A 288358-nucleotide genomic window follows, 5' to 3' on the forward strand; every position below is an offset into this window, starting at 1 on the left:
CAATGTGTCAGGGGCGGTCACGGACCGCCCCCGACATGTTAACCCCTTGCATACCACGATCAAACACGATCGCGGTGTACCGGGGGTTAAAGGGAAGCATCGGCAGGGAGGGGGCTCCCTCCGTGCTTCCCTGAGCCCCCCACGGCAGCGCAATGTGCAGCGCTGCTGCGGGGGGCTCCTTTCCTCCAGGCCCCCGAATCCAAGATGGCGACGGGGGCCTTCGGGGGCCTGAGGAAGCTGGCTTCCTCAGTGCCTGCAAAGCGCAGGCATGAGGAAGCCTTCTGCAGTGCCTGTGTCAGATCGCTGATCTGTCACAGTGATCTGTGATGTGACAGATCAGCGATCTGTCACAGGACAGTGATGTCCCACCTGGGACTATTTAATAAAGTTAAAAAAAAAAAAAAAGTGTAAAAATAATTTTAAAAAAATCGCCAAATATATAAGAAAAAAAAAAATATTCCCCCAATAAATCCATTTTTTGGAAATAATAAAAAAAAAAACAATAAAAGTACACATATTAGGTATCGCCGCGTCCGTAACGACCTGCCCTATAAAACTGTCCCATTAGTTAACCCCTTTAGCGAACCCCTTAAAAAATAAAAATAAAAAACGAAGCAAAAAATAATGATTTATTATCATACCGCCAAATAAAAAGTGTAATAACGCGCGATCAAAAAGACGCATATAAATATCCATGGTACCGCTGAAAACATCATCTTGTCCCGCAAAAAACGAGCCACCACACAGCATCATCAGCGAAAAAATAAAAAAGTTATAGCTCGCTGAATAAAGCGATGCAAAAATAATTATTTTTTATATAAAATAGTTTTCATTGCATAAAACCGACAAAAACATAAAAAAACGACCTAAATGAGCTATCGCTGTAACCGTACTGACGTGAAGAATAAAACCTCTTTATCAATTTTACCGCACGCGGAACGGTGTAAACGCACCCCCCCCAAAAGAAATTCACGAAACGCTGGTTTTTGTTCATTCTGCGTCCCAAGAATCGGAATAAAAAGCGATCAAAAAATTCCACGTGCCCGAAAATGGTACCAATAAAAACGTCAACTCGTCCCGCAAAAAATAAGACCTCACATGACTCGGTGGGTCAAAATACGGAAAAATTATAGCTCTCAATATGTGGTGATGCAAAAACTATTTTTACAATAAAAAGCGTCTTTTAGCGTGCGACAGCTGACAAACATAAAAACCGCCATAAATAGTAAATCAAACCCCCCGTTATCACCCCCTTAGTTAGGGAAAAATAATAAAATAAAAAAAAGTATTTATTTCCATTTTTCCATTAGGGTTAGGGTTAGGGTTAGGGCTAGGGGTGTGTTGGGCTAGGGTTAGGGCTAGGGTTAGGGTTAGGGTAGGGTTAGGGCTAGGGTTAGGGCTAGGGTTAGGGCTAGGGTTAGGGTTAGGGGCGTGTTGGGGTTCGGGTTGGAGTTAGAATTGGGGGTTTCCACTGTTTGGGCACATCAGGGGCTCTCCAAATGCAACATGGCGTCTGATCTCAATTCCAGCCAATTCTGAGTTGAAAAAGTCAAATGGTGCTCCTTCCCTTCCAAGCTCTGCCATGCGCCCAAACAGTGTTTTACCCCCACATGTAGGGTATCAGCCTACTCAGGACAAATTGCAAAACAATTTTTGGGGTCCAATTTCTCCTGTTACCCTTAGGAAAATAAAAAATTGGGGGCAAAAATATCATTTTTGTGGGAAAAAAATGATTTTTTTATTTTCACATCCGAGTGTTATAAACTTCTGTGAAGCACTTGGGGGTTCAAAGTGCTCACCACACATCTAGATAAGTTCCGTGGGGGGTCTAGTGTCCAAAATGGGGTCACTTGTGGGGAGTTTCAATAGTTTAGGTACATCAGGGGCTCTCCAAACGCACATGACACCCGCAGACCATTCCATCAAAGTCTGCATTCCAAAACGTCACTGCTTCCCTTCCGAGCCCCGACGTGTGCCCATACAGTAGTTTTCTCCCACATATGGGGTGTCAGCGTACTCAGGACAAATTGGACAACAACTTTTGGGGGTCCAATTTCTCCTGTTACCCTTGGGAAAATGAAAAAATTGGGGACTAATTGATCATGTTTGTGGAAAAAAATACGATTTTTTTATTTTCATGCCCGGGCATTATAAACTTCTGTGAAGCCCTTGGGGGTTCAAAGCGCTCACCACACATCTAGATAAGTTCCTTAGGGGGTGTCGTTTCCAAAATGGTGTCATTTGTGGGGGGTTTCCACTGTTTAGGTACATTAGGGGCTCTCCAAAGGCAACATGACACCCGCAGACCATTCCATCAAAGTCTGCATTCCAAAACGTCACTACTTCCCTTCCGAGCCCCGACGTGTGCCCATACAGTAGTTTTCTCCCACGTATGGGGTATCAGCATACTCAGGACAAATTGGACAACAACTTTTGGGGTCCAATTTCTCCTGGTACCCTTGGGAAAATAAAAAAATGGTGACTAAAAGATCATGTTTGTGGAAAAAATACGAATTTTTTATTTTCACGCACGGACGTTGTAAACTTCTGTGAAGCACTGGGGGGGTTCAAAGTGCTCACCACACATCTAGATAAGTTCCTTGGGGGGTCTAGTTTACAAAATGGTGTCATTTGTGGGGGGTTTCCACTGTTTAGGTACATTAGGGGCTCTCCAAAGGCAACATGACACCCGCAGACCATTCCATCAAAGTCTGCATTCCAAAACGTCACTACTTCCCTTCCGAGCCCCGACGTGTGCCCATACAGTAGTTTTCTCCCACGTATGGGGTATCAGCATACTCAGGACAAATTGGACAACAACTTTTGGGGTCCAATTTCTCCTGGTACCCTTGGGAAAATAAAAAAATGGTGACTAAAAGATCATGTTTGTGGAAAAAATACGAATTTTTTATTTTCACGCCCGGGCGTTGTAAACTTCTGTGAAGCACTGGGGGGGTCAAAGTGCTCACCACACATCTAGATAAGTTCCTTAGGGGGTCTAGTTTCCAAAATGGTGTCATTTGTGGGGGGTTTCCACTGTTTTGGTACATCAGGAGTTTTCCAAACGCGACATGGTGTCCGATCTCAATTCCAGCCAAAAACGTCAAATGGCGCTGCTTCCCTTCCAAGCTCTGCCATGCGCCCAAATAGTGGTTTACCCCCACATGTGGGGTATCAGCGTACTCAGGACAAATTGCACAATAACTTTTAGGGTCCTGTTACCCTTGGAAAAATAAGAATTGAGGGTGAAAAGATCATTTTTGTGGAAAAAATATGATTTTTTAATTGTATGGCTTTATGTTATAAACTTCTGTGAAGCCCATGGGGGTTCAAAGTTCTCACCACACATCTAGATAAGTTCCTTAGGGGGTCTAGTTTCCAAAATGGTGTCATTTGTGGGGGGTTTCCACTGTTTTGGTACATCAGGGGTTTTCCAAACGCGACATGGTGTCCGATCTCAATTCCAGCCAAAAACGTCAAATGGCGCTGCTTCCCTTCCGAGCTCTGCCATGCGCCCAAATAGTGGTTTACCCCCACATGTGGGGTATCAGCGTACTCAGGACAAATTGCACAATATCTTTTAGGGTCCTGTTACCCTTGGAAAAATAAGAATTGAGGGTGAAAAGATCATTTTTGTGGAAAAAATATGATTTTTTAATTGTATGGCTTTATGTTATAAACTTCTGTGAAGCCCATGGGGGTTCAAAGTTCTCACCACACATCTAGATAAGTTGCTTAGGGGGTCTAGTTTCCAAAATGGTGTCATTTGTGGGGGGTTTCCACTGTTTTGGTACATCAGGGGTTTTCCAAACGCGACATGGTGTCCGATCTCAATTCCAGCCAAAAACGTCAAATGGCGCTGCTTCCCTTCCAAGCTCTGCCATGCGCCCAAATAGTGGTTTACCCCCACATGTGCAGTATCAGCGTACTCAGGACAAATTGCACAATAACTTTTAGGGTCCTGTTACCCTTGGGAAAATAAAAATTGGGGTGAAAAGATCATTTTTGTGGAAAAAATATGATTTTTTAATTGTACCGCTGTACGTTATAAACTTCTGTAAAGCCCTTGTGGGTTCAAAGTTCTCACCACATATCTAGATAAGTTCCTTGGGGGGTCTAGTTTCCAAAATGGGGTCACTTGTACGGGGTTTCCACTGTTTAGGTACATCAGGGACTCTCCAAACGTGACATGGCGTCCAATCTGAATTCCAGCCAATTTTGCATTGAAAAAGTCAAACGGCGCTCCTTCCATTCTGAGCTCTGCCATGCGCCGAAACAGTCGTTCCCCCCCACATTTCAGGTATCTGCGTACTCAGGACAAATTGCACAATAACTTTTGCAGTTCAATTTCTCCTGTTACCCTTGGTAAAATAAAAAAAATTGAACCTGAAGTATTTTTTTTGTGAAAAAAAGTTAGATGTTCATTTTTTTTTAAATATTCAAAAAAATTCCTGTGACGCACCTAAAGGGTTAATAAACTTCTTGAATGTGGTTTTGAGCACCTTAAGGGGTGCAGTTTTTAGAATGGTGTCACTTTTGGGTATTTTCTATCATATAGACCCCTCAAAGTGGCTTCAAATGTGATGTGGTCCTAAAAATAAAATGGTGTTGTAAAAATGAGAAATCGCTGGTCAACTTTTAACCCTTATAACTTCCTAACAAAAAAAAATTTTGGTTCCAAAATTGTGCTGATGTAAAGTAAACATGTGGGAAATGTTAGTTAAGTTTTTTGTGTGCCGTATCTCTGTGATTTAAGGGCAAAAAAATTCAAAGTTGGAAAATTGCGAAATTTTCAAAATTTTCGCCAAATTTCCGTTTTTCTCACAAATAAACGCAAGTTATTTGAATGAAATTTTACCACTAACATGAAGTACAATATGTCACGAGAAAACAATGTCAGAATCACCGGGATCCATGGAAGCGTTCCAGAGTTATGACCTCATAAAGGTACAGTGGTCAGAATTGTAAAAATTGGCCCGGTCATGAACGTGCAAACCACCCTTGGGGGTGAAGGGGTTAATAACACTTATGGCTGCCAATTCTTTTAGATTTGAAGATGCTGTCCTCATTGAGGGTTCCCATTGGTTCTGTAGGATTTCATCTCCTAGGTTTTCCCCCCCAACCCATCGGACTTGCGTCCGTGGTTAGCACCACCACGTTCTGAACAGTCCAGGGCATTGCCCTGCTTAAGTTTCCGGTACTCAGCCACCATTTTAATGATTCCCGAACTTGAGCTGAGAAGATGATCTTCCGATTCAAGTTGTAAGGGCCCGTCCCTTGCTTGGATAGGATCTTCCACTGTAATTCTCTTATGTGGGCTTGTGCCCACCGGACCGCTGGGATCATTGCTGTCAAGATACCCAGGAGTGACATTGCCTCTCTTATCGATATGGCCTGACCGGGTTGTATTAGTTGTACCCTTTGTTGGATAGTCCGAATCTTTCTTTCTGGGAGGACACATTGTTGTTCTACTGAATTTAATTGAATTCCGAGGAATTCCTGCGTATGAACTGGAGCTAATCTGGACTTTTTTAGATTTATTTCCAGAACCTCCGCGACCGCCTTCCCGCAATTTTCTTCGTTGTTTGCCACGACAAGGAAATCGTCCAAATAGGGCACTAATAGTATGTTTATTTTTTCCTCGCAAAGGACGCTATTTCTGCAATGATCTTTGTGAATATACGAGGGGCTACTCACACCCCTGAAGGGGAGGCACTGATATTGGAGATGAGTGGGGATTTGAGCAATCTCTACTACCAACCTTAGGTATTGCTGATGTTCTCCCCATATTGGCACATGGTAGTAGGCGTCGGTCAGATCTATTACTGCCATGTAGCAGCCAGGGTCCAGTAATTTCACTGCCGACCTTAAGGTCTCCATTTTGAACTTTTCTGTTCTGATATATTGGTTCAAGGCTTTCAGGTTGAATATTGTCCTCAGCGAACCATCGGGTTTTGGCGTGAGGAACAGGATGCTGTAGAACCCTTTCCCTATTTGATGGTGTGGTACCTTTATTAGTACTTCCTTTTGTATGAGGCGTTGAACCTCTTTTTCTAGCGTGGCCTGATTCTTTTGTCTACCTGGGTCATTTTTATTCGCTGCAGCAGAAGGCTCAGAAAGTTTAGTCGCAGACCTTCGGATAACAGATTGATTACCCACTTTGATGCAGGTAATGCTGCCCACTGATGAACAAAACCCTGCAGTCTTCCCCCCACCAGTATTCTGGTGTCACTGTTTGGTATCAGGTTTTGGGGTGGCCTTACTGAAAAGGAATCCCTTTTCCTTCTTCTCCCTCCAGGGTCTGCCCCGTATGGCCCTATTGTCTGGCCGGCCTTGGCTCCGTCTATTCCCTGATCCATGAAAGGACGAGCAAACGTCACTCCAACGGCGCCTAGGGTAGGGGGGGTGGAAATCGTTTTTTCCTATCTGACGCTTTCTCCAAAATTTTGTCTAATGCTTTCCCAAACATGTACTCCCCCTCACAAGGGACGGCACAGAGCTTGACCTTTGACTGGAAATCTACTGTCCAATTTTTTAACCACAGTGGTCTGCGACCTGAATTTGAAAGGGCACATGCACGGGCGGCACCACTGCAGCGTCAGTCAGGAATCCTGCCGCCTTCTGTAGGGAAGGTATTGCTTCTAGCAACCTCTCCCTTGGGCATTTATTCTTTATCTGGTCACTCAATTCCTCCAACCACTTGACCATAGCACGTGCTGTGCAAGTGGCGGCTACCCCCGGTTTAAATGACCATGCTGACGCCTCCCAAGCAGATCTTAGAAACACATCAGCTTTCTTGTCGAAGGGGTCTTTTAAGGCGCCCATGTCCTCAAATGGCTGTGCTATTCCTCTGGAGGTACTAACAATAGCAGCGTCCAGTCTGGGAGCTTTTTCCCATTTCTCGCATACCTCCTCGTTGAATGGGTATTTACGTTTGAGTGCTTGTGGTATGGACATCTTTTTGTTGGGCTTTTTCCATTCACTCTTTATTAAATTTAGCAGGTTATTATTTAAGGGAAAAAACACTGCGTTTCTTCCCTTCTAAATTACTAAACATGGCGTCTTGAATAGACCGCGGCTCCTTAGGTTTTTCAACTTTCCGATATCTTCGGATAGGAAATAAGGATGACCTTCTTACTCAAATGAGGAGTCCAGGTCTGAATCATCGGAGGGGCCTACATTCCCCGGCTCTTCCTCTGAGTCTACATCGGTCCCCATTTCTGTAGGAGGTGGGGGTGAGGTTGGGGTTGCGGTCTAAAGAAGAGACATGACATAGAGCATTCGTTAATGACATGTGTTTGCCTTAAAAAGGCACTCACCCGAACCATCTGGGTACCCCGGTAGCCTGCAGGTCTTCCTGTGGTGCGCGCACTTCGGCTTCTAGGTCCGCCATACTGGAGAAGCTTACTGCCACTCCGCTGCCTGCGCACCGCATCGCTTTATGTGAAGGAGCGGTGTGTGCCCCCCTGGAACCACTCCCTCCGGGAAGTGTCCAGCACACCATCTCCTCCGCGTGTGATGTCACTTCTGGAGTGACCGGAAGTCATCTCCAGTCAGTCGGCACCAGCGTCATGGTGGACACACCTCCCCCGGCCCAGCCTCCCAACTGGAGCGGCCGCAAGGGAGTCCAGCAGGGGATAGGACACGCTGCAGCTCCCAGGATGCCAGGATGACGGGCACGCTACCGCGCCTCGCTGCTTCCTCCCTCACTGTGGACCTCGGCCTCCAGACCGGCTATCGTCAGAGGGGGATCCCCCTGGAGGTACGAAGTCTGCCACAGGCATCCGCCTGCAGGAACAGGAAACCAAACTGGGGAGAGAGGTGCCGCTTCCTTCTTTTATCTCTGCTATAGGTTTCCTGTTCCTGGGGGCGGATACCATCTCTCATGTGCGGTGCTGTCATGGGGAAGGGAAAAATGAGCTACCTAAACCCATTCAGGAATTCTGGAATGTCTTTTCTGAAGTTGAGTCACAAGCTCTACCACCGCACAGAGATTATGATTGTGCTATTGATTTCGTCCCAGGTCCTACTCTCCCTAAGAGTCGTTTATTTAATCTGACGATCCCCGAGAGGGAGGCCTTAAAGGAATACCTGCACACTAGTCTTGCTGCAGGTCATATAAGACCTTCCAAGTCCCCAGTGGCTGTGGGATTCTTTTTTGTCAAAAAGAAAGATGGGGGTCTTAGGCCGTGTTTGGATTTCAAGGAGATTAACAAGATCACTGTGCGCAATCCTTACCCCTTGCCGCTAATTCCGGATTTGTTTAACCAATTGGTTGGAGCCAAGTGGTTCTCCAAGATTGATCTCCGTGGGGCATATAATTTGCCGTGGATCAAAGATGGCGATGAATGGAAGGCAGCCTTTAATACCCCAAAAGGTCATTTTGAGTACCTAGTTATGCCTTTCGGCCTTACAAATGCTCCAGCGTTCTTTCAAAATTTCATCAACGACATTCTGAGGCCGTTGATCGGTAGGAGTGTTATCATTTATTTGGATGACATTTTGATCTACTCGCCTGATCTGGAGTCGCATTGGCAGAGAGTCCGCGAGGTTCTGCTGATTCTGTGAGAAAACTCACTCTTTGCTAAACTGGAGAAATGCGAGTTTGCGGTAAAGAAAATTAGTTTTTTGGGGTACATTGCTTCCAGTGATGGGTTTGAGATGGACCCGGTGAAGGTTCAGGCAGTATTGGAGTGGCCTAGACCTGAATGTTTGAAGTCAATTCAGAGATTCTTGGGATTTGCTAATTACAGAAAATTCATAAAGAATTTTTCTGTTATCGCCAAACCCCTTACTGATCTGACTAAGAGGGGTACCAATACTGTCCAATGGCCCCCTGAGGCTGGTAAGGCCTTTGAGCATCTCAAGGAGAAGTTTAGCTCTGCTCCGGTGTTGATCCAGACAGACGACACTAAGCCCTTTCTGGTAGAGGTGGATGCCTCATCAGTAGGAGTGGGGGCTGTTCTGTCACAGGAGGGAGAGGATGGGTTACATCCCTGTGCGTTCTTCTCTAAGAAATTTGCAGAGGCGGAGGTCAACTATGATGTTGGGAACAGAGAATTGCTGGCTATTAAGCTTACGTTTGAGCACTGGCAACATTTTTTGGAGAGCGCTAGACATCCTATACAAGTCTTCACTGATCATAACAATCTGATCTATCTGGATGCTGCTAAATGTTTGAATGCTCGTCAAGCTAGGTGGGAATTGTTTTTTGCCCGGTTCCATTTCTCTGTGACATATATCCCTGGGACAAAGAATGTTAAAGTTGATGCTTTGTCTCGAAGTTTCTCCCCAGCAGTTAATACTGAAAAGGAGGAATCTATTCTGCAGAAAGGGGTGGTGGTGGCAGCTTTAGTTTCTGAGTTGGAAAATAGCATTCTTAAAGCCCAGGCTACAGCACCAACCAGCACTCCTTATAGGAAATAATTTGTGCCTAAAGCCCTGAGGAGAGCTTTGTTTGCGGAATGTCATGAGTCTTGTTTGGCGGGTCATCCAGGGATTGCCGAGACTAGAAAGTTGATCGGTTGGAATTTCTGGTGGCCAGGGTGGCTAAGAGAAATCGTTAAGTCGGTGCGTCAGTGTAACGTGTGCGCTAGGTCTAAGGCTTCCCATGCCCCAGCAGCAGGGTTGCTGTGCCCATTAGAGGTTCCTAGTTCCCCATGGATGCATCTTGCAATGGATTTTATCACCGACCTGCCGGTCTCTGAGGGTTTTTCTGTCATCCAGGTCGTGGTAGACCGGTTTAGTAAGATGTTATCTGGTTCCGTTCAATAAATTACCCTGCGCTAAGACACTTGCCAGGGCATTTGTGAAAGAGATTGTCAGACTCCATGGTGTCCCCATGAACATGGTCTCTGATAGGGGACCACAGTTTGTGGCTCGATTTTGGCGTGCCTTTTGTGACAGACATAAGGTTAATGTGTCATTTTCGTCGGGTTATCATCTGGAGTCCAATGGACAGACCGAAAGCAAGAACCAGGACGTTGAGCAGTTTTTGAGATGTTTTGTAGCAGACAATCAGGGTTGGAGTATCTACCATTAGCTGAGTTTGCTCTCAATCATACGTCTTCTTCGGCTGGGTGTTCTTTTTTTTGTTGTACTGGGAAGCATCCATCTTTCGGTCCTTTTTCTAGGATTGGAGCAGCGGTGCCTGAGGAGAGTTTTTCTGGAGATTTGGAAAGGGTTTGGACCAGTGTGCACCATAATCTGAATCAGGCTAATATGAGGTCTAAAAAATATTTTGACAAGAAAAGAAGGGGGGCGAGGTTTGGAAGGGGAGGTACTGTTAGAATCTGCTCAGTTTGTGACTATCCGCCATTTTCTTGTAGTGTTCTGGCTGCTGGTCTTTTTCCCCTGGTGCTGGGTTTGTTTTTGGTCAGGTGATTGTATTACCCTTTATTAGCCTGCACTTGTCTCCAATTCCTTCCTGGACAGCAGTGTTAATCCACTTGAAGTCTGGCTTGGAGCCTTTCTTTGCTTTCTGTGTGTTTAATTAGTGCAGTTCTGGGACCTCTGGTTCTGCTAGTCTTAGTTTCTTTTTTCAGTTTGTTTCTGCAGCCTTCTTTGTGTTTTCTGTTAGGAGATGACCCGTTTTTGTACCCAGTCCTTATATCTTTCAGGGACCCCCTTCCCCCTATCTATAGGTCTTCGCTTGAGATTAGCCTAGGATCGTCGGTGGGTCTATTCACAAGGAATTGGTCGCCCACTCCATCGTAGGGCATCAGCCTATTCGCTGTGCAGGGTCAGTTTTCCCCCTCCTACCCAAGTCCTGTGCTGCAGAACTGTAACAGCTAATCTGAATTGCGATGAAATAACTGAGAAGAGAAGCAAAATGGCTCTGGGTACTGGAGACATTAACACACAAATTTTTCACAAAAGCATATATACTAATGTAACATTGCATGAAGACACCCATAATTGTAAAGTTTAGGGTGATTTTTAACAAATACACTACTCACAAAAAGTTAGGGATATTTTGCATTTGGGTGAAATTTCAGGATGATCCTAAACTACCCTCTAACCTTTTCAAGTGAACTCAACGTGACCTTCTCAAAACATTTGAATACACATGTCCAGCTGTTCAGTGTTTCAGTACTTTTTGCACAACTTCCTGTTCTCTAACAAGGAGCTTCATTGACAAAATTTACAACAGGTGTTTGATCCATGAATTGTCCAATACATTTCGTGATTCAATTAGAATTGGTATTAAACAGTCCTCCTCATCATGCTGTTCACATTTTGACATAAGTAGAGATTAGCGGACCTGCAGAGGTTCGGGTTTTGGTACCCGACGCGAACTTTAGTTCAAAATTCGGGTACTAGAAAATTTCCTGAATTTGAACCCGAACCTCAATGAAAACAATAGGGACAAGAACTTTGGAGCTGAACGGACTTCCGGGAGAAGTCTGTGTTTGGAGTTCAGGTTCGCTCATCTCTAATCATGAGACTAAGACAAGACCTAAAGATTGATCAACATAACCTCGCCATTGCGAAGCTTCAAGCAGGATGTTCTCAGACGGATGTGGCCACTGAGCTTAGAGAATCTCCGAGTGTCATAAACAAGTTGCAGCCAAGATACAGAGAGACTGGAAGAGTCACAGAAAGGCATAGAAGTGGACATCCTTTGGCCACATCCCACACTGATGACCACTTCTTTGTGAAAAATGCCCTTTGGAATCGGATGATGAATGCCACATAACTCCAGACACATTTAAGGGAGGTGAGAGGCACCTAAGTGTCATGTCATACCATTCAAAACCGTTTGCATCAGCGTGGTCTGCTTGCTAGACTATCTGCAAGGGTACCTGACCACACTACCAGGTACAGACGTCATCGTTACTAGACGAGGGACCAGTGGGCCTCAGTGCTGTTCAATGATGAAAGTCGATTCACGATGAGAGGAAATGATGGCCTCCAACTATATTGGAGAAGTCAAAGAGAGCGCTATGCATTAGCCACTATTGTCACCAGACAATCCTTTGGTGGTGGTGTTATAGTGTGGGAAGGTGTGTCTATTCAATACAGAACTGCTTCACACGTTGTGAATAGTACAGTGACAAGCCCCCACTACTTGAATAACATCATTAATTTAGTCTTTGCCCTCTGCACAAACACAGGCCTAATTTCATCTTCATGGATGACAACGCTCCAGCTCATCGAGGTTTCATCATTAGGGAATGGCTGCTGGACACTGGGGTACCTCCAATGGAATGGCCAGACCTGAATAGAAAGAGAACCTATGAGATGAGTTGCCGTGTAGAGTGTTGTACCTCTGTACCCCAGAACATCAATGATTTGAGGGTCGCCCTTCAGGAAGAATGGGATGCCATGCCTCGGCAGACAATAACTCGACTTCTGAACAGCATGAGACATCATTCAAGCTGTAATTGTTGCTCAAGACCAAATGACAAGTAATTGAGACACTGACTATTTTTGGAGGGGGTTATACCCACCACTGTTGTTGGCATTTGTTTCAATAAATTGTTTGAGATGAAGAAATCACTTTTGCATGCTTTTACTTAAATGCCCTAATTTCATGATAAAATATCACTGTAGCGTGAACTTTTTAGGGTTTCCATAAATTTCTCCAGGAAGCCAAATATCCCTTTTTATGAGTAGTATATATGGGTGTGGGTGTATATGACTTTTTAAAAGGGAATCTGTCAGCAGGTTTTTACTATGCAATCTGAAGACAGTAGGAGATATAGACTGAAACATAGAATTCAGGGATGTGTCGCCTCTCAGTATGCTATTATTTACTATTTGTGAGGGATTTATTAATAGATTATCACTACCAGACTAGTCGGCAATTAAGCACCTCACAGTCTATGGACTTTGTATATACAGGGTGGGCCATTTATAAGGATACACCTGGGTGGGCCATGTATATGGATACACCTAAGTAAAATGGGAATGGTTGGTGATAGGAACTTCCAGTTTGTGGCACATTAGTGTATGTGAGGGGGAAAACTTTTCAAGATGGGTGGTGACCATGGAGGCCATTTTGGATCCAACTTTATAAATGGCCCACCCAGATGTATCCATATAAATGGCCCACCCTGTACATAATCTGATATGGGAGGGGCAGCTTTCTCAGCTCTGCTTCAGTCTAAATCTAAATGCTCTGATTGTGTCAGAATGGCTGCACCCAGTAAACTAAGTGATACATTGTTGAATTCAGCTTCTTTGACTACATCATACTCAGTGGTGTCACTAGAGTCAAATGGGTGCCGGGGCAAGATTTGGACCGGCCCCCCCATCCTGGTATATATGTCCCTCATCCTGGTGTATATGTCTTCTACGCTGGTATAGGTTTCCCTTCCTGGCCCCATCCTGTTATTGTGACGAGTGTCAGCTTACACTGAGTCGTTCTTCTTAGAAAGAGTGGACCCTCTGGGCCGTGGCACCCACCCTCCTAGGGCGAGCTGACCTAATGAGAACCACCCCCTATACAGGGAGTGTCAGGGGCAAGACCAAGGTGGTGATCCACCACGGCAGCTGGACCAGACGGCCGGCTCAGGGAAACAAGACAAGGCAAGACAAGTCATTACTTCAAAGGAACTTCATTAAGGAAGACTTCAGGTACAACAGGTGCAAAACGTGAACACACAGAACATAAGACAAGGTGCGTGCAAGGGCACGCCGAGGTCCAAGACTTGAGGAACTCTTCAGGGTGCAACAGGAGCAAACGTGAACACACAGTTCGTATAACAGGGTGCGTGCGATGGCACGCCGAGGTCCAAGCATGGAACGTGCAGATGGTATGCGGACATCGGACTCCGGACAACAGTCCACGATCAACCAGGGCATCAGGGTCTGTAGCTCAGAGGGTGATCGGCAGGATCCGGACATCCAGAAGTTAGCCAGGGTTCCATGCAAGGAAACAAGAGAGTTAGTGACATGGTGCGTGTCAACGGACACGCCAGGATCAGGTTCACAGGACAGAGACCTGCGCATGCCGAGGGGCATGCCAGGGACGGGTCAGGTTCACAGGACAGTGGCCTGCACATGTCAAGGGGCATGCCAGGGACGGGTCAGGTTCGATGGCATCGGAATCCGGGGTGCTGGCATCGACCGACAGGGTCCAGGAATCAGGCTACGGACATCAGCTCCGGACATCAGGCCGCAGTCATCTAGGTCCGGACCTCTGGCAGCGGTCGGCAGGTTACGGAATCCGGCAGGCAAACTAGGGTTCAGAGCAGAGTAAAAGAGACAAAGACTTTGTGCAAGAGTAGCACGAAAAGGCACAGTGCGAGAACTAGCGTGAGTGCAAGGGAGCACAGAGACCACGGCTGGGAGCACCGGCAGGTGGTACTGACGATGGCAGTTGCAAGCGGGCACGACTAGAGGCGGCACCGCTGCGGGGCCACGCAGCCAGACCACTATAGCACTGGACTGGGCACGGCTGGGACACACAGGCGAGCACGGCTAGAGGCTGCACGGCTGAGGCACACCAGGTAGGCACAGGCGACCAGGCACGTGCACAGAGGCACGGAGCCACAAGGCAGGGCTAGGCAAAGACACCGGACAGAGACGCGTACAGCCAGTACGGCAAAGCCTGGTGCGAAAAGTGCAAGGGCGCACGTAACATCAGGGACAATACAAAGAACGAGGCAGAGACCTGCGCATGCAAAGAGCATGCCAGGGACAGGGACAGTCTAGCAGCGGAGCGTAGGCCGAAGCCCAGAGCCGGATCAAGGAAGGACCTTGGGACTAGACAGGGTACAGAGCGAGGCCTGCACGTGCAGAGACATGCCAGGGACAGGTTCAGAGCGGAGGCCTGCACGTGTAGTGACACGCCAGGGACAGGTTCAGAGCGGAGGCCTGCACGTGTAGAGACACGCCAGGGACAGGTTCAGAGCGGAGGCCTGCACGTGTAGAGACACGCCAGGGACAGGTTCAGAGCGGAGGCCTGCACGTGTAGAGACACGCCAGGGACAGGTTCAGAGCGGAGGCCTGCACGTGTAGAGACACGCCAGGGACAGAGACAGAGGCAAGGTACCTGAAGCCACAAAGCAGAGCGAGACATGACACAAGGACAAAAACACGGAACAGAATCAGAGCAAACAAAGACTACAAGGCAAAGCAGAGCAGGGACAGAACATGGCACGAAGGACAAACACTAGACAAGACACGAGACGAGACCAGAGATGGAATACGAGCACGGAGCGTGTGCAGAGATGCACAACAGAGCAGAGTGCAAGGGCACAGAATAGAGGGAGCGCCCCACAGACCAAGCAGCCATGCAGGGACACCACACAATACTCAGGCCCTGAGCATAGGAAGGGGCGGCCTGATATAGGGCATAGCACCTCCTCTTCCAGGTCAGGACCAGGGGAGCACTTCCAGGTTCAGATCCACAGGACAACAGAGCGCAGTCACATGATCGGAGTTCCAGACATGACGAGACGACTGCAGAATCAGTGCTGAAACCTAGACAGGTCACATGATCAGAGTTCTAGACATGATGAGATGATTACCAAACCAGATAGTGCAGGATCCTAGGAAAGGTCACATGATCAGCGTTCCAGACATGACGAGATGATTGCAGAACCAGACAGTGCAGGATCCAGACAGGGACACCTGATCAGAGATTCTAGACATGACGAGAAGAACACAGAAGACAGAGCAGAAACACAGGCATCCTGCAGCTCAGACATGAGGTGAGTGTGCACACTGCTCTAGGGAATGAGCAGGATAGCAGACAAGATATGCGCATGCACATCGCTCCAGGAGTTCTCGAGAGAAAACAGACAGGGCAGATATGACAGACATGGCGGACATGACAGTTATACATGTCCCTTGTCCTTGACCTCATCTTGGTCTTGGCATATATATCTCATATCCTGGCATACATGTCCCTTATCCTAGGCCCCAACCTGGTGTATATGTCTCTTATCCTGCCTGGGCCCCATCCTAATATATACCCATATGGGGAATATATGTTCCTTATCCTGGGCCCCATCAGGATATATATCCCCAATCCGGGTATATATCCTGGGCCCCATCCTGGTATATGTCCCCTGTTCGTTAATGCATAAAAATAAACAATTATACTCACCTCCCATCCACCGCCCCACCACGTGGTGTCCTGTTCTGAAATTGTCAACTGACTTCAGCATGCAACTGGTGCGCATGACATCACTGCCCCGCGTGCATGCCGACGTCAGCTGCTGGCCTCCGGTTGGCCGTTAGCGTGTATTGCCACACATGGAACAGATGTATATTGTGGCGCAGAGACCTTTCAGCTGAATGTGCGTCTGAGGAAGCACATCCAGTTGAAGTTTGTGCTGGTATCAGTGGGCCCCCACCTGCACGGGTCCGGTCACGTCCTCTGTGACCGCAATCGTCATACTCCCAGATGAGGTAGCAAAAACCTGCTGACAGATTCCCTTTGTTTTGTTCATGTAAAAAATACAGAAACTATCCAGCTGGTGTTGGTGAAAGAGTTAATATATAAATATCATGAGATAGCTATGATGAATTAAAGTTGTGAACTTAATAAAAGAAAACTATAACTTACAGTAAAACTTAACTTCTTAATAGTCCGATTGTCATTCATATATAAAAAAAAAAATGAAATGTGGAAGTCGCTTCTGACAGCATGGCAAAAGCTGCAGTTAATCAGTGGCCGCAGCGGTCATATGACAATAATTAGAGATGAGCAAATATTTTGAAATTCGAAAGATTTACTGAATTTCTTAAATTTGATTTGAAACAAATCACAAGTACTCCAGTCGCCCTGAAAAGATGTGTATACTTACACTGATGTCCCCTTAGAACTGTTACCATCTCGCTTCAAAAACCTTTAGCAAAAACACAACCTTCGTAATGTCAACATAAATGACTATGGGTAACCAGATGGTAACTTTTCTTCATGGGGGTGATATTACAGGCACATTCTGTACAGTTTCTTCAGTGTTTTATCACTTTCTCTTCTTATCTCTATGGCTAAGCTATGATGTCCTTTCACTAGCCAGATTCACAATAAAATGACTGCTGTACTCCCTGCCACTGCTTTTATACGGGTCATAACAGTCCTTCCCGATTGGCTGTGCTATACCATGTGATGTGATAGCTGCAAGACATTATAGGGAAATCCTCCTATCAGCATGTAAGGTCATGTGAACTATCTCTAGCTGAATCTTTTGCAATGTGTAAAATGGTGATTTGTTCAAAATCAAAAATTGTTCAAATTTGCCAGGTTCAGAAAATTCCTAAAATTTGGACACAAATTCAATTAGCATCAAATTGATTCACTCATCTTTAACAAAAATTTCCCTTGACAGCCAGGAGATACAGCGCCAATATTGGCGGAAGGTCACTGGTTGGTAAGTATATGCTTTCATTTGACATGGAAATTTGATTGGTATAGATTTATATCTCTGTGTATGCTGCGGCCAGTCCTAATTAGACAGAGTCTTATTGAGCGCTCAAGGATGGAAAGACGCCAAACCTAGTTAGCAGCAATCCTTTCCAGCAGAACTCTGCTGGTTTATTGAAATATACATGGTTTTATCAGTTCGTACAGAAAGGAGTGGTTACTCATCAACATAAAGGCTGAACTTCTAATCTAATTGGTCAGTTTAAATACATGAACATATATGGGTGTCCGATATGGGGTTACTTAGAAATCATATGATTTACTGTCCAAAGTCTTGCAATGTCAGCAAGACTCCAATATCGACTTGAAACATCTGTTGTTACTTTCTCTTCTCTATAGGTACTGTCACACTTAGCGATGCACCAGCGATCCCGACCAGTGATATGACGCGGTCAGGATCGCTGGTGCATCGCTAAGTGGTCGCTAGTGAGCTGCCACACAGGCAGATCTCACCAGCGACATAGCAGGGGTCGGGGGTCGCTACTTACCTGTCAGATGAGGCGATCCTGACGTCCTCCACCCACGTCCATGCGTTGCTCGTTGGCGCCACAGAAAGCCCAGCAGGAAGCTGACGATGAGAAACGGCCCAGGACGTTCTCGCGCGATCAGCGATAACCAGCGGGGGAGCCGGTCGGAGGTATCAGACATAGCGATATCGCTAGCAATATCGCTATAATGTCACAAAATCGGTGATGTTATAGCCATATTGCTTAGTGTGACAGGCCCTTAAGTCTGGGAGAAATGTCACAAGACAATGCTATCATGAGATAACATCAGCTCCCCAGACTGGCTCATTGGGTGTAGCAGGTCATTTCCAACAACTGGTTACAAAGTTCAGGATAGCTGTGAATATGTACAGTTTATATGTGAATATATGGGGTATATAAGAGTACATGAGTATATAGCAGGAAAGTGAGATCTAGATGAAATACATATATATTTCTATAACAATCCCCCCTTAGATATCACTTGCCCTAAAATCCTGCTCCTGGCCCAAAGTGCTGCAACTCTTTTATGCTGCCAGTGGACTGACGCACGCCTAGCACATAAATCCTCCCTCTGTACAGACTTTTGCAAATGGGCGGTCAGGAGATCTGTCCCTAACTGGGGTTTGGTGCAATGTGATCAAAGTCTCTTAGTTAGCAGTCTATGCAGTCAGTGATGTGAATTCTCTATCAGGTAGATAATTCATTCAGTCAGGTAGGGAATCCACAGTATCATTCCAGCTCAGGTGTATCTTCTGGTATGAGGGTTTTCCTGTAATGCGGTGTGTGGATCCAGGTGGGGGTTTTCCCTCCAGGTTGGGGGCATCAGCACTTGGAGAAGGGCCATCAGATCTGGGATTGAGTGGTTCTCTTTACGGACTTTTTCCACCAACACTCCGTCTCCTGACTTCAGGGCGTGCATACCAGGCACCAAATCTGGACCTAGCAAGATTCTTGATAAATTCAGTTACACATGCAGACAAAGTATCACATTTTGCATAGTCAACTGCTAAGTAAAGAATACCCCTAACCTGGGTTTAGACCCAAATAAAATTGCATACTGGTGACAACTTTTTCTGAGCCTATGGGAGTGTCTAAGGCCAGGGTTTGTCTGTCTCTTGGCAAAATTTTTTTAGCATGCTGCTCTTAAGTGTCTCACCTAGTCTATGGTGCGGGATGGTGGGAAGTGTGTTGGCCTAAGTCTGACCCTACTGCTGATCAAGTCTCTTGCGTCAGGTTTGCTGTGAATGGGGGTCCCTGATCACTTGCTATCGCTTCTGGAAACCCCCATATCTGCACACTATTTTTGAGAGAGGCTTCTTTGCAGTAGTCTTCGTCAACAGATTCCTTACTGGGAAAATCTTCAGGCCAGATGATGTGGGGGAACTTTTCCCCACTTGTCCGATGTTGCATTTGTCGGACGCCAGACAGCAGCTGCCGGAAACTTGGCTGTCAAGGTGGGAGTCCAGTCCAATCAGGTCATTCATCTGTGTCTTCATCTCTGTGTGGGGTAGGGTGACCGCAAAAAATCGATGTCGGAATTTTGTCCGTCTGGACCCCACAAAACGATTCCCCTTTCCAGATATTGAGAAAGCCAAAATTTGAGCTCGATCAAACGACGTTAACCCGTGCCGCTCGTCGTTCAAAGTTTGAAAAAATCCAAATTGAGGTATTTTAAGATTTAGGTATTTTGCATAGTCTGTTAGACTATAAAGAATGTGACAACAACATTGCAGAAATAGCCCTGACCAAATTTTCGAACCATTTGTGGTATTTGAATGCAGAGTTGGTGGGATTATCGTTTTTTGATCCCACCATTACAGACAATGAAAAGTTGTTAATGGCTAATAAATTGCTCAGATTTTGAGAATTTTCAAATTTTGGCTCTCTCAATATCTGGAAAGGGGAATCGTTTTGTGGGGTCCAGACGAACAAGATTCTAACATTTTTTCCCCCCCATATGAGATCCGGTCACCCTAGTGTGGGGCCATGTGCCCATTGAACCACCATAGGGTACATACTTTGAGGTAGACTGGGTCTGTCTTAGGGTAGACGGTTTGAGGTAGACGGTTTGAGGTAGACAGGTTTCTTGGAGCCCAGTGCTTTTGTCCTTTAGCATCCAGCTTTCCTTCTCCTCCTTCCGAGTCTGGTCCTGCTACTTCTTGTACAGGTCTCGGGAAGTCATTTTGTCAGGTTTTCTAGTCTTCAGTCGTCATGTAGTAACCGTCTGGCTCTACGACCTCTCCCATTTTCTATATTGTCTTCCTCTGGCTGCTTCTTTGGCTGCCACGTCAGCCATGTTGATGCCCTGTGTCTCTATTGTGTTCGGTTTTCCGTGTGCCTTGACCTTCAACACTGCCACCACTTTTAGTAGTTGAAGAGCGTCCAGCAGGTCTCTGATGGCTCCATGATGCTTCTCGGTCGATCCGCTTGCTGTGATGAAGTCTTTTGCAGCCCAGATGGGTCCGAAGTCGTGTGCTATGCCATGCGTGTACCTGGAAGTTTTGTTATTCGCAATCTGGCAGGCCTTTCGTCAGCTCTATCAGTTCCGCTTCTTGGGCTCTTGGGCTGACAAACTTCTGGACCATAAGATGTCTTGATTGCTGGTCACTGCACATCCCACGTGGAACCTTCCTTCATCATCTGCAAAACTGGAGCCATCTACGGTATCTTGCAGATTTTTCATCTGAGGGTCCGTATCCGCATCCCCCCTTGGGAGTGGGAGTAGAGACAGGTAACGGCTGAGCGCACTGAAGAGTTGTGGAGAGCAGCCTTGTCAGGAGCGCGTGTGCTGCAGATATTGCTTTCATGCAGGAGGGCCCCCCCCTTGCAACTGGATCCAGGCTGGCTGAGAGGTAGTCTAGAGGCCTCTGGTTGTCCTCCGCGGGTCTGTTTTAAGATGCCAGTAGCATGACCTCCTCCATCTTTGTCCTTCCTTCTCCGTTTGGCCAAGACGGGATGGCTTCTCGTAGTCGGGGAGGCCTAGAGCTGGCACAGAGACTATGGAGTCTTTCAGTTTCCTGTACGACATGAAGGCTGCAATGCGTTGATGCAATTGTACAGAGGCTGCATTAAGCCTGGAGCACCAGGGATCCAAATTCTGCAGTACGAGACTAGACCAAGGAAGGCCTGCATCTTCGGAGTTTTTGAGGGAGCCATCTTCTCCTCCACGGTCTTCCGGTCATCTCATCTGTTAAACGTCTTCGTCTGGTGGGCAATACGGTGTCTTCAGGAACGTAACTTGCTTTTGACACCACTGGACTCTGTTTTCCCAGAGCTTGCGTCGCTGCTCCGCCAGGTAGAGTAGAGGAGACAAGGAAAGGGCTGTGCAGGTAGAGATGTCGATGACTTCTGCATGCTCCGCAATCCAGTTGACGGGGATGGAGGACAATGCTCTGGCGAGCTGTGAAAGGCTGTTCCGGGCCCTCTTGGGCATCACTGTCCATTTGTTCTGCACCCACCTTGTGCGTTTTCAGGAACTGGTCATCCAGGTGAGGGGAAACATTGAGGGGAGCTTTGGGCAGATCCATCACCATGAGCACCATTGCTGTGGCTGGCACGTTTGTCAACAGAGTGTGTAGATTTGGCAAAACTGGGGATTCAAACACGGTTGCTTCGCTCACAGCCCTCAGGTTATGCACCATTCAATCCAGTCTGGTTCTCCTTTCACAGTCTTCCTCTTGATCGAGAAAAGCTGGGACTGCATGATGATTCCCATGGGTGAGGCGGCTCAATCTGGCCTTGTTCTTCACAGTACCGTGAGTGACTCCCATCTTCTGGCACAGAGCCGGCAGGAAAACAAGCAGTTTGCTGGGGTCCTCTTCATCAGAGATGACGTTCAGCTGAGCTTTCATGCTCCCACAGGGGGTCTTTTTGCTGGGACGTCTTCTTTACCAGCCAGCAGCAGTTCCTTTCACCCAGCTTGATCTCAGGTCAGCATTTGTTAACCAGTTTGAGGAGCTGAGTGGCTGTCTTCTGGTCCAGGGCCTGGATAAACTTCAGGGAGCACGTTCAGAATCTTGTCCAAGATGATCATCTGGCGCTGGAGCCGGAAGCAATGTAGCCACTTAACGAAGCGGGTGAGGCCCCTCTGGGTTAAGAGTCTCCTGACCCATACCAAAGTTCTTAGGCCGTTTCGTGAACAGCAGTTCCACTTAGACCTCCAGTTGGTCAGGGGCAGTTTGGCTCTAGGTGATGAGCAGCAGATGCTGGGCTTTGTGAGGGTACGTGGTTCCAGACTTGAGTGACACCCACACTGGCGCAACTTGAAGTCTACCTTGGACCATAGGCTTCCAGGTACTATGACCAGCACCTCCTTGGGTAGGCTTGCGCCGGTTGTTCGAGGCTCTTGTAGGGCCACCAGCATGATTGACTCTTCTTGGGTCTGGGGTGGAGAAGAGGTCAAGGTCACATCTTCATGGGACACTTTGGTCACCTTCAGTTCCTGCAGTAGGCCTGCTCTCATCAGGTGTGGCGGGCAGATCTCCACCATAAACTGGAACAGGATGGAGTGTCCTGGCTGTGTCCACATGCTCAGGGGCTTGCAAGCTGGGGAATGTCTGTCTTGACCTTCAGTCCCCATACAAGACGCAGAGTGCTCTGATAGACTGTTGGGGTCGGGGATTTTCACTTCTGACTGCACCAGTGTCCACAAGGAAAGATATTACAGCCCCCAGTGATTTGAGGTATTGGGTCCGCTGATGGGGTTTCATATGTCAGGGGCGTGACGTCTGGCAGACCTGGTTTGCCTCTGTCCTATGGACAGGGTTCTTCATTGTCTTGTGTTTCTTTCTTGGCCTATTCCTCTGCGGGTTGCCCTGGGTTGCCAGGGTGCTGTGCACTGGTTCCGGAAATGGCCAAGGTTGCCACAGTTGAAACACCTGACAGGTCTCCTGTCCCTGCAGGGTGGTTGCTCCTCCACGTCAGTGGCCACCATAGGAGGGACTGTCCTCCACAATCCTGGGAGGGACTCAATTCTTCTGGCTACTGCGAGTAGGGCATATACTGCTATTGTTCTGTACTCAGGCCTGGCCACTATCAGCAGTTTCTTGATTGGTTCTCTTAGTCCATGCACAAAGGCCTGTGCCAACATTTGTCCGTGTATCTGTTCATGAATAGTGAAGCCTAAAACTTGGAATACTTGCCTCACTCTGCCATGAATCTCATCTACAGACTCTGTCTCGGCTTGGCTCATGTTATGTAGGCTGAGTGCTTGTCTGGCTTTGGCCCACTCTCTGAGCTGTTCAATTAGCTTTGATCCTGATTCCCAGGGATGCACATCTAATTCTGATGGAAGCTTGAAGTGTTCCTTCATGATTGGCCAGAGTGTTTCACCTGCTTTTATCTCCATTATGGACCAGAGATCATTCCAGGTTGCAGCATATGTCTGCTGGCTCTGCTGCTTTCTTCGGTAAAATGGCATGGGGTCCATATCTGGGTCTGGCAGATTTCTTAGAATACTGAACACCTGACTAAGGGTGAAGGGCACATAGTGTAAGAGCTCTGGCTCTATCTGCCCCTGCCTACTTGGTGTCTGTGAGTTTCTCCTAATACTAGGCAGCATGTATGGTGCCCCCTCTTCATGTTCATCATACGAGGCACTGTGCCATTGTGTGTTTGTCTCTTGTGTGGGTAGTACTCCCCCTCTCTGAGACTGCTCCGTCTCAGACTTAGCAGGTGCAGTCTCTGATGGCCCACACCTCCCTCCTGCTAGTTGGTGTATTGGGAGGGCACCTGTGTTATGTGTGGGGAGTGATTCACTTTCTTCTCCTGGCATCATAGCTGGCTCCTTAGAGAGGGTGCCCTGTGGAGATAGGGACACCTCATTGTCCGGATTTGGCACTGGGCCAGCTGGTGACGATGAATGGAGCGGAGGGGGGAGAGAGGGAGAGAAGCAGGGAAGGATGGAGGAGAGATTGGGAATAGGAAGAGAAGTGAGAGATAGTGGAGGAGAGTGGGAAGGAGACAAAAGAGGAGAAAGTGAAGACGAGAGGGATGAGAGAGGTTGAGAGGTGGGCATTGGTGATGGAGAGGGAGGAAGAATGGGAGAGAGGCAGAGAAGATAGAGAGGGGAGAGAGATGGTGAGGGAGGATGAGGTATAGGAGGAAGAATAGATGAGAGAGGGGAGGTAGGAGTGAGAGATGGTGGAGGGGAGGAAAGAGGATGAGAGGGATGGGAGGAGGGAAGAGTGGAGAGGAGGGGGGAGCGGACTCTCTCCCCTTTTCTGCCGTCACTGAAGACATGCTTGGATTTGTGGTGCCCCTCAGACGGCACAGATTAGAATGCCGCTGAAAATAGAATTAGACTTACCGGTAATTCGGTTTCTAGAAACCTTCCACGACAGCATAGGAGGTTGTCTCCACGCCCTAATGGGTACAGGAAGCATGAGGTTAAAAGGTCCCTCCCACCTCCCTCTCACCAGTGACTTATAACTGATTACCATAGCACCGGTTACCTTAAGATTCTCAGAATTTGTCCAAGAATGCAGGGAGGGAAATAGTGGTGTCGTGGAAGGTTTCTAGAAACCGAATTACCGGTAAGTCTAATTCTATTTTCTCTAGCAACCTTCCACGACAGCATAGGAGGCATAACAACTTATACTGCACAATGGGGGGGGACAACGGCCTGAAGAACTTTTCAGCCAAAGACTAAATCCCTGTTGGACACAAGGTCTAATCTATAGTGTTTAGTAAAGGTATGTAAGGAGGACCAGGTTGCTGCCTTACAAATCTGCTCTGAAGATGCGCCTGCCCTCTCAGCCCATGAAGTAGAGGTAGATCGTGTTGAATGCGCTCTGATCCCTGCAGGGGGAGTGATGTTTTGCACCAGGTATGCTTCAGAGATAGCCTTTTTAATCCAATTGGCAATGGTGTTCTTTGCCACCTTCTTTCCTCTGTTTGGACCAGAGATATGGATAAATAGGTTGTGGTCGATTCTATATGGTTTGGTGTACTCCAAGTAGTGGAGAATTATACGTCTTACATCCAACGTGTGAAACATCTCCTCTTTGGGGATGGCTGGGTTTGGGCAGAATGAAGGAAGAATTATATTTTGAGATCTATGGAAGTCGGACACAACCTTTGGTAGGAATGATGGATCAAGAGAGAGAACTACGGAATCATCTCTAATGGTTAGGTAGGGCTCCCTGACAGAGAGCTTGGAGTTCTCCTACCCGCCTTGCTGAAGTTATTGCTATAAGGAAGGCTATTTTACAGGTGAGGAGCTGAGACGTACAGGATGACAGGGGCTCGAAGGGTGATTGAGTGAGTCCCGTAAGTACCACATTCAAGTCCCATGATGGGACAGTAACTAGTTTCTTTGGATGTAGCCTAGCGGCTGATGTCATGATCTTCTTATCCACCTGTGGTTGGCCAAGTCACAGTCAAACATAGAGCTTAATGCTGATACCTATACTTTCAGTGTGCTAGGTTTTAGACCTAGTTCCAGTCCCCGCTGTAAGAAATCCAGGATATGGGAAACGTTGGGGTTCTCTGGGTCAGGCAGATCTAGCAGACACCATGAGGAGAACCTTTTCCATATCTTATTATATATAGCAATGGAGACCGGTTTCCGAGATTTCTGGAGGGTTTTTATTACCACTTCTGATAGCCCCCTGGTCCTCAAGATCTGGGTCTCAGTAACCAGGCCGCTAACTTCATTCCCCGGAGGTTTGGGTGATGTAGAGGGCCCTGCAAGAGAAGGTCATCTTCTATGGGTAGGATGAATGACCCGTCTACCTGTAGTTCTGTGATTAGAGAGTATCAGCTCCTCTTTGGCCATAGCGGAGCTACTAAGATGGTCGGGGTTTGATCCTCCCGGATCTTCCTCAGGGTTGTAGAAAGGATTGGAACTGGCGGGAGGGCATATGCTAGATGGAACTTCCACCTGTGGGCGAAGGCATCCACTCCTAGGGCTCTGTCCCTGCGGTTCAGGGAGAAGTAGCTATTCACCTGAGCATTCTCTCCTGAGGCTAGTAGGTCCACCTCCGGGAGGCCCAACCTGTTGACTAGTGTCCGAAAGATTCTTCTGTTCAGGGTCCACTCGCCAGGCTGGATGCGTTCCCTGCTCAGGAAATCTGCCTGAAGATTAGCGGTGCCTTTTAGATGGACTGCCATCAGAGAACGGAGGTGTCTTTCGGCCCAGCAAAATATTCGACTTGAAAGGGCTTCCAAGCTGCTGGATTTTGTGCGGCCTTGGTGTCTTAGATGGGCCACTGTTGTTATATTGTCTGAGTAGACTCTGATATGCTGGCCCTGGATCAGGTGTCATGCTGCCAGTAGAGCTTCCTCCACTGCTTTCAGCTCCCTGAAGTTTGAGGATTTTGCACTCATTTTCTGGCTCCACAACCCCTGGAAATGATGTCGAGACACTACGGCTCCCCATTCTTTTTTGCTGGCGTCTGTCGTTACCGTGACCAAGGGGAACTGGGACCAGTTGATTCCTCTGCACAGGTTTTTGTGGTCCATCCACCACGCTAGTGAAGCCTTCACTGTTCCTGGGGTCTGGACTTTTTTGTTCAGGCAGGTGTGATCCCTGTTCGTTTCGTTAGATATGGGACTGGAGTGTTCTGGAGTGGGCCTGTGCCCAAGGCACCGACTGGATGCAGGAGGTCATAGAACCTAGTATGGACATGGCGGACCTGAGGGTCGGGGACCTCTGTTCCCTGAAATTTGAGATCCTTGATATTAGGGATCTCTGGTGTTCCTCCGGGAAAAAGGACATTTGTTTTCTTGAATCTAGTAGGATTCCTAAAAATTTTACCTCCTAAGGGTTGGATTTGTGATTTTTTTATATTTGGGATCCACCCCAATGACTGGAGAATATCCAGGGTCTGAGTCACATGGCATTCCAGGGTCTGGTAGGAGGCTCCTATTATCAGTAAGTCGTCTAGGTAGGGTATAATACATATACCCTGGCCTCTGATGTGGGATACAGCCTCCGTCATAATCTTGGAGAATACTCGAGGGGCAGAGGATATCCCGAAGGGAAGCATATTGTACTGAAAGTGTCTGACTTCTGGACCCTGACGGATCGCAAATCTCAGATACTTCCTGTGGGAAGGATGTATGGGGATGTGGAAATAAGCATCCTTCAGATCTATAGTTGCCATAAAGTAAGATGGCCCTATTAGAGGAATGGCGGTCTTTACCGACTCTATCTTGAATTTGCGGTATGCAATGTGCCGGTTGAGGCCTTTCAGATTTATTATTATTCTTGCCTCCCCTGAGGGCTTTCTTACTAGGAACAATCTGGAATAATGGCCCCTTCCCTGTTCCTCCACCGGGACCCAAGAAATGGCATTTGACTGTATAAGGAGCTGAATGCCGGAATTTAAAGCTGGAGTCTCCCGAGATGGTAGGGAGGTAACCTTTATAACCCGCGGGGGGGAGGATTCGAATTCTAGCAGTAGGCCCTCTCTGATGACATTGAGGACCCAACTGCCACGCGGGAAAGAACCTCGAAAGCCTTCCCCCCCATCGGGGTCGAGTCATTGTTTTTCCTGAGGCTGCTGCTGCTGGGGGACCAGGATATTCCTACCCCTCCCTTTAGCGTAGCTCCATCTCCCCATCTTTCCCTTCCCTCGTGGCTGGGATGACTGACTCTGGGGGCCTCGAAAGAGACGCTTTTTTGTGGCCCTTTGCTCTGGAAGGACCTGCTTTTTATCTGTGGCTTTTTCCAGAATTTCATCTAAGGCTGGGCCAAAGACATGCTCCCCTTTGAAAGGCAAGGAGCAGAGTCTAACCTTGGATGTGATGTCCCCGCTCCACGTTTTAAGCCAGCGGGCCCATCTGGCAGAATTTGACTGTACCATGGCTCTGGCAGAGGTACAGATCATTTCCATTGATGCATCTGCCAGGAAACCAGAAGCTCTCTGCAAGATAGGAAGGGAGTTAAGGAGGTCACTCCTTGAGGTACCACGAGAGATATGGCTTTCTAGCTCCTCAATCCATTGGAAGAGAGACCTAGAGACACAAGTGGACGCAATTCCTGATTTTAAAGTAAAGGCAGAGGTTTCCCAGTTTTTCCTTAGGAGACTTTCTGCTTTACGGTCCATCGGATCTCTAAGCTGGGACGCATCGTCAAATGGCAGAGCCGTCTTTTTTACCACCCTTGCCACCTGGACATCAACTTTCGGGATGTCCCATTTAAATTCCTCTCCCTCCAGGGGAAATCTATGATGGAGTTCTGAAGGGATTGAGTAGCGTTTATCTGGGTACTCCCATTCCTGGGAGATCATATCTGCTATGCTCTTATGACCTGGAAAGCCTGTTCGTTTGGGACCCTCATAACCACCGAACATGCGATCCTGTGCTGTCTGAGTGACTGGTTCTTCTTCTAGGCCCATAGTGGCGCGTACTGCACTGATCAGCTCCTCCACATATTCCGTGGAAAGGAGGTACTTCCTAATGTCGGCTGAGTTAGAGGTTTCCGCTTGTTCCCAATTTTCAGAGCTTGAATTGTATGACCTCTCTGACTCGGACTCTGATTCTTCTACTTGAATTCTACGTCTTTTTGAGGGTGGCGAGCCCACAATCGGAGGGGGTGGAGGTGGTGGAGGGGGAGACAGGGCGGCTAAAGAGGTCTGAACCTGTTGAGTGACCAAGCTACGGATTTCGTCAATTAATGACGGGTGTTCAGCCCTGATTACCTTATCCGTGCAGGCTTGACATAACTTTTTCTCCCAATTTGAGGGAAGTTTTATATTGCATATGGCACATTTGGCTGATTTGCTGGAGGTATTGGTGCTTTTATGGGTGGACTTTTCTCCCTATGAAAAGAGGGGGAGAAATATTTTCAGGACTTTTTATCCCAGATTGCACCACTAGGACCCCCCCCCAGGTACACTTTCTGTGGCTGGGGCAGCGCTGGGCTCTGCAGAAGCAGGGCAGGAAGAACCGTCCATGATGACAGGGGATCTTTGTCTTACCTGTCGGCGTCTTCCGACGGGTTAATAATGGGTTAACCCCGCCCTCAGCGCAGTCATCGTTTCCCCCTCCTCCTTCCTGGGTCCCGGAGCAGGCACAGCAGGCGCTGGCGAGCTCCATGCGCCGGCAGCTGGATGGGGGCCGCCATGACAGCTCGACCTCCACATACCCCTGTAGTGACCCGCGCGTGACGTCACTTCCGGGTATTGCACAGCACGTTGGAGGAGGAGAGACTGGAGAGCTGCGGGAGGCCTCCGGTCAGGGATCACTGGCCCGCTTTACCCCCCATAGGGCAGCGCGGGAGGTCCAGGAGCGGTCCCGAGTTCATTAGAAGACGGGAGCAGAACGAAGGAGGGAAGGCAACGCCACCGACCACCACTGCCCGGCTTTTAGATTTCCAGGTACGCTGCAGCAGCCGGCCACACAGCATACCGACCTCTCCATGCCCCATGGGGGACAGGAAAGACACTGGTGAGAGGGAGGTGGGAGGGACCTTTTAACATCTCGTGCTTCCTGTCCCCGATTAGGGCGTGGAGACAACCTCCTATGCGGTCGTGGAAGGTTGCTAGAGAAAACACCTTTTTCTTCTTTTGTATACGAAAAAAAAACAATCCTTTCCTGTTCACACTAAGGCTATGTGCACACGGTGCAGATTCTGTGCAGTTTTGCAGCAGATTTCGCCCTGCAGAACTGCAGCAGAACTGCAAGTGATGTACAGTACCATTTAAGGCTATGTAAAACAAAAAACGCTGTGCACATGCTGCAGATTTTTCCACGCAGATTGGGTGCAGATTTAAAACTGCAGCATGTCACTTCTTTTGTGCAGTTCTGCAGCAGTTTCATCTGCTCCATTATAGAAATCTGCACAAAAACTGCACTAAATCTGCACTAAAACTGCAGGTAAAATGCAGGTCATTTTACCTGCAAATTTAGCAAAATCTGCGCGGAAAATTCCACAGCAGAATCCACACCGTGTGCACATAGCCTAAGGCTGTGTGCACACGCTGCGGAAAAGGTGCGGATTCATCCGCGCGGATTTTGTACAATCCGCAGGTGAAACCGCAGGTCAAAAGACCTGCGGTTTTACCTGCGGATTGCTCTGCGGTTTTGCCCTGCGGTTTTTCATCTTCTCAATGGAGGAGATGGCAAACCGCAGGAGAATCCGCAGAAAGAATTGACATGTCAATTCTTTCTGCGGATTGAAAACCGCAGATAATCCGCGCGGAAAATTCTGCACCGTCTGCACTGCGGTTTTTGATTCCCATAGGGAATCATTGTACTGTACACCGCAGCAGAAACTGCTGCGGGTCCGCAGCGGCCAAAACCGCTGCGGAACCGCAGCAAAATCCGCAGCGTGTGCACACAGCCTTACTCTCAGCGCCTTCTATGCTGTAAAATCCGCTGTCACTTTAAGAAATGCAGATGGCAATTCAGCTTTACTAGCTACTTCCCTTTTTTCCTTTCAATACATATCATGCCATGCTACAGCATACGAAGCTGCCCTTGGAAAAAAAAACACATACTTAACTTTCTGAATAACACCTACTATGTCTGTTTCAAAAACTTCAAAAAGGGTGATTACAAATTTCAAAAACCACTTTGCAACCCCTTTAACTTGCTTAAAAAAGGAAAAAACAAAACCAAAATATTTATTAAAAAACTTCAAAAGCAGAGGAACAAAAATGGAAAATCAAAAATTGACAAGAGAACAAGGAAATAACCAAAAGCAGGTAAAAAAATTCTCTTTTTAACAAAAAGAAAGAAAGAGTGAAAAACCAAAAAACTGATAACAAAACTTAAAAAAAAAAGATTTTTAAAAGGAAAACAAATCAAAAAGTTGATAAAACTTAAAAACCACTCCGGGAAATCCAAGATCAACACAAGTACACTTCCAACAATCTAAAAAGTGTCCGTGCTGACTGCAGCTGACTGCAGAACACAAACACTTCCCTTTTCCTGCTTGCATCTCTCAGTAAAATCTTCTGAGAACAATGGAAACAAAAAGCAGATGGAGACTACAGTGATATACTCAAAAACCCAACTTTCCTGAAAATTCTCACACTACAGTAACAAAAAAAAAAAATCTCCACCAAAAAAGCAAGATAAAACATGAAACAGGGAAAGCAGGCAAAAATATGACAATATGAAAAAACATATATATATATATATATATCTCAGGGGCACACCCTATAGACAAAAAGAGGAAGTGTACAAGAAAAGGAAAAAACACTTTTTTCTGCTTCAGATCTTCATGGAGACCAGCAGTGAAATCACAGGTTGATGCACAAATAGACGTCCGGGGAGAAATTGAAGCCCTCTTTTGTGACACGTATGTCAAACAGCTGCAGGTAACCGATAACTGCCAACCACACTGGGTGCACTGCGCTCGGTGACCCGGGAATGGTACCACGCTGTACCGGACGTCCTGCGTGGCTCGCCGGTAACAGGAATGTGATAACCCCCACAAAATTGCCACCACCTGATACCTGGGCCGGCTTCTCCTGTCCTTCCCTATGTACAGGTGTGTTGGTGGCAACCTATCAAGTGATTTGGCTTGCAATATCTCCCCCAAGCCAACACCACCGTGTGCCTGGCGTGGGCGCTCCTGTCCCTTCCTATGCACGGGTATGTTTGTTGTGATAGCTTGATGGGAGATTCGCCTTGTGATAACACTCTAAGAACCCACCACCTGTCCCTGGGCAGGCTTCTCCTGTCCTCCCCTGTGTCGAGGTGTATTTGTGAGGACTTATCTGAGCGATTCAACTCCCCTGCTATCGGTTTCCCAGCAACCACAAATCAGTCACAGTTTCCACCAGCTCTCTCCCGGATCTAGGGACATACAGGACCACAGCAGACACTTTGCTTATCCCAGGGTTTGGATAAGGGTGGACTTTTTTACACTACCTGGGTTTGGTGACCACACTGACCGGCTAGAGTTGCTGACCCGGACTGGGCACAGGGAACATTCAGGTAAGATAACTAGATTTTCTTACCTTACTTATGGAGTTGCGCAAATCTCCGTTCCCATGAGCCAAGGCCTTGGCCGGCACCTCTCTCCTCTCCGGTCAGCAGGGTCCCCGTGCGTTTAGTCCACAGCCCCACGTTGGGCGACAATTTCACATGGAAATTTGATTGATATAGATTTAGATCTCTGTGTGTGCTGCAGCCTGTCCTAATTAGAGTCTTATTGAGCGCTCAAGGAAGGAAAGACGCCAAACCTAGTTAGCAGCAATCCTTTCCAGCAGAACTCTGCTGGTTTATTGAAATATACATGGTTTTATCAGTTCGTACAGAAAGCAGTGGTTACTCATCAACATAAAGGCTGAACTTCTAATCTAATTGATCAGTTTAAATACATGAACATATATGGGTGTCCGACATGGGGTTACTTCGAAATCATATGATTTACTGTCCATAGTCTTGCAATGTCAGCAAGACTCCAATATCGGTTTGGAACATCTGTTGTTACTTCCTCTTCTCTATGTCTGGGAGAAATGTCACAAGACAATGCTATCATGAGATAACCTCAGCTCCCCAGACTGGCTCATGGGATATAGCAGGTCATTTCCAACAACTGGTTACAAAGTTTAGGATAACTGTGAATATGTATATATGTGAATATATGGGGTATATAAGAGTATATGAGTATATAGCATATAGCCTACAGCAGGCAAGTGAGAGCTAGATGAAATACATATATATTTCTATAACAATGTTAGGTGTGAAGAAGTGATGGAGGACAACTAGATATTTAGTATTGGCTAACCCCTTCAAACCAGTAAGAATTGGAATCAGCAGCTTTTACTTCCTTAATCTGAAGTTTAGAGGTCTTGTATTACACCACCTTTACAGTTCCTTCTTCTGGAGTTTTGGAGCCTTGAGTGACACCAAGTTTGGTAGTCTGAAAAGAAGGAAGTGAGTTGGGGAAAAGCTCTGATGGAAGCTAGCAGATCTACTCCATTTTGTTGTGCTTAAATTTCTTGAACAATACTGACTGGAGGAGAAACACTGATTGACAAGACTCCCTCACTATGCACCAGTTTGAGGGGGAAGTAAATTGAGAGAATGGTGGGTTCAACTATTTTCTCAGCATCTCATAGGTCCTCCTTTATATACCATCATTGCCGTATGACACAGGTGTTTTATATCAGTAAATTAGTTTTCCACACAGGACACTTAGCAACTTGTCATTTTAATGGGCAACATAAATACCGCTCCGTTCGGTGACAAACTGATCCTTACAACTTTGGCTCAACACAAATTCTGTGTCAGTCGACGAATATTGCTTTTCTGTGTATGATTTTCAATTTCCATTGAAGGAACAATGGATTCATCCTTGGAAGGTGATCCTGCTATCTGCGGAGATTGTCTGTCTGGAGGGGAGCGGTGTGGTGGCTCTATAGTCCGGCTCTCCGTCCCCCATCCCTTCAGAGGAGGCAGGTGTGCTAGGTTGCATTGTAGTCCAATACTTTGAAGATGTTTCTGTTTACAACATTGAATGTCTTTATTCTCCATTCCCCAGAAAGGATCAGTATTCGTTCTCTTGTGGACCTGACCAGGAAAATACTCTATGCAAGTTCCCACAGACTTCTTTGATAAGTTTTTCATTCTTGATAACATTGACACAGTGCGGAGATGAATCCCGGAGGTGAATGGCATAGCATTGGAAAAGTTTTTATTTTTACCAAAGGTCGGCTTGAGAATGCCTAAATCTGCATCTGTTATACTAGGTAATGACACAGTTCTAGCTTTCTGTTTTTTGGGAACTACGGGTTGATTTTTTGATATGTTAATACCAGACGTTGGGTCAGGAATTAGGGTTGGAACTGCTCCCTTTCTCACATACGTTATAAGTCCACATCGCTCATAGGAGTTAGCAGTAAAATGCTGAGAACATATACGATAAACTCCGGTTTTAGTTCCCTCCAGAACACGTTGTGAAAACTCATTTATGTCTCCAAAATCTTGCTTGGTTTGTAACAGCCAGGTCTTTATTGTGTTCAGGTCTCGTGGAAAGCCATGTAATGTTACATTGGGATCCTTCTTGTACCAGGAGTAGGTGCAGCCACGTACAATGCATGACGGCATACTGACCCGATGTAATGGATAATGCTGCCTATAGAACAGGGGTGGGGAACCTCAGGCCCCAGTGCCATTTACGACCCTCGATGACCTTTTATCAGGCCCCCCAAGCAGATTCTCAGGGACTGCATTCTTGGGCAGGGAGCTGTATTTTGATTGCCACAAGCTCATTAATTTCTTCTTGTTCTGTTAGCACACACATGCAGTGTTCACTACTAAGCATTGAAGGGCATGTAATGAAAGATTAAGTCATGAAACCAGTGCCAGAGTCAGGATGTACTTTGTGGGCGGAGTTTGTACGGCCCCCGAAGGATGGTATAAATATCCAAATGGCCCTTGGCAGAAAAAAGATTCCTCACCCCTGCTATAGAAGATAAGAGACAAGTTATTAGTACATGGACACAACACGTACCAGACACTGGGGTTCAGAGGAGAATATCAGTTCTGGCAGATAGAAGTTCTCCGCTGTGGATTCTGTTAAGGATAAGCATTCTTCTATAGGTGTGAACAGATGTAAGCTAACATTGCTTGTTTTTTTATACTTTAGTTTTTTTGTATTTGTAGCTCCTTATAATAGAATGTATTTGTATATCACAGCACATGGCGCAATAATAATACATGGGATGACACTGATCAGTACTAGAGTTGAGCGACTTTTGGTTTTTTAGGGTCGCGTTTCGTTTCGTGAAACCCGACTTTTCCAAAAGTCGGGTCGAGCAAGATCGTCCGATTATAGGGAAAAGTCGGGGTCGACCCGAAACACGAAACCCAATGTAAGTCAATGGGGAATAAAAGTCGGCAGTGAGAGGAGGACAGGAAACACACCAACAGTGCCCATTTGAATGCCAAAAGCATCAATTCTTCTTACTTAAGCTTGCCAACCTTAATTAACTTCATAATACAAGTTACGCACTGAAAAATGGGGGTTATTTGGCTAAAGTTGTGGGGGGGGAGGGCTGGCTCCAGGTTTTCATGTGCCCTGGGCGAGAGAGCGCCCATTTAACACATACCACAACTCATCATGCTCCGATACGGCAGAGAAATAGCGGTATAGTACAATGAAAAATACTTCACTTTTTACATCTCATGACGAGGCCCATCTATTTCTCCATACAGAATCATTGGTCCCATATAATGTTTGAAACAGTATATGATGAGCTCCACATAATGCTACAGTAAATGTTGGTCCCCATGGATGAAGCTCCACTGTCTTATGGGCCCAAATAATGCTCCAAACATAATGGGCCCCATTTCTAATGCTCTAGTGTATAATGGGCCCTGTAAATGCTGCTCCAGTGTCTGATGTCCACCTTTGGAATGTTCCAGTGTATGGTGGGCCCCATCTATCATTCTCCAGAGTATAGTGCTCCCCAAAAATTGCTGTCCCAACATTGAAAACAATCAAATAAGTCTCCTCGCTAGGGAATCCCTGTACTTGTCTGGGACTCCTCGTCGTCCCCATCTTCCATCTCACTGCACAGTATTTCAACTTTGCAAGTGCTGTGATCCTGAGCAAGCAGGGGGGGCCCACTCGTTGGCGACGGCACTGGCACAGGGCCCGATAGTACGGTGGTGTGTCTGATGGCGGGTGGGCCGAACCTGCACTTTCATCTGCAGCTTCCTCTTTGTCACCGTGTAAGATGGAACTGTATATGGGAAGGGTAACCTGAGTTTCATCAGGGTCAGATTCAGGCCGTGTAGCGTGCGAGGGGAATGTAGTGATCTGGGTCAATGTACCAGCAGATTCATCGAGCAGTGGCTGGGCATCAGTGCACTTGTGTCGCCCCCAGGAGTACGGTCGCCACAGTGGCATTACCTTCTTCCTAGGGAGTGTGATGTCATGCTTGGGAGCAACGAAGGATCTCTCTAGCAGGTTAACTGATTGGGCGGCGTTATTCCCACGAGTCACGACCCTCCAAACAGCGTTCATGAAGGCAAAGTGTTTGTTTTACATGGGCAGTATGGTTGCAAAGCTGAACCTTAAAGGAATGTCCAGAAGGGCACCACCAGGAGTGGAGCCTACGGTTAAATTCGACTCCACCTGGGAAACCTCAACCATGCCAGCTACAGAACAGATGCACACATTGCAAGCTTAATTCCGTTAACGAACGAGACTCCGTCATGCCCCGAGGTGCGGGTCAGGCTTACAAGAGGGACACGTGAGGCTCTGGCACATGAGATTGGCCAATAACTGGTGTGTCATGCCCTTACATGTCCGTGGCTGCATGTGTGCTACACTGAAAAGGCCAGCGTTTGTCGCTTACAAGTGCAGATAACCCGCTGAACAACGTTAGTGATGGGGATCACTGATTACAATTATTACCCGCGAACAATGATTTCCCAGTAAGTGCAGGTCAACCGCAGTTCCGGAATTAGGCCTAACCGTCATTCCTGAAAAAATGAAAAACTTACGTGTGCAAACCACAGGTGCTGTAGCTTGCTTAACAGCTCGCCAGCCGTTCTCACGCCCAGTATGGATTACACGTGATTGCACAAAGGTGAGAAAGGGTACTGTATCCCCAGATAACATGTATGGATAGCGTACACATTCAAAATATATGTCTATACATCAGGAGGCAGGCTCAGACGGTGTTAAGCCCAGTATGGATTGCACGTGATTGCACAAAGGTGAGAAAGGGTACCGTATCCCCAGATAACATGTATGGATAGTGTACACATTCAAAATATATGTCTATACATCAGGAGGCAGGCTCAGACGGTGTTAGGCCCAGTATGGATTGTACGTGATTGCACAAAGGTGAGAAAGGGTACCGTATCCCCAGATAACATGTATGGATAGCGTACACATTCAAAATATATGTCTATACATCAGGAGGCAGGCTCAAACGGTGTCAGGCACAGTATGGATTTGACGGCCCAGACTACACAGCGGAGGAGCAGGGAGAGGTAAAGATTGCAAATGCTGGGGCCCTGCCCAAGCAAGGGGGGCCCACTCGTGGGCGTCGGTACTGGCACTGGGCGCCTCATAGTACGGCGGTGCACCACCACCGTCAGAGACACTTGATAGCACTATGAGGGACCCTGTGCCAGTGCCCGCGCCCAAGAGTCGGCCTACCCACCTGTCCAGGGCAACGGCACTCGCACGGTGTCGTGCGCTAGGTGGTGACCCCGGCCATGGGGGGGGGAGGCAGCACAGTTAGGGAGTTTTAGAAAGTGGCATATGTTGATGTTGGACATTCAGCTGATGCAAAAGGTGAAATAGGTCAAGTCCCAGGAAGAGGTGGACCAAAGCAAGCCATTTTTCTGTCACCCTATGTGTCATCAGGGGAAGGTGGGACAAAATCCTTGGAAACCCATGCGTGGTTCATTTTAATGAAGGTTAGATCATCCACATTTTGGGTTGACAGACGGGTCCTTTTTTCTGTCAGGATTGATCCAGCTGCACTGAAGACTCTTTCCGATAGCACACTTGCAGCTGGGCAAGCGAGCTCCTGTAAGGCATATTGTGCCAATTCAGGCCAGGTGTCCAGTTTAGCGGCCCAATAGTCAAAGGGGAATGACCTGTGTGGGAGAACATGATATGGGAGGAAAAGTAGTTTGTAACCATAGTTGACAACTGCTGTCTCCTGTCACTTTCCATCGATGCAGTATTACCAGTTGTGTGAGCGGTACTTGAAAAATCAGTCCACAACATTGTCATGAAACCCCTGTCTCCAACGCCACTTCTGCTGTGTGCACCACGAACACCTCTGCCAAGCTGACCCCGGCCCGTACGGCTCGTGTGAGAACCATCACCGCTGCTGTGTGCTGGGAATGCCTCAAGCAACCGATTTACCAGAGTTGCTTGTTTATTAGCCAATATTAGGTCAAGGTTCTCCTGTGGCATGATGTTTTGTAATTTGCCTTTATAGCGTGGATCCAGGATGCTGGCCAACCAATAGTCGTCATCGTTCATCATTTTGGCAATGCGGGGATCCCTTTTTAGGATCTGCAAGGCATAATCTGACATGTGGGCCAATGTTCCCGGTGTCAATGATGCACTGCGAGTGCTGGTTGGAGGAGCACTTTCTGGCAAATCCACATCCCTCCAGTCACGCACAAACCCTGTACCAGACCTTGCCACGCCAACATTTTCACTTGCCCCACGAGATGCATCCTCCTCCCCTAAGTAATCATCCCCATCATCCTCCTCCTCCTCTTCTTCCTCCACCTTGTCCAGGAGAGGTCCCTGAGCAGACAATGGCTGAATGTCATCAAGGATTCCCTCCTCCTCCTCAACATTGGCTGCAGAAGCCTGCTCCTTAAGGTGCGTCAAAGTTTGCATGAGCAGACGCATAAGTGGGATGCTCATGCTTAGGATGGCGTCGTCTGCGCTTACCAGCCGTGTGCATTCCTCAAAACACTGAAGGACTTTACAGAGGTCTTTCAGCTTCCACCACTGCACACCTGTCAACTCCATGTCTGCTCTCAAAGTGCCTGGCCGTGTATCCTCCCACAAATGCATTATGGCCTGCCTCTGCTCGCACAGCCGCTCCACCATGTGCAGGGTGGAGTTCCACCTTGTTGCAATGTCGATAATGAGGCGGTGGTTGGGAAGGTGGAGCAATCGCTGCAGCTTCTGCATACGAACGGAGTGTACAGGCGACCGGCGGATGTGCGCGCACAGTCTTCGCACCTTCTGGAGCAGGGCTGTTAACTCCGGATAATTTTTGAGGAAGCACTGCACCACCAGGTTCAAGGTGTGAGCCAAGCAAGGTATGTGGCTGAGTTTTGAAAGGGCTATGGCTGCCACAAAATTACGGCCGTTATCACTAACTACCTTGCCTGCCTCAAGATGTACACTGCCCAGCCATGACTCAGTTTGTTGCTTCAAGTACTCGGCCAGCACCTCGGCGGTGTGTCTGTCGCCCAAACACATCATCTGCAACACAGCCTGCTGACGCTTTCCACTAGCTGCTCGATAGGGGGACACCTCGTGTGCAACAGTGGCAGCTGCAGATGGAGTGCTCGTACGACTGCGCTCTGTGGACGAGCTTTCGCTTCTGGAGGAGGAGGAGGATCGAACGCCTACAGCCAACTGTTTCCTATACCGTGGGCTAGGCAGCACTGTCCCACCACCGCTGTCCCCTGTATCCACCACATTAACCCAGTGCGCAGTGATGGACACGTAACGGCCCTGGCCATGCATCAGTTGTGAGGTGCACCTTTCCGCTCACTGACTGCTTGAGTGCATGGACAATGCGGTCTTTCACATGATGGTGGAGGGCTGGGATGGCTTTGCGAGAGAAGTGGCGACTGGGTAGGTCATAGCGTGGTACTGCATAGGCCATGAGTTCGCGGAAAGCTGCGCTTTGCAACCGAAAGGGCATCATCTCAAACGAGATTAGTTTGGCAATGTGGGCGTTCAAACCCAGTGTACGCGGATGAGAGACTGAGTACTTTCTTGACCTACTCATAGTGTCTGGGAGGGTGAGCTGGACTTGAGAGCTGCATATGGTGGAAGTAGCGGTGGACAGGGCGGACTGAGAGAGGGTTGATGATGGTGATGGAGTTGGTGTTCTTTCTGATGGCCTAGAATCAGTCTTTCGTTGATATAACAGTGGGATTCCCTGACTGCTGTGGCCTTGCAACGACACCTCAACATTTGCTGCTGTGCTAACCAGTGGGCTTACAGTGGGGGAAACAATGTAGCATTGCTGACTACCTTCGTTGTGATCAGTTGCACATGTGGCACTTGAGGTTTGGTGTTGTGTCCACGCTTGCAAGTGCATGGTGTTTAAATGTCTAAGCATGCAACTGGTATTCAAATTTTTCAGATTTTTCCCTCGGCTAAAGGTCTTTGCGCACTTCTTACAGATAACCTTGGCCTGATCATGAGGATTTTGTTCAAAAAAGTGCCACACTGCACTCTTCCTACTTTGGCAGACATTTTGCGGCCTAGCACGCTGTGATCTTTTAACCCTCTGGACAAGCTGTCCAGCAACTCTTTTGATTTTTGGAACCTGTCTTTGGAGTGCTCCGGGCCTGCCAGATAACAGCTGTTGCGATGTCGATGTCTGCTGTGGATGCTCCTCATCTGAGCTATTGGAAGCAGCACCCTCTTCCCCCAATGGATGCCAATCTGGGTCAACAACTGGGTCATCCATCACCTCCTCTTCAATGTCATGTGCACCTTCCTCTGTGTCACCGTGTATGGTGGTATAGTGTGCGGGAAGGGGCACCTGAGTCTCATCAGGGTCAGAATCTGGCTCTGTACACTGCGAGGACAATGTAGTGCTGTGAGTGAATGTACCAGCAGAATCATCCATCAGCGGCTGTGCATCAGTGCACTCCATGTCAGATTCATCTTGGCCTGGGTAATTCACCATTTGACTTGATAATCCAGGCATGGTATGTGAAAACAGCTCCATGGAGTAATCAGTAGTATGGCCTGCGTCATCCTTCAATCTTGGTTGGGGTGAAGGACACAAGGAAAGGTGTGGTTCATGAACATGAGCCTCCAATGACGACTCAGTGCTTTTACTTTTTACAACTGAAGAAGAGGAGGCGATAGAGCTGGAGGCTGAGTCAGCAATGTAAGACAAAACTTTTTCCTGATGCTCTGGCTTTAAAAGCGGTTTGCCAACTCCTAGAAAACTAAGCCTTCGAAGCCTTATGGAGCCAGACGATGACGCAGGCTCAACACCTCCTGCATTCGGTCCTATTTTGCTCTTGCCACTACCATCAGATCCACCACCAACACCATCATTACCAGCTGCCAACCCCCGCCCAATTCCACCAGCCTTCCTCATTTTTGGTAGAAATGTAGACAAAATCCAACAAACTATATAGTAATGTAAAACAAGGTACAAGGTGTCTATAGGACAGGGGAGATTTTGAATTTCTGCTCACACTTGTGGACACTGGACACTTTTGGATTGTGTGAGGCCCACTGAATATCTGAGCGCTATGTCACAGGCTCGATGGCACAGCTGTGACCAAAGTGACTAGAGGATAAGTGAGATTTTGAATTTCTGCACACACTAGTGGACACTGGACACTTTTGGATTGTGTGAGGCCCACTGAATATCTGAGCGCTATGTCACAGGCTCGATGGCACAGCTGTGACCAAAGTGACTAGAGGATAAGTGAGATTTTGAATTTCTGCAGACACTTGTGGACACTGGACACTTTTGGATTGTGTGAGGCCCACTGAATATCACAGCGCTATGTCACAGGCAGAAATTGGCTAGTGTATCACAAACTACAAGGTGTATGTAGAATTGGGCAGAGTAGGAATCTCCCTAGAGTGCAGGTCTGTAAGAACGGAACATGTCCTCGACTTATTCTCAGAGTGACACAGATAGCTTCACTGTGGCTGTGATAACAGCCGTTACACGGTACTGTGTGAGGAGCGTACACCGCTGTATGGTGTGAAAAAATGCACGCTCAGTACCTCAGCAGGACAAAAAAAAAAAAATTGGGATTGCTTTTAAAAAAGCAGTTTGCAGCTCAGTACCTCAGCAGGACAAAAAAAAAAAATTGGGATTGCTTTTAAAAAAGCAGTTTGCAGAGCAGTGGGTAAACAGCAATGCAGCTGTCAGGAAGCCTTAGAAGGCAGCCCAACAACCAACACCACTGATACACCACAATATAGCCTCCCCTTGCACTGCACACACAGTGACTGGTGTGTTGTACAGGCACAATCGCTAGCAGCAGAAGCAGTTTTTTTTTTCTTCTTCCCTGCCTAACACTCTCCCTACAGAATCAGCAGCCTCTCCCTATGCTAAGATCGGCAGAAGATGGCGGTCGGCGTGCACGCCCTTTTATACCCCCTGTGACGCCCACCAAAGCAAGCCAATCACTTGCATGCCCTTCTGAAAGATGGTGGTGACCCGTGCCTATGTCATCACGTTGCCCACAGTGTCCGTGGATCCTGATTGGCTGAAAAAGAGCGCAAAACAAACTTTTGAAACGTGACTTTGGCGCGTAAGTCGCCGACCTCATCCTAGGGTCGGGTTTCGTTTCATGAAACCCGACTTTGCCAGAAGTCGGCAACTTTTGAAGTTTTTCGACCCATTTCGCTCAACTCTAATCAGTACCATACATATTCCCACGTGCCTCAAAGAACCCGCTTTCATATGGGCGATCCTTTATTTTTGCACTGGTCTGAAAACACGAACGGAGAGAGTTGTATTGAGGTGACACTGGCAGCGATTCTGCTTCACAATGCACATCCATCATTCTATCTAAACAGGGGAACTAGTTTTGCGTACAAGAAAAATAGATGAAGCAGTGAAGGTAAAAACTGACTTATTACGGACCATAATGGGATGAAAACCGGGTTCTGAACAATTATTTAAAAAAAAAACAAAAACACATTTTTCCAAGTGCAAGACCAACACCCACACGAGTGACCGACGCCTCACAGGTGACTGCAGCGACTTCTACAGAGATACTGGGTGTGAGGGCGCAGAGCCCACCACCTACATCCCCCGTGCACGCACAGCCGCATCACGCAGTACAGTCAGCCTGATGTACAGTCCAAGCAGCAGAAACCTGAGCAGGTGTGAACGAATCCCTACACCTAAGGGAGCCCCGTACACAGTGCCAGGACCCTGCACAGCCCGGGCAGCTGTGTAGTTGACGGTGCACGACCATAAGGCTATGTGCACACGTAGGTTTTAGGGTCTGCGGATTTTGTAGAGAAAACCGCAGGTAAATCCGCAGGACTTCTGCGGTTTATCATCTCATAATGGATGAGGTGTAAGGCTGTGTGCACACGGTGCGGTTTCTGCTGCGTTTCCGCAGCGCTTTTGCCGCTGCGGAAACGCAGCAGTTCTGCTGACCAAGTACAGTACAATGAAACCCTATGGGGTTTCAAAAACGCTGTGCTGACGGTGCGGTTTTGCTGCGGTTTACAAACCGCAGCATGTCAATTGTTTGTGCGGTTTCCGCAGCGGTTTCATACCTCTACCACAGTAGAGGTGTGAAACCGCAGGGCAAAACCGCAGACCAAAACGCAGGAAAACCGCAGGTCACTTTACCTGCGTTTCCGCGCGGGAAAAAACACAGCGGAATCCGCAACGTGTGCACATAGCCTAAAACTGCAGTGTTTCTGCACCAAACAATTGACATGCTGCAGATTGTAAACCGCACGGGAAAAACCGCAGCATGCGCACTGCTTTTTTTATTTCCATAGGAAATAAAGGTACTGTACAACGCAGCAGAATCTACTGCAGACCCGCAGGTGCAGAAACGCTGCGGAACGAATCCGCACCGTGTGCACATACCCTTAGAATATACTTCTGCCTACAAGTCTCCTCCATAACAAGCTTCCAAGTATCGGAGCCTGACATGAGCAGCTGCTGACCATAGTCTGACTCCTGAGGGGTGCTGTCCTCGGGGCTACGGCCTGTGCTTAAGGTCATGCCTAGTGCCCGCACTGCACGGAGCAATGTGACTGACAACCCCGCGTTACGGCCGGCGATCTTTATCGCCTAAACATTGTGCCTTCCCGGCAAGCAGTGCGGCGGCCAATGCGGCGCATGCGCGAGGACAGCAGGCAGCCCTCGGACTGGGCTCATGCCGCGGTGCCTCCCGGCAGGCTTAGCGCTGCACTCAGTGCTCGGCCTGCGCTCCGCTTGCCCTCTCGCTTGGAAGTTAGTAGCCGGAGCTACGTCACGATCGCTCCCAGAGGCCGGGACCGGCGGCGGCAACAGTGGGGGCCGCAGTGGTGGAAGAAAAAGAGGAGGAGGAGGGGGAAGGAGGAGCCGAGGCGGCAGCTGCCTGTTAGGAGGAAGGCGGCGAGAGACGGCGGGCGGCGTCGCCGTGCTCAGGCGCTCGGTCGGTCTGCGGCACCGGGAGACGCCGCTGAGCTCCCAGTAGCGGCCGCCCGACACACAGCGGTCACGGCCCGGGACTCTGCTGCCGGCGGCTTAGGCCGCCGCAATCAAAGGAAAATCGGTGAGGAGGAAGTGCTGGTTATATGGGGACCGCCGTGTGCTGGGACTTGTGGTTCCCCTCAGGAGCTGTGCAGGCCCTGTTGGCGGTTTGCTAGGTGTGTGTGGCTCTGCAAGTGGTCGAGGCGCAGTGACGTAGTGCTGTGCAGCCCCCAGGAGTGTGGCGGAGAGCAGCCGGCCGTGACGTCACATGCACGTGCGTAAAGGACGCGTGATCTGCTGATTACACCGTGCAGGTGTCTGCGGCATCATAAGGGGCATCCCCTGCCCCTAAGTCTCTGATCACTGGTGGGTCATACCTTGGGAATTAAAGGGATCCTGAGATTTGGTCACCTGGGGCCTTGAACTTGGCGGAGGTGCCCGTGCTCCGCGTCCGCCCCGGTGAATGTGGCGGAGGTGCCCGCACTTCGCGTCCGCCCCGGTGAATGTGGCGGAGGTGCCTGCGCTCCGCGTCCGCATCGGTGAATGTGGCGGAGGTGCCTGTGCTCCACGTCCGCCCCCGGTGAATGTGGCGGAGGTGCCTGTGCTCCACGTCCGCCCCCGGTGAATGTGGCGGAGGTGCCTGTGCTCCGCGTCCGCACCGGTGAATGTGGCGGAGGTGCCTGTGCTCCGCGTCCGCACCGGTGAATGAGGCGGAGGTGCCCGCGCTCTGCCCCAGTGAATGATGCGATGGTGCCCGTGCTCCACGTCCACACTGGTGAATGTGGCGGGGGTGCCCGTGCTCCACGTCCACACTGGTGAATGTGGCGGGGGTGCCCGTGCTCCACGTCCACACTGGTGAATGTGGCGGGGGTGCCCGTGCTCTACGTCCGCACCGGTGAATGTGGCGGAGGTGCCCGTGCTCCGCGTCCGCACCGGTGAATGTGGCGGAGGTGCCCGTGCTCCGCGTCCGCACCCATAAATGTGGCGGAGGTGCCCGTGCTCCGCGTCCGCACCCGTGAATGTGGCGGAGGTGCCCGTGCTCCGCGTCCGCATCGGTGAATGTGGCGGAGGTGCCCGTGCTCCGCGTCCGCACCGGTGAATGTGGCGGAGGTGCCCGTGCTCCGCGTCTGCACCGGTGAATGTGGCGGAGGTGCCCGTGCTCCGCGTCCGCACCGGTGAATGTGGCGGAGGTGCCCGTGCTCCGCGTCCGCACCGGTGAATGTGGCGGAGGTGCCCGTGCTCCGCGTCCGCACCGGTGAATGTGGCGGAGGTGCCCGCGCTCCGCACCAGTCATTGCTGGAATTAGCAGACCACTGTACTCTTTCTCTGACTGCCCCATAGACAATACATGGAGCAGAAGGCTCTGCAGTGGCTGTTGCTGGGTTCAAGAGCCTCAAATTCTTGGGATTGCTGGGAGGGGGGTCCTAGCTGTCCGACCCACAGTGATCATTAAGTTGTCCCCTATTCCTAAAATTGTAAATTATGCTGTGTATAGGGGATCACTTACTATATTGGGATCTTTTTTATACTTAAAAAAACAAAAACCCTATCCCATACTATACACATTAGATGAATATCTCGTGTATATTGAGATGCGATATGTATATAGGGGGTTGGGAGAAATGGTGTCAGCTCTCTGCTGTGCATGGCCAGACTTTGGAGCCCTGTGCACAATAGATGGATGTCGGCCAAATGATAGTTTAGGTAGACGTCGCTCCCATACATAGGAGCCCTTGCTCTGCTGACTGCTCCAGCGTTTACTTTGCGAGTGTTGCTGCCCAGGGTCCTGGAGGTAGTTATCTTGCCGACAATAAAAGGATTGTCAATCTGAAATTGAACATACTGGATCCTTCTCTTCCCTTCCCAGAGAGAGACGGACAGCCACCATTCATAATAGACAGTTGTCTGAGCCCACGGTATTGTCTGGTTCAGCCATCGTTAGTTTGAGTGCCTTTACTCACTGCTCTGGAGCTGGGATGTCTATTCCCACTTCAGAAAAGTACAGTTCCAGATGTGTAAATGGAGCTTTGCTAATGCCATCCACAAAAGGACCGGGCATGTTGATATCCAGTTAGCCAAGCCTTCTTGCCCTTTACATCACTGTATAATAAGAACACCACCATAATTGATTTCTTCATCCGATATTCGTGTATATGGCCACTTTATAGTGTTCTTGTTAGGCCAATTTCACATTTCTGACAGTCTGATTATAGGCTGCAATGTCCAGATCGACTGTGACTCGTGACCGAACTATTAGGTATGAGAATGTTTAAAGGGCAATTGTCAGTACGATCTACCCTCCTAAGCCGCAGGTCATAGGAAGCCGAATAAAATGATACCTTTATATTTGTGTTGTGATGTCTTATTCCAGGGAAATCCATGTTATTTTATGGGCTGGGCCCTGATCTTTCTGAGAATCTGATTCTAGACCTTACCTTAAATGAAAGGGGGCATTACCAGTGTGAGACATGTAATGACCGACAGTCTGCTTTCCTGATCTACATGTCTCACACAGGTAATGCCCCCTTTCACATTAAATAAATTCTGGAGGCAGATTGTCCTGCAGATCAGTGTCTGGCCTGTAGATCTTAACACCTTATTTGCCTATAAGAAAAATGTGGATTGCTCTGAAATAAGATGTCAGATTGCAGATACTAAGCTATCATTTTATTCAGCTTCCCATGACCTATATGTCCATATAGACGGCTTAGGAGGGTTGATCCTACTGACAGGTTCCCTTTAATTGTATTACTTCAGTGTATAGTTTTGTTACTATGTGATCAGGGTGTACAAAGCATTCCATCCAATATCATACAAAGGTTTTTTCACTAATATGTCTAATAAGTTAAATAACTTTACAAGTACATTACCTGACATTTCTTGAGCCAGTCCTGCGTTGCAACCTTTCTTATATCTCTGAGGACCAGACAGAGTTCTGAAGGCTGCTGTTAGAAACTAGATCTTGCTATCAGAGCCCTAGCATGGGAGATGACAGATTTCAGCTCTGGAGCTTGAAGATCTGCACTATAATACAGATGAATGATGCAATGTGATTACAGAGCTACTCACTTTTTCATGTAACCAGGGGTTTATAGGTGACCATACACTTTTAAGATTTCAGATGTGCAGTATTAAAGAAAAAATCTTTACCTTTTAATAGGAAAGAAAAAGAACAAGATGTCAAAAATCCGACGGAAGGTTACAGTAGAAAATACCAAGACCATATCGGATAGCACATCACGTAGACCAAGTGTTTTTGAGAGGCTTGGACCTAGCACAGGGAATAGTGCAGAGGTAAGAGCAGACTCATTTTCTCATACACAGAATATTCCAAAAAGTCTGTTGGCTGAAGAGCGAGGCCGAGATAAAGAAAAGCTTCACCTTGCAGCTACTTAATGCTGGTGATGATCAGTTTAGACTAGATTGCCATAGACTCCCAGCATCCCGTGTCAGCGCTTTGGTAGCCCCATTTGGGGAAACTTGAGCTTCGTTCACATTTTACGTAGCGACATGAATGGTGTCTGTGTATGAATAGAAGTTCTGCCTCATTGTATAAAGAAGATACGGCTGGTCAACTTTAATGCTGCTAAGTGCTCTACGTTCTAGCTTCCATAGTGATTGTATAACTACAGTTCACACCATAGATGAATAATTTCAGACACCAAAAATGTATTACTTTTCTTTTTCTTATTTCAGACTCAGTGTCGTAACTGGATGAAAACTGGTAGCTGCGGGTATGGTAATACTTGTAGATATATTCATGGCCCATCACCAAGGGGAAAAGGTTACAGCAGTACGTACAGAAGGTGAGTAAGGCAGTCGTGTAACCTTCTCATGTTATATGCTTAATTTGTAGTATTCCCCTCTTAGAACTTTGGGGGCATATTGCTCCTCGGGACCCCCACTTATCTCCACTACAGGAGTTCTGAAACTTTCTTTCCAACTCAATCTGGTTTGGGTTCTGAAGTGGAGTACTGTTCTCACGTCTCGAACCCGCTCTGATTTTCAGAACCCACGTCTTGCCTGACTGCATTTTCAGAGATAGTTGTAGGTCCCACATAATCTGTGGATATGCGATGTGTCTTAGGCTATGTATACACATAGTTTTTTGGCTCTGCGGATTTTGTAGAGAAAACCGCAGGTAAATCCGCAGAAACACTGCGGAAATGCAGTAGAAACCGCAAAGTGTGCACATACCCTTAGGGGGAACTACCTTACACTGCGCTTTTGATGTTGCAGATTTTCTGCACAATTTCTGCTCCCATTAATTTAAATAGGTTACATGCTTTTTTTTTTTTCAGAATTACACAGCATAAAAAACCTCATTTAGGGAACATAGTCTTAAGTCTACGTTCCAAAAAGTTCCGTCACTTTATGGGGATTTTCTTTCCTCTGTGAATTCTGTGTGCTATGTTCAGGAAGATTTCGGCTCACCCTCTGCATTTCATATTTCCAGAACTTACCCATAAAAACTAGAAAATAGTTTAACAAGTGGAAAATTAGAGAAAAGAAGAAGTGATGCATCTGCCCACAGCAACCAGTCAGGTCACTCCTAGTGATGAGCGAGTATACTCGTTGATCGGGTGTCCTCCCGAGTATTTTGGTGTGCTCGGAGATTTAGTTTTCGTTGTCTCAGCTGCATGATTTGCGACTTGTAGACAGGCTGAATACATGTGGGAATTCCCTAACAAACTGGCATTCCACACATGTATTCAGGCTGTCTAGCAGTCGCAAATCATGCAGAAGAGACGACGAAAACTAAATCTCCGAGCACGCCAAAATACTCGGAGGACACCCGAGCAACGAGTATACTCGCTCATCACTAGTCACTTCATTTTCTAAAAAGTCACCAGCACCATTTTCGATTTGCCCCAGCATTAATACATTTTCATCAGGGTTTCCCCCCACGCCTTACTGATCTATGATTGACATTTTCATTATAGGTCTCTAAGGAAAGAATAAAGCTGGCTCAAGAGCTGAACCTCCTACATACCAGATAGATGCTGACTGTAGTACATAGGCGCGCACCTGCAGCGACTGGAACATGCATTGATTGTTGCAGTTTAACCACTTAAATGCTGCTGTTAATCTGACCGTGGCACTTTAATGAGGTCACTGCCAGTACTCAGCACACCAGGTACCATCGGCCCCCTGCGACACGATTGTGCGGAACTAATGGGTTACCATAGCACCCATAGCTACCATCAAACTCTTTCTGGTGTAAGGCGCATACTGAGCTTTATAGGAGAATTGCAATTTCTCCCTATAATGCAATACATTGGTCCCACAAAAAACAAGCCACATCGTTGTAAAAATAAAAAAAAGCATGATTCTTGGATCAAGAGAGGAAAAACAAAAGTTAAAAAAATGAAAGAGAGCCTGTCACTTGCCATAAATCTGTACATTTTTCACTGCTGTCTTCGTGATTTTTTTTTTTTTCTCCTGCATTTTTCTGTTCCTAACCTACAGTTCTCTGGATATAAATCTAGTCTTTTTAACCCAGAGGGTGTGGTCCTCAATTTCTGTTGGCCTCCGTTTGAGGATCACACCCACCAAACTAACGAGGCCAGAATTATATACAGGGAAGAGAGGGCCATAGCTCAGGATCCAGAGGAAGGCAAATGGTGCCAGATTCAGGAGAACAGCCGCATATTTATGGTGACATGTCCTCTTTAAGATAAGGGAGCAGGCGCTCTATTCCCTGAGGTACAGTGACTTTTCTCCAAATTTAAGGCCAGACTTTTCGTGACTCCCGTTAGATTCCCTTATATTATATGTATGTTGTTCTCCTCTTTCAATGGACATTTTCTATGAAAAGAAAAACAAACATTTTTCAATGTAGTTTTTGGTAACAGTCTCAGACTACATTTTTATTCATTTTACAAAAGTGCAACTCTATTGTGTGAAGTATATAAGTAAATCTATTTCTATGTGGAATCAGTTCATCCTGACAGTAGCCTCTTGTGATGGTGCAGGGTCACAATCCCAGACACCTGCAGAAGCTAATAAAGCCAAGGCTTCTGACTTATATTTCTCAGGGTTTGCCGCACTGTATACGAAGCAGCATGTATAGCACAAGTGCACTTAGTGTCTGCTGCAGAAATGGGCACAAAAGTCTCTTGAATTCCCTGTAAATATTAATCTGCATTTATAATAAATCAGCGTATAGGAATATTCCTATAGTACTTTGCCATTCCTTGTAGGAAAGTAATCTTTTGGTTTTAATATATACATACATCTAGAATAATTGTATAGTTTCCTATCCACCTTTTTTGTGTGTTGATAATAAAACCTTTTTGTTCTCAGGTCCCCAGAAAGGCCCACTATAGATTTGCGTGATAGAATGAAAAATAAGCGTCAGGAGGTAGAATCGGAGCCACAGAAACGCACAGCAGAAGAACAAACTTCTCCTTCCAGGGTAATAAGAGTTTTCTTTGCTCATTTATTTTTGGATAGTGGGTTCTTAGTGGGTACTCTGGCTCTATTCATTTCATTGGGAGGAGAGAATGGCTATCAAGATCTGCAGGTAATTTTTTGGGCAATTTTCGTCTTTTACCTCAGTACCATATTATGTCTTGCCATGAATCTAGGCTACAGTGGCCTTAAATCTGTTGCTGTGATCTGGGTTAGATTTGGCCCACTGAAGTGCAAACAAACGTATTTTATTTTGTGTCACTACATAACCGTTTGGTGATGCTCATTCACCATGTCTGCTACATGTTTTTCGAGTTCTGGCCAATGTGGGGTGCCTCTTCTTAATGCACACTTACCCCTTGGCATACTCTTTAATGCTTTTTCATTTGCTTTCCAGTCTCGAACCATCTTTTCTGTCACTCCATATTGTCTTGCAGCAGCACAGTTTTTATGTTCCATGGCAAAGTTTACAACTTTAAGTTTGAAATTAGCTTCATATTTCTTTCTTCTTGCTGGTGGAGCCACGTTGGGATTTTGACTGTTGGACATTTGTATACTGTACTGTATGTACTGGTGCTATACTGTATGAACAGGTACAGATGCTGGTGATGTACTGTATGTGGTACCCAGTATACAACAACCAGCCAATCACTGCAAGCGATGTACCTTACCACCGATTTGGCTGGTTGTTGTGTACAAATTCCGCTTGGATTGGTCAGCTCTCCCTGCCTGCCCAGCCCTCCCTGTTTCAAAGACTATCAGAGCGGTAGCGCATCCCTCTGGTCCGCCCTTGGATCCTATTATCGGTACCTCCTCTGCCTCTCAGATCTCGCTCCTAAGGACTGCAGTGACGAGGTGAGGGGACGCCTCACCGGGAAGGTGTAAGCTGCAGGCATCTGGGACGCCCGGGATATGGAAAAAAGAGAGCGGTGCTGTGCCCAGAAAAACACGCCTCTTTCACCCGTCTGATCCGCCCTTGTATCCTATTACCTCCTTCTCTGCATCATATATCTCGCTCCGAGGACTGCAGTGAAGCGGCGCAGGCGCGCATGTGTGAGATCTGAGAGGCAGAGAAGTAGGTAATAGGATACAAGGGTGGGTCAGACTGGTGAAAGAAGTGTGTTTTTTCTGAGCACAGCGCCGCTCTCTCTTTTTTCCATGCTCCGGGCGTCCCGGTCGCCTGCAGCTTGCTTCACTTAGACCTCGGTGAGGCGCCCCCTCACCTAGTCATAGGGATTGCTCCCCCCACCATGTACAGCGACCGCAGATTGTTCAGCACCCGCCCTATAAGACGACACCCTATTTTTTTTAAAGATTTTCAGGGGTTAAAAAGTCGTTTTAAATACGGTAATGATTCTGAGGCATCTTTTCTTAGAATGGTGTTGGGTAGTTCCCCTGTTCTTCCTCCTTCAAATATGACTGAAAATACAAATGGATGTTGCATTTTTCCTTGGCAAAGTAGATTTTCCCAACACTGGCAACAGTGATTTTAGTGCCCAACTGAGATTGGCCACTTTTCTAGTAGGAATAATAGAGGAATGGCTCACTGTAGATTTCGAAGGTGCTCAAAATTATATGCTCACAGAGGCTACAAAACAGAGATGCCTTCAGTTTTAATGCGTCCATTTTAGAGGGATTGTGCAGGCCTTTGATATTGATGACTTATGCTCAGTATAGGTCACCAGTATTAGAGCAGCAGGTGCCTGGCACCTGACGGATGTACACAGTGTACAGAGCAATAAGACCACAGCTGCGTGCACTGTGTATTGGCTGTTCTGCAGCTCAGCGCTTATTGATTGTGTGCGATCTAAGCTGTAGTACCTGGCAGCAGCCACTGCACATTGTATGGAGTTGTGGTCTCAAACACTGTGCATCAGGCTCTGCTGGACCTGTTATTTGCTTATTACTGGGGGTACTATATGTTGAATTCCCACTGGTAGACCATCAATTCAGAAGTCCTAGACAGCCCATTAAATAATGGCATCACGTTTGCTGTTCACCTTTCCTGTGAAATGGAGCATGTCCTTGTATATTACAAGTAAGCGGTTTACTTTTTAATCCCTTCAGAACTTTGACATTTATGCTATCTGGACCCTTTAATTTGTTTATTTTAGTTTTGTTTAAATCCCTTAGCACCAACTAAATATCCCTTGTACACTACTTGGAGATTATCAGTAGAGCTAGGCGAACCTAAGTTTGGGGTCCGTATCGAGCACCTACTCTTCAGGCACGGACCCCGAGCACGGACTTCTCCATGAAGTCCGTGTTACTGATTGGGTTCAGCACCCCAAACATCAAGTGTTTCCAATGCTGTCATCTGCATGACAGCGTGAGAAACACCGGCGGCTCTAATCAGTGGTAAGATTATTACCACCGGTCATAGCTCTGCGGCTCACACTCTGTCCGATGACAGCGTGAGCCAGCAGCTGTCACTGGTTCTGAAAAGCTTACAGCTGGTTACAGGCATCAGCTGATGTGAGTACCACTTCCGTCAGTCTACGCCTGCGAGAGCAGGTGGCGGCTGATGGGATTAGTCATCAGCTGACGCCTGCGTTATAAATAAATAAAATAAAAAAAAAGACAACAAAAACCGGCGTGGGATCTCCACTATTTTTGATAACCAGCATGGCAAAACTGACAGCTGCGGGCTGCAACCCTCAGCTGTCAGCTTTATTATGGCTGGTTATCAAGAATAGAGGGGTCCCCATGCTGTTTTTTTAAAAATGATATAAATAATAATAATATAAAAAAAAAAAAAAAAATGGCATGGGTCCCCCCCCCCATTTTTGATCACCAGCAAAGCTAAAGCAGACAGCTGGGGGGCTAGTATTCTCAGGCTGTTAAGCGGCAATGAATATTGCCACCCCACCCCCAGGCTACAAATAGAAGCCTGCAGCCGCCCCAGAAAAGGGGCATTTATTTATTTTTTTTATTTATTTTTATTTCATATAATGGTATTTATTGTGGCTATGTGGGAGCATCAACTCTCTGGCGGTAATCATTTTACCGCCGATCAGAGCCATTGTTTGCTGCAAAGTCATGCAGATGACAGCATGGCAAACAATGGATGGTCAGGCCCCCCATTATCTGAATTGGGTCCAGGTACTGTTTGTAACCCGAATCAAACTTTTTTGAACTGTTCGGCTGAACGCGAACATCCAGGGGTTCATCTGTCACTAATTATCAGGAATCAATAACCCTTCAAATAGCCTATGTGATGCAGAAAGCTAGGGTGGGCATGTTTCATCATCTGGGTCATGGGCACAAATTCTACATGGAAAGAGTCTTCCTTCTTGGCAACTTTTACCTTCATAGATTCTCAGTAGGTGTGTGATATGTCTGCTAATACTTCTGTTTGTAAATTTTTTTTTTTTTATAGAAAGAATCCTCCAGGGGAAGACGCCGAGAAAAGGAAGATATTAAAATTACTAAGGAGAGAACTCCAGAAAGTGACGAAGAAGCCGCTGAATGGGAAACTACCAGAGATGGTGAGTAGCACACCGGCATTTAGGCTGCAGTCTGGTATCTATGAACTTCTTTACCTAACGCCAAGCTAAATTGTGTTCGTATTTAGAAATGCTTTGATTTCCCTTTTTTTTTCTGTCTCTTGATTTTTCTGAGGCGCTTTGCAGATTCATGATTTTATTTTGATGCAGTTGACCAATGTGGAAAAATGAGTAAGTACAAACCTAAGAATAGCAGAAGCGATCCTCCCGCTTTAGGTTCTTAGAAATAACTAGAATTAGGCTCCTCATTAGAATTAGCATGTGTCCTTCTTTGACCATGGCTGCTATCACATGTGCTGTGTATGATGCGGTGTGTTGTGCCAAGTTAGGGGTGAAATGGAGATAGGAAGGATTTATGTTCCATTGCAAATCTCCTCATCTTACTGGGCTCCTAATCCCCTGAGCCAGCTCAGGAGCTGGGCCCACTTCACTTGCGGCACATGCTAGCTGTGTTATGCAGCCATAATCTTATCTTTAACCCCTTTCCGACGTTGGACGTTATAGTACGCCCACGTCGGAATCCCTCCCTTTTACGTGGGCTCCGTCGCTGAGCCCACATCTTTCCCGGCACGTCGGCTGTTTTGAACAGCTGACATGTGCCTCTAACAGCCGCAGGTGGACAGATCACTAACCTCTTGCTTGCTTTTTGTCATTTTTGTGCCCCTTACAGCTCTATTTAGCCATAGTGGTTTCCTCCTATTTCTCCCTTGTTTATTCCCACAGGATGTATATTGTTCACAAGTCCTCTTCAGGATGCTTTTTTACCCTTTCGCGCCAGAGTCTGATTTCACCTTCATGACCAGGCTAATTTTTTACGTTCTGACGAGTGCCACTTTATGTGGTGGTAGCTTGGAAACGCTTCAATGGATCTGATTCTGAGATTGTTTTTTCATGACATATTGTACTTTATGATAGTGGTAAAATTTGTTTGCTATAACTTGCGTTTATTTCTTAAAATATTGCAAATTTGGCAAAAAATTAAGATTTTGCAATTTTGAAACTTTTAATTTTTATGCCCTTAAATCAGAGTTAAGTCACACAAAATAGTTATTAAATAACATTTCCCACAAGTCTACTTTACGCGAGTACAATTTTTGAAGCATAATGTTTTTTCGTTAGGAAGTTAGAAGGGTTAAATGTTGACCGGCGATTTCTCATTTTTCCAACAAAATTTCCAAAACCAATTTTTTTAAAGGACCACATTACACTTAAAGTGACTGAGGGTCTATATGACAGAAAATACCCAAAAGTGACACCATTCTAAAAACTGCACCCCTCAAGGTGTTTAAAACTACATTCCTAAAGTTTATTAACCCTTCAGGTGCTTCACAGGACCTGAAGCAATGTGGAAGGAAAAAAGTTAGTTTTTTAGTTACTTTTTCCCACAAAAATTTTACTTCAGCCCAAAATTTTTCATTTTCACAAGGGTAGCAAGAAAAAATGTACCCAAAATTTCTTTTGTGTGCAATTTCTCAGTCAGTACGCTAATACCTCATATGTGGTGGAAAGCTACTATTTGGCACATGGCAGGGCTCGGAAGCAAAGGAGTGCCATTTGACTTTTGGAATGCAAAATTGGCTGGAATCTAGCGGACGCCATATCGCGTTTGGAATGCACCTGAAGTGCTTAAACAATGGAAACCCCCCACAAGTGACCCCCCCCCTTTTGGAAATTAGACTTCTTAGGGAACTTATCTAGATGTATGGTGAACACTTTGGTGGAAAACTACTGCTTGGGCTCGAAAGTCAAGAAGCACTGATTTGGCTGGAATAGGTTGTTGTTGCCATGTCACATTTGTAGAGCCCTGACATGCCAAAACAACAGAAATCCCCAACAAGTGACCCTATTTTGATAACTACAACTCTCAAGGAATTAATCTAAGAGCGTTTGAGTATTTTGAACCCTGAGATGATTCACAAACTTGTATATCATTAGGCTTAGTAAATTTAATATTACTATTTTTTTTTCCAATAAAATGTTGCTTTAACCCCAAGTTTGTAATTTTCAAAAGGGGTAATAGGAGAAAACGGTACAATTTGCTACACAATTTCTCCTGAATACACTGATAACCCTTAAGTGGTTGAAAACTACTTTTGAGGAACAGTGCAAACCTCAGAAGGGAGGAAGCGTCATATTGGAGTTCATATTTTGCTGGACTGGTTTGAAGGTGTCATGTCACATTGGCAGAGCCCCTGAGATCATAGAACAGCAGAACAACCGTAAGTGATCCCATTTTCACAATGAATTCATCTCGGGGGTGCAATGATCATATTCACACCACAGGTTGGTCACAGTATTTTGTACCATTGGATGATGAAGAAATGTTTTAGCCCGAGATTTTACATTTTCACAAGGGGAAATGGATAAAAATAGCACCAAAATCTGTATCCGAATCGTTCTCTTTGGCAAGAGGAACACGCCAGGGGTGCCCCCTTTCCCCGGCCATTTTCGCGCTTGCAATCGAAGTGTTGGCGACCCGTATAAGATCCACTCCAGTCATTAAAGGTATAGAAATAGAGGGCCGTTTAGATACCATTGGCCTATATGCTGATGATATGGTGATATTTATGGATAAAGCAGAAGAAACACTACCCCATGTGATTACTACTATAGACAAATTTAGTAACTATTCGGGATTATACATACATTGGGATCAATCCGCCTGGATGCCTCTCTCCCTTGGTCCAATGGATCACCTTGAAACGTTATCCCCATTGCCTGTTGTAACTAACTTTAACTCCTTAACCCCCAAGGGTGGTTTGCACGTTCATGACCGGGCCAATTTTTACAATTCTGACCACTGTCCCTTTATGAGGTAATAACTCTGAAACGCTTCCATGGATTCCACTGATTCTGACATTGTTTTCTTGTGACATATTGTACTGGATGTTAGTGGTAAAATTTCATTCAAATAACTTGCGTTTATTTGTGGAAAAAAAAAACGGAAATTTGGTGAAAATTTCGCAATTTTCCAACTTTGAATTTTTATGCCCTTAAATCATAGAGATATGGCACACAAAAAACTTAAAAAATAACTTTTCAGATATGTTTACTTTACATCAGCACAATTTTGGAACTAAAATTTTTTTTTGTTAGGAAGTTATAGGGGTTAAAAGTTGACGAGCGATTTCTCATTTTTGCAACACCACTTCATTTTTTACGGACCACATCACATTTGAAGTCACTTTGAGGGGTCTATATGATAGAAAATACCCAACAGTGACACCATTCTAAAAACTGCACCCCTCAAGGTGCTCAAAACCATATTTAAGAAGTTTATTAACCCTTCAGGTGCTTCACAGGAATTTTTTGAATGTTTAAAAAAAAAAAATGAACAAAAAAAATACTTCAGGTCCAATTTTTTTTTATTTTACCAAGGGTAACAGGAGAAATTGGACTGCAAAAGTTATTGTGCAGTTTGTCCTGAGTACGCTGATACCTGATATGTGGGGGGGAACCACTGTTTCGGCGCATGGCAGCGCTCAGAAGGGAAGGAGCGCCGTTTGACTTTTTCAATGCAAAATTGGCTGGAATTCAGATCGGAGGTCATGTCACGTTTGGCGAGCCCCTGACGTACCTAAACAGTGGAAACCCCCCACAAGTAACCCCAATTTATAAACTAGACCACCCCCCCCCAAGGAACTTATCTAGATATGTGGTGAGAACTTTGAACCCACAAGGGCTTCACAGAAGTTTATAACGTACAACCGTACAATTGAAAAATCATATTTCTTTATCGCTTCATTGGGGGACACAGAAACTATCTTTTCACCCCCAATTTTTGTTTTCCCAAGGGTAAGAGGACCCTAAAAGTTATTGTGCAATTTGTCCTGAGTACGCTGATACCCCATATGTGGGTGTAAACGACTATTTGGGCGCATGGCAGAGCTCAGAAGGGAAGCAGCGCCATTTGACTTTTTTGGCTGGAATTGAGATTGGACACCATGTCGCATTTGGAAAGCCCCTGATGTACCAAAACAGTGGAAACCCCCCACAAATGACACCATTTTGGAAACTAGATCCCCCAAGGAACTTATCTAGATGTGTGGTGAGAACTTTGAACCCCCAAGGGCTTCACAGAAGTTTATAACGTACAACCGTACAATTGAAAAATCATATTTCTTTATCGCTTCATTGGGGGACACAGATTACCATGGGTGTATGCTGCTGCTACTCGGAGGCTGACACTTTGCAAAAAAAGAAAATTAGCTCTTCCCCTCAGTTTCTGCTTAGTGTCTGTAGGAGGCGGCCCGGGATCTCCCAGATACACAATTAACGTTTCCTTTTTTTCCCTTTTAGGTTTGTGTATGTGTGTGTATTAATTTTTTCCCATTTATTTTTCAGATTCAGCTTCGAAAAACAGGGGGTAAATGTTCACCCTGCTTTCCCATATCACGCGGCTGAGCGAGCAATGTGGTGTTACACACATCGCAACTCTCAGAACCGCAGGCAGGACCTTTTCCCTATCACCTTCGGGTGCTACGGGCTGACAGGTGGCTGGTCCTAGCCGATTCCCCTCCTCACCCCTTTCCCGGGACAGGGCTGAGAGGAAGACGGCGGTCACCGGCGGTGACTTTCCCCTTTTGGCAAAGGGTTGGCGCTGTCTTCTGCACTATTCGGACATGGTGCGGGGACAGAGGACCTTCATTCCCAGCGGCCTCCCCTCATCACGGGCCCCTGCGGTCATCCTCTTCAGGGAGCATGTGGACGTCAGGTAAGCAGCCTAAACGCTACCACCAGTCCCGTGCTCGCCCCACATGGAAGTCATCGGGGTCGGCGCCGCTGATAGCCGGCAATGCCACTCTCCATTTGAATTTCACAGCTTTCGACCCACAGCCGGGTGTTCGTCATTGAAGCAGCAGACAGCGGTCCCCATCCTCATACCTCCCTCATTTCTGCGGCGTCACGGGCACCGGGTGCATTTCTTCTGGATCAGAGACTCCGTAGGTGGAAACCGCCACAGCACTTCTTACTTTCACTTTCACTTAGGCTTTCTTCGCCTGTTCACGCCCCCTGCAGTGCGCGCGCTTTGTTGGTGCCTTTTCTTAGCCCATCACAGAGGTACTTTCTTTTCGTAGCTCCTCAGTCCTCCTCCTTATCCGAGTCCCCCTGCAGACTACAGCCAATCGCGCAGCACGGCCGCCCAGCACCGCCCATCGCTAAGGTCCTGCGGCTCTCTGGGACCTCGTGTGCGGCACACCACGGATCTCAGCTTGGGGGACACATCTGCTGTCTGCTGCGCATCAGCTGGAGCTGGACACGGTAGGCTCTTATATTTCTGAGCCCCTAATTTTAGCTCCCTCGGCAGTACTCCCTCGCTCCCTGCAGATACTTGCCGCAGTGATACTGCAGTCTTCACATATGCCCAACTCTGCAAGGGCTCCTTATCCTAGACCCACCACTACCCATTACGCCTGCGCGCGCTGTAAAAAGAAGTGGGCGTCAGGTCAGTCGTCTCCCTTCTGCCCGTCCTGCAGTCTTTCCTCTATGTCTGCCCCACTGGAGCACCCCGAGTCCCGGGATGAGAGCACTCCTCCCCCCAGGGTGGATTGATTTAAATCACGCCGATTTAAATCATGATTTAAATCACGATTTAAATCAAAAGATTTTTTCTATTTAAATCGGATCGATTTAAATCATGATTTTAATCATGATTTAAATCACTGATTTAAATCAAAAGGTTTTTTTTTAATATAAATCACGATTAAAATGAGAAGTGAGAGCAGTGTGCATGTGCGCCCATAGTTACACGGACGAAACTAGGGGCAACGATCTAACGCCAGGGTGAGGGGGGGACCCCAAAGTGAGTAAAAATCTTTTTTGTTTTACTATATGGCAATAGGTAGGTGTTTAAAAGCAGCATGTCTTAATTGTATAAACTATTAATAGCCTCCACATTTTGTTCATACTGCCCCTTTAATTCCACACTTCTAGCTTGGTTTCAGTTTTGGTTTAGTTTCTTTTTCCCTGCATTCAGTTGACATGCCCAAACTTGTTGGATAGTCAGAAATGGGAGGACTGAAGTTGGTTCTACCACAAGATGTTAGATGGAATACCTTGGCTGACTGCTTGGAACTGTTTATTAACAACTGGTCAAAATTACTGTCCATTTGCGAAACACATCGGGATAAAATTGATGCTAATATACGAAGCAAAGTATTAAATCTTGGTGTGAAGAGAAATGCCGAGGACCTTTTGGAAAGGTTAAAGCCAATATCGATTGCGTTGGATAAAATGCAGAAAGATACTGCAACCATAGCTGATGCCACAGAAGTTTGGAAAGATTTAGAAGGTTCTCTAGATCTCTTGAACCTCTCAAACAATGTAAAGGTTGCAATACAGCACCGCAAGGACCAAGCATTAAAAGAAGAACACTATTTAGCCAATATCTTGCATCCCATCTACAGAGGGAAAAATTATCTGAGGCGGAAATCAACTCTGCAATGGAGTGGCTCGCCAATACTAACCATGACATTGTGGCAACTGTGCTGAAATTGAAGTGTGAATCTGCACCATTTCAAAAATACATGTTTGCAGATAACGTCGTTAATGAACTAAAACCACTGGACTGGTGGAAGTCGCAATCACTTGTTCTTCCAGCAAAGATAATAAATCTAGTTACTCAGCTACTGACTGCATCGGCTTCATCCGCAGGAGTAGAGAGATTGTTTTCTTCATTTGGTTTTGTGCACACAACAGTCCGAAACCGCTTAGGAACTGCTAAAGCAGGACAACTGGTTTTCCTATTAAAAGTCCTAAATAAACAGTAGGCTTAAAGGACTGATGTATTCACTGAAGATGTTTGCTTACTTCAAACGTTAGAGATAGGCTATTGTTAAAAAGTACTTACTCTCTGTAGTTCAATTCTGAGTGTTTAATAGTGCAAATAAAAATTATTAGGTTTCATAATCAACTGTTTTAATATTTTTATTTGTGTAAAACAATTAGATTTGCAAAAAGACAAAGTTTTGCTTGTGTACAACTTGATTAAAAAATCTGACTTAAATCAAATGATTTAAATCAAAAAAATCTGATTTAAATCAAAAAAATCTGATTTTTTTGATTTTTTTTTAAAAAATCAAGATTTTTATCCACCCTGCCTCCCCCAGAGTGGGCCGTTGCAATGTCTCAGTCGGTCTCTGACCTGACTAAAGTTTCTCAGTCGCGAGGCCCGTCCGTTCCACCCAGGCTACTTTCTTCGTCTCCCTCTTCAGAAGACGACCTTAGGTCAGACGATGATTCCCAATCGGGATCTGACTCAGGCGGACAACATGTCTAAAACACAGGACATGGTAGATGGTCTCATATCGGCTATTTTTTCAAACGCTCAAAATAAAGAAAAATAAGGCACCCCTTCAGGACTGCTCTGTCCCCTGTAAACGAGCAAAACCCCCCTCCTGAACCTTTCCTAATCACACAGAGTTCGAGACAACTTTAACCAAACACTGGGAACACCCTGAGAAGCGTTTCTCAGGCCACATGTACTTAGACGTCCTGTATCCATTTGATGCGGATCTTCTCACAAAATAGACTAAAGCTCCCGAAGTGGACCCACCAGTTTCCCGTCTGTCCTCTAAGACGGTTCTATCCCTCCCGGACGGGGCATCGCTTAAAGATCAGGCTGATAGAATCGCTGGCTAAATCAATTTTTGAAGCATCCGGCGCCTCCCTCTGTCCTATTTTCGCCTCCGCCTGGGTGGCAAACGTCATTTCAGCTTGGGCAAAAATTCTTCGCAAGGGCATCTTAGCGGCAGCTCCTCAGGACGAGCTGGCAGACCAAATTAATCATGCGGGTAAATACCTTTTTGCTGCCTCCTTGGATGTGGCTGGGTGAGTAGCAAGAGCTAACAGCAACATAGTAGCCATATGCCGTATCCTTTGGTTGAAGTCATGGAGTGCGGACACCACCTCTAAGAAGTCGCTCACCAACCTGGCATTTCACGGTTCTAGGCTCTTTGGCGCCAAGCTGGATCAGATAATTTCCGATGCCACTGGAGGTAAAAGTACCTCCCTTCCCCAGTCTCGGCCTAGACAGTTATTCAACAGAAAAGCTTCTAGCCAGTTTAGGTCCCTTCGCCCCTTCTCTTCCGCAGAAGGATCATCCCAGGACCGGCCCTCTGCCTCCAGAGAACGGAGAAAACCATCGTATAAACCCGCGTCCCGCTGGAAATCAAGAGGCCAACCCTCCAGATCTTCAGGCTCCCGTTCCGGTAGGTTTTCCTCCAAGTGACGGGTCACCCCCACCCGGAAGTTCTTTCAGGGTGGGAGGCAGACTTTCTTCTTTCAGGGATGCGTGGCTGTCTTTTGTTGACGACGCTTGGGTCAGGGAAATCATCATATCCGGATACAAAATCGAATCCCCCCTCCCCCCCCCCCCAAGCAGACGCTTCTTCCTGTCTCGACCCCCAAGACAGCAGTCCCAGACTCCAGGGTTTCTTCAGGCCGTCTCCTCCCTTCTTTCCGCCGGAGTTAACGTTCCCGTTCCTTCAAACGACCGGTTTTCAGGGTTTTACTCGAATCTCTTCGTAGTTCCGAAAAAAGACGGTTCCCTTCGCCCAATCTTGGATCTCAAGTTGCTCAATCGCCAGGTGAGGATCCTCCACTTCAAGATGGAGTCCTTGCGCTTGGTGATAGCCTCGATGGAACCCGGAGAGTTCCTCTGCTCTGTGGACATACAGGATGCCTATCTTCACATCCCTGTTTGTTTGCATCATCAGAGACATCTTCGTTTTGCGATTCAGGAAAATCACTATCAATTCACAGCCCTGCCCTTCTGCCTAGCCTCTGCTCCCCGTGTCTTTACGAAGGTGATGGCAACAGTCATGGCCATTCTTCGCTCCAGGGGATTCTCATTATCCCTTATCTGGACGATCTGTTGATCAAGGGCTCGTCCCGCCAAGACTGTCTTCAAAGTCTCCAAATAACTCTGGATACCCTCGCCCGTCTCGGTTGGATAGTCAACAAAGAGAAGTCCATTCTGTTCCCTACTCAGCGTCTGACTTTCTTGGGCATGGAATTCGACACGAATTTAGCCCGGGTGTTTCTTCCTAGGGACAAGTTTCATCCCTTTGCAAGGGCATCAGATTCCTAAAACGGTCAAGGCCCATTCCTCTTCGGTCCTGCATGAGGGTCCTGGGGAAGATGATAGCTTCCATAGAAGCAGTGCCTTTCGCACAATTTCACACTTATCCTCTCCAGCTGTCCCTCCTTTCAGCCTGGGACAAGACCTCTGTTTCTCTGGACCGCCCTATACTCCTTCATCTCACAGTAAGGCAGTCCCTGACTTGGTGGACAATACCTGCGTCAGTTTTGCAGGGGAGGTCCTTTCTCCCGCTTCAGTGGCAAGTCATCACCACCGATGCCAGTCTTCTAGGATGGGGGGTGGTTTTCCATCGGAAAACGGCCCAAGGGTGCTGGAGCGCCTAGGAGACTCTTCTCCCCATCAACCTAGAAATCAGAGCGACCTTCCTGGCCCTCCTCAGCTGGCAGCCTCTCCTCGTAGGCAAACAAGTCCGCAGGCAAACCAGTCCGCATTCAATCAGACAAAACCACGGCCGTGGCGTACATAAACCACCAACGGTACTCATAGCGGGCAAGTAATGGCAGAGGTGGCAAAGATACTGTGTTGGGCAGAGCGTTACGTCCCGGCGATATCCGCCGTTCACATTCCAGGGGTGGAAAATTGGGCAGCCGACTTCCTAAGTCGCCAGGGCCTAGCGTCAGGCGAATGGTCCCTTCACTCCACAATCTTCAGTCAGATACGCCAGCGTTGGGGCACCCCGGATGTCGATCTCATGGCATCTCGGATGAACCACAAAGTTCCTCGCTTCGTAGCCAGGTCCAGGGACCCTCTAGTCGTCAGTTGCGACACCCTGGTAATTCCGTGGTCCCAGTTCCAACTTCCTTACCTGTTTTCTCCCCTTGCCTTGATCCCAAGAGTGGTCAAGAAAATAAAATCAGAAGGCATCCCAGTAATTCTGGTGGCTCCAGACTGGCCAAGACGACCTTGGTATGCGGAGCTGGTGAACATGCTTGCGGACGTCCCCTGGTGGCTTCCAGACCTTCCAGATCTTCTCTCACAAGGCCCCCTTTACCACCAGAATTCTCAGTCTCTGAGTTTAACGGCATGGCCGTTGAGGCCGCGATTCTGAGAGAATCAGGTTTTTCCAACCAGGTCATTCAGACCATGAACAGAGCTAGAAAACCAGCTTCCTCCCGCATTTACCATAGGTACTGGAAGGCTTTTTTCCGTTGGTGCGACGATAACAATGTTTTTCCATTGTTGTTCTCCATTCCATCCATACTTGGCTTCCTCCAGTCCGGCCTTGATGCAGGCCTGTCTCTCAGTACCCTCAAGGGCCAGGTCTCGGCTCTGTCGATTCTTTTCCAGAGAGATCTGGCCCCCTGACCGCAAGTTAGGACCTTTCTCCAGGGAGTTGCCCACGTAGCTCCTCTTCATCATTCTCCGATAGATCCGTGGGACCTCAATCTCGTTCTTGGCGCTCTCCAAAAGGCGCCGTTCGAGCCTATCCAGGACATTCCTCTTTCCCTTCTCTCATGGAAGGTAACTTTCCTGATCGCCATTACATCCATTAGGAGAGTTTCTGAGCTGGCGGCTTTATCCTGTAGTTCCCCGTACCCAATACTCCATCAGGATAAGGTCGTTCTCAGGCCCGTTCCCTCCTTCCTTCCCAAAGTGGTATCCTCTTTCCACATTAATGAGGATATCGACTTTCCCTCTTTTTGCCCTGCGCCTGTTCACCCTCTGGAAAAGTTGCTCCACAAACTGGATGTAGGTAGAGCCTTGCGTGTCTATCTTGCCAGGACCGCTTCTCTTCGTCAATCCGATTCCCTGCTTGTCATCTCTGAAGGTCGCCAGAAAGGGCTTCCGGCATCCAAATCCACAATCGTTCGCTGGATTCATTCTACCATTCTGGAAACTTACCGCCTTCAGGAGAAACGGCCCCCTCCGGGAGTGAGAGCCCACTCCACCCGGGCTGTAGGGGCTTCTTGGGCTGTTCGACACCAGGCTTCGGCTTTACAACTTTGCAGGGCCGCGACCTGGTCATCTTTGCACACGTTTGTGAGGTTCTACAAGGTTCATTCCCAGGCCTCGTCTGATGCAGGTTTTGGCAGGAAGGTTCTGCAGGCGGCGGTAGCACACCGGCCGACCTAAGCCCTTCCTTCTCGTTCCTTTATTGCTGTTCCCACCTTCGGGACTGCTTTGGAACGTCCCATGGTAATCTGTGTCCCCCAATGAAGCGATAAAAGAAGGATTTTTGGGTTCTTACCGTAAAATCTTTCTTGGAGCCTTCATTGGGGGACACAGCACCCTCCCTGTTTAAGTTGTACCGTGTTGGGTCTTCGAGTCCCTTGTTGGGTTGGTACATAGTTTGAGAGTTTTGGTTGCTTCTCCTACTGCTTTCTCACCAACTGAGGTACTTGGTGTCTGTCGATGGGTATATACTGCCGGGGAGGAGCTAATTTTCTTTTTTTGCATAGTGTCAGCCTCCTAGCAGCAGCATACACCCATGGTAATCTGTGTCCCCCAATGAAGGCTCCAAGAAAGAGATTTTACAGTCAGAACCCAAAAATCCCTCTTTTTTTCCACAAAAATGATCTTTTCACCCTCAATTTTTATTTTTCCAAGGGTAACAGGACCCCAAAAATTATTGTGCAATTTGTCCTGAGTACACTGATACCCCATATGTGGGGGTAAACCACTATTTGGGCGCATGGCAGAGCTCAGAAGGGAAGCAGCGCCATTTGACTTTTTTGGCTGGAATTGGGATTTGATGCCATGCTGCATTTGGAAAGCCCCTGATGTACCTAAACAGTGGAAACCCCCCACAAATAACACCATTTTGGAAACTAGACCCCCCCAAGTAACTTATCTAGATGTGTGGTGAGCATTTTGAACCCCCAAGGGCTTCACAGAAATTTATAACGCCCGGGCGTGAAAATTAAAAAAAAATCATTTTTTTCACAAACATGATCTTTTAGTCCCCAATTTTTTTTATTTTCCCAAGGGTAACAGGAGAATTTGGACCCCAAAAGTTGTTTTGCAATTTGTCCTGAGTAGGCTGATAGCCCATATGTGGGGGTAAAACACTGTTTGGGCACATGGCAGAGCTTGGAAGGGAAGGAGCACCATTTGACTTTTTCAACGCAGAATTGGCTGGAATTGAGATCAGACGCCATGTTGCGTTTGGAGAGCACCTGATGTGCCCAAACAGTGGAAACCCCCCAATTCTAACTCCAGCCCTAACCCCAACACACCCCGAACCCTAATCTCAGCTCTAACCCTAGCCCTAACCCTAGCCTTAACCCTAATGGGAAAATTGAAATAAGTACATTTTTTTAATTTTATTATTTTTCCCTAACTAAGGGGGTGATAAAGGGGGGTTTGATTTACTATTTATGGCGGGTTTTTATATTTTGCAGCTATCGCACGCTAAAAGACGCTTTTTATTGTAAAAATAGTTTTTGCATCACCACATTTTGAGAGCTATAATTTTTCCATATTTTGACCCACCGAGTCATGTGAGGTCTTGTTTTTTGCGGGACGAGTTGATGTTTTTATTGGTACCATTTTCGGGCACGTGACATTTTTTGATCGCTTTTTATTCCGATTTTTGTGACGCAGAATGAACAAAGACCAGCATTTCAAGAATTTCTTTTTGGGGGTGCGTTTACACCGTTCCACGTGCAGTAAAATTGATAAGGCGGTTTTATTCTTCGGGTCAGTACGGTTACAGCGATACCTCATTTATGTCGTTTTTTTATGTTTTGGCGCTTTTATGCAATGAAAACAATTTTATATAAAAAATAATTATTTTTGCATCGCTTTATTCTGCGAGCTATAACTTTTTTATTTTTTCGCTGATGACGCTGTATGGCAGCTCGTTTTTTTGCGGGACAAGATGACGTTTTCAGCGGTACCATGGTTATTTATATCCGTCTTTTTGATCGCGCGTTATTGCACTTTTTGTTCGGCAGTATGATAAAGCTTTTTTTGGTTTGTTTTTCTCGTTCGCCTTATTGGGGGACACAGAGACCATGGGTGTATGCTGCTGCCACTATGCACAAAAAAAGGTTAGCTCCTCCTCCGCAGTGTACACCCCACCGACCGGCAGGGAATTCTTCAGTTTAGCTTAGTGTCAGTAGGAGGTGGACACGGGTCTTTCATTAGACCCTTATCTACCTCGATGTGCGTCGTTTCTTTTCAGGTGTCCGGAGGGATACAGTGTGAATGGTCACAACTGTACTCCCACAAAGAGCCTATGAGTACGGCGTGTACTGCCACCCCGTATCCTCATAGCTCTCTGTAGCAGGACCACAGTTTAGCACGGGTGCGTGCCAGTGATCCGGAGAGTCCTCGCCCCCCGGCTTCCACCCACTCGCCTACCAGAGCCTGTCGGTCGGATGAGGCGCGGATACCACAAAAGACGCAGACAGCGTGGGATACATCAGGTAACTTTATTGCAAACGGATCACAGGGTGAGTATGCAGTCCAAGTCGCGGCCCCCTGGCGGTTTCAGGAATCTTGGGAGCGGTCGCCAGGGGAGCACTGTAGGGTCTCTGCGCTGCCCGCACCTCCCGACGGCGCCGCATCCGTACAGGCCCAGGCTGTTGCACGGGCCTTGTTCTGCGCTTCCCCACTTCCTTCTTTCTTCGGGCAGGAATCGAGCGGTAATAGGTAGGGAGGTGGCCGCAGCGATGCTGCGAGACCTCCGCGCTGACCCGCGCTGACAGGCGGCCTCCGTCATTAATTTAGTCCCCGGCTTCATTTCGGGCCTTCTCTGACGTTGCGGCCACGCCCCCCGCTCTCTCATAGGCGGGCTTCTCTCCCGCCCGTTCTAGGACCACCCACCGCCTCTCAGCCTGTGGTGGGCAGCGGGCGGTACCTTCCTTGGCTCAGCAGCTAGCTCTGCCCATCCTCGTGTGAAGGCGTGCGTTTATCCTCAGGCTGCCGCCATTTTCTTAGCCTGTCAGCCGAACACAGAGGGATCCCACGTTCTCCTCTGCTGGGGCCCTGCTTCATCGAGCTGTGTATCAGCACCTTTGGGGACACCGGATCGTGAGTATCTCTGCAACTGCAGACTGACACCCTCCTCTGCCTTCTGAACCTTCCGGCATTTCTTCAGGGTCCTTCCTTTCTTCCTTCATTATGCCTAACTCTAAAGCTGAGCGTGGCCGCCCGCCGGCCCCCACGGGCTCTCTAGTCCAGTTCTTCGCTTGCTCCTCTTGCAATCGCAAACTTCCCTCAGGTCAGCCTACTCCCCTCTGCCTGGACTGCAGCAATCCCATTCAGCATGACCCTGTCCAGGAGCCATCTAATGCGCCACGTGAAAGCGAACCCCCCCCATTCCTGGTTGGGCCTCGTCTCTTTCTCAATCTGTGGCAGACCTCACCAGGGTGTCTCAGTCCCTAGTAGCCGTCCTTGATAAGTTGCCCCTGGACACTTCTGCAGGGTCCAGCAGGTCTCAAGAGATTCCTTCTGAGTCAGCCAGCGTTAGTCGCAAATGACCCAGGCAGGATCTCCAGCCGGAAGCCTCTCCTCGTCCCATCTCACCGCAGAATCCTTCTCAGCAGCCTCCTTCACGGGCCTCCTCTCCCGAGTCAGGTGAAGCGTTCTCGGACAGGTCTTCTAAGGGGATTTTAGAGCTGGATTCGGACCAGGATGCGAACATGAAGGTTACGGTGCAGAACCTCATTGCAGCGATTCACCATACCTTCGAGATTTCTGACCCCCCCCTGCGAAATCCTCAGATCAGGAGGTTTCGTTCAGACGGGCGGAAACACCCTCCAGGGTATTTCCTTTCCATTCCGAGTTTGGAAAGATTTTTACCAGGGAAAGAGAAGATCCGACCAGACGCTTTCAAAGAGGAAAGCGTCTCGGCGTACTGTACCCGTTTGCTAAAGAGCTCACGGACAACTGGTCTGCTTCTCCCTCGGTGGACCCGCCCGTGTCCAGACTTTCTAATAACACGGTTCTCCCGCTTTCAGGCGTGGCGTCTCTAAAGGATTCTAATGATAGGATTATAGAATCCCTAGCTAAGTCTGCCTTCGAAGCGGCTTCAGCGGCGCTATGTCCAAGCTTTGCTTCATCTTGGGCAGAAAAGGCCATAGCTACTTGGGCAGAGGATCTTCGTCAGGGCATCCTAGATAAAGCACAACCAGAGCGGTTGGCCGATCTCGCCAATCAGATTTCCCATGCGGGGGATTATTTGCTTTCTGCTTCTTTGGATGCCGCATCCTGCGCAGTTCAGGCGTCAAGCAACTTTGTGACAATCCGACGTACAATTTGGCTCAAGGCCTGGCAGGCGGACTTGTCTTCTAAAAAGTCTCTTACTAATTTGCCTTTTCAGGGCGTACGCCTCTTTGGATCCCAATTGGACCAGATTATTAAGGACGCCACCGGAGGCAGTCCAAGCCTCGCAGACCTCCACTAAGGCGTCAGTTTCGACCCTTTCGGGCTTTCCGCCGTTTCAATACGGCGGAGAACCCAACCAACAAAGACCTCAGGCGCGCCAAGACAGAAAGAAAGAATGTTTCCTTCAGGCCCACTCCCTCCTGGCGATCCCACTCTTCCCAGGGCAGACCATCCAGATCCAGATCTGGACGGTCTACATCTGCATGACTATCGTCGGACTCCAGAGGGTCCCTTCCAATTGGGAGGTCGACTCCTCTTCTTCAGGGACGTCTGGCTGGCCTCAGTAGAGGACGCTTGGGTCAGGGAGGTTGTATCGTCAGGATACAAGATAGTTTGTCTCTCCTCCACGGGATCGTTTCTTCGAATCCCGTCCTCCAAAAGATCCAGCCTTGATCCCGGGGTTCTTTACGGCCATCGCCTCTCTCCTCAGTTCCGGGGTGATTGTGCCCGTTCCCGACTCGGAGCGGTTCACAGGGTTTTATTCGAACCTGTTTGTGGTGCCGAAAAAAGGCGGGGCGGTCCGACCCATCTTGGATCTTAAGCTTCTCAACAAGAGAGTCCGCCTCCGCCACTTCCGGATGGAGTCGGTTCGTTCGGTAATCGCTTGCATGGAGGAGCAGGAATTCATGTGTTCAATAGACATCCAAGATGCCTATCTACATGTTCCCATATTCTCCGGACATCAGAAGTTCCTGTGTTTTGCGATTCGCCAGGAACATTACCAGTTTGTCGCGCTGCCCTTTGGTCTCTCCACCACTCCCAGAGTCTTCACGAAGATCATGGCTGCGCTGATGGCCTTGTTGAGGATCAGAGGTCTCGTTCTTTTTCCGTACCTCAACGATATTCTGATCAAAGCTTCCTCTTTTCAACAGGCTCACCTAAGTTTGACGATCGTCCTAGACACCCTTTCCAATTTCGGGTGGATCGTCAACAGGAAAAAGTCCTGTCTGATTCCTACTCAACGCCTTGTGTTTTTGGGCCTACTGTTCGACACTCGTCGGTCAAGGGTCTTTCTCCCACGAGAGAAGATTTTTTTTCCCTGCAGTAGGATGTACGATCGCTGCAGACCACACGATTTCCGTCCCTCCGAACAACTATGAGGGTCCTGGGAAAGATGGTGGCGGCGACAGAGGCAGTTCCCTTTGCCCAATTTCACGCCAGACCTCTCCAGCACGCCATTCTGTCGAGGTGGAACAGGTCGGCTCTGACCCTGGATCGCCCTGTTCGTCTTTCATGCCGGATCAGGAGGTCACTCAACTGGTGGTTGACGTCACCTCTCATCTCCTTGGGCCGGTCTTTTCCTCCCATTCACTGGCAGATTGTAACAACGGATGCCAGCCTCCTCGGCTGGGGTGCAGTGTTCCGCAATCACACTGTTCAGGGTCGTTGGTCGACTCGGGAATCAGCTCTGCCGATCAACGTCCTAGAGATACGAGCGATCTATCTGGCTCTCGTCCACTGGGAGAGGCTGCTCAGAGGCTTGCCTGTCCGGATTCAGACAGACAATGCCACAGCGGTGGCATATGTCAACCGCCAAGGAGGGACACGGAGTGTCTCAGCTCTGTCAGAAGTGTCTAATATTCTTCATTGGGCAGAGATTTCTGTCCCGACAATTTCCGCGGTACACATTCCCGGCGTAGACAACTGGGCCGCCGATTTTCTCAGCCGCGAGGGTCTCGCGGCGGGAGAGTGGTCCCTACATCCGGAGGTGTTTCATCTGCTCTGCCGTCGATGGGAAACCCCGGATGTAGACCTGATGGCATCTCGCCTCAACAGGAAAGTCCCACAGTTTGTTTCCAGGTCTCGAGACCCTCTGGCAGTGGGCGCCGACGCTCTGGCCGTTCCTTGGTCGCAGTTCGAACTCCCCTACCTGTTCCCTCCTCTGCCGCTTCTTCCCAAGCTGTTGAAGAAGATCAAAGCAGAAGGAATTCCAGTCATTCTCATCGCCCCGAATTGGCCCAGAAGGTCTTGGTTCGCGGACATCGTCAACCTTCTCGCGGACGCCCCCTGGAAGCTTCCAGACAGGGCAGATCTGCTGTCTCAAGGCCCGATTTGCCACCCCAATTCTCGGCCGCTCAATTTAACGGCGTGGCTGTTGAGACCGAAGTTTTGAAACGGGCAGGATTCTCCGATCAAGTAATTCATACCATGATCCGAGCAAGAAAGCCATCATCTTCCAAAATTTATTATCGTACTTGGAAGGCCTATTTCACCTGGTGTGAGGCCAATGACATCGCGCCCATGTGCTTTTCGCTCCCTTCCGTTCTGGCGTTTCTTCAGGCAGGGCTGGATGCGGGACTTGCCCTCAGTTCTTTGAAGGGTCAAGTTTCGGCGCTGTCTATTTTATTTCAGAAGATGTTGGCCTCCCGTTCTCAGGTCAAAACCTTTCTTCAGGGCGTGGCTCACACGGCTCCTCCGTACCGAGCGCCAGTGGTTCCATGGGATCTTAATCTGGTTCTTGAGGTTCTGCAAGGTCCTCCTTTTGAACCTCTCAGGGATGTTTCTCTTTCTCTCCTTTCTTGGAAGGTAGCTTTTCTGGTGGCCATCACTTCCATCCGGCGAGTGTCGGAATTGGCAGCTCTTTCTTGCCGCTCGCCTTTTTTGGTACTTCACCAGGATAAGGTAGTTCTGCGGCCTCCGCCCTCTCTTCTTCCGAAGGTGGTGTCCTCCTTTCACCTCAATGAGGATATTGTTCTGCCTTCCTTCTGTCCGAGTCCATCTCATCCTCTGGAGTGGTCCTTGAACAAGCTGGATCTGGTCAGGGCACTGAGAGTCTGTCTAGGACGTCTTCCTTGCGAAAGACAGACTCTTTTCGTCATTCCAGATGGGGCGCGGAAAGGTCACCCGGCCTCCAAGGCTACTATTGCTCGCTGGATCAGATCGGCAATTTTGGAGGCCTACCGGGTTAAGCATCGAGTGGCTCCTCCGGGGATCAGAGCACACTCTACCCGGGCAGTGGGTGCTTCCTGGGCGGTACGCCACAGAGCTTCCGCGCTGCAGCTTTGCAAAGCTGCAACCTGATCATCGGTTTACACGTTTGTGAAATTCTGCAAAGTCCACACCTACGCTTCGGCGGACGCCAGCCTAGGTAGAAGGATTTTGCAGGCTGCGGTGGTGAGTCCGCTGGCCTGATGGAAGTTTGTTTCCCACCCCAGGGACTGCTTTGGGACGTCCCATGGTCTCTGTGTCCCCCAATAAGGCGAACGAGAAAACAGGATTTTTGGGTTGCTTACCGTAAAATCTGTTTCTCGGAGCCTTCATTGGGGACACAGCACCCTCCCATGTTCTTCAGCTCCTGTTCTTCCTTTGGTTGATTGGTTACAGTTGAGTTGTTTGTTCTGTTTTCAATCTATTCTGTTGCTTCTCCTACTGCTTTCTCACTAACTGAGGAATTCCCTGCCGGTCGGTGGGGTGTACACTGCGGAGGAGGAGCTAACCTTTTTTTGTGCATAGTGGCAGCAGCATACACCCATGGTCTCTGTGTTCCCAATGAAGGCTCCGAGAAACAGATTTTACGGTAAGCAACCCAAAAATCCTGTTTTTATTTTTTAAGGGGTTCGCTAAAGGGGTTAACTGATGGGACAGTTTTATAGGGTGGGTCGTTACGGATGTTGCGATACCAAATATGTGTACTTTTATTGTTTTGGGTTTTTTTTTATTTCCTAAAAATGAATTTATTAGGGAATATTTTTTTTTTTTTTATTTTATTTTTTTATAAATTATTTTCAGACTTTTTTTTAAACTTTATTACAATGTCCCAGGGGGGACATAACTGTCATGTTACAGATCGCTGTGACAGAGCAGCGATCTGTCACAGGCAGTGCTGCAGGCTTCCTCGTGCCTGCGCTTTGCAGGCACTGAGGAAGCCGGCTCCCTGCAGGCCCCTGAAGGTCCCCGCCGCCATTTTGGATTCGGGGACCTGCAGGGAAGGAGACCCCCGCAGCAGCGCTGCACATTGCGCTGTTGTGGGGGTCTCAGGAAAGCACAGAGGGAGCCCCCTCCCTCCCGATGCCTCCCTCAACCCCCGGTACACTGCGATCATGTTTGATCGCAGTGTGCCAGGGGCGGTCCGTGACCGCCCCTGTCACATAGTGCCGGGTGTCAGCTGTGATAATCAGCTGACACCCAGCCGCGATCAGTGGCACTCACCACGTGGGGGCCGCTGATCGCTATGATGTACTATCCCGTCCCTGGGAATTAAGTCCCAGGGCACATGGACGGGATAGTACGTCTTATGGTAGAAAGGGGTTAAATACCTGGGAATAATTATTTCAAAATATAGTAGACTCGACTTAAAAATGAATATTTCTCTTTCGCCTCATTGGGGGACACAGAGACCATGGGTGTATGCTGCCGCCACTAGGAGGCTGACACTATGCACAAAGAAAGGTTAGCTCCTCCTCCGCAGTGTACACCCCACCGACCGGCAGGAAATTCCTCAGTTTAGCTTAGTGTCAGTAAGAGGTGGACACGGGTCTTTCATTGGACCCATATCTACCTCGATGTGCGTCGTTCCTTTTCAGGTTTCCGGAGGGATACAGTGTGAACAGTCACAACTGTACTCCCACAAGAGGCTATGCGTACGGCATGTATGGTCACCCCGTATCCTCATATTCCTCCGGGCGGACCGCAGGCTCAGCACAGGTGACGGCCAGCGAAAACGGATGGTCCTTGCCCCCCGCCTCCCACCCAGTCGCCCACCAGAGCCTGTCGGTTGGACGAGGCGCGAATATGTAAATGATGAACAGACAGCGTGGGATGAAGAAGGTACCTTTATTGGGGCACCGGAGCAAGAAACTGCAAAATGCCTGGGAACGGTGCCAATGTAGCGCCGCAGATGCTCGCGCGCCTCCCGACGGTCGCCGCATTCCTTTTAGGCCCGGCTGCGGTGCGGGTCGTCTTCACCCCACCGCCGGTATTCTTGCGCGGGTTGCGCCTGGGAGCAGGGTTCTGGCGGCGTCTTTAGGGGCGGAGGCGACTTCGCCGCAGTTCCTCCACGCCGCCCCGTGCTGACAGGCGGCCGCCGTCTCATATTTAGTCCCCGGCTTCAGGTCGGGCCTCCGCGCCCGACGCGACCACGCGCCCCGTTCATTCTCATAGGCCGGCTGCGCTCCCACCCGTGCCTAAGCCCTCCCACCGCCTCTCTAGTCTTGTGGCTGTGAAGGGGAGGGGGCGGTTTTCCTTCTGGTGCAGGCGTCTAGCTCCGCCCTTCTTCTTACCCCTGAAACCGCGTTTTTCTTCCTCACATCAGGCTGCCGCCATCTTTACAGCCTGACAGCCGGACACAAAGCGGATGCCAGCGCTCCCTACTGGACCCCTGCCTTTTACAAGAGCCTAATACGTCTCTGTTGGGGACACCGGACCGTGAGTAGTTCTGCAACTGCAGACTGACACCCTACTCTGCCTTTCTGTCCCCCCAACCTTCCGGCATTTCCACAGGCTTCTTCTTATCTTCCTTCACCAAGTCTAATTCTAAGCCTGAACGTGGCCGTCCGCCGGCCCCCGCAGGCACCCTAGCCCAGTTCTTCGCATGTTCCTCTTGCAATCACAAACTTCCCTCAGGACAGCCTACACCCCTCTGCCTGGACTGCAGCAATCCCATTCAGCATGATGCCGTCCAGGAGCCAGCTACTGCGCCACGTGAAATCGAACCCCCGATTCCTGGCTGGGCCTCGTCTCTTTCACAATCTGTGGCAAACCTCACCAGGGTGTCTCAGTCCCTAGTTGCCGTCCTTGATAAGTTGCCCCTGGATGCCTCTGCAGGGTCCAGCAGGTCGCAAGATGTTCCATCTGAGCCAGCTAGCAGAAGCCGCAAAAGGCCCAGGCAGGATCTCCTGGCCTCTCATCTCCACCTAGTCCTTCCCAGCAGTCGCCCTCCCGTGCCTCCTGACCCGAGTCAGGTGAAGCGTTCTTGGATATGTCTTCTGAAGGGATTTTAGAGCTGGATTCTGACCAGGACGCGGACATGAAGGTTACAGTACAGAACCTGATTGCGGCAATTAACCACACCTTCGAAATATCTGACTCCCCTGCGAAATCCTCAGATCAGGAGGTTTCGTTCAGACGGGCAGAAACACCTTCCAGGGTATTCGCTTCCCACTCTGAGTTTGGCAAGATTCTTGCCAGGGAAAGAAAATCCGATCAGGCGGTTTCAAAGAGGGAAGTGCCTCGGCGTGCTGTATCCATTTGCGAAAGAGCTCACTGACAACTGGTCTGCTTCCCCCTCGGTGGACGCACCTGTGTCCAGACTTTCTAATAACACGGTTCTCCCGCTTTCAAGTGTGGCGTCACTAAAGGATTCTAATGATGGAATTATGGAATCCTTGGCAAAGTCAGCATTCGAAGCGGCTGCAGCGGCGCTATGTCCAGTCTTTGCCTCTTCTTGGATGGCAAAGGCCATAGCCTCCGTAAGGGCATCCTAGATAAGGCCCAACCGGAGCAATTGGCTTATCTGGCCAACCAGATTTCGCATGCAGGGGATTATCTGCTTTCTGCTTCCTTGGATGCCACGACGCTGTTCAGGCGTCAAGCAACGTAGTGGCAATCCGACGTACAATTTGGCTTAAGGCTTGGCAGGCGGACTTGTCTTCTAAAAAGTCTCTTACCAATCTGCCTTTTCAGGGAGCGCGTCTCTTTGGATCCCAGCTGGACAAAATTATTAAGGACTCCACTGGAGGCACGAGTTCCCTCCTCCCTCAGTCCAAGCCTCGCAGACCCCCGCTAAAGCGTCAGTTTCGATCCTTTCGAGCTTTCCGCCGTTTCAATACGGCAGAGAACTTCTCTAACCAACAAAGACCGCAGGCACGCCAGGAAAGAAAGAAGGTGTCTTTCAGACCCACTCCCTCCTGGCGATCTCACTCCTCCCAGGGCAGACCCTCCAGGTCTAGATCTGGACGGTCCACATCAGCATGACTATCCCGAGGGTCCCTCCCAATTGGGAGGTCGACTCCTTTTCTTCAAGGACGTCTGGCTAGCCTCAGTAGAGGATGCTTGGGTCAGGGAAGTTGTATCTTCAGGATACAAGATAGAGTTCGTTTCTCGTCCCCGGGATTGTTTCTTAGAGTCCCGACCTCCAAAAGACCCTGCCTTAGTTCCGTGGTTCTTTGCGTCCAGCGCCTCTCAGTTCCGGAGTGATTGTGCCCGTTCCCGAATCAGAACGTTTCACAGGGTTTTATTCAAACCTGTTTGTGGTGCCGAAAAAAGGCGGTACAGTTCGCCCCATCTTGGACCTCAAGTTACTCAACAAGAGAATCCGACTGCGTCATTTCCGAATGGAGTCTCTTCGGTCGGTAATCGCTTCCATGGAGACGCAGGAGTTTGTGTTCAATAGACATTCAAGATGCCTATCTACATGTTCCCATATTCTCCAGCCATCAGAAATTCCTGCGTTTCGCGATTCGCCAGGAACATTACCAGTTTTTTGCTCTGACGTTCGGTCTCGCCTCCGCACCCAGAGTATTTACAAAGATCATGGCGGCGTTGATGGCCTTGTTGAGAATCAGAGGTCTCGTTCTTTTTCCGTACCTCGACGACATTCTGAGCAAAGCTCCATCCTTTCATCAAGTTCGCCAAAGTCTTACCATCGTCCTCGACACCCTGTCCAATTTCGGGTGGCTCATCAACAAAAAGAAGTCCTGCCTTATTCCGACACAACGTCTTGTGTTTCTGGGTCTATTGTTCGACACTCGTCGATCGAGGGTTTATCTACCACAAGAAAAGATTTGTTCCCTGCAGCGGGATCTACAATCGCTGCAGATCATACGACTTCCATCTCTCCGGACAACAATGAAAGTCCTGGGAAAGATGGTGGCGGCGACAGAGGCGGTTCCATTTGCCCAATTTCACTCCAGACCTCTCCAACACGCCATCCTGTCTCGGTGGAAAGGTCTGTTCTTTCCCTGGACCGTCCATTTCGTCTTTCATACCGGGTCAAGCAGTCCCTCATTTGGTGGCTGACGTCTCCTCTCATCTCCCTGGGACGGTCATTCCTCCCCATTCACTGGCAGATTGTGACAACGGATGCCAGCCTCCTCGGCTGGGGAGCAGTGTTCCGCAATCACACTGTTCAGGGTCGATGGTCGACTCAGGAGTCAGCCCTGCCGATCAACGTCCTCGAGATACGAGCGATTTATCTGTCTCTCATTCACTGGGAGACACTTTTCAGGGGCCTGCCTATCCGGATTCAGACAGACAATGTCACAGCGGTGGCATATGTCAACCGCCAGGGGAGGACACGGAGTGTCTCAGCCCTGGCAGAAGTGTCCAAGATTCTTCATTGGGCACAGGTTTCAGTCCCGGCAATATCCGCGGTGCACAATCCCGGCGTGGACAACTGGGCCGCCGATTTTCTCAGTCGCGAGGGTCTCGCGGCGGGAGAGTGGTCCCTACATCCGGAGGTATTTCTTCAGCTTTGCCGTCGTTGGGGAACCCCGGACGTAGATCTGCTAGCTTCTCGCCTCAACAGGAAAGTCCCACAGTTTGTATCCAGGGCTCGAGATCCTCTCGCAGTGGGCGCCGACGCTCTGGCCATTCCTTGGTCGCAGTTTGAGCTCCCCTACCTGTTCCCTCCCCTGCCTCTTCTTCCCAGGCTGTTGAAGAAAATCAAGGTGGAAGGAATTCCTGTCATCCTCATCGCCCCGAATTGGCCCAGAAGGTCTTGGTTCGCGGACATCGTCAACCTTCTCGCGGACGCCCCCTGGAAGCTTCCAGACAGAGCAGATCTGCTGTCTCAAGGTCCGATTTGCCACCCCAATTCTCGGCCGCTCAATTTAACGGCGTGGCTGTTGAGACCGAGGTTTTGAAACTATTAGGATTTTCCGATCGAGTTATTCATACCATGATCCGAGCCAGGAAGCCATCGTCTTCCAAAATTTATTACCGTGCTTGGAAAGCCTATTTCACTTGGTGCGAGACCAATGACATTCCGCCCATGTGTTTTTTCCCTCCCTTCTGTCCTGGCGTTCCTTCAAGTGGGGCTGGGTGCGGGTCTTGCCCTCAGCTCTTTATAGAAGACGTTGGCATCCCGTCCTCAGGTCAAAACCTTCCTTCAAGGTGTGGCTCACACGGCTCCTCCTTACCGAGCGCCCGTAGATCGATGGGATCTTAATCTGGTTCTCGAGGTTCTGCATGGTCCTCCCTTTGAACCTCTCAGGGATGTTTCCCTTTCTCTCCTTTCGTGGAAAGTAGCCTTTCTGGTAGCCATCACCTCCATCCGGCGCGTGTCGGAATTGGCGGCTCTTTCTTGCCGCTCCCCTTTCTTGGTACTCCACCAGGATAAGGTAGTTCTGCGACCTCCGCCCTCTTTCCTTCCTAAGGTGGTGTCCACTTTCCACCTCAATGTGGATATTGTTCTCCCGTTCTTTTGTCCGAGTCCAACTCATCCTCGGAAGCGTTCTTTGAACAAGCTGGACTTGGTCAAGGGCGATGAAGGTCTACCTAACTAGGACGATTTCTTTGCGGAAGACAGATTCTCTCTTCATCATTCCAGATGGGGCGCGGAAAGGTCACCCGACCTCCAAAGCTACTATTGGCTCGCTGGATCAGATCGGCAATTTTGGAGGCCTACCGGGTCAAACATCGAGTGGCCCCTCCGGGAATTGGAGTGCACTCTACCCGGGCAGTGGGTGCCTCCTGGGTGGTACATCACAGAGCTTCCGCGCTGCAGCTTTGCAAAGCTGCAACCTGGTCATCGGTTCACATGTTTGTGAAATTCTACAAGGTCCACACCTACACTTCGGCGGACGCCAGCCTAGGTAGAAGGATCCTGCAGGCTGCGGTAGTGAGTCCGTGGGCTGATGGAAGTTTGTTTTTCCCACCCCAGGGACTGCTTAGGGACGTCCCATGGTCTCTGTGTCCCCCAATGAGGCGAAAGAGAAAACAGGATTTTTGGGTTGCTTACCGTAAAATCTGTTTCTCGGAGCCTTCATTGGGGGACACAGCACCCTCCCAAGTTGAACAGCTCGGTTTACTGTATAATATTGTTACAGTATGGATTTCTGTTTTCTGTGGTTTTTATCTCATTTACAGATTGCTTCTCCTACTGCTTTCTCACTAACTGAGGAATTTCATGCCACACAGGCAGATCTCACCAGCGACATAGCAGGGGTCGGGGGTCGCTACTTACCTGTCAGACGAGGCGATCCTGACGTTCTCCCGCCCGCGTCCACGCGTCGCTCGTCGGCGCCACAGGAAGCCCAGCAGGAATCGGCCGACAAGAAATGGCCCAGGCCGTTCTCGCGCGATCAGCGATCATCGCGGGGGGAGCCGGTCGGAGGTAAGTGTCACATGTAGCGATATCGCTAGCAATATCGCTGCTACGTCACAAAATCAGTGACGTTACAGCGATATTGCTAGCGATATCGCTACGTGTAATGGGCCCTTCATTACCCTTACTCCGGTTGGCAAGGTCAGTCTGGAGACAACTTAAACGAGTGGTTCGCTTTGTCAACGTTATAGCTGAAATGCCATTATGGAATAATTCCTATTTCCCGATGCTATTAAACCACCCGTCCACTCAATTCTGGATCTCGTGTAATGTTTCCTCGATTAATGATTTATATGATCACAATGTCCTAATGTCCTTTGAGCAAATACAAATTAAACACGGTGTCCTGAGGTCCCAATTTTTTCGATATCTACAGCTTAGATCAGCATTTCAATCACACTTGCGCAACAGAAACACGACCCAAGCAATATCGTCCTTTCCTTTGATAGGGATTCTCAAATCACAAGGCCCCCAGGGTCTTATTTCTACCTTATATTACTTGTGTTGTCCGCGGGCTCTGACTCTGCTTTATCGTCAGTAAAGGAGAGGTGGCGGTCTCTAGTTTTAGATATCCAAAATGAAGATTGGGAGGAGATCCTTGGTTCTCCAACCGGGGTGTCTGCATCAGCCAATAATAAAATGACTCAAATGTATATAGTGCACCAGTCATATCTGACCCCACTACAGCTATGTAGGATGGGGTGGTCCCAATCCTCCGAATGTTTAAGATGTCATATAATGGATGCGGATTTTATATATATGGTGTGGGGATGCCCAACTACTCTATCCTTTTGGAGCGAGGTGACCTCATTGTTAACCTCCCTCATAGGCAGGGCTGTGGAGTCGGTAAGCCAAACCTGCGACTCTGACTCCTCAATTTCCCTTACTCCGACTCCACAACTCCGACTCCCACATATATTGCTTATATTTAAGTGAAAAATTTATTGTAGTACAATGTGAACATCAGACATTTGATCATTTTTATGATCCAATAATCAAGATATTTAGAACATAATATATATTTATTGGAATACAACTTTAGAACACAAAAAACTAATAAACTGTAAATATGTAATACACTATGCAATATACAGTACAGACCAAAAGTTTGGACAAACCTTCTCATTCAAAGAGTTTTCTTTTTTTTCATGACTATGAAAATTGTAGATTCACTCTGAAGGCATCAAAACTATGAATTAACACGTGGAATTATATAATTAACAAAAAAGTGTGAAACAACTGAAAATATGTCTTATATTCTAGGTTCTTCAAAGTAGCCACCTTTTGCTTTGATTACTGCTTTGCACACTCTTGGCATTCTCTTGATGAGCTTCAAGTGGTAGTCACCAGAAATGGTCTTCCAACAGTCTTGAAGGAGTTCCCAGAGATGCTTAGCACTTGTTGGCCCTTTTGCCTTCACTCTGCGGTCCAGCTCACCCCAAACCATCTTGATTGGGTTCAGGTCTGGTGACTGTGGAGGCCAGGTCATGTGGCGTAGCACCCCATCACTCTCCTTCTTGGTCAAATAGCCCCTACACAGCCTGGAGGTGTGTTTGGGGTCATTGTCCTGTTGAAAAATAAATGATGGTCCAACTAAACACAAACCGGATGGAATAGCATTCCGCTGCAAGATGCTGTGGTAGCCATGCTGGTTCAGTATGCCTTCAATTTTGAATAAATCCCCAACAGTGTCACCAGCAAAGCACCATCACACCTCCTCCATGCTTCACGGTGGGAACCAGTCATGTAGAGTCCATCCGTTCACCTTTTCTGCGTCGCACAAAGACACGGTGGTTGGAACCAAAGATCTCAAATTTGGACTCATCAGACCAAAGCACAGATTTCCACTGGTCTAATGTCTGTTCCTTGTGTTCTTTAGCCCAAACAAGTATCTTCTGCTTGTTGCCTGTCCTTAGCAGTGGTTTCCTAGCAGCTATTTTACCATGAAGGCCTGCTGCACAAAGTCTCCTCTTAACAGTTGTTGTCGAGATGTGTCTGCTGCTAGAACTCTGTGTGGCATTGACCTGGCTCTAATCTGAGCTGCTGTTAACCTGCGATTTCTGAGGCTGGTGACTCGGATGAACTTATCCTCCGCAGCAGAGCTGACTTGGTCTTCCTTTCTTGGGGCGGTCCTCATGTGAGCCAGTTTCTTTGTAGCGCTTGATGGTTTTTGCCACTGCACTTGGGGACACTTTCAAAGTTTTCCCAATTTTTCGGACTGACTGACCTTCATTTCTTAAAGTAATGATGGCCACTCGTTTTTCTTTACTTAGCTGCTTTTTTTCTTGCCATAATACAAATTCTAACAGTCTATTCAGTAGGATTATCAGCTGTGTATCCACCAGACTTCTGCACAACACAACTGTTGGTCCCAACCCCATTTATAAGGCAAGAAATCCCACTTATTAAAGCTGACAGGGCACACCTGTGAAGTGAAAGCCATTTCCGGTGACTACCTCTTGAAGCTCATCAAGAGAATGCCAAGAGTGTGCAAAGCAGTAATCAAAGCAAAAGGTGGCTACTTTGAAGAACCTAGAATATAAGACATTTTCAGTTGTTTCACACTTTTTTGTTAATTATATAATTCCACATGTGTTAATTCATAGTTTTGATGACTTCAGAGTGAATCTACAATTTTCATAGTAATGAAAATAAAGAAAACTCTTTGAATGAGAAGTGCTAGGGGGGGGGGACCCACATACTATTCCGCAGAACCTCATACTGCATACCTCAGCTGCTGCAGAACCTCATACTGCACACCCCTACACTTGAAAATAAAGCCTGCACCTTAAGATGTGGTGATGAATGCAGTGTATTTATTCCAACTATCAATTGATATTGGATGAGCAATGCCTGTCCCGGGTGTCTTTTTGGGCAGCTATGAGGTGTACCTGACTGGTGCTAAAAAAAAAAAAAGAGTGTTAGTCTGTGTACTACCCGACTTTCATTCTTTTTTGGTACAGATACGATATGGATAGACAGATATGGATAAATGGATGGATAGAGCAGATTTCTAATCTGCTTTTGCTATTGAAAACATTATGTATGAGCCCAAAAACCTTTCAGGTGATGCGTTTTTTTTTAAAAAGCTGTTCGTTTTTTGCAGCTGAAAAACGTGTCCTCAAAAAACGCAGGAAAAACGCTGTGTGTGAATGTAGCCTTAGATCAGAAATAGAACAGCCATTTATAGGACATTTCATAACTTTCCCAAATTCCTTTGAAAAAATATTCAGCACATTCTGCATTGAATTACTGTACCCAATTTATTATATATTTTATGAGTTGGTCCATTTTATACCAACTCTGACTCCACAGCCCTGCTCATAGGTACTCCTGTTCCTCTCACTCCATTGGTGTGTCTGTTTGGTGTCCTGGAGGAAGAGATATGGGGACACCACGTTAGAATTTTCCTGCGGGAAACACTTTTTTCAGCCGTGAAAATATTGGCCTTATGCTGCATGGGTAATCAGCATCCTTCTCTTAGAGCTTGGATTGAACTAGTAAATTCAATTATACCATACGAGCGGACACTGTACCAGAATAGGGGTTGCTTGGGGAAGTTTAATACATTCCAAATTTTATCGAATACATCTCCCATTACTATATCAACGTGTAGATAGTGGTCTGTTATTAGCATAATAGCGGTAGTGAAGAATATATTGACTTATGCTTTATAGGTTTATAATGTCATCAGTGCTAAGGAGGTTGTTTTGGCAGCAGGGTCGGAGTAGTTTTTTGTAATATGTTAATGTTGGTTGTAATGTATCATTCTGTGTTATGCATAGCCAAACATTTGTATAGATGAATAACGAGTACTTGTAACTACTCCTAGATTATCCATAGGCCTCGCAAGAGAGTGAGGACCTGTGAAATTAGAATCTGTACAAATAACTCAATATGCAAACTTGTTGGTTTTCTTCCTTTAGGCTGTGTGCCCATGTTGCGTTTTTTATGCCTTTCCGCCGCAGCGAAAACGCTAATAAAACGCACCCCCATGTAATCCTATGGGATTCCGCAGTTGCTGTGCCCATGCTGCTGATTTTACCTCTGCGGAATAGCATAGAGGTAAAATCCACAGTATGTTCATTATTTCTGCGGAATTGCGGCGATTCCGCCGCCCTAGGATTGCATTGAAACGCTCACTAAACGCATGTGGCTATGCCCACCATGCGTAAAGTGAGCACTTCATGTGCGGATGATACCCAGGGTCTGGAGGAGCGGAGACTCTCCTCCAGGCCCTGGGTACCATATTCCTGTAAAAAATAGAATAAAAAAATAGGGATATACTCACCTTCTGACGGCCCCCGGAGCCTTTTCCTCCTCTCAGCCACGCTGCCAGCATCTTCCGTTCCCAGGGATGCATTGTGCGAATGACCTCTGATGACGTAGCGGTCTCGCGTGATGCTACGTCATCAGAAGTCATTGTTGCAAGGCATCCCTGGGAAAGGGAGTTGCCAGCAGCGTCACTGAGGGGCGGGACGACTCCGGGGGCCGCCAGTAGGTGAGTATATCCCTATTTTTTTTTTTTTTTATTATTATTAACATTCTATCTTTTACTATTATGCATCAATAGTAAAAAGTTGGTCACACTTGTCAAGCACTATGCTTGACAAGTGTGACCAACCTGTCAATCACTTTTCCAAGCGATGCTTCAAATCGCTTGGAAAAGCGCAAGCATTCTGCAAACTAAAAACGCTTGCAAAACGCTTGTGTTTTGCAGGAAAACTCATCTGAATTCTGCATGCGTTTTACCTGCGGCAGGGAGTTGCAACTTGGGTACATAGCCTAACATATGATGATTGTGTATACATTGCATTGGTTATTTACAAAATGTGTACATCTGTTTGTTGCTTATAAATGAATTTTAAAAAAATGGCACCAAAATGTGTAAGGGTATGTGCACACATAGTTTTTTGTCTCTGCGGATTTTGTAGAGAAAACTGCAGGAAATCCGCAGGACAAAGTGCTGCGGTTTTTCTGCGGTTTTTCTGCGTTTTTTCTGCGGTTTTGCCCTGCGGTTTTACACCTCATAATGGATGAGGTGTAAAACTGCAGCGTTTCTGCACCAAACAATTGACATGCTGCGTTTTGAAAACCGCAGCAAAACCGCGCGGAAAAAAACGCAGCATGTGCACAGCTTTTTTTTATTTCCATAGGAAATAAAGGTACTGTACAACGCAGCAGAATCTGCTGCGTTTCTGCAGAGCCAAAAACGCTGCGGAAATGCAGCAGAAACCGCAAAGTGTGCACATACCCTAAGGGTGTGTGCACACATTGCCGATTCTGCTGCAGAATTTTCTGTGCAGATTTGTCTAAATCCGCAGGTCAAAAGACCTGTGGTTTTTCTGCAGATTTATTGCGGATTAGCCTGCGGTTTTCCCCTGCGGTTTGACACCTGTCATGCAGCAGGTGCCAAACCGCTGCGGATTTAAAACCTCAGCAAATCCGCGTGGAACAGTCCGCACCATGGGCACTGTGTTTTTCATTGTGCATTGACTTAAATGGTACTGTACACTGCAGGAAAAACTGCTGCGGATCCGCAGGGCCAAATCCGCTGCGGAACCGCAGCATAATCCGCGACGTGTGCACACACCCTTACAGTTTCTCCTGAATGTGGCAATACCCCATATGTGACTGTACAGTACTACTTAGCCATATGTCGAGACTCTGGAAGAACGGAGCGCTGTTTGACTCTTGGACAACAAATGATCATAGATCTCTATATAAAGAGCTCCCAAGTTCAAAAAGAGCCACCCTCCCCCTCAAGTGACCCAATTTTGGAAATTACACCCCTCTGGAAATTATTCTACAGATGCGGTGACTATTTTGACTCTGGTGTTTTCAAGAAAAAAGCAGCAATAGATGTTCCAGAGTAAAAATGGCAATTCTTCCCTTGTAGTGCCCAATACGTTGAAGTCATCAGTAATAATAATAATCTTTTTATCTAGCGCTAACATATTCCGCAGCGCTTTACAGTTTGCACACATCAACACTGTCCCCAATGGGGCTCACACTCTAGATTCCCTATCAGTATGTCTTTGGAATGTGGGAGGAAACCGGAGAACCCGGAGGAATCCCACGCAAACACGGGGAGAACATACAAACGTCTTGCAGATGTTGTCCTTGGTTCGATTTGAACCCAGGACCCCAGCGCTGCAAGGCTGCAGTGGTATCCACTGAGCCACCGTGCTGCCCCATCAGTACATTGTAGTGCCCGTACATTGTGCCCGGAGTAAGCGCTCTGCACAGATTAAATCAGTCCTCATGTGCAGGGAAAGATGCTGACTCAGCGTGAGCCCACATCAATAGCAGAGACACGACGTGCATGTACGTCATATTTCGTGAAGGAGTTATTTTTTTACACAGATTCTTGTATACTCTGCATTTTATAGATTTTCACCTTATTTTAAAGCAGGCTATAATAGATCCATGTGCTTCTGCTCTATATTTGCCTCCTCTTTTTAAATCACTTAATGCGCCTTGTAGAACTAGTAGGCAGTGTCAGTAAACTCTTCTATTTTTGTCAATAAATATAGTTGGCCACAATCTCTGGCACAGTTGGTGGATCTGTGCTCGCTGTCTGTATTAGAGCATGCAATCACTGGTTTAGGTCGTAGCCCATGGGCTAATTCTAGGGAGCTGTGATGTGCCTACTGCGCACTATTCTAATGAGGCAGAAGATCCATATGTATGTTATGCACAGCTCGCGTGTCCTAAACAGTGAGAGATCTCCTACTTATTTATTCATTGTGTGATCATGGAATAGTTCATATCATAGGAACAAAACCATAAGAGGCCACGTTGTCCTTAGACCTTTCTAGTAAGAAGTCCTGTTGCCTCCAGAACAGCATGGACCCAGCCATGTGCTGAAAACCTTCCTCACAGTATCATGCTTGTCATTTCCGTTATAGATTCAGAGAGTGGTGATGTGAATTACGACTATGACCACGAATTATCTTTGGAAATGAAACGTCAGAAGATCCAACGCGAGTTAATGAAATTAGAGCAGGAAAACCTAGAAAAACGTGAAGAGATTGTAATTAAGAAGGAGGTAAGAATAAAGTGTTGGAACTGTGTGCATCATCTTGTCACTTCTCTGCATGAGGATGCCAATGATGAGCGTTATAGGGATCGGGTGGAAGCCTCTCTGGACTTGTTTTACAATTACTACTTGCCAAAGTGTATGCCCCCGAACAAAAGGCTTGGTCTCAAGACAATACTTGTGCACATGTCTCCTCAGAGCATATGGGCATCATGGATGGGACATCTACTCAGGAACCTCTCTTTACCTTTAAAGTCTATATTATGAGTGCTTTTTGTTTGGCCAGGCTATGGCCCTCCTTGTATTGCAGCCTGGAAAATCAGCTGTTTGCCAGGTCACAACATTTTGACAGGTAGACAGCTTTGCTGCAATTTTTCTGCATTTTCACCAAGGGATTACAGGCAATGTTTTTCATTAAGGCTTGTCATAAACTCACTTTCCATTATAACACCCCAGTTTCTGGTCTATGCTAGTACTTTGAATTTTTATCACATCATTTTGGCCGCTCTCCAGCATCACATCTACCCAAGACCTGGGATTTCCTAACCATAGGCTGTATTTTCTCCCAAGTTCTATGATTGCTCACATGGTACGTGGAGTGACAAAATATGGCTAATATCGTTCAGATCCTGGATTTGTAACTGTAAGGCTATGTGCACATGTAGCGGAACCTCGCAGAAGTTACCGCGAGAATTCCGGAATTCCATTCCGCGGGAAAATCGCATTTTAAATTCCCGCGATTTTACCGCGGAAAAACTAGCGATTTGCAAGCGTAATTAGCTTGCAGAATGCTAGCGTTTTCCAAGCGATCTGGAGCATCGCTTGGAAAACTGATTGACAGGTTGGTCACGTTCGTCAAGCATAGTGTTTGACTAGTGTGACCACCTTTTTACTACTGAGGCTGCCTATGCAGCCTCAGTAGTAAAAGATAAAATGTAAAAAATAATAATAAAAAAAATATATTTTATTCTCACGGCGTCCTGCGCAGCCTTCCCGCCTCTCTCCACGCTCCCGGTCCCAGTAATCCTTTGCGCGAATGACCGCGAGACCGCAACGTCATTGCGGTCATTTTCGCAAAGGATTACTGGGACCTAGAGCGTCGAGAGAGGCGGGAAGGCTGCGCGGGATGCCGGAAGGTGAGAATAACAATATTTTTTATTTTAATTCTATTTTTTACAGGGATATGGTACAGAGAGCCCGGAGGAGAATCTCCTCTCCTCCGGACCGTGGGTACCATCCGCAAATGTTCTGCTTACTTTTCACATGGTGGGCACAGCCACATGCTGAAAGTAAGCAGAACAATGCATTCCTATGTGGGTGTTATCGCCGCGATTCCGCTAAATTAATGAGCATGCTGCGTTTTTTTACCGCAAAGCGATTTCGCCGCGGAAAAAACCGCAGCATTAGCACAGCATTGCGGAATCCCATAGGATGCTATTTTTTCGCGGCAAAATCGCGCGTTTAAAACCGCCGCGAAAAAAACACGACGTGTGAACACAGCCTAAATGCGATCAAAGGATTTGGCTGGTTTAGTTTTATTTATTTTTTTGCTCCATAAGACAGCAGGAATATTTTTTTAGTTGAGGGCATAGGTAAAAGCAAAATGTGTATATGCAAAGAAAATGTTAGGTTGAAAAAGCAATCATCATTTTTAGTTTGTTTTTTTTATGTGTAGATTTCACCTGAAGTTGTAGCTAAAATGTCTCCATCACCAAGTAAATCCAGCAAGTCTCCTAAACTGAAATCCAGTCCAAAATCTGGCAATCCTACAAGTAAGAAGGAAAAGAAAATGGCATCTGGGGCATCACCTCTTCCAACAGAGCTACCAGTGAGGTAGGCAGAGACTAATGGAACAGTTTTGTGCCTTTTCCAAAAACACATCGTAATCTTGCAATTTTCAAGCTGTCCACTTCTCATTTTAGACTCATACTTTCATGTAGCGTTTTCAGCAGGCCAATTATCAGAGGCAGGAATATGACAGGTAACACCTGTATACAGAGCTGATAACCAAGGATCCACCATACCCAATAGGTGATGACCCTGCTGACCCTGCTCTCCCTTTGTTCAGTGACCTTTCAACATTTGTATTGGATGCGTCTGTACAACAGACAGAATCTGTTCATTGTTGCTAATGACTGGAAGCGTGAGTCTAAAGTAGCTGCAGTGTTTAGTGTGAGGATTGCAAGATTTCAAATTTTAATTTCTAAACTAGATTGTGATATGAAAAAAATAGAGAAAGTTACTTTTCTTAAGTCTATCGCTTCATTGGTGGACACAGAGACCATGGGTGTATGCTGCTGACACTATGCACAGAAAAATGTTAGCTCCTCCTCCGCAGTATACACCCCACCGACCGGCACTAATTTCCTCAGTTTAGCTTAGTGTCAGTAGGAGGTGGACACGGGTCTTTCTTTAGACCCCTATCTACCTTGGTGTGAATAGTCACAATTGTACTCCCACTAAGAGACTATGAGTGCGGCGTGTACTGCCACCCCGTATCCTCATAGCTCTCCGCAGCAGGACCAAGAGCTTAGCACAGGTGCGTGCCAGCGATCCAGATGGTCCTCCCCCCCCCCCCCCCCCCCGTCTCCCACCCACTCGCCCACCAGAGCCTGTCGGTTGGATGAGGCGCGGACACCACAACAAAAGACGGATCAGACAGCGTAGGATTATGTCAGGTACCTTTATTGACGCTATTAACGGATCGCCGGTAAGTATGGGGTCCGAGTCGCGTCCTCCTCGGCGGCTTCAGGATTCTTCGGGGCGGTCGCTGCGGCAGTACTGCATGGTCTCTACGCCGCCCGCGCCTCCCTGCGACCGCCGCATTTGTTCCAGGCCCCGGCTGCGGTGTGAGCCTTGCTCTGCTGCCGCCTTCATTATTAGGCGGCCTTCTCCCGCCCGGCAGACATCGGGCGACGATCTCCAGGTGGGTGGCCGCGGCAGCGCTGCGGGTCCTCTGTGCCGCCCCGCGCTGACAGGCGGCCGCCGCTATTAATTTAGGCCCCGGCTTCATTTTGGGCCTTCTCCAGCGTCGCGGCCACGCCCCCCCGCTCTCCTCACAGGCGGGCTTTTCTCCCGCCTGTTCTCTGCCGCCCACCTCCCCATACACATAGCCTGTTGTTGGCCAGCGAGCGGTCCCTTCTTCGGCCTCAGCAACTAGCTCCGCCCATCTTCATCGGAAAGCGCACGTTCCTCCTTGATCCTCTCAGGCTACCTCCATCTTCTCAGCCTGTCAGCCGGACACCGTTTGCCTCTGCTGGGGCCCTGCTTGGACAGACGAGCCGTGTAGCATCACTTTTTGGGGACACCAGACCGTGAGTAGCTCTACAACTGCAGCCTGACACCCCCCCCCCCCCCCCCCCCCTTGCCTTCTGTCCCCCAACCTTCCGGCACTTCTTCAGTGACTTTCATTATGTCTAACTAAGCCTGATCGTGCCCGCCCTCCGGCTCCCACTTGCACTTTGGTCAAGTACTTTGCTTGTTCCTCTTGCAATCGCAAACTTCCCTCAGGTCAGTCCACTCCTCTCTGCCTAGACTGCAGCAATCCCATGCAGCCCGATGCCGCCCAGGAGCCATCTATTGCTCCGCGCGAGAGTGAACCCCCCATTCCTGGCTGGGCTTCTTCTCTATCACAATCAGTGGCAGACCTCACCAGGGTGTCTGTCCCTGGTGGCCGTTCTTGATAAGTTGCCCCTGGACACTTCTGCAGGGTCCAGCAGGTCTCTAGAGGCTCCATCTGAGCCAGCCAGCAGGAGCCGCAAACGTCCCAGACAGGATCTCCAGCCGGAATCCTCTCCTCGCTCCATCTCACCGCATAGTCCTTCCCAGCAGTCTCCTTCCCGTGCCTCCTCACCCGAGTCAGGCGAAGCGTTCTCGGATGCGCCATCCGAAGAGATTTTAGAGCTGAATTCGGTCCATGACGCGGACATGAAGGTTACAGTACAGAACCTCATTGCTGCGATTAACCACACTTTTGAAGTCTCAGACTCCCCTGCGAAACCCTCAGATCAGGAGGTTTCGTTCAGGCGGGCAGAAACACCTTCCAGAGTCTTCGCCTCCCACTCTGAGTTTGGCAAGATTCTTACCAGGGAAAGAGAAAATCCGACCAGGCGCTTTCAAAGAGGGAAGCGCCTCGGCGTGCTGTATCCATTTCCTAAAGAGCTCACAGACAACTGGTCGGCTTCCCCCTCTGTAGACACACCCGTGTCCAGACTGTCTAACAACACGGTCCTCCCGATTTCAGGTGTGGCGTCTCTAAAGGATTCTAACGATAGGATCATAGAATCCTTAGCAAAGTCAGAATTCGAAGCGGCTGCGACGGTGCTAAGCCCAGCCTTCGCTTCTTCTTGGGTAGCAAAGGCCATAGCTACTTGGGCAGAGGATCTCCGCCAAGGCATTCTTGGTGGAGCCCAACCAGAGCGATTGGCCGAACTAGCCAACCAGATTTCCCATGCAGGGGATTATCTGCTCTCTGCCTCATTGGATTCAGCGTCTTGCGCAGCTCAGGCGTCAAGTAACGTGGTTGCAATCCGGCGTACTATTTGGCTCAAGGCTTGGCAGGCGGATTTGTCTTCAAAAAAGTCCCTTACCAATCTGTCTTTTCAGGGAGTGCATCTCTTCGGATCCCAACTGGACCAGATTATTAAGGACGCCACTGAAGGCACAAGCTCTCTTCTCCCTCAATCCAAGCCTCGTAGACCTCCTCCAAGGCGTCAGTTTCGGCCCTTTCGGTCTTTCCGCCTTTTCGCTACGGCAGAAACCTTTTCTAACCAACAAAGGCCGCAAGCACATCAGGATAGGAAGAAAGTCTCCTTCAGACCCACTCCCTCCTGGCGATCTCACTCCTCCCAGGGCAGGTCCTCCAGGTCCAGATCTGGACGGTCCACATCAGCATGACTATCAACGAAATCCCGAGGCGCCTTACTAACTAGGCGGTCGACTCCTTTTCTTCAGAACGTCTGGCTTGCCTCAGTAGAAGACGCTTGGGTCAGGGATGTTGTATCCTCAGGATACAAAATAGAGTTCGTTTCTCGTCCACGGGATTGTTTCTTTGAGTCCATACCCCCAAAACACCCAACCTTAGTTCCGGGTTTCTTTGCATCCATCGACTCTCTCCTCAGTTCTGGAGTAATAGTGCCCGTTCCTGAATCAGAACGATTCACAGGGTTTTATTCAAACCTCTTTGTAGTGCCGAAAAAAGGCAGTGCAGTTCGACCCATCCTGGACCTCAAGTTACTGAACAAGAGGGTCCGACTACGACGTTTCAGGATGGAGTTTCTTCGTTCGGTGATCGCTTCCATGGAGGCGCAGGAATTCATGTGCTCAATGGACATTCAAGATGCCTATCTGCATGTTCCCATCTTTCCCGGGCATCAGAAATTCCTGCGTTTTGCAATTCACCAGGATCACTACCAGTTTGTTGCCCTGCCGTTCGGTCTCGCCACCGCACCCAGAGTATTTACAAAGATCTTGGCGGCGTTGATGGCCTTGTTAAGGATCAGAGGTCTCGTCCTCTTTCCGTACCTCGACGACATTCTGATCAAAGCTCCGTCTTTTCACCAGGCTCTCCAAAGTCTTACCATCGTTCTCGACACCCTGTCCAATTTCGAGTGGCTCGTCAGCAAAAGGAAGTCATGCCTGGTTCCGACACAGCGTCATGTGTTTCTAGGCCTGTTGTTTGACACCCGCCGATCGAGGGTTTTTCTCCCAGAAGAGAAAATAACCTCTCTGCAGCGAGATGTACAATCGCTGCAGAGCTCACGGCTTCCATCTCTCCGGGCAGCCATGAAAGTCCTGGGAAAGATGGTAGCGACGACCGAAGCGTCTACCTTTGCCCAATTTCACTCCAGACCTATCCAACAGGCCATCCTGTCTCGGTGGAACAGGTCTGTTCTTTCCCTGGATCTTCCAATTCGCCTTTCATACCGGGTCAAGCAGTCCCTCAATTGGTGGCTGACGTCACCCCTCATTTCCCTGGGCTGGTCATTCCTTCCGATTCACTGGCAGATTGTGACAACGGACGGGGCAGTGTTTCGCAATCAAACTGTGCAGGGTCGGTGGTCGACTCGAGAGACAGCCCTGCCGATCAACGTCCTCGAGATACGGGCGATCTATCGGTGTCTCATTCATTGGGAGAGGCTCCTCAAGGACATGCCGATCCGGATTCAGACAGACAATGCCACAGCGGTAGCATATGTCAACCACCAAGGGGGAACACGTAGTTCCTCTGCTCTAGCGGAAGTGTCCAAAATTCTTCACTGGGCGGAGGTTTCAGTCCCAGCAATATCTGCGGTGCACATTCCCGGCGTGGACAACTGGGCCGCCGATTTTCTCAGCCGCGAAGGTCTCGCGGCGGGAGAGTGGTCCCTTCATCCGGACGTCTTTCATCAGCTTTGTCGTCATTGGGGAACTCCGGACGTAGATCTGCTAGCGTCTCGCCTGAACAGGAAAGTCCCGCAGTTTGTATCCAGGGCCCGAGATCCTCTCGCAGTGGGCGCCGATGCACTGACCATTCCTTGGTCTCAGTTCAAGCTTCCATACCTGTTCCCGCCCCTTCCTCTTCTTCACAAGCTGTTGAATAGAATCAAAGCGGAAGGGGTTCCGGTCATCCTAATCGCTCCGGATTGGCCCAGAAGGTCTTGGTTCGCGGACATCGTCAACCTTCTCGCGGACGCCCCCTGGAAACTTCCAGACAGGGCAGATCTACTGTCTCAGGGTCCGATTTGCCACCCCAATTCTCGGCGGCTCAATTTAACGGCATGGCTGTTGAGACCAAGGTTCTGAAACAATCTGGTTTTTCGGATCCGGTTATTCATACCATGATTCGGGCTAGAAAACCATCGTCTTCCAAGAATTATTATCGTACAGAAGGCCTATTTCACTTGGTGCGAGGCCAATGACATTCCGCCCATGTCCTTTTCACTACCTTCCGTCCTGGCATTTCTCCAGACAGGCCTTGAGGCGGGCCTTGCCCTCAGCTCTTTAAAAGGTCAAGTCTCGGCGCTGTCCATTCTGTTCCAGAAGACGTTGGCCTCCCGCAAGTCAAGATCTTTCTTCAGGGAGTGGCTCATGCGGCGCCACCATACCGCGCGCCTGTGGAGCCATGGGATCTTAATCTGGTTCTCGAGGTTTTACAGGGTCCACCCTTTGAACCACTCAGAGAAGTTTCCCTATCCCTTCTCTCCTGGAAAGTAACCTTCCTGGTGGCCATCACCTCCATCCGGCGCGTGTCGGAATTGGCAGCCCTTTCTTGTCGCCCCCCTTTCCTGGTACTCCACCAGGATAAGGTGGTCCTGCGGCCTCCGCCATCTTTCCTTCCAAAGGTAGTGTCCACTTTCCATCTGAATGAGGACATTGTTCTCCCGTCCTTTTTGTCCAGGTCCAACTCACCCTCTTGAGCGCTCCTTCAACAAGCTAGACCTGGTCAGGGCGATGAAGGTCTATCTGGCTAGGACGTCTCCCTTGCGGAAGACAGACTCTCTCTTCATCATTCCAGATGGTGCGCGGAAAGGTCAGCCGGCCTCCAAGGCTACTATTGCTCGCTGGATCAGATCTGCAATTTTAGAAGCCTACCAGGTCAAGCATCGAGTGGCCCCTCCTGGGATCAGAGCTTACTCTACCCGGGCGGTAGGTGCCTCCTGGGCGGTGCACCACAGAGCCTCCGCGCTGCAGCTTTGCAAGGCTGCAACCTGGTCTTCCATCCACACGTTTGCCAAATTTTACAAGGTCCACACCTATGCTTCGGCAGACGCCAGCCTAGGCAGAAGGATCTTGCAGGCGGCGGTGGTGAGTTCTCAGACCTAATGGAAGTTTGCTTCTCCCTCCCCAGGGACTGCTTTGGGACATCCCATGGTCTCTGTGTCCCCCAATGAAGCGATAGAGAAAACAGGCTTTTTGGGTTACTTACCATAAAATCTGTTTCTCGGAGCCTTCATTGGGGGACACAGCACCCTTCCATGTTCTTCAACTCCTGTTTTAAGTGGTTTGTTACTTACAGTTGAGTTGTTTGAAACGGAACAATCTATTTCGTTACTTCTCCTACTGCTTTCTCACTAAGGCCTCTTTCACACTTCAGTTTTTTTACAATCAGTCACAATCCGCCAGGTTTTGAAAAAAACGGATCCTCAATTTTTTTTTGAGGATCCGTTTTTTTTTTCCCCATTGACTTGCATTAATGGCGGATTGTGACGGATTGCTGTCCGTTGCATCCGTTTTTTTTTGAGGATCCGCCGAAAGTTGCTGTCCGTCACCATCCTCAAAGATTTCAAAACGGAGCTTGTAACGTTTTTTTCTTTGGCGGATCCTCCAGACACTCATTTAACCCGAAATTCTTTCTGGGTGCCGGACAAAAAAAAATCTCTCTGTCTCTCTCTGTCTCTCTCTGTCTCTCTCTGTCTCTCTCTGTCTCTCTCTGTCTCTCTCTCTCTCCTTCCCGGCCAGCGTTTCCTTTCAATTTCCATCCGTTCACATTAGTTAAGAACGGATCCGCTTGTCTGACTTTTTGGCGGATTTGAACTGATGCAAAAAACTGAAGTGTGAAAGAGGCCTAACTGAGGAAATTAGTGCCGGTCGGTGGGGTGTATACTGCGGAGGAGGAGCTAACATTTTTCTGTGCGTAGTGTCAGCCTCCTAGTGGCAGCAGCATACACCCATGGTCTTTGTGTCCCCCAATGAAGGCTCCGAGAAACAGATTTTACGGTAAGTAACCCAAAAATTCTGTTTTTTTACTATCAGTGTAGAATTAAGTGACTGTAAAATCTTTTTTGGGTGAGGAAGTTTGCATGCACCTGCATTTAATGATTGGAGCACGATGTGAGCGTACGTGATGAATGACATACCTAGGTAACTCCTCTGTCACCTTATACAGACATTCCAAAGTAGCACAAAGCAAGAAGAAAGGACCTCGTACACCAAGTCCTCCACCACCTGCTCAGGAAGACGTTTCACTCTCAAAGAAGCACAAAGATAAGCACAAAGCCAAGGAGCGCAATGAGGAAAGAGTGAAAGATGTTAAGGAAAGAGGGAGGGAGGCTGATAAACACCGAGACAAAAAAGACAGAAAGAGGTCAGTACCAGGAAATCCCACATTGCTAGAGAAATCCTAGAGCTGTAAAATGACAGTAAGCTTGCCACTGCTTTGTCTACTATGTGGAGCCAGTAGGTATAATCTTCTCATTCCTAGCAAGACTTTCTACAAATTGGAGTTCTGTCTATGAATACTAAGAAGGCTTTTCATGGAAAATGTAATTTTTACCTGAAACCCTTATACACCATAGTCATTTTTATGTACAGTGTATATTCAGCATTACTTAATGAGTTTATATATGTTTTCTGAATAGGGATTTATCTGAAGGATCACATCGACAGAAGCGATCACCAAGTCCAGCCGACCGCTCTCGCAGCAATTCTTCCCATTCAAGAGAGTATTCTCCTGTTGCTTCCAGGAGGCGACATACTTCTTCACCAACACCTGTGAAATCCTCTTCGCACAAACGTGCAATCTCCCCTTCCCGCAGGTAGATACTAAATATTTGGATTTTTTGTACACGAAAATAATTGATTTTAAACTGTACAGAGGCTCACTTGGTTGTAGCGTTTTTATCCGAGGAGAATTTCACTGTTAATTTATAATTTATTTCAATAGGTCTGTTACTCCTGCACGTCACCATTCTCCCATCTCAAGACACCACTCCCCATCCTCACAGTCCGGCTCGTCAGTTCACAGACACTCCCCCTCTCCTCGTCGTAGGAGATCACCGTCCCCTCATTATCAAAGAGCCTCTTCGCCATCCGCCAGGCGGTCATCCTCCTCTCCTTACACCACCCATACATCATCACCACAGAGGAGGAGAAGTCCATCCAAACATCGATCCCCAGTCAGGGAAAAAGGAAGGCATGAAAGGGAAAGGGCATCTGGTTCGCAAGACCGACGTAGAGACAGGAGGGATGGTACGTGCACTATATGCATGCTTTATATGATGCCTCGCTGTAATAAATCTAGTTTTAAGAATAATTTACAGGACACTGATTATCTAAGAAAAGGTGATGTTGGCCTTATTCCTTCAGACATAGCATATATTGGACTGTCCTGTGTCAGTGTTCAGGAGCTGAGCCCGCACCACGTATGGTGGGTATCGGCTGTGCCATACAGCCATCGCCTGACTCCAAAGGCAGAAATTGGAGCTAGCTCTGATGGCAGCTTTTCAGCTCCTGTTGTATGTTTCTGACAGCAACTTTAAAGTGGTTCCATCTGTGTTGGGATGGCATCTGGGAGCCTTGTGAAACATATTTGGTAACACCCTGTCCATGAAAATACGATTTATCAACATACATAATTTACCCATATAGTTAAAGAAAAAAAAAAAGTAATTCTGGAGCATTTAATCATTTATCACTACACCTCCTCAAAAAAAAAGGCAACCCAAAACATTTTTTTTTAATATAAAAACATGTCTGGTATCACCTTATTAATAATAAAATAGTCCTCATGACTACATTAAATTTAAAATAAAAAAGTTATGGCTCTTGAAAGAGAGGAAAAAATGAAAATGTATCATCAGGAAAGGAGCTAATGACTTTCTAGATTTGATACTTTTACCATGTGTGTACAATTAACCTGCTTCTTGTTGCGTTTTTTAGATAGTAGAGGAAGAAAGGATAAGGAAAGAGAACGAGATGATCGGGAACCAAGTGGCTCTAGAGACCACAGAGATGAACGAGAATCTCGTGATGGCCGTGATCGTAGAGACATCCGAGATAACCGTGATCGAAGAGAGACTAAGGACACCCGGGAGGGCCGTGAGGCTAGAGATACTCGTGACTATAGAGACCAAAAAGAAAGCCGAGAGCAGAAGGATTCCCGTTCTGCTCGTGACACTCATGATTATAGAGAGCGAGACAATCGTGAGTCTAACCGGAAAGATGAACAGTATGATGAACGCAGCTACAGAAGAAGTCACGGGAGAGATGAATCTTCGAGGTCTGAAACCAGAAATGAATCTAGGAATGACACCCGTAACGAATCCAGAAATGAGGCCAGAAATGATCGTAATGGCCGAGCACGGGGTCGTGCACCAGATCCCCCTGAAAAAGGTATTGTTATTTACTCTAAATTTTGCTACCATTATAAATAAATTTTTCTATCGTTTTATTGCTGACACTATGCAACAAAAGTTAGCTCCTCCTCTGCTCTTGTTCTCGCTTTGTTACACTGTGAACCTAAAACATTCTGTGCAGTGGGGCAAATTGGTGTTACCGTATTTTTCGGACCATAAGACGCACTTTTTTACCCCAAAATTTTGGGGGAAAGTGGGGGTGCGTCTTATGGTCGCAATGCACCTGGTGCGCTGGTGGCAGCGGGCGAGGCTCTGCGGTGCGGTGGTGGCAGCGGGCGGCGCTCTGCGGTGCGGTGGTGGCAGCGGGCTGTGCTCCGGTGCAGGGGCGGCGGCTCCGCCGGTGTTTCTTCGCAGCCCGGAGGCCCCCCGCACACCCCTTGCTGGGCGCCGCCATGTTGCGGTGGCCTCCGGGAGCATGGACGCCGGCAAGATGGCCGCCGGTCCGGGGACGGCGCATGCGCAGCTTCAGATCTCGTGCCGAGATATCGGGGGGCGAGATTCAAATCTCGGCAGCGAGATCTCGTCCCCCGAGATCTCGGCACGAGATCTGAAGCTGCGCATGCGCCGTCCCCGGACCGGCGGCCATCTTGCCGGCATCCATGCTCCCGGAGGCCACCGCAACATGGCGGTGCCCAGCAAGGGGTGTGCGGGGGGCCTCCGGGCTGCGAAGAAACGCCGGCGGAGCCGCCGCCCCTGCACCGGAGCACAGCCCGCTGCCACCACCGCAGAGCCCATCTGTCCCTGCCACAGCTGCCCCTGCCCACCTGCCCCTGCCACACCTGCCCCAGCACAGCAGCCCCTGCCACAGCTGCCCCTGCACAGCCCACCAGCCCCAGTGCAGCTGCCCCAGCACAGAGCCGCCTCCACCGCACGAGCCTGGACCACTGAATGACCCCTGTGACTACTTCTCCACCTGTGCCGGATCCCTTCCCAGGTAAGCTGAATTCGGACTTTAAGACGGACCCCCATTTGACACATTATTATTTTTTTCCCTATTTTCCTTCTGAAAATAGGGGTGCGTCTTATGGTCCGGTGCGTCTTATAGTCCGAAAAATACGGTAATTGGCTTTGGGGAATATTTTTCATGGATTTCCAGGCTGTCAGGTGTAGGGCAAAGAGACTTTGCAATTAGTCTTATACTTTGAATTTGGCCTCAGAAAGAAATATTTTGCAGACACGAGCAGGTTGTGTAGTTTGTGTCTGGTATTATCTTCCACGTTTTCTCATTGCTTACATTTTACTAGGTGGTCGGGGAAACAGAAGCTCACAGGTGGATAGCCACAGCAGCAGCAGTTACCATGAAAACTGGGATTCAAGGAGCAGTTATAACGACCGCGAGAGATATGACAACCGCGAACAGGGGAGAGATTCCTCATTTGATCGCAGACATGGGGAAAGAGAGCGAAGGGAACGAGACAGAGGTAAACATACCAGTGTCTCCACTATCAAACAGTGTGCCACATCTGATACAACACACAGCCAACCTTTTTTTGCATTTCTGGTGTTCTTTTTAGTAATTCGTAAAGGCTGTTAATAGTTCCCATTAAAGGGGTTGTGCAGGATTGGGAAACACGACTGTCCATAGGTTGTACCTTCTATTGCTGCTTCTTTGTTTTGCAGTAAACAGGTCTGCAGTACCACAGGCAACCTGTGTATAGTTGTACAACCACTTGTTAAAGGGAACCTGTCAGCAGGATTGTGCACAGTTACCCTACACACAATGTCTGATTACAATGATACCTTGGTTGATGAAATCTGTCTTGTGGTTGTTCTTTAATCTTTATTACTCTGTCGCCTCATTGGGGGACACAGAACCATGGGTGTTATGCTGCTGTCCGCTAGGAGGCGACACTATGCATAATCTGAAAAAGATTAACTTTGGCTCCTCCTCTGCAGTATACACCCCTGGACGGCGTCAACCTTCTCCAGTTTTTGCTTAGTGTCGCAAGGAGGCACACCTTTTTTCTTTTTTTTCCTTTCGTCGGAACAGATGAAGAAAAGTGGGTCTCCAGCGAGACTCCCGGCATGGCTCCTTCCTTGGCCCCCTTTTTAGGGGTGCCCAGTTGAAGTGGAGATGGCGGTTCCCCATGTCGCTCCTTCCCCAGTCCCTCGGGTACTGGTCCGAAGTTGAGACCCCCCCCCTCCTTCCCCAACCCCCTTCAGGGTCTGGGTTGAGGCAAGGATGAAGACCCCCTGACGGTGACAGACGCACCCTCCCTAATCCCCCGCAGGGGGCATTAGGTTGAGACGCCGCAGGTAGGGTCGGAGTACAGACAGCATTCTGCACCAGGGACCCCAGCCCAACTGTGGGATCCTGCTGGGGCCGGGGGAGGGTGCAGGCAGACGTGGCACAGCAGAGACAGGGCTTTCTGCTCCCCTGCCTCTGCAGCAGCAGTGGCTCCATGGTGCTCCAGGGACCCCCCACACAGGTACCGCTAGCCCTGCTGCCCCCACCGCTAGCCAGTCGCCCATTCCGGGGGGGTCCGGTGCAAATCCGACCCCCTCCCGGACTACCGCGCCGCTCTGGAGCCCTCCTGGGCATCAGGCTTCTAATCTAGACCGCGGCTTCGGCCTAGCCGAAGCCGCCGCCTTTTCCCCGCCCCCCGGCCCGCCCCCTGGATGACTAAAATGACACGCTGGAGTGTCATAGAAGGGGCGGATTGAGGCAGAAAGGGCGCGTTTTTACAAGCCCAGCACGCCCTTTTCAGCTCTCCGCCCCCTCCTCCCTCTCCTCAGAGTCCCGGTGGCCATTTTTTTTGGATAAGATCCAGGAGAGGAGCATCACAGCGGTCTCCGGGGGGCACAGAACTAGGATCTGTCGGCGCTGGACCTAGGGGCACACCGGTGGGGTAAGCTCACAGCTGGGTTTTCATTACTCAGCTGTGAATCCATACTTCCTAGAAGGCTCTCTGTGGGTTCCCTCTGCGTAGCCACCCCTGTACGATGCCTGATGGCCAGCCTCTGTGCACTATGCCGGGCTCAAGGAAGAGAACCAGGCAGGAATGTTTCTATGCATTCTGCACAGCCTGCAAAGCCACGCTCCCTAGTGGTAGCACATATCCGCACTGCCGGGACTGCGTACTGAACTCTGGGTCAGAACCCCAGGGAGTTCCTACTGACGCTTCAGTGTCACAGGCCACGCCGGAATGGGCAACTCAGATGTCACAGTCTATGACACAGTCCATAGACAACCTAACTGCCGCATTGCTGCAATCTCTGCAGAGTCGGGCCCCGGCTATGGACGTTACACAGCAAACGGACAGCTTGTCTCAGGAACATGCTGCTTCCGACTCTCTCAGACGTAAGCGGACCCACAGGTCTCGATCACCTGAGTCGGCCTATAGCACAAGGTCGTCCCCCCCCAGGGAGAGACAGCGTCATTCCAGGTCTCCTAGGCAGTCCCCTGTCACAGACAGACAGTGCAATTTACCACAGAGATCCCCCACCACAGAAGACCCCTGCCCCAGGTCGCCCTCCAGGGATCACCTTAGTGAGGCACAGGATTCGGAGGGCATCTGTGACTCCGACTCAGATAACGAAACGGAGAGGTCCGTGGTACCTTCTCCCCCTAGCAATACAGCGCTAGTTGAGGACATAATCTCTGCCATTCATCGGGTGCTAAAAATTCCAGTCGGCCCCGGAAGTCCCAGAACATAGGATTTTCTTCGAAAGTGTTCAGAAACCACCTAAGGTCTTCCCTAATCACCATGAGTTTGAGGAAATACTTACCAAACAGTTTGCGCAGCCTGAGAAAAAATTTGCTAATCGCAAATATTTGGAAGCGAAGTACCCCTTCCCACAGACAGACACCAAACAATGGACAGATCCACCTGAAGTGGACCCCCCGGTTTCTAGGCTAGCAGCGCAGACCTTACTCTCTCTGCCAGATAGCTCAACCCTCAGGGACGCAGCAGACCGGCAAGTAGAACGCATGGCTCGTTCTATATTCGAAGCGGCAGGCGCCTCTCTGGGCCCTGCGTTTGCTTCAGTTTGGGCGGCCAAGGCCATCCTGGCTTGGGCCAAAAAACTACAGGAGGGTCTTCAAGCTTCAAATCCCGAGCTCTCGGACCAAGCGGTCCAGATAGCAGTGGTAGCAGACTACATGCTTCATGCAGCCCTGGATTCCGGAAAGAGGTGTGGCGGGAATAGCATCAAACGCCATCACGATCCGACGCATCCTCTGGCTGCGAGAATGGAAAGCGGATGCGGCCTCAAAGAAGTCCCTCACGCGACTTCCGTATCTTACTGGAAGACTTTTCGACGAAAAGCTGGACACAATGATAGCTAATGCCACTGGGGGTAAGAGTACCTCTCTCCCTCAACTAAAACCGAAACGCACGTTTAAACGAAGAAACCAGATGCGATTCCGATCCTTTCGGAATTTCTCGGGCTGGTCCGACTCGCGCCCAGCGCAAAACCGTAACCGCTCTCCACGCAGGGACAACCCACGGACGCAGCAGCGACCGGACAGGTCTTGGCAGTCGAAAGCAGGCCAAGCGAAACCCAAGGGAGGAAAACCTCAGAACTTCGCTTCATCATGACTCACGAACTCCAGAAGACACCCCACCAGTAGGAGGCCGACTTTTACTCTTCCAGCAAGTCTGGCTGCCTATTACAGAAGACAGGTGGGTCAGGGAAATAGTGTCTTCCGGATACAAGATAGAGTTCACTTCCACTCCACCGAACCGGTTCTTCCTTTCTATTCCTCCAACACCACCAGACAAGGCTTGTGCTTTCCACCAAGCGGTCTCCTCTCTCCTTCAAGCAGGAGTTGTGGTGCCGGTTCCCACGAACGAGAGATTCCGAGGGTTCTACTCAAATCTGTTCGTAGTCCCCAAGAAAGGAGGCAGCGTCCGACCCATACTGGACCTAAAACAGCTCAACAATTACGTACGGGTCCGTCACTTCCGCATGGAGTCCCTCCGGTCCATTATTGCATCCATGGAGCAGGGAGAATACCTTGCCTCCATAGACATACAGGATGCGTATCTGCACATACCAATTGCCCCCGCCCACCAAAGGTTTCTCAGGTTCGCGGTCAACCAAAACCACTACCAGTTTGTCGCCCTTCCGTTCGGACTTGCCACGGCTCCAAGAACGTTCACCAAAGTCATGGCGGCCACCATGGACGTTCTGCACTCAAGAGGCATTCTAGTGATCCCGTACCTGGACGACCTCATCAAGTCTCCCACTTTCCAAGACTGCGAGGTCAGTGTCTCAATCACAATAGACACACTGAGTCGCCTGGGATGGCTAGTCAACCTACAGAAATCGTCGACTATCCCAAGTCAGACTCTAACATTCCTGGGAATGTTATTCGACACCTCCAGGGGCCTGGTGCTCCTTCCCAAGGACAAGACACTGGCCATCCGTCTGGGAGTTTGTACACTCCTTCGCAGTCCTCCTCGATCTCCGGTTTGCCATGAGAGTCCTCGGCCGGATGGCAGCAGCAATAGAGGCAGTGCCATTTGCCCAGTTTCACCTCAGGGTCCTTCAACTAGCCATACTCAGCTCTTGGGACAGGAATCCCTTCTCCCTCGACAGGGAGTTCAGGTTGACGTCGTCAACCAGGAGGTCCCTGCATTGGTGGCTCAAACCAACCTCGCTTACACGAGGGAAGCCCTTTCTCTCAGGACAATGGAAGATCCTGACTACCGATGCAAGCCTGACAGGCTGGGGGGCGGTGCACCTACATCACAGGGCACAAGGCAAGTGGTCACCGAGGGAAGTGACATTGCCCATCAACATTCTGGAAATCAGGGGCATCCTCTTGGCACTGAAAGCCTTTCATCACTTGCTTGCAGCCTCGCACATACGGATACAGTTGGACAATGCCACGGCTGTGGCATACGTGAACCACCAAGGCAGGACCCGCAGCGCCCAGGCGATGAGAGAAGTGGCGCATATTCTCCGCTGGGCGGAAGACACGAGGTCGGTACTTTCTGCGGTCCACATTCCGGGTGTAGAAAACTGGGAAGCCGACCTCCTCAGCAGGCAAGGAATGGACTCGGGGGAGTGGTCTCTCCATCCCGAGATTTTTTACCAGATCTGTCAACGCTGGGGAACCCCGGAGGTGGACCTAATGGCATCCCATCTCAATACCAAGGTCCCCAATTTCATGGCCAGGACACACGACCCGCGGTCGCTCGGAGCGGATGCCCTGGTCCAGGACTGGTCCCAGTTCCGACTACTGTACATTTTTCCTCCCCTCCCCCTAATCTCCAGGGTCGTGAGGAAGATCAAGCAAGAGGGAGTTCCAACCATCCTCATCGCGCCAGACTGGCCCAGACGTACATGGTACGCCGACATCGTTCAACTTACAGCAGACGTCCCCTGGCGCCTACCCGACCGTCACGACCTTCTGTCTCAAGGTCCGTTCTTCCATCAGAATTCAGGGGCTCTCAATTTGACGGCATGGCCCTTGAAACCTGGATTCTAACCCAGGCAGGTTTTTCACCGGCAGTCATTGCGACTATGATCAGGGCAAGGAAGCCTGCCTCCGCCAAGTTCTATTATCGTACCTGGAGAGCTTTCTTTTCTTGGTGCGAATCTCATGGACAAGTCCCACTCCCTTATTCCCTCCCGAAGGTACTAGGTTTTCTTCAATCGGGTCTAGACGCCAAGCTATCCTTAGGCTCGCTTAAGAGTCAGGTGTCGGCGCTTTCAGTCCTTTTTCAAAAGCGCATTGCTACTAAACCGCAAGTAAGGACTTTCATCCAGGGAGTTTCCCGATTGGTTCCTCCCTACAAACGTCCGCTGGATACATGGGACCTCAATCTGGTCCTGACAGCATTGCAAGCTCCACCCTTCAAACCTCTTAGAGGAGTTCCACTCTCCATTCTGTCTCAGAAAGTGGTTTTTCTAGTGGCGATCACCTCGTTACGCAGAGTGTCGGAATTGTAAGCACTTTCCAGCAGACGGCCTTTCCTAGCCTTTCACCAGGACAAGGTGGTTCTCCGCACGGTACCATCCTTCCTTCCGAAGGCTGTGTCCAACTTTCACCTCAATGAGGAGATTTCACTGCCATCCCTTTGCCCGGTTCCGGTTCATAGAGTGGAGAAGGCTCTGCATACGCTTGACCTCGTCAGAGCATTGCGGATTTACATGTCCAGGACTGCACCTTTCCGGAAGTCTGATTCCCTCTTCATTCTTCCAGAAGGTAGTCGCAAGGGACTGCCGGCTTCCAAGGCTACCCTTGCCAGGTGGATCAAGTCCACCATACATGAGGCCTACCGACTTAACAGTTCCCCTCTTCCGACCGGTATCACGGCACACTCTACACGGGCAGTAGGGGCCTCCTGGGCCATTCGGCACCAGGCTTCGGCACAACAAGTGTGTAAGGCGGCCACTTGGACTAGCCTACACACGTTTACGAAACACTACAGTGTTCATACCCAGTCCTCAGCGGATGCGAGCCTGGGTAGACTGGTTCTGCAGGCGGCAGTGCCCCAAACTTAGGGACCTGCTAGCACAATATTCGTCCATTGCTTCCCACCCAGGGACTGCTTTGGGACGTCCCATGGTTCTGTGTCCACCAATGAGGCGACAGAGTAAAGGAGATTTTTGTGTACTCACCGTAAAATCTCTTTCTCTTAGCCTCTAATTGGGGGACACAGCTCCCACCCTGTTGCCCTTATGGGCCGTTGTTTACGGTTGAGTTCTCATATTGTTCTTTGAGCTCGTACATAGTAGCCTTCTTACAGGCATGGTTATGTTATTTGGTTATGTTCCTCCTAATGCTTTTGCACAAAACTGGAGAAGGCTGACGCCGTCCAGGGGTGTATACTGCAGAGGAGGAGCCAAAGTTAATCTTTTTCAGATTATGTATAGTGTCGCCTCCTAGTGGACAGCAGCATAACACCCATGGTTCTGTGTCCCCCAATTAGAGGCTAAGAGAAAGAGATTTTACGGTGAGTACACAAAAATCTCCTTTTTCAGTCTTGTTTTAATGAGATTCTCATGCCCTAAGGTAGGGCTGGTGTACAGTGGGTACGAAAAGCATTCAGAAACCTTCAAATTTTTCACTTTGTTTCATTGCAGCCATTTGGTAAATTTAAAAAAAATCATTTTTTTTCTCATTAATGTACACTCTGCACCCCCATCTTGACTGAAAAAAAACCCAGAAATGTAGAAAGTTTTGCAAATTTATTTAATAAGAAAAACTGAAATATCACATGGTCATAAGTATTTAGACCCTTTGCTCAGTAGAAGCTCCCTTTTGAGCTAGTACAGCCATGAGTCATCTTGGAAATGATGCAACAAGTTTTTCACACCTGGATTTGGGGATCCCCTGCCATTCTTCCCTGCAGATCCTCTCCAGTTCCATCAGGTTGGATGGTGAACGTTGGTGGACAGCCATTTTTAGGTCTCTCCAGAGATGCTCAGTGGGGTTTAGAATGAAATCAATATTGTCCAAATCTCAAAAAAATGGCACTTCCAGATACACTCATTAATCCATAGGACAGCTATTAAACTGTCACTAACAAGAAGAGAACCATATATATTTTTTAAAAAATATTTCTTATTCAAACTTTAAGAAAAATCCCTAAAATACTATTACAATAATTTCAATAAACATACCCCAAAAGGGGACACCAACCACTAAAAAAGGTCCAAATAGCATATAGGTAACAAAAAATCATGCTGCACATACTATTTCTCACTTTGATATTTATTAATAGACCATCATGATTAGGGAGTAAATAAATATAGGGAATGGTAGCAATTTCCATATACAATTAGTGCCTAAGGCAGCTACAATATGCTCCACCTGCACCCTTATATAATATCCCTAAACAAAGTTCCAGTATAAGCCCCACTTAGTAACGTCCAGCAGAAAATACCCTATTCCCACTTAATTCAATGACCAGTGCCAGCAAATTACTTACTGAAATAAAGAAGGGTGAAGTAGAAGACCGTGGTTGCAATGAACCCCTGCACCCCGACGCACGTTTCGCCTGCTTGCTTCTTCCAGGGGCCGGCAGCGCCATTTTACTGGAGAAGAAAAAAAATATTGCTCCTTCAAGATGGCGCTGTCCGTACCTGTGCACTATTTAAAGTGTGGTCCAAAGACCTGTTTTTCTGAAATGCTTTTTTTTTCTTCACTGCAGATCAAAGACAGACATCCCCAGTACAACATCGGGGAAGGAATGATGATGAACGAGAAGAAAGAAGAGATGAGCGTAGAGTAGACCGGTCAGATGATAGAAGAGATGACCGAGCCAGGGAGCGAGAGCGGGAAAGGGAGCGAGAGAGAGAACGGGAAAGGGAGCGGGAAAAGGAACGCGAGACAGAAAGGGAGAGGGTTCGTGAGAGAGAGAGAGAAAAAGAAAGGGAGCGGGAGCGTGAAAGAGAGAGGGAAAGGGAACGAGAGCGAGAAGAACGGGAGAGAGAAAGAGAGCGTGAAAGGGAACGAGAGCGAGATCGCGAACGGAACCATGAAAGAGAAAGAGACCGTGAACGAGGCAGGGACAGAGAAAGAGAACGTCCTAGAGATTGGGAAGACAAAGATAAAGGACGAGAAGATCGCCGAGACAAAAGGGAGGATGTACGGGAGGAAAGAAATCAAAAAGAACTACACGATGATAGAAAACCAAAGTGAGTATGATACTGCAAAGCCGAGAAGCAGATCTATCTACTTATATTGTTATTATTCTAAGGGGATTGGATATCTCGCTTTCAAATATTTTAGAACTTGTGTTCCAAGTTAAAAGGAAGAGTGAATTACAGTATATGGCAGCCCATGGATGTCAATAGCTACAATACAATGTTTAATTTCCTGTGTTGGAAACACATAAAGAGAACGTGACGGCTTATATATGCTGCCCAATCTGTAGGCAGCATGTATTAGGCACTGGCTGTATGAACTCAGCCAGGTATGCTTGAGTCTGAATTGCTGCAGTTTTTTAGGGAAAAACGTACTTTAATCCCCAGAGCTTTTTTCAGTTTTGCGTTTTCATTTTTTGCTCCCTTTCTTCTCAGAGCCATAACTTTTTTTATTTTTCCGTCAATCTGGCCATGTGAGGTCTTGTTTTTTGCAGCACGAGTTGTACTTTTGAACGACATCATTGGTTTTACCATGTCGTGTACTAGGAATGGGAAAAAAATTCCAATTGCAGAGAAAAAGCAATCCCACACTTGTTTTTTTGCTTGGCTTTATTGCTGGGTTCACTAAATGCTAAAACTGACCTGCCATAATGATTCTCCAGGTCATTTCGAGTTTATAGACACCAAACATGTCAAGGTTCTCTTTTATATAAGTTGTGAAAAAAAATTCCAAACTTTGTTGAAAAAAATTGCGCCATTTTCCGATACCCGTAGTGTCTCCATTTTTCGTGAATACTTTGAAACCTATTCCCTCGCAGGGGAATTTTTGACTTCTCATGACAAACATATAACCTATAGAGGGAAAGACAAGACAATTACAACAAGAGGATAAAACAGTAGGAAAAGGGAACATTAAATCCACAGTGTCCATTGTAGTAACGTTAGTATTTTTGCGATGGCCTAATTTTAATGATTTTTTTTTCAGTCCGATCTCACCTGCACCATGAACCAAGGACAAACCTATGATTATATACTGTAGTTCTAAGTCTAGATCCAACTCCCCACCCCACAGTCCGGAGAAATTACGGTGATAGGCGCAAGATCTGGTCCATTTGTGTATTTGATTCCAAATCCATCCATGGCCACCAGATCTTAAAGAACTGATCCCACATGTCGTTTCTAGTAGCTTCAATGCGTTCATAGAGCATAATATTGTTCATCCTTTCTTTCACAAGTAATAATGACAACTTTGGGGATTTCCATTTTGCTGCTATATGATTTTTGGTAGCCATGAAAAGGAAGTTTACCAATCTATGGAGACCTCTAGGAAGATACAGGTGTCTTGCCCCAAGGAGAAAAAACGGAGGTTCTAGAGGAATTTTCCTGCCTATCAATTGATCCACTATGAGTTTCTCTCTATGCCAGAGATCCGAGACTGCTGGACGAGTCCACCAGATGTGTTTCATATCCCCCGGTAGACCACAGCCCCAATAACACAGAGCTGAGATATTTGGGTATATACTGTGAAGTTTGGTTGGAATGAGATATGTCCTGTGAAGTCTGCACAAGGGATGATTGGTGGCTTACCTTGGACAACGTATCACAACAAGATCTCCAATCCTCTAGTGGCAAATCAAATCCCATCTCCTCATCCCATTTTATCATAAATTTTATTTTTTTCTCATCGTGAGGTGGATTCACAATTGGGTATATTAAAGATATAGTTCCTTTTCCCATGGGATCACTAATGCATTATTGCTCAAAACTAGACACACGTAGGGGGTTTTTGTTTGGGAGAAGACTGTTGGCAAATTGGAGGACCTGGTTTATACGCATGATCTCTCTAACTGGGGGTTCATATTTTCGTACCTGGTTTATACGCATGATCTCTCTAACTGGGGGTTCATATTTTCGTACCTGGTTTATACGCATGATCTCTCTAACTGGGGGTTCATATTTTCGTACCTGGTTTATACGCATGATCTCTCTAACTGGGGGTTCATATTTTCGTACCTGGTTTATACGCATGATCTCTCTAACTGGGGGTTCATATTTTCGTACCTGGTTTATACGCATGATCTCTCTAACTGGGGGTTCATATTTTCAAATAAATTCCAGTCTATCTAGTAAAATATTAAATGGAGAGCACAAATGTTTTAATGTAGTGATCCCCCGTAAGATCCACCTTGCGAACATGTTTGGGTTGAGGCCCGGTAAGAACATCGGGTTGCACACAATGGAGGTCAAAGGGGAAGGTTCAGATTGTAGCTTATATTTAAATCTGCTTTCCTCCAAAGAATAAGAGAATGGGCTGTAAAGAGAGCTGTTAAAATTATACCTTTTGGAAGTTTCTCTGTGGACCACATCATGCCAGGTAATGAGAATAGTTTAATGAGATGTACTTACTATAAGTGGACCCATCTTGGTTTATTGTTTTGGGAACAGATATTTGTCAATTGTGCTATTTGGGCGGATTTAAAATAAAGAGCAAAATTTGGAAGTGATATACCCCCTAGTCTTCTATGGAAAAACATTACTTTCTGTGAAATTCTAGCTTTCTTTCCTTGCCACATGAATCTAGTAATAGCGGAGTGTAATTTGGAAAATGTCCTGGCCGATATTGCTATTGGTAAGGATTGAAAAAGGTATAAAAATCGAGGTAAAAATACCATTTTAATTTTATTGTGTGTAGTCTACCGAGCCAGGATAAATTCAATGAGGACTATCTAGTCAGATCATTTTAGAGGCTCTGAATAAGTGGTGCATAATTCCACTTAAAGAGGGTCGACCTATTTGTTGTTAGATTAACTCCTGAATAAGTTAAGTTGTGTTCTTTTTTTGTAAATTTGACTTGGGAGATGATATCATCTTGTATGTCTTTTGGGGTGTTCATAAAAAGAGCTTCAGATTTTTCAATATTGATTTTAAGTCTCGAAATGTCTTCAAATTCATGGAGCAATGAGAATAAATTAGGGAGAGTAGTGTGGAGGTTGGTAATAATCAGAAGGAGGTCATCCGCAAAGAGACTAACTTTGTATTGATCACCCAAATTTGCGGGTCCTGTTATGTACGGATTTGTCATAATGGCCTCAGCCAAGGGTTCCATAGCTAATGCAAAAAGGGCCGGGGAGAGTGTGCAGCCCTGTCTAGTGCCACGTTGAATAATTATAGGTGTGGGGCATGTTGTTGGGAGTTCTAAATATGCTGTGGGATGATCATATAATAGTTTAAGGCACGAAATGCGTTTTGGGGTAAAACCAAATTTAGAGAGGACCATAAATATGTCCATGATAACGAGTCAAAGGCCTTTTCAATGTCTAAGGCTAGGAGTAGTAGCTGTTCCTTACGTAAGTTTGCCGTGTGAATGACATTGAGGTTACGCCGGATGTTATCCGGGACCTGTCTCGTTGGTATAAATCCTGCCTGGTCTCGGTGGATAAAGGGCAGGCAATAATTTCGTCTGTTGGTGATCATTGCTGTGAAAATTTTTAATCTATGTTTTTATAGGGAGATGGGCCTATAATTCTTAGTGAAGAGGTGGTCTCTTTTGGGTTTGGGTATTACAGTTACATGGGCAACATAGAATTCTGGGGGCATTTGTGAGCCATGTAGAAAAGCATCACAAAAACTTTTGATATGAGGTGTTAGGATCTCATGAAAATTTTTATAATATGCGGCTGTAAGACCATCAGGTCCGGGGGCTTTTCCTTTTTTTAAATTTTTTAATAGCCAAAGTTATTTCCTCTTCAGAGATATCCGAGTGAAGTTGCTGGGCCATCGGTTCTGAAATTTTGGGTAGTCGAAGATCGTGCAAAAAATTTTGCAGGAGTTGAGGTGGAAGTGACTCTGGTGTGGAGTATAGATTCTGATAGTAATTATGAAATATTTTATAGATGGTGTCCGGATGCGTCGACACCTTACCTGTAGAGTCTTTTATGGAAAAAATAGTGTTAAATGACTCTCGCGCGTAATTTACGTGCTAGCACTCTACTGGGTTTGTTGGCATATTTATAAAAAGTGGCTTTAGTCCAAGTCAGGGCTTTTTCCGTCCTAGTGGTAAAGGGTACTTCACACATAGCGAGATTGCTGAAATGTCACAAATTTTGTGAAGCAACAGCGACCTCGCCAGCGATCTCGCTACGTGTGACACATAGCGGCGACCCCCCCCCCCGCTGCGATATCGCTGATCGTGTTCTAATGCTCTGGGCTATTTTTTGATCGTTTGCATCCTGCTGGCCAGTATGCATCACTGTGTTTGACACCATAACAACAACGAGCGATGTCATTGGTGACTCAGAACTCACATCTATCGAAGTCTGAGTTGTCAGAATAGCTGCTGTGTGACAAGGTCCCAACGACCGCCGAGGACGTTATACGGATTGCTGTATCGTTGCTGCGTCGTTGAGTAGATCTGACTGACAGCTTACTAGCGACCATGTAGCGACGCACCAGCAATCATTACCAGGTCGTATCGTTGTCGGGATCGCTGGAGTGTCGCTATGTGTAATGGGACCCTAAGTATAGCATCTAGTTGGAGTTTTGTTTACTGGATTTGTTTAGAGAGATAAAGAGGTGGACATTTGATTTGCTAACTCTGATTTTGCAAGTTTGTTTTCTAATCTGGTTTGGAGGTCAGTTCTGGCCTTTTTCTTTTTCTTTGGTAGCCGCTAATTTAATTAAAGAGCCAGTAATGTACTTTCTATGCGCTAGCCAGATTATCCCCTGGGAGGAATCTTTTGTGGTATTAATTTCGAAGTATTTGGTTATATCTTTTTTAATTGTTTTTACAGTTACTGGATCAGTCAGAGATTCATTTAGCCTCCACCTATACAGCCCTGAAGTAGTAACATCAAATTTAAAAACTGAAATTGTGGCGTCATGATCAGACCATGCTGAATGTAGATGGAGAGAGTATAAAGCCCCCGTCACACAGCGATCTCGCTAGCGGCGCTTAGAAACCCAATGTTTACCTTGGTTACCAGCTCCCTGCACCAGCGCGCTGGTATCTTAACGTACACTGCGGGTAACTAAGCGACGTGCGTCACTTGTTACCCGCGTGTCGCTGTCCTGATCGCTGCTGAGATCTGCCTGTTTGGCAGCTCACCAGCGATCATGTAGCGACACATCAGCGATCCTGACAAGTTCATATCGTCGGGATCGCTGGTGTGTCGCTATGTGTGACGGGGCCCTAAGACTGTTGTGAGTGAACTAGCTTTCGTCATCTGGAGATCAATTCTGGAGTATGTTTTGTGTGCTGGGGAGAAATGTGTATACCCTGGTATTCCCATTTAGTTCTATCCATATATCCACAAGACGGTGCTCTTTCATTAGGTGGAGAATCTTTTTCCTCTCAGTTTTAGTGATGTCGGAGGGTCTTAAGGCGCTGCTGTCTAGTACTGGGGTTATGGTAAAATTAAAATCTCCACACTAAAGTGGTGAAACGTGAGCAGTTCAAGTTTTGATAGTGTCAGTTTAAAAACTGAGAGTTGTGATGAAGCAGGAAGGTAACTGTTCACCACACAAATGTTTTGTCCCTGTATAGAACCCTGTAGTATTATAAATCTTCCCCCTTCGTCTATAATGGAGTTGGTGATTTGGAGTGGAAAGCTGTTCTTAAGGAAAATAGCTACTCCCTTTGTCTTGTTCAGCCCTGAAGACGTGAAAGCTCGTGAGTAATCGGAATCAAAATATTTTGGACATGAAGCGTTATAGAAGTGAGTCTCTTGGAGACAGATAATATCGGGGTTTTGTTTTTTATAGTCCAAAAAATCTTTTTTACGTTTGATAGGTGAATTGAATCCCCGCTCATTATGAGATAATAGCTTACACATGAGAATAATGATTAATTTCACTATAGCAGGGCTCACCCTCGGTTCTTCTCCTACTGGCACAGGCCCCAAGACATGGCCCGACTGGGAGGCCCCAGAGCTTGGTTAGTATGGATAAAGTAGATATGTACATTCCTGTGGGAAAAAGAGAGGGAGGCTAGACAAAGACAATCAACAAAAAACATACAATCATACAATTACAATCAAACGGGCATACAGCCCAGTAACATTATTGTTTTTTAATGCAATGTTGCGGGGACCATAAAAACGTAATTCTGTAGTTTTGACTTTTTTCTCGCTACACCGTTTAGCGATCAGGTTAATCCTTTTTTTATTGATTGGGCAATTCTGATCACGGCGATATCAAATATGTGTGTGTTGTTTTCTCCTACGCCTCATTGGGGGACACAGAGACAGTGGGTGTTATGCTGCTGCCACTAGAAGGACACTAAGTAAACCAGAAAAAATGTTAGCTCCTCCCCTGCAGTATACACCCTCTCGCTGGCTGGGATTTCTCCAGTTAGTGTCTGTAGGAGGCACTTGGGTCTGGTTTCAGACCCCACCGTTTTTTATTTTATTTTCTGTAAATTTTTATCTTTTAATTAACGTAGTGAAGGAGGCGACGGTTCCTTTCTACGGCCCGCTCTCCCCCGAACCAACAACAGGCAAGCATGTGGAGTAACCCTTCACGTACACTTTCATGTGACGAATGGGGCTGATTTCTCTGACGATGGTTCCCTTACGGTCGGTACTCCTTGGATAAGAGGGCTAGCACAAAAGGAACGAAGCACAGGAGTGCATGAAGAGGACTTGAGCAGCGCTTTCCGATGCCCTGAATCAGCCCCACAGCTCTCCAACCCCCTACCACAGGGTGGATCAATTGAGCAGTACCCCTTTAAGACCTCCTCCAGCTCTGCTGCATCGCCCGGAGGATGAAACCCTGCAGCTGGAAGAACGCGCAACACGACCTGCCTGAGCTCAGGAGTGTAGTTATGGGGTTGGGTCCTTGCCCCCGGCCGAAGCGCTGACTTGGCGTCAGTGGTGGTGCATAGGCGCCCCATCGCGGCCCCACCCCCACTCTCGGCGCTCGGGTAGGCCAGAAATTTAGCCCCTGGCCTACTGGGCCACAATTTGAATGCCCCCGCCCCCGACGCCTACCACGGGTAGGCCAAAAATTTAGTTCCCGGCCTACTAGGCCGCAATTTGACTAGCGCCGTTCGCTAATGTCGCTGCCCCCTTCTCTTAGCGCCTCTTACGAGACGCGCAATTCTAATCTCGGGGGCCATGTCCTTTTCCATAGCGGCCGTTAACCCCTTCAGGAGCACTAGACCTGCTCTGGACAGCCAGGTACCGGGTGACACCACAGGACCATCGCTATTCCTCCCGGGGGACACAGCACAGGACCGTGGGTAAGCTGCATCTGCCCTCAGATTAAAGCTTAACTCCTTCCCGGCACATTCTCTACAGCTGCAGACAGACTCTGCCGTTAACCCGTTCAGGGGCGCTATGCCTCAATCTAAGGAGGCTAAACAGGCGGTTAATAAGCACACTGCATTTTTTATACCGTGTGCACCATTTGCAAGTCTGCATTACCCAGTGGACAGACTAATCCGTTTTATACACGGACTATGACCCGGCCTGCGCCCCGACCTGCGCTCCAACGCCCCTCGCCGCGCTGCTGACAGGCCTCCTGCGCTTAGTACCCCTGAGTGGGCCGCGTCCCTCTCACGGTCGGTGAAGTCTCTGACCCAGGCTATATTCTCCCTCCGGGAGGAATCTTTAAGTCAGAACCACCAGCAGGGGCCATCCTCGTTCAAGGGATGGTCAGGTCTCTGGAAAGCTCACCCATGACGCGTCCCCTAGTCACATTCGCGCCTCAGCATCGGCGCCTCCTGTCTCTCGCTCGCCTTTTTCTGAGGTTCACAGCGAGCACGACTCTGAAGTCGAATCTGACTCGTCAGCCCCTCAGAATCCCACATCTGATCAGGAGTCGCTTGATTCTCTTATAGAATCAGTCAACAGGATTCTGACGTTGGATGAGGAAAATCTTCCCGCTCCAGCACACGCTATCTCATTAAGAAAACCAAGCGTGTGCATAGGTTGTTTACCAGCCGTTCAGAAACATAGGGACCGGCCACATAAATGGTTCTCAGGGCAACAGTCTACTCAGGCTAAATACCCTATTGATACAGACCTAATGAAGGATTGGTTACAGTCCCCTCCGGTGGATCCTCCTGTATCGCGTCTTGCTTCTAAAACACTCCTATCTGTTTCTGAGGATTCCTCAGTCAGAAACTCCTCCGATCGTCAAATTGACTATCTTGCCTTCTTTCGCAGCAATTTGGGTCTCTAAGGCAATGGCCGCTTGGGCAGAAGCCTTAATTGCTTCCCTCCAGGGCACCATTCTTCCTCTTGAGCTAACCACTGTCGCCAGGCAGATAATTCACGCAGTGGACTTTATAGTAGACGCTTCTGGTGATGCCGCCAACTGTGCGGCTCAAATTGCCGCTAATGCGACCTCCATTACAAGAGCCCTATGGCTCTGCGCCTGGCGTGCGGATGCCACATCTAAAAGAGCATTGTCTTCTCTCCCCTTTCAAACGGGTTGTCCTTTTAGGGAGAAACTGGACTAGCTCTTTTCTGATACTATCGGAGGGAAAAGTAATTTCCTTCCTCAACACAAGGGCTGTTCAACTGTTTCGCAACCAACAGCCGACGCGTCTTCGATCTTCTCGCAACAATTCCGGTTGGTCCTCCTCTACTTTCTCTTCCGGATCAGGTCAGTCCCCGCGAGGAGACAGAGGCTCCAAGGTCTCATACAGACCTAACCGCTCTTGGAAACCCAGGTCTAGGGCTTCTGGATCTAAGGGAGCCAGATTACATAGATCTACCCAATGACTTGTTGCGGTTTCCGGCAGGCACTAACAAAGTTGGCAGCCGCCTACTTTCCTTCAGCCACACTTGCCTCACAGTTGCCCACGACAAGTGGGTCAGGTAGTTGGTGTCCTCCGGATTCAAGATAGAAGTTTCTCCCCTCCAACTCGGTTTTTCCTTTCCTATCCCCCAAGGAAAAGACAAGAGCCTTCCTTTGGGCTCTTCAGGCTCTGATAAGGGACGGAGTCATCATTCCAGGCCCTCATCACGAGAGGTTCATGGGTTTTTATTCAAACCTTTTTTTTTTTTTGTGTTTCCCAAAAAGGACGGGACGATCCGACTCATTCTGGATCCCAAACTGCTAAATCAGTTTGTCGAAGTACAACGACTCCGAATGGAATACTCCAGTCAGTTGTCACTTCCATGGAAAAAGGAAAAGTTCCTAGCATCCATCGACATCAAGGACACTTACTTTCACATTCCGGGTCTGCCCGTCTCACCAGCAGTTCCTGCGTTTTTTGCAATTCACGAGCAACACTTCCAATTTCATTGCCTTGCCCGTCAGACTATTAATCTCATGGAGGCTGTCCTGACCACTCTCCACTCGCGGGGAGTGGCGGTGTTACCGCATCTGGACGACCTGCTCATCAAGGTCCCGTCCCTTCCAGCCTGCGAGGAATCCGTGGACCTAACAGTGATACACTTTCTCACCTGGGGTGGAACATAATTTTCGAAAAGTCTTTCCCAAAACCGGCTCAGCAGATGTCCTTTTTAGGAATGATCTTGGACACTTCCTGCAGGTTGGTCATTCTCCCTCCAGAAAGGGCCCAAACCTTACTACATGCAGCGCGGACTCTTTAACCACCGGTTTCGCGCTCTATTCATTTCAGCATGGTGGTGGACACTGAGGTCCTCCCTGAATCAGGGGAAGTCTTTTCTTCCAGTAAAATGGCTGGTAGCAACCACCGACGCAAATCTTCTTGACTGGGGTGCGGTCTTTTGTCACCACACTGCACAAGGGTCGCTGGTCGACCTGAGAGTCACGTCTCCCCGTTAACATTTTGGAAATATGAGCGATCAGATTAGCTCTATGGAGTTTCCACCATCTCCTCGCAGATCACCCCATCAGGATCCAATCCAACAACGCCACAGCTGTAGCGTATATCAACCGCCAGGGAGGTATCCATAGCAGGTTGGCCATGCACGAAGTGAGACACATCCTTCATTGGGCCGAGTAGAAAATTGGACCACAGATTTTCTCAGTCGCCAAGGCATCGCCTCTGGAGAGTGGTCCCTTCATCCGGAAGTCTTTCAGCAGATTTGTCATTGTTGGGGGACTCCGGATGTGGATCTCATGGCCTCAAGACTAAACAACAAGGTTCCTCGGTTCGTTGCCCGATCGCGGGATCCATGCGCCATCGGAGCTGACGCCCTAGTTCTGCCATGGCTCCTGTTCCCGTACATCTTCCCCCCTCTTTCCTTGTTTCCGAGGGTCATCAAGGAGATCAGAACGGAGGGAGTACCAGTGATCCTAGTCGCGCCAGATTGGCCGCGCCGTGCATGGTATGCAGAACTAATACAACTGGTCGCCGACGTCTCCTGGCAACTTCCAGATCGCATGGATCTACTTTCGCAGGGCCTGAGTTTCCTCCAGAACTCCGAGGTCCTGTCTTTGACGGCGTGGCCGTTGAATCCTGTTTTTTTTACCACAGGCTTAGTTCTCTCACGACGTGATTTCCACCATGATTAATGCTAGGAAGCCTGTGTCCATGCGCATCTATCACCGCACCTGGCAAAACCTTCTTTTTGTGGTGCAAGGATCATGGTCGATCACCTCTGGTGTGTTTTTTTTTTTTTTTTTTTTTCCCCCATTCTGGCCATATTGGAATTCCTTCAATCTGAATTAAAATCAAGCCTCGCGCTTTGCTCGCTCAAGGGCCAAAGTTCGGCCTTGTCAGTACTTTTGCAACGCATAATTGCCACCAAACTTCAGGTCAAGACGCTCATTCTGGAGTTTCCCATGTGGCGCCTCCTTATAGAAGGCCATTGGAATCATGGGACCTTAACCTGGTTCTTGGGGCCTTATAGGAGGCTCCTTTCGAACCGCTGCAGAACGTGTCACTGTCCGTCCTCTCTTGGAAGGTGGTCTTCTACTGGCAATCATGTCAATCAGACGAGTTTAGGAATTGGCAGCCCTGTCCTGCTGTTCTCCATTCCTGAATTTTTATCAGGACAAGGTAGTTCTCAGTACGTTCCTGTCCTTCCTACCCAAGGTCGTCTCCTCTTTCCATCTCAACGAGGAAATTGTTTTGCCTTCCTTTTGTCTGGCGCCAGTCCATCGCATTGAGAAGGCCCTCCACACCCTGGATGTGGTTAGGGAGTTGAGACGGTACAGCTCGCGGACAGCTCCCTTCCACAAGTCAGATGGCCCTGTTCATGCTTCCAGAGGGGCATAGGACGGATCTACCTACGTCAAAAATCACGCTAGCCAAGTGGATTTGCTTGGCGATTCATGAATCCTACTGTGTCGGGAACGCGCCTGTCCCAGCGGGGATTAAGGCGCACTCTACCTGGTCAGTGGGCGCCTCTTCGGCCATTCGCCACCAGGCCTCGACAGAACAGGTCTGCAAGGCTGCGACTTGGTCCAGTCTGCATGCTTTTTACAAAACATTACCAAATTCATTCTCAGGCCTGTCCACAAGGCTGCGACTTGGTCCAGCCTGCATACCTTTACAAGCATTGCTTAATTCATTCTCAGGCCTCTGCGGATACAGCTCTCAGCAGACACAGCCGGCAATCGGCAGTACCTCAGTGGTACATGGGGTATTAGCAGATGTATGCTCCCCACCCAGGGACTGCTTTAGGACGTCCCACTGTCTCTGTGTCCCCCAATGAGGCGTAGGAGAAATAGGGATTTTTGTGTATTCACCATAAAATCCTTTTCTCCGAGCCAATCATTGGGGGACACAGCACCCACCCTGTTTAGCCTATTGGCTCACTGTAGCATTCTTAGGCTTTGACTTAGTTATGGTTATTGTTGACTGTTTATGCTCCTACTGCTTTTTTCACCGAACTGGAGAAATCCCAGCCAGCGAGAGGGTGTATACTACAGGTGAGGAGCTAACTTTTTCTGGTTTACTTAGTGTCCTAGTGGCAGCAGCATAACACCCACTGTCTGTGTCCCCCAATGATTGGCTCGGAGAAAAGGATTTTACGGTGAGTACACAAAAATCCCTATTATTATTATTATTTATTTTTTTTTTATTTTATTTTGAATGGAGCGTAAGGGGGTGATTTGAACGTTTATTTTTTAAAAAAAAAAAATTTTAAAAAACTTTTGGCATGCTTGCTCCAATAGAATCTGCTACATAGAGGCGATGATCAGATGACGCGGGTCACCGGTGGGTTTCCATCTTTTAAAGTCAAACTCTTCTGGCTGATTTCATGCAGCTTGTGCCTGATACATGCTGCCACTGGATCGGGCAGCATGTATCAGCTGCAGGTTCTCTCTTAGGGTGGGCATTCATATCGTGGGCAGGAGCTGCGGTGGTTTTCAAATTGCCTTCTGAACATATATTTGTGTTTAGAGGTGGAACCGCTTTCTGCATGGATGCCAATTTGAAAACTGCAGTGACACAGGCTCATGTAATACCTGCCAAGACACATGCACCGTCAGCAGATATCATGCCGTGTTAATGATCAATACACTAGGATGTATCGCGACAAATTATGCAGTGTTTGTAAAGTCATTGGCCCCATGTACAGAAGTGAATGCTGCTGGACAACCCCCCACCTTGTTATAGCTTGTCTAGATCTATACATCCACCACATATAAGATTGTCTTCACTAGCTAGTCATCTGATGACCAATTGCCCTATAAATTATATGGTCGTAAGACTGCTATATTAAGAGCGGGGGTTTCAACGAAGAGTCACAGTATGTAAATTGGTGGTTTTTGGTGCATCTGTGGCTCGCACCTTGCCCGAATATCTTTAGTTATCACATACTCTTTGGATATTTGTGACTATTGACTGTTATTGTGGGAATCTGTTTGGTTGTGATTTTTAGCATTTTTTTTTGCGATATTTTGTTATTCTATTTTGGGTCTCATTATTTGCTTATCCTTTTTTTTTTTTTTTTTTTTTATTTTTTATTTTTTTACCTATTTCACCTACAGGAAACGACATAGAAACGAGAACACTCCCAGCCCACGTCAGTCCCCAAAGCGTCGCAGAGAACATTCCCCAGAGAGCGATGCCTATAACAGCGGCGACGAGAAGAGTAAGAATTTATTGTCCCTGGCAGAATATATTAATAATGTTTTTACGACCTTGATGGTACTATAATTAATGAGTAGATGGAAACAATAGCTGGTAGCTATAATCTGTGGAGCGGTCATTTATCAATCATGCCCCCAGGCTTGTGATTCAAAGCTTATTTCTATGGGGATTTTTCTTGATGCCATGAAGGTAGCACTCAATAGATGTAGATTAGTATAATTTTCAAGTATATTACTTTTTGGTTCTGCATGTGTAATGCAAGGGAGGGAGTACGGAAACTGCAGGTAAAATCTGGAAGAAAGATCACATGCTATTACTGTCTTCTCTGTGACCTCAGGAGGGGAGAATGGCGCAAGATTGGGAAAGGATATATTATGACATCTAGATTAGGAACTGTATTCATTTTTTAGAAATAAATGTGAATTGAATACCATAGCCAGGATTTATAGCACATTATGTATTTTTTTTTTTTTTCTGTGCGATTCATTTTCAGATGAGAAGCACAGGCTTTTAAGTCAAGTCGTCAGACCACTAGACACGCGTTCCCTTAGTCCTGCTGTTACGGAAGAAAGGCCGACCCGTTGGAAGGAAGAAGAACGTAAACCTGAGAAGAAAGATGGTTCCAGGCGTTACGAGGAGGTAGAGGCTAAGGAGCGGCCATCGACTACTGAAAAACAGAGAGAGCACTTAGATGCTGAAAGCTCAAAGGTAAAAGAGACCGATAGTGCCATACAACATAAAATAGATGAAAGGGAGAATACAGACAAACTACATGAAGAAAAAGTCAAAAAGAAAACGCTGAAGAAAACTGGAAAGAAAAAGAAAGAGGAGGAATCTGCAGTTGAAAAATGTGCAGCAGAACCGCCACCAGAAGAAGCTAAAGTATTTTCTCCCAAGAAAGTCCAAAAAAAGAAAAATTTGGAGAAAAAGCGAAAGAAGGGCGAATCTGACATATCTGATGAAGACAGTGTGCCGCAAAGCAAGAAGAAAAAGGGTCCAAGAACACCCCCAGTAATAGCGGCATCAGTCACAGCCTCAGTGGTTGTTAAAGAGGAAATTCCAGCAGTAATACCAGACAAAATGGCTGGTGAAATCCTTCAATCAAAAGACTCAACCTTCAGTGACTGGTCAGATGAAGATGTTCCTGAAAAGACAGAACCTTTACTTCCCGAGAAAACTATAGAAGAACCCATTAAAAAGCCGAGCAAGGTGAAACCTGAAAAAGAGGATCAGCGACCTTCATGTGTGGATGAACCCCCAGCTCGCAAGCCTGCTGAGCAAAAACGCAGCAGTAGTATATCCAGTAACCAGAGCCGTACATCAAGCCGTCTACGCTCACCGTCCATTGATTCTGTTCACCGTGGCGGCGACGATCAGGCGGTTAGGAGAAGACTATTGCATGGCAGCTCTAAAGATCGAGAACGAAATAGAAGTATTGAGCCTTCTGGAGAGCGCAAATCCAGAATTGACCAGTTGAAAAGAGGAGAACCCAGCCGAAGCACTTCTTCAGGTATTGTTTTTGTCTTTTTAATTATGTATCTTCTTATTGTTTAGATGCTTTAGTCTTTTTCATAAGTGGGTACCGTGGACAGGTAATGGCCACTTATACAGGTGGAAGTTTGAGCACTTTAGGCCACTGCGTCCCTGATTAGGGTATAAGTGGATGCGTCAATCAAGACTGCCTGTGTAGACTGTTGTAATCTAGAGAGTGGAGAAGGTGAGTAAAGAAAAGAGACATTGTGATTTGGGCCTGCCTGTGTGTCCGCTGCAGTGCTGGAATGAAGAGGGGGCAAGGTAAGTATATATCCAAACACCTTTTTTCTCGTTCGCCTTATTGAGGGACACAGAGACCATGGGACACAGAGACCATGGGTGTATGCTGCTGCCACTAGGAGGCTGACACTATGCACAAAAAAAGGTTAGCTCCTCCTCCGCAGTGTACACCCCACCGACCGGCAGGAAGTTCCTCAGTTTAGCTTAGTGTCAGTAGGAGGTGGACACGGGTCTTTTATTAGACCCCTATCTACCTCGTCGTGCGTCGTTCCTTTACAGGTTTCGGAGGGATACGGAGTGAACAGTCACATCCGTACTCCCACAAAGAGACTATGAGTACGGCGTGTACTGCCACCCCGTATCCTCATAGGTCTCCGCGGCAGGACCAGGAGCCTCGCACAGGTGCGTGCCAGCTATACGGACGGTCCTTGCCCCCCGCCTCCCACCATCTCGCCTACCAGAGCCTGACGGTTGGACGAGGCGTGGATTCCATAAAGACGACAGACAGCGTGGGATTCTCAGGTACCTTTATTGTGGCCCCCGGCCTGGGTGAGTATGCAGTTTAGCGGTCCCCCGGCGTTTTCATCCTAAGGCGGTCGCCAGGGGACCACGGTAGGGCCTGCGCGCCCGCTTCTCCCCACGGTCGCCGCATCCATGAAGGCTCCTTTTCTTTCGGGCCTTGTTCTGCCCCCCCCCGTTTCTTCTTCATCCCGGCAGTTGTATACAGGGGTCGGGCTGTGGGAAGCAGGGACGCGGCCCGGTGTTGCGGCGCATCTTCCGCGCCGACCCCCTGCTGACAGGCGGCCGGCGCTATTAATTTAGGCCCCGGCTTCATCTCGGGCCTACCGCTGCGTCGCGGCCACGCCCCCTGCCCCTTTCTTCTAAGCGGGCTTCTCTCCCGCCCGTCCTAGGCCTTCCCAGCCCCCTTGCCTCACACCAGCCTGCTATTGGACAGCGGGCGGTGCTAAGGGGATCTCTGTGGCGAGCTCCGCCCTTCTTCTCCCTCTGGCAGCGCGCCCTTTCCCTGGTGGTCGCCATCTTCTCAGCCTGCCAGCCGGACCTCATTCCATGCCGGATTTCGGTCGCTGGGCCTTTTTTCAGCCGGATTGGCCTGGCCTCATCCTGCAGCCAGATCAGAGAGCGTCGCCCTTGGGGACACTGGACCGTGAGTAGCTCTGCACCTGCAGACTGACACCCTTCTCTGCCTTCTGTCCCCCAACCGGCCGGCACTGCCTCTCTTTTCACTATGTCCAACGCTAAGTCTGATCGTACCCGCTCTGCGTCCAGCCCGACGCCGCTCAGGAGCCATCCATAGCCCCAGGGGCGAGTGAGCCCCCCATGCCGGGTTGGGCCTCCTCTTAATCACAGTCAGTGGCAGACCTCACCAAGGTGTCTCAGTCCCTAGTAGCCGTTCTGGACAAGTTGCCCTTGGGAGCTTCGGCGGGACCCAGCACGTCTCAGGACGTCCCATCTGACCCAGCCAGCGGTAGTCGCAAGAGGCCCAGGCAGGACCTCCAGGCGGAGTCCTCCCCTCGTCCTACCTCACCCCATAGTCCCCAGCAGTCTCCCTCTCGGGCCTCCTCCCCCGAGTCAGGCGAAGCGCTTTCGGAATCGGAAGGCGTCTTAGAGCTGGATTCGGACCAGGATGCGAACATGAAGGTTACGGTGCAAAACCTCATTGCCGCGATTCACCATACCTTTGACATCGCTGACGCCCCCGCGAAATCCTCAGATCAGGAGGTTTCGTCCAGACGGGCGGAAACACCATCCAGGGTGTTTCCCTTCCATTCTGAGTTTGGAAAGATTTTTACAAAGGAGAGAGAAGATCCGACCAGACGCTTTCAAAGAGGAAAGCGTCTCGGCGTGCTGTACCCGTTTGCTAAAGAGCTCACGGACAACTGGGCCGCTTCTCCCTCGGTGGACCCTCCCGTGTCCAGACTTTCTAATAATACGGTCCTTCCGCTGTCAGGTGTGGCGTCGCTAAAAGATTCTAATGATAGGATCATAGAATCTCTAGCAAAATCTGCCTTCGAATCGGCATCAGCAGCGGTATGTCCAGTCTTTGTTTCTTCTTGGGCAGCAAAGGCCATATCCACTTGGGCAGATGACCTTCGGCAGGGCATTCTGGATAAGGCACGACCAGAGCATTTGGCCGATCTCGCCAATCAGATTTCCCATGCGGGGGATTATCTGCTTTCTGCCTCCTTGGATGCCGCATCTTGCGCAGTTCAGGCGTCAAGTAACATCGTGGCAATCCGACGTACAATTTGGCTCAAGGCCTGGCAGGCGGACTTGTCCTCTAAAAAGTCTCTGACCAATCTGCCTTTTCAGGGAGTGCGTCTCTTCGGATCACAATTGGATCAGATTATTAAGGACGCTACTGGAGGTACGAGTTCTCTTCTCCCCTCCAAGCCTCGCAGACCTCCTCCAAGGCGTCAGTTTCGTCCCTGTCGGACTTTCCGCCGTTTCAATACGGCGGAAAACCCTTCCAACCAGCAAAGGCCACAGGCACGTCAGGAAAGAAAGAAGGTTTCCTTCAGGCCCACTCCGTCCTGGCGGTCCCACTCTTCCCAGGGAAGACCGTCCAGATCTAGATCTGGACGGTCTACGTCCGCATGACTACCATCGGTCTCCCGTGGGTCCCTTCCAATTGGGAGGTCGACTTCTCTTCTTCAGCGACGTCTGGCTCGCCTCAGTAGAGGACGCTTGGGTCAGAGAGGTTGTATCAACAGGATACAAAATAGAGTTCATTTCTCTTCCACGGGATCGTTTCTTACAATCCCGTCCGCTGAGGGATCCGGCCTTGGTCCCGGGGTTCGGTTCGGCCATCGCCTCTCTTCTCAGTTCCAGGGTGATTGTGCCCGTTCCCGAATCGGAACGCTTCACAGGGTTTTATTCAAACCTGTTTGTGGTGCCGAAAAAGGGATGGGACAGTTCGACCCATCTTGGATCTCAAGTTACTCAACAAGAGAGTTCGCCTTCACCACTTCCGGATGGAGTCAGTTCGCTCGGTAATTGCTTCCATGGAGGAGCAGGAATTCATGGGTTCCATAGACATCCAAGATGCCTATCTACATGTGCCCATATTTCCCGGACATCAGAAGTTCCTGCGGTTTGCGATTCTTCACGAACATTACCAGTTCGTCGCGCTTCCTTTCGGGCTCGCCACCGCTCCCAGAGTCTTCACGAAGATCATGGCGGCGTTGATGGCCTTCTTGAGGATCAGAGGTCTCGTTCTTTTTACGTACCTCGACGATATCCTGATCAAGGCCCCCTCCTTTCAACAGGCCCGCCTAAGTGTGGCGATCGTTCTAAACACCCTGTCCAGTTTTGGGTGGATCGTCAACCGGGAAAAGTCCTGTCTGGTCCCTACTCAACGCCTTGTGTTTCTGGGCCTTCTGTTCGACACTCGTCGGTCAAGGGTATTTCTCCCACAAGACAAGATTCTTTCCCTGCAGCAGGGCGTGCGATCATTACAGATCACACAATGTTTCCATCCCTCAGGTCAGCCATGAGGGTCCTGGGGAAGATGGTGGCGGCGATAGAGGCAGTTCCCTTTGCCCAATTTCACGCCAGGCCACTCCAGCAGGCCATTTTGTCCAGGTGGAACAGGTCGGCTCTGTCTCTGGATCGTCCGGTTCGCCTTTCCTGCCGGATCAGGCGGTCTCTCAACTGGTGGTTGACGTCTCCCCTCATTCTCTTGGGGCGGTCTTTTCCCGTTCACTGGCAGATTGTCACTACGGACGCCAGCCTCATCGGCTGGGGTGCAGTGTTCCGCAATCACACTGTTCAGGGTCGATGGTCGACTCAGGAATCAGCTCTGCAGATCAATGTCCTAGAGATACGGGCGATCCATCTAGCTCTCGTCCACTGGGAAAGGCGCCTCAAGGGCCTGCCTGTCAGGATTCAGACAGACAATGCCACAGCGATGGCGTATATCAACCGCCAAGGGGGGACACGGAGTGTCTCAGCCCTGGCGGAAGTGTCTAGAATTCTTCAATGGGCAGAGACCTTTGTTCCAACGATTTCCGCGGTTCACATTCCCGGCGTGGACAACTGGGCCGCCGATTTCCTCAGCCGCGAGGGTCTCGCGGCAGGGTAATGGTCCCTACATCCGGAGGTGTTTCATCTGCTCTGCCGTCGGTGGGGAACCCCGGATGTAGACCTCATGGCATCTCGCCTCAACAGGAAAGTACCACAATTCGTGTCCAGGTCTCGGGACCCTCTGGCAGTGGGCGCCGACGCTCTGGCCGTCCCTTGGTCACAGTTCGTGCTCCCCTACCTGTTCCCTCCTCTGCCTCTTCTTCCCAAGTTGTTGAAGAAAATCAAAGCAGAGGGGATTCCAGTCATCCTCATCGCCCCGAATTGGCCCATAAGGTCTTGATTCGCAGACATTGTCAACCTTCTCGCGGACGCCCCCTGGAAGCTTCCCGACGGGCAGATCTGCTGTCTCAAGGCCCGATTTGCCACCCCAATTCTCGGTCGCTCAATTTAACGGCGTGGCTGTTGAGACCGAGGTTTTGAGACGGGCAGGATTCTCTGATCGGGTAATTCATACCATGATCCGCGCCAGAAAGCCTTCTTCTTCGAAGATCTATTACCGTACTTGGAAAGCCTATTTCTCCTGGTGTGAGGCCAATGACATCGCGCCCTTGGTTTTTTTCGCTCCCTTCTATTCTGGCGTTTCTTCAGGCAGGGCTGGATGCGGGGCTTGCTCTCAGTTCCTTGAAGGGTCAAGTTTCGGCACTGTCCATTTTATTTCAGAAAACGCTGGCCTCCCGGCCCCAGGTCAAAACCTTCCTCCAGGGTGTGGCTCACACGGTTCCTCTGTACCGAGCTCCCGTGGATCCTTGGGATCTTAATTTGGTTCTTCACGTTCTGCAGGGTCCTCCTTTTGAACCTCTCAGGGACGTTTCCCTTTCCCTCCTTTCTTGGAAAGTGGCCTTTCTAGTGGCCATTACCTCCATCCGGCGCGTGTCGGAATTAGCGGTACTTTCTTGCCGCTCTCCTTTTTTGGTCCTTCATCAGGACAAGGTAGTTCTGCGGCCTCCGCCCTCTTTTCTTCCGAAGGTGGTATCTTCGTTTCACCTCAATGAGGACATTGTTCTGCCATCCTTCTGCCCGAGCCCAGCTCACCCTCGGGAGCGGTCTTTGGACAAGCTGGACCTAGTCAGGGCATTGAGAGTCTATCTAGCCCGGACGACTTCCTTGCGGAAGTCAGACTCTCTGTTCATCACCCAGCCTCAAAGGCCACTATTGCGCGCTGGATCAGATCGGCAATTTTGGAGGCATACCGGGTCAAGCATCGAGTGGCCCCTCCAGGGATCAGAGCGCACTCTACCCGGGCGGTGGGTGCCTCCTGGGCTGTGCGCCACAGAGCTTCCGCGCTGCAGCTTTGCAATGCTGCAACGTGGTCATCGGTTCACACCTTTGTGAAATTCTACAGGGTCCACACCTACGCTTCGGCGGACGCCAGCCTATGTAGAAGGATTCTGCAGGCTGCGGTGGCGAGTCCACTGGCCTGATGGAAGTTTGTTTCCCACCCCAGGGACTGCTTTGGGACGTCCCATGGTCTCTGTGTCCCCCAATAAGGCGAACGAGAAAACAGGATTTTTTGGGTTGCTTACCGTAAAATCTGTTTCTCGGAGCCTTCATTGGGGGACACAGCACCCTCCCATGTTCTACAACTCCTGTTCTTATGTTTGTCGGTTTGCTACAGTTGAGTTGTTTGTTCTGCTTTCAATCTATTCTGTTACTTCTCCTACTGCTTTCTCACTAACTGAGGAACTTCCTGCCGGTCGGTGGGGTGTACACTGCGGAGGAGGAGCTAACCTTTTTTTGTGCATAGTGTCAGCCTCCTAGTGGCAGCAGCATACACCCATGGTCTCTGTGTCCCATGGTCTCTGTGTCCCCCAATGAAGGCTCCGAGAAACAGATTTTACGGTAAGCAACCCAAAAAATCCTGTTATTTTTCACCCCCGCATGAGATTGGACTCTGCATACTAAATACAGAATAAACATCTACTGTATATACTTGAGTATAAGCCGACCCAAGTATAAGCTGAGGTACCTAATTTTGCCACAAAAAACTGTGTAAGCTTATTGACTTGAGTATAAGCCGGGTATGCATTGTCCCCTCATCCCTGTCCTGCTATGCATTGTCCCCTCATCCCTGTCCTGGTATGCATGGCTCTGCCGTCGCTGTCCTTGTATGCATGGCCCCTTATCCCCTATCCTTGTATGCATGGCTCCCCGGTCCCTGTCCTTGTATGCATGGCTCCCCCATCGCTGTTCTTGTATGCATGGCTCCCCTATCCTTGTATGCATGCTTCCTATTAAAAAAAAAGAAAAACATCCTACTCACCTTCCTGCGCGCCCTGGATGCATCTTGTTCCGGCGCCAGCAGCTCTTTCTGCTGAGCGATCACGTGGCCCTGCTCATTAATGAATATTCACTCCATGCCTATGGGAGTAGAGAGGCGTGCATATTCATTACATTAATGAGCGGGGCCACGTGATCGCTCGGCCAGAAATCCTGCTGGCGCCGGAACCAACGAGATGCAGCAAGGGCGCACAGAAAGGTGAGTAGGATGTCTTCTGGAAGCCGGTTGCTGCGGGTGTCACTGTGCACTATAAGAGAAATGAATATTCATTTCTCTTTAGCAGCGGGCACAGTTACAGCCACAGCCACCAACTCCTGCTTCATGTGACCCTCTGCTCCGTAGCTCCCCCTCCCCCGTCGACCCTCTGGGACAATTGACTCGTTTATAAGTCGAGGGTGCGTTTTCAGCACAAAAAAATGTGCTGAAAACTCGGTTTATACACGAGTATATGCTGTATTATGTCTCAAGGAACTTTAGTGATGTTTCTCTGTAATGATTGTTATCACTGCACTGTTATAAGTGTCATCCATTACTCTGACATCCCATTCTGCTGCTGCTCTGTCTTCCTTCGAATGACCATTATATCTGAGGGAGGTGAGAGTGAAGCAGCCACTGATTGGCTGCAGGTCTTGCATGACATAACGTTATGGGAGCCCCCGCATCACTGGGATGGTGCTTGCATCAGAGGTGAAAATAGGCTGTTTTTATTTGATACTAGATTATGGCCCGATGCTATCGCATCGGGAGGATGCGATAGCATCACACCTCTTGCCATGTTAACCCTCAACACACACACTCCTCAACACACACTCCTCTCACCTTTCACCATCTCCACTCACTCTTTCACTCCACATACGACCCCTTCTCTCACTCCGTCTCTCATACTCACGCCGTCATCGCCGCTGCTCCACGATCCCCGACATCTTCTTCCGCCGGCGCCATCCTGGATCCAGACGTTGTCCACGCCGGCGACATGTTCTTGCGGCGACGCCATCTTGAGTATCGTGAAATCCCGCGATAGTCAAGATGGCGTCGACGGAAGAACGTGTCGCCGGCGTGGACGACGTCGGGATCCAAAATGGCGTCGACGAAATCTCGCGAGTTTTCGCCGACGCCATTTTGGATCCCGACGTCGTCCTCACCGGCGACATGTTCTTGCGGCGACGCCATCTTGACTATCGCGGGATTTCGCCGATCCAAAATGGCGTCGCCGCAAGAACATGTCGCCGGCGTGGAGGACGTCTGGATCCAGGATGGCGCTGGCGGAAGATGATGTCGGGGATCGTGGATCAGCGGCGATGACGGCGTGAGTATGAGACGCGGAGTGAGAGAAAGGGTCGTATGTGGAGTGAAAGAGTGAGTGGACGTGAGTGGAGATGGTGAAAGGTGAGTGGAGTGTGTGTGTTGAGGGTTAACATGGAAATAGGTGTGCGGTGACGTCACCGGTTACAACTGGACGGAAGTTGTTACAACCGGAAGTTGCTTAGGGCATTTATTATTTGATATGGGGGATTGTAGCAATTGGCAAGGGGTTGTCGGTGTAGTGAACAACCCATTTAATGCAGTGATTGTAAGCCACTAATGGTTGAAATTCTTTTGAATGGTAGCTAATTGTCAAAATCTTATGGAATGTTTCCCATACTGTCCTGCATTCTTACTTTACTAAAAAAATCAATTTTGTTTTATTCTCTTGACGATGATGGCAGTGTATAAAGAAACCATATTGCTTTTTAGATTATATCAGTTAAATATTGCAAATGTCCATTCTTCATCTGTAAAGCTCTAATTTGTGCATTCCACATACAGGACACCCAGTCGTCATGCAGCCACACATCTCAACACTGCATACAGGTGTGTAGTTATTGAGTAGGCCACTAGGGAGCGCTTTGTACATTTTTACAGTGATTTGTTTTTTTCAAGCTTTGTGCAGAAATGGCTAGGTGCAAGAAATAATTTAGAATTCTGGCTTAGTTTATTTGGCTATCTGTGTCATTCAGTAAATTTGGGAATGTCGTCACCTACAGAAACGTGTAAAAAGGTGATCTCCAATATACTCTGTGTATAAAGTGAATAAAATGTCTCTTGTAGTCGGCTCCTAATACAATTTCAGCTACTATCCTCTTCATTCCTCTCTTGTGTGGCAAATTTGTCAGCTACATGTTCCTTTATGTAAGAATTAGGACTATTTTTTTTTTCTTTTCATTTGATAAACAGAGAATGTGTTTTCTAGAGTTTCCTGCAGTTTTAATTGGACACCACAGCTTGAGGTCATTAGCCCTGAAATAGAGCAGAGAGCTGGATGACAGTATGTATTAAGATTTAATTTCCAATTTCCCCTTGATTACAGATCGTAGAGACTCCAGAAGTCACAGTTCAAGAAGAAGTTCACCCGAGTCTGATCGGCAAGTTAATTCCAGGTCTGGGTCTTTTGACAGCCGAGAGAGAGCACCTGAAAAAGAGAGATATGAACACGACCGGGAAAGAGATAGAGAAAAGGAAAGAGATCGTGACAGACGGGATATGAGGCAAAGAGATTGGGACAGAGAAGCTGATAAAGACTGGCCAAGAAACAGAGATCGAGAGCGACTACGAGAGAGAGACCGGAGGAGAGACTTTGAAAGAGACAGAGAGAAATTAATTCCTGACAACGGAGAAAAAGAGAGAGTCCGACTTCTTGATATCCCCTCGCTTTTAGAGCAAAAACGTTGCGACCCAAAAGAGCGAGATGGTGAGAAAAATTATGAAGCCACAAGTCGGAACACCTCTACTCTGGAAAGACCAGAAAAGGTTGCTGAAAACCTTCAAGATCTTGTCAGTAGTCGCAAAGTAGAAAAAGCTGAGAGTTTTGACGGTAGGTTCAAGAGCAAAGCTGGTATCTCTCGTGTGCCCTTACTGTTTTTATTTGGAAACCTTTTCCTTTTTGTTTTTTCTTGCACAATTGCGGAGTAGAGTTTAAAGGGGGTTGTCCAGTCTTAAGCTACAAGTCTGCAGTTATTTTATGTGGCTGCAGACTTGTGAATCCTAATATTGCACACAATGTGAGGATTCTCCAGTGCTGGCGCTTGGAGTGGTGAGTATGTGACCGCAAGTGTATGATGGTACGCGTACCAACTTGGATGGTCATGGCTTTGCCCAGTGCAAGTGTATTGAGTAAGGCTGGAAATCGTTTAGTAGGAACATGGCTGGGAGTGTGCAGATTGCATGTTTGTGGTCACTTGACCACCCATTCCCGGCACCGGAGTATGCTCACTGCATGCAGTACGTGTGCTGTGAGAATTCACAAATCTACAGTCACATAATGACGCAGACTTGTATGCTAAGGCTTTTAGAGGGGCTGTAAAGGATTGGAAATGCATGGCTACTGTTTCTCCACGTCTGGGTGACTCTGTTTGCACAATTAGTCAATGGCCCTGTCTCTATCGCTCCCTGGGGGGACCCAGGAAACCATGGGTGTATGGCTATTGCTACTTGGCGAATCACTAGGCAATAAAAGTTAGCTCCTGCTCAGTAGTATATACCCACAAACTGGAGCCAAGCCAATCAGTTTTATCTTAGTTGTCAGTAAGAGACAGACATGGGGACTGAGTGGTGGGTTCGGACATAAGCCCCAATGGGACCACAGACCTTGTTGAAAAACGCAGTGTGAAAGCACCCTTATTCCTGTCTACACATTGTATTGCAGTTCATCCCCATTCACTTGAGTAGTGCTTAGCTGCAATACCAGACATGACCTGTGGACTAGTGTGGCATTGTTTTTGGATAAAGGAACTTTTGTTTTTTTTTTTTAATCTTTTTTACATTCTTTTATTTTGAAATAATGGTGTTTTTCAGAGAAGTTTTGGAAGGGGGATTTTAATTTTTAGTTGTAAGAACATTTCATTGGTTGCTATGGGGATTGTTATTGGCATTATCCTCGTATAGCATGGATTTCCTTCAGCAAACTATGGGCAAAGCAAAACTATTCCTTTTTTTTTTTTTTTTTTTATTGCCATTTAGAAGCAGAATCCCCTGTAAGGCCGGGATCACACATGCAAGAAACTCGGACGAGTCTCTCATCTTAATACCCGGCACTGCCGCCAGCACTTGGGAGCGGAGCGTGCGGCTCCATGTATTGCTATGCGGCCGCACACTCCGCTCCCGAGTGCCGGCAGCAGGCCGGGCATTAAGATGTGAGGCTCGTCCGAGTTTCTTGCATGTGTGATCCCGGCCTTAAAGTGCTAATTATACATACTCCTGCACTATTCTTGTCTCTGTTAGATTGGAGATACTTTTCCTTCATTGATTTGTGTTTGGCCTCTCATACATTGTTACATTTCTTACCATTTAGCGCTTCTATTCTCGGCCCTGTGTTATAGATTATGCAATTATGGCTAAATCTATGTTGTGAATGTCTCTTATCTTCATTCACTGTCTCAGTAAAATTGCAGAATGTCCAAACATGTTGAAAACTTCTGCATTCTGTGTAGGTGACATGGTATTGCTATTTACAGTACATCTATTAAGGGGAGTCTGTCATCAGATGACCTACTGTTTAATCTATGTTTAAATGCATTTTGTAAACTTTTTTTTTGTAATGTTTTATTTTTCATATCACAATCCGGCCACTAGGGCTATTCTAGATGGTTCCTGTTTAAAGGGCTTGCCTGGTCTTCTGAGTCTGCAGCCACTGTTTGTGACTACGGACTTGGGAATCCTTGTAACATGTGGGAAGGATTTGTATCTTCTGGTCACATTCTGACTAGACATGCTATGCCTCACTCAATTCAATTGTATTGAGGATAAGCATGTCTAGTGGACATGTGTTGCATATATTGAAATTGCATATTTTCAGTCATGTGCGCATCTGCTCTTGTTGGCAACACTACACTAGAGAATCGTGACAGTATGCATTGCACACACCGTAAGATTCAAAAGTCTGGAGTCACACAGAGACTGAACAACCCCTTTAAGCAAAACTACATCTTACCATATCCTTTGCATTGAAGCATTTAATGAGTGTGTTCAAAGGTCATTGTGAAGGAGGGGGAACGGGGTCAGCTGGGACATCGCCTGTTGTGATTGGTAGAGCCTGTATTATCAGCTATGTATAGAGGTGTTAATTTCCAAGTCTTCTGTAAAGAATTGGAAATATGAGTCTAAAATTGACCCAGTGGAAAGTGTGAAAATTGCAAGATTTCTTTTTTCTTTTCTTATTTTTAATTTAATATACAAAATTTTATGTGAAAAACTGTCAAATCATTTTTACCTACACAAAAAACAGGTTTTACATAGTGGGTTATTTTGTGAATGATAAATGCAATTCTTTTAAAGGGGTTTGTTTTCATTAGTTCTTAAATGTGTAAAATTACAAAGTGGTTATAAAAACAAATAACATTGCAATTTACCTCTTAATAAAAACCCTCTACGTTCTCCTGAACAGTTTTTTTTTTTTTTTTTTTTTTTTTAAATCTGTAGACTACTGCTTGTTTCCTAGGTTACCCGCCACTCTGCAGTCTGATTGGCAGGCTACCTAGGCGCTATTAGCAGGATCCGTGCTTTCGAGCCTTCTCATGCAGCTCTGGAGCTGGCTAGAAAGCTGCCTCTACTACCAGCTTAGGAGAGCGCATGGTTCAGACCAGTGACACGGTCATTCCACTGATGTGAGCTATCAATCTTTAGGAGAGCACTTCTCGCAATCGGGAGGCCGGAGAGCAGTCTATTCCTGAAGATTAAAGTTGTGTCCAACCCTTTAAGAAGGTCCTTGAAATGTTTGGCTAATAGTGAAGAACCAGTGAACCTAGTACTCTATTAGGGAAAGAATAGAGCAGCAGGCTGCACAGTTGTGAGCCCAGAGTATATTAATTTTGCCTTGTGATTGTGGCTTACCCATGGGTAATATTTACTGCAGATACAGTGGTACAGTTCAGTTGTTTTTTTCTTTTACTCATTTATATAGCAGTGCCATTAATGCCACAGCGCTTTCCAGATATTATCAGCACTGTCCCCGATGGGGCTGACAATCTAAATTCCCTATCATTATGTTTTTGGAGTGTAGGAGGAAACCGGATAACCCGGGGGAAACCCACGCAAAAACCGGGAGGACATACAAATTTCTTGCAGATGTTGTCCTTGGTGGGATTTGAACCCAGGACACCAGCACTGGATTGCTGCATTTAAGATCGGTTTAATTTTCTCTACTAGGTGCTGAAGAGGAGTTCGCCAAGCTTGATGATGAGCAGTCTGTTGACTCTGTGGCTGGAGAAGAATATGAGCCTATCAGTGATGGAGAACTGGAAGAGATTCTAGCTGATGATGCTGAAAAGAAGGAAGACCAGCATGAGGAGGAAAAGTCCTCTGGTAAGGATCACATGGTTTACTTCATCACAGCAAGTACTCAGTCTATTATTCTATAGTAAGTGGAGGATACAGGGCCAAAAGGCACTGGTATATTGGCATTGTAAGGATAGATTCACCAATGTGTTGAGTAATGCTTCCATGGCTTCTTTGTGGGCAGTCGACAACATTCTTGTGTTCATCTAAAGACGGACAAGCATTCAAGATGAGTATGTTTGATCTCTGTCTGTCTCTTTATACTGAATACCTCTACCAGGGTTTTAGGTATTCAGGGATTCAGATGAAGGCCATGAAGGGAAGCCATGAAAGCTAGAGTTGAGCGACTTTGGTCGGATCGGGTTTCGTGAAACCCGAATGAAACAAAATTTGAGTCGGATGAAACTGGTCTGACGAGGGCAAAAAAGTTGGAGTTCGTCCGAAACCCAACCCCCAAAGCAAGTCAATAGGGAATAAAAGTCGGCATTGAGTGGATGAATGTCATCGACCCGATCCGACCAAAAGTCGCTCAACTCTAATGAAAGCCCTACCTGATGGTGTTTGATTGCAGGACAGCTTGACTCGCATTGTAATGCTGCTTATTGACAGTGCACACGTTCATAACTCTGGCTTTTATGGCGAGACTTTTTTTTTTTAATGTTCATTGCATTAGGTTATGTTGATATTCTCTTGATTTATGTTCACAAAGGCCCTCTGTAATGATGGGTGTTACACTGTATACCATCATAGACGTGAAATCCACACTGATAAATTGTAATTCTGTTATTGTGTGTTGTATAACAATACTCTTATTTGTTTCGTGCAGACCCTCTTGATGTTATTGATGTGGACTGGTCCAGTTTGATGCACAAGCAGGCAAACGAACCACGAGAATCCGGCGCTGCTTTGTTAAAATTCACACCTGCTGCTGTTTTACTCCGTGTTGGCATTTCTAAACGATTAGCAGGACCTGAACTATTCAGCAAGGTGAAAGAGACTTGCCAACAAACCTTAGAAAAGCCTCATGGTAGGTCATTTTTGTTCCTTAACCCAACTCAAAATTTATTTTTCTAAAACTATTTACTTTTGGTGTATTCACCTATTTAGTTTATACCATGTTAATCCATAGCAGTGTTCGATGCACTAGGGATTTGTAGACGATATACCGAAATAGAAGTATAAGCCGAGGCACCTAATTTTGTCACGAAAAACTGGGTAAGCTTATTGACTCGAGTATAAGCCGGGAATTCATTGTGCCCCTCATCCCCATCCTGGTATGCATGGCTCCCCCGTCCCTGTCATTGTAGGCATGGCTCCCCCGTCCCTGTCATTGTAGGCATGGCTCCCCCGTCCCTGTCATTGTAGGCATGGCTCCCCCGTCCCTGTCATTGTAGGCATGGCTCCCCCGTCCCTGTCATTGTAGGCATGGCTCCCCCGTCCCTGTCATTGTACGCATGGCTCCCCCGTCCCTGTCATTGTACGCATGGCTCCCCCCGTCCCTGTCCTGGTATGCCTGGCTCCCCCCGTCCCTGTCCTGGCATGCATGGCTCCCATGTCGCTGTCCTGGTATGCATGGCTCCCACGTCGCTGTCCTGGTATACATGGCTCCCCCGTCCCTTTCATTGTATGCATGGCTCCCACGTCGCTGTCATTGTACGCATGGCTCCCCCTGTCCCTGTCATTGTATGCATGGCTCCCACATCGCTGTCATTGTTCGCATGGCTCCCCCCGTCATTGTACGCATGGCTCCCCCTGTCATTGTACGCATGGCTCCCCCCGTCCCTGTCCTGGTATGCATGGCTCCCACGTCGCTGTCCTGTTATGCATGGCTCCCCCGTCCCTGTCATTGTACGCATGGCTCCCACGTCGCTGTCATTGTATGCATGGCTCCCATGTCGCTGTCATTGTATGCATGGCTCCTACGTCGCTGTCCTGGTATGCAAGACTCCCCCGTCCCTTTCATTGTATGCATGGCTCCCACGTCGCTGTCATTGTACGCATGGCTTCCCCCGTCCCTGTCATTGTATGCATGGCTCCCACATCGCTGTCATTGTACGCATGGCTCCCCCTGTCATTGTACGCATGGCTCCCCCTGTCATTGTACGCATGGCTCCCCCCGTCCCTGTCCTGGTATGCATGGCTCCCACGTCCCTGTCCTGTTATGCATGGCTCCCCCGTCCCTGTCATTGTACGCATGGCTCCCACGTCGCTGTCATTGTATGCATGGCTCCCATGTCGCTGTCCTGGTATGCATGACTCCCATGTCGCTGTCCTGGTATGCATGGCTCCCCCGTCCCTGTCATTGTATGCATGGCTCCTACGTCGCTGTCCTGGTATGCAAGGCTCCCCCGTCCCTTTCATTGTATGCATGGCTCCCACGTCGCTGTCATTGTACGCATGGCTTCCCCCATCCCTGTCATTGTATGCATGGCTCCCACATCGCTGTCATTGTACGCATGGCTCCCCCCGTCCCTGTCATTGTACGCATGGCTCCCCCCCGTCTCTGTCATTGTACGCATGGCTCCCCCCGTCCCTGTCCTGGTATGCATGGTTCCCACGTCTCTGTCCTGTTATGCATGGCTCCCCCGTCCCTGTCATTGTATGCATGGCTGCCCCCGTCCCTGTCATTGTATGCATGGCTCCCCCTGTCCCTGTCCTGGTATGCATGGCTCCCATGTCGCTGTCCTGGTATGCATGGTTCCCCCGTCCCTGTCATTGTATGCATGGCTCCAATGTCGCTGTCCTGCTATGCATGGCTCCAATGTCGCTGTCCTAGTATGCATGGCTTCCCTGTCCCTGTCATCGTATGCATGGCTCCCACGTCGCTGTCATTGTATGCATGGCTCCCACGTCGCTGTCATTGTATGCATGGCTCTCACGTCGCTGTCATTGTATGCATGGCTCCCACGTCGCTGTCATTGTATGCATGGCTCCCACGTCACTGTCATTGTATGCATGGCTCCCATGTCGCTGTCCTGGTATGCATGGCTCCCATGTCGCTCTCCTGGTATGCATGGCTCCCCTGTCCCTTTCATTGTATGCATGGCTCCCCCGTCACTGTCCTGGTATGCACGGCTCCTTATCCCCTATACTTGTATGCATGATTCCTGTAAAAAAACAAAACAATTTACCTGTCTGCACCCCCTTGCTGGCACTGCACCTCGTTCTGGCGCCAGCAGCTCTTCTGGTCGAGCGATCACGTGGCCCCACTCATTAAGGTAATGAATATGCACTCCACGCCTATGGGAGTGGAGAGGCATACATATTTATTACCTTAATGAGCGGGGCCACATGATCGCACAGCTGGAAGAGCTGCTGGTGCCGGATCGAACAAGATGCTGTGCCAGCGAGGGTGTGCAGGTAGGTAAGTAGGATGTGTGCTGGAAGCCGGCGGCTGCTGCTGGCACTGTGCGCTATTACAGCAGTGACACAGGCTTTAGCCACAACCGCCGGCTCCTGCCTCTGTGACCTGCTGCTCCGCCGCTCAACCTCCCCCGCCAGTCCTCAGGGAAAATTGACTATAAGCCGAGGGGAGCGTTTTCAACACAAAAAAATGTGCTGAAAAACTCTGCTTATACACGAGTATATACAGTATAACAGTATCACTTGTGAGTGATACAAGGTGCTTTGTGTAAAGGACACAGAAAAGAACTGCTCCATTTACCCCCCCCATATTTACATCCATCCACAGAGGCCAAGGAACATGATTGCATTCATTTTTCTGTCTGTTGCCCCCTTTTTTCCATCCTTGTGACATCTCATTGTGTTTTGGTAACAGCGAATTCTATGTAGTGTTCTAATAGCCATAACTTTCGTGGTCCCAAACATTATATCACTTGGCAACCTGCAAGAGAACAGGAGGAAGGCTCTACCCAAAAGCCATATTAAGTAATTGAAGCGAGGACCAGGGCATAGAATGCTGATATGTTGAAAAAAAGGTATTACCGTATATACTCGTGTATAAGCCGAGGCACCTAATTTTGCCACGAAAAACTGGGAAAACGTATTGAATCGAGTAAAAGCCGGGTATGCATGGTCCCCCTCATCCCTCTCCTTGTATGCATGGTTCCTCATCCCTTTCCTTGAATGCATGGCCCCCCCCATGAGAAAAGCATAAAAAAAAAACACCTACTTACCTTCCCTGCGTGCCCTTGCAACATCTTTTTCCTGCTTCCAGTAGCTCCTGCGACTGAGTGATCGTGCATCCCCACTCATTAAGGTAATGAATATTCACCTCTCTCCACTCAGCAAGGACACGTAATCGCCCTGCCGCAGGAGCTGCTGGAAGCTGGAACAAGATGCTGTGAGGGCACGCAGGAAAGGTAAGTAAGAGGATTTTTTGTTTTACAGCTGCTGGAACCCTGCTTCTGACACTGCACACTATAAGAGAAATGAATATTCATTGCCAGTGCAGTGAATATTCCTTTCTATTTAGCAACGGGCACAGTTACATCCTCAGCCGCCAGTTCCTGCCTCCTATGACCCACTGCTTCGCAGCTCCCCCTCCTTACCTGAATCTGGGACAATGACTCGTGTGTGTATAAGCAGAGGGGGGCATTTTCAGCACAAAAAATGTGCTGAAAAACTTGGCGTATATACGGTAATACCCATAAAATCGGAGGTTGTGTTACACTTTTAAAGGAGAGTTAGCGGGGTTGTCTAGACTGAGTCTACAAGTTTGCGCGCGATGTGAGGATTCACAAGTCTGACTGCACTGAGCGTTGAGATTTCTTCAGTGCCGAGAGCGGCGGGCACATGACAAGTATGTGATTTGCATACGTGTCATATACCGACTAGATGGATGCAGCTTCAATCAATGCAGATGTATCTCACATTTGTGGTCCCGTGACTGCCCACTCCCAGCGCCAGAGAATCTCACAGTACAAATAATGTGAGGATTCACAAATCTGCAGTCACAAAGCAGACTTGTAGCTTAAGGCTGGACAACCCCTTTAATTTTGAGGTATTGGGACTTATAAAATTTTATTGCGATTCAACAAAATATTGCATTGTGGCCTATAACGTTTTCAAACTGGTGATTACTTCATTTTTTGAATAGTATTCCTGTTTTATGTTCTGTCACGTAAAGTAGCAGCTTTGCATGGTTTTCCATTACTATGCTCTGTTTCCGGTATCTGCCTTTTCTACTCTGGTTTTCTTTGAAGCTTCTATTCTGTTGCCCATTGATTGCTGATTTTGATGGCTAACAATGTTGTCTATTAAGTAAAGTAGCACTATAGCATGTAAACATGAAATATATATTAAATTGGAATTGCATCGCTGCTTTAGAAGCTACATTTATATGGATAGGAAGGATTCTGCTGTGATTAAAACCGCCATATGCTGTTGGGTAGAGTGCTCGGTCAGAGAGCCTGTGTATACAAATATCAAAGACTGACCGTCACTTCCAAACAGAACAGGGGTGATTAGGTGCATGCTAAGAATAGCCATCTCCATATATAACTAAGAAAGTTCCACTCTGTGACGCTATAGCATGCAAACTTGAAGTATATGAAATTGGAATTACTTTTCAGCTCTAGAAAATAGGAAAGAAACAAGATACTTGGTGCATAAATTGGCCAATTCATATGTGCCTAGCAGCCAATACAAGGTGATCTTCATTGCTGGGAACCTAATCTAATGTGACTTCTCTCCTGAGCTGTTAATCTAAATTGATATTTGTATACAGGCTTCCTGATCGAGCACTCCACCCATCAGCATACGGCAATTTTAATCACAGCCAGATTCTACCTACCCATATATATGTAGCCAATAAGAGGAAAGAAAAGCATAGCACTCACTTATCCAGGTGAAAAAGTCCGCTTTATTTTGCAATACACATTAAAACTTCATGGCCGGGAGGCTGGAGGGAGGAGTGAGCAATGTCTGACGACGGCCGTTTCGTGCTTACTTGCACTTCGACGGGTCAGATATATGTGTAGGCTATCAGTCCAGGGGAGGAATCACATTAGATTAGGTTCCAAGCAAAGAAGATCGCCTTGTGTTGGCTGCCGGACATACATGAATTGGACAATTTATGCGCTAAGTGTCTTTAGTTTTTTCCTATTTTCTAGAGTAGTGATGCAGTTTCAATTTCATATATTTCATGTACACAAGCACGGGAGAATGATGAGAGTTATATTAAAGGCAGAGTGATGACAGCAGGTGGGGGCTTTTGGGACTATTACTCCCATCAACCTACACTTACTGCCGCTAAGAACAGTGACAGTAGTAGCGGATGATAGGGAGGTATTCCTCACTCGCCGCCTGCGCTATAACTAACTAAATGAATGAAAAACCCGGAGTGGGTTCCCCCTATTTCTTTATCGCCTTATTGGGGGACACAGATAACCATGGGTGTATGCTGCTGCTGCTAGGAGGCAGACACTATGCAAAACAAGAAACTTAGCTCCTCCCCGGCAGTATACACCCACCGACAGGCACCAAGCACCTCAGTTTGTGCTTAGTGTCTGTAGGAGGCGGACCGGGATCTCCCCAGATCCGCATTTAATCATTTTCTTTTCAGGTTTTTGTTGTGTTTTTTAATGTTTTCTCCTTTATTTTCCAGATACAGCATCAGGAAACGGGATGTGAGTTCATCCTGCTTTTCCTTTTAATGCGGCTGAGCGAGCAATGTGGTATTGCCCACATCGCAACTCTCAGGCCCGCAGGCAGGACCTTCCCCTATCACCCTCGGGTGCTAGGGGCTATGGATGGACGGTCCTAGCCGATTCCCCTCCTCATCCCTCTCCTAGGACAGGGCTGAGAGGAAGACGGCGGTCGCCAGCGGTGACGTTTCCCCTGACACTGGGGTTGGAGCCGTCTTCTGCACCATACGGATGGTGCGGGTACTGAGGATCGCCTCTCCCAGCGGCCTGCGCTCTATCGTGGGCCCCTGCGGTCAGCCTTGTCAGGGACATCAGGTAAGCTTCTGTATGTTCCCTTCAGCCCCGCTCTCATAGACCTATCAAGGACTCCTGCAATGAAATACAGCGATTACCTCACTCCTCCTTTTGATACGGCGCTCTGACGCGGGGGGGGGGGGGGGGGCGCTGCCTCGGTCTGCGTCCCCTGTCCTCAGTATTCAACCCAGAGGGAGTTCGCCTTTAACTGCGGTAGTAGGCATCCCGGGCGCGCCGTCGCTAGTGAAAGCAGAGGGAGCACTTTCATTTTCAAAGCGGTCCTCCCTCTGCGCACGCTTTCTTCGCTCGCTCCTTTCTCTTTAGCCCTGTCAGCGTGTCATTAACCACGCCCCCCCGGTCTCAGCCAATCGCGCAGTGCGGGGGCTAAGCTCCGCCCACCGCCAGCGTTTTCTTCCTGGATTTCCGGAGCTTCTTCCTCCTTCTCTCTGAATTTTTGCCTGGGGGCCACAACGCTAGTGTGTCTGCTTCTGAACCTCGGTAGGCTCGACTCTGACTCTCCCTGACGCTTAACTTAGTCTCCCTCCCCCGCAGTTTCTTTCAGGTAGTGTTTCTACCACTGAGACTTATGCCCAACCCAGCAAGGGCCTTCTGCTCCAGACCCCCCGCCGCTACTCACTACGCCTGCGCGCGCTGTAAAAAGAAGTGGGCTTCGGGTTAGTCGTCTCCCCTCTGCCCGTCTTGCAGCCCTTCCGCCATGTCTGCCCCTCAGGAGCACTCCGAACCCCGGGTGGAGACCACCCCACCCCCTGAATGGGCTGTGGCAATGTCTCAGTCAGTTTCTGATCTGACAAAAGTGTCTCAATCGCTGGTCCAGGTCTTAGAGCGGTTACCTCAGTTATCTGCAGTCACCTGTGCACCGACCGCCTCTCATAGTGAGTCGACAGCACCGGACCGTGACCCTCAGACGGACAGACCAGGTAGGGGCTCTAGGAAGCGGGTCCTGTCTGGCTCTTCTTCCAGTTCGCAGGGTCCCTCCGCTTCTCTCAGGCTACGCTCCTCGTCTCCCTCATCGGCAGACAATCCTGGGTCAGACGAGGATTCACAATCTGGATCAGACTCCGAGGCGGACAATATAGCTAGAACTCGGGATATGGTAGATAGTTTCATATCGGCTATATACCAAACACTCAAGATAAAGGAGGATAAGGCCCCCCCTCAGGAATGCTCTGTTTCCCTTAAGAAAGCGAGGCCTCCATCTCGAACCTTTCCTAATAACAAGGATTTCGACACTTCCTTAGCCAATCACTGGCAACATCCTGAGAAACGTTTTTCAGGCCGCGAGTACTTAGATGTACTTTATCCCTTCGATGCGGATCTAGTCACGAAATGGACCAAAGCTCCCGAGGTAGATCCACCAGTCTCGTATTTCCTCTAAGACGGTTCTTTCCCTTCCGGACGGAGCTTCGCTTAAGGACCCATCAGACAGTCAAATAGAGTCGTTGGCTAAGTCAATCTTTGAGGCATCCGGCGCATCCCACTGTCCTATCTTCGCATCCGCTTGGGTGGCGAAAGTCATTTCGGCTTGGGCAAAAATTCTGCGCAGGGGCATTTCAGCGGCAGCTCCTCAGGACGAGCTGGCAGATTTAGCAGACCAGATTAATCATGCAGGCAAGTACCTTTTGGCTGCCTCCTTGGACGCGGCAGGGTGCGTAGCTAGAGCTAACAGCAACATTGTGGCCGTACGCTGCATCCTTTGGTTTAAGTCTTGGAATGCAGATACCACCTCAAAGAAGTCGCTCACCAACCTGGCATTTCACGGTACTAGGCTCTTTGGCGCCAAGCTGGATCAGATAATCTTGGATGCCATTGGTGGAAAGAGCACTTCCCTTCCCCAGTCCCGCCCTAAGAGGTTCTTTGACAGGAAGGTTTCTCGGCCTTTTCGGTCCTTTCGCCCCTTCTCTCACGCAGAAGGTTCATCCCAGCAGGACCAGAACACTGCTTTCAGGGACCGGAGAAAGCCATCTTATAAGCCGGCCCCTCGCTGGAGATCCAGAGGTCAGCCTTCCAGGTCCTCAGGCTCTCGATCCGGAAGGTTTTCATCTAAGTGACGGGTCACCCCCACCTGGAAAGCTTTCCAGGGTGGGAGGCAGACTTTCCTTTTTCAGGGGCGTGTGGCTATCCGTTGTCGACGACGCTTGGGTCAGGGAAATCATCACATCCGGATACAAAATCGAGTTTTCTTCCCTCCCAAACAGTCGTTTCTGTCTGTCTCGATCCCCAAGACAGCGATCACAGGTTCCAGGGTTTCTTCAGGCCGTCTCCTCTCTCCTTTCCGTCGGGGTCATCGTTCCCGTTCCTACAAACGAACGGTTTTTGGGGTTCTACTCGAATCTCTTCGTAGTCCCGAAAAAGGACGGTTCTCTTCGTCCAATTTTGGACCTCAAGCTGCTCAATCGCCACGTGAAGATCCGCCACTTCAAGATGGAGTCTCTGCGTTCGGTAATAGCCTCGATGGAGCCCGGAGAGTTTCTCTGCTCGGTGGACATACAGGATGCCTACCTCCATATCCCCATTTCTCTGCGGCATCAGAGATACCTCCGCTTTGCGATTCAGAACAATCACTATCAGTTTGCGGCCCTTCCCTTCAGCCTAGCCTCCGCCCCTCGTGTCTTTACGAAGGTGATGGCAACAGTCATGGCCATCCTTCGATCCAGAGGGATTCTTATCATCCCTTACCTGGACGATCTCCTGATCAAGGGCTCGTCCCGCCAAGACTGTCTTCACAGTCTTCACATAACCTTGGATGCCCTCAGACGCCTCGGATGCATAGTCAACAAGGACAAGTCCACTCTGCGCCCTACCCAGCGTCTGACCTTTTTGGGCATGGAGTGCGATACGAATCTAGCCCGAGTGTTTCTACCGAGGGACAAGTTTTCAACCCTTCGCAAGGGGATCCAGTCCCTTCAACGCTCGAGGATCACGTCCCTTCGGTCCTGCATGAGAGTCCTGGGGAAGATGATAGCCTCTATGGAAGCAGTGCCCTTTGCACAATTCCACTCTCGCCCTCTACAACTGTTCCCCCTGTCAGTCTGGGACAAGACCTCGTTTTCTCTGGATCGCCCCATTCTTCCGCTCAGAGTCAGACAATCGCTGACTTGGTGGACGTTGCCAGCGTCAGTTCTCCGCGGAAGATCCTTTCTCCCGCCTCGGTGGCAGGTCATCACCACCGATGCCGGTCTCCTAGGATGGGGGGCGGTCTACTATCAGAGAACGGCCCAAGGGCGTTGGAACGCCCAGGAGACTCTTCTGCCCATCAACCTTCTGGAGATCAGGGCAATCTTCCTCGCTCTCCTTCGTTGGCAGCATCTTCTCGTAGGCAAACCGGTCCGCATTCAGTCAGACAACGCCACGGCCGTGGCGTACATAAACCACCAGGGCGGTACTCGCAGCAGGCAGGTGATGTCAGAAGTGGCAAGGATACTCCGTTGGGCAGAGCGTCACGTGCTGGCGATTTCCACCGTTCACATTCCAGGGGTGGAAAACTGGACAGCCGACTTCTTGAGTCGCCAAGGTCTAGCGTCAGGCGAATGGTCCCTTCATCCCACAGTCTTCAGTCAGATATGCCAGCGTTGGGGCACCCCGGACGTCGATCTCATGGCATCTCGGATGAACAACAAGGTTCCTCACTTTGTAGCCAGGTCCAGGGATCCTTTAGCCGTCGGTTACGACGCACTAGTAATTCCGTGGTCCCAGTTCCAACTACCTTACCTGTTTCCTCCGCTTGCCCTGATCCCAAGAGTGGTCAAAAAGATAAAGTCAGAGGGCATCCCAGTCATCTTAGTGGCTCCAGACTGGCCGAGACGTCCTTGGTATGCGGAGTTGGTGAACATGCTCGCGGACGTCCCCTGGAGGCTCCCAGACCGTCCAGATCTTCTCTCGCAAGGCCCCCTTTACCACCAGAGTTCTCAGTCTCTGAGTTTAACGGCATGGCCGTTGAGGCCGCGATTCTGAGGGAATCGGGGTTTTCCGTCCGGGTCATTCGGACCTTGATTAAGGCTCGGAAGCCGGCTTCCTCCCGCATTTACCATAGGTACTGGAAGGCCTTTTTTCGTTGGTGTGATGAGAACGATGTTTTTCCACTATCATTCTCCATTCCTCCCATTCTTGGTTTTCTCCAATCCGGTTTGGATGCGGGCCTATCCCTCAGTACCCTCAAAGGCCAGGTGTCTGCCCTAGCAATCCTCTTCCAGAAGGATCTAGCTTCCTTACCGAAAGTGAAGACTTTTCTCCAAGGAGTCGCCCATGTGGCTCCTCCTCATCGTTCTCCGATAGATCCATGCGATCTCAATCTTGTTCTTGGCGCTCTCCAGCAGGCGCCGTTCGAGCCAATCCAGGATATCCCTCTGTCTTTTCTTTCATGGAAGGTGGCTTTTCTAATCGCCATTACATCCATCAGGAGAGTTTCTGAGCTGGCGTCCTTATCCTGTCGTTCTCCGTACCTTATCCTCCACCAAGATAAGGTTGTTCTCAGGCCAGTTCCTTCTTTCCTTCCGAAAGTGGTATCTCCCTTTCACATTAACGAAGATATCGTCCTTCCATTGTTTTGTCCTGTGCCTGCTCATCCTCTGGAAAAGTCGCTCCACAAACTGGATGTAGTGAGAGTCTTGCGTGTTTACCTTGCCAGGACCGCTTCCTTTCGCCAATCTGATTCCTTGTTTGTCATTTCTGAGGGTCGCCGGAAAGGTCTTCCGGCTTCCAAATCCACAATTGCTCGTTGGATTCGGTCTACCATCCTGGAGGCCTACCGTCTTCAGGAGAAACGGCCCCCTCCGGGAGTGAAAGCCCACTCCACCCGGGCTGTAGGGGCTTCTTGGGCTGTGCGGCACCAGGCTTCGGCCTTACAACTCTGCAGGGCTGCGACCTGGTCGTCTTTGCACACCTTTGCGAGGTTCTACAGGGTTCATACCCAGGCCTCGTCTGATGCAGCTCTTGGTAGGAAGGTTCTGCAGGCGGCGGTGGCGCATCGACCGACCTGAGCCCTTCCTTATTTCGTTCCTTTATTGTTGTTCCCACCCTCGGGACTGCTTTGGAACGTCCCATGGTTATCTGTGTCCCCCAATAAGGCGATAAAGAGAGGGATTTTGGGTTCTTACCGTAAAATCTCTTTCTTGGAGCCTTCATTGGGGGACACAGCACCCTCCCTATTTAAGTAGTACCGTGTTGGGTCTGAGAGTCCCTTGTTGAGTTGGTACATATGTTTATGGTTTTTGGTTGCTTCTCCTACTGCTTTTTTCACCAACTGAGGTGCTTGGTGCCTGTCGGTGGGTGTATACTGCCGGGGAGGAGCTAAGTTTCTTTTGCATAGTGTCAGCCTCCTAGCAGCAGCAGCATACACCCATGGTTATCTGTGTCCCCCAATGAAGGCTCCAAGAAAGAGATTTTACGGTAAGAACCCAAAATCCCTCTTTTCTATAATCAGACTGGCGAAACTCATAGCTGGGGGCTGCATCCCTCAGCTGTCAACTTCAGCAAGGGTGGTTATCAAGAATAATGGGGTCCACACCCTGTTTTTTTATTTATTGAATAAATAATTAAAAAAATGGCATGGGGTCCCCCCCATTTTTGACCACCAGCCCTGCTAAAGCTCACAGCTGGGGGGCTGGTATTCCCAGGCTGGTAAAGGGCCATTAATATAGGCCAGCCTAGAAATAGCAGCCCGCACCTGCTCAGAAAAGGCACATCTATTGGATTCTCATGGTGTGATCTGCTGTGAAGACACTGAGCTTGAACTGCGGTGACCTCATCACTGACTTTTTCCCACGGTCCTGAGGTCACCGCAGTTCAGCACGGCTGCGAACGCAGCTTCAGTGACGTCACTGAGATTGCGCTCGCAGCATCATTCACCAGTGGTTCTCAGTCTGGACAGTCGCATCTTGGCACAGTTCAGGTTGAAAACTAATTTTCCCACAGACATGGATTATGGTGTGGGACAGAACGACCAACAGGTATGGTATATTGTTTTTTTTATTTTAGTTTTATTACAGGGGATCAAGGGCTTCGGTGGAATTAGGCGAGGTTGTAAGTATGGTTTAATTGAGATTATTAAAGGAGTCGGTGTCATTTTTTCAAATAAAGGACTTTATTCTGGGTGTCTGTGTTTACAATGCGACTATGGGGTTAGAGTCTGACTGAATGAGTCTTCAGACAGGAGTCTTTCATAAAGTTGACTATGTAAGACAACTGTCTTTAATGCAGGTAACGAGTTGATTATGAGCGTCTGACTGGTCTGTAGGAGCCAGAACTCTTAGGGTGTGTGCACAAGTAAGCGTTTTTTTCACGTTTTTTAAGCGTTTTTACCGGCAAAAACACTTAAACACTTACAAGAAGCATCCCATTCATTTTAATGAATTCTGCACTTTGTGCATATTGATGCATTTTTTTCCACGAAAAAAAGCGCATCGCGGTAAAAAACACAGCATGCTCATAAATTTTGCAGAAAAATCCGCATTTCTAACTTTTTTCTATGAGACTGGGGACACTCTGGAAAAAAACGCATAAAAAAACAGTACAAGTGTAAAAAAAAAAAAAAAAAACATGGAACAAAAAGTAAACAAAAAAAAAAAAATTCCCTTAGTAAGAACCCACCTCAAATGAGAAAAAGTCAATTAACCACAAGTTTCAGAACCGCATAATGAATATTTAAAAAAAAAAAAAAAAATCAAATTTCAAATTGAACAGCAGGGTTCACGGTTGGTAGGGGATCAAATACTTTCTCACTGCAAGATGCGAATATATTTATATAATGTATACAATATGATTTTCTGGATTTTATTTTTAATATCCTATCTCTCAATGTTAAAATTAACCTACCCTTAAAATTATATACTGTTCATGTCTTTTGTCAGTGGGCAAACTTACATAATCAGCAAGGGATCAAATACTGCTTACTTCCCCCACTGTATATAATATATACCGTGTTTTTTGGATTATAAGACGGTCCGGATTATAAGACGCATCCCAAATTTTGAGGAGAAAAATAGGAAAAAAATTTTTTTATAAAATGGTGGTGCTTATAATCAATGTATCTTATTGCTTACTGGGGGTGGTGGTTGTGGTGAAGTGGGGTCCCAGGGTCGCTGCTTAAGGAGGCAGGAGTGGGGTGATGCCGCAGGCTGGGATGAGGGTGTATGGTGCCGCTGTGGGTGTCTGGTGGTGCTGACCAGTGGTGCTACGGGTGTCTGGTGGTGCTGACCAGTGGTGCTACGGGGTGTCCGGCGGGGCTGACCGGTGGTACTACGGGGGTGTCCAGCTGTGCTGCCCGATGCTGCTGCGGGTGTCTCTGGTGCTGCCGGGGCTCTGCCGACATTTTGTGAAAGGCCAGAGTCCCGGCAGTTCTATGGTTTCCTGTGCGGTGGACTCCGGGAAAATGGTCGCCTTGGGGCGGCTCATGCACAGATTGAGATCTCGGCGCTAAGATCTCGGGAGATGAGATCTCATCTCCCGATCTCCATTTGCGCATGCGCCTCCCCCAGCGGCCATTTTCCAAAAATCCACCGCACAGGAAACCATGGAACTGCCGGGACTCTCACAAAATGTCGGTAGAGCACCGGAGACACCCGCAGCAGCATCGGGCAGCAGCGACTGATACCCCGCAGCGCCTGACACACCTGTAGCACCTCCGGGCACACGTAGCACCGCCGGACACCACCTCATCCCCCAGCCTGCGACCTGCAGCAGCAGTACTGGTAAGGTATATACGCATTATAAGATGCACCCCCGTTTTCCCCCCCAAACTTGGGGAAAAAAAGTGTCATATAATCTGGAAAAAAAATGGTCAGTCTTTGATTTTTTTTATCACAGTTGTCTAGGTAACAGAGCAGTAATTAAAAGTGAGTCTTTAAGGAGAATATGCAGAAAAGGATTCCACAAAGTGATGTTCTAGTAACGTCAGATGATGTGGTGTTAATAATGGCTGGAAATACCGGACTCCTGCATCATGGAAGGGGTGTCGATCACAATACAGTGTTGCCTTTAAATAGTATTAATGTAATCCAAATTCAAAGCAAGTGTAACTTTTATAAAATGTGAATAAAATTGCTATTAAATTTTTTTTTTTTTTTTTCTCATCTAACCGAATTGTATATCTGTTCATTAGAAGCTGAAAACCTATTTGAACATGAGCTGGGTGCCCTGAATATGTCTGCACTGTCACGGAGGCAAGAGCGAGCTGGCTTACTCAGTAATCTCGGTCCTTGTTGCAAAGCCCTGTGTTCTAGGCGAGACCTGGCAATTCGCAAGCAACTTGTGCAAAATGAGAAGGTAAATGGACTGACTTTAGGTAGAGGAGTTTCCTGGTGCATCTTTATTGCCAGTTAATTCTGTAAAAAAAAAAATCTCTTCCTGCAGTTATCCCTTTGCTGCATATGTATTTTTATTGTTCCTAATGCGAGCTGTTTATACATTATGTATGTATTGGATATATATGCAAAGAATGCCCCCTGGAGGCAGCAACAGGCAGATATTTCCGGTTTAAATATTATGTATGTCAATGTGCATTACATTATGACAATCCATATCCACACTAATATTGGTTTTATATTGTTGGAGAGAGTATTAAATGGAGTCAGCAAAAAAATGATTGTTCAAACCAAACTCAAGCGTTTGTTGGTTTGGCAATACAAGTAAGTGCACTCCCCACAACTACTTGCTTTCCATCTATCTGTGTTAAACTTGACAGCTCTGGTATTAAAAGAGCCAATCAATGATGAGGAGGATGGAGATGGAGGTAAAACAAGTAGTGGGGGAAGGTGATCCAAGCTGTTTGGCAAGACTAGGGATGAAAAGAGCATCTGTGGCTTAAACAGTTGGTTTATGATGAAGGACTCTTTTTTTAAAGGGAATCTGTTGCTGTTTAACCTCTTTCTGTTTCTGGCATATGATGTATTGGTACGTCATATTTTGCAGTGACATCCCGCAAATCGACATACCAATATGTCATGTGGGTAAAGATAGTGGCTGTCCTCTTCAGCAGACCATATTCTCTCGTCGCCCAAGGGGACATCACTGCCCCTAACCTCGCATCAGCGATTACTGCGATTGGTAAGCAAATTCTGACTGGCCAATCGTAGATTGAAATCCCAGTACCAATTACAATAGTGATTGGTGCTGTTTGTCACCATCAATCACTCTTTGTGTTCTAAACCCTCACACCTGCTCCATGTACCTATGATCTTCTAAATGGTCGCTTTATTGCGATCAGCCAATGAAAAGTCGGCAGGGTTGGGTCATTTGCTGGTCTCCACTCTGCCTGCCTCCATTCCCGTGGTGCAGATCAGTGCTATACTGCTGCGCGATCTGCCTCCTGATCTTTGCTGGTGCTGCTTTTTTTTCATAGCTGAAGACCAAAGATCCCTGACTTGATCCCTGTCCTTTTGCTCTAGACCCTGATCCCTAATTCACCCAATATCACCAACCCCCACCACCACTTCCCCTATGTACGTACTACTGCCACTGGGTGCTAATCAGTGACTCAAGTCACTGGTCAGCATTTGTGCATAATTTTTGGCAAAGAGCGTTTTTCTCTCAATTTTTTTTTTAAATTCTTAGCACCCCCGTTCTGCAGCATTTCAGTTCTGATCAGTGACACACATCACTGATCTGCATTCGTGCTCAATTATTGGCCAGGACTTTATTTTATATTGGGTTTCCATTTCGGTGTTCGCATCATCTGTGTGTGCAGCCTGCGGCCACAGTACTCTGATCATTGTTGCAACCCACTGGTCAAAGTCCGCTGTAGATGTCAATTTTTTATTTCAAAAAGTGTAAAACAAAAACAAATAGTGTAGATTTAGGGGCAGCATAATCTGTAGTAATAATGTACTGTAATAATTAGCTTATACTACAGTATTTTTTTTACTAAAACATAGAATTACAGTTGGCCTCAGCTGCGATTGCAATTGTATTTACTGACGTCCACCTAGTAAAACTAATCTAGTGTAACTTCAGAATTTTAGTAGAAAATTTTTATAGTACAGGTTTTTTTCCTGCTAAAATCCAGTAATTTTTTAGGTTACTGATGTTTGTTCACTGCTATTTATATTTAGTGTAGCTTCAGAAATTTTGTGCAGTAATTTTTTTCAATTTTTTTTCTTTGTTTATTATCTTCTATTCTTATCCAGTTAATAAAGTTTACACCAAACAACATGAATAAAATTTTGTTACAAAATTCACGTGAAAAAAAGACACACACCCACACCGCCCAAAATAAAAGAAATAAAATGTCCTGCTCTTCCTAAAGAGTATATTTGGCCATGGAGATATACACCTTCCTTTCCACTGACACTGATCGTGAAGGAGAGACTGCCACTTTCCTCTTTTTCCTTGGTCATCCATCTCATCTAGTGATAAATGAACCCCCACGTAGATGCCCCAGTACTGCAAATGGGCCATTGCCTACCGTTAGTTACCACCTATGGACCTCACCCCCCCCCCCCCCCCCCCGAAGATTATGAGCCTCAGATTCCTGATTTTGTGGCCCGATCAGGTATCCAATTTGACACGGTCGCCCTCTTAGAAATTGACATTTACAAAGTCTTTTTCTCTGAGGATATTGTGAATCTCATGGTGGCCCAGACAAATTTGTATGCCCAGCAATTTTTATCCCCATATCCCACTTCATCATATGCCAATTGGATCCCCGTTAATGCAGCAGAAATGTACAGTAGTTTTGAGACCTTCACATGGAGATTGGGAAGAAGCCAGAACTACGGCAATATTGGAGTACTGATATTTTATACAACGCTCTAATTTTCCGGACACTCTGAGGCCATTCTCAAATTTTTGCATTACAGCAATAATGCACAGTATCCTCCCCTAGGTTACCTCAACTTTAACCAACTTTTCAAAGTTAGGATGGTCAATGATCACTTAAGCAACAAATTTGCAAAATTCTACATTCCTTGAAGGGAGATCTGCATGGATTAGTCCCTAATCCACTTCAAGGGGAGGTTTGGATTCTAGCATTACCTGCCCAGTAAGGACCAGGTATGGAATTAAACTGTACAATCTGTATGAGAGTATCTAAGGGTACACCCACAGATTTTGGGTTTATGAAGGGAAGGACATCCGTATTCAACCCCCTGAATGCCCCCGTGTCCTGGCTGGAGTGAATTGGGAAAATTGTGTGGGAATTAGTGCACCCACTGCTGGATCAGGGTAATCACCTCTACATAGATAACTTCCACACCAACATCCCACTCTGCAAGTACATCCGTGTCAGAGCTCCCACAGCATGCGGTACTGTCCGCAAAAATCAGAAAAGCCTCCCTAAGATGCTAATTGGGCAGCTGCACAGAAAGGGTGGGAGCAGAGCTCAAGGTAGCGACAACATGCTGGTGGTCAAGTACAAGGACAAGAAGGATGTTTTTCTTTATCGCCTTATTGGGGGACACAGATTACCATGGGTGTATGCTGCTGCTGCTGCTAGGAGGCTGACACTATGCAAAACAAGAAAATTAGCTCCTCCCCGGCAGTATACACCCACCGACAGGCACTAAGTGCCTCAGTTTGTGCTTAGTGTCTGTAGGAGGCGGACTGGGATCTCCCCAGATCCGCATTTAACATTTTCTTTTTCCCTTCTAGGGTGTAGTTGTGTGTATTAATCTTTTCCATTTATTTTTTCAGATTCAGCATCGGAAAACAGGGTGTAAGTTCATCCTGCTTTCCCATATCTGGCGGCTGAGCGAGCAATGTGGTATTGTCCACATCGCAACTCTCAGGACCGCAGGCAGGACCTTTCCCCTATCACCCTCGGGTGCTATGGGTGGATGACAGGTTGCCGGTCCTAGCCGATTCCCCTCCTCACCCCTCTCCCGGGACAGTGCTGAGAGGAAGACGGCGGTCATGTTTCCCCTCCCAGCAAGAGATCGGCGCCGTCTTCTGCACTATGGGGACATGGTGCAGGTACAGAGGATTTTCTCTCCCAGCGGCCTACTCTCTATTCGTGGGTCCTTGCGGTCATCCTCTTCAGGGACATCATTTTTTAATGATTATACTGACAAAATAGTGGTTTTTGTTTAATTTTGCAGCACTATATACTCTGAGCGCCACTGTAGATTTCTTTTGATTTATATCAGGTAAGCTGTCTGAATGTCCCCTTCAGCCCCGCAGTCAAAAATGGACCAAAGCTGACCCATTCAGCCCCGCAGCCGTCCCACAGGCGCCTCTGGTAGCCAGTACAGCCCCCGGTTTGAATCTCCCGCCCTGCATTCGTTTCACATTGAAGTTACCAGGGTTGGCTCCTCTATTAGCCGGTTTGAAATTCCCGCCCCTGTTTTCCTCAGGCGCGCGCCTCGCCGCCCATCGCATCTCCGGGGGGGGGGCTCAGCGGTGTTTTTCTGCAGGCAGCAGTTACCCGGTACCTTCATATCCCTGCGGGCTCCGGGTGCGCCGTCCGACATTAGACTCAGGTGGGAGACGCATTGTTAACTTTCACTTTCGCTTTCATTATGAAAGCTCCTGCGTCCCTCTCTGCGCGCGCTTTCTTCGTGCCTTTTCTTAGCCCATCACAGGGCTGTTTTCTCTTCGGCGCCGTCAGTCTCTCCCTTTAGCTGCGCCCCCCTCGGTCTTCATCCAATCACGCGGCTCGGCCGTTAAGCCCCGCCCACCGCTAGCGTTAGCCTGTCATTTCTGGGATCACTCTCTCCCTTCAACGGATTTCTGCTTGGGGGACACAACGCCGTTCTGCTGCGGATCTGAACCTCGGTAGGCACTGCTCTGCTATTGTCTGAGGCTACAATTAGCTCCCCACAGCAGTCCCCTATTAGATTAGTGCTACTGCCTCAGAGTACACATATGCCCAACCCTACAGGGGCCCTCTGTTCCAGACCCACCGCTATTCACTACGCCTGCGCACGCTGTAAAAAGAAGTGGGCATCAGGTCAATCGTCTCCTTTCTGCCCGTCCTGCAGCCATTGCAATGTCTCAGTCGGTCTCTGACTTGACTAAAGTTTCTCAGTCTCTGGTCCAGGTCTTAGAACGTTTACCTCAGCTATCTACAGCCACCTGTGCGCCGACCGCCTCTCACGGTGAGTCGCCTGCACCTGACTGCGACCTTCAGACGGACAGGCCGGGTAGGAGTTCTAGGAAGTGTGCTCTGTCTGGCTCTTCTTCCAGCTCGCAAGGTCCTTCCGCTTCACCCAGGCTACGCTCCTCGTCTCCCTCATCAGCAGACGACCCTAGGTCAGACGATGATTCCCAATCGGGATCTGACTCCGAGGCGGACAACATGGCCAGAACACGGGACATGGTAGATAAATAGTCTCACATCGGCTATCTTCCAAACCCTCAAAATAAAGGAGGATAAGGCACCCCCTCAGGAATGCTCTGTTTCTTTTAAGCAAGCGAAGCCTCCCTCTCGAACCTTTCCTAATCACAAGGAGTTCGATGCTTTCTTATCCGATCACTGGGAACACCCTGAGAAAAATTTTTCAGGCCGCAAGTACTTAGATGTACTATATCCCTTCGATGCGGATCTAGTCACAAAATGGACAAAAGCTCCCGAAGTATATCTACCAGTTTCCCATCTTTCCTCTAAGACGGTTCTATACCTTCTGGGCGGGGCTTCGCTTAAAGATCCAACAGACAGGAAAATAGAATTGCTGGCTAAGTCAATTTTTGAGGCATCCGGCACCTCCCTCTGTCCTAGTTTCGCCTCCGCCTGGGTGGCAAAAGTCATTTCAGCTTGGGCAAAAATTCTTCACAAGGCCATTTTAGCGGCAGCCCCTCAGGACGAGCTGGCAGATCTAGCAGACCAAATTAATCATGCGGGTAAATACCTTTTAGCCGCCTCCTTGGACGCGGCCGGGTGTGTAGCAAGAGCTAACAGCAACATAGTAGCCATTCGCCGCATCGTTTGGTTGAAGTCGTGGGGTGCGGACACCACTTCTAAGATGTCGCTTACCAACCTGGCATTTCACGGCTCTAGGCTCTTTGGCACCAAGCTGGATCAGATAATTTCAGATGCCACTGGTGGTAAAAGTACCTCCCTTCCCCAGTCCCTCCCTAGAAGGTTTTTCAACAGAAAGGCTTCTCGGCCGTTTAGATCATTTCGTCCCTTCTCTTCCACAGAAGGTTCATCCCAGCAGGACCGACCCTCCGCTTCTAGAGACCGGAGAAAACCATCATATAAACCCGCTCCCCGTTGGAGATCAAGGGGTCAACCCTCCAGGTCTTCAGGCTCTCGGTCCGGCAGATTTTCATCCAAGTGACGGGTCACCCCACCTGGAAATTCTTCCAGGGTGGGAGGCAGACTTTCCTTTTTCAGGGACGCATGGCTATCCGTTATCGACGACGCTTGGGTCAGGGAACTCATCATGTCCGGTTACAAGATCGAATTTTCTTCCCCCCCCCAAACAGGCGCTTCTTCCTGTCTCGTCCCCCAAGACAGCGGTCCCAGATTCCAGGGTTCCTTCAAGCCGTCTCCTCCCTTCTTTCCGCCGGAGTTATCGTTCCCATTCCTTCAAACGAACGGTTTTCAGCTTTTTATTCGAATCTCTTCGTAGTCCCGAAAAAAGACCGCTCACTTCGTCCAATCTTGGACCTCATGTTACTCAATTGCCACGTGAGGATCCTCCACTTCAAGATGGAGTCACTGCGCTCAGTGATAGCCTCAATGGAACCCGGAGAGTTCCTCTGCTCTATGGACATACAGGATGCCTATCTTCACATCCCTGTTTGTTTGCGACATCAAAGATACCTCCGCGATTCAGGAAAATCACTATCAGTTCACGGCCCTTCCCTTCGGCCTAGCCTCCGCACCACGTGTTTTCACGAAGGTGATGGCGACAGTCATGGCCATCCTTCGCTCCAGGGGGATCCTCATCATCCCTTATCTGGACGATCTCTTGATCAAGGGCTCGTCCCGTCAAGACTGCCTTCAGAGTCTTCAGATAACCCTGGATACTCTCGACCGCCTCGGATGGATAGTCAACAAAGAGAAGTCCATCCTGCTTCCTACTCAGCGTCTGACCTTTTTGGGCATGGAATTCGACACGAATCTAGCCCGGGTGTTTCTACCGAAGGACAAATTTTCAGCCCTTTGCAAGGGAATCCGATCTCTGAAACGCTCAAGGCCCATTCCCCTTCGGTCCTGCATGAGGATCCTGGGGAAGATGATAGCCTCCATGGGGAGGCAGTGCCTTTCGCACAATTCCACTCTCGCCCTCTCCAGCTGTCCCTCCTTTCAGCCTGGGACAAGACCTCTGGATCGCCCCATTCTCCTGCCTATCAGAGTAAGGCAGTCCCTGACTTGGTGGACGTTACCGGCATCAGTTCTCCAGGGAAGGTATTTCCTGGCGCCTCAGTGACAAGTCATCACCACCGATGCCAGTCTTCTAGGATGGGGGGTGGCTTTCCATCGGAAAACAGCCCAAGGGTGCTGGAACGCCCAGGAGACTCTGCTTCCCATCAACCTTCTGGAGATCAGGGCAATCTTCCTTGCCCTACTCTGTTGGCAGCCTCTCCTCATGGGCAAACCAGTCCGCATTCAGTCGGACAACGCCACGGCCGTGGCATACATAAACCATCAGGGCGGTACTCACAGCAGGCAAGTAATGACAGAAGTGGCAAAGATTCTGCGTTGGGCAGAGCGTTAAGTTCCGGCGATCTCCGCCGTCCACATTCCAGGGGTAGAAAATTGGGCAGCCGATTTTCTAAGTCGCCAGGGCCTAGCGTCAGGCGAATGGTCCCTTCACCCCGCAGTATTCAGTCAGATATGCCAGCGTTGGGGCACCCCGGACGTCGATCTCATGGCATCGTGGATGAATCACAAATTTCCTTGCTTCGTAGCCAGGTCAAGGGACCCTCTAGCCGTCGGTTGCGACGCCCTGGTGATTCCGTGGTCCCATTTCCAACTTTCTTACCCGTTCCCGCCCCTTGCCTTGATCCCAAGGGTGGTCAAAAAGATAAAATCAGAAGGCATCCCAGTAATTCTAGTGGCTCCAGACTGGCCAAGACAACCTTGGTATGCGGAACTGGTGAACATGCTCGCGGACGTTCCCTGGAGGCGTCCAGATCTTCTCTCTCAAGGTCCCCTTTACCACCAGAATTCTCAGTCTCTGATTTTAACGGCATGGCTGTTGAGGCCGCGATTCTGAGAGAATCATGTTTTTCCAACCACGTTATCCAGACCATGATCAGAGCCAGGAAACCAGCCTCCTCTCTCATATACCATAGGTACTGGAAGGCTTTTTTCCATTGGTGTGACGATAACCATGTTTTCCCATTGTCCTTCTCCATTCCATCTATTCTTGGCTTTCTCCAGTCCGGCATAGATGCGGGCCTGTCCCTCAGTACCCTCAAGGGCCAGGTATCTGCTCTGTCGATTCTTTTCCAGAGGGATCTGGCCCCCTTGCCGCAAGTTAAAACCTTTCTCCAGGGAGTCGCCCACGTAGCGCCTCCTCATCATTCTCCGATACAGTTGTGGCCAAAAGTATTGACACCCCTGCATTTCTGTCAGATAATACTCAGTTTCTTCCTGAAAATGATTGCAGACACAAATTCTTCGTTATTATTATCTTCATTTAATTTGTCTTAAATGAAAAAACACAAAAAGAATTGTCCTAAAGCCAAATTGGATATAATTCCACACCAAACATAAAAAAGAGGGTGGACAAAAATATTGGCACTGTTCGAAAAATCATGTGATGCTTCTCTAATTTGTGTAATTAACAGCACCTGTAACTTACCTGTGGCACCTAACAGGTGTTGGCAATAACTAAATCACACTTGCAGCCAGTTGACATGGATTAAAATTGACTCAACCTCTGTCCTGTCTCCTTGTGTGTACCACATTGAGCATGGAGAAAAGAAAGAAGACCAAAGAACTGTCTGAGGACTTGAGAAACCAAATTGTGAGGAAGCATGAGCAATCTCAAGGCTACAAGCCCATCTCCAAAGACCTGAATGTTCCTGTGTCTACCGTGCGCAGTGTCATCAAGAAGTTTAAAGCCCATGGCACAGTGGCTAACCTCCCTAGATGTGGACGGAAAAGAAAAGTTGACAAGAGATTTCAGCGCAAGATTGTGCGGATGTTGGATAAAGAACCTCGACTAACATCCAAACAAGTTCAAGCTGCCCTGCAGTTCGAGGGTACAACAGTGTCGACCCGTACTATCCGTCGGCGTCTGATTGAAAAGGGACTGTATGGTAGGAGACCCAGGAAGACCCCACTTCTTACCCCGAGGCATAAAAAAGCCAGGCTGGAGTTTGCGAAAACTTACCTGAAAAAGCCTAAAACGTTTTGGAAGAATGTTCTCTGGTCAGATGAGACAAAAGTAGAGCTTTTGGGGCAAAGGCATCAACATAGAGTTTACAGGAGAAAAAAAGAGGCATTCAAAGAAAAGAACACGGTCCCTACAGTCAAACATGGCAGAGGTTCCCTGATGTTTTGGGGTTGCTTTGCTGCCTTTCGCACTAGACTGCTTGACCGTGTGCATGGCATTATGAAGTCTGAAGACTACCAACAAATTTTGCAGCATAATGTAGGGCCAAGTGTGAGAAAGCTGGGTCCCCCTCAGAGGTCATGGGTCTTCCAGCAGGACAATGACCCAAAACACACTTCAAAAAGCAGTAGAAAATGGTTTGAGAGAAAGCACTGGAGACTTCTAAGGTGGCCAGCAATGAGTCCAGACCTGAATCCCATAGAACACCTGTGGAGAGATCTAAAAATGGCAGTTTGGAGAAGGCACCCTTCAAATATCAGGGACCTGGAGCAGTTTGCCAAAGAAGAATGGACTAAAATTCCAGCAGAGCATTGTAAGAAACTCATTGATGGTTACCGGAAGCGGTTGGTCGCAGTTATTTTGGCTAAAGGTTGTGCAACCAAGTATTAGGCTGAGGGTGGCAATACTTTTGTCTGACCCATTTTTGGAGTTTTGTCTGAAATGATCAATGTTTTGCTTTTTGCTTCATTCTCTTTTGTGTTTTTTCATTTAAGACAAATTAAATGAAGATAATAATACCAAAGAATTTGTGATTGCAATCATCTTCAGGAAGAAACTGAGTATTATCTGACAGAATTGCAGAGGTGTCAATACTTTTGGCCACAACTGTAGATCCGTGGGACCTCAATCTCGTTCTTGGCGCTCTTGAAAAGGCGCCGTTCGAGCCTCTTCAGGACATCCCTCTGTCCCTTCTCTCATGGAAGGTAACCTTTTTGATCGCCATTACATCCATTAGGAGAGTTTCCGAGCTGGCGGCTTTGTCCTGTCGTTCCCCGTACCTAATCTTTCATCAGGATAAGGTCATTCTCAGGCCAGTTCATTCCAAAGGTGGTATCCCCTTTCCACATTAATGAGGATATCGTCCTTCCCTCTTTTTGTCCTGCGCCTGTCCACCCTCTGGAAAAGTCACTCCACAATCTGGATGTAGTGAGAGCATTGCGGGTCTATCTTGCCAGGACCGCTTCGTTTCATCAATCCGATTCCCTGCTTGTCATCTCTGAAGGTCGCCGAAAAGGAAATACACAATCGCTCGCTGGATTCGTTCTACCATTCTGGAAGCGTACTGCCTTCAGGAGAAACGGCCCCCTCCGGGAGTGAGAGCCCACTCCACCCGGGCTGTAGGGGCTTCTAGGGCGGTTCGACACCAGGCTTCGACTTTACAACTTTGCAGAGCCGCGACCTGGTCGTATTTGCACACATTTGCGAGGTTCTACAGGGTTCATACCCAGGCCTCGTCTGATGCAGCTTTTGGTAGGAAAGTGCTGCAGGCGGCGGTAACTCGTCGGCCGACCTAAGCCCTTCTTTCTCGTTCCTTATTGCTGTTCCCACCCTCGGGACTGCTTTGGAACGTCCCATGGTAATCTGTGTCCCCCAATAAGGCGATAAAGAAAGAGGGATTTTTGGGTTCTTACCGTAAAATCTCTTTCTTGGAGCCTTCATTGGGGGACACCGCACCCTCCCTGTTTAAGTTGTACCGTGTTGGGTCTTCGAGTCCCTTGTTGGGTTGGTACATATTTTGAGAGTTTTGGTTGCTTCTCCTACTGCTTTTTCACCAACTGAGGTACTTGGTGCCTGTCGGTGGGTGTATACTGCTGGGGAAGAGCTAATTTTCTTGTTTTGCATAGTGTAAGCCTCCTTGCAGCAGCATACACCCATGGTAATCTGGGTCCCCCAATGAAGGCTGCAAGAAAGAGATTTTACGGTAAGAACCCAAAAATCCTCTTTCTTGGCCACCATACATTGTGATGGCAGCACCCCCACCACAGTACAAGGTATCACTACACAAGTCCCCAAACCAAACTGCGTCCTGGGGTACAACAAGTTCGCTGCAGGAGTTGACCTCTCTGATCAAGTCCACCAGCCCTACTCTGCCCTGTGAAAAGCTAAGGTGTGGTACAAGAAGCTGGCCATTCGCATCGTACAGATGGCGATCTATAATGCTTTTGTGCTATCACGATGTGCAGACCTGACAGGTACGTACCTTCCGTTCCAGGATGTAGTGGTCAAGGTCCTAATATTTGTTAGTCAGGAAAGAACGGGCCCCATTACTTCTGGAACTGAAGGTGCCAGTATTGTAACCAGGGCAACATTTTCCCAGCGAGGTCCCTCAAACTGCAAGGAATGGACGGTCGCAAAAAAGGTGGAGTGTCTGTGTGTTACTAAAGGGAGATAAGAAAGAACACCACTTGGCAATGTAAAACCTGACCTATGCCTAAAAGACTGCTTCATAGTGTATTACTGATCCAGTACTCTACGACCACATTATAAATTCACATACTAATTAAAAAAAAACACTCCTAAATCAATTGCAAACTGGGATCACTTGTATTGTAGAGGGTTTCCACTGTTCAATCACATCAAGGGCTCTCCAAACGTGACTGGGATGCCCGCAGGCCATTCCATCAAAGGTCACTCCTTCCTTTCAGAGCTCAGCAATGTGTGCAAAGAGTAGTTTCCCACCATACATGGGATATCTATTTCCTCAGGAGAAATTGTACAGCAAACTTTGGGGCTCACTTTCTCCTGCTACCCTTGTGAAAATTACTAAATTTGGGGCTAAAGCAACATTTTTTGTGTGAAAAATATTTTATTTTTTCCATTATCACGGTTCAATCTTGTAAAATTCTGTGAAGCATCTATGGGTTCAAGGTGCTCACCACACATGTAGATAAATTCTTTGATGGGTTTAGTTTTCAAAATGGCTCTGCAAACCGTGACATGGTGTCCGCTCTTGATTCCATTCCATTTTGTGCTCTAAAAGTCAAATTGCTCCTTCCCTTCCAAGGCTTGCCATACATCAAACAGAAGTTTTCCACCACATATGGGGTAGAACAAATTGTACTGTTTATTTTCTCCTGTTACCCTTGTGAAGATGCACAATTTGAGGCTAAAGCAACATTTTTGTGGGGAAAAGATAAAATTTCATTTTTTTTTTTCCCTCCATGTTACTTTAAATCCAGTGAGGGGTAATAAATTTTGTTTTTTGTAAATTTTTAGTTGGAAAAATTATAAATTACTGATAAACTTTTAACCCTTCTAACTTTCTAACTCAAAAAATAAATGTATATAAAAATGATGCTGATGTAAAGTAGACATATGGGAAATGTTATTTATTAACTAGAGTTATGGTTTAAGGGCATAAAAGTTTGAAAATTGCTAAGTTTTCTGGACAGTTCCAAAATTTTCACAAATAAACGTAACCAATTTCAGCAAATTTATTATCACTAACATAAAGTACAAAAAACCTAACTTCGAATCACTGGGATCTGTTGGAGTGTTCCAGAGTTATTGCCACATAAATTGACACTGGTCAGAATTTTGCCTGGTCACAAAGGTGAAAACCGGCTCAGGGCTGAAGGGGTTAATCTGAGAGGAGCAATAATATAGGGTAAGAGATCCTGATTCCATGGATATGCCACGGTGTGCGCTGTAGTTGCAATACAATCAGTGTTGTTATCAACTGTAGATTATCACTACCTGACTAGGTCTTGGGTGCATGCCAGTCCTGCTAATGTGTGTAACCCTGCTCCCACCACTGATTGGCAGCTTCTTGTGTACATTGATCATTGTATACGGGAAGCTGCCAATCAGAGGTGTGAGCGGGGTTATACACAGCTCAGTATTCTGACTACTGTTAAATCTGCAGCGGGAAAAACAGGGATTCTATCAAACTGCACCAGGAAGACCAACAAGTGACACATCACTGGAATCAGGATCTCACTTACATAATGCTTCTCTTGGATTACAACTTACTGCCAGATTTCCTTGAAATATAGGTGATTTGTGTATTTGTCTTAATTTGTCTTGCGACGGCTCCTTAGTAACACTGAAATGTTTTTTTTTCGTTTGTTTGTTATTGTTTTCCCCAGGGCACTGTGAAACAGACTTATTCCAATCCTCCGTTGGTCGACAGTGAACTTTTGAGGCTGAGCTTACGACTTTTCAGGAGAAGAATTGGCTTAAGTCAGGAAAAGACTGATGACTGCAAACTGTCTGCAGCGAAAAAGCAGCCTGAAGTTTGTGTTTCCTAAAGACCGCTCATTATTCAGCTTTAAAACTATTTTAGAGAACCGTTAGAATTTTTTTTTTTTTTAATTTCCTGACATTTGGTTGTTTTATGTATAGGAAAATAAATGTTTAGTTTTTGTTTTCTTTTTGTACACAAAATGAAAAAGTTGAAACCTGTTGCCTGTAGATTGTCAAATGTTTTGTATACACGATCTATTGTAAAGTGTAGATATCATGTGTGTATGAACCTTTTACTTGCCGTTGCTGACTTTGTACATAATTTAGTAGATTTATTCTGTTCCATCATTGGAGAAGGAAAGCAAAACTCAATGCTGTGACTAATCCATCAAACAATGACGTGAGGGGCACCTGTCAGACCCTGTTGATGGCAATGGGATCTGTTGGGTTTGCATAACACTGTTTGGCTTTATCGGCAACACAGGCTGTCAGTGGAAGTTCTGTTTAATGTAGGTTATTGGATCGTATGTCATAACCATTTACATTTAAAATTAGGATTGAATATTTTGGTACAGGAATAAGTTCTTAAAACGCTTGTTGAAAGTTGCACAAAGTAAGGCATGCTTACATGGAATCTGTCAGCAGATTTTATGGAATCCAAGGACAGCATGAGGTAGGGGTTAATACACAGAATTTAGCGATGTGACACTTACCAAGCTGTGTGCTGTTATTTACCTACAGTGAAGGTTTCATCACTAGGACATTATCATTGCTGTAACTAGCTTGTGCATGTCTCCAGGTCCGTCTCTGCTTCCACCTGTGATAAGCAGCTCACTGTCAATAGACTATGTACATAGAGAGCCTGATGTGGGCAGGGGTAGCTTTCTCCGCTCTGCTGCATACTAAATCTAAAAACTAAGTGATACATCGTTGGAATATGGGTCTCTCTTCCTACATTATGCTGCTCTCAGATCTGTTCGCAAAAACCCACTGACAGATTCCCTTTTAAAAGTGAAGGATTAAATCTATTTATCCTTTTGGTTGGGTGAAAAGACTTTTTAGCCCTTCCATGTAAGAGCCTTGATTGTATATGTAGATTTGATTAAAATGCCAGTAACTCATCATAAACAATATGGGAATGTAAATGGAGATTATGCATACATCTGTTTGCAATTCTGATTTTAGTTATTACGCAAAAAAAAAGTGAATAGGTTGCCAGATTTCACAGTACATAAATTAATAAATATCTTAGACCTGATGAGGCATGCATATGTACTATGAAAATTCATGTAACAGCTATATAATCCTCTAATTAAAAAGAGCACTTTGGGAGTCCAGCCAGAGCAGAGCGCATAAAGTGCTCGTTTTAATATTAGAAAACCTTTCACAAAGGATTATTCAGCCTCCTTGCCGAGTACATCAGCCGCCTCTATTTTACAGTGTGAAATATGGAGACAGATCCGCTCTACCCTTTCTATTGTGGACATGGCAAGAAGCTGGCAAGCAAACATTTGCTGACCTATAGAGCACATATAAACCTGCTATTTTTATAGTAAAGTGAAAAGAAGTTAAAATAAAAAGTTATGCTCAAAGATCCCATCAAAATATGTATTAGATATAATAATATTAGCAAATACCTCCAATTAGAAATGTAGTATTGTTCTGATTTGCTGTGTCACTTACCCCGTGTGCAGGGCAATGTAGTAGCTTAGGTATCCATGGTTACGACCACTCCTACAGTGAGTTAGTTGTTAGGGGTCGTAACCATTGATACATAAGCTACTGCAATGCCCTGTGCATGGAGTAAGCAACATGGCTTATCAGAAGAACTATATTACATTTCTAATTGGAGGTATTTTCTAACATTATTATACATACTACCTATTGGGATCTGTGAAATGGAAATACTCCTTTTAAAGAGAAACTTTAGGAATATATGATAAGCAAAAATTGGTGAATAACTTTTATTGAAGAAAAAAGATGCATTAACCCTTTCCTGCAAATGACGACTACGACAAGATTGTAGGTGATTTGCAGTCATGTGACTCACCGTTATGTCATAGAGATGGCACAGGCTCAGAAGTTGTCCCTGTTTCACTCTTGGCAGTAGATGGATGTTAGTCAGGCTGCTGCTGCTGCAAGTGCTGAGACCAGACATAGTGGTATGTAAGGAATCTGATAAAGGGAGATTGCTCCCTATGTCAGCCCATTGGGCCCCCTGCAGCACAATCATGGGGTGACAAGAAGACCTGACTGGTCTCCCTGTCTGCCCTGTCACAAAAACAAAATCAGACCATGGAGATAATGCACTTAGTACATAAGTAATAGTGTATTAGCAATGCAATCCAAGTCTCCTTAGGGCACCAGTAAATATATTTTAAAAAATGGTTTAATTGAGAAAAGAAAAAAAAAGCCAAACCCTCACAAAATAACACATTTGATATTGCCACGTATGTAATGATCTGTGCTATAAAACTTATTTACTGTGCATGGTGAATGCCGTGGAATTTTTTTTTTTTTTGTGCCATAATGGCTGTTTCTGTTCATCTTGCCTCACAAATGAAACTAAATAAAAAGTGATAAAAAAAATGGTATATATCCCAAAGTGGTACCAATAAAATGTACATCCGCATACAATCTGACCAAAGTAAGTTTGTTGTTCAAAAGTAGTAAAACATAAAATATATAACTTGCGCAAAAGTAACAAAGCATAAACTCATATAAATTTAGCATTAGTGCGATCATACCAAATTGTAGAATACGGATGACATTTATACCAAATATTGAAAGGAGTTTAAAAAAGAAAAAAACATTCAGAGCGATATTTTTTTTTTTGTTAATTTTTCCTCCCAAAGAGTATTATAAAAAGTTGCATGTACCACAGAATGGTACCAATAAAAATTCTAATTTGCCATTCAAAAAATAAAAATAAGCACACATACTGCTCTGCTCACAGAAAATTGTACAGCTTGTGGCTTTCAGAATACCGTAACACAAAAACAAATGCTTTGGGTTTTTTTGCAAGTGTGTATTTATTGTACAAAATAATAAAACATAAGTAAAATGTATGGAAATTTTGCTTTTGACATTTTTACTGACCGAAGGAATAAAGTCAACACTTTATTTGTACAGCTCTGTAAATAAAGTATAAAGGGAATCTTTCGGCAGGATTTTTCTATCTCATCAAAGATCAGCATAATGTAGGAAAAGAAAAAAGACAGTGATATGAATGATGTATCACTTTGTGTGAGAGAGTTTTACTGGGTGCAGCCTATCAGTGGTTGTAGATTTAGCAATGCAGCAGTGCTGAGAAAGCTAATCCCGCCCACAATAGGCTATTAACAGTGAGCTGCTTATCACAGGGGGTGGGGGCGGAGTCAGATTAGTGTAGTCCAGCAATACTAATCACAAGGTAATAAAACCTACATTGTAGGTAAATCACACCAAACAGAGTAATACATAACATTGTTCAACTCTGTGTCTCAACCTCTATCTCTTGCTGTCTTCAGATTACAAAGCCAAAACCTGCTGACAGATTCCCTTTAAAATGCTAAAAAAGTGGCAGAATTGTTACTTTGTTTAGATTCTTTCCCCTAAAGACTTAATAAAAGTTTTCGTGAACCTCAAAATGATGCCATTAAAAAATACATCTCATCCCGAAAAAACAAGCCCTCATGTGTCTGTCTACCAAAAAGTAAAAAGTTATGACGCTTGGAACGAAACAGTAGAAAACTGAAAAAAAAAAAAATTTGGCATAAAGGCCAAAAGTGGCTATAACGCCAAGGGGTTAAAAGAATGGACACTGCTTTATTTCATAGTCTATGTAAAATAAGTATTTTGAGCTGCTGTGTACGGTTTTATTTTCCTTTATTGAAAACTATTTAGGTTCTGTACACAGTGAGCAGATTTTTTTTTTTAAGTGGTGCCATATTTAAGTATATAGGGATGTTGCATAAGATTTACTGTAATAAAGCATATTTTGTTTATATTATTGTTTAGGGCTCCTTCAGTCAGTGTGCAGATTTACTAGCTAAATGTGCCAGAATTCTGACAAAATACCCAAAAGTCCACTTGCCAGGCCATAGTTATCTTTTTACATCATTAATATGACTTTATTTTACCAAAATTATTTCAAATATGACTGTTCATTTTAATACTGTGTAGTCTATACTGTTTATACTGTAACTATTACACCGAATTACCAAATGCACCCCAGTTTTTTTCAATAGCTTATGTTAAACAAGCATTCCCATTAAACTTTTTATCCTGTTAACCTCTTCATGACTGGAGGTATTTTCGTTTTTCGCTCACCTTCTTCCCAGAGCCATAACTTTATTTTTCCGTCAATATGGCCATATGGGGGCTTGTTGTTTGCGGAATGAGTTGTACTTTTGAAAGACACCCATTAGTTTTAACATATCGTGTACTGGAAAAAGGGAAAAAAATCAAAGTACGGTGAAATTGCAAAAAAAAAGTGCAATTCCACAATTGTTTTTTGTTTGGCTTTTCTACTAGGTTCACTAAATACTAAAACTGACCAGCCATTATGATTCTCCAGGTCATTGCGAATTCATATACAAAAAAAAGGTTGGACTTTATCACGCTAAGCATGTCAATGTGGAATATGTGAAATTTGAATAGCAATACGGCTTTGGAGTATTAGGAAAAAATTTGAGACGCTTAGCATAACATTTGGCCAAATTATATCTGCCCATCAACCGTTGTCAAGGTGGTCTCATCTCAAAGTCTGATGGGTCCCTGACCTGTGTGAATACATGCAGCTGCACACTCAGGTCTCAAATGCCGGATATTGAGATGCGAGACTCATACGAGTTTCTCGCAAGTGTGACCCTGGCCTAAGGCTGATGTCTGAATTCCTGGGTGAATGTGGACTCCTCTGTTGGCAATGCCTGCATTTATGGGTTAGGCCGGAGTCACATTAAAGAAGAATATGGACGAGAGTGGTATGCTATAAAAAAAAATCGCATATCACTCGGACCAATGTTAATCTATGGAGCAGCTTCCATCATCCGTCTTTTTCTCGGCCGTATTATACGTGCTAGAGAAATCGCAGCATGCTGCGCTTTGCACTGTATCTCGGCCGAGACTTGCCAATTCAAGTCTATGCGTGCGAGAAAAAACGGATTACACACGGACCATGCAAGAAATACGCAAGACTTCTCCAGGTGACAGGAAATTGAATCATCCATTATCAGGAAGCTTTGGCATGCTAATTATCTTGGGAAGCTCTAGAAAAATCCAGGAAGCATGCCTCCACGAAGTCCACCATTATGGCAACTTACATCAATGTTGAGATGCTCATAGTTCTGGTGCAAGAGAGGCCAGAACTATGGGATCAAAAGGACGCACATGCAGACCAGGCACGGAAGGAGGCAGTGTGGAGGAGGATATGCCTGCAGATGAGGCCCAGCAGCAAATTAGTAAGTACAATCCTTTAAAAATATTATTGATCAAAGTTACACATGTGTTACCATCAGAACACAAAATCCTAATATGTGATGTTTTTAGTATATGTGGCGTATTTCAGTTTAAACTAGCCAAGTATCGGGCGACATGACACTGTAAACTACATTTTGCAATATAAACACATAGTTTCAATGTACCAACTTTTTGGTATGTTACGTTGCAGTGAATGATGTCGCGAGACACTGGCGCAGCGATAGGGACCAGTACCAATGGGAACAACGGATGCGGGCCAGGAGTTTTCTGGCTCCCGTTCTGGATCTGAGACCGTAAGTGCATGCATCACACCACATTTTACACATGCTGTTAGGGTAAAATCTAATTTTTTTTTTTAAAAAAAAAACAAAACAGTCCAACCTAACAAAGCGGGAGACCGCATCACTCTGAGGCCCCAATAGATCCAGTCGGGGAACGAGAAGAGGTGGCTGGCCCATCTACTTCACCTTCCAGCTGCTTCCACCCACCACCAGCAAACAGCAGCAGCCCTACCGTGCCTCTGGAGACCTCACCCCAGGCTACCTTCATCCCATGCTGTGGCCGACACAGGAGAGACGTAACAACCTCAAGCACCAGGAGGCACATTGACAGTGGGGGTGTTTAACTATTTGGCTAGGGCTGCCCATGATGATGGGGAGGAACTATATGCCCGCAGCCTGGCACGGTACCTCCGTCCAATACCCCAGGAGGTGAGGCTGCATGCCAGAGCTATTCAGACACTGATTGATGCCTGCACACCCCCCAATAACCCCAACCTAGGTATTTGAATTTTTGGAACTGTGGCAATTGTCCATCAATAATCAGCTGCAAATGCCGAGAATACCAGAAGTGCAGGCTCAATCAGTTTCTGAGCCACCTCCTCCCCGGGTGCCTACACCACAGCCCCCCAACCCTACACTGAGCCTATTTCAGGCTATAATGCACCTGCCCAATATGGCCACTTGATCAGACCCACTGTTGGTGGCTGGTCCCAACATGGGTATGGTCGACATGGCCATATTGGGAGGTATGACCCACTTGGGTACCCAACTACCAACAAGTATCCACTTCAGTATCCCTCATCCCATTACTATCCTCCACCATCCTGGGTCAGCATTTGGAAACCAACAGGGTAAACTACAAGTTGCGCCTCACGCAACAAAGCTCACAAGCTGCCCTCCCGCCATCACCACCCCCAACCTACCAGAACTTGGAATGTTCTATTTTTTTAGTATTTTTTTTGTACTTTTTGTTTTGTTCTTTTGCTAATTTTTTAATTCTCCCCCCATACAGACCCCCAGTTGGACATTTAGTACAAATAATTAGGTACACCACATTAGATGTGATGCAGCTGAAAGTACCTGGGTTCTTGTAGTCCTGATGTGAGTTGGGGATGTTTATCTTGTCCGTGGTCATTATAAATGGACAGGTTTTACATTTTTTTCTGGTTGCAAGGAAAGGTTCCTGCAGCTGTTGGGGAGGACAGGTGTTATGGAAATTTGGTTAGGATAAATCTATCCCTGTGTGTGCTGCGGCCGCTCCCAATTAAACTGAGTAGTTTGAGCGCTCAATGAAATGAAACTCTGTAGATGCTTGGTTACAGCATTGAATTCCCTCAATACTCTGAAGGTCTATTGCACATACATGGTTTTATAAGTACATATAGAAAGAGTGGTTAGTTAACTAACATAAGGATGAGCTTCAATGCTATTGGCTTTTTGAGTACATGGAATATATCGTGATCAATGCATGAGAAAAAAAGCTGGATAAGTTACTAAAGTGTAACTAACTCTTGAAACCTGGACAAATTTGAGACATCTACTCATCACTTTTGTTCTTGGATGATAGCCCTGATTCAAAAAGGTCTTTCTGAGGCCACCAAGGTGTTTGTATCTATCCATGCGGTTGGAACATATACGATTGTATCTGATGGCTTGGCTGTAGACAATATAGTTTGTGTTTTGGATGAAAACTGTCCCATTTAAGGTATGTTGGACGGCAGATTGGCTTCTGATACAGGGATGTCTCTTTCATTGTTCTTTAGCTTAATGATGGTGTCTAAAAAGTTAATTTCAGTGCTGGAGTAGTTGAGTGTTTAGTTGATGGTGGGATGAAATTGATTAAACTGTTCGTCTTTAGCTGTTGCTCAGACTCCGTTCAGATTATTAAAATATCATCAATGAAGCGGTAGTAGGCCAGAGGTCTGATGGGACATGAGGACAAAAAGTCACTTTCAAGTTTGGCCATGAAAAGATTTGCATACTGTGGAGCCATTTTACTTCCCATAGCTGTGCCAGTCTTCTGTAAATAGATCTTGTCAAATTCAAAGTAATTGTGGGTGAGGATGAATTTTGTGAGTTTCACCACAGAATCAGCATCATTCCCAGTGTTTTCCGTGAAGACTTTGCAGTCATTTAATCCATCCTGGTGTGGGATATTACAAAGATTCCACATCCATGGTGGCCAGGATGGTTCCTTCTGGTAGAGGAGCTATTGCTGCTAGTTTATTCAATAGATCAGTTGTGTCCTGAATGTAGCTGGTGTATCCTTTACAAGGGGTTTAAGAACTCCCTCTACCCATCCAGATACCTGCTCAGTAAGGGTGCCCACACATGAAATAATCGGTCTCCCTGGTTTTACACATTTGTGGATTTTGGGAAGCATGTAGAATGTCCCTATTCTTGGACTCTGTTATCAGGTCATTGCCTCTTATGGATTCGTCAGGCAGACAAGATACCAACTTGTTTAGTTCCTTGTAATAGTACCGTGTAGGATCCGACTCACAATTTTCTGTAGTAGCGTGTGTCCATAAGGCCTCTTTCATACTTCAGTTTTTTGTGTCAGTTAAAATCCGCCAAAAAGGCGGAAAAGCGGATCCGTTCCTAACTGATGTGAACGGATGCCACAGGATCCGTTTTTTGATGGATCCGCAGAATGAAGAATTTTAAAGGAACCGCTGGCGAGAGAGAGAGAGAATGAATATTTTTTTCGTCCTCCAGAAAGGATTTCAGGGTTAATTTTCTCCCTGACTTCCATTCTCCGGGCATGCGCACTGGAAAATGAGGATCCAACAACACAAAAAACGTTGCAAGGTCCGTCCAGGCATGCCGGCGGACGCAAAAAAATTGGAGGATCCGCACAAAAACGGATCCAACGGATGACCATCCGTCAAGATCCGCCAGTAATGTAACTCAATGGGGAAAAAAACGGATCCGCCACCTCTCCATCGCTGGAGCCTGTACCTTTTCCGGGACATGACAGCTGATCTGATCAGCTGACATATTCCCCTAACAGCAGCGGGTAGAATCACGATTCACCCGCGGCTGTTAACATGTTAAATGCTGCTTTCAAATTCTGACAGCGGCACTTAACATGGACGCCCAGGAACTATGTCCTTTCCTGCTTCCATCAGCGCTCGTGTCACATGACCGCGGGTCGCCGACGAGTTGGCATGACAGAAGACCCCTGTGGTTGTCATTGCTGCATCGCTATAAGCGCCACCTGGTGTTCGGCGCGCATAACAAGTAAGCATTTCTGATGCACAGAGCAGGGCTGCAGCCCTGCTCTATATATCAGAGGCGATCAGTCAAGTTCAGCTTCAAGTCTCCCATAGAGGCAATTGAAGCAAGTTAGAAGTAAAAGAAAAAGTTTTTAAAAATAATAAAAAATAAAAAAATATGAAAGTTCAAATCAACCCCTTTCACCCTATTCAAAATTAAACAATAAAAAACTCAAATACACACATATTTGGCTTCGCCATGTTCAGAATCGCCCGATCTGTCAATATATAAAAAGAATCAAATCAGTAAACTGCGTAATGAGGAAAAAATCGAAACGCCAGAAGTTTTTTTGGTCGCTGCAACATTGCAATCAAATGCAATAACGGCCGACCGATCAAAAGAACGTATCTGCACCAAAATGGTATCCATAAAAACGTCAGCTCGACACGCAAAACAATAAGCCCTCACCCAACCCCAGATCACAAAAAATGGAGACGCTACGGGTCTCGGAAAATGGCACTTTTTTTTTTTTTTTTTTAACAAACTTAGGAATTTTTTTCACCACTTAGATAAAAAAGAACCTAGACATGTTTAGTGTCTATGAACTCTTAATCGATAGATGCTACTGCACTTGCCCAGCAGGTGCCATTTTGAGAGAGATTTTATTTCAGAATAAATATATGACTAAATAAAACAATTTAATGCATATTTTAAATGTGATCATACTGCAGCACAGGCCCTGTTTTTTTTTTTCAATACATACTGTATAATATACAGTATGTAAAATAGTGGGCAGGTCAGTGAGGCATCAGTGACCTGTCATAAGCCATACAGATGAATATCTTAGCAGAGCAAAACTTGAAGACCCCCCCCCCCCCCCCCATAGGCTGCCCCGGAGCGCGAGAATCTCATTAACTGAAAACTACAAATAAAGGTTAAACTACAACCACAAGACGAATTTCATCACCCAGGTATTATTTAATCAGTATAATGGCGGCGACCTGACAGTGTCTGTAGCTTACTCAGCACAATCCTGCTGACAGATTTCCTTTAATGAATTAGGTGCACCTTTTGCTTCCTGTACACTTCTGGAGTTGGTTACTCCACTAAAGTGGTATATATTTTCAACAATTTGATGTACAGGCATAGCCGTGCCTGAACCCGCTCATGCTATTTCCATATTGGTGTATCTGCCTGGAACTGTCATGAAAAAGTATAAATATTTTTGCCCAACTTCCAAATTGACCAAAAATATTGTGACTGTCTAAAATGTTTTACACCATAGTGTAAACAGTGTAATGAGTCAGTCCCAATGTTTAAACTGAAGTTTCAAATGAGCGTTGGACGAAAACTGTATTTATGTAGATGTATAATAGAAGTAATCGGCAAATATTATTAAATCTATTTAAGATATTTTTTTTTAATTGTTATTACTAGTTATGTTATCACAAAAATCCTTCTTTGCTTTAAAATTGAAAATAATGCTAGTCCCCTGCAGACTTTCATTTGCCCTATAATACAGTAGATGGACTGACCGCTGAATAATAAATGTCACATTTCTGCGCTGTATTCATGTGCATATGATAAGCCAACCATAAATTTTATTAAAACTGATGGTGGTTGGAAAATAAAAATGCCTTTTAATTATACATAGAAAAATCACTGCAGCTTCTACTCGAACAAATAAGCATGTTAAAATCTTGGCACAGATTAATAGCAGGAATTAGATCTGACCTAAAACACATAGGTGGCCGAGTGGAGTCACTTGAAACTGCCCAAATGGAGTTGGTAGAGCATGCCAAGACTTTAAAAGAACAAGTCTCCTACCACCAACAACAGTTAAACACTACCCTTTTGGCGATTGAGGACCAAGAAAACAGAAGCAGGAGGAAGAATGTCAGAATTAAAGGGATATCTGAAACATGCCTCGGAAGCCCTTGAAAAGGTCACAAGAGATATTTTTTCATCCTTGATGGGCCAAGACAGAATGGAGAAGATAGTCATTGAACGAGTCCACCGAGCACTAAAACCCAAACCGAAACCGCCAGACCCTCCTAGAGACATTATATGTGGTCTACTCAGCTTTGTAGACACGAATGCTATCCTCACCAAGGCAAGGGAAATGGCTCCTCTCCTCTATGACAACACTCCCTTTCAGATTTTCCAAGACATAGCCCCTTCAACTCTGGCTAAGAGAAGGCTGATGAAACCCCTGCTGGACACACTGAGATCTCATAAAACTTCCCTACAGATGGCTTTTTCCTTTTGGTATTTCAATCATCAAAGATGGAAGACAGATCGCCTGTCGTTCTCCGGATGATCTACAGAAAGTTTGGGAGATCCTGAAGATTCCCCTGGTTGAAGTCTCCTCCTAGATGCCCTTAGAGGCGAATTATTCTTACCCGCAGCTACAAAAAATGGAGAACTGGTCCACGCAGAAGAAGACGGGTTCTCCTAAGTCCAAGAAACAAAATCAAGGACGCTCTGCTGCTTGATCTCATGATTGTTCACCTGCTAAAATGATCCCGGCTGGGCCCCCGGTGGGTTGGGATATGGGGAGGGAAAGGCCACTCTGCCCACCTATGGTTTAGCCAGCTTTTGTTACTGTTCATGTCTAATCTGAAATTCTCTTTTTTATGAATCACCCTTACGTTTTCTCTCATAACGAAGTTCTTCATACAGCCTTTTAGGTTACGCAGAAGATCACCGCTGGACATTCTGTCCCCCCCTCTAATGGACTGTCTTGTCTGCTTTCGTATGGAAACTGGTTCCCCCCCTGCTGCAGATAAGATTCATCTTGTTTATATTTGTTTGTTCAATGTGTTCATTGTTGTTTCAAAATACTTGCATTGGCGCCATCTTTGTCATTTACATTAGAATCCATACACACCCTATCTCATGACTAATCAACTTGCAGTAGATAGTCTGATGATAGCTTCCTATAATGTGAAAGGTTTGAATTCCCCGGTCAAGAGGAGCCAGATTATGCACCTCCTAAAGAAAAGTAATATAAGAATTGCCTTCCTCCAAGAGACGCATTTTAAAACAGGTCGCTCCCCCGACACATCCCATTCTCTCTTCCCCATTTGGTTCAATGGCAACAGTTCTTTCACTTCTAAAGGGGTTAGTATTGCATATCTAAGAATCCTCCCTTCCAATGGAAGGACACGCTCTCGGATCCAGAGGGCCGCTACATTATGGTAAAAGGCTTTCTAGCTAAAGGGCCTGTCACACTAAGCGATATCGCTAGCAATATCGCTATAACTTGTGACGCTATAGCGATATTGCTAGCGATATCGCTGTGTGTAATACCTACAACCCGCTCCCCCGCTGCTTATCGCTGATTGCACGAGAACGTTCAGGACAGAGGCGCTTCCTGCTGTGACGACGAGCGACGCGTGGAGCCGGGCGGGAGGATGCAGCATCGCCTGGTGTGACAAGTAGCGACCCCCGACCCCAGCGATGTCGCTAGTGAGATCTGCCTGTGTGGCAGCTCACTAGCGACCACTTAGCGATGCACCAGCGATCCTGACCGTGTCATATCGCTGGTCGGGATCGCTGGTACATCACTAAGTGTGACAGTACCTTAAGGCTGTGTGCACACGCTGCGGATTATGTGCGGATTCATCCGCGCGGATTTTGTAAAATCCGCAGGTGAAACCGCAGGTCAAAAGACCTGCGGTTTTACCTGCGGATTGCTCTGCGGTTTTGCCCTGCGGTTTTTCATCTCCTCAATGGAGGAGATGGCAAACAGCAGGAGAATCCACAGAAAAGAATTGACATGTCAATTCTTTCTGCGGATTGAAAACCGCAGATAATCCGCGCGGAAAATTCCGCACCATCTGCATTGCGGTTTTTGATTCCCATAGGGAATCATGGTACTGTACACCGCAAGCGGAACCGCAGCAAAATCCGCAGCGTGTGCACACAGCCTTACACAATGGTAACCTTGTGCAACCTTTATGCCCCCAATAAGCGACAAGACCTGTGGCTGTCCAAAACTTTAGAGACACTTTCTCTATTTAAGGAAGGCTTACTTATAGTAGGAGGAGATCTTAATGTTACCCTAAATTCTTCTTTGGACTCATCCTCGGGAGCTAAAAATATTTTGCAAAAAGCAATTAGGAAGATCCATATCGCTCTGAATTCCTTAAACCTAATCGATCTGTGGCGGACAAATAATCCAGACACAAGAGACTATACTTTCTTCTCCCCCCCGCATAATTCATATCAGAGGTTGGATTACTTTTTCATTCAAAACTATTCACTCCCTTTGATAAAGGAAACCCATATTGGCACTATCACACTATCCGATCACGCACCCATATACCTAGATATCACTATCGCCTCTCTCCCAAGGCCCATGGGAACATGGAGACTAAATGAAACCCTTCTAGATAATGATACAAATCTAATCAAACTTAAAAACACATTGGAGCTGTTTTTTAAAGAAAACATCCAACCTGACGTCTCCCTCCCTGTGGTTTGGGAGGCCCACAAGGCCGTCATAAGATGGAATTCATAGCTTTGGGTTCATTTACCAAAAAAAGTAGAGACAAAGAGGTCCTGTCCATTATTCATCAAATTAATACCCTGGAAAATGTACATAATAAATCCTTAGCAACGCAAACTCAGGAATCCCTGAAAACCCTGAGAAATAATTTAAAAGATATCTTAAATGTTTGTTCAGCAAAAGCTTATCTAAGATGCAAGCAGAAATTTTACATGCATGGCAACAAGCGGAGCAAACGCACTTCCTCGCTTTTAAAAAAAACAAATAGATCGAGCATTCATAAGTAAAATCAAAAATGCAAACTCCCAAACAGTCTTCAAGTCAACCGACATTGCTCAAGCATTTACGTGGTTCTATGAAGCCCTCTATAACTTGCCCAGACCCACTTCAATGAAGGACCCCCCTGAAGGCAGATGAAAAAATTTAGGTTTTTCTTGCTTCTATTGACTTACCTAAAATTAACTCATCTGACAAGGATATATTATTAGCCCCAATCACTATAAAAGAAATCATAGACACATTAAAATCAATCCCTAAGGGCAAATCGCCAGGCTCCGACGGCTTCTCTATCATATATTACAAAAAATTTGCAGATATTCTCGCCCCGCACTTACCTATTTGACAAACTTTTAAAAGGCACCCCTCTGCCCAAACAAGCACTGGAAGCTTTCATATCTATTATACCTAAGGAGGGGAAGAATCCTGAGCTGTGCAGCAGCTACCGCCAAATTTCCCTGTTGAATACTGACGTCAAGCTTTGGGCAAAAATTTTGGCCACTAGGTTAAGCGGCCTTATACCTAAACTGGTCCACCCTGACCAAACTAGATTTGTAAAGGGGAGGGAGGGGAAGGACAACACGGCCAGGATTCTCCACTCCATTAACCATGTTATCAAAACAAAAACTCCCTTAATTCTTTTCTCGACGGATGCCGAAAAAACCTTCGATCGTGTAAATTGGCACTTTATGGAAGAGACACTTGAAAAGTTTGGGTTTCCTAATAATTTTTTTAGAGCCATTTTTTCCTTATACTCAGACCCGTCCCCTAGGATAAAAATAAATGGGATATATTCTCAGTCCTTTGACATTAGTAACGGCACTCGGTAGGGCTACCCCCTCTCACCCACTATGTTTATTTTAGGAATAGAAACATTAATACAAGCAATACGTCAAAACTCAGTCATCAAGGGATTAAGAGTTAAACACACTGAGCAGAAATGTGCAGCCTTTGCTGACGATCTGCTTATCTTTATCACTAACCCCAAGGAAGCTATACAGCACCTAATTGAACTTTTCCACAATTTTAGCAAATTATTTGATTTTAAAATCAACTGCAACAAATTGGAGGCATTAAATATATCAGCCCCGGAAGAAGACATCCCCTTCCTTAAGAACACGACACTGTTCAAGTGGCCGACACACCACATTAAGTATTTAGGAGTTTTCCTTACTAAGAATCAACCAAAGAATCAACCAAAGAAAATTTTGAAAAACTGATCAAAACAATTGAGTTACAACTAAAGTCTTTTGACCACCCATACCTTTCCTGGTTGGGAAGGATAAACATAATAAAAACATACATCGCACCTAAGTTAATATACACAATGTCCATGGTGCCTATTCCACTCCTTAAAACCTTCTTTTCATCCCTCAGGAGAGCTATCTCACAATATATCTGGAAGTTCAAGAGATCAAGACTTTCTCATAGATTTCTTACTCTCCCGACTTTATATGGGGGATTAAACCTCCCGGACTTTACCTCTTATCACAAAGCCATTCACATCAATAGGTGGCTTGGACTTGCGCGTGCTTGCCAATCCCCGAACCATAATAACCTGGAATTACTCCTCAGGAAAAACACACTCCAGTATATCTGGAATGATGTATCACCCCCCGCCCATTTAAAAATGGATCCAATTACTCTAACCACTTTAAAAATTAAAGCTGAGCTAAATAAAACTTGTACGACACCTGAAGGGTTACCTGCACTTACACCTACCAGTGTTATACCTTACCTTCTAGACCCCAACTATGACAATGTTTTTGATTTGTGGTGCCATCTTCGTGCTCAACCCATTTCTCAGCTAGTTCTAGGAAAGGTTTCATTACCAGATATTTGGCCTGAGGGCACCAGCATGTTCCCGAGGAACTTCATACAAGTGGCTCATGCCTCTGAAATTTTATCAAAATTTAACGCTAAATATACTAAGATTAGAAGTTGGTTCTGGTTAGATATGCTCCTGAAACTACCCATGCCTATCCCAGGGATGCTCTCCAGAATATACAAAAATATAGTTTCCTCTTCTAGCCCATCGAAACCAGTTTGCTTACTTTCTTGGGAGAGGGAATTAGGAATTACATTATCAGACTCAGAAGTACATAGGGTTCTGGCCAACTCAAAAGGGTTCTCCAGATGCACCTTGTTACAGGAAAACTCCTACAAAACCCTCACGAGATGGTATAGGACACCTGATTTTCTGCATCATCTTGGATTAACAGAGTCCAAATTGTGTTGGAGGTGCGGCTTGGGATTAGGCAACATGTCGCACATATTCTGGACCTGCCCCCTTCTAAATGATTTCTGGTCAGGGGTCAACAAAACACTTAGGGATCTAAAATTAATATCCAGAAACCTCTCTCCTAAGGAGGTATTACTATCTTGTCCCGCCTCGGACTGCAAACTAACCAAACATGGCCCTCTGGCCCTAATGCTGAGTGCAGCAAAGCATTTAAAGGGAATCTGTCACCCTTTTTTTCGGCTTGCTGCTGCTGGCATAGACATCCGAGGCTTATCTACAGCATTCTGTAATGCTGTAGATAAGCCTCCGATGTAACCTGAAAGATAAGAAAAACATATCATACTCACCGGGGTGGGCGGTCCGGTCCGGTGGGCGTTGCGGTCTGGTCCGAAGCCTCCCTTCTTCATGCCATGACGTCCTCTTCTCCCGTCCTGTAATGGATGTGGTGCAAGCACACTGCTCTTCCCTGTTGAGGGCAGAGCAGAATTCTGCAGTGCGCAGGCGCTGGACCTCTCCAGACGCCTGCACACTGCAGGACTCTGCTCTGTCCTCAACAGGGCAGAGCAGTGCGCTTGCGCCGCAGCCATTACTGGTCAGGAGAAGAGGACATCATCGCATGAAGAAGGGAGGCGTCGGACTGGACCGCAACGCCCACCGGACCAGACCGCCCACCTCGGTGAGTATAATATAACGTGTTTTTCTTATCTTTCAGGTTACATCGGAGGCTTATCTACAGCATTACAGAATGCTGTAGATAAGCCCCCGATGTTTATGCCGGCAGCTGCAAGCCAAAAAAAAGGGTGACAGATTACCTTTAATCTCGTCCCATTGGAAGAGTACATTCCCACCTTCCCACTCCGAATGGTAGGAAAAAATCAAATTAATCTACAGAATGGAGGAACTTTCTAGTTGGGAAACCCATTCACATCCTCTCTTCTTAAAAGCTTGGACTTCCTGGAGGCAAAAATTTTGCCATACTTAAGGTACTGTCACACTTAGCGATGTACCAGCGATCCTGACCAGCAATATGACGCGGTCAGGATCGCTGGTACATCGCTAAGTGGTCGCTAGTGAGCTGCCACACAGGCAGATCTCACCAGCGACATCGCTGGGGACAGAGGTCGCTACTTACCTGTCACACTAGGCGATCCTGCGTCCTCCCGCCCGGCTCCACGCGCGTTGCTCGTCTCTCCACAGGAAGCGCCGCAGGAAGCTGACGTCGAGAAACGGTCCAGGACGTTCTCACGCGATCAGCGTTGAGCAGCGGGGGAGCGGGTCGTAGGTAAGTATCAGACACAGCGATGTCGCTAGCAATATCGCTATAACGTCACAAGTTATAGCAATATTGCTAGCGATATCGCTTAGTGTGACAGTACCTTTAGTCTCTCAAAGCCCCAGGCCCTCCTGACCTTCTCTTGTTCAAAGGAACTGCCAAACAACAGGCCTATACCCCTCTGTTTGTAGACTTTACCTACCTTCCCATTTCATATCTCTTATTTACAATCCTAACGCCTCATAAGAATCATTCATTCTTCCACTGATATGGCATTCATTTTTTTACCATTATGTCTCTCCGCCCCAATGCATAGTGTTTAACATTGTTGAGTTCTTTGTACTTTTATTGTAATTCTTGATTCGACTTTGTTAGTTGAACTTATTTCTTTTGAAATATACGGTTTATCTTACTGTTTCATGTCATTCCAAAATTGTACTTTTCAGCTGTACTGCCGCTATTATTTTCATTAATAAAGAAATAAATTATAACAAAAAAATCTTGGCACGGATTACTCTGACTCAAATGTCAGGGAAGGAATTGACTACAGAAATTACTTTTCACAACTGTTTTTAAAGTAGGTCTGTCACCAGATGTTACAGTAAAATCTGCATATATTATCTACTAGTTGTCTAAGACATGGTGAGGCTGTTGTACTTACTGAAAATACGTTGGAAATGCTGTTAAATAAGGTGGGAAAATGTTCCTACATGATATGAGGATGAGCAGCTAGAGAAAGACCCAGGAGATGAAAATACTTTGAGGACTTACCCTCCAGCTATATTCAGACTTACAAATTGTAGGGATCTGTACTCACTCGGCTGCGCTTGAGGTAGGCACAGGAAGTGGTATTGCTGAAATGTCCAAGCAAGTTTATTAAAATGGCATAAACTGCTCTGGATAGGAAAACAAACAAACTGCTTTTTCCGGCACAAAGTAGCAAACAGAAAAAAATAACCAGTCCATATAGTACTGCGGGTTCGCCCGCACAGGCACAGACACTGAATGAGGCAATTGGCCTCCATTTTATTAGTCAAACCACATCACTGGGGTTGGGATATGTGAGCGTTCATTCCCACCCATCTCTTATGACGGCTCGTAAAACTCTGCCCTGGAATGGCCAAATAACTTTCAGTACAATACGTACTGGAGCATACTTCCGAGCTCACATCACCGCATACATAATAGCCGTGATGACACATATCTCCCCTCCAGGATTTGTCCGGCGGCCACCTTACATACCCTCCCCCTCTTCCCAAAGCTTGGGGGCTTGGCCCCTTCTGCCAACAGTGGACTCTCGACAGAGCATCAGCATTGCCATGCAGTTTCCCTGGCCTATGCTCCACATGGAAGTTGAAATCCTGAATTTCTAGGAACCACCTGGTCTCTCTGGCATTGTTCCCCTTTTTCTCCCTCATCCACTTCAGTGGGGCATGGTCTAACACCAGTCTAAAATTCCAGCCCAAGAGGTAGTATCTTAGTGTGCCTAATGCCCCCTTGATGGCTAAACATTCCTTCTCCACTATGGAGTAATTTTTCTTGCAAGACGACAACTTTCGGTTGAGATACTTTATGGGCTGCTCTTCCCAGTTCACCTCTTGAGCTAGGACAGCTCCCAGACTGACATCCAGCTTGTCCATCTGGACCACGATCTCCCTGGAGAAATTGGGTGCTACCAGCACCGGCTGTTTACACAGGGCAAGCTTCAGTTCCTGGAAGGCCATCTCAGCTTCTGGAGACCACTTAGCCATAGCTGATTTGGTCCCTTTAAGGAGGTCTGTCAGAGATGCAGCTACCATGGCGAAGTTTGGGATAAACTGGCAGTAATATCCCACAATGCCCAGGAACCTGCTTCTTTGAGAGGGGTTGTGGCCAGCCTTGGATCACCTCAACTTTGTTTATCTGGGCTTTATTTCACCCCTGCCTACAACATAGCCCAAATATCTCGCTTCCTCCATTCCCATGGAACACTTCTTCGGGTATATGGAAAACCCCGCCTTCCGTAGAGCATCAAAGATCACCTGGACATTGATCAGATTGGTTCCCAATCCTAGCTGAATATCCTAATATCGTCCAGGTAAGCCGCTGTGAACTTTTTGTGGGAAGCTAGGATGCAGTCCATGGCTCTCTGGAATGTTGCTGGAGCTCCTTGTAACTCAAATGCCATCCTAGTGTATTGGAAGCAACCATCTAACGTTGAAAGGTGGTCTTCTCTTTGGCGCTTTGGGACATGGAAATTTGCCAATACCCTTATGTGAGGTCAAAGGTAGTAAGGTACCGAGTTGGCTCTAGCATCTCAATTCATTGACCAGGACATTGGGTGGGCATTGGGTAGGCATTGGTTTTAGAAACCTCATTCAGCTTCTGATAGTCATTGCAAAATCACCATTCCCCATCTGGTTTCGGCACTACAACAATTGGACAGGACCAGCCACTCTTTGATTCCTTGATGACTCCCAGGCTCAGCATCCACTTCACCTCCTTGGAGATCACCTCTCGGCGTGCTTTGGGAATTCAGTAGAGCTTCACATTGACCCGGACACCAGGCTCCATCAGGACGTCATGCTCTATGACCCTCGTACAACCTGGAAGTTCTGAGAACAGGTCCCTGTTTTGCTGTAGTAACTCTCAGCACTGCTGCTTCTCTGAGTGAGACAAGGTGTATGCCACCTTAACATCCTCTGCACTGACATCAGACTTGGCCAGCAAACAAGGAGCTTCCACAGGTTTACGTGGTACACCTGGTAGGGCTTCCACCTCCCCGGTTGGTGGATTTTGTAGTTGACCTCCTCAACTTTCTCCACTTCCTCATGGGGACCCTGACATTTGGCCAGGAATTTGGTCTCTATCGTGGGTACCAGCACCAGAACTCAATCGCCAGGGTTGAAGTGTCTCACCCATGCCGACCTATTGTAGACCCTCGACTGTGCCTCTTGTGTTTTGAGGAGATGTACTCTCACGAGGGGCATCACCTTGGCAATCCTCTCTTGCATCTGGGACACATGCTCGATCACACTCGGATAGTGTGTAGACTTCGCCTCCCACATCTCTTTTGCTATGTCAGAGAGTCCACGGGGTGTCGGCCATACAACATTTCAAAAGGTTAGAACCAAGTAAAGGCCTGCGGTACATCTCTGATGGAGAATGGAAGGTATGGTAGTAGACAGTCCCAGTCCCTTCTGTCCTTCTCTACTACCTTCTTCAACATGGCCTTCAAGGTTTTATTGAACCTTTCTACCAAACCATCCATCTGTGGATGGTAGACTGATGTCCGGAGTTGTGTGATTTGCAGGGTTTTGCACAGCTCCTTCATTACCTTTGACATAAACGGGGTTCCTTGGTCCGTCAGGATCTCTTTAGGCAACCTCGTTCTGGAGAAGACATGGACCAACTCTCGAGTGATACACTTGGAGGCATTACAAATACAATACAAAGACCTTTCTAATGATCTTTTTACTCTTAGACCTGTAACGGGGACAAGGGGGCATCCTCTACGTCTGGAGGAAAGAAGGTTTAAGCATACTCACAGACGCGGATTCTTTACTGTAAGAGCAGTGAGACAATGGAACTCTCTGCCATATGATGTTGTAATGAGTGATTCCCTACTAAAATTTAAGAAGGGCCTGGATGCCTTTCTTGAAAAGTATAATATTACAGGGTATATACACTAGTTTCCTTAATATTGCATTGATCCAGGGAGCTAGTGTGATTGCCCTATGTGGAGTCGAGAAGGAATTTTTTCCCCCAATGTGAAGCTTACTGTTTGCCACATGGGTTTTTTTTTGCCTTCCTCTGGATCAACATGTTAGGGCAAGATAGGATAGGATATGGGTTGAACTAGATGGACTTAAAGTCTTCCTTCAACCTTAATAACTATGTTACTATGTTACATAGAGAGGAATGTAGCATAGTTCACGGGTATCGTGTAGCATAGTTCAGTATCACCAGGATATACTGATGTCCTCTGGTGGACTTGACAAGGAGTCCCACTAGATCCATGGCTATGTGATCAAACGGTAACTAGTAATAATGGACAACAGCACCAAGGGGCTACGAAAATGGGCCACTGGGGAAGTTGGCTGGCAGGTGGGACAGGACCTACAGAAATTCACAATATCATGGTGACAACTGGGCCAGCAGAACCTCTGGAGGATCCATTCCTGGGTTTTCTCTTTGCCCAGGTGACCACCTAACACGTGTATGGGCTATATCCAGTACTCTCCATCTGTATGGCCCTGGCACCAGTAACTGCTCAATTACCTCCCCTGTAAGCTTGGTGATGCAATATATCACCTCCCCATTCATGGCAAAATGTGGGTATCGAGTGTCAGCCCCCGGCTCTTGAGCAACCCCATTAAGTACCGTTACATTATCAAATGCCCCTTTTAGAGTTAAATCCCTGAGTTGGGCACTCCCAAATTTTCCCCTGGACACCTCCAGCTCAGGGACGATGGCCTCATGGATGCTGCTTCATCCTCATCGCCAACAAGCACACAAAACAGAGATCTGTCATTTGCAACCTGCGACTAGGTTTCTTTGGGAGCAACCTGGCTGTTGTCTGAGCTACCAGACGTCCTCCCTTTTCCCCACAAGTCCTAAAATAACACAAAGTCCCAGCCTATTATAATAGGATGCAATAGGTCCTTGACCACGCCAACCTCATGGGGCGCGGTGCCACATAAAGCAGAGTAAGAGAAGAATTAACTGGTTAGAAAGACAAAATGAGCAATTGTAAGCACACAGCAGGGTGGAGACAAGGTATTATAATGCCCTAGGCAGATTAAGCTGATGGCACTCTCGATCCCAACAGGAACCCTCAGCCCCCATGTAAAGGAATCAGTCAGAGACAAAGGTAACATCACCCCTAACACCCATCCCTCCCCTCTAATAGGTCAGGCAAGAAGCTCTAACGACCACTCCCATAAGAGTTGTTACCTGTCTCATCAAAAAATACCAGCAAAAGTAAAAAAAAAGTGGTGTACTTTAGAGGTGAAGCTCATAGATAAATATGGAATCATTCATTGCTTGTTCCTCCCGGCCTGTTGTGAATTCGCTTTCTGGCCTACAGGTTACTACTGAAGGTAGTGGAGCTGGTCAAATTGACAGAGGGGTTGCGAGTTCTCTTTCTGGGCTCCCTCTGGTGGTTACTGGAGGTAATGGAGCTGATCTGATTAACAGAGGCTTGCCACCTGATAATGAGGACGACGATTGGAGATTTGGGGTTTCAGACTGGGATTTATGACAGCCGACTCCCTCTATCCCTGCTGGTGATTTTCTTCCTGCCTCCTGAGGTCTTAGTTTCCAGCTCAGTTCCTGCATGTTCAGCTAAGTGTTCATTTGCTCTTCTGTTTACATTTGATCTGGTTTTTTCTATTTCAGTTTTGTGTGGGTCAGCCAGCTCCGGCTGGGGCTGTGCTGAATCACCATCCATATGTTACTGCTTGTGCCAGTTTGTTTTTGTCCCTTATTAGATTGGCCTCTTTTTGCTCTGCTTTCAGAATATACCAGAGTGCTGATATAGTGGGCGAAGTCGTGCGACTTCAGTATTTTTTGCATCAGACGTGTTGGACTTTTTTGCAGGGTTTTTTGCATGATTGCAGACAGTGTCTTTCCTTTCCTGTCCTGTCTAGTCAGTGTGAGCCTCATCGTTTGCTCAGTCTATTTTCCTACCTGCGTTTGTGTTTTCATCTTGTCTCACCGACAATATGTTTGGGGGCTATCTATTCCTTTGATGTCTGCTCTGGGGCAGTTTAGATTTCCCCTTTCTTGCTTTAGGCTTAGTTAGCGCTCTGGCTGTGCAGAGGCATCTAGGATCATCATAGGTACACTCCACGGCTACTGCTAGTTGAGTGGATAGGATCAGGGGTCTGCAATCCGCTTAGTTACCAACCTCTCTGGTTTTCTGTGGCTTGGCTTTGGCTTGCTCTCCTCCTCGGTGACCCAATCATAACACCGGACATGCTATATTTTAAATGTCAAACTCAAGGACAGTGATGGAAACTAATTATCACAACTCTGTTATCGGGTGTCCCAGGACCAGGGGCTCCTTCCCTGTCACTAATGCTAGGGGCGCCCTAACTTGCTGGATTGATAGTGAAGATGACGGGGCCACGTACCTTGCATTAGCTCCTGAATCCGCCCTCAGTCTGTACCCTTCCTCCACCCAGGCAAAAGGGGAGTAGTAGTGTACCATAATACACCAAAAAGACTAACAAGGTAATATGAACAAGGATAAAAGAAAATACCAATCATACAAATATACACACAAACAGAGGTAAACACCAGTGAGTGGAGGATGGGGTTAAACCAAAATAGAAGAAAGGGAATTATTACACATTCAAAACCTAGCAACAGTCACAGATGAATCCACCAACAACCTCCAACCATGCAGCAAAAGATTCTCTGACAATGAGTGCTAGCCAGGACCCAGCTTATATTGGAGATGAGAGTGGTTAGCAGTGCACAGCTGAAAGCCTTAATGCAGGAAAGCTTCCAGGAGCTCTCAACTGAGCAGATTAACCCCTGAATTGCTAAAAGAAATTTGCACCATTTAATAGAAACGTGAAGCACTTCTAATCAGTGCAGGAGTAGGAGAAATCAGATGCTGCAGTCTTCTGGCTCCCCTCTGTCATGGTAAACCCTTGACACTATGTATTGTAAGGGTTCCAATGGATTGTGATGAATAAAAAAGAAAATGCTCACACAAGAATTGAATTTACTAAATTGATTTACTATATAAAGTGATAAGATCAAATAATAAACAATATAAAACTATAAATTCATATGCATTAATCAGAAACAGGCATTATTCATACATTACATTATTCAGATAGTCTCATCTCAGTGTCCTCTCTGGTCTGTCACATCTCTTTCTCTGTGTCACTCTCCCCCTGCTAATCAGTACCCTCCTTTTATCCCCCCGAAAGCATCCAAATGTGTCTTAGTTAAAAAGTTTGATCTATCCTTGAATGCTAATGAGAAAGTCCCCTGACCAGATAACATCCTTGGGAATGTTTACACACCCAATCTAATTATGGAAAGAAGGTCCTTTGTCGGTAGATAAGTGTAAGCCACTTATTTGCTCTGCTTGGACAATTTGACCATCTGGTTGAAGCAAGTTTCAATGACCTTCTAGGAAGGTTCAAAGACTTGAATATATATATATATTTATATATATATATATATATATACATATATATATATCATAACTGATTGAAACTATATCAATAGTTGGCATTAATTAATTGGAGTGTTGAAACCATTAAAAATAAATCAGTATACATTCCACCCCTTGGTTTCAATCACTTTAATTAATTAACCTGCCACTAAACTATACCATTTATCATTATTTGCATTGCTCATTTATATATATATATATATATATATATATATATATATATATATATATATATAATTTATTTATTTATTTGCTACCAATAGAAAACCACTTGGTAAAAAATAACATCCTGGGCTTAAAACGGAAAAAATACAACATTGGACCAACAGGTACTGAAATATCAAATGTCTGTAGAAATCTTCTTTCTTCGGATCTTCTTGACCGCAATTTTTAAATGGGTCTCTGTTGCAGGGAAGCACGGGGATTATTATGCCCTCATCACTTTGGGGTGACTTCACTACTTTCCCTGGTTAGCAAAAGAACAGACTCTAAAGAGCAATCTGTCCCTGCCCTTCATGACATTAACCCCTCGTTTCTCCAAAGCAATGGGTGAGGGAAGTGCAGGTGTTCATGGCTGAGCATAAGAATACCTTTATCTTCTATTGCTGCCGCTGTTCAGGCCTTATTCACCCTGGTGACGCTATAGCAGCATCTGGGCTCAGTCTCATCGCTCAATTGGACATCTTCAGTCTACACACAAGACACAGCCTGCACTGAGGGAAAGTGAAGTTCACATTCATACTTGAAAGTTCCAAAGTCTTGGCAGAGCTAATTCAGTCCAAAGCAACAGTCCAAAATAACTCAGTCCATGATCTATTCACAGTCCAAGATAGATTAACTTGTTCAATATAACTCAGTCCTGGTGGCTTGTTTTCCACCCCTTGATCAAATGAATCAAACAAAATTACTGTAAGTTTGTTGGTCCAAATTGTGCCCAGAATGACCTTTGAAATTTTCTACTGTAGCAAATATTTCTACTCTAGATAATAATGTTACATAAAATATATATCATATGTGTATGGACTTGTACACTGACCAAACACATCAAATTCATGTCAATCACATTTGCATAAGAACGATGATCATAATTACCAGTACAATCATGTTCATGGAGATCAAAAAATAATGTTACTACTACTAATCAGAATCAGTACAATTACATGTTAAGGAAAACCGAACCCAAACCAATTTGCTATTAACCCAGTTCTAGCAAATTATTATTTTTACATAATAATGTGCACATTACATCAACACACATTCTGGCTTCACCTAGTGCATTAATTCAGTAAGCAGGAGAGATTCCCATTTATATATAGACAAACACACACTTTGGGTACCCACACATTTGCATTGCATGACTCAGGTGTAGGTGAACAAAGCTATATCAAGACATTAACAAACTAGCATTCATTGAAATCATTTAACATATATGTTCTTCAAAACCCAATTTTGCACGGGAGCTCCCAAAAAATAAAAAATGTTAAAACTCAAAAATAAGTCATAAAATATAATCTTATATTAGGTAGATGGACTCCTTTTTCACTACTGCAGGAATGAACTATTTACTGTGCACTTTATTTACATGTTAATTAAATGGCCAAGGTTTCTTCTTTCACTCCTGCAAACAAACAAAAGGTTAATTACACCCCCCACCCCCCAATCCAACATGTAGTGGACTGAAAAGAGAAAAAACAATTCTTTAAAAACCAAGAATGCTAAACACAGTACAATTAAAATTCAGAAAATGAGCTCATAAAAAATAAAAATATACCAAATAAAGAGTAAAAATAAAAAATACCACGTGGATTTTTCTTTGGCTGTGAACCAATGTTAATCAAGGGATATCCATGACAAATACACAAAGCACATACAATGACAATACAACACTTAGTACAAATAAGTCATCTATTATCTTGTCAACCCCCCAGTATATTCATCTAACTTTAGGTCAGTCTTAAATTCATTGTCTGTACTGTCACTCCCTCTTTGCCTTGTATGTTTCTCTCACAATGGCTCGCACATACAGAATCATCTTATATCTGCTGTGGTCTTTTGCCTTTTAATAGATCAAGGTCTATTACAAACCCTCAGGTGAGGAATGCACATTTATGCATCACCAAGACCAAATCCAATTCATCATATATCAGCCAGTGCATACGTCACAGTATGCTCACAGGAGTATTTCTCTAAGAAACTCTAGAATGAAAACAAACATCATTAGACATCAAAAAATGGCAAAACTGTTCAAACAACAATTTTCAGGGATGTTCCACAACTTTTATAATTAGTCCATGAGGGAATTTTGGCAGGGGGTGTAGTATGCCATGGTATTGGAAAAGTGCAAGGGGTGGTTACAGTGGGGGCTTTGCATGCCTCCATCAGGTGTCCCACCTCTATCTTTCCAACCCCCTATCTCATTTGTCGCCACCCTCTTGGGTCTGGCGAGTTGCAATTTACCTTTTCTCCTCAGATCTTGCCATCTCCTCAACAGGTCACTTGTAGAGATCCCATCTATATCCTGGAATGGAACTCCATTAGCTATCAGGTCACAAAACAACTCCGTCCTGCTCTTTCTAATTTGAGTATCATCCTCTTTTCTCCTTTCTTGATCTACTCTCTTTACTGTACTATTTTTTGATACTTTTGCTCTCTCTAGAGCAGATAGCTGGGAGATTAGATTGCATGCTATGTAGACAGTAGTGGAATTTCCCATAAGTGCACTGAACATAGTGAACAATGGGGCTTTGTATGATGCTGGGGCACCTTCTATGAACTTATTCTTCATCAATACTGTCAATATTGTAGCATATGGTCCCTTCCAATCCTCAACAACAGCAAAATGATCATTCAGATCTGGCACAGGATTGTGAGTTATGCCACCTATACCTGCGATTTCTCTCAATCTCTGAACTCCATCTGCAAGAGTCTCCCATCGTGTCTGTGGTATTAATTCCATGGGAGAGTCATACACTTGTGCCACAGAATCCCTCACCAAATGCAGCAAAGAGAAAGTCTCTGCAGCGTCTCTTGCACGCCTCATTTTTAGACGCACCATAGGATCAATACAAATACTACAAAGTCCTACTGCCTCAAGACGGTTCAAGATTATAGTATCAGCTCCCTGATCCCATAATCTGGGAATCCATGCTAACAAAGGTTCTCCTCCTTACTGCCTGTACCTGGTAGCTAATTCTGTTAATTCTCCGGCTGTATAATTCCTAGTTTCTTCGGTCATTGAAGATTCTGCTCCTGTAGCTGCGTTTCCTGCATCCATCCTATCTCCACTACGCTGTGTGACCTCTCTCCTAGTTTTAGTAGTCACAATCAGTCTGGCTTGCTTTTCTTCCTCATCTGTTTCACTGTCACAGCCATCACATTCTAGCAAATCTGACCATTTCTCATGTGCAATCATGGTTCTAATCTGTGCAGTACAAATATCTGACACTGGCCTCTGTCTCCTCCTGCGCCTATTCTTATTCACATTTTTCATTACATAAGCGTCAAAATTCCTTTGCATATTGTCATGCTGATTCATTTGGTCTCTCAAGGCTGATTGCAAGCTAATCCTTTGCTCTAAAACTGTATGCAGCTCTAAACGCAAATTGTCTATCTCCTCCTGTAATCTTTGGGACACTTGCACACAGATCCATCCAACGGCTGCTGCAGCTTTCTGCTCTTTTGCATCATACCTTGAGAGATCAAATTTGCCAGCCACATCCTGAGGATTTGATAAGCGCTGTCCCTTCATATATTTGTTACATTCCTGTGCCATTAGGGGTCCACTTTCCTGGTAACACCCATTCTGGCAAAGATCTGACACTACTCTCAACTGCTTTCCTACTCTTAACAAACTTATTCAATTTTGCAAACATTTTTATTCAAAACAATCCCACTTCTGACACCAATTTGTATTGTAAGGGTTCCAATGGATTGTGATGAATAAGAAAATGCTCACACAAGAATTGAATTTACTAAATTGATTTACTATATAAAGTGATAAGATCAAATAATAAACAATATAAAACTATAAATTCATATGCATTAATCAGAAACAGGCATTATTCATACATTACATTATTCAGATAGTCTCATCTCAGTGTCCTCTCTGGTCTGCCACATCTCTTTCTCTGTGTCTCTCCCCCTGCTAATCAGTACCCTCCTTTTATCCCCCCAAAAACATCCAAAAGTGTCTTAGTTAAAAAGCTTTGATCTATCCTTGAATGCTAATGAGAAAGTCCCCTGACCAGATAACATCCTTGGGAATGTTTACACACCCAATCTAATTATGGAAAGAAAGTCCTTTGTTGGTAGATAAGTGTAAGCCAGTTATTTGCTCTGCTTGGACAATTTGACCATCTGGTTGAAACAAGTTTCAATGACCTTCTAGGAAGGTTCAAAGAGCTGTGTATATGTGTGTGTGTGTGTATATATATATATATATTTTATAACTGATTGAAACTATATCAATACTTGGTATTAATTAATTGGAGTGTTGAAACCATTAAAAATAAATCATAGTATACACACTAATATTGCTAAACTATAATGTGGACTATTTAGTTTCAGTTAAGGTGTTTGGTATTTAGCAGATAACCCAATGGAATCTAAACAGACCCCATGATAGAGAGGTATGTTGATTTTTATTTCTGTCATGAAACAAATACAGTTTGCAACAACACTGATGGAGGTTCTGGTGACATATTCATGTACTGATGGTGGTTGTGTTGACATCTCTATGTAGTTTTAGTTGTTCTGGTGCTGTATTCATGTACTATTGATGACTCTGGTGATGTGTTCAGATAGGGTGATGGTTCTGGTACTGTAATCATCACCAAATTCATCATTAGTACATGAATTCATCACCAGAGCCATCAACAGTACATAAAAACGGCATCAAAACCACTATCAGTACATTAATGCATCTCTAGAACCTCCATCAGTACATTAACAAATCTCAAGAACCACTGACAGTAAATAAATCAACACCAGTACCATCATCAGTACTGAATATGTCAATAGAACCACAATCTGTACATTAATACATCGCCAGAATCATCATCAGTACATGACTACATCACCAAGCTTAGTACATCAATCAATTGTAATGTCAAGTTAACCTCATATACATTTGTATTTCATGAACTTACAACTACCAGTATATCCTTAACAATAGTAAGGAGATGCTGGGAATTGTTATCAGTCATTATCATATTGTGAACCATACAGGAACCACAGTACAGATGAGATGTAGTCAAGATCAAGAAAAGTAAACATTTACATCCAGGTACCTTTTAGGTGACATCTTTTCTGATTGAGTAGTTTCTTTCTGTTTGTTTCCATGTTGTCCAAATGCTATGGTGACTTTTCACAACCACAGCTTTGCAGACTTTCCTCTTCTCCGGTCTTCTGCAGAACATCCCGACATGGTAACCTTAAAAATAAGAGTGTTATTAAAATGCTCTCTGCATAAAAATATCTGTCCATATTATGATCTAAGTAAACCTCATATACAATATGGCCTCCACACTCTCTCTCCTTATGAGCTACACCCGCCACACTGTCTGTCTTAACAAGGTGCAACCGCCCCACTGTCGGCCATTATCATCTGTAACCACCCCACTGTCTGCCATTTTGAGCTATAACTGTCACACCATCTGCCCCCATGAGCCATGGCCTATACACCATGGCTGTCCGCTCTCCACTGTTTTCCCTTACTTGCACTATAGCTCCACACTGTCCGCCCACCATGCTAACCTCTCTCCACACTGTGGCCCCATTTCACACTGTCCTCTCTCCATATTAATACTGTGCTCTTTGTCACACTATGTCCTCATCTTGCCATTGTAGGGGTGTTTCCTGGGACCGTGTAATACTCCTCTCCCTTCTTTCATGTAGTTATTACCTTGTATGATATAATACACATATATATATTTATCTGTTGTAGCTAAGTGTATAGGAATACATATCGTATAATGTACAACTGATGTTAAACAAGGAAAGCATAGTACCTTAGTTTGTCCACTAGATGGGGTACATGACACTTTAGTATAATCAATAGTATATAGTTAACTGTAGGAGGAGTTAACTGTGGGTAATGCAGGAACAGTTTTCTGGTTAGGGCCAGAGGGGCTAGAGAGCATAGGCAGCTTGGGTGGGCTTTAGAGCCCGAGCTACCCAGTAGCTCTGTAATGTTTGCAGTTAAGAACCCAGCTATCCAGGGCACAGTGGGCCAGAAGCACAGCCTTAGCAGCAGTGTGACAGCAGTGGTGGAACAGAGGCTACAGCAGAGGTCACATCAGTATGGGAACGCAGGTGGCTCTATAATGTGGTAGCTTACTGCATGGGCAGATGCCCTCAGGTCCATGGCGAAACGGACAAGGGAACTCCTGAGCATAGTGAGTCTGAACAGGGAGGACGCTGTGGTACCACAAGAAACGGTACGTCCCGGGCACATACTGAAGGCTATAGGAAACAGTGCAAGGAAAGTGTAGAATGTGGACCATATGGAACCCTATGCTTATGTTGTATCTTATAAGGATGTGCTGCGAAGAGAAAGAAGTAGAATTCTACGTTTTAAGTTACAACTAGACTGTGTCTCTCTGTACGCAGTCGTATGGAGAGGGCCTTCAGCAACCCAGAGGAGACCCTGAAGGTGCAGAGAGGCAAGTACACTGACTAAAGGACGTACTTTGTATGTGACGGTAGACCAGAGCACGCAAGACCCATTATTCTCAGCCACGGCTATGGCCCTGGTGCTCCCTCACACCTACCATGTTGTCCTCTCCAAAGTGTGCCCCTCCTTACACTATCCTACTACTCAGTATGATAGTCACCACAGCCTCTCGTACAGTATAATATTGACAACAGCCCCCAATATACTCTATGATGTCCATCACAGTCCCCCATGCAGTATGATGTCCACCACAATGCCCATTATATAATAAGTTGGACCCCACAGCAGCTTATACAGTATTATGGCCCCCCAATCACCCATATAGTATAATGAACCCACAGACCCCTTATATACAATACAGTATTATGTACTCCACAGCACCCCACACAATGTGATATCCACCATACCCCCCAATATACAGTATATGTTCCCCAACAGCACCCAATACAGTATGGTCACCCTCTTTTTATGCCCCCACATCCAGCCCTCTTGTGATATCCCCACAGCCAGCCCCTCTTGTAATGTCCCCATAGCCAGTTCCTTAGGTCCCCATAGTTAGCCACTTTTTTAATATCCTCATAGCCAGTTCTTTATGTCCCCATAGCCAGCCTCTTATGTCTCCATAGCATAGTCAGTTTCTCTTGTAATGTCCCCATAGCCAGCCTATTTTGTAATGTCCCCATACCCAGCTCCTTATGTCCCCATAGCCAGCCCCTCTTGTAATGTCCCCTTAGCCAGCCCCTTATTTCACCATAAACAACCCCTCTTTTAATGTCCCTATAGCCAGATCCTAATGTCTCCACAGCCAGCATTTCTTCTAATGTCCCCACAGCTAGCATTTCTTGTAATGTCCCCATAGCCAGCACCTTATGTCCACATACTGGGGGGTCCTGGGTGGGTATGTGGACTTTGTCTATGGTGGTGTTACGCCCTTGCAGGCTTCATTATGCCGGTGACTTCAGCTGGCCAGATGGTCCAGAGGGTGAGAGGTTCAATGAGGGAGACGACCAGTCAACAATAAACAGTTTTTTACTGAAGAGTAACTTGATGGGAACTATGCACAATAGAAAATGGATGCATAACTTCACGAATGTTTTGTTTACAACATGGAGCATCTTCACAGAGGATCTCTCTGCTTCTTCTAGGCTTACTTGCTTCTGTCCTCAAATTCATCTGCCTTCACCACAACCCAGCACAGTTTCACATCCTTTTTCCCCAAAGGCAAGCTAGTTTGCTACTATTACCATTACTTAGCTTCTCTGCCTGCTGATGCCTTGGAACTCCTGCATGGGTCACTCTCTTTGTCTCACATTCCCTGTTCTGTCCTGGCCCGTTACCTCTCTGAGTTGCAAACTCAGGGGCTGTACAGCTAGGTGTCCTGTCCCAAGACCCATCTCCAGTGCATCACTCTGTCTTTCTGTTGCTTTTCCTCGTCTCCACCCCGGATCTTGCTATTCACTGCCTTGGTCTCCACTAACTTCAGAGACACTCACATCATGTGGCTCTGCTGACTAGTCAGAACTTATGTCTGCTTTTACTGAAGGCTAAATCCTATCTGTATTCCTGACAGGAAACGTTCTGTGTCCCTTCACTTTAGGCCTCTTTCACACATCAGGTTTTCGGCTTCAGGCGCGATCCGGCGCTTTTGACTAAAACCGGATCCGTCGAAATGCAATGCCGGATCCGGTTTCCCCCCCATTGACTTGCATTAGAGCCGGATCGAGCCGGATGGCCATGCGTTTCATCCGATTTTCGCCGGATCCGGCAATGTGACGCGATCCGGCGTCTGGAAAAAACGGAGACTGTAACGTTTTTTGTCTCCGTTGAAAAAGCCGGACACGCCGGATCCGGCGTGTCCGGCTTTTTCATACAATGAAAGCCTATGAGCGCCGCAATGCGCCGGATCCGGTTTCTTTGGTCTGAGCATGCTCAGTAGCTCTGCCCACAGGACATATATAAAAGCAAGACACTGGACCCTCAGCCACACCCATTATGCCACCCAAGCCAAGAACCAGGAGCAGGAGAAGGCAGCAGACTTCTGCAGCAGCAGCACCATCAGCACCACCCCAAATGGAGCAGCATGCTGAACAACGGGAGGGGAATCCAGCAGCAGATGAGAGACGGTAATTATCAAATCCCCCATTCCTCCAAACTAGGGCTATGGAATATCAAGATATTCATTGGCCCTTTGTTTTTCTTTATTCAACAGCCGCCCAATAGATGCAGCAGCAATGGCAGCAGCAGAAACACCACCCACAGCCATGGAGTCTGGCCATGAGGAATCCAGCACATCTTCTGGGAGCCCTCCCTCGCATCGTCAGCGTTTGACGGTAAGTTTTTATTTCCAAAATCCATCATCTCTGTAATATATGTGTATTCATTGCCTTTTATTTCAAAACAGGAATCACAAGATGAAGAGGAGCTCCCAGAAGAAGAAGGAAGGGGTGGACAGACACTTGGAGTGGGCTCACAATTGGTAAGTTTTTTGCATCAAACGCAGAAACACAACATCACACTACACACAACACATAGAAAACAATGTTCTGCAGACCACACACAGCAAACAAATGCCTACATCCAAAGACATAACATTTTTTGTTTTCTTCTCTAGTCTTCCCAATCTGGTGCTCGGCCAAGAGGTCCTTGCAGTGCCTCCCAGGGTCGTCTGCGACAGCAACGCGGCGGTCACCAGCGTGTAAGTATAAATATTTTTGCTTTGTTTTTTTTGCACTTTTTATTTCATTTCTTTTGTGGAGGCTAATTATGTTATTTTTGTCTTTTTCTTTAACAGCCTTCACAGCGTGCTCCCGACTCTGACGGTGAGGATGGAGGGATTGATGTGGACCGCCTCATCGATCTCGTCAGAGAAAGGGAGCCGCTCTGGAATATGGCTGACCGACGCCACGCTGACCTGATCGTTACCCGACGACTCTGGGAGGAAATCTGTTCGCTCCTTGTGGACCTCTGGGAGGACCTCGAAGCTCGGGCCCAGATTAAAGAGCGTAAGTATATACAGTACCGGTTGCTTGATTTAAACCAGTGTTTCCCGAACTCCAGTCCTCGTGGTCCCCACGGATCATGTGTTCAGGATTTCTATTTACTTTGGAAATCCTGAAAACATGACCCCTGGGGACCATGAGGACTGGAGTTTGGGAAACACTGATGTTGTATACTAACCACTTTGTCCTTTCTCGTTTCAGGGGAGAGAATTGTGAAGCGGTGGCGGTCTGTGAGGGATCGTTTCAAGAAGGAGTTCAATAAAGAGATGCGGGCCCCGAGTGGATCTGGAGGACGCAGGAGCAAGTACAAGTACGCACGAGCCCTGTCGTTCCTCCGGGAGACAATGCTCACCAGAAGGTAAATATTACACACCACATGTGACAAAAAAATGTTTAGATGTAACTTTTTTTTTTCAGCCAGGGCCATACCATGTCACTATTTTAATTGTTTTTTTTCTCTTTATTCCACAGCACGGTGAGCAGCACTCGGGAGCCTGCACGATTGGACCCTTCTGAGGCGATCCCTGAGGAGACCGGCACCGAGGGACACTACGACCGCCCCGGTACATCTGCACCTTCCCAGCCTTCCCACACATTCGACCCATCTGTCCCATCCACCAGCACAGGAGCATCGTGGCCGCCTACATTACATGAAGCTGCTGGTGAGGAGATCGCTTTCCCTTTACCCAACCCTTCTGCCCCTGCCACCTCTAGTACACCTGCGGGTACTGGGCGGCAGCGGCAGAGGGGTCAGGAAAAGACTTATGCGCCAGAGTTCTTGCATCTGAATGCATCTTTCCAGAACTGTCTAAAAGTCTTGTCAGAGCAAATCTCCGCAGGCTATCAGCAGATCAACTCCAGCATTCTGGAGGTGAAGACACTTCTGCAAACCATGCATTCAGAAGCAAGATCTTCGCCAAACCACACCTTTTTCAGGTCTGTTGTGGAGCGCATGGAAACGCTCTCTCCTGCCCAGCAGATGCATGTAATGCATTCATGCCACGCTGCTCTCCAGCAAGTTACCTCCCAACCTCCTCCTCCCACCACAGTAGTTCCTCCACCTGCACCCCCTCCAGCCACTTTCCATCCTCCCCCTCCTATTACATCTACACCCCCTCCAGCCACTTTCCATCCTCCCCCTCCTATTACATCTACACCCCCTCCAGCCACTTTCCATCCTCCCCCTCCTATTACATACCATCCACCTCCCCAGCACCATCCACCTCCCCAGCACCATCCACCTCCCCAGCACCATCCACCTCCCCAGCACCATCCACCTCCCCAGCACCATCCACCTCCCCAGCACCAGCAACCTCCCCAGTACCAGCAACCTCCCCAGTACCAGCAACCTCCCCAGTACCTGCAAACTCCCCAGTACCAGCAACCTCTCCAGTACCAGACATCTCCCCACTTCCAGCAACCTGCCCCGTACCAGACATCTCCCCACTTCCAGCAACCTGCCCCTTACCAGACATCTCCCCACTTCCAGCAACCTGCCCCGTACCAGACATCTCCCCACTTCCAGCAACCTGCCCCGTACCAAACTCCTTCCCCATACAACTTGCCATCAACATCATCTGCTCCTACAGTCCCTGCCCAACCCTCCACTCCACCACCCACCACCTCTTCTGCTTCCCACATGTCCACCCATTCTGTAGTTTTTTCCACACCTTCACCTCTAACTGTTCCTTCTCCACCACGATCCCAGTCCTCTCTCCACACTCCCAGTGTCGAAGTGTCCCGCAGCCCCTCCAGCAGTATTTCCACCACACACTACACAGATTTATAATGTGTGTATTTAAATAAAAATGACCAGTTTTATGGTTTCAAAGCTTTATTAAACAAGTTTATTAAAATTTTAAAAAAGTTTACTAAAAAAAACATTTTTCAATAAAAGTTAAATTATTTTACACTGGTTGTCTGTCATTTCTTTCTGCTGCGAAAAAGGTTAAATACAGGGTATTTAAAAGGTGAAATGGTATTCAAAACTAGGTATATAACTGTGGGTAAATTTTAGCTTTTTTGCCACAGTTGTGTTCCTGGTTGTGTTTGAAGCAAAGTATTTCACCTAAAAAGTTGTGTTTATTGTTGGTGATTTCATAACAATGTACACAACTTTTGTTAAAAGGTGAAATACTTAGCATAAAACACATCCAGGTACACACCTGTGGCCTAAAGCTAAAAATAGAGACCATGACAAGATAGCCAACTTTGGTTGGCAAAGGTATATACTGTTGGTACAGAAGGTACACAAGTTTGGTTGGGCACAAATCTTTCACACTCTGTCATCCTGCCAGTGTACTCTGCCTTGAGGTGACATAAAGTATAGTGCAAAATTGTCCCTCATTACTGAAACCGTCACAGAACTTCTAGTGGTAATGTCATGGTAATCTTGCAAGGTGGTTTCTTCAGAGGTGTCCTCAATGGAAATGGGTTCCTTGCAGATAACAAAATTGTGGAGTACCACGCACGCTTTGATCACCTCGTCCACAGTTTCTGTCTTGAGGTTGATCGCAGTCAATAGGACCCGCCATTTGGCTGTCAGAATACCAAAGGTACATTCAACCATTCTTCTTGCTCTTGTGAGGCGGTAATTAAAAATGCGTTTTGGTCTTGTCAATCCTCTGCTAGAGTACGGTTTCAAAAGGTGTTCTGACAGCTGGAAGGCTTCATCCCCTACACAAACAAATGGCATAGGTGGACCAGATGTTTGCGGCAGCGGTCTAGGTGGTGGGAACTGGATGGTGTTTCCATACAGTTTATGCCCCATGGCAGACAGTTTGAAAACTTGAGAGTCATTGGAGCGGCCATAGGCCCCAATATCAACCGCAATAAATTTGTATTCCACGTCAGCGATGGCCATGAGGACAATTGAAAAATATTTCTTGTAATTGAAATATTCCGATCCCGATCCAGCTGGCTTTACAATGCGGATATGTTTCCCGTCCACAGCGCCCAAGCAGTTGGGAAACTGACATATCTGTTGAAACTTGTCAGCAATTTCAATCCACCTCTCTGTTGTGGGCTCTGGTAAAAACTCTTCAGCTAAGGAGTCCCACAGTGCACGGCATGTGTACTTCACTATTCCAGATATGGTGGAAATCCCGAGTCTGTACTGGAAATGCAGTGACGAAAGGGATTCTCCAGTTGCAAGAAATCTGTGGGGAATTAAAAAACAATAAATTAGTTTTAAATCACAGCATTACATACCAAAACTGAGCTATAACACTTGGAGATACAAACTACCACCAACAAGATTGCAGTGAAAGTGTGCTCTGATGCGATCACATCCAATAAATGTGGCTTACCTTAAAGTCACCATCAGACGCTCTGCGGGTGAAACAGAGAAGCGGCAATAGGTGTCCGCTTTTCTTATGAGGTGTGCAATGCGCTCCACCAAGTAATCAAAATTCTCCATTTTCATCCTAACATATCCAAAAAATTTATCCGGGTTTCGTCGAAGGTCCATGCAGAGTGTAGAATAGACCCCACGCGTCATTCTCTTGGCTGTGATGGGGTGGATCCACAAACGTTGTCTACGATGCCTGATGCGCTGCTGTCTCGCTCTCTCCTTCTCCAGAACAATCACCCTCAAACGATTCGCCTCCGCTGTAAAATCCGCCAAATTCTTCAAAATATTTCCAATGACAACATCCATCTTCGCCAGTAACTTGCTCTTCTCTCCAACCTGCAGTTTCTCCTCTACAACCTGTCAAAGAAGGGCTGTAGGAACATGCTATATATAGTTTTCCAGTAGCCAATCCCGTTCGGAAGGCCACAAGGGTCAATTTTAAAAACCGGATCCGGCGTAATCCGTCGAAAAACGGATAGAAAAACGGATGAACCGGATGAGACGGATCCGGTTTTGTCTGTCAAGAAAAAGACGGATCCGGCAGAAAACCGGATCCGTCACATCCGGTTTTACTAAACATTTGCCGGATCCGGCGTTCCGGCACGACGCCGGATCGCGCCTGACGCCGAAAACCTGAAGTGTGAAAGTAGTCTTAGCCCCTCCGACTCTGAGCTAGTCTCAGCTATTAACTCTAATTCTCTCTACTGTCAGGCAGAATGCAACATTGTCACCAATAACGCATATCACAATACACATTACAACAATACGTGTGTCTTCAAGGGGGAACATGGGAAACACTTCCATCTTCTTACATCCACATAGTCAGCCAACTCTTGTAATGTCCCCATAGCCAGCCCCTTATGTCATGCCAGCTCCTCTTGTAATGTTCCTACAGGCCTTAGGTATAATAGCCTCCTTCTTAAAGAAAATAATATAGAAAAAAATTAAAAAAAACTTGTACTCACCTAATCCAGACTCCCTGTTCTAGTGCAGCTACATCTCTTCTTCCATCTGGTGCAGCATTGGGTGCAGGATAGCACTATGATGTCACTGCGTCACAACATGTGACATCCTCTGCTTGTGCTGGAATTCCCAGCAATGCAGGAGACTGATTACAGCACCTCTGCTCCTGTTCCGGGCAGCACTGACATCACTTGAATTTGCATCTTAGAGACACCGATACAAATGAGTGCGGGAAAGGAGTGAAGGCCAGGGTGGAGGCAGGGAGTGAGATGAGCAGTGTCATTTACTGACATTGCCCCCCAGCCTTTACTGTGCTGAATGCCAGCGGCGGACGAAGGTGACGGGCGCCCGCAGTCATTCAATAATGTCAAGGATTTTTTTTCCCCCTTGGGTAGGTAGGAGGTAGCGCCCTCTATACCGGTAATGATAATTGCAATATTTTAAGAGGATTAAAACTTTGATGGGAGTGCTTCTTTAAAAATATAACAAACATTGGGCAACTTTCTCATATAAAAGGTGAAAATGTAACTCTACAGAAGCCTTGTCCAGTACATCTCTTGCCTTGTTGTTTCTGTTCTTTTAAAGTCACAGAGGACTTAATTTAGTAAAGAGCAGAAACCGTGTATCTATATATTTGAGTATCTGCTACCTGCTGGCTTCAGAGCTGTCAGTGTCATCTCTTGGGTACTTTCAGATCTCTGAACTTCCCCATCTTCTGTCTTCACCTCCTTTACTAGATCGCATAGTTAGTTGTGAGTTTTTATTTTTTCTTTCTCTGTGAAAAGTTCTTTTTGTGCATTTTAAGTGCACGTTCATTCACTGACATAACTGAATCACCCCCATACATATTCATCAACACAGAACTGTGCCCTTACTTATGCCGGAGCTAAATATAGGCACATGCAGCCTTTCTAATGAGGAGTTGCACTTAAGCCTCAATGCACATTGGATCAGCAGTATCTCTAAATGGAGAGGAAAACTGAGATTAAAATACCAATTTCTACATGACACCTATGCGACTTCTGAAAATGTATTGGGATTAGTTTAATTTATAAGCTAATTATGCATTGCTTTATCAATTAAAAATTAAGTGACTTACTCTTTTACTCTGAAGTGTGTCAAACAATGCATCTAACAATGTGATCATGAATACAATACCTGTGTATCCTGGAATGTCTTCATTTAACTCCTTCACTACTTTTGACATACTTGTACGTCAAAAGTAGCGTCCCTTTCTTTGATGTGGGCCCCCACAGTGAACCTGCATCTTTTCCCCACGCACTTGATGGTTGATTTAATCAGCCATCAAGTGCCTCTGACAACGGTGCTCTGCCTGTGGTTGTTAACCAGTTAAATGCAGCTATTTACTGGCATTGGCATTTAAAGGGAATCTGTCACCCCATTTTTGCTGTATGAGCTGCGACCACCGCCATCAGGGGCTCATCTACAGCATTCTGTAATGCTGTAGATAAGCTCCCGATGTAACCTGAAAGATAAGAAAAATAAGTTAGACTATACTCACCCGGGTGTCCGGTCAGGTCCAATAGATGTCACGGTCTGGTCCGGCGCCTCCCATCTTCATACGATGACGTCCGCCTTCTTACTTCTGCCTCGGCTTCTGCGCAGGCGTACTTTATCTGCCCTGTTGAGGGCAGAGTAAAGTACTGCAGTGCGCAGGCACCGGGAAAGGTCAGAGAGGTCCGGCGCCTGCGCACTGCAGTACTTTACTCTGCCCTCAACAGGGCAGATAAAGTACGCCTGCGCAGGAGCCGAGGCAGAAGCAAGAAGGATAACGTCATCGTATGAAGATGGGAGGCGCCGGACTTCGACACCCACCGTACCCTCCCCCTCCCCCAGTGAGTATAATCTAACTTATTTTTCTTATCTTTCAGGTTACATCGGGGCCTTATCTACAGCATTACAGAATGCTGTAGATAAGCCCCTGATGGCGGTGGCCACAGCTTATACAGCAAAAATGGGGTGACAGATTCCCTCAGTGGGGAGCATGTCATTCCTTCCGCCCATTTGCGCTCCCGTGACATGATCGCAGGTTGCTGATGGGTTGCAATGACAGCCGAGGGTCTGCTATTGGCCTGCAAGGAAAGTAAAGATCCAGCTTCAGTCCATAAAATCCATGAAGTTTTATTGTTTTTTTTTTAAACCTAACAAGCACTACTGCATCCCCCTTAGCATAGGTGCGAGTTGGGGATAAGTGAGGTGAGGAAAACACCAGACGCGTTTCATACGCTAGCTGCGTTTTTAGACTCGGCTAGATAAAATTGATACAAAAAGCCGGATTACTTACCGGTAATGCTCTTTTAATGAGTCCACGACAGCCCCCACTGGAGGTATCGGATCCGCCCCATTTGGAACAGGAAACCCTACAGAAAGATAAAAGGGGGTGGTCCGCCTTTCCTCCTCAGTTTTACATTTCAGAGTACCAGGAGGACCGCCAAGGGTTAGGCAATGTCTTTGTACTTCTAAATTTTACTTATTCGCCTTTAGCAGCTACACTTTTACTATTGATATCTTAGTAGGGAGGGATGTGAGCGGGTGCTGTCGTGGACTCATTAAAAGAGCATTACCGGTAAGTAATCTGGCTTTTTACCCTTCGCCACGACAGCACTCACTGGAGAGATTCCAGAGACCATCACCTGGGTGGGATCATCGTGCCAAGGACAGTCCTGCCAAAGCTTAGGTCCGAAGTAGATGAAAGGTCAAGTCTATAGTGATTATAGAAGGTAGAAGGGGTTGACCAAATTGCCGCCTTACATATGGCTTCGATTGGAACGTCTCCCCTCTCGGCCCAGGAGGCTGCCACTGCTCTGGTGGAATGTACTCTGATGTTCTCCGGAGGATCTTCATTTTTCGCGGAGTAGTCTTAGCGAATGGCATCCCTGATCCATCGGGATATGGTGCTCTTCGTGACTCCATATCCCTTTTTACAGCCCTGAAAAGATATGAACAGAGCCCTACACTGCCTCCAGCTCCTGGACCTCTCAATAGATTTTAGGACAGTTCTTCTAACATCCAAGGTGTGGAATTTCTGCTCCTCCGGAGTGGAGGGATCTCCAAAGAAGGTCGGGAGGAGTATTTCTTGAGATCTATGGAACTTTGTTGATACCTTAGGCAGGAATGAGGGGTCTGGTTTTAATATTAACCTATCCTGGTATATCTGAAAAAAGGGTGGGTCTATGGATAGAACTTGGAATATCACTCACTCTTCTAGCAGATGTTAGTGCTACTAAGAGGGCCGTCTTGAGTGACAAGCATTTCAGTGATATCGTGTCTATTGGTTCGAAGGGCTCTTCCATAAGGGTGTCTAAGACCAGATTTAAGTCCCATGCAGAGATTGCAGGTATGCGAGCCAGAGTCATTCGTTCGCAAGTTGTAACAAATCGTGATATCCACTTATTTCCCGCTATATTGTGGCCGTACAGTGCACCTAATGCGGACACTTGGACTTTTAGCGTGTTTACCGCCAGGCCCAAGTCCTTCCCTTTCTGTAGAAATTCCAAGATAGGAACTATCAGAATTTCTGTAGCATGAAGAGCTGTATGAAACTGCAGGAATTTTTTCCATATTCTTGCATAAATCTGTGTAGTGGACTGCTTCCTGCTCTGTAGGAGCGTAGCAATCAGTGTCTCAGAAAACCCTCTTGATCTTAGTAGCTGCCTTTCAAATTCTACGCCGTCAAGTGTAAGTTGTCCACCTGGGGGTGGAAAAACGTGCCTTGGGAGCGTAGGTTGGGAATCGAAGGGAGAACCCAAGGATCTGACACCGGCATGGTTCGCAGCCATGAGAACTACGGTCTCTTGGGCCAGAATGGTGCTATCAAAATTACTCTCGCCCTGTCCTCTCTGACCTTCCAAATGACCTGTGGTAGAAGGATTATCGGAGGGAAGGCATATGCCAGGTTGAATTTCCATGAGGCCTGGAGGGCATCCAGTATGTCTGGATGATCTGACCGGGACAGGGAGGCAAATGCTTTTATCTGTCTGTTCTCTTTCGTGGCAAAGAGGTCCACCTGAGGTTGCCCCCAGAGAGCTACTATGTCCTTGAAGATTCGGCGATTGAGGCACCACTCCCCTTGCCGAAGTGTGTGTTGGCTTAAGAAGTCTGCCTGTCAGTTGTTCTCTCCCCTGATATGGAGGGCCGAGAGGGACAACAAATAACTTTCAGCTAAGTTTCAGATTCTTCCCGCAGAAGACATCAGAGTCTCTGATAGAGTACCTCCCTGTCTGTTTATGTAGGCCACTGTAGTGGTGTTGTTCGATAGGATCCTGACATGGCTCTGTTGGAGCTGTGGAAGAAAATGGTGTAGAGCATAATATACCGCCGTCAGTTCTTTTAAATTAGACGAGTAGCCCAGTTCATCTCTATTCCACCTTCCTTGACAAAAGCTATTCCCCATATGGGCTCCCCAGCCGTGGGGGCTAGCGTTGGTGGTCAGGATACAAGATGGTACTATAACCCATGGGACTCCTGTGGACAGATGGTTATCCTCTAGCCACCATTCTAGAGAAGCCAAGACATCCTGTGATAAGGTTATCTTGCTCTCGAGGTGCCCACTATGTCGCCTGTCCTCTTGGAGGATCTGATGCTGCAGTGTGCGGATGTGATAATGGGCCCACTGGACTGCTGGGGCACAGGAAGGTAGCGACCCCAATAACGACATTGCCCCTCTCAGAGACATATGTGGTCTATTTATGGCTGCCTCCACCTTTCCTTTTGTGAGCGTAATCTTTACCTGAGGGAGTAGACATCTCTGGGTTGTGGAGTCTAACTGGAACCCTAAGAACATCTGAAGGGAATGCGGAACGAGTCTGGACTTCTGGAAGTTGATGATCCAGCCTAGATCCTGCAAAGATGAGATCGCGTCAGCCGCACGTCTGGTACACTGGGTGATCGAGTTCCCGATAATTAGAAAGTCATCTAGGTAAGGCACGATTAGAGTGTCTTTCTGACGAAGATAGGCCATCACCTCTGCCATCACTTTGGTGAAGATCCTTGGCGCTGTAGAGAGACCGAAGGGCATGGCTGCTTATTGAAAATGACGCATCTTGCCTTCGAATACTACCGCGACCCTTAGGTACCTTTTTTTATCTATTATGAATAGGAAGATGATAGTAAGCATCTTTAAAGTCAATCCCTGCCATCACACAGTTTGGAAAGAGAAGTTTTATGGTGGATCTGATTGATTCCATTTTAAACTTATAATTTTTTATAAACGTATTAAGCTTCCTCAAATTTATGATCGTCTTAAATGTTCCATCTGGTTTGGAAATTAAAAATAAAGGAGAGTAGAAACCTCTACCCTCTTGTCCCTCTGGGACTTCTATTAAAACCCCCTTGGATAGTAGGCTCCGAATTTGTACTTCGAGGGCCTTTTGTTGTACTATAGAGTTAAGGTGGGTTATGATAAAGGAATCGTAAGGGATTTGAAGGAATTCTATTTTCATTCCCTCTTTAATTATACTTAGAATCCTTCGACTTGAAGTTATTCGTTCCCCTTTTGAAGAAAAAAACTTTAGTCTATCCTCTACTGGGGGGACTGATTTTTCAGTATTTATTTTCCTTTCGGAATGTTGCACCTCTAAACATGCTGCCCTTTTGCTTCTCTTCCTTTGCGGGCCATCTAGTTGATCTGTCCACTTGTCTCCTTCTCCCAAACGGCTGCCTTTTAAAGGCTCTCCTGTAGAAAGGGATAGAAGAGTATGTCATCTAGGGCTTTCCCAAAGAGAAACTCACCCTCGCACATGGTTGCGCAAAATCTTAGATTTTGATTGCGCGTCCCACTTCCAGCTCTTCATCCATAGTGCCCTCCTGGCGTTAACAAGACCAGCCGATCTTGCTGCCAGCCGCAAGGTGTCTGCCGATGCATCGGCCATGAAGGCCGCCGCCCCTCTAATTAATGGAATGGCGGCCCGTAGTTTTTCCCTAGACACCTTCTGCTCGATTTGTTGATCTAATTGGTCCAGCCACACTAGCATAGACCTGGCAGTGCATGTGCTGGCTACTGCTGGCTTAAAAATGCCTGTGGTAGACTCCCAAGACCTTTTTAATGATGACTCCGCTTTACGGTCTAGCGGGTCTGCCAATAAGCCAGCGTCCTCTACTGGAATAATAGACTGCTTCGAGGTAGAGGCTACGACGGTATCAACCTTTGGAACTTTGGTCCATTTTAATAGCTCGTCATCGCTAAATGGGTATTTCCTCGTTGAGGCCGATGGGAGAAAACTTCCTTGATTGTATTTTTCCCATTCTCTCTTTATTAGGGCCTTAACTGCCGGTATTACTGGAAACGCTCTCCTTTTCTTTTCCGCCAACCCCGCAAACATTATTTCTTGTGCGGATTGGACGCCCTTTGTCTTCTCACACCCCATAGTGTTCCTCATGGATTTGACTAGGTTATCCACACTATCTAGGGGAAAACATGAACGTCCCTCAATGTCTGATGATGATGACGACGATGATGTGAGTGAGGAATCAGAGATTATCCCCTGTTCTTCCTCTGACTCTGAGCTGAGGGTCATTTGTTTTTTGCTCCTAGTCTCTGAGGGAGTACTGGCATGGGTGACAGCCTGTATCTCCTCCCTAATTATGGCCCGAATGTCCTTTGATGACACTGCCGACCCCTGTCTAGATTCTCTGGTGCATTGCTTAGAGAGCTTTTTTGGGTAGGAGTCAGGGAGAGGCTGAGCGCATAAAGCGCATTCTTTATGTTTGGATTTCTCTTTTTTCTTCGCCTGGAAGAGGGGAGACCTGGCGAAAGTAGAGGGGGGGGGGAAGTCAGCTTAATAGGCAGAGTATATATATTTCACACTCACCCAGTGAAGCCTTTATTACCGGATCAGATGGCTGAGACCCCGTCCTGGGTCTTGACTCTCCCACCTCGCTCCTGCGAGCGGTGTCTGTCCTGGTAAGGTGGTCCTTGGATGAGCTGCCCCCCGCAGAGTCTCCTGCTGGAGCGTGTACTTCCCCTGGAGACGACATGGCTCTTTGCCGCTAACCGGCGGCGCTTGTTTAAATAGCTCTTCCTGTCTCTTTTTTTTTTTTTTCAGAAGTCGCTCCTCCTCCCCAAGTTCACTCGTGCATGCGCAGTTGCGCTTCTCAGCCATCGTGCCCCGGAAGTTCACCCATTACTTCCGGGGCTTTGGAGCATCCGTGCCGGTCGGCTACCGCGCCGTTGCCTTTGCGTGTGGCCTCCGCCTCTCCCCACACTGCCGCCACCGCTGCTGCTCTCTCTTCTTTCTTTTTTTTTCTCCACACCACTGGCGCACTTACCGCTGCAGCGGCGGCTCCTGCGAGCTTGGAGCCACCTGGCGCACTCCTAGGTGAGACCGGGCGGCCCTTCCCAGACCCGGTCATCACCCCTCATCCGTCAGAAGAGGGGGGAGCCGGCTAACGGAATCTCCCCCGACACTGCCTCTGGACCGCAGCCCCTGCTGTTCTCGTGGATACCGCACAGGCGGCGTGCATTTGGCCCAGGTATGTCTTCCTGAAGGATATCCTAAGGTTCCCTGGGAGCAGGAAACAAAACTGAGGAGGAAAGGCGGACCGCCCCCTTTTATCTTTCTGTAGGGTTTCCTGTTTCAAATGGGGCGGACCCGATACCTCCAGTGGTTGCTGTCGTGGCGAAGGGTAAAAAGTGAAGGATTGAAAAGCAAGGCATGACCAGATTGGTTGGCTGATTAATTAGTAGAAAACCAGTAATGCTTGGTCTGTGTTAGAATACATGAATAGAGAAACAAGAAGCACACGAAGCTAAATATTACTTATAACATGAGGAACAAAGAATATACACAGAAAAATAAAATAAAAATAAAATTCCAACTGTGTTGATAATGAAGCATGATTTCACATTTTAGATTTAATACTGTTGGAACCTGTGTGTTAATAAGAAAAAATCCAAAAGGCCTCTCTGTCACGTAAGAAAACCATCTCTCTATCACCTTCATGTATGTGTTTGCAAATATGCTCTGTACCATAAACCAAACAGTCTGTCTGTTGTGTACTGTAATAAAATGATTTGGAGCATTTGACATGTTCCGATTAGTATGCTGACTCACATCATGGAGGTGTTCCCTGATTCTGGGTTTTAGTTTTCTTGTAGTAGAGAGTATTTCAGATTACAAGTGCAACATTCTTTGATGTAAATGGCATATTCTGTATTACAGTTGAGAAACATTTTTATTATAAATGTCTTTGTCCCATTTGAATTTGAGAATGTTTGTGTTTTATTTGAATAAAGACAGATTTTGCAGGGAGAATGGCCACACTTAAAATGACCATTAATGGAAAGGTAATTACGAGTTTGGAAGGAACCAGTTTACCTGTAACTGTATAGGTTTGGAGATAAATAATTGCCTATAGTAGGTGCTCGTCTGGAGACGATCCTAATGCCATTACTGAGTATGGTATCCGTCATGCTATCATCTCTAAAAAATATGCGAACTGCAAAAATCAATATCCGATATCACTTTAAAATAGGAATTACCATATTTTTCCGACTATAAGACGCACCTGTCATTTAGAGGAGGAAAATAGAAGAAAAATTGAAGCAAAAAATGTGGTCATGACACACTGTTATGGGGAGAGCTGCTGCTGGCTAAAGTATAGGAGTAATATCCCCATCCTGGTAAATATATATGTCCACATCCTAGTGTATCCTGATATATATGCCTAATCTAGGTATTCACGGCTCACCATCCAGGTATACATGTCCCCTCTTCCCCCATCCCCATCCTGGCATACATTGTCCCCATCTTTATCCTGGTAAAAATGGCCACCATCCCCATCCTGGTATACATGCCCCCCATCATGATATACATAGCCCTCACATGCTGCACACATAAAAAAAATAAAAATTCTACTTTCCTTCCCTCCGCTCCCTCGCAGCGGTGTCCTGTTCTGATGCCAGCAACTGTCTGCAGCATGTAGGCAGCGCATGACATCACTGCCATGCGCACCAACAGGATACATATATCAGGTACCGTATTTTTCGGATTATAAGTCGCACCGGACCATAAGACGCGCCCCAAATTTTCAGAAGGAATATAGGGGAAAAAATAATGTATCAAATGGGGGTCCGTCTTACAGTTCGAATTCAGCTTACCGGGGGAGGATCAGCACAGGTGGCAGAGTAGCTACATGGGAGCTTGGTCACAGGGGTTGTTGGGTGGTCCAGGCTGATGCGATGTCCTCTGGGAAATCCCATGCCAGCTTAGTGTGGCGGTGGTGCTCTGTGGTGCAGCAGGGCTCCGCTGGCATTTTGTGAAAAGCCTGGAGGCCCCCCCACAGATCCATTGTTGCGATGCGATGGCCTCCGGGAAAATGGTCGCAGTGGGCAGTACATGCTCAGAGTGAGATCTCGTTGCTGAGATCTCAATCTGCTGTGATCCGGTGGCCTCTGGGAAAATGGCTGCTGGGGGCGGCACATGCTAAGATTCAGATCTCGCCAACGAGATCTCGTCCTGAGATCTCGTCGATGTCTGCGCCGAGATCTCAATCTGAGCATGCACTGCCCCCCAGCTGGCCATTTTACAGGAGGTCACCGCACCGCAGCAATGGATCTGCGGGGACCTACAGGCTTTTACAAAATGCCGACAGAGCCTGCCCCCGCACCAAGGAGCACTACCGTCGCACCACAGACCACCACCACCGCACTACAGAGCACGAATGCAGCACCAGCCTGGGAAGAAAGGTTGCATTGCCCTGCAGCTTCAGACTGGGACCGCCGTCACAGTATTTGTAAGTATATTCCGACTATAAGACGCACCTCCATTTCCCCCAAAAATTTTTGGGAGAAAAAGTGCGTCTTATAGTCCGAAAAATTCGGTACATCTGGACTATAAGGCACACCCCCCACTTTCCTCCAAAATTTTTGAGGAAAAAAGTGTGTGTTACAGTCTGAAAAATATATATTAATACTAAAGTGGGTTTTTGTGGTAACGCCCTAATATGTTTGTTGGGATCAGACTTCAGTGAATCTTGTCTCATTTTTGACTGCATCATATTTTTGGCTCTATTTATGGTCCATGAAGGATAGTTCTTTTGTTTTAAATGCTGTTGAATGGTGTGCGATTCATTATTAAAGGAATATAAATCACTGCAGTTTATTTTTGCTCTGATTAGGTCACATACTGGAATAGCTTGTGTTGTGTGTGGAAAATGATCTGCAGCATGTACACAAGCCCTTAAGGTTCTATATAGTGGGGAGGCGAAGGAGGAGAGTGTTGCTTATCAGAAGTAACTCAGTAATGTCATAATCTGTCTTCACCGAATACAGATTTCACTGATAAGATATATCACAAAATGTCTTATTTTCTTGTGTACTAATGATTTATTAAACAGAAATGTAAATAGCAGGCGCTGTTTAACCCTTTGAAGGGGTGTTCTGGCAGCTGAAATGTTCTTTCTAACTATTTATCTTTACACCCTCATCACTTTTGTAATCAGCTTTATTATAAAATACCCTACACTTCTCCCTATCTAGTTATCGGTAATTTTTAAATGTGTTTTTTTATATTGCACTTCTTGTGACATTTTGTTTGAGAGGAGTCTCAGACAGGAAGTCAAAGGAGTCTGGGGCTGCACTCACTTTCTTGCAGCATCTATCACCCCTCCTGTAGCAGGACACCATTGGAACGCCCCGCAGGGCCGGGGGTACTCTGAACCGGGCCGGTCAGGCTCTTTCAAAGGAGAAGTGTGTCACGGTGGTGATAGTGACCCGGTCCGTGGCCCTGGGTGTCCAATGAGGATGATGAAAGTTCAGATGTAGGGGGAAGATGTTAGGAAAATTAATAGGGAAAAGGGGAATCGTGACGCCACCTGTGGAAATCGACTAAGGCAGCCGATGCTGCTCTGCAGATCCTCTGGGACAGTGTTAGGGCAGCCAGAATGGTATAGCTCTCCACAGGTAGAGCTTTGTCCCAGGGCAGTTGAGCCGGTGATGGTGTGAGTGGTATATGGCAGGCAAGATGTAAATGACACAAAGGACACAGTTGGGTGCAGTTTCTGGGTTTTTACTCACAAGTCTTGTGCACAAGATGACCCGCTTGGTACTGTGTCCTCCGAGGGAGGGGTCCGGCAAACTCCCAGGTAGATCAGGAACAAAAAAAAGGGGCCTTACCAGCTCACTTAAAAACAGCCGGTGGTGTCTGGGAGCAAGGAATCACGTCGTCCAGCGTGTAGTTACTCCAGAAAAAGTTTCAACGTGTACTTAAAGATTATCAGGATGATCAGGTGTATGAATGGGGGAGGTGGCAAAGAACTCCCAAAGCAACCTGCTCCATTCTTAAATGTGCTAGCAACACCTCTGAGTCTCCTGGTTTGAGAGTATCCTTTAGTTCAAATGAGTGAGCCTGAATCGTTTGACAGCAGTTCACATGAGGTCTCTCATGAAAAGTCTTCAGACGACAATATTACAGACGACCAAAAAACGTCCAAAACGGCGGGCAGGTCGCAAGCACCGACACAGCCACAGCAATGACCACTCGTCATCGCAAGAAAAATTAAAGGACTGTTTTTCAAATGTTTTGAACCTTTCTAGCCGCATATTTACAGAGGATCAGATGTATATTCTTTCCCTGGGATTGAACTTTGCACCGGATAGAAGCTTTGATTTGTTTAATACCCTACTGGACGTGAACAAGTTTGTACGAAATCTTACAATTAAAAGACATTTTTTTCCTCAGATAGCACAGATGTGGAACCACCGGATGTAAGCATCAAGGAATACCGCATGTTTTCCTTTGCAGAGCAGATGGCCTTGAAGAACTTACAAGAATTGAATCAAGAGGATGTGTCAAGGGTTAAAAATGTTCATCAATCTGATAGACTGGCTGTAAAAAATCCTGATTTTTATCCTATTAATTCTCGTGTTGAATGTATGGATGGTTTCCAAAATGTCATTGAAAGAGAATTAAAAAATCTAGATAGATTAACCAAAAACAACAGTCATGCCAATTTAACCCCTTCTCAATATAAAGCAATAAATGAAAATAAAGACATGACAGATATAGTCGTAAAAATGGCTGACAAGGGAGGCTTAGTAGTAGCAATGGATTCTTCTGTTTACCGCGATCAAATTAATTTTTTATTACAGGATGATACTACCTATATCAAATTGAGAAGTGACCCCACTATACAATATCAAAAAGAAACATTTAAATTGATTGAGGAGGGACTTTCTCTAGGGGTTATCAGTAAATCACAGTATGATTATCTTAGGATTGATTGCCCGGTACTTCCAATCATGCATGCTTTGCCTAAAGTTCTTAAGGGTGTTTTACCGCCACCAATGCGCCCTATTATTTCTGGGATAGGATCAGTCACTGAACATCTCAGTCAGTGGCTTGACTCTATATTACAACCCCTCTGCATTCGCACACCTGGCTTTCTTAGGGATACTAAGGATGTTCTTGAACAACTGTCAGATGTGGTATGGAAGGATAATTTATGTTGGATTAGTTGTGATGTAGTTTCATTACATACATCAATACCTGAAAAGGTTTCTATTATGGCTGTGGAACATCATTTGCATAAGTATAGTGAATACACGTCTGATTTTTCACAATTTGTCTTGCAGGTGTTGCATTTTTTATTACATCATAATTATTTTCTGTTTGATCAGAATTTTTATCTTCAATGCAGAGGAGTGTCCATGGGTGGCAAACATTCTCCTTCGGTGGCTAATGTGGTAATGTCCTATTGGGAGGAACTTTTTCTTTATTACTCGTATAACCCTTTTGTGTCTTCTATATTCTGGTATGGCAGATATATCGATGATACCCTCCTTGTTTGGAGGGGCGATGTATCTGCCATACCGGAATTTGTTAATTATCTGAACAGTAATGAATTCAATCTGAGGTTTACCTGTGAATCTGACAGTTTTTCAATCTCTTTTTTAGATCTCACATTGCGGGGTCATGTTGGTATGTGCATTTCTACTACTACTTACTCTAAACCTATGTCTGGGAATAGTATTCTACATGCCCGCAGTAGCCATCCACATCATACAACCAGATCCATCTCTGTGGGAGAATTAATTAGAGTATCCAGAAATTGTAATGATTCTTTAGAAACTAAGAAACAGATGGAATTGTGTTGCAATAAATTAAGAAAGAGAGGATATCCTGAATGGTCTTTAAATAGAGCTACTAATATTGTGCGGAAGAAAAACAGGTGCGACTTTTTTGCTCCTAAGTATAACAAACCAAGTGATTATTTACATTAAAAAAATGGTGTTATCTGTACAATATAGTCCACAATTTAATTCAATTAAATTGATTATTCAACAGCATCTTCCCATTTTATATGAAGATGAAATTTTATCATCCATTTTGTCACCTGGTTGTCATATAGTAGCCAAAAAGGCAATTACCATTGGTAACATCATTTCACCTAGTTTATTTTTTTCCAGATAAAATTCAAAAAACATGGCTTAATTATTCTGTTTTTTTTAAGTGCGGTTCTATGCGTTGTAGAACATGCGCTCACTCTGTGGTGACTCATGAGTTTTCTAACTGCGACAATTCCAAACAATACAGGATATCTCAATACATTAATTCTAACTCTAGGAATGTTGTGTATTAGATTAACTGCATGATATGTAATCTCAGTTACATTGGGTGTACTACCAGACATCTAAAAACCCGCATTTCCGAACATATTACGGATTTTATTTCGGTAGGGAGCTTCAACCGCAATGTTTCTTCAGCTTCTAAACATTTTATTTCTCACCATCAGAGAAACATTTCATCTCTCAGAGTAACAGGCATTGAAAGAATCACGAAGCAACCGCGAGGAGGGAATGTCAGAAAACGCTTATTAACAAGAGAAGCTTATTGTATCTTCTGTTTGGGAACATGCACACCGAGCGGTTTAAATGCACGAAAGGAGATCTTATATCATTATTAATGTGCGGACATTGAATTGTTAAATTATGCAAACAATTATGGTGTTTGTTTTTTTTTTTGTGTTTTTTTTTCTTGTTATTAATGGTGGTTAACTGCTAAATGCTTTTCTATATGTTTTAGTAATATATGCTTTTCCACATGTCTTAGTAATTTTTACCCATATGGTGTCATTTTAATTAGTTGTATGTGACACATGTGTATCATCATTTTCTATTGGCTATAGCTGTGTACAAAAAGGCATTTGCCAGCATTGTCGTCAGCTTTTTTATAAAGAACACCATGTGGGTGTTCGAAACGCGTAATAGAGACAATCATGTGAACTCTGTCTTACTTTTCACTCAATAAATGGATCTTATAGTAGCTGGAATTTTTTTCTTCTAGATCAGGAACATCTACTCCTCTTTGTGCTCACCTTCCTAGGCCATGTCGTCTCTCTGCACTGATCTCTCCTTTCTCTCCTGCCCTGTGCCTTCGCAAACAGTGTCCCCAAGCCAGCAGCCATGGATCTCACCAGGCGACGTGGGTCAGGCCCCGGGATCCTCTATAGCTACCTTTGCCTGGAATGAATGCGGTTGTGGCTGAGGCACTTAAAGTTACCTCAGCCTCCGGCTTTCTAGCTGAGCCTAGTCCTCCACTAGCCTCAGGGGCCGGTTCCCTCACTGCAGCCTTGTCCTTCCTTTCCAGGATGCGGGCCCCACGGGTGGCTTATCGCACTACCCATGCCCCAAGGACTCCTTCTCTTCTCCTAGGAGCTTCTTCTAGATGTTTCTCTCACTGACTTGGACTCTCACTATGTCAATCCTGCTCCTCCGCTGTCCTGTCACCGACTGACTGGATCTTCCAGAAAGATCCTTTACCTCAGGCTTAACTCCTCCCACAGCAATAATGAAAGAGGAAGCGATCCAGCTGAGTGCTTTGGTGATTTATTGAATGCTGTTCAAACAACAGAACGTTGTTAACGCGTTTCTGGCTAGACGCCCTTAATCATAAGGGTTATGATTAAGGGCGTCTAGCCAGAAACGCGTTAACAACGTTCTGTTGTTTGAACAGCATTCAATAAATCACTAAAGCACTCAGCTGGATCGCTTCCTCTTTCATTATTGCTGTGCGGCCAGGGCAGGGCCGGATCAGAGTCTGAGGTGCGGTGAGGTCAGATGTGGGTGAGCTGGACTTCTATACAAATTAACTCCTCCCACCAACTGTCAGCTCCTTGTCACTAATTGGCTACACTCCTTGTCACTCCATCTCCTTAGCTCCTCCCACTCTACCTACCTTTCCCACTTGCCTCCCAACACCATTTCCTGGTCAGTCTGGTGTGTATTGGGTGCAAGTGAGAGGAGTCCTGGGTGGTGTTCCCTCCTTACCCGAGGGTGGGATCCCACACCTCTGGATGAAGTGCAGTACCTCTGTAGCGACCGGAACCTCAGGGGCGCCACACCATCAGGAGCAGCCCTGCGGTACTTACTACAGTTTCTGGCATTGTCACCCTCTGAAGATGTCCTGGATGCATAGTCTGAATGTGTGAGAGGAGAGTGCAGTGCTGGCTCTCTGCTTCTATCTCTGCTGCTGCTTCTAACTATGAAAGAAGATCCAATCGAAGTGAGGCGATAGAAGCAGTGAGTGACACCAGCTTTGCCCCACAAGAATCGTTTGACAACTGCACAACCAAATTGTTACTAAAATAGAAAAAGAGACAATATAAAAAGACCTCTATTACCACAAAATCATGCAGTATAGTGGTAGATACCAGCTCTGCAGACCGAATAAGTGATTATAGGACTGTTATATAAAGTATAGTCATAACAATTTTAGGGTAAACATTAGGAACTGGAGCAAACAGTCTTTAACCCCTTCCTGACATCAGACGTACTATCCCGTCCATGGGACCCGGGCCCCTATGCCCATGGACGGGATAGTACGTCAACCGCGATCAGCGGCGCCCACGTGGTGAGCGCCGCTGATCGCGGCCGGGTGTCAGCTGATTATCACAGCTGACACCTGGCACAATGTGTCAGGGGCGGTCACGGACCGTCCCGACACGTTAACCCCTTGCACACCGTGATCAAACATGATCGCGGTGTACCGGGCGTTAAAGGGAAGCATCGGCAGGGAGGGGGCTCCCTCCGTGCTTCCCTGAGGCCCCCACGGCAGCGCAATGTGCAGCGCTGCTGCCGGGGGCTCCTTTCCTGCAGGCCCCCGAATCCAAGATGGCGACGGGGGCCTGCAGGAAGCTGGCTTCCTCAGTGCCTGCAAAGCTCAGGCATGAGGAAGCCTGTGCAGTGCCTGTGACAGATCGCTGATCTGTCACAGTGATCTGTGATGTGACAGATCAGCGATCTGTCACAGGACAGTGATGTCCCACCTGGGACTATTTAATAAAGTGAAAAAAAAATAAAAATAAAGTGTTAAAATAATTAAAAAAAAATCGCCAAATAAATTACAAAAAAAAAAAAAATATTCCCCCAAATAAACCCATTTTTTGAAAATAATAAAAAAAAACAATAAAAGTACACATATTAGGTATCGCCGCGTCCGTAACGACCCGCCCTATAAAACTGTCCCATTAGTTAACCCCTTTAGTGAACCCCTTAAAAAATAAAAAACGAAGCAAAAAATAATGATTTATTATCATACCGCCAAACAAAAAGTGTAATAACGCGCGATCAAAAAGACGCATATAAATATCCATGGTACCGCTGAAAACATCATCTTGTCCCTCAAAAAACGAGCTGCCAGACAGCATCATCAGCGGAAAAATAAAAAAGTTATAGCTCGCAGAATAAAGCGATGCAAAAATAATTATTTTTTATATAAAATAGTTTTCATTGCATAAAACCGACAAAACATAAAAAAACGACCTAAATGAGGTATCGCTGTAACCGTACTGACCCGAAGAATAAAACCGCTTTATCAATTTTAACGCACGCGGAACGGTGTAAACGCACTCCCCCAAAAGAAATTCATGAAACGCTGGTGTTTGTTCATTCTGCGTCACAAAAATCGGAATAAAAAGCGATCAAAAAATGTCACGTGCCCGAAAATGGTACCAATAAAAACATCAACTCTTTCCGCAAAAAATAAGACCTCACATGACTCGGTGGGTCAAAATACGGAAAAATTATAGCTCTCAATATGTGGTGATGCAAAAACTATTTTTACAATAAAAAGCGTCTTTTAGCGTGCGACAGCCGCCAAACATAAAAACCGCCATAAATAGTAAATCAAACCCCCCGTTATCACCCCGTTAGTTAGGGAAAAATAATAAAATAAAAAAAATGTATTTATTTCCATTTTTCCATTACGGTTAGGGTTAGGGTTAGGGTAGGGTTAGGGCTAGGGCTAGGGTTAGGGTTAGGGCTAGGGTTAGGGCTAGGGCTGAGATTAGGGTTAGGGGTGTGTTGGCGGGGTTCGGGTTGGAGTTAGAATTGGGGGTTTCCACTGTTTGGCCACATCAGGGGCTCTCCAAATGCAACATGGCGTCTGATTTCAATTCCAGCCAATTCTGAGTTGAAAAAGTCAAATGGTGCTCCTTCCCTTCCAAGCTCTGACATGCGCCCAAACAGTGTTTTACCCCCACATGTAGGGTATCAGCCTACTCAGGACAAATTGCAAAACAATTTTTGGGGTCCAATTTCTCCTGTTACCCTTAGGAAAATAAAAAATTGGGGGCAAAAATATCATTTTTGTGGAAAAAAATGATTTTTTTTATTTTCACGTCCGAGCGTTTTAAAATTCTGTGAAGCACTTGGGGGTTCAAAGTGCTCACCACACATCTAGATAAGTTCCGTGGGGGGGTCTAGTGTCCAAAATGGGGTCACTTGTGGGGAGTTTCAATAGTTTAGGTACATCAGGGGCTCTCCAAACGCACATGACACCCGCAGACCATTCCATCAAAGTCTGCATTCCAAAACATCACTACTTCCCTTCCGAGCCCCGACGTGTGTCCATACAGTAGTTTTCTCCCACATATGGGGTGTCAGCGTACTCATGATAAATTGGACAACTTTTGGGGTCCAATTTCTCCTGTTACCCTTGGGAAAATGAAAAAATTGGGGACTAATTGATCATGTTTGTGGAAAAAATACGATTTTTTTATTTTCATGCCCGGGCTTTATAAACTTCTGTGAAGCCCTTGGGGGTTCAAAGTGCTCACCACACATCTAGATAAGTTCCTTAGGGGGTCTCGTTTCCAAAATGGGGTCATTTGTTGGGGGTTTCCACTGTTTAGGTATATTAGGGGCTCTCCAAATGCAACATGACACCCGCAGAACATTCCCTCAAAGTCTGCATTCCAAAACGTCACTACTTCCCTTCCAAGCCCCGACGTGTGTCCATACAGTAGTTTTCTCCCACATATGGGGTATCAGCGTACTCAGGACAAATTGGACAACAACTTTTGGGGTTCAATTTCTCCTGTTACCCTTGGGAAAATAAAAAATTGGGGACTAATTGATCATGTTTGTGGAAAAAATACGATTTTTTTATTTTCATGCCCGGGCATTATAAACTTCTGTGAAGCCCTTGGGGGTTCAAAGTGCTCACCTCACATCTAGATAAGTTCCTTAGGGGGTCTAGTTTTCAAAATGGGGTCATTTGTGGGGGGTTTCCACTGTTTAGGTACATTAGGGGCTCTCCAAAGGCAACATGACACCCGCAGAACATTCCATCAAAGTCTGCATTCCAAAACGTCACTACTTCCCTTCCGAGCCCCGACGTGTGCCCATACAGTAGTTTTCTCCCACATATGGGGTATCAGCATACTCAGGACAAATTGGACAACAACTTTTGGGGTCCAATTTCTCCTGGTACCCTTGGGAAAATAAAAAATGGTGACTAAAAGATCATGTTTGTGGAAAAAAGACAAATTTTTTATTTTCACGCCCGGGCGTTATAAACTTCTGTGAAGCCCTTGGGGGTTCAAAGTTCTCACCACACATCTAGATAAGTTCCTTAGGGGGTCTAGTTTCCAAAATGGTGTCATTTGTGGGGGGTTTCCACTGTTTTGGTGCATCAGGGGTTTTCCAATCGCGACATGATGTCCCATCTCAATTCCAGCCAAAAACGTCAAATGGCGCTGCTTCCCTTCCGAGCTCTGCCATGCGCCCAAATAGTAGTTTACCCCCACATGTGGGGTATCAGCGTACTCAGGACAAATTGCACAATAACTTTTAGGGTCCTGTTACCCTTGGGAAAATAAAAATTGGGGTGAAAAGATCATTTTTGTGGAAAAAATATGATCTTTTAATTGTACCGCTGTACATTATAAACTTCTGTAAAGCCCTTGTGGGTTCAAAGTTCTCACCACATATCTAGATAAGTTCCTTGGGGGGTCTAGTTTCCAAAATGGGGTCACTTGTAGGGGGTTTCCACTGTTTAGGTACATCAGGGACTCTCCAAACGTGACATGGCGTCCGATCTGAATTCCAGACAATTTTGCATTGAAAAAGTCAAACGGCGCTCCTTCCATTCTGAGCTCTGCCATGCGCCGAAACAGTCGTTCCCCCCCACATATCAGGTATCAGCGTACTCAGGACAAATTGCACAATAACTTTTGCAGTCCAATTTCTCCTGTTACCCTTGGTAAAATAAAAAAATTTAACCTGAAGTACTTTTTTTGTGAAAAAAAGTTAGATGTTCATTTTTTTTAAATATTCAAAAAAATTCCTGTGACGCACCTAAAGGGTTAATAAACTTCTTGAATGTGGTTTTGAGCACCTTAAGGGGTGCAGTTTTTATAATGGTGTCACTTTTGGGTATTTTCTATCATATAGACCCCTCAAAGTGGCTTCAAATGTGATGTGGTCCGTAAAAATAAAATGGTGTTGTAAAAATGAGAAATCGCTGGTCAACTTTTAACCCTTATAACTTCCTAACGAAAAAAAAATTTTGGTTCAAAAATTGTGCTGATGTAAAGTAAACATGTGGGAAATGTTAGTTATCAAGTTTTTTGGGTGCCATATCTCTGTGATTTAAGGGCATAAATATTCAAAGTTGGAAAATTGCGAAATTTTCAAAATTTTAGCCAAATTTCCATTTTTCTCACAAATAAACGCAAGTTATTTGAATGAAATATTACCACTAGCATGAAGTACAATATGTCATGAGAAAACAATGTCAGAATCACCGGGATCCATGGAAGCGTTCCAGAGTTATGACCTCATAAAGGTACAGTGGTCAGAATTGTAAAAATTGGCCCTGTCATGAACATGCAAACCACCCTTGGGGGTGAAGGGGTTAAGAAACAGGAATGAATGCTCCTTCAGCGGTGGGAAATTCATAGCTTCTTTTATGGATAGGTAGAAAAAGACAAATACAATCACAGCAAACTGTTTCGGAGCCTTAATCAGGTAGTGACATATACAAAGAGTAGGAAGAAAAAACCATTTAAAAGTAAAAAAAATCTACTCTAAAAGGAGAGGGTTAGTAAAAAATTACATAATTTCACTAATAAATCAATAAAGTTCTCAGTTAGAATAATATGTCTGTAAATTACTTAAATAAAAATGCATATTATAATTATGTAAATACCCATCACTAGGAAAGGCAAAAACTCATTACAGATTTGCATAAAAAACAGTGTTGTAAATAGTCCAAGTCCTGCAGTGGACTACTAAATAGAACAAAAAATAGAATTTTCATAATAATTTCTCTATTTTTGGACTATAAGAATCCCCCCCCGAAAATGTGGATGCATCTTTTAGTTCGAATGTAGCTAACCAGGGAGGAGAGTGGGGTCACAGGGGGCAATGGTGCTGCTGCAGGAAGTAATGACAAGCCGAGATCTCAATCTATGCATGTCGCCTCCAGTGGCCATTTTCCTGAAGCCTACCAGCGGGAGAAGAATGTGTAGAGCAGGGACTCTACTCCTGCCTTCCCCGCCAACATTTTCATGAAGCCCCTCCTCCAGCCCAGGGCCCTCAGCATCACTCCACTCCTGGGACCCTGCTCCACTGCTGCCGCTCCCCCGATCAGTAAGCTAAATTCGGACTATAAGAAGGACTTCCAGTTTACACATTAAAATGTTTTATTTTCCTATTTTCTTCCTCAAAATTTGGCATGCATCTTATGGTCCGGTGTGTCTTATAGTCCTCAAAATACTGTAAATATATAGAATGTTTTGTGAATAAATAAATGTCATTGTGAGTATTTATGATAACAATGGTGTGTTGGGGAAAACATTGACTGATTGGGGAAAAATCCAGGATAGTAATCTGTACCTATGGTCAGTGAAAGAGTGAGTCCAGACCAACATCTGACGATGGCCAGAAGAGAGGTATTGTCTGGCCCCGGAGGCACAGAAGTTGCTGCGGCAGTGGTATAGGCTGAGTGTCACCCATGGGCTCCTGTGCTGAATTGTATACTTACGGTCAGATTTGCAGTATCAGCAACTGATTGTCATCCCCATGTCATTAGGACTGTCAGCCGCCTGGAAAGCCCATGAGAGGGTCCCACTTTGGAAGTGATAAGATGTACAAGTGTCTCCAGTGGCTGATGTATTGCCCCGACATGGGAGACATGGTATTTCTATGCAGCTGCACGTTCTGGTCCCAGTGCCGGTGGCAGTGCAGGGTTTTCATGCGAGAGACTCGCATTAGAATTGTGCCAGTCTCTGGCAACTGATTATGAGCCCTAAGTCAAAAAGTTTAGAAAAAAAAAAAAAGGTAAAAAAAAGTTGTAAAAATATTTTTTTAAAAATCACAAGATAATAAAAAATATATTGTACCCATAAATAAATATTATTATGAAAAAAAAACAAAACAATAAAAGTACTCATATTTGGTATCACCGAGTCCAGAATGACCTGACCTATAAAACTGTTCCTCTAGTTGACGCCTTTAAAAAAACAAAAATAAATAGAAAACGAGGCAAAAAAGATGCTTTATCATCATAGTGGCAAACTAAAAGTAGAATAAAACACGATCAAAAAGACGCATGTAAATAAAAATGGTTTAACTGAAAATGCCATCTTGTCCTGCAAAAAGCAAGCTGACAAACAGCTCCATTAGCCAAAAAAATAAAAAAGTTATTGCTCTCAGAATAAAGCGAAGCAAAAATAATTTTTTTTTCTATAATATAGTTTATATTGTGTAAAAGTGACAAAACATAAAAAAACAAATGGGGAATCGCTGTAATCGTACTGACCAGAAGAATAAAGTTGCCTAATCACTTACACCACACGAGGAATGGCGTAAAAAATACAACCAATTCTTCACATGCTGTTGATTTTTTCATTCTGCCTTCCAAAGATTGCAGTAAGGCTCTGCTCACATTTATCCTGCGCTCTGTGCTGAGAGGTCTCAGCGGGATTTTCATGTAAATCTCTGAAATACGTGATTCAGATGGTGGAAGATTCCCTATAATGAGGCAGATGGATGCCCTGTGGACGCTATAGGACCTGTGATCTGGTGGTGTTCGTTTTTTTAAGTGTGCGTAAAAGTGCCGTCGGCCACAGTTTTGTGCACTTCTAAAAAAAAAGACACCACTGAACAGAGGCCACACAGAGTCCAGAGTAACTCTGCTGCCTCATTATAATGAATGGATCCTTCAGGGGTTTACATCTGAATTACGACACTTGAAGATTTAAAGGGAAACCCCATTATAAGTGTTCAGGATAGACTGCAAGATAAATGGTGTATACTGCTGAATAGGAGCTATTTTCCTTTTTTTTTTTGTATAGTGTCAGCCTCCTAGCGACAGCAGCATACACCATGGTTCCCTGTGTCACCAATGAAGCGATAAAGAAAAAGCAAGTCCCCACTCAGGTCCATCATCTGTTAACCGAAATTTAGGGGACTTCCACGTTATTGGTAGTACAAAGGTTCTGGAAAATCTAAATGGCTCCTCATCTAAAAGAAATTCAGCAAATTCTGCACTCCCAAACTCCCAAATCCAAATGCCCTCCTTCTTTGATAGCCCCTCAGAGTGCCTAAACCACAGTTAGTGTCCACATGTTTGGCATTACTGTAGCAATGAGAGTCCGCCTAATTTACTGGTGCATGAGCTAGGCACAGGTAACAACGTACGGGCACTACAACAGCAGTTTGCAATTTTCACTCAGCAACATCCACTGCTGCTTTATTTTCTGGAAAACACCCATGGAGTCAAAATCACCACTACACTTGAAGATAAAATCCCAAAGGGGTATAATTTCCAAAATGGGGTCACTTTGGGGGGGGGGTTCTGCTCTTCTATCACTTAATGACTCTGCATCTGGAGTCTGCAAACTATTATAGAAAATTTAGCACTCCAGGATGCCTCTTGTATAACAATATTGCTTAGGCTAGTTTCACACTAGCGTTTCCTGGAGCTGCGCACGGCCGCCGTGAAGCTCCACCCATGGCTGCGCCTCCTCCGGTCAGTTCCGCCTATGGGCGCATGACGCTGCATGCAACCTGCGTACCCTATCTTTAGCATCGGGTATGCAGGCCGTGCGTAGGTGTGCATTTGCTGGCGCATGCATCCTTTTGACGCTGCGCCGATCGCACCAAAATGTAACATGGTGCATTTGGCGCAGGTCGGCGCACCGTCAAAAGGACGCATGTGCCGGCAAATGCATACCTGTGCATGGCCTGCGTACCCAATGCTAAAGATAGGGTACGCAGGTCACATGCAGCGTTATGCACCCATAGGCGGAGCTGACCGGAGGAGATGCAGCCATGGGCGGAGCTTCATGGCGGCCATGCGCAACTCCAGGAAATGCTAGTGTGAAACTAGCCTAAGCAGTACTGTACAGCCACATTTGGGGTATTTTTACACTCAGCATAAATTGTGGGACAAATTTTTGTGCCATTTTTACACATTTCCCATTTTGAAAATGTAAAATCTGGCATGAAAAATGGGATCTCTTATGGTGGCGTTTCTGCTGTTCTGGCACCTCCGGGGCTCTGACAATATGACATGGCATGCTCAAACCAGTCCAACAAAATGTGAACTCCAATATGGGGTGTCTGAGCATTGCACTGTGCTTCAAAAGTAGTTTTTGACCACACATGGGGTATTGCCGACCTTAAAAGAAATTGCACAACAAATTTTGGTGGCCATTTTCTCCTGCTATTCTTGCAAAAATAAAAAAAAATTGGGGCTAAAATAAAATTTATGTGGGGAAAATGTGATTTTTTTTTTACATTTTCACGGCTCTACGTTATAAACTTCTGTAACACAGCGGTGTATATTCAAGGTGCTCACCACACATTTAGATACATTCCATGAGGGGTCTAGCGGTGTCACTTTTGTGTTTTTTTTACTGTTTAGGCACATCACGGATTCTCCAAAAGAGACATGACAATGGCAGACCATTCCATCACAGACTGCATTCCTTTTTTTCTGAGCCCTGTCATGAGCCCAAACAGTATTTTACCCCACACATATGGGGCATCAGCATACTCAGGGGAAATTACACAACAAATTGTATGGTCCAGTTTCTCCTTTTGCCCGTGTGAAAATGCAAAATTTGAGGCTAAAAAACATTTTTTGTGGGATAAATGTGATTTTTTTTTATTTTCACGGCTCAACGTTATAAATTTCTATGAAGCACCTAGGTGTTCAAAGTGCACACCACACATCTAGATAACTTCCCTGAGGGGTCTAGTTTCCAAAATGGTGTCCCTTGTGGTAGTTTCCAATGTTTAGGCACATCAAGGGCTCTCCAAACACAACATGGCATCCCCTAATTATTATAGTAAATTTTACATTCAAAAAGTCAAATGGTGCTCCTTCCCTTCCAAGCTCTGCCGTGTGCTAAAGCAGTGTTTTTTCCCCCACATATGGGGTATCGGTATGCTCAGGAGAAATTGTACAACAAATTTTGCAGTCCATTTTTTTCCTGCTACCCTTGTGAAAATACATTTTTTTTTGTCCAAAGTAACATTTTGTGGGAACGTTAAATGTTCATTTTTACCTTCCACATTCCAAAAATTCCTGTGAAGCGCCTGTAGGGTTAATAAACTTCTTGAATTTCGTTTTGAGCACCTTGAGGGGTGCAGTTTTAGAATCATATCACTTTTGAGTATTTTATGTCACATATGCCCCGCAAAATCACTTCAAATGTAATGTGGTCCCTAAAAAAGGGTTTTGTACATTTTGTTGGAAAAATGAGAAATCTCTGGTCAACTTTTAACCCTTACAACTACCAAACAAAAAAAATTGTTTCAAAAACTGAGCTGATGTATAGTCGACATGTGGGAAATGTTATTTATTAACTATTTTCTATGATATAACTCTCTGATTTAAAGGGAACCTGTCAGCAGGATTGTGCTGAGCAACCTATAGACAGTGTGAGGTTGGGGCCGTTATACTGATTACTGTATATACTTGAGTATAAGTTGACCCGAGTATAAGCAGAGGCACCTAATTTTTCCACAAAAGCTGGGAAAATGTATTGACTCTAGTGTAAGCCGGGTATGCACTGTCCCCTAATCACTATTCTGGTATGCATGGTTCCTCATCCCTATCCTTGTATGCATGGCTCCTTATCCCCATCCTTGTCTGTATGGCTCCTCATCCCTGTCCTGGTGTGCATGGCTCCTTATCCCCATCCCTTGTATTCATGGCTCCTTATCCCTATCCTTGTCTGCATGGCTCCTCACCCCTATCCTTGTATGCATGGTGCCTCATCCCTATCCTTATATGCCTGGCCTCCCATGAGAAAAGCATCAAAACCCCAAAAAAACCCTCCTACTTTCCTTCCGTGCGCGCCCTCGCAGCATCTTGTTGTTTGTGCTTCCTGCAACTCCTACGGCTGAGCGATCACGTGTTCCCACTGACTAATGTAATGAATATTCACCTTTCTCCACTCAGCCGGGACACGTTATTGCCCGGCCGCAGGAGCTGCTGACACCGGGACAAGATGCTGCGAGGGCATGCAGGGAAGGTAAGTAGGAGGTTTTTTCTTTACAGCTGCTGGAAGTTGGAGTATATACGGTAACCCCTTCATGACTGGAGGTATTTTTGTTTTTGCATTTTCGTTTTTTGCGCTCCTTCCCAGAGTGCAACTTTTTTATTTTTTGGTCAAAATGGCCATGCGAGGGCTTGTTTTTTGCAGGACAAGTTGTATTTTTGAACAGCATCATTGTTTTTAACATATCATGTACTGGAAAATGGGAAAAAAATTCCAAGTGCGGTGAAATTGCAAAAACGTGCAATTCCACAATTGTTTTTTGTTTTGCTTTTTTACCATGTTCACTAAATGCTAAAACTGACCCTCCATTATGATTCTCCAGGTCATTACGAGTTCATGGACACCATACATGTCCAGGTTCTTTTTTATTTAAGTAGTGAAAAAAATTCCAAAGTTCGCAAAAAAAAACAAAAATTGTGCCATTTTCCAATACCTGTAGCATCTCCATTTTTCGTGATCTCTTGTTGGGTGATGTTTTTTTTTGTTGGCGTGCTTAGCTGAAGTTTTTAATGATACAATTTTGGTACAGATACGATCTTTTGATCGCCCGTTATTGCATTTTAATGCAATGTTGTGGCGACCAAGAAACGTAATTCTGGTGTTTTTACTTTTTTTCTCATTACGTCGTTTAGTGATCGGCTTTATTCTTTTTTATATTGATAGATCGGGCGATTCTGAACTCGTAGATACCAAATATGTGTATGTTTGTTTTTTTATTGTTTTGTTTTGAATGGGGCGAAAGGGGGGTGATTACAACTTTTATATTTTTTAGATTTTTTTTTTTTTTTTTTACATTTTGCATGCTTCAATAGTCTCTATGGGAGAATAGAAGTTGCCATAACCCGATCGTCTCTGCTCCATACAGGCGATGATCAGATCGCCTGTCTGTAGCAGAATTGCTGACTTGCTATGAGCGCCGACCATCAGGCGGCGCACATAGCAATCTGGCAGTGACAACCATAGAGTTCTGTAGAAGACCTCTGGTTGTCATGCCAACCCATTGGTAACCACGCGATCACGTGACGGGTGTCACCGATGGGTGGATTTCCAGCACGATTGCCGGAAGCACGTGTTAAATGCCACTGTCATAGTTTGACGGCGGCATTTAACGGGTTAACAGCCACGGATGGATCGCGTTTCCATTTGCAGCTGTTCTGGGTAGCTGAAATGTGCTGGAAAAGATGTGGGCTCACCGCCGGATCCAGCATCAAACATAGGATGTCCCACATTGGCATACTATTACACCTGATATCGGAAAAGGGTTAAAATGATACCTTGGTTGATGAAATCTGTCTTATGGTTGATGTTTAATATTTATAGTTTTCGTGCTTCATGGCGGTCTGTGGGGGGGAGTCTTTATGTGGTGCTCTGCTTACATTCATCTGTATGGGCTTATGACAGGTCACTGATCCCCAAAGCACAAGAATTTCATTAACTGAAAACGACAAATAAAGATTAACCCCTTCACCCCCAAGGGTGGTTTGCACGTTCATGATCGGGCCAATTTTTACAATTCTGACCACTGTACCTTTATGAGGTCATAACTCTTGAACGCTTCCATGGATCCTGGTGATTCTGACATTGTTTTCTCGTGACATATTGTACTTCATGTTAGTGGTAAAATTTCATTCAAATAACTTGCGTTTATTTGTGAGAAAAACGGAAATTTGGCGAAAATTTTGAAAATTTCGCAATTTTCCAACTTTGAATTTTTATGCCCTTAAATCACAGAGATATGGCACCCAAAAAACTTGATAACTAACATTTCCCACATGTTTACTTTACATCAGCACAATTTTGGAACCAAAATTTTTTTTGTTAGGAAGTTATAAGGGTTAAAAGTTGACCAGCGATTTCTCATTTTTACAACACCATTTTATTTTTACGGACCACATCACATTTGAAGCCACTTTGAGGGGTCTATATGATAGAAAATACCCAAAAGTGACATCATTATAAAAACTGCACCCCTTAAGGTGCTCAAAACCACATTCAAGAAGTTTATTAACCCTTTAGGTGCGTCACAGAAATTTTTTTGAATATTTAAAAAAAAAATGAACATCTAACTTTTTTTCACAAAAAAAATACTCCAGGTTCAATTTTTTTTATTTTACCAAGGGTAACAGGAGAAATTGGACTGCAAAAGTTATTGTGCAATTTGTCCTGAGTACGCTGATACCTGATATGTGGGGGGGAACGACTGTTTCGGCGCATGGCAGAGCTCAGAATGGAAGGAGCGCCGTTTGACTTTTTCAATGCAAAATTGTCTGGAATTCAGATCGGACGCCATGTCACGTTTGGAGAGTCCCTGATGTACCTAAACAGTGTAAACCCCCTACAAGTGACCCCCAAGGAACTTATCTAGATATGTGGTGAGAACTTTGAACCCACAAGGGCTTTACAGAAGTTTATAACGTACAGCGGTACAATTAAAAAATCATATTTTTTCCACAAAAATGATCTTTTCACCCCAATTTTTATTTTCCCAAGGGTAACAGGACCCTAAAAGTTATTGTGCAATTTGTCCTGAGTACGCTGATACCCCACATGTGGGGGTAAACCACTATTTGGGCGCATGGCAGAGCTCGGAAGGGAAGCAGCGCCATTTGACGTTTTTGTCTGGAATTGAGATCGGACACCATGTCGCGATTGGAAAACCCCTGATGTACCAAAACAGTGGAAACCCCACACAAATGACACCATTTTGGAAACTAGACCCCCTAAGGAACTTATCTAGATGTGTGGTGAGAACTTTGAACCCCCCAGTGCTTCACAGAAGTTTATAACGCCCGGGCGTGAAAATAAAAAATTCGTATTTTTTCCACAAACATGATCTTTTAGTCACCATTTTTTTATTTTCCCAAGGGTACCAGGAGAAATTGGACCCCAAAAGTTGTTGTCCAATTTGTCCTGAGTATGCTGATACCCCATATGTGGGAGAAAACTACTGTATGGGCACACGTCGGGGCTCGGAAGGGAAGTAGTGATGGTTTGGAATGCAGACTTTGATGGAATGGTCTGCGGGTGTCATGTTGCCTTTGGAGAGCCCCTAATGTACCTAAACAGTGGAAACCCCCCACAAATGACCCCATTTTGAAAACTAGACCCCCTAAGGAACTTATCTAGATGTGAGGTGAGCACTTTGAACCCCCAAGGGCTTCACAGAAGTTTGTAATGCCCGGGCATGAAAATAAAAAAATCGTATTTTTTCCACAAACATGATCAATTAGTCCCCAATTTTTTCATTTTCCCAAGGGTAACAGGAGAAATTGGACCCCAAAAGTTGTTGTCCAATTTGTCATGAGTACGCTGACACCCCATATGTGGGAGAAAACTACTGTATGGACACACGTCGGGGCTCGGAAGGGAAGCAGTGACGTTTTGGAATGCAGACTTTGATGGAATGTTCTGCGGGTGTCATGTGCGTTTGGAGAGCCCCTGATGTACCTAAACTATTGAAACGCCCCACAAGTGACCCCATTTTGGACACTAGACCCCCCAAGGAACTTATCTAGATGTGTGGTGAGCACTTTGAACCCCCAAGTGCTTCACAGAAGTTTATAACGCTCGGACGTGAAAATAAAAAAATCATTTTTTTCCACAAAAATGATATTTTTGTCCCCAATTTTTTATTTTCCTAAGGGTAACAGGAGAAATTGGACCCCAAAAATTGTTTTGCAATTTGTCCTGAGTAGGCTGATACCCTACATGTGGGGGTAAAACACTGTTTGGGCGCATGTCAGAGCTTGGAAGGGAAGGAGCACCATTTGACTTTTTCAACTCAGAATTGGCTGGAATTGAAATCAGACGCCATGTTGCATTTGGAGAGCCCCTGATGTGGCCAAACAGTGGAAACCCCCAATTCTAACTCCAACCCGAACCCCAACACAACCCTAACCCTAATCTCAGCCCTAACCCTAACCCTAGCCCTAACCCTAGCCCTAGCCCTAGCCCTAACCCTACCCTAACCCTAACCCTAACCCTACCCTAACCCTAACCCTAGCCCTAACCCTAACCGTAATGGAAAAATTGAAATAAATACAGTTTTTTTATTTTATTATTTTTCCCTAACTAAGGGGGTGATAACGGGGGGTTTGATTTTCTATTTATGGCGGTTTTTATGTTTGGCGGCTGTCGCACACTAAAAGACGCTTTTTATTGTAAAAATAGTTTTTGCATCACCACATAATGAGAGCTATAATTTTTCCGTATTTTGACCCACTGAGTCATGTGAGGTCTTATTTTTTGCGGGACGAGTTGACGTTTTTATTGGAACCATTTTCGGGCACGTGACATTTTTTGATCGCTTTTTATTCTGATTTTTGGGACGCAGAAAGAACAAAAACCAGCGTTTCATGAATTTCTTTTGGGGGGCTGCGTTTACACCGTTCCGCGTGCGGTAAAATTGATAAAGCGGTTTTATTCTTCGGGTCAGTACGGTTACAGCGATACCTCATTTAGGTCTTTTTTTATGTTTTGTCGGTTTTATGCAATGAAAACTATTTTATATAAAAAATAATTATTTTTGCATCACTTTATTCTGCGAGCTATAACTTTTTTACTTTTTTGTGGATGATGCTGTATGGTGGCTTGTTTTTTGCGGGACAAGATGATGTTTTCAGCAGTACCATGGATATTTATATGCGTCTTTTTGATCGCGCGTTATTATACTTTTTGTTTGGCGGTATGATAATAAATCATTATTTTTTGCTTCATTTTTTATTTTTATTTTTTAAGGGGTTCGCTAAAGGGGTTAACTAATGGGACAGTTTTATAGGGTGGGTTGTTACGGACGCGGCGATACCTAATATGTGTACTTTTATTGTTTTGTTTTTTTTACTTTCAAAAAATGGATTTATTTGGGGGTATATTTTTTTTTTTTGTAATTTATTTGGAGATTTTTTTTAAATTATTTTACCACTTTTTTTTATTTTTTTTTTACTTTATTAAATAGTCCCAGGTGGGCCATCACTGTTCTGTGACAGATCGCTGATCTGTCACATCACAGATCAGCGATCTGTCACAGGCAGTGCACAAGGCTTCCTCATGCCTGCGCTTCCTGCAGGCTCCCGAAGGCCCCCGTTGCCATCTTGGATTCGGGGTCCTGCAGGAAAGGAGCCCTCGGCAGCAGCGCTGCACATTGCGCTGCCGTGGGGGGCTCAGGGAAGCACGGAGGGAGCCCCCTCCCTGCCGATGCTTCCCTTTTAACCCCCGGTACACCGCGATCATGTTTGATCGCGGTGTGCAAGGGGTTAACGTGTTGGGGGCGGTCCGAGACCACCCCTGACACATTGTGCCGGGTGTCAGCTGTGATAATCAGCTGACAACCGGCCGCGATCAGCGGCGCTCACCACGTGGGCGCCGCTGATCGCGGTAGACGTACTATCCCGTCCATGGGCATAGGGGCCCGGGTCCCATGGACGGGATAGTACGTCTGATGTCAGGAAGGGGTTAAACAACAACCACAAGATGGATTTCATCAACCAAGGAATCATTTTAATCAGTATAATGGCACCAACCTGACACTGTAGGTTACTCGGTACAATCCTGCTGATAACTTTCCTTTAAAGGCATAAAAAAAGTTTGAAAATTGCAAAATTTTCCAAATTTTGGCAAAATTTCCATTTTTGTCATAAATAAGCGCAAGTTGTATTGAAGAAATTTTATCACTATCATGAAGTACAATATCTCACAAAAACATTCTCAGAATCAGTGGCAAAGTGACACTGGTCAGAATTGTCAAAACTGGCCTGGTCATTAACATGGAAACAGCCTTGGGGTTGTAAAGTGGTTAACAGTTTTTTCATGTAAACTCCTCCAATTTCTTATCAATTTTGAATGTTTTTATGTCAGTCCTTAAAGTGGAGTAAAAGTGTGACACCATTGTTCTCAGCAGTGATCTGGGAGTCTGTCACACTTCCAGGGGTCTTCCCCATCCTTTTTTCCTTCTGTTTATCACTTTTCCATCCATTTGAACATTTTCAGTGCCCCTCAGGCCCTTGTAGGGTCTCTCAGAAAAATGCTCAAATTTCCCATTGACTCCCATTATACTCATTACAAGTAGAGTTATCCATACAGCCTTGAAGGCACCGGCTGTAGTAACTCATTCAAATATTGTGAACAAAGTGTAGTTGTGGTACTTCTAGACTCATAAAAGCTCAGCAAACAGTGCAAAGCCTGCCAAAAAACAAGGTCATCCATATACCTTTCAAAGCACAAACTTGAGTTCCTCATAAAAAATTAATAAAGTGTAGTTGTAGCCCTTCTACACTCATAACGGCACTGCACACAGTGCAAAGCCATGAAAAAATAAGGAGGGTAATACATTCATCCATAGACTTTTGAAGGCAACAACTTGCGGGACTCATTAAAATATTTTGGAAGTGTAGTTGATGTACTCCTGCACTCTCAAAACTTTGCACACAGTGCAAAGCCAGGAAAAAAAATATGAGTAAGGTCATCTATAGACTCTTCAAGCAACAACTGGTGGGCCTCATTCAAATGTTGAAGATTAAAAACACTTTATGTGCTGCTGTCAATCTGGTGGTATAGAAAAGTTGCTGCCAATCCAAGCTTTGTTCATTTTTATGAAAGTGAAACTGTCAGCGCGTTCTGTTGACAAGTGAAAGCGCCTGTCTGTTTTGATCCCCCCCCGTGTCACTAAAAGCTCGGTCAGACAAGACACTAGTGGCAGGGTAGCACAACACCTCCAAGGCATAGACAGACAGCTTATGCCAGGTGTCCAGCTTTGAGACCTAATAGCTGAAGGTCAAAAAGGAATTAGGGAATGCGCTAGCTCTGTCGGTCAGGTATTGCTTGACCATTTTTAAAAACTTTTACGTCCTTGTCAAAAATGCCCAGTCATCAGGGTCAGGACATGGGGAGGGTGTCATGAAATTGGCCCAGGCCTTTGACAGTGTCCCCTTGCCTCTGATGTACCAAGTGTTTGTCTCTCTCTTGCCTCTACTCCTTCATTGGACAAGGACACCTGCCCCTGCCATTAGTTTTGACTGCTGGGAATTTTTTCAACATATTTTCCACAATGGCCCTCTGCTATAGCACCATTTTAGAAGACCTCTCCATCTCAGGAAGGAGAGATGCAAGAATCTCCTTGTAGCGTGGGCCTAGCAACATGAACAATCAGTACTTTTTTGACCAAGATGAATGTAAAGAAAGGATCTTTGTAAAGGCAGCAGTACATAAAGTCTGCCATATGTGCCAAAGTCCCTACAGCCAACACTTCCCTGTCTCCACGATGATGACTACTCTTCAGCTCTTCCTCCATTTCTTCCACCTCATTTCCCTACTTAGACCATCCACAGAGGAAAAACGGGATGAAGCCAGCTCTCCTGTTTCTCCTCCTCCTCAGCATTCACCTCCTCATTGTTGCCCAATCCACGCTGAGCAAATGAGATGAGGCTTGGCTGCATAGTATCTCCCTGTCTCATGTCTTCTTCCATCTCCACCTGTTCCGCATGAAAAGCTTCATGCTTAATTGTCAGTAGAAACTGTTTAAGTAGGTACAGAAGCGGGTTTGTTGAGCTGACTATAGCATCATTGCCACTGACCGTCCTTGCAGAGTCTTTAAAGTCTTGGAGAACTGCACAAATGTCAGACATCCATGCCCACTCTTCAGTTGTTTTGTGCTGACCAGAATACTGACAGTTATGTTTGAATTGGTATTCCACAACTGCCCTCTGCTGCTCGCAAAGCTTAGCCAGCAGAAACCGCTGAACTACCAAGTTGAGCACGTGGACCAAGCATGGTACTTGTGTGAGCTTGCCAAGCTTCACAGCGGCCACCAGATTGCGGCCATTATGGGACGACCATGCCTGTTTGAAGGATCAGTAGCGAAAGCCACAGATCTGTCTGGTATGTTATTCCTTTCAATAACTCTGCTGCGGTATGCTGTTTTTTTCCTAGACAAATTATCTTCTGCAGAGCCTGTTGCCACTTTGCAGAGGCAGTGCTACCAAGTTTCCAGTTTCCAGGTCTCTGAGATAGCACTTCAAAAATGGAAGATGAGGAAGAGCAGATGCAGGAATTGGTGTAGGAGGCGGAGGAAACCCTGGTAGAAGAAGGGACAGCAATCGTCGGCGTCGGTTGCACATGTGACGTGCCAGGTTGGGACTTGGCCCTGGCCTCCACAATGTTCGCCCAGTATGCCGTCATGTTCTGGTACAAGACAGGGACACCACATTGGGAGAAATAGTGGCGGCTGAGTGACCAAATTTGTACACCTGTAGCAGGCCAATTTTTCTTTATTTCAGACCAACCAAATTTCACACATACAGTATGTATGACAATCATCAATTTTTAAACAACCAAATTTGTACACCCAATGAAATGTCACACAAACCAAGTTCTACAGTATACAGTGGGCAAAATAAGCATTTGATACACTGACCATTTTGCAAGTTTTCCCACCTACATAGAATGGAGAGGTTTGTAATTTTTATCATAGGTACACTTCAACGGTGAAAGACAGAATCTAAAAATGAAAACCAGAAAATCAAATTGTATGATTTTAAAAAATTAAATTGCATTTTATTGCATTAAATAAGTACTAGATCACCTATCAACTAGCAAGAATTCTGGCTTTCACAGACCTGTTAGTTTTTCTTTAAGAGGTCCTACTCTGCACTCATTACCTGTATTATATGCACCTCTTTGAACTCGTTACCTGTATAAAAGACATCTGCCAACACAATCAGTTTTACTTCAACCTCTCTACCATGGTCAAGACCAAAGAGCTGTCTAAGGATACCAGGGACAAAATTGTAGACATACACAACGCTGGAAAGGGCTACAGGACAATAGGCAAGCAGCTTGGTGAGAAGACAGCAACTGTTGGCACAATTATTAGAAAATGGAAGAAACACAAGATTACTGTCAATCTTCCTCAGTCTGCGGCTCCATGCAAGATCTTGCTTCGTGGGGTAAGGATGATTCTGAGAAAGGGCAGGAATCATCCCAAAACTACACAAAAGGACTTGGTCAATGACCTGAAGAGAGCTGGGACCACAGGCTCAAACATTACCGTTAGTAATACACTACGCTGTCATGGATTAAAATCCTGCAGGGAACGCAAGGTCCTCCCTGCTTACGCCAGCACATGTCCCGGCCCATTTGAGGTTCGATGACCATAAGTATGATCCAGAGGAGGCATGGGAGAAGGTCATGTGGTCGAATGAAACCAAAATAGAACTTTTTGGTATCCACTCCACTCGCCGTTTTTGGAGGAAGAAGAAGAATGAGTACAACCCTAACAACACTGTCTGAACCATGAAGCATGGTGGGGGAAACCTCATACTTTGGGGGTGCTTTTCTGCAAAGGGGACAGGATGAATGCACCGTGTTGAAGGGAGGATGGAAGGGGTCATGTATCGCAAAATTTTAGCCAACAATCTACTTCCATCAGTAAGAGCATTGAAGATGGGTCGTGGCTGGGTCTTCCAGCGTGACAACGACCTGAAACACATAGCCGAAGTAACTAAGGAATAAAGGCACCGTTACACATATCAATGTCCCAGCGATCCCACCAACGATCCGACGTGGATGGGATCGCTGGGACATAGTTAGCTGATCGCTGGTGAGCTGTCACATAGACAGACCCACCAGCGATCAGGACCAACGAGCAAGCTGGTTTCCAATGTAAACAGCGGGTATCTAAGAGCCGCGCGGCTCTTAGTTACCCACTATTTACCTTGGAAACCAGCGTGCACGCTGGTTTCCACGGTCGCTGATACATGTCACACACAGCAATGTCGCTGGTGAGATCGCTGTGGCATCACAAAATCAGCGATCTCGCTGTGTGTGACGAGGCCTTTTCTCCGTAAGAAGTGTAGGGTCGGTGGGCCGGGCTGGGGGGGTGGTCCCTCTGGATACCGCGCAGTAACGTACAGACACAAGCTGGAGGCAAGTTTCGGGTGCAACAGGTCCAAGTTTATTCTTTCTCTCACCGTCCGCCAGATGGCCTCACAATACACCGCACTTTTCTTCACAGCTCTCCAGTTACAGAACACATTGTGACACCGTACTTTCTCCAGTGACGTATATATATATGTACTGTCCCCTCTACACTCAGTGACGCTCTGACAGCTCCGTCACTGTGGCTGCCTTAGGCCTATACACCAACAGTAATTTCACCGGTCAAACGTCGTTCCAATACGGTGTCCCACATCCGGAGCCTCGTCTATACTGCGGTACCTCGTGTCAGGACCACCCCCCTGGTCTTTCCTTCTCATCAGTCCCCTGGTTAGGTTTTCCTCACAGTGCACCAACTGTCACAGTCTTCTTGCCACTTGAGCTCCCCCTGGGGACTGGAACTTTCTGGAACCCTCCTGTCAAATTTATAGCTTTCCCGGTTCCCTGTAACCCCGCCCCCCATGACCAACAGTTTCTTAGCCCTAAGCTGATGTCAAGTCCTATGCTCATACTCCTCCCTGCCCTCTAATGGTCAACTCAAGGTACTGCACGTCACCTACACTTTCCTAGCTGTTTTCCCTTCTGAAATCTATCCAGTCAGTCCGTCCGTCAGATCACCTTCCCTACAGAAGCATTTCAAGGTCCTGGAGTGGCTTAGCTAGTCTCCAGATCTGAACCCAATAGAAAATCTTGGCAGGGAACTGAAACTCAATTTTGCCCAGCAACATCCCTGAAACCTGAAAGATCTGGAGATCTGTATGGAGGAGTGGGACAAAATCCTTGCTGTAATGTGTGCAAACTTCATCAAGAAGTACAGGAAATGTCTTACCTCTGTAATTGAAAACAAAGGTTTCTGTGCCAAGTATTAAGTTCTGTTTTTCAATTGTATCAAATACTTATTTCATGCAATAAAATGCAAATTAATAATGTAAAAATCACACAATGTGATTTTCTGGATTTGTTTTAGATTCTGTCTCACAGTTGACGTGTACCTATGATAAAAATTACAGACCTCTTCATTCTTTGTAGGTGGGAAAACTTGCAAAATCGGCAGTGTATCAAACAACTATTTTCTCCACTGTATATGACATTTGTGAGTTTTTGAACATCCAAATTTGTACATCTGTAGCAGACCAATTTTGGTTTTTAGTTCAAACCAACAACATTTCACACAAAGTAGGCTGCACAGTGTATACAGTATATAACAATAGTCAATGTTTTGAACAAAAAAATGTTGTGAATTGTATCAGGCCAAGCAGTTGTAAAAATTTTTAACCCACTGTAATTTTACACAAAGCATGTTAAACTGTATGGATGACTAACTGAATCCAGAAAAAAATTCTGAACTTTTTTGGAAGTTTTAGATACCACCGCAATGTAACAATAACTGAGTTAAACTGTATGGTTGACTAATTGAATCCATAATTTTTTTTAACATAAATATTTTGAAAGTGTAATTGATGTACTCTTTCATTCATAAATGATTTTCAGAAAGTGCAAAGCCAGGAAAAATTATAAGGAGGGTAATACAGTAATCTTTTTCAGGTGGCGCTTCTTCTTCTCCTTCCTCGGGAGGCTGAGGGGACTTTCTACCTGCTTCCTGAAGCCTGATTCCTAGGTGCCTTGACTGTAAGTGACCCAGCTTCAGGTAGTGACGGAGCCCCTGACATTTAGAAATGGGCGACAGTCCCCTGTGTCACCTGCACCATCTCCTGCTCCTGCATAGGAGGTGGGGAATGTCAAGGACAGTCCGATATCTTGGGGGTGGTAACCTCGCCTCAAGAACCTCTCCCAGGCCTGTTCGTTTCTCAAGAAGGGTTCATTCTGCTCAATTCTTTCTCAGATCACAACCAATGCATACCGGCAATGTTGCCCCTCCATTTTGAGGAACGTGACCCTGGTTTCAGCTGTCTGCTGTTACAACCTTCAAGGCAAGTGTTCAGTCTCTACTGCCCACTGGTTGAATGAGATATGATGATGGGTTCCAAACTCTTCTATGGACATCCATATCCGCTGCAGGGCTTGTAAGTAATGATCTCACCTAGGATTCCAACTGTCGGTAACTTGCAGATTGTGGGCTTGCTAGCCTGTGTCCAGCCCTTGACCTGGTTCACCTCATTCTCTTCCAAACAGCCTAGGCCCCATAGTTCGCTCACCAGTTTCTGGATCCTGGCTTTCCTGTCTGCAGCTTGCAAGAACCCCAGCGGTGAAGGCTGCGGCCTGGTTTTAGGCATTGCTGGTTCTCGGAAAGCATCTGGTTTCGGACCACACTCTCCTGCCATCTGCGCTGTTTAGCCAGCTTGGTCTGCTTCCTATATTCCCCTGGTCTCTCCCTTGGGATTCTCATGGGATTTTGCCATCTTTGCCACCCACTAAGCATATAATACACTAGAAATGATTAATTTAATTTAGAAATATTTTCCAACACTTTTTTGAAGTGATATATACCACCGAAATGTAACAGTAAGCTTTTGTGGGTGTTATGTAACCCCGATTAGTACCACAAAGCACGTAATATGCTATGGTTGAGTAATTGAATCTACTGTAGATAAAGTTTTCAACTCTTTTGGGAGTTGATTTACAACCAAATTGTACCACAAAGCACATAATACTCTATGGATGACAATATAGTTAATTTTTTCACCCCCCAATAAATGAGAATGTGGTCAACTGCCACAACTATATATTTTGCAATGGACTGCAAAGTCCTAAGTCCTGCCTTGAGACTGTATTCAGCCACTCTCCCTGCTGCTGCAGAGTGGGCAAAAGGAGACTTCTATAACAGATTGGTGGCAGAATGATTTTTGTTTATCTTTTATTAGGGCAAAAGGAGAAATTCATAGCAAATTTAATCATACATTTGGAAGTCTAATTTAGGTGTCAATTGTTCTTCACTTGAAATCCTTTGGGACTAACCAGTCTCTTCTGTATCCTTTAAACCCTAAATGCTTTTGAAATGTCAATATAGATAGTAACCACGTAGTATTAAGAAAAGTTATTTTCTTCTACTGTAAGTATTAAAGCTCTTTTCAATGAACTCACAAATATTTCTCGCATTTCATGTCTATTGCCTGCAGGATAGCAGTGCATGAAAAGATGAGAAATGTTTCTATTAATAAAATATATATTTAGTTTTACAGCAGATTATTTTTCTTACTACTGTATGATATGAGAATGATACAAAAACATCACACTTTAATTAATTAGTAAGCTATAAAATATTGATACAAGACAAGGAAAATATTTTAAGTTGATACATCTGCCATGTCTATGTAGCTCATACCCTTTGGTGAAATATTAATACCACTGGCAAGTGCATAGAACTTCATAAAGCTGAAAATGGGCAACGCAACCTGCTATGCATATACGATAAGCTGGAACACAAAAGCTAACACCAAATTGCTGTTTTTAACTATTTCTCCCAAATAAATTATGGTGGTAGATCAAATGGCTCTGAGTTTTCCAAAGGATTACACATTAATGTAATGATAGAAATTTGATAATTATTTATTTCATACTGGAACATGATAAATGCAGGTTCAATATACAGTCCCATCAGACAGTAATTTAAATGAGATCTGTCACCAGGTTTTTGCTACCCCATCCAAGAGCAGCATGATGTAGGAGCAGAGAACATAATTTCACTGTATCACATTATCAGTTTTGATAAAATCACTGTTTTATCTGCTGCTGATCTATCAGATCCCTTAAAGAGAGCAGCATAATGTAGGAATAGAGGGCCTGATTCCAACGATGTATCATTTAGTTTACAGGATTTAGCAGTTATTTCAGAATCAGAGTTTTTAGATGTAGCAGTGCTTAAAAGCTAGCCCTGCCCACACCACAGTTTTCTGTGTGCATTGTTTATTGACATTAAGCTTCTAATCAATGTTGGAGGCGTAGTTGGGTTAGCAGACATGTGAGCTATAGTGATAATTTCCTAGTGATAAAACATTAATTGTATGTAAACAGCTCACAGCCTAATGAGTGACACATCCCTGAATTCAGTGTATCAGCCCCTACCTCTTGCTAGTGTTCTGATTGCATTGCAAAAACCTTCTGACAGATTCCCTTTAATGCTGAGCTCTGTGTAGCCCCGCCCACACCAGTGATTGGCAGTTTTCTGTGTGCACTGTGCGTAGGTAGATAGCTGCCAATCGGTGTTGGTAGTGTGGTTATACAGAACTCATGAAAACAGGGGAGTACATGGCAGCAGGTATTGTAGTCCTCTAGTGATAATCTCTTGCTGATAAAAGAGTAGTTTTATTCAGGCTACAGCAAGCAGCCCAATAAGTGTCACATCACTGAAATCGGGGTCTCTGTCTTTACATTATGCGGTTCTCAAGTTAGGTGGTAAAAACCAGGTGACAGATTCTTTTTAATATTAGACCAGTGGCACAGATGCATAAACCGTATATAACATGATGGGAGTGAATTGTGAGATAATAATAATTGTATTTCAGATTAAGCAATGTAAAGTAATTTATTCTCACTCTTGCATAATCAGCTAATCAGTCGCTAACCTTTGTCTGTATTTACCAAGATAATGATCCAGCTTCATATTCTCTTGCATAATAAAATAGTCTCAAGGCTAAATTATAATAAGGAATTTAGAATCCTGCCAATAGGATCTTGGGGAATTAGGGAACATGCTTCCTTCTAGAAATGCTGTGAAAAGTCTCTCATTTATGCCTTGACTATTGTAGATAGTTTAAGTTTAAATATTTTATTTTAACTGGTAAGTCGAATTTCTTGTGTTTTTTAAAACATTTTTTCAGGGTTATTTATTGTTATTTGGATATTTGAGACTGGTTGATTGTGGATTCTCTGGAGCTTTATTGAGGCTTGTTTTTTTCACTTTTGTTCTTTTGTATTTGTAATAGTGTGCGCCTTCTTGAATTTATTTATCAGAATTTATTTAGCATATTTCCATATTAGGCTTTTGTATCTGACATTTTTGCTGTCCCGTTGCCTTTATCTGCTTCTGTAATTATAAACCAAGAGCCTTATTCAACAAGATGGTATAACCAGTTTTCTTATGTAAAATACCTTGAAATTACCCCCAAATATTTTGCAACAAAATTTTTTTGTGACTTTTGGCATTTTTTCCCCAAACCTGGAAAGCTCTGCTAAAATGGGTGGTTATTGGGTGGGACAGGCATGTTGATGTCTGCCCAGCAAATTCATTAAAATTTATACCACTTTAGTGGCTTAAATTGTGCCAGAAATATACTCTAGTAGCAGTAATTCTGTAGGAGGCACAGGCACAGTTGTAAGATGCACCTAATCATTAAAATGCGTGTGCCTTTCCATCAATGCCCTCATTATGATTGGCATGCACAACAGAAGTTTTAATTAATCGGATCCCAGCTGCCACTTTGCTTTTCTTTGTGTGTGTTTTTCCTTACAGTGTGGTTTTCATTTTCACTCTTGATGGAAATTTGGCTTAAACATTCCAGAACACAACTCGAACAGACCTTAATATACTACAGCTATAACTCTCTCTCAGGTCATTGTCAATCTCACAGTGGCCTCAGACAAGTGCTGACTTTACACAGACATTTTGACAGTTATCTGTTCTACAGACAAAATAAGGCGGGACACTGCTACTCCTTTAAGGGAACCTGTCACCAGGAATAACGCTGCTAACCTGCAGATATACAGTGAATCTGCATGTCCACAGTATTATTATGCTGCCCGGCACCTGCACACAGCCAATTGCAGTGGGGATAAAATGAACGTTATTCTCAACGCCAGCATTCGGTATTCAGTCATGGAATTGGGGCGCGGCGCGATCAGTCACCGCTCTGAGTATACAGAGCGACTGCTGTAACCACGACCCTGACCCTGGGGGTGTGGTTACAACAGCCGCTCTGTGTACTCAGAGTGGTGATTGATTATCAAATGCTGGTGGGGAGAATAATGTTCATTTTCCTCTCGCTGCATTTGGCTGCCTGCAGGTGCAGGCATGCATAATTACACTGTTAACCTGCAGATTAATTGCATATCTGCAGGTTAATCCTGTTATTTCTGGTGACAGGTTACTTTTAACCTATTTCTAACAGGCCTTCCTGGTCTGATCTCTCCTACCACCACCATGCCATAGAAGTATCCAGTTTAAGGCACCCTGTAATAGCCAACCTTTTGATACAGGGTGCTCACCAGTCACTCTTAGGGTGATGAATTACTGCCAGTTATGCATATAAAATCATCTCAAAACCAAAGGTGGGCACTTTCCCTATGCCAATTCACAGGCAGCTCAGACAGATCCATGAGTTGCTTTCTTCTGTGGCTAGACTACTATAGTGAGTTACTCACAACCAACAACGAATATCCAAGTCCAATCATCATCTGCCCAGCAAGACCTTGCTCTGTGGAAAAAAAAGCCCAAAATGTTTCCATTAATAAAACATACTCTGTCAACACTGCTGTAGTTCCCAAATAGAGTACTCAAACTGACCTCTTCCTTTACTAGACAAGTCTGACTCTAGTGAATTGCCAAGTTGGCGCACTCTCTGGTGGTCTTCACACTCTTCAGACCTTTTACAATGAAATCAAGATAACAAACCACGCTTAAAGGGGTCGTCCCACAAACAAAAGTTGATTTTAATCAATGGCTCTTAGAATAATAACAAGTTCCACAATTGGATGTGTTAAAAAATGCCCCTTTGCTGAGATAATATTATACATACGTGGTCAAAATTGTTGGTACCCCTCATTTAATGAGAGAAAAGCCCACAATGGTGACAGAAATAACTTGAATCTGACAAAAGTAATAATAAATAAAAAAATCTATGAAAATGAACAAATGAAAGTCAGACATTGCTTTTCATCCATACGTCTACAGAATAAAAAAAAAAAATAAAACTCATGAAATAGGCATAGACAGAAATGATGGTACCCTTAACTTAATATTTTGTTGCACAACTTGTTGAGGCAATCACTGCAATCAAACGATTCCTGTAACTATCAATGAGACTTCTGCACCTCTCAACAGGTATTTTGGCCCACTCCTCAAGAGCAACTGCTTCAGTTGTCTCGTGTTTGAAGGTTGCCTTTTCCAGACATCAAGTTGCAGGTCTTTCCAAAGATGCTCAATAGCATTTAGGTCAGGGCTCATAGAAGGCCCCTTCAGAATAGTCCAATGTTTTCCTTTTAGTCATTCTTGGGTATTTTTAACTGTGTGTTTTGAGTCATTATCCTGTTGCAAGACCCATGACCTGCGACTGAGACCAAGCTTTCTGACACTGGGCAGCACATTTCTCTCTAGAATCCCTTGATTGTCTTGAGATTTCATTGTACCCTGTACAGATTCTAGACACCCTGTGCCAGATGTAGCAAAGCAGCCCCAGATCATAACAGAGCCTCCTCCATGTTTCACAGTAGGGACAGTGTTCTTTTCTTGATATTCTTCATTTTTCCATCAGTGAACATAGAGCTGATGTGCCTTGCCAAAAAGTTTCATTTTTGTCTCATCTGTCCATAGAGCATTCTCCCAGAAGCTTGTGTCTTTTCAACATGTAGTTTGGCAAATTCCAGTCTGGCTTTTTTATGATTTTTTTTCAACAATGGTGTTCTCCTTGGTCATCTCCCATGAAATCCACTTTGGCTCATACAACGAGGGATGGTGCGATCTGACACTGATGTTCCTTGAGCTTGAAGTTCACCTTTAATCTGTTCAGAAGTTTTTCTGGGGTCTTCTGTTACCATTTGTATTATCCATCTCTTTGATTTGTCATCAATTTTCCTCCTGCGGCCACGTCCAGGGAGGTTGGCTACAGTCCCATGGAGCTTAAATTTCTGAATAATATGTGCAATGGTAGTCACAGGAACATCAAGCTGCTTAGAGATGATTTTAGAACTTTTACCTTTAACATGTTTGTCTGTAATTTTCTTTCTAATCTCCTGAGACAACTCTTTCCTTTGCTTCCTCTGGTCCATGTTGAGTATGATACACACTATGTCATCAAACAGCACAGTGAGTATCTGTATCCCTCTATATAGGCTCACTCACTGATTCCAAGATTGTAGACACCTGTAATGCTAATTAGTGGACACACCTTGATTTAACATGTCCCTTTTGTCACATTATTTTCAGGGGTACCATCATTTCTATCCAGGTCTATTTCATGAGTTTTATTTATTTTTTTTAAATTCTGTGGAAGCATGGTTGAAAAGCAATGTTGGACTTTCATTTGTTCATTTTCATTGATTTTTGATTTATTATTACTTTTGTCAGATTCAAGTTATTTCTGTGATCATTGTGGGTTTTTCTGTCATAAAATGAGAGGTACCAACAATTTTGACCACGTGTGTAAATGAGCCCCTGCTGTGTACAGTGTAATGGCTGTGTCTTACCGTACAGGGACATGGTCTGATCATAATACATCTCCTGGGCAGGGGAGGAAGCAAAAAGAGTATACAGACAGGACAGCACAGCTGATTCTTTTTGTGAGGTAAATCATTTTTAAAAACAAGCTAATAAATGTTTTATGGGATAATGATGGGGCAATCCCCTTAAATATGCACTGCCAATCATTTTCTTATTGTCTAAATCTGTGTCAACGTGTGTGTGTCAATATACTTACCAATTAGCCAAACATTCAAATAGCACATTGTATATTAGTGTGGCTAGGAACTATGAAAAATGTAAAGTTCCTTCAAAATGATAGGAAAAATAAGGGGTGGAGTACTCCTTTAGAAGAAGAGGAAAAATGAAGTAACCATAAGCCATCAAATAGAATAAAAGCCATATTTTTTAATAAGACACATTAAAAATTACATGACATACACTACCGTTAAAAAGTTTGGGGTCCCCCAAACAATTTTGTGTTTTCCATTAAAACTCATACTTTTATTAATCAAATGAGTTGCCAAATGAATTTAAATTCTAGTCCAGACATTGACAAGGTTCAAAAAAAGATTTTTATTTGAAATAATAATTTTCTCCTTCAAACTTTGCTTTTGTCAAAGAATGCGACCTTTGCAGAATTTACAGCATTGCAGACCTTTGGCAATCTAGCAGTTAATTTGCTGAGGTAATCTGGAGACATTTCACCCCATGCTTCCAGAAGCCCCTCCCACACGTTGGTTTGGCTTGATGGGCACTTTTTGCGTACCATACGGTCAAGCTGGTCCCACAACAGCTCAATAGGGTTGAGATCTGGTGACTGCGCTGGCAACTCCATTACAGATAGAATACCAGCTGCCTGCTTCTTCCCTAAATAGTTCTTGCATAATTTGGAGGTGTGCTTTGGGTCATTGTCCTGTTGTAGGATGAAATTGGCTCCAATCAAGTGCTGTCCACAGGGTATGGCTTTGCAAAATGGAGTGATAGCCTTCCTTATTCAAAATTCCTTTTACCTTGTACAAATCTCCCACTTTACCAGCATCATAGCAACCCCAGACCATCACATTACCTCCACCATGCTTGACAGATGGCGTCAGGCACTCTTCCAGCATCTTTTCAGTTGTTCTGCATCTCACAAATGTTCTTCTGTGTGATCCAAACACCTCAAACTTAGATTCGTCTGTCCATAACACTTTTTACCAATCTTCCTCTCTCCAATGTCTGTGTTCTTTTGCCCATATTAATCTTTTCCTTTTATTAGCCAGCCTAAAATATGGCTTTTTCTTTGCCACTCTGCCCTGAAGGCCAGCATCCCGGAGTCGCCTCTTCACTGTAGACATTGACACTGGTGTTTTGAGTGTACTATTTAATGAAGCTGCCAGTTGAGGACCTGTGAGGCATCGATTTCTCAAACTACAGACTCTAATGTACTTGTCTTGTTGCTGAGTTGTGCAGCGGGGCCTCCCACTTCTCTTTCTACTCTGGTTAGAGTCTGTTTGTGCTCTCCTCTGAAGGGAGTACTGCACACCGTTGTAGGAAATCTTCAGTTTCTTGGCAACTTCTCGCATGGAATAGCCTTCATTTCTAAGAACAAGAATAGACTGTCGAGTTTCACATGAAAGTTCTTTTTTTCTGGCCATTTTGATAGTTTAATGGAACCAACAAATGTAATGCTCCAGATTCTCAACTAGCTCAAAGGAAGGTCAGGTTTAAAGCATCTCTAATCAGCCAAACTGTTTTCAGCTGTGCTAACATACTTGCACAAGAGTTTTCAAGGGTATTCTAACCATCCATTAGCCTTCTTACACAGTTAGCAAACACAAAGTACCATAAGAGTGATGGTTATTGGAAATGGGCCTCTATACACCTATGAAGATATTGCATTTCAAACCAGTCGTTTGCAGCCAGAATAGTCATTTACGACATTAACAATGTGTAGAGTGTATTTCTGAATCATTTAATGTTAGCTTCATTGGAGAAAACTGTGCTTTTCTTTCAAAAATAAGGAAATTTCTAAGTGACCCTAAACTTTTGAATGGTATTATATATCAGTGAGGTTTTTTACAGGAAGAACAAAAAACAGGAGACCTGTCCATATAGCGTATCACCCATGGGAACATTTATCAGTTTGGCCCTCATATAAAAAAACATATATAGGGTATAATAAATAAGTGCAGGGTATAATGAATGAAAATGCTAATATATAGATATACATTACATCAACATCACATATTATACAAGGTATAATAAAGCCAAATGTCAAAGAAAGAGGAATACATTTGATGTCTCAAACAATACCCATGACTGGACCTATATAGATTAGAAATAAGTGATGATTAGAGCACAATGCCGAGCTTACTCGTGGCATATATGATGAGCGATCCCCACACTGCCCCAATGCACGTTTCATATTGTTGCTTTCTCAAGGGAAAAGTAACAAGGCAAAACATTCGTCAGGGCAGTGTGGGGATCTCTCATCATACACGCCATGGGCAAGTTCAGCATTGTGCTCTGATCATCACTTATTTCTAATCTGTATAGGTCCATTTCATGTCTACAATGGAGACATCAAATGTATTTCTCTTTCTTTGACATTTGGTTTTACTATACGTTGTATAATATGTGATGCTGGGGCGATACATAACTATTTATTAACATTGTCATTCATTATATCCTGCACTTGTTTATTATACCCTATATATGCTTTTTTTCACATGAGGGCCAAACTGATAAACGTTCCCATGGGTGATACTCAATATGGATAGATCTCCCTTTTTTTTTTTTTGCTACTCCTGCAATAGATTTCATTGATATGTAATGTTTAATGTGTCTTAATAAAAAATGTAGCTTTTATTCTATTTTGTGGTTTATGGTTACTCAATTTTCCTCTTTTGCAGTCTCCCCCTGTTTCCAGCGCCACTCTGGTCCTCTTCTGAGTCACGTAACAGCTTTTTCAACTAACTGGATCACTCTGAACTTGATAAGTGAGCCAGAAGTCTTTAATACAATGTAAACCTAAGGAGCCTTGCTCTGATACTGCTTAGTTTTACATTGTAAAAGCAGCATGAATCAGACACTGGCTACGCGATTGCAACCAGTTATGTTTTACTCTGAAATGTTGCAGCGTTTCAGAGAAAACATCTGAAAATTTGCCCGGTGACTAGAGTTGAGCGAAACGAGTCGGTCAAATTCATAAGTCGCCGACTTTTGCTGAAGTCGGGTTTCATGAAACGAAACCCGACCATAGTGTGAGGTCGTCCACAAGGTCCACAAGAGCCAAAGCCGCATTTCAAATGATGCTTCCAGCACCCTTTTTCAGCCAATGATGGAGGACGCACACTGTGGGCAACGCGATGACATGGGCATCGGTCACCACCATCTTTGAGAATGGCATGCAAGTGATTGGCTTTCTTTGTGTGGCGTCACAGGGGCTATAAAAGGGCGTGCACGCCGACCGCCATCTTACTTCTGCCGATATTAGCATTAGGGAGAGGTTGCAGCTGCTGATTCTGAATAAGGGAGAGCGTTAGGCAGGGAAGAAGAACAAAAAAACTGCTTCTGCTGTTAGCGATTTCCACTGTACAACACAAAAGTTTGTGTGCAGTGACAGGGGAGGCTCTATTTTTTGTGCATCAGCTCTGTTGGTTATTAGGCTGCCTTATAAGGCTCCCTGATAGCTGCATTGCTGCTTGCACACTGCTGTGCAAACTGCTTTTTTAAAAGCAAAAATACTTTTCTTCCTCTTTTCTGCACAGTTACCAAACGTTCATTTTTTCACACTTTTGTGTGCAGCAGTCCTGCTTATTAGGCTGCCTGCTGCCATACTTGGACTGAGAGCATCATTGTCAGCCTCCTAAAATCTCTAGGGAGATTCAAATTCTCCCCAATACTATATACACCTTGTACTTTGTCATACACCATCGAATTTCAGCCTGTTAAATTGAGGTGTAATCTATAGTGGGCCTGAGATAATAGATCAGCCTTCTAAAATCTCTAGGGATATTCAAATTTCCCCAATACTATATACACCTTGTACTTTGTCACACACCAGCCAATTTCAGCCTGTTAAATTGAGGCGTAATCTATAGTGGGCCTGAGATAATAGTTCAGCCTCCTAAAATCTCTAGGGAGCTTCCAATTCTCCCCAATACTATATACACCTTGTACTTTGTCATACACCAGCCAATTTCAGCCTGTTAAATTGAGGTGTAATCTATATTGAGCCTGAGATAATAGTTCAGCCTCCTAAAATCTCTAGGGAGATTCAAACTCTCCACAATACTATATACATCTTGTACTTTGTCATACACCAGCCAATTTCAGCCTGTTAAATTGAGGTGTAATCTATAGTGGGCCTGAGATAATAGTTCAGCCTCCTAAAATCTCTAGGGAGATTTCCATTCTCCCCAATACTATACACACCTTGTACTTTGTCATACACCAGCCAATTTCAGCCTGTTAAATTGAGGTGTAATCTATAGTGGGCCTGAGATAATAGTTCAGCCTCCTAAAATCTCTAGGGAGCTTCCAATTCTCCCCAATACTATATACACCTTGTACTTTGTCATACACCAGCCAATTTCAGCCTGTTAAATTGAGGTGTAATCTATAGTGGGCCTGAGATAATAGTTCAGCCTCCTAAAATCTGTAGGGAGATTCAAATTCTCCACAATACTATATACACTTTGTACCTTGTTTTACAGTACCATATAGCTGGTGGTATTTTTGGTACATTTTTCCAAAAATGAGGAAGTATGGTGGAAGAGGCCGTGGAAGTGGGCGGGGGTTGCCAGCTGGTACTGATGGTGGTGGGGGTGGTGGTGCATCTGCTGGTAGTGGCAAAAGCACAATAGCACCTAAGGCAGGAGGTGTTGAGCCTGCGTCATCATTGGGCTACACAAGACCTCGAAGGCTCCCTTTTCTGGGAGTAGGTTATTGTTTTTTTATTATTATTATTATTATTATTATTATGCATTTTTATAGCGTAATTTATTCCATGGCGCTTTACATGTGGAAAGGGGAAATATAGACAAGTATAGTAAACATGTGTAAGACAAGGGACACACAAGTACATAAGGAGAGGGGACCCTGCCCGCGAGGGCTCACAGTCTACAGGGATGGGTGAGGATACAGTAGGAGAGGGTAGAGCAGGTCATGATGTGGTTCAGTAGACCGAGGATAATTGCAGGCTGTAGGCTTGTCGGAACAGGTGGGTCTTCAGGTTCTTCTTGAAGGTTTCCGTTGATGGTGAGAGTCTGATGTGTTGCGGCAGGGAGTTCCAGAGTATGGGGGAAGCACGGGAGAAGTCTTTTATGTGGTTGTGGGAAGAAGAGATAAGGGGGGGAGTAGAGAAGGAGATCTTGAGATGATCGAAGGTTGCGTACAGGTAGGTACCTAGAGACCATGTCACAGATGTATGGATGAGACAGGTTGAGAATGGCTTTGTATGTCATGGTTAGGGTTTTGAATTGGAGCCTCTGGGCGATAGGAAGCCAGTGAAGGGCCTGGCATAGGGGAGAGGCTGGGGAATAGCGGGGAGACAGGTGGATTAGTCGGGCAGCAGAGTATAGGATGGACTGGAGCGGAGCCAGAGTGCTAGAGGGGAGGCCAGAGAGTAGGAGGTTGCAGTAGTCGAGGCGGGAGATGATAAGAGCATGCACTAGTGTTTTTGTGGTTTCATGGCTGAGGAATGAGCAGATCCGGGAAATATTTTTGAGTTTGAGGCAGTAGGAGGAGGCGAGGGCTTGGATATGTGGTTTGAAAGAGAGCGCAGAGTCGAGGATCACCCCAAGGCACCGAGCGTACAGGACTGGGGAAAGAGAGCAGCCGTTGACATTGATGGATAGGTCTGGTGGAGGGGTAGAGTGAGATGGGGGAAAGATGATGAATTCTGTTTTGTCCATGTTCAGTTTGAGAAAGCGAGCAGAGAGGAAGGCTGAGGTAGCAGACAGACATTGTGGGATTTCAGTCAGTAAGGAGGCGAGGTCGGGTCCAGATAGGTAGATCTGTGTGTCATCGGCATAGAGGTGATACTGCAAACCGTGGGATTCTATGAGCTGTCCGAAGGTATAGATGGAGAATAGTAGGGGTCCTAGGACAGAGCCTTGGGGAACACCGATAGACAGGGGCGAGGTGAGGAGGTGGTGTGTGAGAGGGAGACACTAAATGTTTGGTCTGTTAGGTATGATGAGATCCAGGATAGGGCCAGGTCTGTGATGTCAAGAGATGAGAGAGTCTGTAGCAGGAGGGAATGGTCTACGGTGTCAAAGGCAGAGGACAGGTCCAGGAAAAGGAGGACAGAGTAGTGTTGCTTGCTCTTGGTGGTTAAGTTGTTGGTGACTTTAGTTAGGGCAGTTTCAGTTGAGTGATGCGGTCGGAAGCCAGATTTTAACCAGTCAAAGAGGGAACAGGAGGAGAGGTGGGAGGACAGTTCAAGATATACATTGTTGTGAGTTCATTTTCCCCTTCGTCACTGAGGTCTGGTGAACTCCCTATTCCGGTAAAGGAAGGTAATGAGCCTGATTATCAGGCACCTGAGCCTGATGATGATGACTGGCTGAGTGGAGTCACGGACTGGATATAAGGCTGCCGACGCCCTTCTGCCCTGCGGGTGATTTCTCTGTGGACTTCTAGGAGACCAGTCTGATTCCTGCTCCTCTAAAGCTAAGTTTTCTGCTTTGCCTGTTAGCATTTGTGTTTTGTTTTTGTTTGCCTTGCTTTTCTGGATTCTGCCATTCCCTGCTGGGGTGAGCTGAATCTCCTTTTGCCGGTTGCTCTGTCTTCAGAATATTCCTGAGTACTGACATAGCTTTTTGAAGCCTAGCGTCTTCAGGGCCTTTTTCACTGTCAGTTTGTTGGCTCTTATTTTCATAGGGTTTTTCACGGATTGCAGACAGCAGCCTTCCTGTCCTTTCCTATCTAGTTAGCTTGGGCCCCGTCTTTGCTCAGTCTATTTTTCTGTCTGTGTTAGTGTTCTTTCTTCTTGCTTCACCGTCATTATATGTTGGGGGCTGCCTTTTGCTTTGGGGTTTGCTCTGGGGCAGTTTAGATTTCCCTTTCTGTCTTTAGGCTATATAGTCCTCCGGCTGTGATCGAGGGGTCTAGGGCATCGTAGGAACCCCCCACGGCTACTGCTAGTTGTGTTGATAGGTTCAGGGGTCTGCAATCCGATAGCTGCCAACTTCTCTGGTTTTCTGGACTTAGCTAGCATTTCTGTTTTTGCCTCCTACGGTGACTCATTCATAACAATACATGCTGTTCCAGTAGTTTTGAGGCATAAGGGAGAAGAGATATTGGGCGATAGTTAGACACAGAGGATTGGTCAAGGGAGGGCTTTTTGAGGATGGGTGTGATTGAGGCATGTTTGAAAGATGAGGGAAAGAAACCATTTGTAAGTGAAAGGTTGAAAAGGTGTGTTAGAGATGGGATGAGGACTGTGGCCAAGTTAGGGATGAGGTGAGACGGGAGTGGGTCGAGGGCACAATTAGTGAGGTGTGATCTTGACAGAAGGGTGGAGAGCTGATCTTCTGTCATGGTGGAGAAGCTGGCTTTTGCAGAACAGGGCTGAGCGGCTAAGAGGGGCATTGGGGGCTGCGGGCCAAAGTTTTGTCTGATCGTGTCGATCTTCTGCTTAAAGAAGGAGGCAAAGTCTTCGGCAGAAATGAGAGGAAGGGTAGGAGGTGCTGTGGGACGGAGTAGAGAATTGAAAATGTTGAAGAGCTGTTTAGGGTTGTGAGACAGGGAGGATATGAGAGATGCAAAGTAAGTTGGTAAGTAGGTAAACCGCTTTTAAAGCCGGAGCTTCAGGAACAAGTTATGGCTTACATTGCTAGTAGAAAACACCGTGTGCACTACTGTAGTGGTGCCAAGTTAGGTTCCCAAACCATATATGATAAAATGAAAACCTGGCACTCAACTTAATGCTTGGTGAGGCAGTTTATTGTAGTACCAGAAAACGTTTCGGTCGATATAGACCTTCATCAGTTACGTGCTAGTATGTTTGAAAGTAGCTTGAAGGAGGGCGCTTTTTATGTTATTCACTGATAACGCCAGTAATCAAATGGTCAGAATGCTGCTGTAACGCAGGATAATCTTAATAGTTGAAAATGTCAGTGCAGCCTGTGTTTACCACGTCCAGGAGGAACAGGCTGCACTGATATTTTCAACTATTAAGATTATCCTGCGTTACAGCAGCATTCTGACCATTTGATTACTGGCGTTATCAGTGAATAACATAAAAAGCACCCTCCTTCAAGCTACTTTCAAACATACTAGCACGTAACTGATGAAGGTCTATATCGACCGAAACGTTTTCTGGTACTACAATAAACTGCCTCACCAAGCATTAAGTTGAGTGCCAGGTTTTCATTTTATCATATATGGCTTACATTGCTGACACAGCCTCCAGCTCTATCGCCTCCTCTTCTGAAGTTTCAAAAAATAAAAGCACTGAGTCGTCAGTGGAGGCTCCTGAACAGGAACAACACCTTTCCTTGTGTCCTTCACCCCTACCAAAAGTGAAGGATGCGGCAAGCCACACTACAGATTACTCCATGGAGCTCTTTTCACATACCATGCCTGGGTTATCAAGTCAAATTGTGAATTCCCCAGTCCAAGATGAATCGGACATAGAGTGCGCTGATGCACAGCCACTGCTAGATTTTTCAGCTGGTACATTCACTCAGAGCACTACATTGTCTTCGCAGTGTACTGAGCCAGAATCTGACGCTGATGAAACTCAGGTGCCCCCTCCCGCATACTATACCACCTTACACGGTGACACAGAGGAAGGTGCACATGAAATTGAAGAGGAGGTGATGGATGACCCAGTTGTTGACCCAGATTGGCATCCATTGGGGGAAGAGGGTGTCGCTGCCAATAGCTCAGAAGAGGAGGAGGAGGATCCGCAGCAGGCATCGACATCGCAACAGCTGTTATCTGGCAGGCCCGTAGCAGTCCAGAAACAGTTTACAAAAACCCAAAGAGCTGCAGGACAGCTTGGCCAGACGGTCAAATTAGCACAGCGTGCAAGGTCTCAAAATGTCTTCTATAGTAGGAAGAATGCAGTGTGGCACTTTTTTGAACAAAATCCTAATGATCAGGCAAAAGTTATCTGTAAGAAGTGCGCAAAGACCTTTAGCCGAGGGAAAAATCTGAGAAATTTGAATGCCAGTTGCATGCTTAGACATTAGAATCATAGAATCATAGAATCATAGAATCATAGAATCGTCGAGTTGGAAGGGACCTCCTGGGCCATCTGGTCCAACCCCCTGCTCAAAGCAGGATTCGCTAAATCATCCCAGTCAGATGTCTGTCCAGCCTCTGTTTGAAGACTTCCATTGAAGGAGAACTCACCACTTCTCGTGGCAGCCTGTTCCACTCATTGATCACTCTAACTGTCAAAAAGTTTTTTCTAATATCTAATCTGTGTCTCTTCCCATTCAGTTTCATCCCATTGCTTCTAGTCTTTCCTTGTGCAAATGAGAATAAAGTTGATCCTTCTACAATGTGACAGCCCTTTAGATATTTGTAGACAGCTATTAAGTCTCCTCTCAGTCTTCTCTTTTGCAAACTAAACATTCCCAAATCCTGCAACCTTTCCTCATAAGACAGGGTTTGCAGACCGGTCACCATTCTGGTCGCTCTTTTCTGAACTTGCTCCAGTTTGTTGATGTCTTTTTTAAAATGTGGTGCCCAAAACTGGACACAATATTCCAGATGAGGTCTGACCAAAGAGGAGTAGAGGGAAATAATGACTTCACGTGATCTAGACTGTATGCTTCTGTTAATACATCCTAGAATTGCATTTGCCTTTTTTGCTGCTGCATCACACTGTTGACTCATATTCAGTCTGTGATCTATTAGTATACCCAAGTCTTTTTCACATGTGCTGTCACTTAGCCCTATTCCTCCCATTCTATATATGCTTTTTTCATTTTTATTGCCCAGATGTAGTACTTTGCATTTCTCCCTGTTAAAAACCATTCTGTTAGTTGCTGCCCACTTCTCCAGTTTATTTAAATCTTTTTGAATCCTCTCTCTCTCTTCTCTAGTATTAGCTATCCCTCCTAGCTTTGTGTCATCAGCAAATTTAATCAGTTTACCCTCAATTCCTTCATCTAAATCGTTGATAAAGATGTCGAACAATACAGGGCCCAGGACAGAGCCCTGTGGTACCCCACTTGAGACATTCTTCCAACTGGATGTGCAGCCATTTACGACCACTCTTTGGGTCCGATCACTAAGCCAGTTATGAATCCACCTAACAGTTGCCTTGTCCATTCCATACTTAGTCATTTTTTCAATAAGGATTGTATGAGAGACTTTGTCAAATGCTTTGCTGAAGTCAAGATATACTATATCTACAGCATTTCCTTGATCCACCCAATCAGTGATACCGTCATAGAAGGAAATTAAGTTAGTCTGACATGACTTATTAGTTAGAAACCCATGCTGACTCTGTTTAATCACTTCATTCTTATCCAGGTATTGACATACATGTTGTTTAATAATTTGTTCAAAGATCTTTCCTGGTATAGAAGTCAGACTCACCGGCCTATAGTTACCTGGGTCCACCTTCTTCCCCTTTTTGAAGATAGGAACAACATTTGCTCTTCTCCAGTCTTCTGGCACTTCTCCTGTTCTCCAAGAATTTTCAAAGATTATGGAGAGGGGTTCAAAAATTTCTTCTGCTATCTCCTTCAGTACTCTGGGGTGTAATTCATCTGGACCTGGAGATTTGAATTCATTTAGGTTAGCTAAGTGTTTCCTCACTATCTTTCTGTTTATAGATATCCTGGATTCTTCTATTCCCTTAATAGGACAGTGAATAACAGTTGATGTTGCATTTCCTTTCTGAGAGAAAACAGATGCAAAATAGGAATTTAAAAGTTCAGCCTTCTCAACATCCTGTCTTACCATTTCATCATTTTCATCCTGTAAAAATCCTATAGCATCTTTGACTTTTCTTTTACTTTTGACATATCCCCAAAATCCTTTATTATTGCTTTTGACATCTCTTGCAAGCCTCAGTTCATTTTCAGCTTTAGCTAATCTGATTTGTGCCCTGCAGGTTCTGCAGACAGCATTATATTCTTCTTTAGATATGCCTCCCTCTTTCCATTTTATAAACATTTTTTTCTTCCTTTTTAGCATGTGCTTAAGTTCTGTGTTCATCCATCCTGGTTTCCTTAAATGCTTCCTATTCTTCCCTCTTTTCGGAATTGTTAACAACTGTGCTTTGAGAATTTCATTTTTCAAGATTTCCCATCCTTCCTGGACATTTTTGTCTTTAAGGATATCCAGCCATTGGATCCCTCCAATTCTCTTTCTGAATCCCTTAAAATCTGCCTTTCTGAAATCTAACATTGACGTCTGAGTCTTCACAGGTCTTCCACCTCTAGTAATCCAAAATTCTAAAATAGCATGGTCGCTACCTCCTAGGGTCCCAGCCACTTTTACCTCCTCAACCATTTCCTCCCTGTTTATAAGGATTAGATCCAAGGTAGCAGTTCCCCTTGTTTTCTCCCTTACCTTTTGGAAGATAAAGTTGTCAGCAAGAGAGGATAAGAATTTCCTTGACCTGTTAGTTTTGCCTGAGAGAGATTCCCAACAAATGTCTGGATAGTTGAAATCTCCCATGACAACTATGTCATATTTTTTGGAGAACTTGGCCATCTGATGCATAAAGAGTTCATCTATATCTTCGGCTTGCACAGGCGGCCTGTAGTAAATGCCTACAATGGTGTCCTTTCCATTGTTCTGTCCTTGTATTCTTACCCAAACAGTTTCCACAGAACTCCCAGTCTCTGAAGCTTCAATCTCTGTGCAGATATACGCGTTTCGAACATACAATGCGACACCCCCTCCTCGTTTATCAAGTCTGTTTCTTGCAAATAAGTTGTATCCTTCTAGTCTTGTATTCCAATCATGTGTATTGTCCCACCAAGTTTCAGTGATTCCAATTACATCATATTTCTGTTCCTGTGTTAGTAGTTCCAATTCTCCTTGTTTGTTGCCCATGCTTTGTGCATTAGTATAGAAACATTTTAGTTTGTGATTGGTTTCTCTTTCTCCAATATTTTTATTAATTAGATTCTTTCGTCTTTGTTCTTCCTTTCCACTTCTAATAGCAGAGTTCTCAATAGCATTTGTCAGGTGTATGGCTTTTTCTGGTCTTTTGCTTCCCTTCCCATGTTGTTCTAGTTTAAAGCTCTCCTTACAAGTGTAGCAAGGCGACTTCCAAATACATGCTTTCCAGTCTTCGTAAGGTGCACCCCATCTCTAGCAAGTAGTCCATCGTATAAGTAGTTCACTCCGTGATCCAGAAATCCAAATCGTTGCTGACGGCACCATCGACGTAGCCAGTTGTTCACCTGCAGAATCTTATTCCACCTCCTTGTTCCATTTAACCACCATGCACTTGCAAGCGTGGACGGACTACCAAACCTCACATACCACATGTGCCCCTGCTCCGAATGAAGGTAGTCAGCAACGCTATATCACTTCCCCCACTGTAAGCCCACCGGTTAGCACACCACCTGCAGCAAATGTCGAGGTGTCGTGGCAAGGGCAAAGCAGTCATGGAATCACAATGTTATTTCTACGAAAGACTGAATCTAGGCCATCAGCAACACCACCATCACCAACCCTCTCTCAGTCCGCCATGTCCACCGCTAGTTCCACCATATGCAGCTCTCAAGTCCAGCTCACCCTACCAGAGACTCTGAGTAGGACAAGAAAGTACTCATCCTCTCATCCGCATACACTGGCTTTGAACGCCCACATTGCCAAACTAATCTCGTTAGAAATGATACCCTACCAGTTGGTTGAAAGCAAAGCTTTCCGCGAGCTCATGGCCTACGCAGTACCACGCTATGACCTACCCAGTTGGCACTTCTTTTCGCGAAAAGCCATCCCAGCCCTCCACGTGCATGTGAAAGACCGCATTGTCCATGCACTCAAGCAATCAGTGAGTGGAAAGGTGCATCTCACAACAGATGCATGGTCCAGTAGGCATGGCCAGGGCCGTTACGTGTCCATCACTGCGCACTGGGTTAATGTGGTGGATGCAGGGTCCACAGGGGACAGTGGCGGTGGGACAGTGCTGCCTAGCCCACGGTATAGGAAACGGTTGTAGGCGTTCGACCCTCCTCCTCCAGAAGCGAAAGGTCGTCCACAGAGCGCAATCGCCCGAGCACTCCATCCGCAGCTGCTAGTGTTGCACACGAGTTGTCCCAGTATCGAACAGCTAGTGGTAAGCGTCAGCAGGCTGTGTTGAAGATGATGTGTTTGGGCGACAACAGACACACCGTGGAGGTACTGGCCGACTACTTGCAGCGACAAACTGAGTCATGGCTGTGCAGTCTACATCTTGAGGCAGGCAAGGTAGTTAGCGATAACGGCCGGAATTTTGTGGCAGCCATAGCCCTTTCAAAACTCAGACACATACCTTGCCTGTCTCACACCTTGAATCTGGTGGTACAGTGCTTCCTCAATAATTATCCAGAGTTAACAGCCCTGCTCCATAAGGTGCGAAGACTGTGCTCGCACATCCGCTGGTCGCCCGTACACTCCAGTCGTATGCAGAAGCTGCAGCGATTGCTCCACCTTCCCAAGCACTGCCTAATTATCGACGTTGCAACAAGGTGGAACTCCACCCTGCACATGGTTCAGAGGCTGTGCGAACAGAGGCAGGCTGTAATACATTTGTGGAAGGATACACGGGCAGGCAGTTTGAGGGCAGAAATGGAGTTGTCTGGTGTGCAGTGGTCGAAGCTGAAAGACCTCTGTAAAGTCCTTCAGTGTTTTGTGGAATGCACACGGCTGGTAAGCGCAGACGACGCCATCATAAGCATGAGCATCCCACTTATGCGTCTGCTCATGCAAACTTTGATGCACATTAAGGAGCAGGCGTCTGCAGCCGAGGAGGAAGAGGAGGAGGGAAGCCTTGATGACAGTCAGCCAGTGTCTGCTCAGGGAACTCTCCTGGACGAGGTGGAGGAAGAAGAGGAAGAGGAGGAGGATAATGGGGATGTTTATTTAGGGGAGGAGGATGCTTCTCAGGGGGCAAGAGAAAATGTTGGCGTGGCAAGGTCAGGTACAGGGTTTGTGCGTGACTGGAGGGATGTTGATTTGCCATAAAGTGCTCCTCCACCCAGCACTCGCAGTGCATCATTGACACCTGGAACACTGGCCCACATGTCTGATTATGCCATGCAGATCCTAAAAAGGGACCCCCGCATTGCCAAAATGATGAACGATGACCACTACTGGTTGGCCAGCATCCTGGATCTACGCTATAAAGGCAAATTCCAAAACATCATGGCCACAGGAGAACCTTGACCTAATATTGGCTAACAAACAAGCAACTCTGGTAAACCGTTTGTTTGAGGCATTCCCAGCACACAGCAGCCGTGATGGTTCTCCCACAAGCCGTAGGGGGCAACATGGAAGAGGTGTTCATGGTGCACACAGCCGAAGTGGTGTTGGACACAGGGGTTTCATGACCATGTTGTGGACTGATTTTTCAAGTACCGCTCACACGACTGGTAATACTGCATCGATAGAAAGTGACAGGAGACAGCAGTTGTCAACTATGGTTACAAACTACTTCTCCCATATCGATGTTCTCCCTCACAGGTCATTCCCCTTTGACTATTGGGCCTGTAAACTGGACACCTTGCCTGAATTGGCACAATATGCCTTACAGGAGCTCGCTTGCCCTGCTGCTAGTGTGCTATACAAAAGAGTCTTCAGTGCTGCTGGATCAATCCTGACAGAAAAAAGGACCCGTCTGTCGACCCAAAATGTTGATGATCTAACCTTCATTAAAATGAACCATGCATGGGTTTCAAAGATTTTGTCCCACCTTCCCCTGCTGACACGTAGGTTGCCAGAAAAATGGCTCGCTTTTGTCCTCCTCTTCCTCGGACTTTTCCAATTCATCCATTTTCAGCTGCTGAATGTCCATCATCAACATATGCCATTTTTTCAACCTCCCTAACTGGGCTGCCTCCCTCCAGGGCCGGGGTCACCACCTGGCACATGCACCTGTGCGAGTGCCGTTGCCCTGGACACGTGGGTGGGTCCACTCTTGGGCGACGGCACTGGCACAGGGTCCCTCATAGTACAATCAAGTGTCCCTGATGGTGGGGGTGCACACCTGCCGTCAGACACACCAGCGTACTATGAGGGGCCCTGTGCCAGTACCGCCACCCACGAGTGGGCCCCCCTGCTTTCTCAGGGACCCAGCAGTTGCATTACTTACCTCTTCCTGCTCCACCGCTGTGAAGTCTGGGCTGCTACATCCTTCACTGGGACTTCCAATACAAATTTGATGAACTGATAGATAATGGTTAAGACGTAGCTATGCCCTGTCCTGCTGGGCTCTATCTTCAGATGATCAATGGCTTCCATTTGTTATGGACATCGACTCACAATGAGATGCAGTGGTGGTTTATCATCAGCTTTCACGGTTTTCCTACTCACAGATGTGTGACATTCCTGTCCACATTTTTAAATGTATCCTCTCATGCCAATCCAATAGAATTGCCTACAGCCTGTGGCTTCTGTCTTTTGCACTCCAAAGCTACCTGACAGATCATGATAGGCAGTGAGGACAATGTCTACATCTCTCCCAGTGATCACAATTTGATGGAGATGAGTAACGGTGATGGGATCCACGGTACTGCGATACAGCAAACCTTTCTTCACAAGAACTGTTTTCGCTGTCTCCACAGACAAAGTAATTGAGGGTCAGCATCGCCTCTGAGAATTCTCCCAGGAGGTTTTCCCGTGATTAGTAATTCCAAAATTTCTGCAATCACTCGACTTTCCGTCTTTACTTGTATCCATCTCGCTTCCTCTTGCGGAGAGTCTGGACTGTCTTACTGAGACTGAAATATATATGAAGATTGAAAAATACCCCAACAGTGTATACTGGTGTACGCTTCGAATACATTACCCTTTTTATACTTTTTAGATTCTTGTCTAATCCATACTGAGGCTGTGAGTGTCTTTGTCGGACTACGGAAATATACACGGAGATAGATTTTTAATGTTTAAACTATGTTATATAAACCTGGTTTCCAGTGATACTGTACCCTTTCTCAACTTTCTACAATCTTGTCGAATCCATACTGGGCCTGAGACCGTCTGAGTCTGCCTCATGATATATAGACATAGATTTTTAATGTGCAAACTATTCTACATATATACCTGTTATCCGGTGATACTGTACCCTTTCTCAACTTTCTACAATCTTGTCGAATCCATACTGGGCCTGAGACCGTCTGAGTCTGCCTCCTGATATATAGACATAGATTTTTAATGTGTAAACTATGCTACATATATAGCTGTTATCCGGTGATACTGTACCCTTTCTCAACTTTCCACAATCTTGTCGAATCCATACTGGGCCTGAGACCGTCTGAGTCTACCTCCTGATTAGAGATGAGCGGTGTTCGAGTCGACCTGTTCGAGCTGTTTTGGGCGGTGTTCGAGCCGTTTGTCGAACTCGAACACTTTGCTTAAAATTCAGCTGTTCGAGGTTCCGTTCGAGAACGGTTCGTTCACCAAAAGCGTAACTTCATTTTCACATTAATAATGGTTTTCAATGTTAATAGACAGTTTCATGGCATAGTAGCGGTGTCTGGTAGCCAGCGGTGTAGTGCACCTATCAAGGAGCTACACCGTGTGTGTTTCTAATAATTTTTTACCGCATCTTGTCCAGAAAATCCTTTTGGGCCTTGTAGCACTGTCTGCTACTCAGCAGAGGAGCCCACCCATGAACCTAGCTATGCCGCCTGTTTATGAAAGAACCAGTTTTTGACTGCATTTAGCCCAGTTAATACTTTGGGCCTAGTAACTGTGTCTGCTACTCAGCAGAGGAGTCCACCCGTGAACCAAGCTATGCCGCCTGTTTATGTAAGAACTGCGTGCTACTCAGCAGAGGAGCCCAGCTGTTAAGCAAGCTACAGCACCTGTGGTTTGGACACTTCATTTTTTCACATTCTTTCTGGAATGCCGGTTAGGCCTAATTCTGGAATTCCGGTTGACCTGCACTTACTGGGAAATCCTCGTTCGCGGGGAAGAATTGGAATCCCAGATCCCCATCACTAACGGGGTTCAGCGAGTTATCCGCACCTGTAAGCGACACACTCTGGTCCTTTCAGTGTAGCGCGCATGCAGCCCCGGACATGTAAGGGCATGACAGACCTGTTGTTGCTCGATCTCGCGTGCCAGAGCCTCACGTGTCCCTCTAGTAAGCTGGACACGGACCGCGGGGGCATACCAGAGTCTCGTTCGTTAACGGAATTAAGCTGACAAATCGCTAGCACAACTAAAAACGGCCATGCACCACCACCCACAGAATCGACAAAGCTTGCAATCTGTCCATCTTTTCCGTGGCTGGCATGGTTGAGGTTGCCCATGTGGAGTCCAATTAAGCCGCAGGCTCCACTCCTGGTGGTGCCCTTCTGGACATTCCTTTAAGGTTCAGCTTTGCAACCATACTGCCCCCGGAAACCAAATACTTTGCCTTCATGGGCGCTGTTCGGAGGGTTGTGGGAATAACTCCGCCCGATCGGCAGTTGGCATAATTTATGGTGGGAAGTCCGACGGTATATGATCGTCTTCGATTTTAGAATTTTAGATTTTTTTTTTATTTGAGATTTTTAGTCCAGCCTTTCTTGACTTTATAAGTGCATGACATGGTGGTGCATCTGCTGGTAGTGGCAAAAGCACAATAGCAGCTAAGGCAGGTGGTGTTGAGCCTGCGTCATGGTCTGGCTCCGGAATGCCTGGAAGGCTACCTTTCCTGGGAGTAGGTTAACCGCTTTTAAAGCCGGAGCATCAGGAACTGGTTTTGGCTTACATTGCCAAAACAGACTCCAGCAAATATGCCCTTCTCTTCTGAAGTTTCAAAAAATGCAAGCACTGAGTCGTCAAGTGCTGGGTCCTGGTCAGGAAGAACCCCTTTCATTGTGTCCTTCACCCCCACCAAAAGTGAATGATGCAGCAGGCCACACTTCACATTAGTCCATGTAGCTCTTTCCCACATACCATGCCTGGGTTATCAAGTCAAATCGTGAATTCCCCAGTTCAAGATGAATCTGACATGGAGTGTGGGTGGCCAGCCAGGGCAGTGGGGTTAATTGGTACCAGGCCGGTGTCTCAGAGGGATGTGTCACGGTGGTGGTGACCCGATCCGTGGGCCTGGGTGTCCATGCAAAGGGGTGAATAACGTTTATAGGTGAATGATATGTGACGCCACCTGTGATTTCTGATCAGACTGACCAGCGCTGCAGTGTCGCTTCTCTGGGACAGATGTTGTGGTGCAGTGAAGATGTAGAAGCCCTGCACAGGTAGGGCCATAGTCGCAGGGCAGATGAAAGAGTTGGTAGATGGTTTACAGTGCAGGATGTAGCAGAGCCATGCACCAGGCGCAGGAGAAAGATGACAGACAGAATCGTGCAGTTCCTTTACCTGTACTTGGTAAGTGTCATACAGGACCCAGAGTACAGATGGAGAAGGAGTTGGTCAGCCTGGAAGCAAATTAGGAAATCTCTCTCTGCAGATAGGTAGTGTGGCCTCCGTTCTAGCGCTTATCAGCGGTACTCGCAGTACTGAGTTCGTTGAAGTTCCCCCTGTTGACTCTCTTTTGAAACTTTCTCGTGTGGCAGGCAGCCGTAGCCCATTCCTTCTGGCTCACACAAGTCGCTGCTGGGGCCTCCAAGCCTTAGTTGGGAACAGAGCATTTACAGCTGCTACTTCCTCCAGTTTCTGCTGCGGGACCATCAGTGTCCCTACAAACTCAGAGACCGGAATCCGGACCATGCGCTCCAGCTAGGAGTGAGCCTTAACTCTGCTCATCCTCCAGCTCCCCTTCTCACATCCACACACTTCCTCTTCCCTTCACAGACTGCCCTAACTTCCCTCCTCCCGACCACAGAGAGCAGCTCCTCAGCAGTCAGGTTCAGAGTTCTCCCTGCTGGCCTGGAGTGGGAACTGTGTTGTGTGTTGGTTTAACTGCTAGAGAGATCCTTCATTGCTCACAAGCATGACATCACACTCCCTAGGAGGAAGGTAATGCCACTGTGGCGACCGTACTCCTGGGGGTGCCACAAGTGCACTGATGCCCAGCCACTGCTAGATGACTCTGCTGGTACATTGACCCAGACCACTACATTCTCCTCGCACTCTACACAGCCAGAATCTGACCCTGATGAAACTCAGGTTCCCCTTCCCACATACTATACCACCTTACACGGTGACAAAGAGGAAGATGCAGATGAAAGTGCAGGCTCCTTGAGCAGGTGGGGGGGCATACTCATGGGTGATGGCACTGGCACAGGGCCCCTCATAGTACGCAAAAGTGTCTCTAAAATCGAAGACGATCATATACCGTCGGACTTCCCACCATAAATTATGCCACCTGCCGTCAGACACACCGCCGTACTATGAGGGGCCCTGTGCCAGTGCCGTCGCCAACGAGTGGGCCCCCCTGCTTTCTCAGGATCACAGCACTTGCAAAGTTGAAATACTTACTTCTCCCTGCTCCACCGCCGTGACGTCTTCCACGTTTCCTGACAGTGACATTCTGGTCAGAGAGCGTGATGACATCACGTCTGTACGCCCTCTGCCTAAACAGTCCAAGTGCAGAGAGATGGAAGATGGGGATGATGAGGAGTCCAGACTAGTACAGGGATTCCCTAGCGAGGAGACTTATTTAATTGTTTTAAAGGTTGGGAGCAATTTTTGGGGAGCACTATACTCTGGAGAATGATATATGGGGCCCACCATACAATGAAGCATTCCAAAGGTGGACATCAGACACTGGAGCAGCATTTACAGGGCCCATTATACACTGGAGCATTAGAAATGGGGCCCATTATATATGGAGCATTATTTGGGCCCATAAGACAGTGGAGCTTCATCCATGGGGACCAACATATACTGTAGCATTATGTGGAGCTCATCATATACTGTATGGAACATTATATGGGACCAATGATTCTGTATGGAGAAATATATGGGCCTCATTACTCTGTATAGCGCACTATGCGGTGGCCATAATACTGTATGGTGTAATATACTGTCTGTTTTTGGAGCTATTGGAGAATTTAAAATGGATATCAGTCATGTGATGTAAGAAGTGAAGTATTTTTCATTGTACTATACCGCTATTTCTCTGCCGTATCAGAGGATCATGAATTGTGGCATGTGTTAAAGGAGCCAATTGACACTCTTTGGCCCTGGGCCCACGAAAATCTGGAGCCAGGCCTACCCCCCCCACAACTTTAGCCAAATAACCCCCAGTTTTCAATGCCTAACTATTATTATAAAGTAAATTAAGGTTGACAAGCTTAAGTAATAAGAATTGATGTTTTTGGCAGTAAAATGGGCACTGTAGGTGTGTTTCCTGTCCTCCGCTCACTGCCGACTTTTCTTCCCCATTGATTTGCATTGGGTTTCGTGTTTCAGTCGGCCTTCGACTTTTCACGATAATCAGCCGATTTCGTTCTACCCGACTTTTGCAAAAGTCGGGTTTCAGGAAACCCGACTCGACCCGAAAAAAGGCAAAGTCGCTCATCTCTACCGGTGACTATAGGGTGAGATCTTACTAGTCCAATGCAGTTCTTGGATAACTCTCCCGCCCTCCAGTTAATTGACAGGTCTCTCCCATAAAAACACATGGGACTCCAAAACTGGTCCCTTCATGTGCGTGGCCTCAGGCTCTCTGCACTGAACATTTCCCCAAAAAATACACAAAAAATCCATATACATTCAAAGCAAACCAAATTAATTTCAATTTGGTGCAAATATGGTTCTTAAGCACATTGTTATTCTCTATGTGTAATTGAAAGCCAAATTTAATGTCTGCTCCTCAGTGAAATGAAATGGAAAAATCTGAATCAGACACTGCACGTTCTAATAATAAATAATCTGTAAATGAGTCTGATGGCGGCCAGCAAGTTACTATAACAAAACGTAGGTGCTGCCGCTGTCACAACATGAAGTATTCGTTTGATAAGAAGATTAATAGTGCATTATAGATTCAAGTCTGATTCTCCTCACTCCTATAAAATGCTTGTGAACTGCAAAGACGCTGTCAGGATTAAATTTATGTACTCCCAATGTGATAAATCTGATATGTGGTGGAAAGTATATTTCTCGTCTGACACTTGATGATAGAAATTGGATTTCCACATTACCTTTCAAGAAACTGCATTTTTTATTGTGTAAGATTATTTCCTAAAATATAGAGCAGCCAACAGCCTTGACATATCTTTTTTAGTAACGGTACATATGCTCAGGGTTTGCTATGAAGCTGTTCCTAACACAAACCTTGAGGTGCTGTGTATTAAAGTGTTCCGACATGTGCGTCTTTTTCATAAAGATGAAACCAGTTATTACCCTGTCTGACCTATTGTACAAGCGCTTTCTTGAGAACATAACTGGAAGCTCCTCCAAATTACCTCATCACTAATGCTGCGCTAATGAATTCCCATGGTGGAGGTCATTTACTAATTTGAGCAGAGGAGAATTTTACTTTCTGATGTGATTCCTCTCATTTTGCACAAGGCCAACAATACAAATCAAAATGTTAGAAGTAAAACTTTATAAAAATGCACTGCCATTGTCAAGCGACTTCTGTGTCGTTGCTGACAGCGCTGTTGCCTTACTGCATCCATTGCTTCCCTGTTTGCACTTATTGATAGAGTAAAAGAACATTTGTGGAGCTGTTAAGTATTCACCTCGGTATTAACGTGAACAATCAGTAGAAACTATAGGTGTAGGGGACATATCACATGAACAGAGCATCCATTAAAGGGAATCTGTCACCGGATTTTTGCCACCTCATCTGAGAGCAACATAAAGAAGGAAAAGAGGCCCCGATTCCAGCGATGTGTCACTTAAGTTAGTGGGTGCATCAGTTGTGATAAAATCAGAGTTTTTAGATGTATCATGTAGAAGAACTCAGAAAACTAACCCCACCTGCACTACAGCTTTCTGTGTACATTGTCTATTAACAGTAAGCTGCTAATCAGCAGCGGGGAAGAGTTGGACCAGGATTCAGGGAAGCTGTAGTCCTATAGTGTTAATCTCCTGCTGATTGCTCACAGTTGGAAAAACAAAATAATAATCATTTGCTATGATACCTTTTAATGGCTAACACAAAAATGATGTTACAAAGCAAGCTTTTGAGACTTCTTAGGTCTCTTCCTCAGGCATGGCATAGCAAATTATCCAAGGAAACACAAATATACACACAAAAAGATAATGGATAATTAAACAAACAAACAAACTGAGATTAGAGAGTGAATAATTAATTTGATTAGATTTGTGGTGTGCAAGTTTTAGTAACAATATCCATGTATGATCAGAGACCTAGTGCCTTCACTGTCTCTAGAGCGATTCCTTAGATTTTGAAGTAAGTCATAAATCCTCCTGACAGATTTAGTCCTGTGTGGAGGGAATCAAAGGCTGTAATAAGTTTGTATGCCCAGACCATTCGATGTTGCTGTGATTTCAAGTTGCCTTTTAATATGACAACTTTTTGTTTATACTGGAAAAAAAAAGTGGACAGCACCTCCAAAAATCATATAATGATCTAATGCTGCTAGGCAAAAATATACATACCGTATTTTCCGGCGTATAAGACGACCCCCCAACTTTTCCAGTTAAAATAGAAAATTTTCTTAAAAGTCGGGGGTCTTCTTATATGCCATGTGTCATCTTATATGCCGGGTGCGGGGGAATGGTCCCGATGACAAAGGGAGGGTGTATGTGGAGTTATCATCCCCCTTTTACCTCATTGGTGGCAGCGGTGCTGTCTGCGCGTCTCTGTGCTGGGGATCGGCAGCTACTCCATCTGCACTGTGGCGGCTCTGTGTTGGTGGTTGGCGGCGGCTCCTCTTTGAGCAGCATGGGGCATCTGTGCTGAGGGACAGCTGCGGCAGCTGTCTGTCCAGCGTCAAGGCTCCTCCGGCATTTCCCCAAAACCCGGAGGCCCAGGCAGCTCCATTGCTGCGATGCGGTGACCCCCCTGAAAATGGCCGCTGGAGCCCGTGCATGCTCAGATTCAGATCTTGTTTCCCAAGTTCTCGGGTCGAGATCTGAATCTGAGCATGCGCGGGCTCCGGCGGCCATTTTCCCGGAGGCCACCGCATCTCAGCAATGGAGCTGCCTGGGCCTCCGGGCTTTGGGGAAATGCAGAAGGAGCCCCAACGCTGGACAGAGAGCCTCCGCAGCCACCCCTCAGCACAACGCCCCTACACTGGACAAAGAGGAGCGGCCGCCGACCCCCAGCACACAGCCGCCACCCTGCTGAAGGAGGAGCCGCTGCACCGCTGCCACCAATGAGGTAAAAGGGGGATGATAACACCACTTACACCCTCCCTTCTTCATCGAGACCACTCCCCCACCATATGCACTCGGCGTATAAGACGACCCCCGGCGTATAAGATGACCCCCGACTTTTAAGAAGATTTTCAGGGGTTAACAAGTCGTCTTAAACGCCGGAAAATACGGTAACTGAAGATGAGGTTCTTAATTTAACATTCTGACCAGACTGTATGAAGCCCACTGTCACGTCATGGCAAACCTTATAGTGGGTCCCTACCACCCTAATGGAGCGCAGCCGCGCGTCGACCACCACCAGAGTGGCAATTCACCGGCAGGGCAGATGGCCAGGTGTCTTCAGACCGTACCACCCCACCAGCACAAATGCACAGCAACAATGGCCGCCACACAGCATCAGCACCAAATGAAAGGAATCCACATCGCCCCCACGGAGCAGAGCCAGTGGCAGAGCAGACGGCCTGGTGTCTCACAGCACCCATGCTGCAAGACAGAGTCCCCATGACTCCAGACCATGCCACCCCACCAACACAAAACCACAGCAACAATGGCCGCCACACAGCACCAACACCAAAAGTGAGGAGCAATGAAACACCTCCAACAAGCTCTTCAGTGAGAGCAGAAATGGGCTAGAACCCTTACTTTGTAGTCTACTGCTAATTAAAATCACCTGTGCCAAATGGGAGGAAGGCACATCCAAATAAAAAAAGGACAGATCATGCAATATGCTGAAAAAAGAGAGTGGAATGCACCTCCAAAAATCATACAATGAACTATCGACAGTAACCCTCGGGGACGAGGGTGACACCACTGAGGGAATAAATTCCTTTGTCAGAGATCTATGGAAGACATTAGGGATGTGGAGAGAAGGAAGCTTCAACCTAAATGCCACTGGATTCACCACTTCCAGGACCTTATAGAGACCGATGAATTTCACATGTAACCTCGCTAATGGTACCTTATAGGGAAATCTGTCACCTCATTTTTCCGATATGAGATGTAGCCACCGCCATCAGGGGCTTATCTACAGCATTACAGATTACATGTAATCAGATTACATGTAATCTGAAAGATAAGAAAGATAAGAAAAACGAGTTAGATTATACTCACCTGGGGGTTCGGTCCGATGGGTGTCTTGGTCCGGTCTGGCGCCTCCCATCTTCTAGCAATGACGTCCTCCTTACTTCTGCTGTGGCTCCTGCGCAGGTGTACTGTATCTACCCTGTTGAGGGCCTATATCTACCCTGCAGGGATAGATATAGGCCCTCAACAGGGTAGATATAGTACGGGGGTACCTGTTGCAATTTGGTTGCGCTCGGCGCACCGTCAAAAGGACGCATGCGCCGCCAAAAGCATACTGCGCACGGCCTGCATCCCCAGTGATAAAGATAGGGGATGCAGGATGCATGCAGCGTCATGTGCCCGTAGGCAGAGCTACCGGAGGAGGTGCAGCAGGGGGCGGGACTTAGCGGCGGCCGTGCACAGGCCGTCGCTGCGCCCTGAAACGCTAATGTGAAACCACCCTTAGAAAAATAATTTTTATTTATATTAGGCCAAAGATTTTGCAACACTTAACAATTTAGATGGGACATGTACAGATAATAAAAACATTACAAAGTAACACAGTTCAACATTTACAGGAGGAGTGAGGGTCCTGCTCCCAAGCTTACAATCTATAGGCAAATAGGGGAGCACAATAGGAAAAAAGTTCTTGTCATGTATGATTCAGCCATCATTATAATAAATATGGCATTTCAAATAATGCTGCATGAGTCGTCATCAGCCAGTATCTGTCTAAGTACATTTACCAAGTGATATTGGGTGCATGGAGGAAGTGGAAAGATTTGAATAGGAGGGATCAGATTCTGAGGAAAATTTAGAAAGCGGGAACAATGAAGAGTTAGGTTAGTGAAGTGAGTTGATAAGCTTATTGGCGTGAAACGGGGGGATTGGCGGGAGCCCAAGTCCGCTAGCCGTAACCGCGTGGACCAGGAATCATTCCTCCTAATGCCCAGTCTCCTGTTAACGTGGGCATAAAGCTACCCAGACTACGCAGGGTGAGGGTAAAACAGTATGGCAATGCTTTATTGAACCACAAAAAAGGCAGATAACACATAGAACAGTCCCAGCAAAATTCCCCAAGGTGACGCACATTAGAGTCTCATCCTTCTGCTGGGATAATGGCAAATGTTATGTCTGAGCTCCCAGGGTCGGCTACCCCACCTATAGTACACACATAGAAAGGAGGTAACGACAAGTGAAGGAAGATGACAGTCCATACAAGGTCCAAAGCCAGTTAACACGAGAGTCACCACCTGCTTCTCTGAACATCTCCATGGAGCCAGGTGACCAGCGGCTTTCTCCAAACGTAGCCATGGTTCAGTGATGGCCATTGAAGCAGATCTGTATCCTTCCAACTAGAGCTGAAAACCTCTAGGTTGTTTCCTGCAGCATGATAGATCTGTGTCCCCCGTGATGGAAGAATGATGGTGACCAAGTTGCCTTGTTTGATTATGTAATCTATTTGCATAATTTTCCTCCTCTGTTGTAAAAATCAACAAACTATCTGAGCTAGGCAATGTATAATAAGTATATCAGTAGCCCTCGCTATTTATCAAAGATAAGAGCACACTATGTTATATCAAATATCAGCTAACAAGTCAATATTCCAGGCTTACACAAACAAAAGTCTGTTTTCTTGACCAACCAGAAATCAACACTTAATTCTAAAAGCCAACATACAGTTAAAAAGTCAAGTATTCTTGATTTGCAAAATATAGTCGTCTGGGTAATTAAGATATAAGCTGGTTTCTTTACACTTATATAAAGAGATTTGTTTTTAAAGCACAATTAAAAATGTGGGGGCTAGGTATTTGTCAAATCGTCTGGGGTAGTTCATTCCAGAAAACTGGCGCAGCATGAGAGGTATTGGAGATGGAATTGGAAGGTTCGGATTATGGAGGATGTTATTCTAGGGTGGTAAACAGAAGAGAGGGAGGAGATATAGGGTGGTGAAAAACTATGGAGAGCCAGATTGGTTTGGATGTCTTATATATGTAATATGTTTTGTTCTGTTATAATATCTACAATATCTATAAGCTTGGTTCTGTTCCCATATCGATTAAGTAACTTTAGCTCTATGCCCATATTTATGTTGTAAGCTTGATTCTGTTCCCATATCTGTGTAGTAAGGTTAGTTCTGTTATTGATTCTACATAGTGAGCTTGGTTCTGGTACTGTATTTATGTAGTAAAGTTGGTTCTGGCACCATTTTTAAGTAGTAAGCTTGGTTCTGGTACAGTATCAATGTAGTCAGGTTGTACTAACAGCTCAATCAGGCATCATAGATTGTACATGAGTGTGCACCAGCTGCAGTGTTGCAAAATTTATACAGCCGGATGAGTAAACAGTTAAGGATTGATCACTTCTTTTGAGCCGATGCTGTGTGCATACTCCCACCCCTAATGGTGGCACAGTAATAACATGGTGTCTTACTTTAATAACAGAATTTCTGAACCGCCATTTTAGAACAGCCTAGAGCAATGGATTATCTTCTATCTAAATTGAAGGTCTGCAGCGGATTGTGTACTGTCAGACACACGTGGAAAGCCTGGAGATGTTTTCTAAGCAGATGGCAGAGACATTTTCCTTCAGTATCACACTCTGACTTTTTCAATTACAAATGTAATGGTTCTTTTCCACAAGATAAAGACCATGTCAATTGTCGGGTTTTAGTGTGTTGAAGCAATCATTTCCATGAATTACTAACAGGCGATCAGCTGTATTCACTGCATCATTTTTCCCCAATGCATCATTCCTGTTTTTTCATCTTAGCAAATTCTTTTTAACCTTTTCAAATCAATTAAATATCATTCCTGAAAGAAACCTGGAGATTTGTAACTGTAGAACACCTGTGTGAAATTAAATGGCTTTCTATGAATACACTTTATATACAGTACCATTATAGAAACCTGACAATGAAGGTTGTAAAAATGCACATTCTCAATGAAGGAAAGCGATCAACAGCACACAAAGCTATACAATGAGCATATTCCTTTATTTCCAGTCCTATTTCTATTTGTGCTGGGCAGTAAATGAGAAATGTTGATTTTATTTTCCAGCTAAAGAGAAATAAGAGTCTGAGCTATAAGGAGAATGGGTTTTTCGAGCAAAATGGAAGCTTCATACCCTGATGCTTCATCTCTTTTCCCCAAGTACATTTTTTTATTAAAAATATTCATATTTATAGGAATAAAGGATATATTCTTAGTGCACATTTTGGGATTTTCTGACATAGCAAAGTTCTGTTTCAAAAGATGGTGGTTCTGGAAACCACAACTCCCATTAGTCACTTGAATAAATAGACCCTTTGCAATTTTCTAGATGGCATGCTCCTTTGACTTAATAATTATAGTTACCTAATGACCATCAATGAAGCTTTCACATTTTGAGGAACCAAGGGCACCACATGCCAATACTTTTATGCATTGGTGGACAATCATTGCTATGTGCTTGTTGCTAGCAACTTATTTACCCTTTGAAATGTCCCTTAGTTAAGCATTCACTACTTGCCACTGACTAGGTATTTGTTATTTTTCCCACCTATGACTAACATTTAATAAAAGTTTGTGTATCCAAGTCTTTAAGAAAGGTGATAAAATTAGTTTAGGTTCCTGATTCCATGGTACTGAGACAGCTATGAGACAAAATAGCCAAAAACAATGATGACATACTGTCATTGGTCTCCTTTGTAAACCTCTTTATAAGACCTTTATAACCTCTGTATTGTTCAGCATCATTATCAACGATTTAGATGAAGGAATTGAGGGTAAACTGATTAAATTTGCTGATGACACAAAGCTAGGAGGGATAGCTAATACTAGAGAAGAGAGAGAGTGGATTCAAAAAGATATAAATAAACTGGAGCAGTGGGCAGCAACTAACAGAATGGTTTTTAACAGGGAAAAATGCAAAGTACTACATCTAGGCAATAAAAATGAAAAAAGCACATACAGAATGGGAGGCTAAGCAACAGCACATGTGAAAAAGACTTGGGTATACTAATAGATCACAGACTGAATATGAGTCAACAGTGTGATGCAGCAGCAAAAAAGGCAAATGCAATTCTAGGATGTATTAACAGAAGCATACAGTCTAGATCACGTGAAGTCATTATTTCCCTCTACTCCTCTTTGGTCAGACCTCATCTGGAATATTGTGTCCAGTTTTGGGCACCACATTTTAAAAAAGACATCAACAAACTGGAGCAAGTTCAGAAAAGAGCGACCAGAATGGTGAGCGGTCTGCAAACCCTGTCTTATGAGGAAAGGTTGCAGGATTTGGGAATGTTTAGTTTGCAAAAGAGAAGACTGAGAGGAGACTTAATAGCTGTCTACAAATATCTAAAGGGCTGTCACATTGTAGAAGGATCATCTTTATTCTCATTTGCACAAGGAAAGACTAGAAGCAATGGGATGAAACTGAATGGGAGAAGACACAGATTAGATATTAGAAAAACTTTTTGACAGTTAGAGTGATCAATGAGTGGAACAAGCTGCCACGAGAAGTGGTGAGTTCTCCTTCAATGGAAGTCTTCAGACAGATGCTGGACAGACATCTGACTGGGATGATTTAACGAATCCTGCTTTGAGCAGGGGGTTGGACCAGATGGCCCAGGAGGTCCCTTCCAACTCTACGATTCTATGATTCTATAATTCTAAGACATTAATTTTTCTACTTAGCCATAATTTTTGGGAGCAATAAAAAGCTTTATGAAACTACTAGGCTAATAAGGAGGAAAATAAAGTAGTGGATGGATCAGAAAAAGAGTAAGGCCGAAGTCACACTTCCGTAGAATATGGCCGAGTGCTATGCGAGAAAACATCGCATAGTAGTCGACCCAGTGTTAATCTATTCGGCAGCTCACATCAGTGTATTCGACGTGCGTATAAAAAGATTATTTTTCTAAAAAAAATGGTATGGGCACCCTTGTAATTTTCTTAACCAGCAGAGGGAAAGCCAACGGCTTGGGCTGATGTTTTTAGCCTGGGAAGGGAATAATACCCATGGAGCTTCCCAGGCTATTAATATCAGCTCACAGCTGTATACTTAGCCTTTACTGGCTATTAAAATGAATGATGTACGGTCCCCTTATAATTAATAATCAGCAAAGGCTATGCAGACAGCTGTGAGCTGATATTAATAGCCTAGGAAGGGGCCATGGATACTGCCCCCCTGGCTAAAAACATCAGCTCTCATCAGCCTCAGAAAAGGCACATCTATATGATGTGCCAATTCTGGCACTTAACCTCGCTCTTCCCACTTGCTCTGTAGCAGTGGAAAGTGGGGTGATAGTTGGGGGGATTGCTGTCACCTTTGTATTGTCAGGTGACATCAAGACCCAAAGTTAGTAATGGAGAGGCGTCTATAAGATGCCGCCATTACTAACCCCATTGTCATATTGTATAAAATCACATACACCCAGAAAAAAGTCTGTTAATTGAAAGAATGATACAGACTCCTTTAATAACTCTTAATTAAACGATACTTACGACATCGCCCAATCCAGAGAAGCGACTGTCTCCTGCAAATGAGTTAAAATAACAAACAACAATATTCCATTAGTCCCCAGCCGTCGGCTTTCCCTCTGCTGGTTAAGAAATTTACGGGAGCCCACGCCATTTGTTTTTCAGAAAAATAAACTTTTAATAATTAAATATATGTACAGTGAGCTACAAACGAACTGTAATAATTGTATAGGTCATTGACATCTGTATATCTATCTATTCTATGTATATATACACTATATGTAATTCATCTAATCTATCCTGTCAGGTCCTGCTGAATTTTACTGTACACGGCTGCTGAATTGCCTGCTTTTATTCTATCTACCTATCTATCTATTATATATATAGTGAAGGAAATAATTACTTGATCCCTGGATGACTTTGTAAGTTTGCCCACTGACAAAGACGTGAACAATCTATAATTGTAAGGGTAGGTTAATTTTAACATTGAGAAATAGATTATCAAAAATAAAATCCAGAAAATCACATTGTATAAATATATAAATGTATTTGCATTTTGCAGTGAGAAATAAGTATTTGATCCCTCTGGCAAACAAGACTTAATACTTGGTGGCAAAACCCTTGTTGGCAAGCACTGAAGTCAGACTTTTTTTTGTAGTTGATGATGAGGTTTGCGCACATGTCAGGAGGAATTTTGGTTCACTCCTCTTTACAGGTCATCTCTAAATCATGAAGATTTTGAGGCTGTCGTTTGGCAACTCGGAGCTTCAACTCCCTCCATAAGTTTTCTATGGGATTAAGGTCTGGAGACTGGCTAAGCCACTCCATGACCTTAATGTGCTTCTTTTTGAGCCACTGCTTTGTTGCCTTGGCTGTATGTTTTGGGTCACTGTCTTGCTGGAAGACCCAGCGACAATGCTTTTTTAATGTCAGAGGGAAGGAGGTTGTCACTCAGGATTTTGCGGTACATGGCTCCATCCATTTCCCATTGATGCGTGAGGTAGTCCTGTGCCCATAGCAGAGAATCATTCTCAAAACATAATGTTTCCACCTCCACGCTTGACAGTGGGGATGGTGTTCTTTGGGTCATAGGCAGCATTTCTCTTCCTCCAAACACGGCAAGTTGAGTTAATGCCAAAGAGCTCAATTTTCGTCTCATCTCACCACAGCACTTTCTCCCAATCACTCACAGAATCATCTAGGTGTTCAATGGCAAACTTAAGATGGACCTGCACATGTGCCTTCTTGAGCAGGGGTGCCTTGGGGGCAATGCAGAATTTTAAACCTTTACGGCGTAATGTGTTACCAATGGTTTTCTTGGTGACTGTAGTCCCAGCTGCCTTGAGATCATTAACAAATTCCCCCCATGTAGTTTTTATGCTGAACTCTCACCTTCCTCATGATCAAGGATATTCCACGAGGTGAGATTTTGCATGGTTCCCCAGATTGATTTCTATTGACAGTCATTTTGTATTTCTTCTATTTTCTTACTATTGCACCAATAGTTGTCTCCTTCTCACCCAGTGTCTTACTTATGGTTTTGTAGACCATTCCAGCTTTGTGCAGGTCTATGATTTTGTCCCAGACATCCTTTTAAAGCTCTTTGGTTTTGCCCATGTTGTAGAGGTTAGAGTATTTTATAAAGGTGACTATGCAAGACAGCTGTCTTTAATGCAGGTAACAAGTTGATTAGGAGCGTCTAACTGGTCGGTAGGAGCCAGAACTGTTAATGGTTGGTAGGGAATCAAATACTTATTTCTCACTGCAAAATGCAAATACATTTATATAATTTACGTAATGTGATTTTCTGGATTTTTTTTTTATATTCTATCTCTTAAGGTTAAAATTAACTTACCCTTAAAGGTATAGACTCTTCATGTCTTTGTCAGTGGGCAAACTTACGAAATCAGCAAGGGATCAAATACTTATTTCCTTCACTGTGTGTGTATATATAAATACCAGAAACCAGAGAGATTTAGGATTCTGCGCAGGACCTTAGTTGTTCCCAGCATTGCACTTTTCTGGACAGAGAGTTCAGATGTTGCTCCTGGGATCTGTTGTAGCCATGTTCACAACTTAGGGGTCACTGCTCCGAGTGCTCCTATCACCACTGTATTCACTGTTGCCTTTACCTTCCACATCTTACACAGTTCCATATACTGTATGTAATTGCTCTATAAAAAAGCTCATGTTAAAATCGCAGTGCAATCGCACTGCATTCGGATGTACATCAGATGCCAGGTGTGAAAAATCGGATGACACTTTCTTTACTCTCGTCTGACTTTGCAGGAATAAAATCGGACTGATTTTAAAATCGCTAGTGTGACTCCGGCCATAGACCTAAAATCTGACGACCTTTATGGTAAATGAGGACACCACATGCTCTTAGATTACTATGTTGTCATGATCCAGGTTGGGGTTTGCTTTCTGCTTTCCGACCTGGTCAGGCAGGGGTTAATCTTCTCTGTTTGACTTCTGACCTGCTCATCCATCTTTCGCTCCTGTTTTGGATTGCTCTATCTGGCTCTGACCTTTAGCTTGTTTCTGGTTGTGCTTTCGTCTCGCCCTCTTGTTACCATGCTGACTTGCTTCAGACCTTGCGCCTGCCTTCCCCTCTGACACTGCATGTTGTTGACATGGCTTGTATGACTTCTTTACTGCCCCCTAGCGGTGTGTGCTCAGCTCTCCACAGCTCTCCTTGCCCTCTTGTGGTTGTCCCTGTATTGCACGACATTATCACTGACCAATATTTAACCTAGTGGAGGCCTATTTTTTTTTTCTGGAGAATGGATCCACTCCTCACCTTGACGGATCAAGTAGCCAGTCTTACAAAAATTATGCAGAATTTGCCTGTAAAGCATAGGGCCTTGGCTACGTCCCACCAGCAAGTGCAGAGAGAGCTGGCAGAGACAGTTAAGACTGCCTGAGGTGCTGCCTTGGTGTCTGTCAGTAAGGATGGTGATGTTACTGATGTTTCTTTGCATTCCCCGGAACCTTCTGTTAAACTCCATGACACCTTCTCCGGTGAGAAGAAAAAGTTCAGTGTGTTCAGGGAAAGTTGTAAGTTGTTGTTTTCCCTTAGACCCCGATCTTCGGGAGATGAGAGTCAGCGGAGGGAATTATCATATCTTTACTCAAGGAAGGTCCGCAGTCTTGGGCCTTTTCTTTACCCCCGACCCCCCCGGAGAGAGTGTTTGTGGATAGGTTTTTTGACACCCTAGGACTAATTTATGATGAACCTGACCGGGTCAGATTGGCGGAGGACACGCTCATGGGTCTCTCTCAGGGGAAGCTCTCTGCCGAGTGGTACTGCTCAGAATTTAGGCAATGGTCCCCCGAGGTGTCCTGGAACTGGAATGACCCAGCAATAAGGTGCCAGTTTCAGAGGTGACTATCTGATCATCTAAAAGATGCTTTGGCCTTTCATCCACCGCCCAGTTCCCTGTAGGAGGCAATGACGCAGGCTATCCATATGGATCGGAGACTGCGGTAGAGGAGTCATGCAACGGGAAGTGGGGGCCACCACCTTCAAGCAGAGGGAAAGGAGACGGCGACAGGAAGGCAAGCTCTGCTTTTACTGTGGTGCTCCGGGATATTGGAAGAAGGACTGTCCCTCTTGTCCTTCGATCTCCAAGGTGTCGGGAAACTCCTAAGTCTGGGTAACTGTCGAGGACGTTACCCAGACTCTCAGGTACATTTTTCCTCATTTCTTAACCCCTTTCTGACCTTAGACGTACTATTCCTTCCTTCCTTGGGATTAATGCCCATGGACGGAATAGTACATCATCGGCGATTTGCTGCACACACGAGAGGTGTACGGCCGATCGCGGTCGGGTGTCAGCTGATTTTCACAGTTGACACCTGGCACTAAGTGCCAGGAGCAGTCACGGACCATTCCCGGCACTTTAACTCCCGTAACACTGCGATCAAACAAGATCGCAGTGTTCCGATGGCATAGAGAAGCATCTTGCAGGGAGGGGGCTCCCTGCGTGCTTCCCTCAGACCAACTCGATGTGATTGCGCTGTTCTGAGATTCTCCCTGCCTGCAGACCCCCAGATCCAAGATGGCCACGGGGTCCTTCCGGGTCATGCAGAGAGGTGTCTTCTCAATGCCTGCTGAGAGCAGGACCTGAGAAGCCTCCTTCACTGCCTGTCAGATCGCTGATCTGACACAGTGCTGTGCAAAGTGTCAGATCAGCGCTCTGACTATATAGTGATGTCCCACCCTGAGACAATGTAAAAAAATATAATTAAAAATATTATACGGTGTAAAAATATTTTTTGAAAAAATCCTAAATAAAGAAAAAAAATACATATTTTTCCAATAAATACATTTTTTATGTAAATAAAACAAAGCAAAACAATGAAAGAACACATATTTAATATCGCCGTGTCCGTAACGACCCAACCTTTAAAACTATCCCACTAGTTAACCCCTTCAGTGAACATCGTAAAAAAAAAAACGAGGCAAAAAACAATGCTTCATCATCATACCGCCGAACAAAAAGTGGAATAACACGCGATCAAAAAGACGAATCTAAATAAAAGAGGTACCGCTGAAAATGTCATCTTATTCCGCAAAAAATGAGCCACCATACAGCATCATCAGCAAGAAAATAAAAAAGTTATAGCTCTCAGAATAAAGCGATGTAAAAATACTTATTTTTTATATAAAAGTTTTTATTGTATAAAAGCGCCAAAACATAAAGAAAATATAAATGAGGCATCGCTGTAATCATACTAACCCAAAGAATAAAACTGCTTTATCAATTGTACCACACGCGGAACGTTATAAATGCCCCACCCAAAAGAAATTCATGAATTGCTGGTTTTTGTTCATTCTGCCTCCCAAAAAGCGTAATAAAAAGCGATCAGAAAAAAATGTCATTCACCCGAAAATGGTACCATTGAAAATGTCAACTTGTCCCGCAAAAAACAAGACCTCACAGGACTCTGTGGAACAAAATATGGAAACATTATAGCTCTCAAAATGTGGTGATGCAAAAACTATCTTTTGCAATAAAAAGCATCTTTTAGTGTGTGACAGGTGCCAAGCATAAAAACCCACCATAAAAACCAGCTATAAATAGTAAATCAAACTCCCCATTATCACCCCCTTAGTTAGGAAAAAATGATAAAATTAAAAAAAGTATTTTTTTCCATTTTCCAGTTAGGGTTAGGGCTAGGGTTATGGCTAAAGTTAGGGTAAGGGTTGGGGCTAAATTTAGGGTTGGGGCTAAAGTTAGGGTTCAGGCTAAATATATGGTTAGGTTTGGATTAGGGTTAGGGTTTGGATTAGGGTTGGGATTAGGGTTGGGATTAGGGCTAGGGATGTGCTAGGGTTAGGTTTGTGGTTAGGATTATGGCTAGGGCTGTGATTAGCGTTAGGGGTGTGTTGGGGTTAGGGTTGGAGTTAGAATTGGGGGATTTCCACTCTTTAGGCACATCAGGGGCTCTCTAAATGCGACATGGCGTCCGATCTCAATTCCAGCCAATTCTACGTTGAAAAAGTCAAACAGTGCTTCTTCCCTTCCGAGCTCGCAGTGATTCACCCCCCCATGTATAGTACTCAGGACAAATTGGACAACAACTTTTGGTGTCCAATTTCTCCTGTTACCCTTGTAAAAATAAAAAATTGGGGCCGAAAAGATCACTTTTGTAAAAAAAATATGATTTTTTATTTTTACGGCTGTACGTTATAAACTTCTGTGAAGCACTTGGGGGTTCAAAGTGCACACCACACATCTAGATAAGTTCCTTAGGGGGTCTAGTTCCCAAAATGGTGTCACTTGTGGGGGATATCCACTGATTATGCACATGAGGGGCTCTCCAAAACGCGACATGGAGTCCAATCTCAATTCCAGTCAATTTTGCATTGAAAAGTCAAACGGCGCTCCTTCCCTTCAAGCTCTGCCATGCGCCCAAACAGTTGTCCCCCCACATATCAGGTATCAGTGTACTCAGGACAAATTGTGCAACAACTTTTGGGGTCTAATTTTTTCTGTTACCCTTGGTAAAATAAAACAAATTGGATCTGAAGTACATTTTTTGTCAGAATTGTAAAAATTGGCCCTGTCATTAGCGTACAAAGCACCCTTGGGGGTTAAGGGGTTAAAGTACTGCTTAAAGTGGAACTTGGTATTAGGAACTGTTTAACGCCCACTTCGGCTTTTGTGGACCGTGGGTCGTCGGTGAACGTGATTGACTCTAAATTGGTGGCTAATTGCAAGTTATGGACAGTTAGGTTGGAAATCCCCATGAATGTTGTGACCATTGATTCTACAGCCCTCACTAAGGACGGTATCCATTTTGTCTCTGAAGAATTAATTCTCAAGGTGGGGGCTGTACACCAGGAACGCATTTCATGTTTTATTTTGGACAATCTCCCTGCGGGGCTGGTGTTGTGGTTTCCCTAGTTGCAACTACACAACCAGGTTATTGATTGGGAGTCCTGGGATATTGTGAAATGGGGACCCAATTGTTCCAATGATTGCTGTGTTTCTGTATCTGTGTCATCCGTCAGTCTGGAGGGTATTCCAGAGTACCTGAAGGACGTCGAGAATATTTTCTCCAAACAAGATGGTTTTACCACCACACCGCCCCTTTGATTGTAGTATTGACCTTGTTCCTAATGCTAAATTTCCCAAGGCCCGTTTATATAATCTCTCTGGTCCAGAGAGTGTTGCCATGAAAGAATATATCTCCAAGAGTGTTCGTAAAGGATACATTAACCCTTCTGTTTCTCGCGTGGTGGCGGGGTTCTTTTTTGTAAAGAAAAAGGACGGTGGTTTGCACCCATGCCTTGATTTTTGAGGGTTAAATAAGATAACTGTGAGTAATACGTACTCTTTCTCACTTATTCACGATTTATACAACCAACTGTCTGGGGCCAAATGGTTTTCCAAGCTGGATCTCCGGGGTGCATATAACCTTACCCGTATATGCGAGGGGGATGAGTGGAAAACTGCATTTCTCACATCCGAGGGGCTCTTTGAGAATTTAGTTATGCCTTTCGGTCTGACTAATGTGCTGGCAGTTTTCCAGAACTTTATTAACCATGTTTTTGCTGACTTTACTGGGCATTTTATGGTGGTTTATCTGGACGATATTTTAATCTACTAGCCGGATAAACAGACTCACATGGGTCATCTTCGTGCGGTTCTCCAGAGGCTCTGGGAGAACTCTCTATTTGCTAAACTAGAAAAGTGTTCTTTTTTTGTTCAGGAATTATCCTTTCTGGGCTTCATTCTGTCTGACAAGGGGTTCCCTATACACTCTAGGAAGGTTCAGGCCATTGTTGATTGGGTTCAACCCAGAGATCTGAAAGGTCTGCAACGCTTCCTGGGGTTTTCCAATTATTATTGGAAGTTCATAAGGGGGTTCTCCCAGGTGGTCAAGCTCCTCACTGATTTAACTAAAGGCCCTGTCACACAGAGCGAGATCGCTGATTTTGTGACGCAACAGCGATCTCGCCAGCGATCTTGCTGTGTGTGAAACACATCAGCGACCGGCCCCCCCGCCGGGTATCGCTGATTGTGCTTGAACTTCCTGGGCCATTTTTTGATCTTTGGTCTCCGCTGGCCAGCACGCATCGCTGCGTGTGGCAGCGGGAGACAGACGATCAGCGAGCTCCCAGCGCTGTAAGCAGACGCTGGGAGCTGGTATCCAAGGTAAACAGTGGGTAACTAAGTGCCACGCGCGTCTAGTTAGATACCAGCATCCTAGCGCGAGCACGCAGGTATCTAAGGTACACAGCGGGTAACAGTCACGCATGCGCTTAGTTACCCTATATTTACCTTAGATACCAGCATCCTTGCCGGTCCTGACAAGGTCGTATCGTTGTCGGGATCACTGGTGCATCGTTTAGTGTGACAGGGCCTTAAGGAAGGGGCTGATATCAAGAGTTGGTCAGCCTCAGCCGTTGCAGCGTTCTCTTTGTTAAAGAAATGTTTTATGTCCGCCCCTGTGTTGATTTAGCCGGATCAGTCTGAACCGTTTATTGTTGAGGTGGACCCCTCGGAGGTGGGGGCGGTGTTGTCCCAGGGACCCGCCACTTTAACTAATTTAAGACCTTGAGCTTTCTTTTCTAAGAAGTTCTCGCCTGCAGAAAGAAATTATGATGTGGGGAACCGGGAGCTGCTGGCCATTAAATTGGCATTTGAAGAATAGAGGCACTTTTTGGGGTGGGCGGTTCACCGAATCACTGTAATTATGGACCACAAAAATTTGGCTTACATTGAGTCTGCTAAGAGGTTGACTCCTAGGCAGGCCAGATGGTCACCTTTATTTTCACTATTCCAATTCTCTATCACCTTCCGGCTGAGTTCTAAAAATGTCAAGGCGGATACCTTATCTTGTAGTCTGGACCCAATATCCCCTCCTGAAGCTACTTCCTCCATTCTTCAACATGGGGTGGTCGTAGCAGGGATTTCCGCTGTGTTGGAGCAGGAGATTCGTGAAGCTCAGTCTCTGGCTCCTCCATCCAGGCCTGTTAATAAGCTTTTTGTGCCTGTTCAGATTCATCTCAGGATGCTCCTGGAATTTTAGGACAGCCCTGAGTGGGAATCCTGGGATCTCAGCCACCTGTAAAGCCATCGCTAGTTGTTTTGGTGGTCGTCTTTGTCCTCGGATGTTGTGAGGTTTGTGTCTGCCTGTGAGATATGTGCTCATTCCAAAAACAACAATAACCAACCGGCCAGGGAATTGGTGCCTTTGCCAATTCCAGATAGACCATGGACTCATCTGTCCATGGATTTTATCACCGATCTTCCTACTTCTAATGGTAATATTGTCATCTGGATGGTTGTGGACAGGTTTAGTAAGCAGGCGCATTTTGTGCCTTTAATAGCCTTGCCTAATGCTGAAACTTTATCTTGATATTTTGTGGAACATGTAGTACGGTTGCATGGTGTGCCTTTCAGTGTGGTCTCGGATAGGGGGGTACAGTTAGTGTCCAAATTTTGGAGGGTGTTTTGTAAATGGTTGGGTATTTGTTTGACTTTTTCATCCGCTTACCATCTGGAGACTAATGGTCAAACTAAGAGGATCAATCAGTCTCTGGAACAAATTTTGTGATGTCTGACTGATGCCCAGCACGATGATTGGTTCTCTTCTTTACATTTGGCGGAATTTGCTTTTAACAACTGCATTAATCAGTCCACGGGCACCTCCCCTTTTTTCTGCAATTATGGTTTTCACCCTCATTTTGGGGAATTTTCTCGATTAGATTCGGAGTCTCCTGGGGCAGATTTGGCTGTTCGGCGGTTGGGGGAAGTGTGGAAGGAGGTCCAGAAGAATATTGGGGAGGCTCAGGGCAAATATAAATTTTTTGCTGACAAAAGACGGTCTGTGGGGCCTGTATTCCGGGTAGGGGATAAGGTTTGGTTATTTACCAGGAATATTAGAAATAAGGTTCCTTCGGCTAAATTGCGGCCCAAGTTCATTGGTCCTGTGACTTTCCGTTTGCGTCTTCCACCATCTCTACGGATCTCCAATGTGTTCCATAAAGCCCCTTTGAAACCACTGGGGTCTTCCTTTGAAGGGTCTCCATCTTCCCCGCCACCAGTCTCGGTGGATGGCCAAGATGAGTATGTGGTGGAACAGATTGTGGACTCTCAAATGGTCCGTCGTTCTCTTCAATATCTTGTTCATTGAAGGGGTTACGGTCCTGAGGACCGGTCATGGGTTCAGGCACGATCGATGAAGGATGGAAGATAAAGGATTACATTGTTTGCCTACTGAGAAGTGTTTATCCTATGCCTTGTCATGATTTTATTTAGTCAGCATGAACATGAACCAGCTTTATGACTGAAAAAAAGTCTACTAGTTTTCCACGAACGCAAAACTCTCCTGCAATTCATCAGTGCTATACAGCAGTAGGCTATGACTAAGAACATTTTTGTTCGAAACGCGTAATCCCCTGGATTTACAATTTTAACAGTATGTTTTTAAAGGCATTACAATAAATATGGAGTTTTAACGTCTATTCAACAATCTGATTTGGATGTTTGTTGCTGGAACTTTTTTGTTTGATTACCACAGCCGCTTTTACCGAGCACCATCCTGGAGTCCACACCCAAAGCCACAGAAATTCATCTAATGGTGAGCTGAACACCTTTTTTTTTCTTCTATATCTTGTGGTGTAGTGACCACTGTGTCCGCTAGGAGGCGCTGTGTGGATGTCCGAGGAGAGAGGATGAATGGCAGAGTCATGAATGACCATTTTGTATCTCAAGGTGGGTGGCCTTGAGATGGAGACTGATGTGTGTAATGATCAGCAGTGATATTGCTGAGGTGTTATTTCAATGTGTCAGGGAGAAGTCTCCAGGTAACTGGGGAGATGGGCGGACCCAGTTACCTACAAACCCACCCAGGGGGTGTGTTTAAGGACGCTATTGCAAAGATTGTGTGATGAGGTCATAGCCATGTGACCCGGTGGGCGTGGCTACAGACCATATATGGTGGCCAGGTTAGGTCACATGGGGTGAATGCTGGGACCCAGTTGGTCCAGTGTGGAAGGTCCCGCTGAGATGGGGCTTCCTGGCTAACAGCCTGTGAAGTGGCTGTGAGTAATGGCGACGTGTGCCTGTTAGTTCCCTGGATGGAATGAACGTGTGCAGCATGGTGAAGCAGCATGAGGAAACCCTGACAGGGTGAGATAACTTGGGGCTAGGAAGCCTGCGCATTGAACAGTGCATAACTTATATGACTACAGCATAACAGAGGGAAACTCTGCAATGGACGCTATGCTGATTATATGCTGTTTTCTGTTGCTGTGATGGTTTATGATGCTGAATAAACCGAAGGGACTATGATTGTTTTGTGGAAAACCTGTGCCGAATCTGATTTTGTAGCTGCTGAGCTAGTATCCCCTACTTGAATGACAGCGCTACCTCACAAATGGTGGAGAATGCGGGCATTGTTGTAGCCTTGTTGCTGGGAGCAACAGAAGAGGACTGCAAAGTTTTGGTTGCTAAGGGCAACGCTGAGCCAGGAGGGCTGATGGTTGTGAAAGCCGTGTGATACACTGACAACAGGTCAGTGAAAGAGACTGGTGATTGCTAGGGTGCCTCTGCGGATAAGAGGTACCAGAGGACCTGTGTGGCCGACACAGGTAACGGACAGGTGTTCGTGTTGTACTGACCTCGGTCAGTGAGCAAGGTCCTGGAGGGTCAGTATTGGGAGGTTCTGGGAGAAGAATCGGATCCCTGGAGCACGTGGTATGACCTTGGACCTGGTGAGGTGTGTGTTGGGCAGTCTCAGGAGGAGATAGATGTCCTGAAGAGCACTTGCTGAGCCCCTGGACCTGGTAAGGCCAGTGTGTTGAGAGACCCTGGGAGGAGGGTCGGCTCCCTGAAAAGCACCCGGTGCGCCCTGTGTGTTGGACAGTCTCAGGCGGAAACGGAACGTCCTGAATAGCACACAGCCAGGACACGTGAGTTTTGTGTGGTGTGTTTTTTTTTCTTTTCTCAACTCAGCCTGCGGTGGCTCAGTGGGAGTCAAGAAGGTGACAAGCGGCTTCCTGTAACTCGGCGGAGTTACGAAGGGGACAAGCGGCTTCCTGTAACTCAGCAGGGTTACGAAGGCGACAAGCGGCTTTCGGTAACTCGGCGGGGTTACGAAGACGACACCAGCAGCGGTGTGTGAACGGCAGCCGGTGGTGTCGGTGTTCGGTGACAGTAGGAGCTGTGGTGGTTCCAACAAGGACTTGTGTGGAATCGTAAGAGACATAGACTGTGTGGTGTGAACTGTGGTCTGAGAAGACCGGTATAACGGACATGGGGAGATCCCGAAAGGGGGTGGAGTCCCAGAAGGGGGTGGTGACCCAAATCGGGGTGGTATCCCAAAACGGGGTGGAGTCCCAAATTGGGGTGGTAACCAAAAAAGAGGTGGAGTCCCAGAGGGGGGCGGTGACCCAAATTGGGGTGGTATCCCAAAAAGGGGTAGAGTCCCAGGAGGGGGCGGTGACCCAAAGTGGGGTGGTGGTCCAGAAAGGGGCCAAGTTTGAAGAAATGACAGCACTGGGTACCTCAGTAGGTATGTCTGGGGAACCGCAGTGTGTGTGTATGACTTGGTCAGAATGTGGGATATCCTTTCCGGATAGTAACGATGGGCCACAGGTGTGTATTGTGATGTTGCACCGGAAAAGAGTCTCTGGTCGGCTGGACTCAAAGAGTCAGGTGACTCTGACAGGAACTTCGCACACTTTCTGGCTGACCGAGAAAATGGTACAGGTTCGCTGTAAACATGGGGTCATGGTGAACTATGGGGTAGACAGAGTAATGTTTGACCCGTCCCATAGCGTTGAGTGCCAAGGGGGCGGTATACCACCAGACTTAGTGTATGCCTTGGAGAGGGTCCGAGACTTTGTTTTATTTGATGACGTACGGTTGGACGAGGAAGACGTTACAACTGTGGGGCTAGCAGACACTGAGACAGTGACGCCTCTCAAAGTGGACAGGTCAGAGGTAGAACTGACCAGAAGAAGAGGTACATCTGCCCAACGTACGGACCTGGCGTTTCATGACACGACGGATAGTGGGCTGGGAGATGAGACGACTGGACTAGACACACGGTCAGAGGGTAACTGGAGGGTTCACTCGACTGATAGGGCTGACCCAGTGGTGTCTGTTGAAGATATAATTAGAGAAGCGGTGGTGCGACACGTGATGGCCAAAAAAGAACAAGACCATGAGAACACAGTTGATAAAAGAGACAGTGGAAGAACATCTCGAACGAGAAAGGGTCCTGAGACAAATGGCCGAGCACAGGGTGGAGGGGTTCGAGAAAGAAGTCTTGGAGCTCAGAGGTCACCTGTCAATGTGGCAAAACGTGAACAAGACCCTTAGGGAAGAGATGGAAGAACTCAGAGGAGCAGTAAAAGGTCATCGGCAGGAGAGGAAGTTGGACGAAGACTTACCGCGGGTGAGCGCAAATGATAAGACGTAACGGCCAGTATCTATCTTGGCAAAGGTTCGTGAAGAGATAAAATCTTGTGAAGTTGGTGAGCAACGAACGGAAGAAGACAGTCACCCGGTCGGGTCAACTGTAGTAAGGGAAGTGTCCGTGGTAAAGACAGAGTCTTCTGTCCAGGAAGAGAGCAAGACCACGACCTTCAAATCTGTGATCGAGGTACCTGAAAACATG

General features: G+C 46.0%; 1 protein-coding gene across 4 annotated transcripts; it reads left to right on the plus strand.

The window, feature by feature from the left end:
- Positions 1–43339: 43339 nt before the first annotated feature.
- ZC3H13 (zinc finger CCCH-type containing 13) lies at positions 43340–165866 on the plus strand. 4 transcript variants are annotated; one of them, XM_073580265.1, is made up of 21 exons: positions 43340–43782; positions 46861–46994; positions 47397–47506; positions 50007–50118; positions 53494–53602; positions 86232–86371; positions 88038–88195; positions 95229–95426; positions 95701–95877; positions 96006–96310; positions 97001–97453; positions 98721–98897; positions 106587–107073; positions 119902–120005; positions 120498–121514; positions 129966–130010; positions 130507–131010; positions 134340–134495; positions 135295–135495; positions 149487–149650; positions 162702–165866. In XM_073580265.1, the coding sequence occupies exons 1-21, from the start codon at positions 43356–43358 to the stop codon at positions 162861–162863; spliced, it is 5340 nt and encodes a 1779-aa protein (XP_073436366.1). In that variant the 5' UTR covers positions 43340–43355; the 3' UTR covers positions 162864–165866. The 4 variants fall into 4 exon arrangements, with proteins under 4 accessions (XP_073436366.1, XP_073436367.1, XP_073436368.1 ...); XM_073580267.1 differs by having other exon boundaries at positions 43343–43478; XM_073580266.1 differs by lacking the exon at positions 129966–130010.
- Positions 165867–288358: the final 122492 nt, after the last annotated feature.

Source organism: Dendrobates tinctorius, unplaced genomic scaffold, assembly GCF_039654945.1.
Source record: "Dendrobates tinctorius isolate UK_male_01 unplaced genomic scaffold, ASM3965494v1 ptg000064l, whole genome shotgun sequence".
NCBI classification, from domain to species: domain Eukaryota; kingdom Metazoa; phylum Chordata; class Amphibia; order Anura; family Dendrobatidae; genus Dendrobates; species Dendrobates tinctorius.

Excerpts from the sequence above, each read along its gene's own strand:
- ZC3H13 (XM_073580265.1), top strand. The coding sequence starts at position 43,356 with ATGCGGCGCATGCGCGAGGACAGCAGGCAGCCCTCGGACTGGGCTCAT. Across the intron at positions 47,507-50,006 it reads TACAGCAGTACGTACAGAAG|GTCCCCAGAAAGGCCCACTA; the intron begins GTGAGTAAGGCA and ends TTTTGTTCTCAG. Across the intron at positions 97,454-98,720 it reads ACCAGATCCCCCTGAAAAAG|GTGGTCGGGGAAACAGAAGC; the intron begins GTATTGTTATTT and ends ACATTTTACTAG.